We start from the raw sequence: 246,074 nt of genomic DNA on the forward strand, positions 1-246,074 counted from the left end.
AATTACCTACTTCTCAGGATAATAGCAAACTGCGCTTTGCACCACTTCATTAACATACAATACACCCACAGTTTGCAGGCTTATACCCACAGAAAGTGCAATCACTCCCACCCACGCGCGCTTTGTGCTAGCATGAAAATTGCACTTAAAACTAGCGCTCTCAGGAAAATTGGATAAGACGTAGCGCGCGGTCGCTTTGTGCACTCACAAAAATAGAGCCCTATATTTCTATATTAGGCCTACTCTATGTCGCTTTATTTGTATTTATAAATTGTGGTGAGGCGTACTGAAAAAATGTAAGTTGCAGGTTCAGACACTAAGTGGTCCTGACACTATAACAATTGTGCCCTTGATGTGAACAAGGCACCTAACCTCAGGTTGCTCTGTGAGGACTGTCCCTGTAATGGGTGTAATGTCAACTTTGGACATAAGCATTGGCTGAAAGACAACGTTCTATACGTGCATATTACAACACATAAACATGAACATGATATAACATATTTAATTACATAATAAATGGAAACTGAAAACAGTCAATGTATTACAAAAATAATACCAGTGTTAAATGCATTGAATACCATGAAACACATATGGGTTATATAGACACACATACAGTATGCATTCTAGTGCTAGTGATGCAAATTCTCTTTTTAAAAAAATATTCAGCAAAATGAAATAAAGTAAAACCACATGATAGAAGACACCTGCATAGATGAATACCTGGTGTGGCAGATCAAAAGACCATTTCATGTAAAAATTCTGTCTTAAAATTTAGACGCTGGGTCATTTGACCCACATATGTGTTCTACGGTTAACTGCACGGGGCTCAAAATTGAAGCGATTTGTGACGCTACGCCACTAATAGTTGGAAAATGTAGCTTGTTACTAGTACACTATTGTGAAAAAAAGTTTTAGTTGGTCTATAATGAATGTGGATAGCATAGCCCAGATAATTTGGTTTTGGAAGAATTTAATGAGAAATGTTCATATTGATACAGTGCATCCGTAAAGTATTCACAGCGCTTCACTTTTTCCACATTTTGTTATGTTACAGTCTTTTTCCAAAATGGATTAAATTAATTATTTTCCTCAAAATTCTACAAACAATACCCCATAATGACAACATGAAAGAAGTTTGTTTGAAATCTTTGCAAATTTATAAAAAATAAAAAAAATCACATGTACATAAGTATTCACAGCCTTTGCTCAATACTTTGTTGAAGCACCTTTGGCACCAATTACAGCCTCAAGTCTTTTTGAGTATGATGCTACAAGCTTGGCACACCTATTTTTGGGCAGTTTCTCCCGTTCTTCTTTGCAGGACCTCTCAAACTCCATCAGGTTGGATGGGGAGCATCGGTGCACAGCCATTTTCAGATCTCTCCAGAGATGTTCAACCGGGTTCAAGTCTGGGCTCTGGCTGGGCCACTCAAGGACATTCACAGAGTTGTCCCGTAGCCACTCCTTTGTTATCTTGGCTGTGTGCTTAGGGTCGTTGTCCTGTTGGAAGATGAACCTTCGCCCCAGTCTGAGGTCCAGAGCGCTCTGGAGCAGGTTTTCATCAAGGATGTCTCTGTACATTGCTGCATTCATCTTTCCTTCGATCCTGACTAGTCTCCCAGTTCCTGCCGCTGAAAAACATCCCCACAGCATGATGCTGCCACCACCATGCTTCACTGTAGGGATGGTATTGGCCAGGTGATGAGCGGTGCCTGGTTTCCTCCAGACATGACGCTTGCCATTCAGGCCAAAGAGTTCAATCTTTGTTTCTCAAGGTCTGGGAGTCCTTCAGGTGCCTTTTGGCAAACTCCAGGTGGGCTGTCATGTGCCTTTTACTGAGGAGTGGCTTCCGTCTGGCCACTCTACCATACAGGCCTGATTGGTGGAGTGCTGCAGAGATGGTTGTTCTTCTGGAAGGTTCTCCTCTCTCCACAGAGAAATGCTGGAGCTCTGTCAGAGTGACCATCGGGTTCTTGGTCACCTCCCTGACTAAGGCCCTTCTCCCCCGATCGCTCAGTTTGGCCGGGCGGCCAGCTCTAGGAAGAGTCCTGGTGGTTCCAAACTTCTTCCATTTACGGATGATGGAGGCCACTGTGCTCATTGGGACCTTCAATGCTGCAGAAAATTTTCTGTACCCTTCCCCAGATCTGTGCCTCGATACAATCCTGTCTCGGAGGTCTACAGACAATTCCTTGGACTTCATGGCTTGGTTTGTGCTCTGACATGCACTGTTAACTGTGGGACCTTATATAGACAGGTGTGTGCCTTTCCAAATCATGTCCAATCAACTGAATTTACCACAGGTGGACTCCAATCAAGTTATAGAAACATCTCAGGGATGATCAGTGGAAACAGAATGCACCTGAGCTCAATTTTGAGTGTCATGGCAAAGGCTGTGAATACTTATGTACATGTGATTTTTTTTCGTTTTTTTATTTGTAATAAATTTGCAAAGATTTCAAACAAACTTATTTCACGTTGTCATTATGGGGTATTGTTTGTAGAATTTTGAGGGAAATAATGAATTTAATCCATTTTGGAATAAGGCTGTAACATAACAAAATGTGGAAAAAGTGAAGCACTGTGAATACTTTCTGGATGCACTGTATCTCTGATTTTGATTGCAAACTTAGGTATCCTGGAAACTAAGCACAGTTTGGGATATTTCTGAGATCTCCCTAAAGGAATAGTTCACTCAAAAATGAAAATTCTCTCATCATTTACTCACCCTCATGCCATCCCAGATGTGTATGTCTATGTCTATTTTCTGAAGAACACAAATGAAGATTTTTAGAAGAATATCTCAGCTCTGTTGGTCCATACAATATAAGTGAATTTTGAAAGCTCCAAAATGGAGTAAGATAATCGGTTTTGGGTGAGAACAGACCAAATTGTAACTCTTGACATAAACAGTCTCCTTGACATTTATGATTTGAAGCTCGATAACACTTCCTAGCACCATCTAGCGCTCTGTGCATCTGTCAAGCACTAGGAAGTGTAATCGAGCTTGAAATCATGATCTTGCCTAGAGACTGCAATGGCAAAATGTACAGTGAAAAAGGAGTTATATTTTGGTCTGTTCTCACCCAAAACCGATTAACCAATATCGCATCTGAAGACATGAATTAAACCACTGGAGTCGTACAGATTATTTTTATGCTGCACTGATGTGCTTTTTGGAGCTTCAAAGTTTTGTTTACCATTCACTTGCATTGTACGGACCTACAGAGCTGTGATATTTTTTCTAAAAGTCATTGTTTGTGTTCTGCAGACGAAAGAAAGTCATTCACATCTGGGATGACATGAGGTTGAGTAAATTATGAGAGAATTTTCCTTTTTGAGTGAACTTTTCCTTTAAATCTAGAGACGACACGTTAGATTACTGGGGTCTTTTCTTTTTTTAAGTCTCAATTTGCTCTCCAAATGGTACTAGAAGAAACAATTAAGATAGGTGTACTTTTTCTTATCCCAGCTTAATATGTAGAGACAAATACAAGTAAGCCATTCACAGAGATTACACAATTTTCAAGAGATTCATAATTTTTTCTCTCCAATGGGTAGATTTTGTCAGATTTTATGTGCAAAATGATTATCAGTGCAGCATAAATGTCCTAATTCTGTCAGAGCCCTTTTGAAATAAAAGCCTTTAATAAAATCAGGACACATCTGTGTTAAAAAAGATTGAATGTATTTATTTATTTATTTTTAACATTTCTTTAGAGAAATCAGTTAAATGTTTTCCTTCATCTCCAAAATGAAGTATTCATTATCATCAGCAGAGAACATTTCACATATACTTCAAAATAAATACATCATTTTGTCTCTGCTGTAGTAGGACGTCACTTGCAGGGGAAAAAATACTACTTTATAACCTGCACTACAAACTGCTCTAAGTACAAAGACTTAAAAATGACAGCAGGCAGTATGGGCCACAAACACACACAGACAGCGCCACCACGAACCCTTTATTTAGGAACAAAGGGTTTTAAGTATTTCAGGGTTAGACTTTTCCAAAAGTCACGTTATTGAGGTGAAAGAACAGTGTGCAAACTGTTTCATTTGCTTTTACTCTCACATTGTCACATAACACTTAGGCTTTGTTCAGACAGGCACCAAAAATCTGATTTTGTGTCGAAACTGAATCAGATTTATGTGCCGTGTTAACAAAGTCCTGTACGTTCATACATACGCACGTTTGTGAATGGTATAATGAGGACCCCACCACTGCAAGTGCATATGTGTTGAAACACATGTTGGAAAACCACAGCAACTTCTACTGGCCGACCCATTTCTGCAATGATACTTCCTGTTTCACTGCCCCTCCCAAGACCCCCTCTCTCTCTCTCGGCTCATGAAAGTTCCTTTCCTCTGGAGGTTGGGGAGGTGGGGAAAGTGGAATTGTCAGGAGCTATTTACATCACTTCCTCTAAGCACTGGAGCAATATGGGATGTGTCTGCGAGTCTCTTCATATGGACACCTCATATTCCCTCGTGTCCTGTAAAACAGAACCACAAGAGACACCCTGGAAATTACATCTGGCAATGTGTGATCATAATGCAAAAATGTAAAAATACAGAGGGGTGCAAAAGTCTGAGTCTATATTGAACATCTGATTTAACCCTCCAATTGCATTCCGGTCATTTTTGACCCTATTGCATTCCGGTCATTTTTGACCCGGGAGAGGTAAATGATAATTTTTAAATACCAGATAGTTTTTAATATGGAAACCAAACTTTGTGACTTTGTTGAAACTATCAAAACACACATAATACAATTTTTTCAGATTTGTTTTGTTTCGCTGTAATGAATGGATTGAATGTAAAAAATTGCAATAATGATGAAGAAATTCAGAATGGATTATTTTGTGACAGTATTTTAGAGATTCTTACCCCTCCGGTCTCATAGAGAGGGTTGTCAAACTCTGTTTCCACAGTGATCTGGTTGTAGGGATGTGGGTACATCAGAGGCAGTCTCAGGTTTGAATGGTAACGACACCTAAAAACAGAGAAGAACTTTTGACAAGGGTTCAAACACAGCATCTGCGGTCTCATTTCACCAATGGACACAATCGTTTCCAAACTATGCATATCATCACACTCTTCATTAAGAAATCGGTCTTATTTACAAGATTAAAACACAGTAGCACTAAGGAGGGCACAAGGCAAATCTAGGGAGGCAATGCCTCGTTTAGCCCCCACCAGACTCCACCATGTTAGTTCACACAGGTAACAAAAATGCAAGATGCAAAATCAATTTCAAGATGGCTGAACTCATAAAAACTTAGTCAACTGTTGAAGTACAGTTTGACGTTATGACCTATAGATGGTGCAGTCTGTTGGCCGCGCTCTTTTTTAGTTATTAAATAGTTTAATTTACCTGCATGAGTGGTCTTGTTACCTTAGTTTTTGAAGTAGCGTATGATACCTGTGCATTCCAGTGTCTATATTGCTCACCTTGTGATATATATGTAGGTTCCTCCTAGTAAGAAAGACACTAACAGCACCAGTATAAATATAGCTAGAGCCATGCTCCCTCCATCAAAAGAGGAGTCCGCCGCGGCCTCAGCCACTAGACAAGATATAAAGATGATATATGGCAATAACCATATTCCATTTTAATCTGTTTATCCAGTAAAAAAATAAATAAAAAAAAAACATCAAACCTGTGATAATTTCTCGCTGATCGCAACATATATTATAGGGTAGTGACTTTACAATCTATGGTTATTTAAAATCAGACCAAAACAATAAAACTTACCCTCTAATGTGTGATGGCTCGAGCACTCGTGATTGGCTGAAAATATCAGAAAATAAATATTCTTCAATATCTAATATGATTAATATACTGTAAGAACAGTCATAAAAATTGCATTTGTTTACTATTTAGTACTGCCTTGAGGAATGTATATAAAAAAAGAAATGGGAAAGTAAACACACAGTATTCTTTTTTAACAGGATAATATGTGTAATTTCAATTATTACAGTATATATTATTGTTTTATGTAATATAATGCATGAAAATATCTGTTGTAATGCAGCTTCTTTAGCACAGTACAAATGCTGTGTTCGCATCATGTCGGAATTACTGTAATTGTGATACTGTAATGAGATTCTACTCGGAGCCGTTCACATCCTGGGACCGCGAATGTTATTCGTTTCTATGACAACACTCATAACACCCAAAACGGCTTTGCTGTTAATGACAGCAAAATATTTATAATCACATGTATTAATTTACCTCTATATGTTGTTGCAAAATGTTTAAGAACAAAGAAAGCATTCTGATTGGTCAATGGCGCCATCTAGTGGGCTGATATCTCTGAGTAACAACCGCACATCCACATATCCGCTCATCCATGTATTGCGAGTCATCTTTACTGCTTATCAGATCACTGTGGATCTCTACAAGTAAGCTAATACAATAATTTCAATTCAAATCAATGTTTCATGTCCATTTATTTATTTATTTTGCAAGTATTCTTGTAATAAGATGTATAATGAGGAGTCAAATGGTCATTATTTACAAAATAAGACAGACAGAACTCAGATTTCAGCTGTTCAGCGATTTATTTCTTCTCACGTAGTAACATAATTTCAATGTAAATCATTATTTAATATCCATTTATTTATTTATTTGGTTAGTAGCCAAGTAATAAGTGGGATAATGTACAGTCGGTTGTTATCTGCTTGGAATCTGGTATATACGGTAATTCTGAACATAACATGATACTGCAAGGGGTGTGTAAACTTATGAGCAGAACTATTAGTAACAGTGTTTGCAAGCTAATTTTCTCCAAATACCATACATCTACTCTTACCTCTGCAAAGTGGTAATGGACCACTCCAAAAAGAGGGATTTCCTAGAATGCACTTGATGGCCATTTCACCAATGAGCTCATAGCCTTGGTAGCACATGAAGGTTAGAGATTCTCCTGGCAGGTAAAGCCTTTTTGACAAGATCTGATAGCCACTGTCAGGAAGTCCAGGATTCTCACAGGATACAGACTCTTCCGCTAATATACAGAAAAACAAATAAAATTAAGAAGAATTGGGCTGGTATTTAAGTACTTAAAAATTGGTGTTTAGAGTATGTAATAGTACAAGTTTAACGAAATAACCATCCTTAATGTATTTCAGATGAAAACCTTATGGCAACTCACAGACACAATGTGGCAAGCGAGATGTCCAAACTGGGGTGCCGGGCTCACGGCCATAGCAAGTAAGTGTGGCGCCACCCTGCAGGATGAATCCGGGAATGCAGCTATATTGGATGGTGGTGCCAACCAGAAGTTTGGGATCAGAAAGAGTGCGTGTGGAGTGTTCCACATGGCCAGGGTCTGTGCAGTACATAACTAATAAATAAAAGGAAGAGAAAAAGACAAAACTGAGAAAGACAACAAGGTATGCTAGCAATGCCAAGATAATGGGTTCGATTCCAATGGAATGAATGGACTGATAAAATGTATAGCTTGAATGCACTGTAAGTCACTTGGGATAAAAGTGTCTAGCAAATGCATATATGCAAATGTAAAATAGATTTAAATGCATATATAACGCACTCTTCTCACAGAAGGGGGGCTGGGTGCTCCAGTTCAGGTCAGCCTGACAGGTCAGAGTTTCACTGCCCACAAGGTCATATCCCGGGTCACACTGATACGTGATGTGAGCTCCACGGACGGTTGCTGCATGAGAAGTGGTCTTCCAACCGTTCTGGATCTCAGGTAGGTCCAGACATGAGTCGTTGTGAGACACCTCTGAGAAAATGATGCAGAACAGATTTCAACATTTAAAAAAAAAATTTTTTTTTTAAATGGCCACTTTAATTTATAACACTAGTGGAGATAGTATGGGGAGACCCAGAGTGATGTTTTATAGTAATGTTTCAAAGAAGAAACAACTTTATCTCAGGTGTGACAAGATGTCCAGAAAATCTTCAGGGCATGCGGGCCAAGCCAGAACATTTAGTCAACAAAAAGCTTCTATCAACAGATATCGTGTAATAGTAAGCCTATAATATTTTTTTCACTGTATAAATAAAATCTGTGTTTATAGCTTTAATTTTTTTTTCATGAGAAATATTTCCACCTAGCAGGAAATTAAAAAAATAAATAAAATAAAATAAAAAATACAGGTAAATTGAGAAAAAAAAAAATTAACTAAAAAGTGCTTTCAGAATTGGACTACAACCGAGAGAGCAAATCAGACTGATACTAAACATTTTATTGTACAATAACAGAAAAGTTTTTTATAGATGTAACGATTTAAACTTTTGCTTTTTCAAATCAAATGTTTTCTTGACCAAATTAACGAATAGAACTTTTCTGTTTCTCTGAACTCACACTTGTCATTCGTCCATGATTTTAGTTCTTTAACCTTCCCATTCTGTCAAAGTAATGGACAATGATAATTTTTTTTCCTCAGCTTCTGAAAACAACTAAAAAACACTTGACTCCTGCACGAGACACTGTTAAAACAATGAGACGTGGGGCAATGTTCATCTATTGCAAGTTTACATGGGAAATAAAAAAAACAAAAAAAAAAACAGAGCGAACAGATGCAAAACATATTCAGTGTGAACAGCCCCTTAGACAACTGACAACCTGAATTCATTTTCAAGCTCTACACTCTTACGCTGCAACTGTATAGCAGGCCTATTCAACAGGTGGCCCGCGGGCCAAATCCGGCCCGTTCAAAATTTTCAGTGGCCCACAGGCCGCCTGTTGTATAGTCCTGCTGTATAGTACGAGTATAGAGCTTGTTGAAAATGTATTCACATATCATATATCAGATAAATTGGTCTTGGAAGAATTTGATGAGAATTGTTCAAGTTCATACTGAAATCTCTGACTTTTGATTGTAGACTTGCAAAGTGGCAAATGTGAGCACAGATAGAGACACTGTTGAGATCTCTTCTGTAACTCTAGAGCAGACACATGTGAAAATCCTGGGGTCCTTTTCTCATGACAACAAAATAAGAAGCAGGAGAAGCAAAAGTCTCCATTTACTCTCCATTTAGTCCCATTGCTGTCTAGGAGAAAATTTTTTAGATATTAAAGAGATGTCATTTGTTTTTCTTTCCTATTGGAAGGAGGTGGGATTAGGATTGGGAAATGATGGGAGCCTAAAATCAAACATACATCGCCTGCATGACCATGACAGTTCAATGTGTTCAAGCTAATGTGCTAATGCTAACTGCAAGGCCACAGCTCCAACTATTTCATTTTTTTCCCCTTGAGATTTCAGACCTTGTAGTTGGCCAAAAAAAAAAAAAAAAAAAAAAAAAACTAAAATGATCTGGGGAATTGACTTTTTTATGTAAAGGCATCAGTCTTCCAGTTTTTTATCAGATCAGTTATTCCTAACATGGCCTGCATGTTCACATACAAATTTAGCGCTGTGCTAATGGGGTTTCTTTAGATTCCACATTAAAGGTGCACTCAGTAACTTTTGTCTTTGTGTCATCTTGGACTTATACTGACACCTAAAGGCTTGGATGCAGCATCATTTAAAATCACTCGTTTTCAGTTTCAGATGCCATTGTAGATATATATTATTCACAATCAGCCATGATTACTTTAATCAATGAAAGTGTCAAATAACAGGATGGTTACTGAGATTAAGTGAGTAGTATTTGGCTGGTCGTGTGATTTGAACATGGCAGCCCCCATTTGCAGACCCTCTCCATGTAGAATAAAACAGCTTTCATAAGATTACTGATGTGACTGGAGTCTTCATTTTAATGTGAGTGGTAAAGATTTCCTATGTAAACTGCAAAATTACAATTCATGTCTTTAGGAGTTAAACCTTTTTAATGAGGAAAAAATTACAGAGTGCACCTTTAACAACTCATTTGAAAATAATATCTTAAACCAGTCTAAGTTGGTTTGCTGTTCTTCAAGATGGTCTTAGCTAGTTTAAGCTGGTCTCCTAGCTGTGGACAAGCTGGTGCTTAGCTGGTTTAGATGGTTGGAAAGCTACACTCCCGGACTGACCAGCTAAACCCAAAAACCAGCCAACTGACCAGCTTTACCAGGCTGGGAGACCAGATTAGATCAGCTAACCAGCTTAGGCTTTTTTTTAGAAGGATAGGTTTACAAACAGTTTGATAATAAGCAAATCAGCCTCCATTGTGAACTCAAAGGTTGTCACTGACCTGTATTCAGTAGGAGACTTAATCATTAACTGTTACTGTACATACATTTAAAAAGAGTATCTGTTCTTATTAGCTCAAACTATTACAGGTGATTGCATGTATAACATATGTGTGAGAATGTATCCTATGGGAGTGAGAGAGATACTGAAACTTAATGCGAGTGAAGAAGGGCAGCCAGGAGAAAAGGATTATGGGAGATTTTTATGAGCTGAAAATACTTTTAAAAAAAAAGAAAAAAGAAAAAAAGCATTGATTAAAATGCATGCTGACCGTTTGAGAAGATAATGGATTGGTTGAAGTATTTAAAAAGAAATGTGCTCTCTTTGTATCTATAATACTCAGTCTAGATACTGAAAGTTTCAGAATAAAGTATGTCTCTAAAAGTCAAGGGGAAAAGTAAAAGTGATATGTCTACAGTGACGGACTAGCCTTGCTTGACTTTTGATTATCAGCATATAAAGTCTGGTCTACATTATAGCTAAGTCTGGACAAGAACCACCCACTTTGGTAGGAAGAGGCCATCTGACTGCCATGTAAAGTGACCAACCACAGATTTTTTTTTGTACACGATGTTCAGGGGCAGGGAAATCTGGAATCATACATAACTGTGAGGACAAACTGGAATATACAGGTGTGCTCAAAGATACACTATATTGCCAAAAGTATTCGCTCATCTGTCTTTAGACGCATATGAACTTAAGTGACATCCCATTCTTAATCCATAGTGTTTAATATGACGTCGGCCCACCCTTTGCAGCTATAACAGCTTCAACTCTTCTGGGAAGGCTTTCCACAAGGTTTAGGAGTGTGTTTATGGGAATTTTTGACCATTCTTCCAGAAGCACATTTGTGAGGTCAGACACTGATGTTGGACGAGAAGGCCTGGCTCGCAGTCTTCGCTCTAATTCATCCCAAAGGTGCTCTATCGGGTTGAGGTCAGGACTCTGTGCAGGCCAGTCAAGTTGTTCCACACCAAACTCGCTCATCCATGTCTTTATGGACCTTGCTTTGTGCACTGGTGTGCAGTCATGTTGGAACAGGAAGGGGCCATCCCCAAACTGTTCCCACAAAGTTGGGAGCATGGAATTGTCCAAAATCTCTTGGTATGCTGAAGCATTCAGAGTTCCTTTCACTGGAACTAAGGGGCCAAGCCCAGCTCCTGAAAAACAACCCCACACCATAATCCCCCCTCCACCAAACTTCACAGTTGGCACAATGCAGTCAGACAAGTACCGTTCTCCTGGCAACCGCCAAACCCAGACTCGTCCATCAGATTGCCAGATGGAGAAGCGTGATTCGTCACTCCAGAGAACGCGTCTCCACTGCTCTAGAGTCCAGTGGCGGCGTGCTTTACACCACTGCATCTGAAGCTTTGCATTGCACTTGGTGATGTATGGCTTGGATGCAGCTGCTCGGCCATGGAAACCCATTCCATGAAGCTCTCTACGCACTGTTCTTGAGCTAATCTGAAGGCCACATGAACTTTGGAGGTCTGTAGGGATTGACTCTGCAGAAAGTTGGCGACCTCTGCGCACTATGCGCCTCAGCATCCGCTGACCCCGCTCTGTCATTTTACGTGGTCTACCACTTCGTGGCTGAGTTGCTGTCATTCCCAATCGCTTCCACTTTGTTATAATACCACTGACAGTTGACTGTGGAATATTTAGTAGCGAGGAAATTTCACGACTGGACTTGTTGCACAGGTGGCATCCTATCACAGTACCACGCTGGAATTCACTGAGCTCCTGAGAGCGGCCCATTCTTTCACAAATGTTTGTAGAAGCAGTCTGCATGCCTAGGTGCTTCATTCTATACACCTGTGGCCATTGAAGTGATTGGAACACCTGAATTCAATTATTTGGATGGGTGAGCGAATACTTTTGGCAATATAGTGTATCTCATTTAATTGTCTCAAACCAAAGCTCTTGAATATTTTTCAAATACTCTGTAACACAAACCTTAAAACTTTGGCAAATCCAGCAACTAGTTCCCAAAACATACTGTACGCAAGTACAGGAAGCAAACACTCAATTCTCTTTGTCGTTGTGTTCCGAAATGTGTCAGAACTAGGAATTGTCGCTATTATACAGTTTCTCTATTAAGCGCGTATATAAATGTCATGGCTAATTTAGCCCTAAGAATCTATGGTTAAAAACCATGAAATGTTTTATGTACATGTGGCAAAAATATTATATATATGCAGGTCCATATTAATGCACAGGCTTACCGGGGCTTAAGCAGCAGCGGGGGCCCTGAACTCACAGGGGGGCCCAGATGTGGCATCCTCCACTGTATTCTCCCCGTCTGCATTCTTGGGAAGGCACGCATGTTCAGTCCAGGTGTCGTGGGCTGAACATGAACTTTCACTACATGTGAAACTGGGGCTTAACACGAACTCCAAATTATCACAGAGGAATGAGTCACAGACTCATATCCACCGAAAAAGTGGCTTAAATCGTCTGTTTAGGAGCATTTGTATGACAGAGGGTTACTGAAGACGATGGATGACAGAAGTCGCATAAAGGTTCACATCCTACAAATGGGACAGGATGTTCCAACTTCTACTAATCGTCCAACAACCACATAGAGAATTTTATATTTTTTAGCTGTGGTTCTTGTCCAGATTTAGCAATAATGTAGACCAGACTTTATGCTGATAATCAAAAGTCACGCGAGACCAGTCCGTCACAGACTGTAGACATATTTCACTTCCCATTTCCACTTTATTTTCAAAGACAGGCTTTTTTTGTAAAGTTTAAGCATGCTGAAAGCGCACGGTGCATTTGCATCTAGTTGCTATAAGCATGGTAAACTTTGAGAGGTTGCGAATTAAATCATCCTAATTTTTTAAAGCACTGCTTGTGAACAAAATTACCGCATTCAACAATCAATTTTAACTAGGTGGGGCCTGGGTAGCTCAGCGTGTATTGATGCTGACTACCACCCCTAGAGTCGCGAGTTCGAATCCAGGGCATGCTGAGTGACTCCAGCCAGGTCTCCTAAGCAACCAAATTGGCCCGGTTGCTAGGGAGGGTAGAGTCACATGGGGTAATCTCCTCGTAGTCACTATAATGTGTGGTTCTTGCTCTCGGTGGGGCGCGTGGTGAGTTGTAAATGGATGCCGCAGAGAATAGCCTGCACTCAACAAGCCACATGATAAGATGCGCGGATTGACGGTCTCAGACGCGGAGGCAACTGAGATTCATCCTCCGCCACCCGGATTGAGGCGAGTCACTACACCACCATAGGACTTAGAGCGCATTGGGAATTGGGCATTCCAAATTGGGGAGAAAAGGGGATAAAAAAATAAAAAAATAAAGTCATTGCCTGACAATTGCTTGCTATAAGCAATGTTTCCGTTATTATGCATATTTGTGAGGTGTTGTGGACAGATTAAAGGACAGTATTTTTATGGGGCGTCTTACAGACAATGAATTGCTTTAATAAACTGTTGCAGAAGAAAAGAACTGCTGGATGCTATGAACTACATCTTGCACACCCACAATAATCTTACATTTATGTACTTTTGGAGGGACTTCAGGCACTCTGGTTACATTGAGGTGCATCATTCTGCAACCAGGGAATCAGATAAGTGGTGTTATGTATGTTGGAGCATCTCTTATTATATACCTCCTATTATTTGTTGTGTAATTATCAGTTTTCCTATTGTATGGCTGTGCTTATGGTATGTGATATGATATGGCTTTTTTGTCTCAATGCCTGTTGCATAATAAGAAAATTTGCAAAGAATTGTAAAACCGGTTCACCGACAAAAACCCCCCACTGTGGCATCCCTAGTCAGAACACAACTCATCACATCACATCATTTTCTGTGTGCCAATCTATGTCGCAAGCCTTTCAAACTACTCTTTTGACCGTGACCCCATACAGATGCATTCGAGGCATACACACTACAACTGCGAAACTCTTTTAGTATAGCCATGGCAGGCGCATGTGCAGACAATGCACACAAATGTGTATTGTCTGCGTGCAGGCCAGTTTTTCTAGACACGTGGACAACACTGTGTGCGAAATGTAGTGGCACGCTGAAAAATCAACTATACTTTGGTTTTAAGGTGGCACTATAGTGGGCATTAGCATAAACTGTCTTCTCCTTCTCTTTCAGGTCAACTCCTGTCATGGCAGAACAACAGTTTGAAGAGAATCTTTCAAGGTTATAGCTATCTACACGACTCATAATAAAAACTACGCAACATGGTTTACGATTTTTAGAAAGTTTTGCCATTTTTCTGTGCGATATGCATCGGCATACCGTCTGAGGCTGAGACTAGTGATGGACAACTGTTAAAAACAAGACAGAAACAAACAAAACAAATGTGTCTTTACCCATGTAGTTGATGATGAATCCTTCTCCTTTCCCGAAGACCAGACCAGCTGGATCAGAGTGGAACGTGATGGTGAGGTCAGGAGTTGAGGAGGACATCTTGAACGGGCTAGTGCCCCCCACAAACTGTCCCAGAATACGTGTTGTGACCTCATCACCATCCAGAATGGTTAGCATATCACTGTCGCTCAGATTCAATCTAATGAGAAAGAGAAGAGTGGGTGAGGTTTGGGGGGAAATGAGAAAATGCACGAGCCATCCATGCAGTTTTGGTGAGTCATAGCATTCAGCAGCTCTGTGGGTTTCATTCGATATGAGCAGCCGCTTGATACGCAGCCACGAGCAGACCTGACTGTTGTTGTTATCAGCACAGAATGTTCCAAAAGAACTTACAGCTGTATGTCCAGCAGGATGCGTTTGTCCTCGCCGACGTGAATTCTCCAGCTGCAGTCCTCGCCCTCCCCATACCATTCAGGCCAGTTCGGGGACAGAATGACGCCGCTAGGGCCAGACAGGTCACCGCCACAGAGAGCTGCAGAGAGAGGAGAGGGTATCTCACATTTGATCTAACATTTAACACAAGTCATATATCCATCCAGGGTGTGAATTTAATTGATGCTCACAATTGGAAAATGGCAGAAACTTTGTGAGCAAAGCAGTGTTTTCATCCCTTGTGTTTAAGATAACAAAATCGTCACTTCTGGGGAAATTGGCACAAAATAGAAATTAAAATAGAAGTTGAAGCCACTGTGGCTCTTTTATTAAATGTAATGAATTGCTTGGGGTTTAGAGCATGCCAACAAAATGCTCTGATGAACTTGATGCTTGCTAGCATTCAACGACAGATGCCATGTGTCTGGGAGCAAAAGTGTGTTGTAGCCAATAATTTTGATGACAGGCTTTGTGTCTGGACTTTCAGAATAAATAGAGCAACCTTTCAGATCCCATGCAATGATTTTGATGATTTTCTTTGAGCGAATTATATATTCACATGGCTTGTTTAGACAAAGTCACATGAATTTTATGATGCACGTCTACAGTATATTTCTGTCTTTTTCTCGAATAAAAAATTTATCCACCTCAAGCATTTTTATGCTCATTTTGGAGATTTTGTTTGCATCTTAGTGTTTCTATCCAGCATTTCTTATGCATTATCCTCGTGCGACCCCGCGTCCACATGTGTGGACGTTGCATTTTGTCTTCACTATAAGCAATGCATAATTTAAATTAATTTAAACTGACTGAATACTGTTTGCAAGACTCTACACTGCCATTTAAGGGTTAAACTTTTGGCGCACTGTGTCTCGTGACACAACAGCATGACGTAGATTTCCGTGAAGTGCTTCTACTGGCGCAGCGCCAAAAATAGTGTCTCTGGAAAGAAACCTCTTAACGTTTTTTTCCATTGAAACATGTTTGGTTGTAAAGAGTAGTGTCTCTAGTTTTGTTTGATATGCCGCTTTAAAAAAAAATCTTAATTTTTCACGTGTCAGCGTGCTGATTAACATGAAGTCCACATATGTGGAAAATGGGACCTTATTTCCTCACAAGTTGAAAAATCATGTTAAGTTATTTTGAATAACTTTCAACATTAACACATCTGTGGGCCAATGTTGCTTTCAGAGGCTTTATATGGAGTTAGGATGAGACCAGTGCAGACAGACAGCACACTGGAGGTTATGTCATTCACTAAATAGGGAGCAAGGGGACAACCTTTAGCTCTCTATGCAGCTAAGTGCATTCACTCCTAAAATCCAACCAAATTTTCAGTTTCAGGCTGCAGATGATGTTTGGACCACTAAACATGTTGGGCAAACATGGGACAATCATAATCAGTACATAGATTTTTTTACATGGTTGGCAGTGATTGGATGATTCTGGCCATTACTTTGAATAAGAATGATTTATTCAGCTTTTCAAATCAGCTGTAATGTAAAAATTCGCCTAAAATCCAAGAGGGGAAACCCAGCTACAGTTATAATATTGTCCATTTGTGTCCAAAACTTCACCTGAATCAATGCACTTCAATGGTCAATAGTGACTAGATAGGCCAAGAATTGAATATTATGAAATATATCAAAGGTTAAAAAACATTATGGGCCATTTTTTGCCCCTACGTTTCAAATATTTGGGGCATTTTTGTCTATTTCGGTAGCACTTTTGCCCTGGCTTATTTTTCATGTTGGTGTGTATACAGTGATGACACATGGGTGCCAATAGTTCACATCACAATTTGTATCCTGTTACACTCCTTATATCCTGAAAGCTAGTGTACATTTACTGCATTTGTGCTGCTTACAAAAAAGTGCTGCAATACTGTGGTACAGTGATGCTATCAGATGGTAATACCGTGGTACTTTGATATATAAACCATGGTACTGAGAAATTACCATATTCGTGTACTGATATTTACATGGTACACATAGGTACTTCAAAGAATACAATGGTACAGCCGAAGAACAACAACATTAAAGTACCATGATGACTTGACCCCTGATTTGTATTATATTACATTAGATCACTGGATTAAATTCCATAGTATTGTTTTTTCCATCTTTGTATCTAGAACCATTGTCAAAAGAGAAAAGTAGTGAAAATTCAAACAGTAAGAATTCTTCTCTGAACTGTGCAATGCACATCTGGTTGTGAAACTCCAGGCATCAGTTTGCTGTGTTAATTGCCGTATTAATTGCACGTGACAAGATAACAAGCATTTGTAACACTGTGTAGGTTGACCAATGTTATAGTCAGCTGTTATCTGTGGCAACCTGTTTCAGTCACAGAAAAGCTCATTTATGCAGCTAAAGATGTATTAGAACAAGGTTAAATATAGGGCAACAACTAAAATCAAGACTAATGTGATGATTAGGCCTGCTTGTGAGTATATTCTATCAGCCTTGAAGCAAAACGAATAATTCTTCAATATTAACGTACCATTAAAATACTATGCCATTACCATGCCATAATTAGATCTGCTAATCACAAGAAACATCTGCCAATCATCAGACAATTATTGTTAAAAAATGCTAAATGTTATTTTGTAGTGATGTGTAAAGTATCATGTAACATGTAGGCTAATATCACTGATCATCATCATACCTTTGCACAGGGGCTCTGTGTCATTCCAGTAGGGATCTCGAGTGTTGATGCACTCAATGACGGGCGGGCCCTGCTCCAGCGAGTGGCCCGGGTCACAGGTGAACTGCACGACTGTCCCCACGCCATAGGTTGGGTCTGTTGTGCTGAAATTCCCATTTTGGATGTACGGCTCGTAGCAGTGGCCCTTTTCAAATGCTAAATGCGAAACATTAGAGCAAGTTATGTAGTATTATTCAGAACCGGTTCCATTTGTTTTTTTTAAAATACAGCTACTGAAAGATTTTTGGTTCGTTAACGGATCTCGAACATGCTTTTTCACTGATGTAGATGGAACACCGGACTGAAATACTCTGACAGTGTTTGCTGTGCTAGCATTCAGCGGCACAACACCACTACTAAATCAGCAGCGTGAAACATCCATCACGACCAGGGTAGTCTGATTCCCGAACAAATGACTCTTATGATATAATTCTTCCTCAAAAGTAATAGAACTGTTCAGGAACCTGAATCATATTTGTTAAATTCATTATGATTCCCATCCCTACTTAAGCCACACTTAAAAATGAGTGAACGTTATTTCATTAGATAACAAAACATCAAACCAAGTGGCATTTATTTTAAAGAAAGATAGCAAAAGCATACTGTTCAAACAAAACATTTCACAAAAAGAAGAGTTAGGTTTTAAATGATAAAACAATTGATTTATTGTTTAAGATTTCTGGTTGTTGAACATCAGTGGATTAACAGTCATTGTACAAAAGTTCTGAGAAAAAAATAAATTTTGTTATCTAATGCAATTACTTATTGGAGCCACTGTACATTCAATTTGAAATGTCTACCTAACATGTTTTGTGTCAATAACAATGATGTCACCTACCCTCATAGCGGATGTTGAAGCCAGAGTTGTGGTTGTTTGGCCGTTCTGTTATAAACTGGACCCGAACTGCCGGGCCCTCGCTGATCACTCCCTCAAATGGGATTGGACCACCATGGCCTGAATCAAACAGAACCACCGAACCAGCATCGAGACCGCTCCATAAGACAAGCCTTAAGCATGGGAGGAGGGGGGGGGGGTGTTAAAAGCATGTTAAAAGCATGCAAAATACAGAAATATATACACACATATATACTGACCGGTCTGTCGGACCTAACACCATTCTTTCCAGATGCAAGTGCAGCCTCTGGCCATTAGGGGCCTCCAGGGACCAAAAGCAGCTGCGATCCAGAGTACTGTTAGAGCCCGAATGGGGTGAGGGGGACAACACCCGGCCTACCATGGCGTTTTTTATGACACCTCCACACAAAGCTTAAAAAGAACGTAAACAGTCGTAAATAGTCAGTGGGGTCTTTAATATACAGTTTACATATATAACTACAAATTATTACTAATAATAGATTTTTACTAGGGCTATCAATCGATTAACAATTTTAACCACATTAATGACATGATGTGCCAATTAATTATTTGAATTAATTGTAATTAATCATATATATTAATATTTACAAAAAATCCATTACAATATTACAATTCAGGTCATTCAAATACATTACATCATATGGTGGCGACCGACAAGTAAAGAATTTAGACTTTAAAAAAGTGGCTCAAAAGTCAAAATATTGTTTGTTTTATTTCCGTATTATTGAACATAACCCTATTATTGGACTACTTCTGTCTAAGCTAAAGTATTTTTAACTGTTGGTCTATGTACTCATGCATCAGAGGGATGCTTCTGGAGTGTCTCACTTCCCAGATAGCAACAGAGTTTGGGCCAAATCTGGCTTACATTTGGTACTTCTAGTTTGGTACTGGCAGTAGAATTGTAACGCCTTTGTGTGTGATAGCGTGTGTGTAATGTGTGTAATAATACTATCAATCTCCACTTCCACATTATTCTACTTTTGTTTCTGGCGATTCTCATTCTTCGCGCATGTCACTACCTACTGGGCAGGGACGAGAATTTAATAAAAAATTACTTAAAAATTGATCTGTTTCTCACCCACATATATCATATCACTTCTGAAGATATGGATTTAACCACTCGAGACATATGGATTACTTTTATGCTGCCATTATGTGCTTTTGGAGCTTCAAAGTTTTGGTCACCATTCACTTGCATTGAATGGACCAACAGAGCTGAGATATTCTTTTAAAATCTTCGTTTGTGTTCTGCAGAAGAAAGAAAGTCATACACATCTGGAATGGCATGAGGGTGAGTAAATGATAAGAGAATTTTCATCTTTGGGTGAAATATCCCTTTACTATAATGCAATGGGATTTTTTCACCTGTTTTATTGTCCATCAGGTGAATTTTGTATATCTGATTGCTGAGAAAAGTAAAAGTACACCTCTCCTCAACAAACCACATGATCTGAGGTTATCAATCAATGCCTATAGCACAAACATTACGAGATGAGTTATGCGCAAAAAATGTAATACTTGTTCGAATCTGTTTGTGTGTATCTGTCTCTCACCTCTGCAGCTGGGCTCATGCTGGCTCCACACAGGAAGTGATGCATTGACACAGGTGATTGTGGCATCTCCCTGCAGGTGGTATCCCATGTGGCACTGGAAATGGGCCGTACCTCCAGGATGCAGGTCTTTCACAGACACCTCGCCAAAATGAGGCCGTCTTGGTAGGGCGCAACTCAGCCGGAAAACTGGACAAAAAAAAGACAGTGTCTGATTCTTAACTTCCGGGAATATTTATGTGTAGATCAAATATTTAAATAGTTTAATATACAAATATATTGGTGGTAGTTTCTTGTTGATATTAGCACAAAAGGAACCAGCTTAATCAGTTATGAGTGAAATGAACATTAAATCCACTGAAGACACTGATTTAAACAAATTGTACACAAGAGAGAATAAGACAGACTCAAATGGGCCTTAGAAATGAGTCCTTGAGTCAATCTATGAGTGCATTAGTCAGTTAATGGAAATGGTGTAAGCTATCAGTTATATAACTGAGCAAATTAACCAAATGGGAAATTATTCATTTAAAAGTTCAGAGGCAAAGATTGTAAAACAACTCATTACAAGTTAAATATGAGCATCTGTAGTGCAGAGACTGCCAGATGAGGGATGGTTTTAACATTTACACAAGCACCCGTGGGACTTACAGCCATATTATTATATAAACATTAGACTTTTATGTAAAAGAGCAATTATCTTTTCTAATCCTCAGCAGCACTTTTTAGTTTTTCAGCAGGTATTTCAGTAGTGCATGATACACTGTTTAATACAAGACTGTAACAACCATAGACAATAAGGGGGACACTTCCCCTCCAATTTTCAAATTAGTGATTGATCAATATGGTTCGATCAATATTTGGTTACATCCTTGGTTTATTGCAGGGGGTTTCAAACTTTTAAGTGCCAAGCATCCCCAAATATGGTGATCCCTTCGCAATGGACTCCCTTCCTAAAAAATCTATCAGAAATACATTTTCATGTAGGGGTGTTTCTTCAGCTTTGGGCACTTTTTGCGCTGTGAACTTTTAGAAAGTAAAGTCTCATTAAAACATTTTTCACACTCAATATTTATTTTTTTTTTTTTTATTTGTCTGCTAACAATGTTCAACTGTGTATGTACATGCATCTCAGGAGATCATCAAAATTCCCACGGTGATAGAAATGACATTTTTTAATGTTTTTGAAATAAAATGACCGACATATTTGTCTTGCTACGCCTAATTTCATGTATTCTAGATATACATAATTTACTTTTTTAGTGTAATTTGGAAAAATTGCAGCTCTTTTCAAAATGACGGCCAATAAAAATATTCTGCTCACAAGTGATATTTACTTTACTTATTCACGTGTCTCATATTTTATCTCAAGAATGCTTTTCATTGACATTTTTGTCAACTTGGTTAACAAATACAGTAACTTTTGCTAAATTGTTTGCAAAAAACTGTGGGACATTCATCATTTTGTAAAAAATTAATAGAAATCACTTTCACACAATAAATATTAAAATAGTTTATGTTTTATGTTATCTCTTTAAGATGATAGTTTTGTCACAGTCTGGCCTGACTGTGCCTCCTCTGACAGTCAGTTTGTCTTGTCTGAGTGTTTTCCTGTGTCTCTCTCCCTTTTGTGTTTTGCAGGTGCCATGTGGAGAACACCAGCTCCGTTATCATGACAACTCCACGTTCTCCAGTTAACTCATCATTGGCAGCACCTGCTCCCTATCAACCCATTCCTTCTTAAGCTCCCCTTGCGTTGAGTTCTTTGTCGAATCATTTGTTAATGTTTGTCTCCAGTTGGTTGGTTCCTGTCAGCGCTCCCGACCACGGAGGCCGTTCCCCAGTTGCTGCCAGCGCTCCCGACCATGGCGGCCGCCGCGTAGCCTGTCCAGTTCTCTACAGCCGCCGCACAGTTTGTCCAGTCCCCTGTGCCCAGCACTTAGCCTGATCACTTCCCAGCAGTCGCTGCTCCATCTTTCCTGTCCCCAGTGGCCGTTGACAAGTCTGTCCAGTCACCAGTGGCCACTATCCAGTCTGCTAAGCTTCCTACGGCCACCAAAGACCAGCTTGCTCTGCCCCCTGTGGAAGCCACTGACCTCGTCCCTGCCCTGTGGCTGCCTGACCTGGGCCTCCTCCCTGGCCTCCGGACCTGGCCCCCTTCCTCAAGCCTTCTCCCAGGCAGCTGGACCCTGCCCCCTTTCTTAAGCCTTCTCCCTGGTTTCCCCTACCCTCCCTCCCTGGGCTGGTACTTCTGGGGCCTCCCACCCCATCTTAGTCTTTGTGTCTATCAGTATTGTTTGGTCTTGTCTTCTGTTTATGTTCCCCTTTTTTGGGGGGGGTGGGGGGTGTAGTGTCAGGATCCTGTCTCTTTGTCAGTCAGGTTTATTGGTGACAGGATCCTGACATCCATGTTCTGTGCTTGTGTTGAGCACATGGCTCAGTGTTTATCTCCTGGCCATGTGCTCTCTGCCTTTGTTTTTGTCTCCGTGGGTGCACATGGCTTCGGTTTCCTTGCCGTGTACTCTTCTGTCTGTTTTCTGTTTCAAGTTCAGAGCATGGTGTCTGGATCCTGACTTTCCTGTCTAGTTCTGTTTTGGTTCTGGTGTCGGGATCCGGACACTCATGCTCCATGTCTTGTCTGTCTTCCCACCCTCCCTCCCTTGGTTGGTTCCCTCCTGTTTCGAGGTGTCTGTTTTGGATGCCAGGAGGCGTCTGTCAGGGGAGGGGTGCTGTCACAGTCTTGCCTCCTGACAGTCAGTTTGTCTTGTCTGAGCGTTTTCCTGTGTCTGTTTTGTCTCTCACCCTCTTGTGTTTTGCAGGTGCCACGTGGAGAACGCCAGCTCTGTTATCCGGACAAGAGCTCATTCTCCAATTAACTCATCTGCGGCACCTGCTCCCTATCAACCTCCTTCCTCCTGAAGCTCCCCTTGTGTTGATTCCTTTGTCAAATCATTTGTTTAATGTCTGTCTCCAGTCGGTTGGTTCCTGTCTGCTTCATGTATTATCGGTCGGTTTTTGTTGTTGAGTTTTCAAGTTTATCATTCTGTTTTTTCCCCCACACGGGTGATTGGTTTATTTTTGTTTTTGTTAAATAAAGCCCACATAATTGCCTTCCTGCATTTGGGTCCTGCCTTGCTCTCATATTCATGACAGTTTTAAACATTATTTTTTAATGGATTTTCATAGTTTAATATTGAAAGTCTGGGTCTGGAAAAAGGTTAAAAAGGAAGATCTAAACAAAGGCATTTAAAAAACAAAGTATAAAAAATAGACGATAAAGTCCTGGTAAAAAAAGTTTCCAATTTAGTTTTAATGAGACCTTCATACAACAAAAAGAAAAGTTAAAATTTGCCAAAACAAATTATTACACTGTTATATGTAAAAAGTATTGTTTATGGCATATCTTTATCCACAAAATATTAGTTTCTTTCAACCCAATAGAAGAATATTAAAGAAACATTTTAAATTCAGCCAAAATGTATTTAAATAGCATGTTTCACAATAAATATTTTTCCAAAGCAGCTTGAGAATTATTTTGCTTTAGAACCAGTGACACTTTGCAAAGTCTTTTATTGTTCTCAGATTTTTTGAAGACCCCTTTCACCCCCTTATGACCCTCTGGGGGGTCACAGACCTCAGTTTGAAAACCCCTGATTTAATGCATAATGGCTTGTTTCGAAAAAGGACTCACTTTGGTAATGTAACTGGAACATGCCGACGCCCCCCTCTGGAGATGACTGGTAGAAAACAGAGATTGTATTGGTTGGACTTCGGATCACCTGACCTTCCACCAGAAGCGTCTGATTGGCCAGTACGAGCAAGGCGCCGCCTTCATCAACCCCTCTGATTGACAGCTGCTCACTCTCTGACAGATTTACATTTTTTACCTACAACGATACCAATACACTATAACGTACTTCAAAGAATAGCATGGTACGTGTAAAAAATAAAAAAGATTAAATAAAAAACTGCATGTGAATGGTAATAACATGGTGCTGTTTGGTACTTTCAGTTAGTGTAATGTATGTCAGAGATATACTTCTGTTTGATAATTCACTGCATTGAATTATGATTAAACTATAATATACAGTAATATACATGAGCACTAGATGGTACTGCGGTATCAAAGCAATGTGCCAGGTTAAAAAAAAAAATACGTTAATTTAACAGCAATTGTTGCATAATGCTGATTACCACAGAAGATAATTTTGACTCCTCAAAAATGCAGTTACATTAATGGAAGTAAATCAGAGGGGCCAGTCCATAAACATTACGTTTCAAAAGTATAGCTATAATACGTAAACATTACACACGTTAACATGATTTTAGTTTGCTAAAATTGCTTACAGGGTTTATAGCATTGCACTGTCACGGCAACGTTGTGAATAAAGTTGAAATATTGGATAAAACTTTACTCTAATAAGGTTAGTTAGCCATTTTATCTTTGTGGCTACTATATATTTTTGAAATAATGTGTATATTAACGTTCATGAACTGGCACAATCACTTCCATTATAAGTGCCTTACTGTAGCCACATTTTTTATTGTATTTTTTTAATGAATGAGGGACAAATCAAAATTATATTTTGTAATCAATATTATGCCACAAATTACTGAGCATAAATTGTATCGTAATTCGCTGAATTGAATTACGATGGTTAAATTACATGGTAATATTCTAAGATACATCAAAGAATACCATTGGACATTTCCAAAAAACATGGTATTACTATAGTATCATGCCAAAAGCAGTGGTAATACCATGTTGTTTTTTGGAACCTGATGCCATAGATCATTAATATACTTATTTTCCATAAATCACTGAAATGAATTGAATTATGATATAATTATAGATATAATATACATAGACACTGTATTTGAAAACTGGACATTCTCCTTTAAAACATGTCACAGCCAGCACAGATTATCCAATCCATATCTCATCACATATGGGAGGACAGTGTATGTATACATACTAAATTAATAGGAAGTGTTTTAATCCCTTGAGAGGGATATTTAACACACACTCACAGCAGGCCTTTGGCTGTGGATTAGAGTGGTAATTAGAGATTATATCGTGGGGTGAATTATCCACAGAGGGAGAGCAGACGTGGACATGGGATTACAGGAGGCTGCGTGTGGGCACTGCAACAGTATGGCTCCAGCAATCCCCTGTCTCTATCATTAACATCTGACTTTGTGATTTGGGCTCTCTGGGAAAACACTGCTGTTGGTCCAAAGTGCAGAACTCCAGTAATTAGATTGGTGAAATGACAGAACCTGCCACTAGAGGGCATGTTGGACTGAGCGCAGGGTTGTCAAGCACATTCACCTGTATCTGAGGGTGCCCGGGAAATGTGCTAGGCACAGGGGAAACGGAATTTCATTGCAGAAAAAAAGCTTGTTAGGCAGCAGATTGCATTTCCAGATAACTCCCTTGGAGCCACATGCTGTGTTTGGTGTTCTGCAACAGGTTATTTGTTAAATTACACAGTCTGTTAGCATATCAGTTTAACAGATTCATGCATTTACAGATGCTCATTCAGTAAAGAAAGTCTAGCGCAGTTGGTCATAATTTGAGGGCAGTAAAATATCCCTGACGGAAGCTATTTGTATTGTAAACTCATATTTCAAGATCCAATTAATTTGCTTGACGAGTGCAGTTTTATTTCTTGTGCTGATGTGCTTCCTATTGAAACAGAAAGTTTGGGTTGGATATATCGAAGAGCTTGTCCTTGATTTTAACATAATGATAATTTAAAAAAAAAAATGATAGCCAACATGCTTTAATTACATCACAACCATGAACCATGATCTGCTACTTGCTAATCGGTTTCAGGTGGTATTAGGGGGAGGGGCATTCTCATTCTAGAGAGCATTTGATTGGACAAAAATCAGTGTAGTGCAAGATGAGTCATCAGTATTTTTGGTCTGTTTTCCCAGAAGAGACAGATTGGAAATTTTAAATGCAGGGGTGTAAAGTAATTTAGTAAAAATACTTAAGTATTATTTTTGGGGATTTGTAATTTCCTCAAGTGCAATTTAAACGGAATACATGTACTTTTACTTAATTACATTTCCAAAGAAAAAATTGTACTTTTTACTCCTTACAATTTTATTTAAACATGAAAAGTACTAATTAAATATTTGCAGTTAATTTTCTTTTGTCTTATTGGTCTAAAGCTGCCTTTTCACTGCAAACAACAAATGAAAGACCAGAGGTCAGTCATTTCAAATGGAGTGTCGCACAGCAGCAGTGTGGAGTTCCGACCATCTGCAGAAGCGGAATTTCGGATCTGATTTGAGCTTTGGATACGTTGAAATATTTGTGCGACTAGACCGTATGTGACCGCCCAACTGAATGTGATGTATTCATTCAAAATTATGAGCATGCAGTGAGAAACACTGATGGTTTATTCTAAATGCCTGCTACTTCTACAGACTGGACAGTTATGAAGTCAAAAATGATAATTCACATCTGCTCAACAGCCAGGTTTGGTAGCAAACCTCAGAAAACAATTCACAAAACCAATAACATTATTAACTTTCTTCAAACCTTATTTTGATTTCTTTTTTTATCTTTCTCTATGTCTCAACGGGCTGGGTGCTCTGACATTGCAATTCGTGAGTGCCTTCTCACATACAACGAACATTGCGTGACTGTGGCAATGTTTTTGCAAAATAAAATTCTGTGGTTCATTACACATCTCAGGGCAGTTCCGAAGTGAAATGTCCACTATGTGGCCCTAAAAGCGAGTCAAATGTTCTCCCAAACAGATGAGGTTTTTAAGGTTAATGTTCTATCAAGATTTAAACCAACAAAACCTACCTCCCTACCCTAAACCTTAAACCTAAACCTAACCGATAGTGTCATAAAAAGCAAATGTGAGATGATAAACTAGATTTCTGAAGCAACCACATAATTTTGTGGTGCTTCTATGACACTTTCAACTCACGTGTCGACGTGCTCTTCAGGACTCATACAGTGGTGGCCAAAAATATTGGCACCCTTGGTAAATATGATCAAAGAAAATATAAAATATATCTTTATTGTTTATCCTTTTGATCTTTCATTCAAAATATTCACAAAAATATATCCTCTAATGGATATCAAACAATTGCAAACACAACACAAGTTTTACCAAAAAAAAAACAATATTTTTGTCAAATATATGAGTGGCACAATTATTGGCACCCCTAGAAATTCCTATGAGTAAAATATATCTGAAGTATATTCCCATTCATATTTTACATTTTTTTTTTTTTTTTTTTTTGTACACCTGGGTGACTAGGAACATGAAATTGTTCAGCCATGACTTCCTGTTCCAGAGGGGTATAAATATGAAGTAACACACAAGCCAAATTCCCTTAGTCATCTATCACAATGTGTAAGATCAAAGAATAAAGTTATGATGTGCGGCAAAAGGTTGTTGAGCTTCACAAAATGGAAAATGGCTATAAGAAAATAGCTAAAGCATTACAAATACCCATTTCCACCATCAGGGCAATAATTAAGAAGTTCAAATCAACTGGAGATGTTAAGAATCGACCTGGAAGAGGATGCGTGTCTGTACTGTCTCCAAGCACGGTAAGAAGGATGGTTCGAGTGGCCAAAAATTCTCCAAGGATCACAGTTGGAGAATTGCAAAAATTAGTTGTGTCTTGGGGTCAGAAAGTCTCCAAAACTACAATCAGACATCACCTACATCACAACAAGATGTTTGGAAGGGTTTCAAGAAAAAAGCCTCTGCTTTCATCCAACAACAAACTCAAGAATCTTGCCAGACATTATTGGAACTTCAAATGGGACCAGGTTCTATGGTCAGATAAAACAAAAATAGAGCTTTTTGGCAGCAAACACCAGAGATGGGTTTGGCGCACACAGAGAGGTAGCCATATGGAAAAGTACCTCATGGCCATGGTTAAATATGGTGGTGGATCTTTAACATTGTGGGGCTGTTTTTATCTTTTTTGGATACATGGCATCATGGACTCAGCCAGAAAGCTTAAAATGGGCCCTGGTTGGATCTTCCAGCGAGACAAATCACACATCAATATCAACACAAAAATGGTTCACTGACCACAAAATCAAGATTCTGCCATGGCCATCCCAGTCTCCTGACCTGAACCCCATAGAAAACCTGTGGGGTGAACTGAAGAGGAGGCTCCACCATGTGGACCTCGGAATTTGAAGGATCTGGAGAGATTCTGTATGGAGGAATGGTCTCAGATCCCTTGCCATGTGTTCTCCAATCTCATTATGCATTATAGGAGAAGACTCAGAGATGTAATGCAAACATAAAAATTTGTCATGTGCTATAGAAAAAGTGTTTAGATTTCATTAGATAGCATTGTGTGAGGAACAGAGCAGAAATTCATAGTGTTTATGAATTGATAGTCTGCCGTTTTACTCATTATTTGTGTGATCTGAATAAAAGTCATTGTTGTTTTAGCGCCTCTAGTGTTTATTTCACCGGGAAATTGTGTTAAGTACAACAGGCCACATAAAAATCATTTTGCAAAAATGTAGTTATTGTAACATGATTCTATGACCAGGTTAAGAATGCCACTGGGGGAGAAATATGACAGATGTCGGACTCGGAGACAGTAAAAAGGCGAATTAACAAACCAATCGAATTTAACAACATACTCTCTCACACAATATCCTTTCTTCATTTCATTCTATCTAGGAAAAAAGTTACTTTTTACTTTTTTTAATACTTAAGTACAATTAAATGTGATTACTTTTTTTACTTTCACTCAAGTATGTTTTTGGCTAGATACTTGGACTTTTAAATAAGTAAAATTTTCACTCAGTATCCATACTTTCACTTAAGTATAATTTCGGAGTACTTTTTACACCCCTGTTCAAATGTGTGTATCTGCTAAAAGTGATTTTTGTCAATGTTTAGGAGTACACGAGCATGTAGATGTCCTCAAAGCTAAAAGCTACACAACTTTCATTTTGATTTATGGGATTTTTTTAAAGAGGTAAATATCTAAAACCTGATGGTCTGAAAATAGAAAATAACCCTGTGAAACCGTACCTGAAGTTCCACGCCATAGCCAGTGTACACGGTCACAGTGTAAGTGCACTGCAGGAACGTTCCTTCAGGAAGGGGTGGATCATCTGAAGAATCGATGTAGCCTTCTGGGTCAGTGAAATTGACCCTGCAGTTTGTTACAGCTGGAAGAAAATGCCAGACAGTCAACGTTAAAAACCCAACAGTTTGTCTGAGAATTGCCCAATATGAATTTCCAATGCTGGTTTGTGGTGATTAGTGCTCACTTTGTGCTAGTCCAGGTGGTGGACAAGTATGGCCATTTTGTTCATAGCAAAATTAAGTTGGTAAACCTGGTCAATCCTACAAAAATGTATTATAAGCCCTGTACGTTGGTTTTGGGATAACTTAACCCCCATTGGATGCAATTCTTATGGGGCGTTTAGATAAGACACGTTCAAAACAGCAAGACAGAGCACAACTGAATAAAAGAGAATGCAGGAATCTTGAGATGCAATTTTTAAACTTTTAAATGCAACTTTTACACGAGAGCTTTACCGTGCAAATTGTCACAACACACTGTCAGCATGCTAATTAAAGCACAATCGTTAAAAATATCACAACTAAAAAATGTAGATAAACTAGTCAAACTCACTAATCCACTATTTGGTTGTTGGATGGGTAATTGACCATAGTGACCCATCGTGAAACTCTGCATTACCTGAGGTGAAAACTCCAGGTGTTGCCTCAGTGTTTACAGAGGTTGGAACAGCAGCAGTGACTAAAGGCTTAGAACCAGTGTCAGGATGTAGCATTGGGGCATCCATATCCCAGCTCGGTGTTGCAATGGCTTCCGGGGGTTCGGTGGGCAGATCATCGGCCAGAGGTATAGTAGGGCCACTGTGCACAGGGAGAATCTTCCTAAAGAGGGGCTGGTCAGGGGAGAGGGCCTCTGCTCCAACCCCCAGCTCTTTCCCCAACATGGGCACCAGATCAGGGGGTAAACCACTTGGAAGAGTCACTCCCTTCTGAGCCAGCAGTTGGTCCTTATGAGACAGGACCGACTCTAGGAAGTCCTGCCCCATGGAGGAAACTCCACTGGGGGGTTCTTTAGGGGCTGGTACCTGCATTACCGGAGCAAGGCTGGGTGTTGGGATTAAATCCATCTCATCTGTGGAAAGAAAGAGAGTTTGAGAAAAGCTATAGGGGGAGTGCATATGTTCCTCCATACAAAGTTACCCCGTAGGAAAGAAAATTCACAAATGAGATCTCCTAAGAATCTAATTTGTTTCTCATAGACAGCAGTAAGAAGGCGGACAAATTGAGACTTGCATTTCCTGCTTCTCAGATTTGTCTCCTGAAAAAAAGACCTAAGTAATCTTACATGTGTCTCTTCTAGAGTTTCAGAAGAGATCTCAACAATGTCACAAACTATACTCAGATTTACCAAGATCCCAAAGTCTCCAATCAAAATTCAGAGATCTCTATATGAACTCATTAAATTATCTGAGCTATACTATCCATATATATATTATAGCTCTGTGCCCTTCTCTCTGTGTCAACAGTTGCCACCTGTGCTTCTTTTAGGAGAATTTTGAGAGAAACACCTGAGACAAAGTTGAATTTAAAGCCGCCACAATGCTAGGATGTTGTAGGTGGTTGCCATTGCATTGCTATGTGGTTGCTATGTTCAGGGTGGTTTTAAATGTGATTCTATGCAGTTGCTAGGGTGTCCTGAGTGGTTCCTAGGTGGTTGCTAACAGACCCAATTCAAAAGAGCCTGCCCCAAAAGTTTGATGCCTGACATTGTTTCACTCCTAAATTTAATACTCAGGTTATGGGTTTGTTCAGTATGAATAATAATAAGTTGTTCAAAGAGACTCTTTCCTTGGAAAAAGAAAAGCATAACTAATAACGCCATTAAGTCTCCTGGGCTATGAAAAGCAACCTCTGAGCCATAAAATTTCCCTCTGGAAAAGCATGTTGCCAAAACACATAATTACATAAGTGCAATAATATGCTTGATTAGCAATAGGTTTATGGTAAAGTGCAGTTAAATGGGCTGGTGTTGCTATATTCAGTCAGGCCAGATGTCAGCTGTATCACTGATGCAGGGTATTGTAAACAGGTGGGATGTCCAGCTCAGGGGGAAACTAGTTTTCACAGCGTTATTCTTGGTCTGTCCGGCTGAGTGGGCCATTGCCAAGCTTGTGAGTTATTATAGCTTTCTCTCTCTCTCTCTCTCTCTCTCTCTCTCTCTCTCTCTCTCTCTCTCTCTCTCTCTCTCTCTCTTTCTCTCTCATTGAATCAGGTTTGCTACACCTCCTGCGCGTCAGCCACACCGTAAATGCATTCTCTCACCCACTGCAATGCCTCAACCTTTCATTTTCTGCCGATATGGTGTCAATGAGGCAGTTAGTTGCTTTTTTACATAAATGTGACATTCAATGTCATGCTTGTGCTTCATAAATTGGAATGTAAACTTCAAAATAAAATTAGCATTTTGTGCACTATATACATATAGGCCAATATACAATGGGGTCCAAAAGTTTGAGACCACATTGGATCTAGGATTTTTTTTTTCATTTAAACATGGAAATAAACAGTTTAGGATTTAGAAACATTTTAAACAAAGTAATAATGAAATAGGAAGAAAAAATTATTTAAGACTCTCCATTTGCGACACTTACCATGTTAACTTCCAGACTGATCTCACTGTGAATTTTGTGACAGGAGGCCAAACGTTCTGCTGCTAAAATCGGTCTGTGCTTACTGAAATTCAAACCACTGCCCCCAGTGGCTGAAACTGGAAGTGTTGTTGAGGTAAAAATGTCCATAGGGTGGCACCAAAAGTGAGTTGTAGTGGTAAATGATGTAATAAGAGCTATTCAGCCCTGACATAAATTTGTAGTCAAACCCGGAAGGATAATTCAGCATGGTTTACCTCAGGAATTTCCTATGGGTTTTTATAATGAGGTTTATTTTAATTTATGAGTTAAATAAAGTCTGTGGTAAAAATTCCTTGAAGATACTTGGAAGTTTTGATCTACAATATAAATTAACACAGTCATACCTCAAACATTAATTGTTAAAAATTTGTTGCTAACAAGTTACTGAATAAGGACTACAACTACCACAAGCTTGTGAGTGTACATGCCTGATGAAAAGGAAAACCACTGTAGTCCTCATCTAGCAACTTGTTAGCAACATACTTTTTTTTTTTGGCAGCTTTTTAAAACACAATTTATGTACCAATGACTGTGTTCTATTGTAGAACAAAATGTAAGTATCCTAAAGTAATGTTTACCTCAGACATGGTTTTACTCATATATCCAAAACCCATAGGAAAATCCAGAGGGAATCCATGGCTCGAAAATGCTAGTTCTCTTCGGGTTTTTGGACTACAACCTGAACAACTATCTACAGTCAACAGAAATGTATATTTTATTAACCTTACATCCTAATACAGACCAAAACCCCAACCCTAAACCTAACTATCAGTGGAGTAAAAAATTTCATTTTATAGTGAAAATGCAACCTCAGAATCATGTTCACCATTGGTTACAGGATCTGAACTTGTGTCTCAGAGTAAACACAATTACTTCCTGGTGTCTGTGGGACCTGAAACCATGTCTTGGAAATTGCTTGCACAATGTGCTATCAATAGCGCCACAGGAAAAGTTAAACACATTTGAATTTATGCAAAAATGTCAGGTTTTGCACAAACTTGTGGAGTCCATGCAAGCTTGAGTGTATGCTGTCATTAAAGCAATAAGAAACACTAAAATTAATGTTCATTTTTCAGTTGAAATTTTCACTAAAATTGTTGTGCTGATAATATAATTTGTAATGACACATTTTTTATATGTATATAGCAATGGTAGAACAGCATTATGATACATACCATATAATAAACAATTTTTCCACAACAAACTAATTTATATGCATAGCACTTCTGTTCCGTGGTGTATTTTCCACAGAGGTGGCCATTCTTCAAGGTGAAAAAGGGAACTGGCTGATCAATTAAATTACACTGGTGAAAAAACCTATAACCCTCAGAGAGTGACAGAGTGCTGTCTAGGGACGTTGTCTGAGCAATAAAACATGTAATGAATCTGAGTGCAAAAGGAAACCACCTGATGTCGAGAGCAGAGGGCTATTTTGTCCTCTGGAGAAAGTTATTTGATCCATGTATACTTGTACTTCCATTCAATATATGCAGTTTTGAATTTAGTTTCAGTTGCAACAAAAATACTTTAAACTTAAAGGTGAAGTATGTTATTTTTTCTATGTTAAAATAATTTCTCTAATTTCTCCAAATGCAGAGGCAACTGTTACTAAGCCATTTGTAGGTTGATTTACCCAAAAAGTTTGAACACTGGCACTATCAAAACATGTTTGTTTGAACATCCCGACCAGACCGACACAGCAACATTGGCTCAACCAATGGTGTGAGATTGGGGCAGGATTATCTATTTGAACGACCAATGGAAGATGGGGGGTGTTGAGAATTTTCTTTGAAAACGAGAGAAATAAAAATAGACCCACATTTCTGACATACTAGGAGAAAGTTGTGAAGTCATGTACAAGGTGACTAAAATGTCTGACCTATAAGAAATTGGATTTCAGATTTCTTTTATTACATTTCAGTTGTCAATACAACAGCAATAGTTTATCCATTAAGTGTTCAATTTGAGACCGTTCTCCATAATAATTGTTAGTGAAGCACCGTGTTATTTCTATCAGTCAATTGATCCAGGGACGAATAGTAGCCATTTTTCCTCATTGTTCTCTAGCTCTCTTTCACTGTGTTGAATTGCTGTTGCACGCTGGTCAACTTTCATTCATAGCAAGTGGGTCAGACAAAACCAACACCATCTGACTCGAACTCTAATGTTGTAGTTAGTTGGGACAAGAGTCATTATCTACACTTTGCAGACTAGAGAGATAGAGAATGTTTTGAATGAGACAATTTTTTTGACCTGACTATTTTGTAAATCAAATTTATTATTCCACCACCACCTGTAAGAGACTGCTAATGTCAAGCATACACATTTAGGCCAGAAACATACTTTATGCAAGTACGCATACAACGAATGCTTGGGTAATGCATTGAAAGCATGCTGTCCTATTGTATATATTTAACATGTTCTGGTGTTACTGTGGCGTTAATAAAAACCAGTACTCAAGGGGGTGATAGAGTTACCTTCTAATGATGTTTTATTTTTCAGGTAGCTCGCTATATACATGTAGACTTCAACTAACTTGCTTTGCAAGATTCTCTGCCAACTGCTCTTCCATGACAGTGGTTGATCTGAAAAAGAAAACTTACCATAGTGAAAAGTGAAAAGTTACCATATATGTGCCAAAACTCAATATTATTTAAATTTTTCAACTTCTACAACAGTCCCTTAGATGGTGCAGAAATTATGCTTTACCAAAGTCTTTCTAGCAATTCAGTCCACTGGTGGCCATCTTTAGAACTCTCCTGGGAGGCTATTTCCAGTCATGACATTGCAGCTCCTATCAACTTGAATGGGGCAACACCGAAATCTCAAAAACGGTTGGTCAAGATTACGATCAAAGAGCATATATTAAATCAGCAGTAAAATCTGACAAAACTAGTATAATAAATTGTGCTTCTTTACCTCAGATTACACTGAAAAACACAATTTACCGGTTTGTTTTGCTAATCCTCGTGTGCATTCTCGAGCTGATTGACAGGCGATGTCTGTATCCAAAAGGTGGTTGGCTCTTTAACCTGTAAGGCGGGACTTCCTTTCTACATCTGTTGACCGTTGGGAGGGAGCTCCTTGGCTGGGTGTTCTAATTTCTCCCATTTTAATAGAAGTGGCCTGTCTCATAAATATTCTCTGGCTTTACCGCTGAGACAGAATGAAACTGCTTTGACATCACCCACAACACGGAAAAGTTGTTGACAGCTTGAATGCGTCGGAGACTTTTCAAATCTGCCTTCCCCTTACAAATCCAGAGTTTGCCAACATTTCTTTTGTCAATGAAATTAAAAGTTGTTTATGTTGCACATTAAAGTCCACATTACCAGAAGTTAATTGATTGCTCTTTTGGTCATTAGCGCATTAGCACATTTTCCAGTACTCCAGTTCTGTGTGCTATAGAGGGCAACAGTGACCGGCCACTTTTTCAGCCGTCTGGGTTCCGGAAGTATTTTCCCCATTAATTTCTTCCATAGACTTTTAATAAAATCCTTCATAAAAGAGTTGTGAGCAATGAACCAAACCAACCAGCTCCGAGGTGAATCACAACATCACCAACTTTGTTTTGAGACAAAAAATATTTGAAAATCGGACATAAAGACAAAGGTACAAGGCTGTGTACTTACCGTCTTTCCTGAGGGCACAAACTATAATCCCATAAAGCACTGTGAATGATGTCATTGAATAAAAATCTATGGGAATATACTGTATAAAACTATTGATTTTAGGTTGTTGATTATAAGTATAGAAACAATATATTTTATGTTTATTGCAAAATATCCCGATATGTACAAATATATAAGTAGTTTAAGGATGAAGGGAGATGACATGATTACATCGTTCACAGTGCATCATGGGAGTGTGCGGTTTCGCGGTTTCGTTGCCCGTGGTTCTCTGTTTGGTGGATATTTCTCTGTAAGTACCATGGGTAATGTAGTTGTTTGCCATGAATTCCGCTCTCAAACATGATTTTTAAACAATGACGTTGAGATAACGTGGACGAATGGCTTCAACGGAAGCATATACCATCGATGAACAACCTCGTAGCTCACGGTAGGTGCATATCGCGGCACCATTTTGCGGCCCTCTTCAGCCAGTCGCGGCACGTTTGGCATTATGCGGCAGCCCGTTTCAGCATATCGCCACCCGTTCGGCCCCATTTCATGGCCGGCCCACCGGGAAACGTCCCGATTCTCCCTATGGCCAGTCCGCTCCTGTCTGTCTTTAAAGGTTTATAAGTTATCATTGAAAATCAATTCATTCATGGGATAAATTAAAGGGATTTTTACTTCCGGAACCAGACTGTTGCACTCTATTGTGTGTTGTGGACATTACCGTCAAGCTCCATGACATTACAGAAGCATAAAAGCACCATTAGAGTAGTCCATATGATTTGTGCATTATATTCAAAGTCTCTTGAAGCCATACAATAGTTTTGTGAATCGCAAAAGGCTGCATTTAATGGGAAAAATACACGGTACACTCTGTGTAGACACGCACACAAGACGCCATTGAGAAGCAAATAAAAAAAACTGTGAACTAGCCTACAGACAGAAACTCCAAGTTCTTCCTGCAGTGTTACGAGGGTTTTAGAGTGTAATTTAAATACACTGTTAACAACAATAACAACAATAATAATATTTTACAAATTAGAATAATATTTAAATTGACTGAGTAATGATATATACATCATATCATGCATATTGCAATATATCACAGTTTTGAATCACAATTCACCAAAAATACAGAATCGAAATTATACTGTATCATGACCTAGATATCGATGTAATATTGTATCACCAGTTACCTAATGATTCCCACCCCTAGTAAACATGCTCAATGTCCCTTGCGGCAACAACAAATTGTATGCATAGAGGAAAATGTGTAAAGTATGTTTCGGGCATAACAACCTACACTGAAGCTCTTTTTCACGGCCTGCGATCTCCGAATATGACTTACACAATTATAACCATAATGCACTTTCAATTTGATCGCAAAACATTGTTGATTGCAGAAAAACACAGTATTACTAGTATCAAGGTACTTGCACTAGTTGAAGTCATTGTGGGTTTGTTAGGTGTGTATTGTTTGCTTATAAGTGTGTATGCACAACATTGAAGTACCTGAGATAACTAGCTAGCTACGTCGTCAGTGATCATTTCTGACATCTTTATTTACAAACCATTCTGCAGAACTAGCCGGAGATTAGGATAAAGTTTGACAAAAAAGACAAAGCGATGTGAGAACAAACAATGCAACACAACTAGAAGGCTCATATGATAACCCTGATAAAAAATCTAGAGTTGCCGCAAACCTGCTCCAAATTCGACACTCATTAATTTGAACATGCAAATGAGCTGGGGGGCTGGGTAGCTCAGCAAGTATTGAAGCTGACTACCACCCCTGGAGTCGTGAGTTGTAATCCAGAGCATGCTGCGTGACTCCAGCCAGGTCTCCTAAGCAACCAAATCGGCCCGGTTGCTAGGGAGGGTAGAGTCACTTGGGGTAACCTCCTTGTGGTCACGATTAATGGTTCTCGCTCTCAATGGGGCGCTTGGTAAGTTGTGCGTGGATCGTGGAGAGTAGCATGAGCCTTCACATGCTGTGAGTCTCTGCGGTGTCATGCACAAAGAGCCACGTGAAAAGATGCGCGGATTGATGGTCTCAAAAGCGGAGGCAACTGAGACTTGTCCTCTGCCACCCGGATTGAGGTGAGTAACCGCGCTACCACGAGGACCTAGTAAGTAGTGGGATTTGGGCATTCCAAATTGGGGAGAAAATGGGATAAAACCATTTTGTTGGTGGGGGGTCATGGGTTTTGAGGTCACAAATATAATGGTCCTCTTTGGTCCTTTAATATAGTAAAGGTGCTGAATGCAATAAAAGGCCCAAAATTGTATAATTTTTGTTTTAAAAGATACATGTATTTTTTAAGGTCACACAGTACAAGAACAACACTGTGTCTGCATTGCTAGCAATTTGCCTGTTTCAGTCATGTTTTCTTTCTTTTTTGTGCTGCCTCAAAGAAACAATGAATATCATTTGAATTTATTTTCATCATTGATGTATCTGTAAAATGACACGACTGTGTCAGCTGGCTAGCAAAAAGAAAAATACACAAAATTATTTACTACCCTCAAATTGTCCCTCATTGTTTTTTTCCTCCCAGTAGAATCTTAACACAATATTTCCTTCAAGGACTCGAATGCGGCTTTTCCATACAAAAACAGTTCATACCACTGCTGTCAAGGTCCAAAGAGAAAAAAAAAAAAAAAATTATAAAAATACCATAAAAGTAGTCCATATAACACAAAGCTGTTGTATGGCCCCAGAAAGCTTGGAATATAGTGCACGAGTCATATGGACTACTGTTATGATGTCTTTATACTGAACCTTTAATAGTGCTTTATAGTATTTGTCCTTTTTGAAGCACGACAGCTCCTGCTCACTATAAACTGCTATTCTATGGAACAGAGCTGCTTAAAATATCTATTTTTATGTTCCAAGAAAAAGCCCAGAATATGGGTTTTGAACAACATATGGGTGAGTAAATGAGTGAGTAAAAGTACATTTTCATTTTTAGGTGAACCACTCCTTTAACTGGTGGCTCATCCTCAAAATAAAATAATCTCTTTTAAAAGAAGACTCTTAGGAGATGATGTACAAAATGTAGAATTAATTAAAGACAAATATAAATTATTTAGAAAACCTTAAATTGATTTTAAATTATTACCTAATACTTTTTGCGTTAAGAATATATGACACTGTCCTTGCCAAAACCTAAAAGCACAGTGGAAGTCATTTTCACAGGTCTTACCATGTTCTAGTTCTGATCTGGGTGATAACGCTCTACTATGTGTTTTATAGATCATTTTCTTAGACAATGTCAAGAGGATTTTCTAAAAAGATACTTCAAAAGCTTGCCAGATTACCACATTTATTTAATTCCTCTACAATATACACACATCCGCTCTTCGTCTTAAACCTGATATGCTGAAAACTACTCCGTTAATGTTTTCACATTCACAGTTATGAATGACATATGAATCACTTACTTTACATGACATATTTTCAATTTAAAACAGCGAATTTCGCCAAATGGTGAATATTTTGAACACTTGGAAATTAATGTCAGTCTATACAACATTTCAATCATAAAACAATGGTCAAATATTGCATGTTTAGTTAGATACTTACATCTCACATGACACAAACACTCTTAACGTGAACTGCTTGCTGATGCGTGGTGCTGGAATAATCCATGAGGTTCCCACTTAGCTTCTTAAATTTGAGTCCCGCCTTCATCAATTTGATTGGCTATCTCAAATGACAATGACGAGAGGTGCAGCAGAACAGCAACAAGGATATCAGTAATGGGGGGGTGGGGGGCAATCTGACCATATCTGATTATTGGGGGGGACTTGTCATATTGTGGTTACGGTGATTTGCGGTGAATAACAAGCTCATTTGCATGTGAAAATAATTAGCGGTGAATTTGCTGCAAGTTTGCAACAAGTTAGCTGCAACTCTAGATTTTTTGTAAGGGAATCAGCAACGCTACACTGTAAGCATGCCACATCGTAGACTTCAGTAACCCAAAATGTCTAGGACATTATTTACCTATTCTGAATGACAAATGAACTATTCCATCAGTTAGAAATTGCTCATGTCAAGCAGACACATTAACAGCCTGTCTACACTGAGAGCAACCGGCGCATCTTGCGGCGTAGACACAAAGTCAATCCGCTTGAGCTGGTCCCATGAATGGCAGCAACTCCATGAACTCATTCACAGCCATGAGATAATGAGAGCCCCAAACATGGGCCCGCAGGAGCCCAAACAGCACAGCAATTACTAAGGGCAGAGCGTCTTAGAGCCCCTATCCAATACAGCGGAATGGAAGCGCTGATTGAGAAATTAATCCTGTAGCTGTCATCAACTTAAACCTCCCTCTCTCTCTCTCTTCTTTATCTTGTTTCGTCAACTCGGTTTCTCTCCGTCCCCCCGCACGCTGCTTATTCTGTCGGATTATGACTCAGACAGCTTTTCCTGACAGTGACGACAGAAACAGAACAACTGCAACTCAATAAATGGCCAGCAAAGAGAAGAAACGCAGCAAGGGCAAAAACCGATGGCAGCTTGTTCATGCAAAAAAAATATTCATATGTCTAAAATTGGCCCAAATTTACGAATGTGGTTTCAAGCTGCTGGGTGAATGTGAAAAACAAAACAACACATAGTATTACCATGGCTTTTTGGACATGTTACCATGGTAATACAATGGCTTCTTGACACACTGATGGTAATACTATGGTATTCTTTTAGGTATCTTACTGTACAGTACCATTAAAATACCATGTTTATGAATATGATAGTCAAACTATAAAATATGGTATTTTGTAATGGGTGTATAAGATATGTAAATATTACTTGATTTCACTCACAATGAAATACCATGTTTTTTGGACATATATGTACCATTGATAATACCGTTTTATTTTTTTGTTTTTGGACAGAACCATGATGGTAATACCATGGTATTCTTCGAATTACCTTATCCATAAAATACCATGTATATGAATAAAATAGTCATACTATGAAATATGACGCTTTATAACGGGTAAATGTGATATGTGAATATTGCCCCATTTCACTCACAAAAAGGTAATATGGTATTACCATAGTGCTATGGACATGGTACCATGGTAATACCATGATATTCTTTGAAGTACCATTAAAATACCATTGGAACCAAAGTACGATTAAAATATCATGTTATTTATTTTAAAGTATATGGGACTCCACAAACAAAAAAATACCCTTACACTACCAAAAATACCATAGTATTACCATGGTACATGTCCAAAAAACATGGTACAACCATGGTATTTTTGTATTGGGAGGGTACTTTTTTGTAAAGATCTTTCACGCATAAAAAGTATAATGCACATATTACCCAGGCTTTTTACTGTAATACTGTATCCTTTGACTTTATAGTACCATTACAACACCATGGTAAATAAAAATACAAACATCCGATACCCTCAATGAATCATGGTAACACCGCAGTACTGTTTTGTAAGAGTTATTATTATTAAAAAGAAAATATGCAACAATTTGTGCTGCATATGAGCATCAATTTACATTGAAATAATTCATGTGTTTTATGAAATATGGCAGCATAAATAAACTCCCTTATTACTTGTGTACTCTGGTTGCAGATGAAGCTTGCTGTCTCAGTAACCCAGGCCTGACATCTGCATGACTCTTTAAATCAAGGAATATAATTCCTCTATACAGAATACTTTGACATTCAAACAGAGGTGAAAGGGTGGCTATCATGCTGCACAAAGGTCTTTTCACCGAATGCACTTGACAAGAGCAAGATCCCAAACAATCCGGATCAGAACAGAACCCAAAGATCCTGTCATCTGTGTACAAATGCTTGATGGTTACTACCCCGCTTCTCTTTGTGTGCCTGGATCAATTCCAAAGACTGCTCAGAATGAATTTGCCAAAACCAGAATAAAGGCATTGACAACCAAATTGTAACAACCTGGAGAGATTTCTATATATATCAACAAATGGAAGTACATTTAGCTCCACAAAACAGTTTGCATCATTATCGGGATGTTGCTAAAAGTCAGCAGCAAAAGAGCACAACCGTAGGGTTCCAGAAGAAAAAAAAAAAAACTATTTTCTGAATAGAGACATTGATATTGCTAAAATAAACCTTTCAAGGCAGACTTACAGTGAGCTCTGAGATTGTTAGCAAGGAATAAGGTATAATAGTAACACTTTACAATAAGGTTCCATTCGTTAACATTAGTTAATGCATTATGGTATCATGAACAAACAATGAATTATATCTTTTTTACAGCATCAATTAAACTTTGTAAATGTTAGTAAATAAAAACACAATTGTTCATCCTTAGTTCATAGTGCATGAACTAATGTTAACAAATACAACTTTTGATTTTAAAACTGTATTCGTATGTTGAAATTAGCATTAACTAAGATTAATAAATGCTGTAAAAGTATTGTTCAATGTTAGTTCATGTTAACTAATGTTGTTAACTAATGTTAACAAATGGAACCTTATTGTAAAGTGTTACCAAAATAATTCACTGAAAAAGGAAAATTTAGTCATCATTTGATATTATTTCTTCAGTGGAACACAAAAGGAGATGTGCCTCAGTCACCATTCACTTTCACATTATCTTTTTTCCATAAAATGAAAGTGAATGGTGATTGAAGTTAACATTCTGCCAAACAACATCTTTTTTGTGTTCCTTGGAAGAAAGTCATACTAGCCAACCTAGAGAGATTTGAGAACTATTTTTTCCTTACAAGATAGTTACATCTTTATCGGGACGTTGGTGAAAGCTGGCAGCAATCTCGATAGGGAATTAAAGTAAACTATGAATGATGTTATTTGACTAAACTTATAAACTATCAGCAAGGTAGTTGCATCTTTATCGGGATGCAGAAATCACATAAGAAATGGCATCAAAATAAACTACGAATGACTTTGTCTGACCGAACTGATAAACGATCATCAACAAAAAAAGCATTACAAAACCTATAGAGATGTGGAGAGACTGATGTTTTCCGACAAATCACAGTCTATTTACCTCTGCAAGACAGTTACGTCTTCATCAGGACGTTGCTAAAAGCTGGCAGCAATCGTACTAAGGGCATCAAAGTAAACTACTGTATGACCAAACTAATAAATATAATTCAAAAACAACACAACAACATAGAGAGATTTGGAGAGACCTTTATTTTCTGGTAAATCAAATTTAATTTACCTCCACAAGACACTTGCATCTTTTTCAGGACCTTGCTAAATGCCGACAGCAACCACACAAGAAAGGGCATCAAAATAAGCTAAAAATGACTGTGTTTGACCAAACTGATATAAACAAGCTCTCGCAAATTTGAACAGCTTTTCCCATGTACTTCCACATCTCCCCCATCTTCACGGTATCCCATTATCACCGTTTAGTGCTATGAATGCACGCTGACTCATTAAAGGTGTCAATGATCCCACCATTGAGAGCAAAAGTAACAGAGTGATGGTTAAAGGAGGGATTGTGTGAGAAGAGGAAGGTGGGTGGGTGGGTGGGGGGTTGTTCAGGAGAGAGAGAGAGAGAGAGAGAGAGAGACTGAGCAAGAGCTTGTGTTTCTGGGCAGAGCAGATAAAGGCCACAGCCATTGGCTGTATGGATGTAGGCAAGAATTCCACGCTTGTCAAGGTTTGAACACACTGCTGAATAGAGCAACATATAACTAACCTTGACTTTTCAATCTGCACATTTGTCTGCTTTTATGCCCTTCCTTTTGCACCGCCAGTGACATTCTCAACACGCTTTAAAGCTGACAAACAGACAATTACTCTAACCATAAATTCTTCTGGGTGCATTCCGTCCGTTCCTATTGTGTCGCTGTGGAAAAGCACCTTATGTGAATGCTACATTCGTTATTAGTGAGTGCAAGGTACAAAACATCGCACTTTTTAGGTGAAAATTTGCTAAATAGCTGGCCGTGACAATCATAAACCCCAGGGCGAAGTAAAACAAGCATTGAGCACAAACATAAATGTGGTAATTGACATGTTGTAGCAGATGGCATTCACAATCATCGACCTTTATACCTCGAACGGTTGTTCTTGGAGCCCTGCTGCGCATTCTGGGAGGGCTGCAGTAGTGGTTTGTCTGAAGGAGGGAAGCTTTGTGTTCACTGAATGTACATGAGTGCTTTAGGGGAACACATGCGATCACAAGAAAGGATCTTTATTGGTGGTTAACCGATATGTGGTTTTCAATAGCTGATATGCAATATATTACATTTTCGCTTAATAAAAGAAGCCAAAGTCCCTTTAATCAGTGAATCATTTATGTGAACTAGTTCATGTACATGAACTGTCCGAAAGAACCGATTCACTTAAATGATTTCGATTTCCCAGTGCTACTTATGAGAGAGAAGATGATTTATGTTTAAATGAGCATGTTTGATTACTCCTTTGGCTCCATTGCAGCGTTCGCAATACAATGTGACAAAAGTTACTCATTGGAAAATACAGATTGTTACTGGTAAAGCTACATTATAGTGAAAATAGCTGAGCTACAGTAACGCTACTGAAAAGTGTAGTTAAGTTAGTAGCATCGCTACTACTCGAAGCATGTGCCATTCTAGAGCGCTCAGAGTTAGCACTGTTTTTTAAAGTGAACAAGCAAAAAAGATTTTATCGGCCATCATACTGGTTGTAGGCCATAACATACAAATAACTAGATTAGCAACTAGATTAGGGTGTTGCTATGAGTGGTTGTTAGGGTTGCCAGATGGTTAGTAATGTTTTTTTTGGGTTTTTTTTGGTGGTGGTGGTATTTCCAAAGGTGTTGTTGCTATAGGTGACTGCCCAGAGTCAAAAGTACCCACTTTCAAGGTCCTAGATACAGTATGGTACCATTTCAATTTAATAAGATTTTTTCGCCATTCTTATCATCCGCCAAAATGAAAACTATACTAATCACTTAGAAAAGTAAAAATGGTTTTACGAAGTGTAATAATTAGTGTTAGAGGTTTGTTCATGAGCAATAACAATGGCGATGCGATATCGGCTATGAGTATATTGCTTTATCGGATATTAGTATCTTCAAAAATGTCAATACTGATGCATCCCTAAATATTATGTTTTTCCACCTTTGGATGATTTCATAATTACAATATATAATAGCAATTACGTTTAAACTACTGATTGCAGCCTCGGATTCCATATATTAATCTAAATTTTCATTTTCAAACATCTAGGGACCATTGCTCTGGCTCACAAATTTAAACGTCCGCCTCATTAGCTGTGACAATCAGCCCAGAGCTCAATGGCAGTTACAGTTTCTTTCATTAGCACAGGAAAATCTCATGAGGGGAGAAAGAGAGAGAGAGAGAGAGAGAGAGAGAGAGAGAGAGAGAGAGAGTGTGTGTATGAAATAGAGAGAGAGAGAGAGAGACCAGAAATAATGATTTTTCTCCAGTGGAAGCTAATGAGAGAAACACAGACAGTACAAACATTGGGTCGATGAAGTGGGAAGGTCGCTACATGCCCCCACTGGGTCAGCTGAGCCCTTTTCTGATGCAAAACTGGAGCATCCATTGATTGTGGGTGCATAAAGTACTGTCCAAAGCGTCACTGCAGAACTCACTGTTTTGGGGGGACAGAGCCAATTATATTATAGTTACATTTGGTAGAGCGAATCTAGAACTCCATTAAAGCTACAATGTAGTGTCAACCTACTGGAATCAACGTTAATGTGTCTACACAGAAATCACAATTGTAGAAAAAAGTGTATCATGGGCTCAAGTGTTGCCACGTGGACCAAATTCATGACGTGTGTTCCCTGCATTGATTGAAAATTCGGAGTGTCAGTGTGGCTTTGCCAGTCCAACAGCATTTCTATGATATAAAGAAAAGTTTTTAAAGCACATCTAGAAACTAAAATTTCTAAAAAAGTAAAAAAAGATTTAATCGGATTAAAAACTATGAAAAAATATCAAATTATTGATTTTAAGTTATTGATTAAAAGTATAGAATCAACACTGCATATTTAAGGGATCATGTGTCATTTTCCTTTATGATCACAGGTGACCCCGATTAACAACCTGAGAGCTCATGGTAGGTCTGTCTTTAAAGGTTTATAAGTTATCATTAATAATCAATTGTCCTATAGAAAAAAAAATTATGGGAGTTTTACTTCTGAAACCAGGCTATTGCACTTATACAAACACTCACGTTTAATGTCATTACTTGTGGGTGGGGCCTCGGCTCATGTTCCACTGCCAAGCATCACTGATACAATACTGAGCCAATGAACTACCATCCTACCGTCCATAACATTTGATGAGTGTCTGTAAACATGTTCAAATTGGTGGTGACTGTACTGCTCTAGTCAATCGCACATCAGAGCTGTCAATCTTGATCAAGTAGAGATGGCACGTTCACCAAGCATGTGAAGCTCTTCAGCCCAAATTAATGTAAGTCTGTAATAAGGCCTAGCATCAAAATTTGCAACGACAAGCATGATTTGTATTCTTGATGACTCATAGAACAAAAAGAGGTGGAGTTTCTCATCCAGGAAACAAGACAACCAAACGAGCTTCAGCATGACACATTTGCATTTGCGTGTCGGACTGCTAAAAGGAACAGTACACCCAAAAATGAAAATTATCTCATTATTCACTTACTCTGATGCCATCCCAGATGTGTATGACTGTCTTTCTTCAGCAGAACACAAATTAAGATTTTTAGAAGAAGAAAGAGCTCTGTCAGGTTAACGAGTAAATGGGTGTCAGCACTTTGACGATCCAAAAGTCACATTTATGCAGCATAAAAGTAATCCATGCGACTCCAGTCGATCAGTGAATGTCTTCTGAAGTGAATCAATAAGTTTATGGAAGAAACAAGTTGATAATTAAAACGTTTTCAACTTTAAATCGGTGCGTCCAGGGCTCTGATGCTGTTTGAAACTAACTCTTGTTCGTTCTTCTGTTGTAAATAAGCACCGCTTCCAAATTCTCGCCGACGAGCTCACGTCTACACATATGGGATGGCATCAGGGTAAGTGAATAATGAGAGAATTTTCATTTTGGGGTGAATTATTCCTTTAAACACCCACACTGGGACAGCGTTCTCCTCCACCAGAAACTGAGACTCTGATGTTAGGAAACCGAAAACAGAGTTTTCAAATGAGAGCGTATTAGTGTGGATGTGGCCGAAATTGCATTTTCTATTTTGTTTTCATTTTATGAGCCAGGGAAAAAGAAAACACCATTATATTAAAATAGTGCTGTCGATTTAAAGTGTTAATTCTGTGCAATTAATGATATTAAAAAAATGCATTAAATAACGCAATAAATCATGTCCCTGAACCATAATAAGGAATGTTCATACCATCGGAACAATTCAAACTTGAAGTACCACCTGTTTTCAGCAGGGAGCAGCAGGGCCGTAGCAAGTGGGGTGAAAGGTGGTAATGATTCTAGGGGCCCACAGGTCCAGGGGGGCCCCCACAACAAATTCTAAACACTATTTTTTAATTGGAAATGGGCCCAGAGCAATATAGAGTCAGGGGGCCCAGAATACCTTGCTAAACTCTTTGGCTTGAGGAGGTACTGATCCATTCTCTGGATCCCCTTGGATCCCCTCCAGGATGGCAACTGGCACAGCCAACACTGTGAAGCAGATGGCATCTTCTGCCCGCTCGTCATTCAAGCATCTCTGGGCATCTGCACAGGTGTGATCCATCTGCACAAGGCAGCTGTACTACCGTTCTCTCCTCCACCCTCGCTCTCTCTCTCTCTATTCATCCATCCTTCTCTCGGTCCTCTGCCTTTAATCTCAGCACATCTCCCTCAACATACTGACCTTTGCTTCTGTTTTATTAATGTTGTTTTGGGACTGTGTGTTCCTCAAAGGATGGGTGCAATGTGTAACATTTTCTATGATATGACGAGAGCGTGATTAACCACTTCTGCGCAGAACAAAAAGTGACAATATATCAAAGGCTCATATCCTCTCGATTATTCCTCTCCTGCCTTCATTAAACTTACAAAGTACACAAAGGGATCAAACAGATCAAGAAGTGAGATAGGTGAATGATCTTTCTCTGGGTAATTGCATGCAGAACCAATCAAACAATGTTTGTATTGAAATATTAGTGTTCTAGTTCTAGTCCCATGGAAACAAGGAAGTAATAGCATTCACATAAAAAATAGTAAGTGTGATTCGGAGGTTGCAGGTTTGCTCTAAAATTACATTTTTTACTCCACTGATAATGAGGTTAAGGGTTGGGGTTTGGGTCAGGCCACATAGTTAATAAAATATACATTCCTGTTGACTATTATATCATTTACAACTTAAAATAAAACTCGCTTTTGGTGTTACCCTGTGGACATTTCACTTCAACAACACTCCAGCTTCCGCCACTTGGGGCAGTTGCTTGGTAAGCAAAGACCAATTTCTGCAGCAGAACTTTTGATCTCCTATCGCCATTGCTGAATTCACAGTGTGATAAGTTTAATACTGCCACCTATTTTAAAAACTGGTTTATAAGTCAATATGCAGTTTTCCTTGCAAAGCTATTTTGAAACAGCTTGTATACATCTGAATGGAGCTGAATTGAATTCCATTCTTTGCTCACAAAAAACAATGTGTGTTCACAAAGATTCCGTTTATATTCCTATTGCCATGGTAACAAATCATAAAACCTCTTTCCACTTACAATTAGTGTGATTGTTCCTTTAAAACATGTATTTATTGATTTATTTATGCTTTCAAAAAAACCCAGAGGAAAAAACTGCTCTGTATACATCTACAAATCAAAGATGTTGTCTGTAACCAACACAGAGATCTTATTGTCTTGGTGACAGTAAGATGTTTCATAACCGTGACAAACTTTGATGGATTTCTGATGCATGAATAAAAGGAGGGGATGAATGAAAAGATGCAGCATTTTCTCTCTTTTCTTTTCTCATCCTCCCTCACCACCCTCTGCCAGAACTCTTCTCCGTGTCTTGACTCCTCCATCTTGTCCTCCATGCATGAACGGGAGGCAGTCTGGGGTGTGAGTGGTGTTTTAATGACCGTTGCCCAAAGAGAAGCACTAAAGTGTGCAGGCCTGCCAAAACCTTCCAACCGATTGCTCTTTCAGACACTGAAAAGACCTGGAACCGACTGCAACCGAGACTGCACAGACAGAAAAGACTAGGCCACCTGTTTTCAACAGATCCTTCTGGATGTCTTACGCCTTACATTCATTAAAAACTATCAAATAGACCTTATTCACAGTAGCGCCATATTTTACTTTTGAAGGGAATGAAAACGAGGCTGTGAGGTATAGACTTACCATCTCTTCAATGGCATGCATGGTAAAAAGCTATATAAAGCTCCTAGATCCCATTTGATTTTCCACAACTCATGTTGTCTGGAGTTTTTTGTCTACTGAATGTTCTTGGAAAGATATTTTTTCAATGTTTTGTCCATGGGACAATCCAAAAACTGCAAGACAGCACATTGAAGAGATGTTAGTCACAGCTTTGTTGTCATTTCTATCAAAAAGCAAAGATGGCGCTGCTGTGAATAAGGTCAAATAGTGTGGTTTTTGGGCATGTACCATGGTAATAACAGCTTATTTTAAAAATGTTTTTTACAAATACCATGGTATTACCAGGGTGTTTTGTAAATGGTCTCATGTTGTTTTGGACAAACCTGGTTGTACCGTTTTTTTATGGTAATAACATGTTATTCTGAACATGTACCATGTCAATACAATGTTCATTTGGACATTGTACATGGTAATACCCTTATATTTTGGACATGTGCCATGTTAATACCATGTTTTATACTTGTAGCATTAACCATGATTTTTTTGGACTAGTATCCTGGTATAAGCAATGCTTTTGGACAACGGTAGCAGTACATGATAGTGTTTTTGTTGTTGTTGTTGTTGTTTTGTTTTTTTTACATGTACCATGGTAATACTATGGTATTCTTTCTTATAAGTACTTTGAGGTACCATGTAAATTAGGGATGTCCTGATACCGATACCAGTATCCCGATAGTCCGATACCGTGCTCATGTACTTGTACATGTAAAAATGCTCTGATATCAAAAACCGATACCATCTGATGTACGAATATCATTATGTAAACATTCAGCTCACGAATTAAAATCACGTTATGACCTAGTGAGATTATTTAACCACAAAAGCTGTGATTTAATGAGATAAATATATAGTTTGCATGTAATTCAAATGTGAGCGCTTGTGTGGAGACAGTGTTGTGCTGCTCATACCTTTTAAAGCTCCTCCTTGGCTCATCCAGTGAAAACACCATCATGAGCATTGCAAGCTCTGTTTGTAGCAGATGATAGTAAACAGAGTGCAAATTCACGCTGTAGTACAAGGCACATACAGAGTACTTATGCGGTTTAATAATCACTTTGAGTCACATAGCGACCGACTTTTCCAGAATGGGAAGCTGCAGTCATAACGTCAGAGCTACTTGGTCAAAACAGAACAGAAACACTTCAAAATAAAAGCTCTTCAAAATAAAAGCTAAATTTATAGGAAAAAGTATGATAGAAATATGTCACTACTGTAAATTTATGTCATATTCACTGTAATACTACTACTACTACTAATAATAATAATAATAAATCAGTAGTAACTGTATTATACTTAATCCGTATCTAACATCTGTGATGCTCTGTTATGCAGCACTTTAACTGAAAATATAACCCCAATGTTGTATTTTGGATTGTGCTGTGAGGTTCTGTATATAAGCACTTCATTTGATAAAAAATAATACAATATTTTGTTGAAAAGTTTTGTTATATTTTCATTTGATTAACGTTTTAATTAATTGATTTATTTAAACACCATTTTGATGATACAATTGAAATGAACTCTTGATATGGAGGTCAGAAAAAACAAACAAAAAAAAAACAGGTATCAGACTCGGTATCGCCGAGTACCAAAAATGAAGTATCGGTAGTCATACTCGTTCTCAATAAAATGGTATCTGGACATCCCTAATGTAAGTACCATTATACATGAATACAGAAATTATTAAGAAACTAAAAAAGAACTAGTAGTACTAGTAGTTTTTTGGATATGTACCATAGTAATACCATTGAATTCTTTGAAGTTTCTTGAGGTACCATGTAAATACAACAATACATGAATATGGTAATTATTAAGAAACAAACAAATACCAAAAATACTGTTTGTTTGTATTTTCCCCCCGACATGATAACTTGGTAATACATGATATTCTTTAAAGTACCTTGAAGTAACGTGTAAACATTAAGGAACATGAATATGGTAATCAAAAATTACCATGGTAACCCCATAGTTTTTTTAACATTATACAATAGTATTACCTTTGTACTTTTGCACTTGGCTGCCTTGTGAGCACCATATATTGCAATAACTCATATAAGCAATAAGTAACATAGTACATAAGAAAGTACCAGAATATTACTATCTGATACCATTACTATACAGAATCACTGCCACAGTACATTCTTGTAAAGGTATTAAAGCTATTCTGACACATTTCAAGACATAATTTATAAAATCAGCAGGCGCAAGACCTTCATATAAAAAAAAATTCATCTAAATGTCTGAAATTACATTAATTCAGAGGCTCATTTTAAAACCTGTCTTCATGCCCTCAAAAAGTCATTTACATCATAACAGTAAAATGAAATTTCTGTACCGAATCGACTCTCTCCACCTGCTGAGTCTATCTGCATGAGCTCAGGATGGAACAAACCCGACAGCCAGGTTAAGGCAAACACTTGCTCTCAAATGTCACCGTGGAGACGGGGGAGCTGACGGCAATGCTTTGACTGCATTTCTCACTTCATCCCAACGCACTAAACACGCCCTGGCGCAGGTGAAAACAATCACTTCTGCGGAGCGCTCAAATCAGAGAAACAGGTTGGGACGTTTCAAAACATGCGACCTGTCAGCCACGGCTTTGAAGCAAAGGGAAGCTGAAATATTCAGCATGTAAAATGCTCCACGGAAATTGAGGTGTCATGAGCCTGACAGATGGTGGATGCTTTGCACCAACAATTCCATCTGGCTGCAATGACACCGTCATATTTAGAGGCTCAGATTCATCCTGAAATGTCTGCAAAGTTCACAACTGACGTTTCAAATCAATCAGGGCCGTTTCTAGGCATAGGCGAAATAGGAAGTCGCCTAGGGCATCACCTGCTGGGAGGGCGCCAAAGAGGAGGCCTCTGCCATACCCCCCCCCACCGGATCTCGCCTAGGGCGCCAGAATGGTCTGAAACGGTACTGAAATCAATGTTCATTCACGTGCAGGAAACGCATCATTACACGATCTGTACCAGTGTTATAAGTGACTACAAAAGGTGGTGTTATGTTATGTTACTTTCACACTTTAAATGTGATCAATTATCTTTCAATGGCTCGTTTGTAAGAAATAAATAAATATGTATATAAACTAAATTGTGTCATTTGTGCGACTACCTCTATCAGGTTAAACTGTTTATGCAATAAAAAAACACTGGTAGAGTTTTGGTGTCGCATGTAAACACTTTCACTGGCATTCTCACCAAGTGTCATGCGCATGACTAGTTACTTCTCGGCATTAAAAGCAGAAAAAAACACATTTCTAATCTCATGTATACGCAGTTTTCTTGCGTAGTCAGACCTTTAAAATAAGACGAGTTTTGGTAGTTAGAAGTAGTTATGTGCTCATTGTTTTCGAACAGGTTTCCCCATGTCTGCCATTGTTTGAACAAATGATCCTGCCCCAAACTCCCCCCATTGGTTGAGCCAATATTGGTCTGTCGAGCTGGTTGGGATGCTCAAACAAACAGAGCATTGTTTTAGGCTAATAGTGCCAGAGTTACAGCGTTTATACTTTTCAGGGAATCAAGTTGAAAAATGGCCTTTGAAAAGACAGAAAAATATTTACTGTATTAAATTACAAAGTAAAAAATAATAATTAATAATTCTTATGCAAAGTAGTGGCCAGCATCATCCAATCACTGCCAACCATGTTAAAATAAATGAAATTTATTCATGAAATTCTGAATCTATGTACTGATTATCATTGTCCCATGTCTGCCGAACATGTTGAGTGGTCCAAACGTCATCTGCAGCCCGAAACTGAACTTTTGGTCAGATTTTAGAAGTGAATCCACTTAGCTGCATAGAAAGCTATAGGATGCACCCTTGCTACCTATTTAGTGAATGACTTAACCTCCAGTGTGCTATCTGTCTGCACTGGTCTCAGAACAGTTTGAAATGCACCTAACTCCATATAAAGCCTCTGAAAGCAGCATTTTTCAGCTTTTGCATGAATATATTTATTCTCAATATGAAAATGCATAGTAAATATATAGGAATGCATTTACTAATGTTAATGAATAGAACCGTATTGTACAGTGATAAAAAAATAAATCAATAACAAAATTTATATTAAAATGAAGTGAACTGACCCACAGATGTGTTAATATTGTAAAAAATTCTAAATAACTAACATGTTTTTTCAACTTTTGAGGGAACACCGTCCTAATTTCAACACATGTGGACTTCATGTTTATCAGCACGCTGACGTGCGAAAAATGAAGTGATGAACCACGTTTAAAACGAAACCAGAGATTCTACTCTTTACAACCAAACAGGTTTCAATCAAAAAATTTAAAGAGGTTTCTTCTCACTTTTGTTGGCGCTGTGCCAGTAGCAGCGGGTCTGTTGGTCAATTCACTTCCTGTATATCAACGTCATGCTGTTGTGTCACTTGACGCGGTGCGCCAGAAGTTTAACTCTTAAATGACAGTGTAGAGTCTTGCGAACAGTATTCAGCCAGTTTTAATTCATTTAAATTATGTGTTGTGTATAGCGAAGCCAAAATACAATGTCTGCACATGCAGGGTTGCATGAGGTTAAAGGGATAGTTCACCAATTTTATATTAGATGGAGGTTTTAATGAGTAAAGCCTAACCTAAAACTGTAACCTAAACTTAAGCTATATTGTCCTAAAAGCAAATGAGAGGTCAACAAAACAGACATCCTTACCCTTAAAGGGATAGTTCACCCAAAAATTAAAATTCTCTCATGATTTACTCACCCTCATGCCATCCCATATGTGTATGACTTTCTTTCTTCTCCAGAACACAAACAATGATTTTTAGAAGAATATCTCAGTTCTGTAGGTCTATACAGTGCAAGTGAATGGGGGCCAGAACTCAGAAGGTCCAAATAGGAGATAAAGTCAGCATAAAGGTATTTCATAAGACTCCAGTGGTTTAATCTATGTCTTTTGAAGTGATGAGGGTGAGTAAATGATAAGAGAATTTAGATTTTTAGGTAAACTAACCCTTTAACCAACACCTAAACCTAACCATTAGTGTCCTAAAAGGAAATGCGACATGAATGGCACATTTTCTAAAGCAACCACGTATGGTTTGTTTCGCTTCTATGACACATAGGTCTCACAAGTCAACTCGTTTGCTTGGCTGGGCTTGAACCGCAATCTTCAGAGTCTAAAGTCCAACACTCTATCAGGTGAGCTACTGCGCAAAAAAATCACAATGGAATAAGTGTGTATATGTAGGTGGGTCTGTAACAGAAGCATTAAAATATATTGTTTTTCAAATGATGCGTTATAGTAAAAGTGTTTCGATATCACAACATAGAAATGTTTGAGTAATAGTGCGAAAAAAGTGTTTATAAAGTCATAATCAGCCGTTGTAGTCATGATTTGTGTCAAAATGAATAAAACGCACAGTTGTTGTGGTGCCTCCAATGTTAATTTCACCAGGAGACTGCGGCGAAATGTAGAAAGCGGCACGTACAAGGGTGTAGATTTGGCTTGTACATTGGGGGGGGTTGCAGCGTGAAGCATTTGCCCATGTTTCCATTGATCATGGAATAAATATGGGGGGGGGGCGGGGGGTTACTTGCTTGTTTTGATTGTTGGGGGGGGTTTGTCACCAAATTCCCCCCCCCCCATTCCCCCCAGATGTACGCCCCATGGCACGTAAAAGTCAGTTTGCAAAAATATAGTTATAGTAACGTCTATTCTATGAGAAAAAATACACTAATATTTGATTTGTATTAAGCTGAAATTTGGGACTGTTTTTACCCAAATTGATCGTATTGCTTAAGAAGACATGGATTAAACCACTCGAGTGGTATGGATTACTTGCTGCCTATATGTATTTTTTGGACCTTTTTGGACTTTTGGACCCCATTGACTTACATTGTATGGACAAACACCTCTAATTTATCCATCAACATATATTTTTTTGTGTTCCACAGAAGAAAGAAAGTCATACGAGTTTGAGAAGGCATGAGAGTGAGTAAATTATGAGAGAATTATAATTTTTAGGGTGAACTACTCCTTTTAAGTGGCCCGATCCTGCATCCATTTGATGTGAAGGATTCACCCACCCAGTAATATAAGTTAGGGCTGGTTCTTCCTCCATCCTAAACACTGGCTGATAATTTCATTAACACTCCGAGACAGCAGATGCTCCACTGTGAAACTCTAGTGTCAGGATGTTTACACAAAACCGTTTATCGCACTCTCATCTGGAAACGTTAAAGTGGACCTCATCTTCACATATCTTAAATATTTCATTTGAAAGGCTCTGAAAGTGTGCCTCTTTTAGTGATATTGCATAATCGTGATTGGGTGATATGATGTAGTTACAAGCAATGAGAAGTTTGCTGGTTTGATTCCAACCTGGAGCATAACACTTCACTACAGGTTGCTCTAGGGTAATTGAAGCTGAAACTAGACTTTTTCTGAATAAAATGCGAGTGGTGCTTTTCTGTAAAAAACTCATTTTTGGGTGAACTATCTCTTTAAATCTTGTCTTTTTCATGATGTATGTAGGACACCACTGAGCGAAATTCTCTGTGTCTCATTGTGACTAGAAAATATAATTCTGAGATCAGTTTAAAACCTGTGGGAGAATGAGGAGGTGCTAAGCTGTTGAGTTCCAGGCGTTGGAGTGAAGCTGCCAGTCTCTTTCCTGTCAACAAACCCTGTGGGTATTACGCACAAACTGCTAGTTTGGAGGAAACTACAACAGAAAGCACTTTCTGAGTCCCAGTGTACACGTACAGGCCATGTCAGCGCCACAGTAAAAGGCTACGGGATAGCAGATATTATGCAAGCTGCCCTGCTGTTAGACCTTATAAAATGGAAGTGATCTTGCATAAAACAGCATGAGCTCTCTATCTTGTAGACAACTTTAAAGGATTATTGCTATTTTTAAAAGGCCACTTATTTAATTAAAATAATACCATATTGCTAGCCAGAGATTACCTTCAACCCTTGTTTACCGAACATGCCTGAGCTCAATGGATCTATATAAACATTTGTTTTCATATTAGATTAGGGAGATTAGAAACAAACACCTAGTTATAGAACCAGATTAAAACCTGTCCTAATTCAACAAACCAATACCAGTGCCATCAAAAGTAGTTTTGAAGAATGTTCACATTGATCTCTTCCATAAAGTGAAAGTGGATGGTGACCAGGGGCTGTCAAGCCAGACTGAACTCACAGTGAAATAAGCATGTGACGAGGAGGACGGTGTGGCCGGGCCGTGAGAACACATGCCTGGCACTGAATTGTCCTAAGCAGCCGGGAGGGGGATAAGGACGAGCCAGAGACGCCAGCTAGAGAGACAGAGAGAGAGACTCACGTGTCTGTGTGTGCATCTAAGTTTCATTGTACTGTTTAAATTTGGGTTTGAAATTAAAGTTCTTTTAATGGTTACTCCGGTTCCCACTTCCTCCTTGGTAGGGACGGCAGAGTCTGCCACAGTGGTGCCGAAACCTGGGATAGGAAGAAGACGCACCATCAGAAAAGCCTTGCCGCTGGGGGAGGGTCGCGAAGGCGAGGAGGTATGATACATTGGTACTGGAGCGGTTCGCCTGAAGGCGGAGGAGCCCGCTGCTGTACGCCAGGAGATGGGGGGGGTTGCTGCCATCCGCCAGGAAGTGGAGGAGCTGCTGCCAGTCGCTAGAGGGCAGAAGAGCCGTTGCCGTCCGCCGGGGAGCAGGGGAGCTCGCTGCCGTCCTCCAGTAGTCGAGGTACAGTGCCATCACCTGGCATCATGGAGGACCACTGCCAAGCTGGCCGAGGACCGAATGGCAGCGTGGTTGGGGACCGGAGTTTCTTTTTTCTCTCTCTCCTCCAGGAAGGGAGGGGAGTATGTCAAGCCGGAGGTTTCCCCGGCCTGAATTGGGTGGTGGAGGAGTGTGACGAGGAAGAGGGCCCGGCGCTGAATCATCCTAATCAGCTGGGAGGGGGATAAGGATGAGCCTGAGACGGCAGTTAGAGAGAGAGAGAGAGAGAGAGAGAGAGAGAGAGAGAGAGAGAGAGAGAGAGAGAGAGAGAGAGAGAGAGAGATGCACGTGTCTATAGTTTTATGCCATAAAGCGATAGAAGGTCAAAGGTTTCGCTGCTTACCAAAATTGAAGCCACTGCCCCCTGGGTGGCGCTAAAAGCGAGTTGTATTTTTAGTTGTAAAAAATGCAACACAGTCAACAAGAATGAATATTTTATTAACTCCACCCCCTAACCCAAACCCCAACCCTAAACCTAATCATCAGTGGGGTAAACATTTTTTAATTTTAGAACGAAAAATGCAACCTCTGAATTGCGCTCACTGTTGTTTATGTGAACGCAATTACTTCCTGGTTTCCATGGGACCAGAACCTGTGTTTTGGAGGCTGCTGGTGCAATGCGTTATCAGTAGCGCCACAAGAAAAGGTAAACACATTTTAATTGATTTAAAAAATGTCTGAAGGTAGATGCCGCTTGTCAGTAACTCAGCAGAATGGGTTCGATTTCAGGGAACTGGAAAATTCGGTAGCAACAGGTCACTTTCCTGTGTAATCATGCTGGTCAAGCACCAAAAAGGACATAATAGCATCATAAAAAATAGTCCATATGACTCAAGCACTGTATTCTAAGTCTTCTGAAGCCATATGATAGCTTTGTGTGAGAAACAGGCTAAAGTTATTCGTTATTCACTAAAAGTCTTGCCTTGAAAATCACTTTCAATCTATGAAAATAAGATTGGAAATCCTGATATACATAACTTCTTTTGTGTTCCACAAAAGAAATAAAGTCATACTTTTAGATTTCGAAATATATGAGGGTGTGTAAATTGTTTTGGGGTGAACTATTCCTTTTATAAGGTACACAAAGGAACCCATTTGGTAGAATGACCCACATATTAATCATATGAATCAGGCCTAGGCTTTTACTCCACAAATACAAAGTACAGGACTCCCCCAGAGACAAACACACCAATTTGGGCTTCTAGAGTCCTCCGGGAGCACGTCTCAGACACTCATTTTATTTTGTATCAGACATTTCCTTGCAGGACATTCTTGCCCCTTCTCCTCTGATTTGGCTTTGTGTATCAGAAACTAGATGAGCTAGAGAGAGAGAAAGGGAGGTGATGTGATGAGAAGAGAAGGACAAATTCCAGATGAGTGAGTTTTAGAAGGTGCAGAACAGACAGTCTGTCACAGAGAGAGAGAGCTCTGGTCCTGTGAAACTAACAATGACAGCACCACCAGAATACACTGTCTGAATTTTGGGAAGGTATTTTGCATTTGATCAGAACTCTGTAGGCGATAATATTTATGTGGTTGTACACAGATCAATAAAATGCAGAGGTGTAGCAAGCTTCAAAATTTTCCTTCCACTTTTGGGGATATTTGTATTATTTTTCAGACCCATGCCTTAATTTTCCTTCAAGTCGCTACAAACCTGTATGACTGTATTTCCTCCACTGAACACAGGAGATGTTAGGCAGAATGACAGTCTCAGTCATCATTCACTTTCATAGCTTCTTTTTTCCATACAATGAAAGAGCAGTGAGACCAACATACTGCCTAATAGCTTTTTTATTATTTTTAAATCAGTTTCTTGTTATTAAGAGTTTGAGTCAGTGGTTAGGAATGGCTCCGATATCCCCCCACATTTTTCGGTTAGCATTTTTTTCAGTGTGTGGGGCAAGGAATTGCACCGGATTAAATGTTAAAATGAACACTATTTTGAAAGTATAGCCACAAGACTTAAATGTTATTTGTGTTAACATGACTAGTGAGATAGAATCAAGCTTTAACCTTGTCTGTGCAAAGTTATATCAAAAGATTTCACAATGTGCTGTTAAAGCAAACTCCAGCCACAGACATTACAGTAAATTAGTGTGCACTTACTCTGACAGCGATTACATCGCTGGAGGTTGCCAAGTATCTGTATTATTGGTTGCTTACAGGGCAAGGTAAAAATATTGATTTTCTGATTAATCGTAATCTTAATTTAAATGAATTCAAATTTCACTCACCAGACATTGAGTAGTATAGTAGCGAAAATGTTCAGCACCGAGATCCTTTCACTGCGTGCTGAGAAAAGTTGGTTTAACTCATTCTGGGTACTAATATGTGTCCAAAGACGAGATCAATGCATTTTCATTTGTCATTAAATAATATCTCTTTTAATATTGTTTTTGAGCTTTACAGTCAGTTGTTGATTAAAAACAACAAAAATAGAAAATGTAATTCTAATCACACATAGCACAGATGTGGTAAAAAATCTGTGCATCTCCACTCTCGTTAAGTAAAACATTCCTGTGAGACACTCACTGAACTGCCACTATTCTTAAAGAGATCAGCGCATGTTTTACGAATCATTGTAAATACTTGCTAATATAAATTATGCATGTAAAAATTTAAAACATGGAACAAAATATAAATATGCAATTGTGGCAGCGGGGGCGTGGTCAAGCATCCGTCCGGAGAGAGAGAAAGCGGTAAGGGCGCTAGCACCTGAGCTAGATTATGTTTAATAACTGTTTTTAATTCCAGTGAAGCATGGGGAGTGTGGCATATAAGCAGCCACGCCACCAGCAGAGGGGAGAGAGAGAGTCTGGCACAAGGAAGGCCGCGGTGTTCCTGAAGCTGTTGCGTTTAATCTGTTGTGTGTGTGAAGCTGATGTGTTTAAGTGACTATGTGCCTGTGAAGCTGATGTGTTTAAGTGACTACATGCCTGTGAAGCTGATGAGTTTGTGAAGTGGTAAACACTGAAGTGGCCGATTAAAGTCTTACCTGAGCCTGGAAAAACCCGCTTCCCTGTGTTGTCCTTCCCTTCTGCTGTGAAGTTTATTACATTGGTGCCGAAACCCCAGAACTGAAGTAGGAGGAAGTACACCCAATGGAGTCCTCCCAGTTGGCAGAGATCCTCAAATCCCTCGCTGGCCTACACCAGCCCCACCAACAATCCCTGCTTGAGCTCCAGCAAGATCAAGATCACCGGTTCTTCGAGATCCTTCGGGCTCAAGCAGAGGACCGTCATGCGATCCGGAGCCTTCTCAGCCAGGAGAGAGCCCCGGCCACGTCCCCGGACAACCACAGCCCCATGTCCCCACCCGTGCTCTCAAATATGGGGGCGGAAGACAACCCAGAAGCGTTCCTCGATCTCTTTGAGCGTACCGCTGAGATCTGGGGCTGGCCGCGTGATCAATGGGCAGCCAGGCTTCTCCCGTTGTTGTCCGGGGAAGCCCAGCTCACAGCACAACAACTGCCGGCGGCAAACTTCCTGGCTTATGAAGACCTGAAGAAGACCATCCAGCAGCGGGTTGGCCGCAGTCTGGAGCAGCATCGCCAGCTCTTCCGGTCGATGAAGTTGGAGATGACCGGCCACCCATTTGCCTTCACCCAACGGAGATGGCTGCTGGCGGGGGAACGCAACGTCGAGGGAGTGATTGATCAGGTGGTACTGGAGCAGCTCGTCCATCGGCTACCGCTAGGAACGGCGGAATGGGTCCAGTGCCACCACCCGGTGTCGCTGGGGGAGGCTGTTCGATTGGAGGAGGACCATATGGTGGCGTGCCCAAGGGCGGAAGAGCCCTCCCACTCTCTCTCCCCTTCCCCTATGTTTTCCCCGTTCTCTTCCCCCTCCCCTCTTCTCTCTCACTCTGCTCTCTCCCCAGAGCCTGTTCCTGCCCCGCGGAGGCGAGGAGTCCCGCCACCGAAGCCAGTTCCCTGTGTGCAGTGTTTTGCATCGCCCACAGCATCGACAGTGCCCCACCGCTCTCCCTCTCAGGTGGAAGTGTGGTGCAGGTGCGGGTGTGGCGCCTGGGCCGGTCTGCTGAGAGTTGCAGGGATCTGGGACACTTCCGGGATCAGTGCCCTGTGATGGAGCTGGGAACAGTGGTCCGGATCCCCGACACTCCACAGGCTGCCCCTGATCGGGCCAGAGTATACCGGATACCGGTAAGAGTCAACGGGGGTACTCACCAAGCATGGGTGGACACGGATTGTAATCAAACCACTATCCACCAACGCTTGGTTCAACACGAGGCTTTGGGCACAGCTAAAAAGGTGAAGGTGAAGTGTGTGCATGGGGATATTCACAACTACCCTGTGGTGACCCTTGTGATTAAATTCCAGGGAACAAAACATAGAGTGGAGGCCGCGGTTAGTTCCCACCTCACCCATCCGCTGATTTTGGGGACTAATTGGTCTGCATTTAGAAATGTATTAAAGGGAATATGCACGGATGGGTCCTGCACAAAAGGGATGAGATGTGAAATGTGCGATGCTCTGGCAGGGGAGGCGGAGCCGGGGCCATCTTCGTCAGCTCCACGTCAGGATGACGTGAGGGGGGAGAGGCTGCATCCCCTCCCATCCTCAGGGGATTTCCCGAAGGGGATTTCCCTTTGGAGCAGTCGTGAGACAAAACCCTCAAGCATGCCTTTGACCAAGTGAGAGTGATCGATGGTCAACAGCCAAATTGACAAGACTGCGGCGATTGCGACCTGCCCGAGGCCCAAGACCAAAAAGGGGGTGAGACAGTTCCTGGGGCTGGCTGGCTATTATAGGAATTTCATGCCTAATTATTTGGATGTCACCAGCCTGCTGACTGATCTCACTAAAAAGGGAGCTCCAGACCCGGTCCAGTGGACGGAGCAGTGTCAACAGGCATTCACGCAGGTTAAAGACGCACTTTGGGGGGGGGGCGCTTTTACATTCACCCGATTTCTCTCTCCCTTTTGTCTTGCAGACGGACGCTTTAGACAGAGGGCTGGGGGCTGTGCTCTCGCAGGTGGTGGAGGGGGTGTGGTGCCCGGTGCTGTACATTAGCCACAAGCTCTCGCTGAGGGAGACTAAGTACAGCACCATAGAAAAGGTGTGTCTCGCCATCAAGTGGGCGGTCCTCACTCTCCGATACTACCTGTTGGGGCGGGCCTTCACCCTCTGCTCGGATCACGCCCCACTCCAATGGCTCCACTGCATGAAAGATACCAACACGCGGATCATCCGTTGGTATCTGGCTCTTCAGCCGTTTAAGTTCAAGGTGGTCCACAGGCATGAGCGTAGATGGCTGTCGCGACATCCTTTCCAGAAATGGGGGAGTGGTAGACAGGTCGGATGTCTCCCCGGCCTGAGTCGGGCGGTAAGGGCGTTTGCACCTGAGCTAGATTATGTTTAACACCTGTTTCTAATTCCAGTGAGCATGGGGAGAGCGGCATATAAGCAGCCACGCCACCAGCAGTAGGGGAGAGGGCGCTTGCACCTGAGCTAGATTATGTTTAACACCTGTTTCTAATTCCAGTGAGCATGGGGAGAGCGGCATATAAGCAGCCACGCCACCAGCAGTGGGGAGAGAGAGAATCTGGCACAAGGAAGGCCACGGTGTTCCTGAAGCTGTTGCGTTTAATCTGTTGTGTGTGTGAAGCTGATGTGTTTAAGTGACTACGTGCCTGTGAAGCTGATGAGTTTGTGAAGTTGTAAACACTGAAGTGGCCGATTAAAAGTCTTACCTGAGCCTGGAAAAACCCGCTTTCCTGTGTTCTCCTTCCCTTCTGCTGTGAAGTTCGTTACAGCAATATAATATATGCAATTTCAAGACTTAATATTTTTTGATGGAATACATGGATTTGTACAAAAATTCTTTTTTAAATTAATATTTTCATTATGTACCAAGTTAGTAGACCCCCCAGTATAATTAACAGCATTAGCTGAGACAGAATTCCTTTCAATTGCAAGCAAAATGGACATTATAACTGAAATATTCCCAAATGAATCTCATGTCGCCTCAAATGTACTACTCTCCCTGAAAATAAAACAACTTTGGTTGCTTTGTCACAAATCGCTGTCAGTGTGAATACCTTATAATGTCTATAACCGGAAGTTCATCCACCTACAAAAGTGGTACCACATCTTACAGCACGATTTTGACAACTTTACACTTTTTAGTACAATAAATAACAGGCATGTAATTGGCTAAGCAAAAACTGTATCAAGCAAAGTGTGGGACAGCGAACAGTCCCCATCCCCACACACACACCCCATCATTAATCAACATAAGTTAACATGAACTAACAATTAAAACTACTTCTACAGCATTTATTAATTTTGGGCAATGTTAATTTCAACATATATATAAAACTTTTAAATCAAATTAAATGTTGTATATTTTAACATTAGTTAATGCACTAGGAATTAACATGAACTAACATGGAAACATTTATTTTTATTACCAAACTTTAACAAAGATTAATAAATACTGTAAAAAAAGAAAAAAAGAAAAAGAAATCGTTAATTGTTAGTTCACAATACCTAATGTTAACAAGTAGAATAGTTGATCAGCACAAAACCACCCAAACAGAGCGCAGAAGTTAGGAAATCTACAACAAACATCTGAGAAGGGATCATTTTGACAGGCTTCGCGATTTGGATTGTAACATGTTAAACATTGGATCATCTCATAATGATGCTGTCATCTCAGTGTTTTCCCACACACGGCTGCTAGATAGCACCATTAGGTTATGCAGTACTGTAACTGAAGCTGTCAATGCAGGCTGTTTTTAACGCGGATATGGCATGCAAGGCTACATCGCGATTTCAGTCTTAATTAATTCCATAATGATGCATTAACGGATATCAGAGGTCAACGTAAGCAGTTTTTATTTTATTTTATTTTTTTTATCCCCTTTTTTCCCCAATTTGGCATACCCAATTCCCACTGCTTACTAGGTCCTCGTGGTGCCGTGGTTACTCACCTCAATCCGGGTAGCGTAGAAAAAGTCTCAGTTGCCTCCGCTTATGAGATAGTCAATCCACGCATCTTATCACGTGGCTCACTGTGCATGACGCCGTGGAGACTCACAGCATGTGGAGGCTCATGCTATTCTCCATCCACGCACAACTTACCACGCGTCCCATTGAGAGCGAGAACCACTAATCGTGACCACGAGGAGGTTATCCCATGTGACTCTACCCTTCCTTGCAACCGGGCCAATTTGGTTGCTTAGGAGTCCTGGCTGGAGTCACTCAGCACACCCTGGATTCGAACTCGTAACTCCAGGGGTGGTAGTCAGTGTCAATACTCGCTGCGCTACTCAGGCCCCCAACTTAAGCAGTTTTTAAAGAGTTTTGGATGGGGTTTTCCTCTCAACATGTGCATACATGTAAGTGCTGATTGTTACAACTTTCATGCTGATTTTTACACATTAATGTGAAAATTACAATGAATACAAATTTTATATTACATGTTGTTATGAGTGCCAACCCCTCTTCATCGTGTGGCTAGTATTATTTCTGCATTGTGCATTTATAACAGTTTTTACACAGAGCAGTCTGCCAAAAAGTCCGTAACTCAAGTTCATTTCCCGATCTAAACTTGTATGTATAATATGATTATACATACAAGCGGTTCGATATACTGGCAATGAGTAGGCCTAGCCTACTTAAGATGAATGTCATGATTCCACTGCAAATATCATGTCAGTAATGCGGTAATTGCAGCTTAACAATAGCTATTTTTAACCTGTGGCAACTGTGACAATAATTCAAAGCCGTTTTATATCCGACCATTTTATTTCTCTTGATGAATTTAAATAAACTTGTCTTACTTGAATCAGGAGCCTCAGTCTCGCGCGCCCTGTGCGTGACGCAGAAGCAGCAGTGAAGTTTGAATGAGTGAAGTTGTTCCGAGGGAAGGCTGAATGACGCTTGTTTGTAAGAAAAATGCTGCCAGAGAATGCACCGGACAGGACATTGTCGATAACGTATTAACTCCTGATGAAATATCCCCCCACAATTCACGTGGGTCATATTTTTTAATTACGGATTAATCCGGAAGAATCACATCCCTGAAATAACACATCCCTTAACAAAAGAAATGTAACAAAAACAAGAGCACCAAATGTTTCCCTTTTAACCCTCTGGAATGTCTTGCCCCATAGACTTCCATTGTTCAGTAAGTGTTCTTTGTTTTTACAAACTCGAAATTATTTTCTGTGCGCCACAGATGCTCTCGGTGTAACTGAAATTAAACCCAGAACATTCCTTTAAGATGCACTGCATACTGTATACTGGCAGCATCATTTTGCATAACAATAAAAATGCATGCATAATAAAAATACACCCCTTAATTATATGAGGACAGAATATTAGATTATATTCTATGAAGGACCAACATCCACTCTCGCGTGTCCCGATTAAAGATGAGTTGCCCACGCGTGGTGGAACGGAGCTAAATTTACACAACGAGTGATTAACGAGCTGCTCGGGAAAAACACACGGGCGGATGAACCATCACAGTCATTTGACTTCTTGTACACGCATTTGAATGAATAATGAAACAGTATTGCATTTATTACATCAGGTCAGGTGGAAAGTGAGTAAGTGAGTAAGTGGTCCTTAATTTTGGGGTGGTGACTACACTTACTGATATAAAACTGTTCTTTTTTTTCTGATTCAAGCACATGGTTTGCAGCACTGATTTTATGATGATGCATGTAGTGAAACTCAATAATAACGTTGTAAAAGAAGCATGCTTATCAATTGATACGCAATAAACCAATGCAATTTTCTTTTTATTGCATGCACTTTTCATTTCAGTCCTTGTGACATACGGATGTGATTTACAATGCTATTTGATGCCTTTCCGAGATCTCTACATAATGTGTATGCATCTCATCGATACATCTGATTCATAATAAATCGCATTCAGCTGTGGAATCCCGCAGTGTTTCCCTTTGTCGATGCGCGTTATTGTGCACCATGTTTCTTTATTATTAGGCTACTGTCCCACTTTTGTCATTAAACAATTCTTGCAGCACATTCAACACCCAAACAGATTTAACATGCATGTTTATCACATTGCATCTGTTTGCAAACCTCACTTGGTGCATCATTGTGATTTAAACACTCAAATACGTATGTTACAATAAGTATCTCCTAGTATCAGACTTTTATTAATCAGTCACAGTGTAATTTTAATAAAAGTAGGGTAATCATGAGGTAATTAAAGTTTCCAGTGATGCATACGTATCAGTGCATTGCAAGACAAGGGCATCTTAAAAATCAGTGCAATGTGAAATGTGCATTACCTTGGGTTGCGATCTCTCCCCATAGAATCCCCATCCAAAGCATCAAACCAACGAGGAGGGCATCACTTTGAACTACCAGCATGCTAACACACAGTCCAAAGCGGAGGTCCAGCCCTGAATAATCACAGATATGGTATTAAAGTCCACGGCAGAGCTGTTTGAGTCACAGAGATGTTGAGTTCTCTGTTGGGTCTCTGTCTTGAGCTCTCTTCATCTCTCCTCTGCTGAACTCCGCAGTGTGTCTTCTTGTTCACTCACTCACTCACCCCTCCTCTCTCTCTATGCCTTAGTGAGTGTGTGTGTGTGTGTGTGTGTGTGTGTGTGTGTGTGTGTGTGTGTGTGTGTGTGTGTGTGTGTGTGTGTAAAAGTTGCTGATGCTGTGAGGAGGAAATGCTCTATCAGTTTTCCTTTTAAGAAAACGATGAACGCTGTTTTTACCGATAGATAGATAGATAGATAGATAGATAGATAGCAGGGGCGGGGCCAGAAGGGTGGTACGGGTTGCAGCTTCCACCCTAAAAATGAGCCTTGCTCATATGTTTTACACTAAACAATTCGGTGTGGAGTTTACTATGATAAAATTGCTGTTTTATAAGAGAAGTCAGGGACGATTTTACGACCAGAAGGTGTCAGTTTACGGCTCTCTCCATTCATTTGTATAGCATCAACAAACTGTGTTAAAATGCTAGTTGGCCGTTACAGCCGTTACGCTCTCTCCAATGATAGAACTGCAAAGGTCTTGCATTCTCTTTGCACTGGAAGCTTCTGTCACCATGACAGATTCCTTGTTTGTGTAAGCATACTTGGCAATAAAGCTCATTCTGATTCTGATCTCTTGTCAAGTCAGAGCTTTTATCCACAGCTTTCTTGATTGACCACTGGGCACCGCCATGATGATTCTAATTGCCAGTTTTTTGTTTCTGGTCTTGAGAGGCAATGAAAAAACTACCGAAATGAGCGATCCAGAAGGAGAACTACAATTATCTAAGTGTCATTTGGACAAAAAATTTATTTCAGGCTCAACTTGTGCAGTTGTTGGCTGCCATAACTCAAAGTAGTTAATGCAATCAACTCATCTAACCTTGGACCATCGCTTTATAACATCTACACACTCAGATGAGGCACTGTCAAAAAAAACCCCCAAAAAACAATAGTGTGATATATCGACACTATAGAGCCACATGTTTTTTTGACAATTTGATGGAGGTCTTTGAACATTGCACCGCATCTCGCTGTTTTCCCAGTGTCTCACACATGATCGCCATGGTTTTAGACATTATACTTTTCAAGTTAAAAGACTGTCAACTATTAAAAATGTGTCTCGAGACACATATTCTCTGTAATGTGTTTAGCTTTTCGTTGTGTAAAAATGAGTTTGGTCTGAATGGCCTCTAAATGCATTTTTGCAATTGTCTGCATTATTTTATTTTTTTAGGTAAAGCTCCTCTTGTGATATCTTTGCCACCTTTTGCATGTGTTAGAGTAAATGGACATCTTTGGCCATTGCGTTGCATGGTAATGGGGGGTTTTCAGCGTCTTGAGTGATGTGATGTTACTACGCTGTGTCAAGTGAAAAAATAGTTAAACTTTTAAAAACACGTTTTGAGATCCCTTTGCTCCATTCTTTTGTGCTCCGTCTTACTGTTTTAAACACAAGAATGCGACCAGTGCCAACACCCCCTTTCTCCACTCTTGTGCCGCCTTTTGATATATGTAAATCATATTAAAAGAACTTACAATTCAGTGTGCAAACAAATACAAGAAAGAAGACTCGTCGGATTTCAGTATGCAAATATTACAATGACATTGCTGACGGTTAGGGTTTGTTGTAGGCCCTTTGGCAAACATTCTAACAAGTCATTGGGAGACTTTTAATTTTAACATTAAATAAGTATAATATTCCAAATTGATAGCACACCTAAAGCTAAAATTATTATTAATAAAATAATATTAAATATAGTCCCATGGTTCGTTATTGTAACTAACTGAAGCAAACTGAGAAGAAGAAAAAAGAGGCATTTTGATATAGTTCTGCATATCATAAAGAATGTAAAAATTTAAACAAATGCATAAATACATAGCAAAAATATTATTACTAATGCACTGAACAAGAAACATTGTTCTGAATGGTGGAAAATATATCCCAAACCATGTGACAAAGGCAATCTATAAGGCTGGTCTATGCTCACATTACCAAATGTTTTCACCAAATCAATCTACTACAGCAAAGCCTATATGATATCATGCATGATTTCACCAGTCAAGGGAATTCATAGTCCAGTCACAGAGTTAGCATTTATCCCATGTCTCTCATCTCTGGCTAAAAAGGCTCCTAGCCTCCACTAAGAAATGAGATAGACCTCAAGTTTGAGATGGCATGACCAAAGCAGACTCTGTTTCAAACAGATATGCCCTACTGTTTTTTTTTTTAAATTATTTTTCTGAGAGAAGAGGTCATCTTGAGAGAACTGTATAAAGACCTCCAGCCCTCTTTGAGATAGGCTATGTGATGCCTTGATGTGAATTTTCAATCAAGTGGCACGAGAAGACTGTCATTCCAGAGCTTTGTTTTCAAATGCTTGTTAGCTGGATCAAACTGCTTTGTGGTAATCTCGGTTAATTACTTCTGAGTGAGTGTTCCAAACAAGAAAAAAAATCATGGAATTCACTTTAATTAGATTCATTGGAGGGCCCAAACTTGTAGAGAATAACAACAAAGGTAGGAGGATTTTGGAAATTACTATTTACAGATTATTCTGGATGCCTAAACCCTAACATGTACTAATAAACTGGCTGGTTAAAAGGCTTTGTAAGGTCACAGCTTGGTACTTCAGCCTTGGCAGTGCCATTGACCCTTATAGAGTAATGAGAGGTGACACATGGCAAATTTATGGCTCATTGCCCAGTTCTGAACCGGTTTTGCTATGTTTACAGTATAAAAGTCTATTACTCGATGTAAGGATGTTGTTGTGTTTATCTTCAAACACAAAATGGAGATAAATTGGATTTTTTCCATGTCTCCAGTAAGCTGCATTTTGGGCCAGAACTGTAATAATCTATCCAACAAGAAACCTTAGAATTATTGGCAATTTGGCTTGCCTTCCATCACGTTTTACACCATCTTAAAGTTACTGATACACAATTCACACACTATAGAGGGGTCTAATACCTCCTTTTTGTCGAGAAAATCTTAATTAGATCCTAGGAGGTCTAAGGATTATATGTGAATTCTCTTACAGCCTCAATTGTCCACACTGTCTCCATTATCTTAATGTCCATCAGACAGTTGCCCCAATTCCACGCTGAAATGCCACCAAACATACAAATCCACAATATACTTATAAAGTGCTGAAGCAGGTATTCTGCAGCTAATACAGAGTGTGAAGATCCTTGGGGTCAGGAAACTCATTTTTTTCTTCTTTGTTTTCAGCACCTTTGTTGCCTTTTCCCAGCAACAATAAAGGGGTAGTTTACCCAGAAATTAAAAGGTTTTCATAATTTACATTGTTCACTGTATGACAGTCTTTTTTCGTTTAGAACGACATGAGGGGGAGTAAATGAGGATAGAACGTTAATTTGTTGGTGAACTACTCCTTTAATCGTAAGGCTCTTTGTGTGTGAGTGTTTTACGGAGGAGAACAGGGCCCACGCACACACAGAGGAATCACTTGAGCCCTCCTACGCTGTCTCTAAACCATTCTATATGCAGTCAGGAGAGGAGATTGTGTGCGTAGAGCTCTCATGTGGTCACACTGTATTCATTTTATTACAGGGTATTCAGCTCTATTTTTTGCACATCAAGCTTGGCCTTCACTGGTGTGCACAGGTGTGCATACAAAAATAATTATAAAGTTATATTAAAAATACAGCTAATAATGCCTTCCAATGTCAATTTGTAATATTTGTATATAGAGGAGATCGGGCCAAGTTTTTACTGCAGTGAACATTTCTCAGACTATAGTTTTATTTTTGAAAATCAAATTCTGTATAGACACATACCTTAAAGCTTTGAATAAAAAAAAAAAAAAAAAAAAAAAAAATCTATTAAACATTTCACTATTATTGCCCAGTGTCACAACTGAACTTGCCATTAAAGGAATATTCTTGGTTTGATACAGGTTAAGATCAATCAACAGCAATTGTGGCATAAGGTAGATCACCACAAAAATAAATTTAGACTTGTCCTTCCTTTTCTTAAAAAAAATAAAATAAAAAAAGACTTCCATTATAAGTGCCTCAATGTAACCTCGATTTTGTCTTTTTTTTTTTTTAAAGGAGGAATGAGACCAAATACATGTTTGTGTTAATCAAAATTATGCCACAAATGCTGTCGATTGAGCTTAACTTGTATTGAACCCGGAATATTCCTTAAAACAGACTATTGTAGGCTTTTCAGCTAAATTTAAACAGGTAAAAATTAAGAAACACATAACACAACACATGCACAAAACAGCAACAACAACAAAAAAAAAATGTTTTTGGTTGACAAATATTGTAATTAATAAATTGTATAAGTTATTGCATTAATAATTTTGACTCAAAACTGTATAGTTACTGAGATATTGGGGGGGCCTTGGTAGCTCAGCAAGTATTGACCCTGATTACCACCCCTGGAGTCGTGAATTCGAATTCAGGGCGTGCTGAGTGACTCCAGCCAGGTCTCCTAAGCAACCACATTGGCCTGGTTGCTAGGAAGGGTAGAGTCACACGGGGTAACCTCCTCGTGGTCACTATAATGTGTGGTTCTCACTCATGGTGGGGCACGTGGTGAGTTGTGCGTGGATGCAGCGGAGAATAGAATGGGCCTCCACACGCACTACGTCTTCGCAGTAACTCGCTCAACAATCCAAGTGATAAGATGCACGGATTGACGGCAACTGAGATTCGTCCTACGCCACCCAGATTGAGGCGGGTCACTATGCCACCATAAGGATTTAGAGCGCATTGGGAATTGGGCATTCCAAATTTGGGAGAAAAGGGGAGAAAAAAAAACAGTTACTGAGATATAGGCCAGCCACTGTGACAATTATCCCCTTTCTCCCACATAGCTATCTATATCTAATATTAATTTAACCATCAGCCCCCAAGACACCTCATAATATCACAGTCTCTTTGTCCTCCATGCACTCATGCCATCTTTTACCCCTCCTTTACTTTCTTTTCATCCAGAAGCTTGTGGTCTTTGATGGCGGCGAGGGGCTGGCAGTGAAACTCAAGGGAGCGGCAGTCAAACTCCCAGCCTACTGGTTTTCAACCAGGGGGTCGGGACCCCACTAGGGGGCCTCAGCACAATTATTTAAATTAAGGTAGATTATTGTATTTTTTTATATATATAATTATTATAATTCAACTTACTGAAAATGCTAAAAATGTAATAACTCCCTTCAACAGCTTGCTTTTTATGAAAAATATACAGTTCTAGATATTTCTGGAATCACAAAATGTATGATTGTTTTAATCTCTTGAGGCTAGTAGTTTTTTTAATTACATTTTTTTGAAAAACAAGCTTTGCCATCATTGCAGTAGAAGTATTAGAGGAAAGATCTTATAATAGATATATCTTTTAATATAAATATTGAATAGCCTACATGGGGGGCCTTCGATTATTTTCTCCCACAATGGGGGGCCGTGGAGTCAAAAAGGTTGAGAACCACTGTCCCAGCCCATGTTCTTGCCACTCTGTAATCCACAGCCTGAGCAATCTGTAAATAATACATCACACAGATGTCTAGAATATGAGTGTGTGTGTGTGTGTGTGTGTGTGTGTGCAGCTATGAGTCTGAGGGAGTTCTTGTTTGAGATATAAACAACCATGGCAAATATAGGTAAAAGGAACTGAAATGCAAATTCTGGCTCATTTTAAATGAATAAAAGAAATTGTTAGAAAAAATAAACACATAGGGCCTTTTCTCATTGGAATAAACTGCTTTGAGGAATCTCTTTAACCTACTTTAAATGGATAATTCCTAAATGACAATTCTATCATCATTTACTTACCCTGATAAACCAATTACTTACTTTCCCTTACAAAAATTGAGAGTTCACTGCAAATTTGCCGCAAACTTGCCACAAATTCGCCATAGATCATTTTCATATGCAAATGAGCTTTGAGGCAAACTTGTTGCCAAAGGTTTGCCAGAGGTTCGCCACTACCGGTGAAGAGCTGCAAACTTCTGGCAAAGATTTGCGGCAAATCACAAGCTCATTTGCATGTGAAAATAACGAGCGGCAAATTTGTTGCAAGTTTAGATTTTTGCAAGGGTTATTCTGTGGAACACAAAATGAGATGTTCAGTAGGATGCCTCAGTCACCATTCACTTTCATTGTATGGAAAAAAATGCAATGAAAGGTGAATGGTGACTGAAGAGAGATGCTTACAAAAGTCTAAATTAGCCACAAATTCACCCGTAGTGGTGAACCTCCGGCAAACCTTTGGCAACAATGGACAAATTGTGGCAAATTTGTAGCAAGTTTGCAGTGAACACTCAATTTTTGTAAGGGGAGTAAATGATGACAGATTTTATATTGTTGGGTGAACTATCCCTTTAAGGCCATGTTTACACTAGCAAAAACCGAATTTAACTTTTATTTTGTCACTATGCTTTTCACATCTCATCTGTTCATTAAATGCATTCAAATCCCATATAATTTGATCTTCATTTCTACACTTAAGTAAATATTGAACTGCACTAATGTCAGTTATTGTTGTCTATGAACCTCTCTGCAATGTTCATGAAAAATCAGAAAAATAATGAAAAGTGTGTAAGAAAAATAAAACTTAAAAACAACCATTAGAGAACACTCATGAGTTCTTATTGGGTTGTCACACAAAAACCTCCCTGCAACCCTCTGGGAATGTTGGTGTATAGTTATAAAAAACGAAAATATAAGAGACCCTTCCTAGAAAGTTTTGGTTCACAAAAAAAAAAAAAAATGCAATAGGGAAGGGAACATTTGTCATTGTTCAAAGCAAGAAACAGGTTAAAATTGTCAAGAAAAAATTAAATGCATAATTATTAGTCTATTTAATTCTATTCGATGAAAACATGATTGAAACAGTCATTTTTTACTGAGTTCATGCAGGTCGCATCGCTAATTAACCTGCAGCGATCTTGCATTAATTGCTGTCACCTGATGCGTAATTTACGTCCTCTTAAAACGTTCATAGGAAGCAAACTCGCGTTTCTTTTTTCTTTTGCTGTTTTCTGAGCAGCCTTGAGAATATTTCTGGTGAGAAAAGTTGATGCATTTTTAAACTATTTCTGTCAAATGTGATTCATTAAGGTGACAATGGTGAACTTTTGTGCATTTCAGTTGTTTTTGTTTGGATCATCCAGTGTGCTTCAACAAAATGAGCAAAACTGAAAAACCTCTTTCCACTCTTTGGGGTAGGATATGCATTACTTTTCTAATTTCAAAGTAAGATCGGTGTTCAGATGATACAGTTGAAAATCATGCACAAGATTTGCCATTGAATCGGTCCATGGATTTTTGTTTTAGGTTGTGAACTCAATGAATCGAATAAAGAGGAATCGTTCAAGACGGATGATACAAACCATCAACACCAGCTGGCGCTTAGAACAGTAGGTTAAATATTGTGGCAAATGTGTTCGGGGATTTGTGCACTTTTTTTTTTTTTTTTTTTGGAAGGGGGGCCAGTGTTGGCCACCACATCTTGCATTTTAGACTAACATTTTCTCTTCCCCCAGAGAGCAGATATTTGGCAAATATTAACTACACCTATTAAGATGTTGTTAATTGGCTTTTATTAATGACATCATGCTTTGCTTGGGGTGCTGCTTGATTGTCCCTGTGAGAAAAAGCTCCTGATCATTCATGAAACATGGCTTATAGTGCCTTGTGACTCAATTGAACTGACCACATTTAGATATGAATGTTTTCCCACAGGCTTTTTTTTACATGCAATAATTATTCAGCGTAATAATCGGAGAAATGTTTGGAAGTTTAAAATCCATTCAAAATCCACTTGGCTGAAAAATTTGAGTGGGCACAGTTTGAAAGGGCATGACACCTCCATATGTATGGTTTGTGTGTGTGTGTGTGTGTGTGTGTGTGTGTTAAAACAATGACTTTCTCCGAAGATGTGTCTGGGTCACACTGCCAAAGATGAGTTCAATATTGTGGAGCTGGTCACTGGTGAGGGCAACAGCAAGGCGAAAGCTGTTCCCATAGCAACACTACATGCGAAATCCATGCCAACGGTAAGATTTCTTTTGTTCAATTTTTATTTAAAAGCGATAGACTAAATTGTTGAATTTAAATATTTCAAACACCCCATGAAATCAAATTAAGTTGTGGCTTTTAGCCAATGATATGGTAATTGGCTTTGAGGCCATCTGTATGTCTATTGGTTTATTTCTTTTTATGGATTTTGTTCATTTAGGCTTCGTAGAGATTGTCCAACAAAATGCCCTTTATAGACTGTCCTGCCAATTATTTCTCAATAGGAAACAAATCAATATAGGGAAGAACTGTTTCAATAAACTCTTAAATGCATAACTTCATGGTGTCTACAGTATGTTTATTAAATTGTCTTTTTACCTCCAGAAGATTCTGCATTCATGAGATCTTATTTCTTCAGGTCAATCTGTCTGGTTTGGATCTTCATCCACCTGTGACCTTTCGCCTTAAGCATGGCTCTGGGCCTGTGTATGTGGGAGCTGAACATGTGGCCTGTGAGTGGCAGTTCTTTAATTTTGACTACATTTTAATGTCTCTAACTTTGACATGAGTGTGTTCTGTTATGAAATCTTTCCCAGTGGAGGAGTATTCTGATGATGAAGAGCTGGATGAAGAAATGGATGAGGAAGTAGAAGAGGAGGAAGACATTGAAGAATCACCAGTAAAGAAAGTCATAAAAAATGGTGCTGGCAAAGTAAGGCCAAGTTTTACGAAGTCTTTAGTCACAATGTATCAAGTCTAATTTACACTGATTTTACTGTTCCCCGTCATATTTTTGAAGAGAAAGAAACCAGAAAAGGCAGAAGATGAGTAAGTTCTTGGCATGTTCCTCAGCCGGGGAACAAATGTTCTAAAACAATGATGCATCTAACATTTTTTCCTATCTTTCGTCCACTCAAACTAATTAATGGTTTCTTAAATTCAGGGAAGTCTCAGATGGTGAAAATCCACCTAAAAAGGTGCTTGTATATAATTTTATTACGTTTTTCTGATGCTTTGTGTAAATCAATAATGTTTCCCGTTTCCTTTTTAGGGTAAAGGAAGGGGACGGAAGGCAAAGGTGTGACCTTTGCAGATGTGTTGTCTTTTTTGTAGGTGTGGATTGGGAGAACTGTGTTCCCAGATGGGTGCTGTTGGACATTTTATTTGGGAGCTCAACTTTCTCCCCATGGTCCCAGTGTACTGTACTGTATATCAATAAAACTGTTTGGTGAATAAAGTAAACCAGTGTAATGTTCTCTGAATCTGTAATCTCTCCATGCAGGAAGTATGACTGGACATGTCTGCAGCTGTTAGTACAAAGTGTTTTATAGAGCAAGAAGTCATGATGTTTTGAGTTACAGCGAATGTATACATTTTTTACAATGGGAGCCCTTAAACCCTTACCATGGTGAAATTAATGCTCTGTCTTAAGTAGCTTTTTGCTCCAAGAATGGCAGCCACAATATGATAAAGATGCTGTTCAATATAATTGGAACTGACTATTCAATGTCAAGTGCAACTTGACTAACATAGAATGTGTGCATTACAGCATTTTACAACCAAAAATGACTTCCAATTAGAAATTAAGAGATGCACTGTTTTATTATGGGCTATATTTGGAATAGCTTTTTTTTTTTTTTTTTTTAAATGGACATTTCCCTTGCTACCTTAAATGTGCAACACAAGGTAATGACAAAGTGTAGCATACTGTTTAAAGTGTTTACCTTGGAATAATGCATAATGTTTCACAGATGTGGTGTATATGTATACACACTGCACAGTATTCTGGTGTTCCAATCTGAATTCTTTTAATTGGAGAACCATGGCAAGTCTCGAACTCCATTTTAGACACACTTAAACATCCTCTGCTTTATAAAGCAAAATTGCAGTTCTATTTAGAGCTTTATTTTTATTTTCCTTTTCCAAATGTTATGCTGCCCCTCTGCTTTGAAAGGTCGAAAGCAAATATCAATGATCATACTCAGTTTTTATTTACACCTGTTGGAGTTCAAAAAAATTAGCATTGACTGCTGGGAGCGCTTGTTGGTCAAGATTCATTTTCCTGACCTGATGCACCCCTGGGCATCGGCACCGCTCAAACAAAGGGCTTGTTTTCTGTGAGAATAGTAGGAATTAAATGAGCACACTCACTTTAACATCTTTATTCATGTGTACAAACAGTTTAAAATATATACTGTGTATTTGTGCTTCCATTTAATGTGCCTAAATGCATTCTGCACAGATGATTTTCCATACCTTCATCTATCCTATCATTAGAAAAAAGACCGTGATAAAAAATTTGAATATTTAATAAAATATAAATTGAAGATTTATTTTTTTTTTAACTGTATTGTTTAAAAAAGGACTAGTTCCTCCAAAATGAATATTCTGTTATTTACAATACTATTCATGCTATTCCAAAACCTGTATGGCTTATGAGGGCTTAGAATCATATCAGCAACTTTTAAGGTACTTTAATGGAGTTTTGGAGCTTGGTCACTATATGCATTCATTTTATGATAGAGTGTGGCATGAAAATTCTTAAACTACTTATTTGGTGTTCAACGCCATGAGGGTTCGGAATGGCAAACTACTTTATTACTCTTATTATTCCTGCAGTATATAGATATCACAGAAATAAAAATAGTATGGTAGTATGCCATTCTGAACTAAGTTGGTGAGTAAATGTTGACACATTTTCCATTTTTGGAGGAACTATCTCTTTGAATGTAAGGTAGGTAAGTTGAGTTTTAATCTTAACCTCATTGAGTCTGCTAATCTACATCTGCTTTTTTTAGGTACTTTTTCATCACAGAGTTGACATCCTCAGCTTCCAACCTTTGTCCTTGAGGCCCATGCCGCTGCTGAGATCCTCCAGAACTTGAGGAATCAGAGTCAGACTCCCTATGTGCTGATCTGGGTGGGGGCAACTCCCCAAAGTGTACACTGAGGGCTCGTCTCTGGCCCCCTCTGGAGCTACTAGATGCCAGGCTGCTGGTGGACTGTACTCATCAGATTGCTGGGAGAATGTCCGAGTTGGCATCCCCTGCATTATCTCCTGCCCTCCCCTTGTCTTGGTTGCCAAAGTGTCGCCGATTCTGGAACACAAGAGGCTCCACCCCAAGCTGAGACTCTCCTCCCTCAGCCACCAAACCACCAAGTAGGCGACGGTGATTTGGCTGATTGGAGCCAAGAGGGGGCAGGGCTTTCGTGCTGGGCTGCTCCTCCCCTTCCTCAGGGATGGCAAGGTTGGACAAGCGGTGACGGGAACTTGCGGTGGAGGTCAAGTCGCAAGAGCTGAAGCGACTCATCTTACCTGTGGTGGACGCGGTTGTGGAAGAAGTTGGCCCCACCTCGGAGAGGGAACGTAGACTGGAGGCACGAGGCAGGTGGGGATTGGGAGGTTTTAGTATGCCGGGTCGGGGCAGGTCCTCCAGACCTCCTTCTGCTTCTAACGACAGTGCTGAGGCTCTACGACGGAGCATAGAGGCCCATGTGGTCTGATAGATGGGTAGGGACACGGTGCTCCCCTCACCTGCCTCTGAGCCTCTTTCCCACCCACCAACGCTTTTTCCTCAAACCCTCGAGAAGTTCAGACAGGGCCATGGAAGACGACGTTCTGCCAAGATCTACAGAACTTTCTTTGACATCTTCGTCCAGGTCCTGAGAGCAAGACCTGAAATTGGGGATGAAATGTGGACCAAGACAATCAACAAATAGTTTTTGTCAAACATAATGTCTCCATTTTATGAGGGAGTTTCAGTAAATATGGAAAGAAGACCTCTCATGTGATCAAATATAGCTATTCAATTGAATTGTTCCAGCAAGTCAGATCAAAGTGCTTTTCCACTATCAGGCCAAACGGTTCTGAGCATGGTGAATAACGATTCCAGTGCATTTCCACTTGAGAATGGTTCATTACGGTAAGATTACAAACCGCCAGATGTCTCAGCACGGTTAGCTAACCATCTTCAGTACTGAGAACCATTCTAGTAGAATGCCTATAGTGATGTGGCAACACATGATTGGTCACTTGCCCAGTCAGTTGTTTCTAATCCTGAATTCACAGCAACACAGTTTAAAAAGAAACAATAACTGTGCTAACAAGTCCAGATCAGAATGAAATGACACAGTTCTGCAAAGAGAACCATTGGTGGAAAAGCGTCTACAGTGTTGCTTTCTTGCAAGGCCACCAAACGATGTGTCCAACAGCACACCACAACATTTGACCACATTTATACAAGCCCAGCCATCTTGAAACTGATGTTGATGGTTGTGACCAACAGGTGGCACGATCTGTTGGCCTTGCATGGAAGCAGTGAGATATTGTGGCACAGTGGCTCAGGTAAGTAATTAGAAGGTTTTTGGTTTGAGAACTATAAGGAGCAAGTCAATGTGCCCTTAAGCACTGCACTTAACCCCAGGTTATCCTCCTCATGATGGATTATCCTTACAACAAGTACAAAAAGTTGCTTTGGATAAAAGTGTCTGACAAAAAATGGCAACAAATGACTACCTACTTGATCTGATCTCGCAAGACATTTTAATTAAATAGGTACCCATTTCCTCACATGAGATGTCTTGTTACCTTATTGAAACACCCTTGTACTTATTGATGTTCAAGATCTTGTTGCCATGCTACCTGAAACTGCAGGTGCTCATGGTGTCAGTAACAGACTGGCGTCCAGAACTGCTTCCTGCGTAAGAAGTTGTTCTGCCTCCTCGGCCCCCTTGTGGCACACCCATCCAGTGACTGATGCCTTCACTAACATCATCTGTGCCCATACTGGAACCAACGCTGGACATGCTGTCACTGAAATTCAAACTCCACGTCACTATGTTGGCCATAGTTTGACCATCATATTAGGCCTCTCAGCAGTTGTGCATCCTACTCTCGTAGCACAAGTGATTAAATCAATATGCCTCTATGAATACTTATATGGCATACATAAATATGATCATGCACATGGCAGCAGAGGAGATCACTAGTTCTTTAATGCCACACATTGATTTCCTCATTGCTACCCAGCAGGCCATGTGTGCTCACTCAGTGAACTGCAAGTTCATTAGTTTCATAGAGTGCTGTCATGATTAGGGCTTGTGGGGGCAATAAGCACTGATCCACAGCCTATTTACAGACAAACAAAACAAAATCCACCTATTCTAACTTCCAAAAGCTCTCATTCTAACATACAAGAAGAAGCTAGAATGTTGTAATTACAGATAAACAAACGGACATGAATGATCCCCTATGCGACTCATTATGGAGATGTTTGCTAATACATTTAATTAGTCTTAAGATTTTCACCTGGTGGACAATAAAATGGGTGAAAAATCACATTGACTTACAATGAAAGTCGAACCTGAGCCATATCTAGGGATCAGAATCTCAGAGAGACTTGAGGGTAGGCTCTTTTGACTTGGGGCAGTAAGTAACCACCCAGAACACACTAACAACTGCAGAGCAATGCACTTAATTTCTACTTTGATGTGGAAATGCTATCCTTGCATAGGTCATCATGTAATATCTCCTACCCTGCTCATGTAATTGGTCTCGCCACATTCGTACAGAGTTAAGACCCTGAGCGTTGAGCAACTGCAACACAGTTAATTTTTTTCTCTTTGGTCTTGAAAGCGAGGAGACACGGGTGGTCTTGGCTAATGCACATGCATTATTCAGAAGACAAAGCATATCACAGCTGGTGTACTTTTAAAAGGACTCTCTTGTACAGAGGAAAGCTTCTTGCATTTAACAAAGCAAAGTGCAGTGGGAGTGTGGGTAAATTGCTGTTTGCGTCAAACGTGTAGGTGTCTGTTCACGTCCGTCCAGCAGAGCTTCTCGTCAATCTTTATTGAGATGTATTAAAGGAAACGGTGACCTTACACAAATCTACACAGGCTGAGCAAGCAACATCAACAGCCAAACATAGCACGGGTCTATCCATCAACATTTGCTTGTCAGTGTTTGATGGATAATTTTTAGGCCACTGAGGGAAAGACGGTTATATGTTAGACTCCTCCTAAACCATTAAGCCACTGTTTACAAAAGCATGTACCGTACATGTAAACGCAAAAATAAAACGAACTGCATAAAGAAAAGCATTTCTTCAGCCACACCCCAGCAGAAGGTAATGTAGGTTATGCAACTAGGGCTAGGCGATACATATCTTATATTCATAATACTGTATATTTGCAGTGATTTTGCTGGTGATATACTATACTGCAACATTGTGAATATTGCAATGATTTTAATGTGCATTTTATTTGGCCATTATGTTTTCTAAAGACTAAAGGTCTATAGACTAGTTTCACGACCCTTCCATATCTTGTTATTCACGAGTATGGGTGTGTTAAGACAAATATTTTAATAGCATCTCTGATTTCAACTTTAGTGTCAAAAACAGCATTAGAATTGGTGAATTCAATTCATTTCCATGAATCAGTTTGTATCAATGAACTGATTCAAAACTCTGCTTCAACAGTTTGTTTACATCACTCAAACATGTTTGCTGTTTATTACAGTTTAGTTATATTGGTGCAAATAAATGAACATAGCATTTTTTCCTTCCACTAAGTGAAAACTAGTGTGTGAAAACATTGACACTGATAACTACCAAAAATCAGCTTATTATAAAAACATTTGATAGCGCAAGAAAACTTTGTTTACATCGGCTTATTCTCTGCTTTGATGTTAAAACGTAAACAGTTAAACACTTGAGCACACTGGATATGTCAGTAAGAACACCAGCAAAGGTGTTTACAAGCAATGCAAAATTGGGGTTATGGGCAAAAATCTACGTGTACCCATCATTTTTTGCTTAAACTGTTTATGACATTATGATAAAGAGCAACCTTTAAAAGGCCTTTACATGACTTTTCACGTTGTTGGCTTTTTAAGCAAGATTGTACATTCAAACGCACTTTTTATTGCTTTTTCCTGCATACAGTTTATTAAATATTTTTAATTTACTTGGCAAGAATGGCTTGGTTGAAATAACGGTTCTCCATTTCAGAGCAAATACAAAAATATCAAGATAGATATTGGATATTGTCATTAAAGGCTGAAAAATATCAAGAAATAACTTTTTTGCTATACATCGCCCAGCCCTATATACAACCAGAGGCCTGGTATTGAAGCCCACATTCATCCGATTGCTCATTCTCAAGCACTGAACACAGAGACATGGGAGAAAACGACAGCAAGGTGGGGGGTGCTTACAGATCTATCTTTCTAGTGAAGGACTCCATGGCCGTCTGCACACTGTGAAGAGGGAGACATAGTCAGACAGACACAGGAGTGGAAAGCCAAAGTGGCTGGAAGTACGAGCAAAGCAAGTATATCGAATTTTAGTGAAGTCTAAGCATTCTCTGATAGCGAAGATCAAAGACTGTGAACTGTTACAGCGGCCTGCATTTTACTATGGGTGTCTAGGGAGGGAGGCATTATTGAAGCGTTTAGAGTAGCAAAGTGTAGCCTTGATTTGGCACCGCAAGAAAAATCTCTTCACTTTTCAGTGTAACTGAAAAAGAATGAAAGCAATTAAAATCAACCACACAAGTAAAACTTCAAACACAAGGGAAGAAAACAGCCTAATAATCTACTGTATTGGCTTATACCTAATGCAGTTGGGTTGTCTAAAAGTATGTACTTTGCTGGTGATGGGAGAAAACTTTTAAGCATGTATTAAGCCGGCACGGCATTTGTAATATTTTTTTTGTCCCAACCAGTCGTGACATTTTGTCGGTTGCTTGGTTTCTATTTCTGTGGCATTGCCCACAGTGAAAACTCACTATTCTTAAATCCCACTACACATTTCTATATAATAGAGTGCAATAGTCTGGTTCCGGAAGTAAAAATCTAATCTTTTTTTTTTTTTCTCCCAATTTGGAATGCCCAATTCCCAATGTGCTTTTAAGTCCTCGTTGTCGTGTAGTGATTCGCCTCAGTCCGGGTGGCAGAGGACGAATCCCAGTTGCCTCTGCGTCTGAGATCATCAACCCACGCTCTTATCACATGGCTTGTTGAGCGTGTTGCCATGGAGACATAGCGTGTGTGGAGGCTTCAGGCCATCCACCGCGGCATGCTCAACTCACCATGCGCCCCACCGAAAAATGAACCACATTATAGCGTCAGGTGGAGGTTACCCTATGTGACTCTACCCTCCCTAGCAACCGGGCCAATTTGGTTGCTTAGGAGACCTGGCTGGAGTCACTCAGCACGTCCTGGGATTCGAACTAGCGAACTCCAGGGGTGGTAGCCAGCGTATTTACCACTGAGCTACCCAGGCCCTCTCTGAGCTCTGAGGTTGTTAATCAATGGTATATGCTTCTGTTGAAGTCATCAGTCTGCGTTATTTCAACTTCAACTTCTCAACTTCAAGTTTAATAATGAAATTCCTAATGAAGAACTACACTACCCATAAATTCTGAAGAAAAAGATCCCCCAATCAGAGAATTGCTGCAAAAGAGCTCTGCTTCGACAGCCCACTTTCATGATGCACTGTGAATGATGCAATCGAGTTGCTCTCTGTACAGTCTCAAACTACTCATATATTTGTATTTATATATATATAAATATTTTGCAATAAGCTTAAAATGTATAGTTTCTATTCTTATAATCAACTATTTAAAATCAATTGTTTTATATATTTCCATAGTTTTTTATTTGATTACCTCACTCGCAGTGCTTCGTGGGATTGTAGTTCATTCCCCCATTAAAGACATTACATACACAGTCTTGTACCTTTGTCTTTTTGTCTGATTTTCGAAATTAGTCACGTTGCCCCTGGTTAGGACAGTGTAAACAAATAGCTAAATTAATTTAATATTAAAATTAATTATACAATATTGTAATTTTATTTTAATATATAGTATATTTACTTAACTTGATTTCATACTGTGGTGCATTCTTAGCCATTTAAAGAAAATTCTTCTTCTTCCATTGTGCAAGGGATTGCGGGCAATATAAGCCCAGCGAGCATGAAACTGTGTATACTTCGAAAATCTGGACATTTGGGATACTTTGTAATATAAATAGTATGCAAACTGGGATGCAGGCATTGTTCCCCCTTCCTATGCTCCCATGCCGCATGTTTTTAGCGATACCTTTCAGTGTCGCTGTCATCGCTTGACTCCACCTCCTCCAGGGCAGCTTGAAGATCAACGATACGCCGGATCGATGTCTCTAGATCAGCTTGCAGCGTCTGTCTAACTGCACTAAGCTCTTCCACTTGCATTTCCTGGACAGAGATTAGGCAAGATAATATCAGATAACCCGTCACAGTTACTCTAATGCTCGAGGGAGAAAACAAACCATGTCCCAGGACAAGAGAAATCATTATCCAAGTGTTTAATTTAAAAATGTGCCCAATTAATTACAGTACTTGTTGGGTTCCAAACCTGTATGATCCCCCCCACCCCCCCGTGGAACACTAAAGATGTAAGGCAAAATGCTCAGTCACCATTCACTTTCATTATGTGAAAAAAGATGCAATGAAAGTGAATGGTGACTGATATTCAGAACATTCATCTCACATAACATCACATTTTTTGTTCCACAGAAGTAAGTAAGATTTGGAAAAAGTGAGTAAATGATAATTGTCATTTTTAACAGCTTTTGTGAGACTCCAGACCAGGTTGAATGATGCTTGCATATCTACAGCCTGCTCGTGCATTTCCTTCTAAGTGGATGTCCACAAACTTTCCATACTATTGCCCAGGGGAATACACTGAGCTCTGCTGAAATATCTGTAAATATTCATCATTTAACACAAAAGATATATATATATATATACACATACACTACTGGTCAAAATTTTGAAACACTTGTCTGAAATGTTTCTCATGATCTTAAAAATCTTTTGATCTGAAGGCGTATGCTTAAATGTTTGAAATTAGTTTGTAGACAAAAATGTAATTGTGCCACCATATTAATTTATTTCATTATAAAACTAAAATGTAATAAAAATATAATATTTTTTTCTTTTTTTGATGACTTGGACCAAATAATAAAGAAAAGCAGCCAATAAGTGCCCAACATAGATGGGAACTCCTTCAATACTGTTTAAAAAGCATCCCAGGGTGATACCTCAAGAAGTTGGTTGAGAAAATGTCAAGAGTACATGTCTGCAAATTCTAGACAAAGGGTGACTGCTTTGAAGATGCTAAAATATAACACAGTTTTGATTTATTTTGGATTTTGTTTAGTCACGACATAATTCCCATTGTTCCATTTATGTTATTCCATAGTTTTGATGACTTTACTATTATTCTAAAATGTGAAAAAAATTATAATAAAGAATGAGAAAGTGTTTCAAAACTTTTGACCGGTAGTGTATATATAACTGTATATAATCTGTCGTATTGTGTATTTCTATATACACTGGCGGCCAAAAGTTTGGAATAATGTACAGATTTTGCTCTTATGGAAAGAAATTGGTACTTTTATTCACCAAAGTGGCATTCAACTGATCACAATGTATAGTCAGGACATTAATAACGTGAAAAATTACTATTACAATTTGAAATAAATGTTCACAACTTCTTAAATTACTTCAAAGAGTTCTCATCAAAAAATCCTCCATGTGCAGCAATGACAGCTTTGCAGATCCTTGACATTCTAGCTGTCAGTTTGTCCAGATACTCAGGTGACATTTCACCCCACACTTCCTGTAGCACTTGTCATAGATGTGGCTGTCTTGTCGGGCACTTCTCATGCACCTTACAGTCTAGCTGATCCCACAAAAGCTCAATGGGGTTAAGATCCATAACACTCTTTTCCAATTATCTGTTGTTCAATGTCTGTGTTTCTTTGCCCACTCGAACCTTTTCTTTTTGTTTTTCTGTTTCAAAAGTGGCTTTTTCTTTGCAATCTTCCCATAAGGCCTTCACCCCTGAGTCTTCTCTTTACTGTTGTACATGAAACTGGTGTTGAGCGGGTAGAATTCAATGAAGCTGTCAGCTGAGGACATGTGAGGCGTCTATTTCTCAAACTAGAGACTCTGATGTACTTATCCTCTTGTTTAGTTGTACATCTGGCCTTCCACATCTCTTTCTGTCCTTGTTAGAGCCAGTTGGCCTTTGTCTTTGAAGACTGTAGTGTACACCTTTGTATGAAATCTTCAGTTTTTTTGGCAATTTCAAGCATCGAATAGACTTCATTCCTCAAAACAATGATTAACTGATGAGTTTCTATAGAAAGCTGTTTCTTTTTTGCCATTTTTGACCTAATATTGACCTTAAGACATGCCAGTCTATTGCATACTGTGGCAACTCAAACACAATGTTAAGCTTTATTTAACGAAGCAAATAGTTTTCAGTTGTGTTTGATATTATGGCAAGTGATTTTCTAGTACCAAATGTTCCATTTATCATGATTACTCAAGGATAAGGTGTTGGAGCGATGGCTGCTGTCTAGATTTGATCAAAAATGACTTTTTTCAAATAGTGATGGTGCTGTTTTTTACATCAGTAATGTCCTGACTATACTTTGTGATCAGTTGGATGCCACTTTGGTGAATAAAAGTACCAATTTCCTTCTGAAACAGCAAAATCTGTACATTATTCCAAACTTTTGGCCGCTAGTGTATACTTAAATTTTCTACTAGCTTTTTATTTTTATTCTTATTATTATTATCTCTGTCTTATTGATGTATTGTTTGTGCACTGGAAGCTTCTGTCACCAAGAAAAATTCCTTGTATGTGTAAGCATACTTGGCAATAAAGCTCATTCTATTTCTGATATTATGAATATTAGCTACAGTGTTACCGATGTCTGGTGCATACACAAAGAGTGAAGTCTGGATACGTTTCTTCTCGATTCTAAGAAACACACACATACTGAGGCTCTCCAGGTTATTGGTTATGAAAGGGAGGGGGCAACAGTGAAGGTGTGGTTGTCATGGAGATAAGAGGAGCGGAATGGGATTTGTTGTATCAATAACCTTGAGGAGACAAAGGGAATTAATCATAGACAGACAGTGGCGGCACGTCCAGGAGAGTAGGTGACTGGGGACCTACAAAGACGGGAAAGAGAAAATGAATCGTGTAATCAGTCGCTCCACTGGCTCATCATCTAATTATTCAATAAAAATAAGCACTAGATCAATAATACACTGTTGGAGACAACAAGCTCAGAGGAAGTTAAAGAGAAAGGCTTGGTGTTTTTATATGTTTTCATCTCAAAGTGTTAATGGGTGAATCTTATGGAAACATGTCCAGGTCACATTTCACTCCAACAATGAAATAATAAAAACCACTATTATACTATGCATAAAGACAATGAAGCCGACAAATGACCCTTTTCACAGACGGTGATGATGCATATAACAAACTTTTTATATTTTCAATTTTGTCAATTATTTAATTTTAATTCATAACATTACTCTTTGTGTTAAATGACCTTGGCATTCATTTTAAAAGTTAGTCAACTGCTGAGGGAGTGACAGTAAACTAGGCAGTTTTCTCTCTTCTAACTTCTGTAATTCATCTCTCTATATTTGTTCCTCTTTTGGAAAGTCAAGGGAATGTAACAGTGGACTTTTTTCATTTGCTGTTGGAGCAATTAGGAACACAAAAATAATATTTGCTGTGGTCTCCCATTAACTGCTATAAAAGTTTAACCTGCTATAGTTAACTTCCACGTTCCAAATCCAGAAATGTGAAAATTCTCTTTACAGTAATGGCCTGGATGTTTTACTTTCGAGTTTTTGTGTAACTTTTCTCAAATCTTTATTCTCAATTGTGACTCATAGATTCTCATTACTGTAATACAATGATTTTAAAATTTAAAACAGCATAAATTAAAACTTTAAACTACTTTTAAACAGCATGTTCTATTTGGACTGTAATATTATGAGTTGCCGGTAGGCTGCGTAGAAATACAGTATAAAAATGTGTGAATGAGAAACTCTGTGTCTACGATTTGTTTGCATCTCACATTAGACGAGCTGTCCAAAAGAGAGCAGCATCACTGCATTAACAACTAGTAGTCTAATTCAAGTGTAAATACCTGAAATGTTAGGTGTGAATTCAGTTGTAGAATGCATTTGTCACTCTCCTATATAACCAAATTCAGTGTGTACTGAACTGGGTTCAAGGAATAGTTCACCAAAATTAATATTATGTCATTATTTACTCTCCCTCATGACGTTCCAAACCCATTTGACTTTCTTCTGAGGAACACAAAAGGAGGAAATTTAAAGGATGTCCCATTTAATGATTTCACTGCAATGGCATTTTATAATGACTCATTTTAAAGGAATAGCTCACTTAAAAATGAAAATTCTCATGATTTACTCACCCTCATGCTATCCCAGATGTGTATGACTTTCTTTCTTCTGCAGAACACAAACAAAGATTTTTAGAAGAATATCTCAGACCATAAAATGCAAGTGAATGGTGACCAAAACTTTGAAGCTCCAAAAAGCAAAAAAAAGGCAGCATAAAAGTAATCCAGACAAATCCAGTGGTTAATCAATGTCCTCTGAAGCGATCCAATTGGTTTTGGGTGAGAACAGACCAGAATAGAACTCCTTTTGAACTTTAGCAGTCTCCTTGACAATCATGATTTCAAGCTCGATTACACTCCCTGGCACCATCTAGCACTCTGTACATGGGTCAAGAACTAGGAAGTGTAATTAAGCTTGAAATCATGATCCTGCCTAAAGACTGCAATGGCTAGGTGTACAGTAAAAAAGGAGTTACATTTTGGTCTGTTCTCACAAAAAATCGATTAGATTAAGAAATTGTATGGATTACTTTTATAGTGCCTTTTTGTGCTTTTTGGAGCTTCACATTCTTCTAAAAATCTTTGTTTGTGTTTTTCAGAAGAAAGAAAGTCATACACATCTGGGATGACATGAGGGTGAGTAAATGAAAGAATGTTCATTTTGGGGTGAACTATCCCTTTAAAGCTTAAAAAAGATCCCAAAATTATCATACATTTCTCAATGTGAGTAGTTGTTTGTCATATTCCAATTCTGGAGGTATATGATATGTTTTGGTGAGAAAGAAACTGCAATGTAAGTTTTTTTACTGTAAAAATCCATAGCTGTCCTTTCAACGTTAATTAAAATGCTAATGCAAAAACAACTTTTTACTTTTGTATTTCACTAAAGATTTTCACAGTAAAATTACTTGGGAAATCTCCTTAAAACCTATTGTATGCCTTCAGAAGACTTGATGCACGAGCCACATAAATTACTTTTATGACACTTTTGGGTCCTTTTTTAAGCTTTAAAGTGTGTTTTACACATCACACACTTTCCCTTTGATTGCAAGTTTGAATTGCATAATGGTTTGTTTGACGTGTGTGTGTGTGTGTCAGTCACCAGCTCCACGCGTCGCCGGCTGCTCTCCTGCTCTCTGACACTCAGGTCTTCCATTTCCAGTTTCATATCCGCCAGCCTCTGCCAATAGTATCGGGAGTTCTCTCTCTCTCTGGCCTCAGCCTGGGCTGCCTGCTCCAGCTCCTCTCCCAGCCGGACTACACTGTCCCTCAGACGCAGAACCAAGACCTACACACAAACAGAAATTGTGTAGCTGTAACAATCCCTTCTGAAATGGTTTATCGAAGGAGGTCTACATGGTACTAGAGTCTGGACTGACCTCAAATCTCTTGACCTGTCCTCTCTGGAACTCAAGTTTGTTCTCTAAATCACAAATACGAGCTTCCTGCTTGCTCACGATGCTGCGGGACACCGTAGACGACTCCAGGAACTGCACGCGTATGACACTTGTCTGCAGCTGGGAAGACAAGAACCATACTGTGAACTCTGACACCTATGTTGCCTAGGTAGGAAGCTTACTTGGTGCAACTTGCTTTCTGAATGACCTCAGGTCAAAAATGCAAGTAAAAATAATAAATAGCAATGCTTTACATTGTGTCCAAAACAGATGTGCGATGTTGCGCTGGGTCGTTCCACCTGCTGTGAACTCTTGTTGGTCCAAGATCTTGCTCCACAATAGAACACAACAGTGCCCGTCCACTTTTTCAGCTGTCTTGTTTCCGGAAGTATTTTTTACATGAATTTTTTCCATAGGGATTTCATAAAATTCTTAATGAAAGAGTTCTAAGTCATTAACCAAAACAACCAGCTCTGAGGTGAACATACAACTTTGATTTGAAGCAACAGAAGTACGGTACTAATACTGTGTACTTAATAAGGGGTAATGTACAGTCAGCCAGTTGTGATCAGAATCTTGTGTCATCCTGAAGAGATTTATTTTGCAATAACAACTGGTTGACTGTACATTATCCCGCTTATAACACAGCTATGAAAATGATTTAATTAGCCTATTTGTAGCTATCGTAGGAAGTATGATCGCAATACCCAGCTGACCGGTCTGATATGTCTTAACCCCCGGATGTGCAGTTGTTACTTAGAAATATCAGAATGCTAGATGGCGCCATTGATCAATCTGACTCGAGTATTCCAAAGACCTATGTAATAAACATCTTTAATGAGGTAATGAACTACAATCAGAGACTATTTAGCAGAGATGGGTAAATTCTTTTAAAATGAATGGGAGAAATGGGAACACCCAATGGTCAACGGATGCAGAAAGTAAGTCCCGCCTTACAGGTAAAAGAGCCAGTCACCTTTTAGATACAGTCATCGCCTATCAATCAACTCGAGAATGCGCATGCACATTAGCTATACAACCCCGGAAAATTTAGTTTTTTAACTTAATCTGAGGTCAAGAAGCATAATTTATGTTGCTAGTGTTTTTTTACTGCTGATTTGAAATATGTTCTTTGATCGTAAACTTGACCAGCCGTTTTGGAGATTCCGGTCTTCCCCCATTCAAGTAGATAAGAGCTGCCCTCGTGTGCCACTTGTTTACACAGAAAAACAGCTGTCCGGGAGAGTTCCAAAGATGGCCGCCAAATGAACTGACTTGCTGAAAACACTTTGCTACAATCCCATGAAGCATTGTCAATAACGGAATTGAATTAAAAACAATGGAAAAACATAAAACTATTGATTTAAAGTGGTTGATTATAAGTATAGAATGTTGCAAAATATTCAGAAATATACAAATATATGGTTGTTTGAGAATCTAGGGAGACCAACTCAGTTGCATCACTGTGATTGTGCTGCGGTTCGCAGCATTTTCTCATTCAGTCTTATCATATTTGGCAAGCACACAGTGTTAAATCTGAAGTGTTAAATCTTCCAAATAGATTCCTCCTCAGACTCACACCATCGGTCAAGACAATGTTGCTGTGTTGAGCTGGACGGGCCGCTTGGGATAGTGCCAAAGAGCTACAGTGTTACACTTTTAAGTGAAATCAACAAACAAATAGCTTACTTATAGTTGGCTCTGCATATTAAGCTGGGATTTTTTCACACTGAAACAATTATACACATCAGTTTAAAAGCTTCACATATAGATGAATGAGTTTCTACAGGTTCTCACCTCCTCTTGTAGGGTCTGTCTCTGTTTCTTCAGCTCCTCCAGTTCAGCTTGAAGCTCCCTGATCAGAGATATATCACTGGAGGACTGCGATAAAAATCAGTGATTTCAGTTAGCTGTGGGAACTTTACGTGATCTCAAACACAGATATGGAATTTCCACAGACCTGAGCAATGAGGGCTTTGTGCTTTTGCATGAGCTCGTTGAGGTCCTCCTGGTCCTCCTCGAGTCTCTTCATCAAGTCTGTCCTCTCGTACCGCAACTGAGCCAGCTGCTCGTCCACCTGAGAAAACAGAGAGATTTTACTTTTTCTCTGCTTTCAGTTTGTCTTAACACCATTCATTTCCTGTCTCAGGTTCCTCACCAGGCTCTCCTGCTTGCAGATGTTCTCCAGCTCCACCTGAGCGTTATCCAGCTCTGCAGCAAGAGTCTTCTGCACACTTTCAGCCTCCAGCCGTTGAGCTTCACTGTCCTCCAACTACAACACATGAAGACATAAACATACCTTGATAAAGACATGAAATGTATTTATTCTCAGGAATACTCTGATTGGTCATTCACGGCCGTGTTAGGGGCCGTTTACATTAAATGCGTCCTTGCGCTATGAAAAGCTAGATGCAGTACCACAAATAAGGCAGAATGTAGGTGTCTTGAACAATAAAAAAAAAAAAAGAAAAATATTGCTGTATGCTGCACAATATTCAAACACTAGCACATGTTTAAATAAGAAAACCACTGAAAAACAGCATGGTAAAGTTGGTGTAACTGGTCAAGCATGTACTTTCAAATCAAAAACACTTGTAAACAGATGTTGCATTTACCTGAGGAATCCATCAATATCAATCAATTATCCATCGAAAAAAAGTAGCTATAGAGTGCAACAGTTCTTACCAACATTTTCAGTTGTCTTGGTTCGGGAAGTATTCTTCCTATTAATTTTTTCCATAGGGATTTTATAAAAATCCTTCATAAAAGAGTTATAAACCATAAACCAAACCAATCAGCTCCGAGGTGAATCACAACATTACGAACTTTGATTCAAAGCATAATTTTTTGAAATGGGACAAAAAGCATTTGAAAATGGGACAAAAAGTCAAAGGTACAAGACTATGTACTTAACGTCTATAATGAAGGAATGAACTACACTCTCATGAAGCATTGCGAATGATGTAATCAAATAAAAAATGGAAAATATAAATATGTTGATTTAAAGTTGTTGATTATAAGTATTGAAACAATATATTTTGATTTTATTGCAAAATATTCCAATATATGCAAATATACAAGTAGTTTGAGAGTGTTGGAAGACCGAATCGATTGCGTCATTCAGACAAGTGGCCGGGTGCTGAACAGCTCTTTTGGTGCGCTCTGTTCGTTGCAATTCTCTGATGGGTGGATTTTTCCCCTCAGGATCATGGGTAGTGTAGTTCTTAACCAGGAATTCCTCTATTAACCTCGTGCGACCCCGCGTCCACATGTGTGGCACAACAGCATGACATCGATTTCCATGAAGCACTCCTACGGGCACAGCGCCAACAAAAGTGCCTCTGGTAAGAAACCTCTACGTTTTTTCTTTTTTTTATTGAAACCTGTTTGTTTGTAAAGAGTAGCGTCTCTAGTTTCGTTTGATATGCCACTTTAAAAATCCATAAATATTTCATGCGTCAGCGTGCTGATAAAGATTAACTCCACATATGTGGAAAATGGGACCTTATTCTCTCAAAAGTTGAAAAAAAAAACATGTTAGTTATTTTGAATAATTTTCAACATTAACAAATCTGTGGGTCATTTCACTTCATTTTAATATAAATTTTGTTTCTATTTTATTTAGTTATCAATGTAAAATAAGGTTTTATTCATTAACATTAGTAAATGCATTCCTATATATTTAATGTGCATTTTCACAATGAGAATTAATGTATTCATCCAAAATCTGAAAAATGTTGCTTTCAGAGGCTTTATATGGAGTTAGGATAAAAATAAGGTGCATTTCTAACTGTTCTGAGAGCAATGCAAACAGACAGCACACTGGCAGTTAAGTCATTCACTAAATAGGGAACAAGGGAGCAAGGGTGCATCCTATATCTTTCTATGCAGCTAAGTGCATTCACTTCTAAAATTCAACTAAAAGTTCAGTTTCAGGCTGCAGATGATGTTTGGAACACTCAACATGTTTGGCAGACATGGGACAATGATAATCAGTACATAGATTCAGAATTTTGTAATGCTAATTTTTATTTTAACATGGTTGGCAGTGATTGGATAATGCAAGCCATTCATTTTAATCAGAATCATTTATTCAGCTTTATAGAAAATCAGCTGTAATATTTGTGACTTCTCAAAAACTTGAATAACCAACACTCCTGGACACATAAAAAATTTGATGAAAAAAATCTGACTTCTATAGCTTGGTATTACTAAAAATTTCACAATTAGTCCCGCTGTCCACATATGTGGACACACATTTTTAGGAAAACTATTTGCTGTAGAATTATAATTTTTTTATTATTATTATTATTTTGCTTGTTTATTAGGTGCTACTAGTTACAGATCAAAATGGGAAATGGAAAATGCACACAGCAGTCACACAGGGGTCTCAGGAAGTTAAATACATTTTTTAAAATTTAAGTTGAAATAACGTAGACTGAAGGCTTTGACAGAAACATATATTATCGGTTAACAAACTCAGAACTTACGGTAGGTCTGTCTTTAAAGGTTTAAAGTTAATGTCACAAATCAATTTGCCAATGTAGAAAATGAATGGGATTTTTACTTCAAGAACCAGACTGTCGCACTCTATTGTCATTATTTATCACTTCAATAAATATGTACTGTATGTATCTCAAATAATCACAAACATTTAAGTATTTTGTTTAAAAATTGTTAACATCTAAATGGCATTTGCAGTCAACTTCAGTTTGTAGTTTTTAGTGCCATTTGATAGTTGACATTTGGCTAACTGTGCTAAAGGAACCAAAAGACAAAATGTGTTGTGAGTCAAACCTACAAAGATTGCCTCTTGAAAATAATCAATAGAAATTCACATAAAAAACAGATCTCACCTAAAGTCTCTGCAAATATGTGATCAATTAGTGTATAAAAACTAGTTCAATAAGAACATTCTGTTCATGAAGTTAAAGTAAAAAAAAAAAAAAAAAAAAAAATGTGTCCAGAGGATATAGTGCTTTATTTTGTACCATAACTTTGAAAATAATGTGCAGCTATATTTCACTGCAGTTAAGGTTTCCTGGTGGGAATGTTCAAAACCAATAACACAGAACTGTATAAATCTATGCAGCAGTGTAGTGTTAATGATAGGATGGCAGTGCCACCTGGCAGCGCAGCCTCTCCAGCTGCTCCTTGCCACCGGGGTCATGACCCTGCCTGGGCCGATCAACGGTAGACAGCAGCAGCTGGGTGTCACTGAGCAGGGCGTGGGTGCGCTTCAGGTCTCGCCTCAGCCTCTTCTCCACATCAAAGTCTCTGTGGCCCACCTGACACCAGAAAGAGAGAGTTTTTAGTATTATTTTTTCAAATACAAATAACATCATAAGAAAATCTAATTATGAAATCAGAGACGTAGGTCCTAACATTTACGCAACCTTTACATATCGTTAAACAGAGTTATTGGAACATTCCCTGTTAGGTGAGATTTATAGGGCTTTGCACTTTGTAAATACCAGTGGAGCTTTATACTGAAGCTCTCCATTTCCCTTCTATTCCTCCTGAATTATTGCTGTCATCAGACATGCTCTCTGGTTCTCTCAAGTGACCTTAAATGCTGTAAAAAATATATTGTCCGTTGTTTGTTCATGATACCTCATGCATTAACTAATGTTAACGAATGGAACCTTGTTGTAAAGTGTTACCAGTTATTGTTAAAAATCTATTCCCCTATGGAAAAAAATTAATGGGATTTTTACTTCCGAGAACCAGACAGTTACACTCTATTGAATCGCTTGAGTTTTACTCAGAATAAATTCATATTATGCAATTAAAATGGGTTGTTAATTCACTGACTTTTAAGCATCCTTGTAAACATAGAAAAAAATCATAGTTATAGTTCTCACAATATTGTTCCAAATGTTCAGATAATGTGGATGGTACAGCTTAGACGAAGTAGCAATATTTCATTCATATTCAACAACACAACACTACTGGAACAATTTCAATCAACTTTCCTGTTAGGTTGGTGATACATATGCAGTTCAGAGAACATTTGCTGACATTTAAGAGGAGTTGAACTCAAAACTAATAAAAATTGACATTTTTACATTTCCACAAGCAAAATAGAATGTTTAGAAAACATTTGTAGAGTTTACATTTTTTAGTTGGGATGGAGAACACTGAGAGATAAGGGCAAGGAACGTGTTGATTCAGAGCTGGGCAGTCTGTGGTGCTTTCATATCAGAGTTGGGAAAAACACGTCATATGTTATATTATGCATTGTGCTTAGAACCATTCACCCACATACCACTTTTAATAATCAATATGCCTAATAAGCAATGGGAGCTGGAAACAGAGGTTAGTTAAATTGTGTGTGCATGTGTTTTTACTCTAGCCATATGGGGGAAAAATCTGTAAAGTATCTGTAAAGTATCTGTAAAGTATCTGTAAAGTATATGCCCAGACATTAGCTGCAGTACTAGTTAAAAGTTTGAATAAACCCACACATTACTTATTATTACTATCTTCTGCATTTTAGAATAATAACAAAGTCATCCGGAATATTGAATAGCACAAATGGAAGTGTGTGATGGAAATGTTTGTGTATGTGGGTGGGTTTTGGGGTTTACTTATTCCTCAGAAAATCTTCTTTTGGGATGTATATATATACATACACTGGCAGCCAAAAGTTTTGAATAATGTACAAATTTTGCTGTTTAGGAAGGAAATTGGTACTTTAATTCACCAAAGTGGCATTCAACTGATCACAAAGTATAGTCAGGACATTACTGATGTAAAAAACAGCACCATCACTATTTGAAAAAAGTAATTTTTGATCAAATCTAGACAGCAGTCATCACTCCAACACCTTATCCTCAAGTAATCATGCTAAATTGATCATTTGGTACTAGAAAATCACTTGCCATTATATCAAACACAGTTGAAAGATATTTAGTTCGTTAAATGAAGCTTAACATTGTCTTTGTGTTTGTTTTTGAGTTGCCACAGTATGCAATAGACTGGCATGTCTTAAGGTCAATATTAGGTCAAAAATGGCAAAAAAGAAACAGCTTTCTATAGAAACTCATCAGTCAATCATTGTTTTGAGGAATGAAGTCTATACAATGCTTGAAATTGCCAAAAAACTGAAGATTTCATCCGAAGGTGTACACTACAGTCTTCAAAGACAAAGGACAACTGGCTCTAACAAGGACAGAAAGAGATGTGGAAGGTCAGATGTTCAACTAAACAAGAGGATAAGTACATCAGAGTCTCTAGTTTGAGAAATAGACACCTCACATGTCCTCAGCTGACAGCTTCATTGAATTCTACCCGCTCAACACCAGTTTCATGTACAACAGTAAAGAGAAGACTCAGGGGTGCAGGCCTTATGGGAAGAATTGCAAAGAAAAAGCCACTTTTGAAACAGAAAAACAAAAAGAAAAGGTTAGAGTGGGCAAAGAAACACAGACATTGGACAACAGATAATTGGAAAAGAGTGTTATGGATCTTAACCCCATTGAGCTTTTGTGGGATCAGCTAGACTGTAAGATGTGTGAGAAGTGCCCGATAAGACAGCCACATCTATAACAAGTGCTACAGGAAGTGTGGGGTGAAATGTCACCTGAGTATCTGGACAAACTGACAGCTAGAATGTCAAGGATCTGCAAAGCTGTCATTGCTGCACATGAAGGATTTTTGATGAGAACTCTTTGAAGTAGTTTAAATTTTTCTCAAATTGTAATAGTAATTTTTCACATTATTAATGTCCTGACTATATTGTGATCAGTTGAATGCCACTTTGGTGAACAAAAGTACCAATTTCTTTCCATAAGAGCAAAATCTGTACATTATCCCAAACTTTTGGCCACCAGTGTGTGTGTGTATATATATATATATATATATATATATATAAACATGTGTTTGTGTGTTACCTGTTCACACAAAGTGGCAATCAGTCCCTCCAAGTCATGTTTCTCATGAACCACCATCTGTTTCTCCTCATATTCCTGTTCCAACTGCATCTCCAGCTGTCTGAGCTGCACGCACACACACGAACACACACACAAACACACACACACACAAAGGCAAAAACAAACAATTAAACAAACACAGGAAAGGGTGTTTGAGTCAGGGAGTCTGAAGTTGGACCATCAGTTTGTAATTGATTGTGTGTCTCTCACCCGTCTCTGTGAGGACTTGTGCACATCCTCCAGCTCCTCATCTTTGTCCTCCAGCTCTTTCTGATGGATTTGCTTCATCCTTTCCATCTCCATCTCAAAGCGCAGGTGCATCTGAGGAGAACAGATAAGACATCTGGTCAGCCCATCACCAGCTAGAGTGACCCCAAAAAACAGCCAGACAGTGCTGACAACTGACTCAAAACCTTTGTGAATGAATCTATTTATTATGCATAATGGAGATTTCATTGAAAAGGTCAAAACTCTCATTTAATGCAGAACTAACAAACAACAAATGAAAGATCCACACTGTTAACTTGGGTTAAGACATGGGTTATGTGGTGGATATACCTGCTCCTGGTGTTTGATTTTAGCGGTCATCTGGCTGATCTCCTCCGAGTGCTCCTTGTCTCTGCTCTCCAGCTCACGCAGATGTTTCTTCAGTTCAGGGACGGAGTCTGGGGTCAGGTGGAGCGGAACACTGAGGTCACAAATCTGAGCACACAACTCCTTCTTCTGCTGCTGCAGGTGAGACACCTCTGCTTGACTCTCCTAGGCAAGCAAACAAACACACACAAACAAATTTAAAAAATGCACACACAAATACACACATACAACAAGCAAATACACAAACAAATACATACAAACACAAACACACACAAACAAATAAATACACAAATACACACATAAACAAACAATCACAGACAAACAAGCAAACTCTCACACAAACACAAGCAAAGAAATATACACAAATATTCACCAAAACAAACAAGCGCACGCACAAACACACACACACAAACAAATAAATTCACAAAAACAAGCACAAATAAATAAATACACAACCAAATAAAACACACACACACACACATAAATAATTACACACAACTAAACAAACAAAAAGCAAAAACAAAAAAGCACAAATACAAACAAACCAAACAAATAAATACACACAAACAAACTAGCAAACACACTCATAAATACACAATCAAACAAACATGCACACATAAAAACATATGTAAAAACAAGCAAACACACACAAACAAATAAACACACAAACAGGCAAAAAGGAACACACACAAAAAAGCAAATACAAACAAACAAGCAAACACAAAATACACAAACATAAACACAAAAAACTAGTAAAAACAAGAAAAAACAAACAAATAAAAACATATAAACAAGCAAATACACAAACAAGCACACACACACACACACACACAAATAAATACACACAAACAAACTAGCAAATACACTCATAAATACACAATCAAACAAACATGCACACATAAAAACATATGTAAAAACAAGCAAACACACACAAACAAATAAACACACAAACAGGCAGAAACAAACACACACAAAAAAGCAAATACAAACAAACAAGCAAACACAAAATAAACACAAACACAAAAAACTAGTAAAAACAAGAAAACACACAAACAAATAAACACATATAAACAAACAAATATAAACACACACAAATAAACAAACACATAAATACACACAAAAGCACACAAACAGACAAACATGCATGCACACACAAAACCAAAAACAAAAGCATGTAAGCATGTATACAAATCCACATATAAACAATCACATACACATAAACAAATATAACCATAAACAATCACACACAAACTCAGACATAAAAAAATCAAACACACACACATAATCAAAATTACATACAGAAACCTGCACAGCAATCACACAAACACCCATCCACACATATCAACAATCATAAACACAAATACACATGTGCACACAAAGACACAAAACACAAATTACATTCAATTACAATAATAAAATATTTCAATGTATGTGTGTATATGCAGTGGATTTCCTCCTCCTCTGTTAATTTCTACTTGACCTGGTCTAATTGACCTCAATAGTTCTGAAAAAGGCCACATGTTCATTTAATTCATTGTAAACTTGTTAATGCAATCTGAAAGACTCATAGCAGAACTTCTCTCCAGTGTTCAGCTCAGATCTCTGGAGGCCTGTCATTCAGTTTACCGACAAAGGACACCCAGAGTACACTGGCACGATTGCAGATGGTGGACATTTGACCTTAGGCCGTACCTTCAGCATCTTGTGAAGGGTGAAGATCTTGGCGCCAAGGGTGGTATTCTCCTGGAACGCCCTCTCCTTCTGTTCCCGCTCATTATCAGCCTGTTCCAGTGCCTGGGTCAACTCGCTGTCAAACCTATAAACACACACACACACACACACACACACACACACAAACCCACACACACAAACTTGTTTTTATATCATTGTGGGGACTCTCCATAGATTTACATGCATTTTATGGATTTTATACAGATCTAATGATAATTTCTATCCCCTAACCCTACCCCTAAACCTAACCCTCACGGAAACCTTTTTGCATTTTTACATTTTCAAAAAAACATTGTTTAGTATGTTTAATAAGCCATTTCCCTCGTGTGAACTGCTGGCTGGGCCCCACAAGGTAGGTGATCTCAGGTTTTACTATCGTTTTACTATACAATATAGTATAAACAAGTACACACACACACACACACACACACACACACACACACACACAGGGAAGAGATAGAGGGGTGGGAATGCATATTCAAGCAGCCGGTGAGTGTGGCAATGAATATTAATTTTTTTATGCTAACATGACAGACCTCCTCTGTTTCCTGTACAGCTCGTGAGCACGGCCCTGTAGGTTGTCTGTAAGCACACGGGCATCCTGCAGATCAGAGGTCAACCGCCGGCAGTGGCGTTTTAGATCTGTCACGGAGCGTTTGGACTGTTCCAGCTGATATTGCAGTTCTTGGACCTGCCACACGGGGGAGACAGAAACAAATAGAATTAGGAAGGGGCCATGTGCCACCCAATGGACATCACATGATTATCCAATGCAATGCAAACAACAAACATTTAATCACTAAGGTTTTATATCTTTTATATCTGTGCTTTTAATACATTTTCAATATCTCATTTTTAGCAAATAAAATCAAAGCTCAATCATAAGTCAGTCCTAAAGTTTCAAAAATAAGGATTTTTAACGAAAGATCCTGTCATCCCTGCCTACATTTGTTCAACATGTCCTAGACTTGAACACTAATGTATAAGTGTAGCATGAGACTAATGTGATAGAATTACACAACAAACTTTTCTGAACAATGTTAAAGGTGTCAATGACGTGACACAAATTTATTTTTGTTTTTTGTCTGGATCTATTTATGATGTTATTTAAAAAATATTTTTTTTACATAAATAAATGTAATACATAAATAATAAATTAAAATACATTTAATACACCTCTACTATGATCTCTACTATGAGTTAAAAGTCATTTATTTATCATTGAAATGTATTTATTGATTTAAAAGTAAAAAATAAATAAATAAATAATCTATGTAGAGTAACTATCCAGACAGAGACAGTAAAAACAAAAGAAAAAAAAGCAGACAAAAAAAGTCTCACTAAAAGCTGAAATTCTTAAAATGTTGGAATACACTTTTTTTTTTTTTTTTTAAGATTTACGCATTTAAATCTCATAATAAAATAAAATCTAACTTAATTTAGTCATCTTTTATACAATTCAATCTGATAAAATTTTGTCATAGAATTAAAATGTGTAAAATTAAAAAAAAAATAATAATAATTTTATTGTATAAAGTTTACAATAATTTTTCTGTGTATAATATAAAGCAACACCTACCAAAATAAAAAATAAAATAAAGTCCATGTTTAATGGAAATCATATATTATTAGAACAATAGTTCTAATAAAAATAGTTTTTGTACCTCTTTGTACATTTTTAAAGCATAATTCTTAAGCAAAACATTATATTAGGAAAATATTAGGATCGGTATTGTATAAGTGCTTTATTAAACAAAAATGTGAGTGAACAAAAATATAAAAAAAACTCATATTAAACAAAAAATATGAGTATAAAATCCTCTAGAATGCCTTGCCTCATAGAATTCCACTGTAAGTTTTTTACTGTAAACATGATTTTTATTTGTTATCACAAATTGATAGATACAGGGTAAAAATCTATTAGAGACTACACACTATAGAGAACTAACCAGACTGTGCGGTTTTACCTTTGCATCCAGCTGTTGTCGGGCCTCTTTCTCACCCTCCAGTCTTTCCTCTGTCTGACGCAGACGCCTGCGCAAAAACTCCACCTCCGTCTGCGCACACTCTAACTGCAGCTGCTGCTCACTGTCTGTATGCAAATGCAGGTAAATACACACACAGAGTCATTATCTCTGTTCCGCCAGTATGTTTGATTGTGATGTTTACACTGAAGCTTCAAGTGTTACCTGTGGCCACTCCACCGAGAACTTCTTTATTCTTCACATTCTGTTTCTCTGCAACTAACTGTCTCTCAAGAGCCTCAAGAGAGACTTTATTCTGGTCCAGACGACTCTAAAACACAGCACAGGGTAAACACATGGGCGTTACACCCAGAATTCAACACAAGAGAAAGAAGTGAGGAGTTTGAAATAGAATACTAGTATTGCTTAGTACTGTATACTGCCTAATATTTTTTAAATAGTAAGTAAAACAGCATGTAGTATGCAACTCTAAACATTTTAAACTCTGGTATTCTACCCTGTTGTCAGAAGACCACACTGAGCGATGTCCAGTTATCATCTCGGAATTTGTTTGCATTTGGGAATATTTTGCATACTACTGTATACAATATTTTATTTTAAGTCATCATGAAAATGGAAAGTTAACCCATTTTTGTAATATGACATTTCATAATTTAAAATATACATTTCTAATACATAAAAAAAAAATACATTTGCATACTGTGCACAGTATGCAGACTACATACTCCAGAAGTAGTATGATGTGCTATTTCGAACATGGCCATTGTCACATATTCCCACAATACTGTATTGTTTGTGATCTTGTTTGACCCTTCAGAAAGAGAGAAAAGAAGACAGATGTGGAGAAAGAGAGACAGGACGATGGATGTATCATACCTGAAGTTCTTTGTTCTCTTTGGTGAGACGTAGTCTTTCCGTTCGCTCAACATCTAAAGCTTGACTCATGGCCTCTCCTCTGAACCGTTCATCACTTAATTCAGATACTACAGCCGTCACCTGCACACACACACAGAAACACTATCATATGTCAATGTCGCTGCATAACAGCTCTTCATTCATCATCGGCAATGCTATGACAAAGATTAGAGCTTTATGAGTTGATCACAAGCAGAGTTTGTGTTAATATGCTTTTACTGATGAGAATTCATAACTAGAATCCATCAATCAAAGTCAAGACAGACTGCTGGTGAATTTGATTCAGGAGTTTCTGGTCTGACAGTATCTTGTGAGATGTGGCTCAAGGGACACACACACCTTGGTCTCCAGGTTGTATGCAGTTTGTCGCAGCTCGTTTCTTTCTTTCTCTGACTTTTCCAAACGTCTTCTTAAAGCGGTGATCTCATCCTGTAGGAAAACATGTGATCCGATTATTACAGAGTGCTTGATATACAACACATTAAACTCTTGCAGTCTTTTAAATGAAATGTGCTTCTGAAATCCTTAAACAGATTCATTTACTTTGCACAAATAGATAGATAGATAGACAGAGAGACAGAGAGACAGACATACAGACAGATGGACGGATAGACAGAATGATACAAAGACAGACAGACAGAATGACAGATAGATAGATAGATAGATAGACAGACAGACAGACAGACAGACAGACAGATAGATAGATAGATAGATAGATAGACAGACAGACAGATAGTTAGACAGATAGAATGACAGATAGATAGATTGACAGACAGACAGACAGACAGACGGATGGACGGACAGATGGACGGATAGATAGAATGATACAAAGACATACAGAATGACAGACAGAATGACAGACAGATAGATAGATAGATAGATAGATAGATAGATAGAATGATATATAGAATGATACATAGACAGACAGACAGAACTACAGATAGATAGATAGACAGACAGACAGACAGATGGACGGACAGATAGAATGATACAAAGACAGACAGAATGACAGATAGATAGATAGACAGCACAACAGATAGATGGATAGATAGACAGACAGACAGACAGACAGGCAGACAGACAGAATGATAGATAGATAGAATGATATATAGAATGATACATAGACAGACAGACAGATAGACAGATAAACAGACCGACAGACAGATGGATGGATAGATAGAATGATACAAAAACAGACAGACAGACAGACAGAACGATAGATAGATAGATAGATAGATAGATAGAGACAGACAGACAGACAGATAGATGGATAGATAGAATGATATATAGAATGATACATAGACAGACAGATAGATAGTTAGATAGATAGACAGACAGGTAGACAGACAAACAGACAGAATGGTTGATAGATAGATAGATTGACAGACAGAACGACAGATAGATAGACAGACAGACAGACGGACGGATGGACAGATGGATGGATAGATAGAATGATACAAAGACAGACAGACAGAATGATAGATAGATAGATAGATAGATAGATAGACAGACAGATAGACAGACAGATGGACGGATAGACAGAATGATACAAAGACAGACAGAATGATTGATAGATAGATAGATAGATAGATAGATAGACCGACAGAATGATAGATAGATAGACAGATAGATAAAACAACAGACAGACAGATAGATGGATAGATAGATAGATAGATAGATAGATAGATAGATAGATAGATAGATAAAACAACAGACAGACAGACAGAATGACAGATAGATAGACAGATAGATAAAACGACAGACAGACAGATAGATGGATAGATAGACAGACAGACAGATAGACAGACAGATGGACGGATAGAATGATACAAAGACAGACAGAATGATAGATAGATAGATAGATAAAACGACAGACAGACAGACAGAATGATAGATAGATAGATAAAACGACAGACAGACAGACAGAATGATAGATAGATAGATAAAATGACAGACAGACAGACAGATGGATAGATAGATAGACAGATAGATAAAACAACAGACAGACAGATAGATGGATAGATAGATAGATAAAACGACAGACAGACAGACAGAATGATAGATAGATAGACAGATAGATAAAACGACAGACAGACAGATAGATGGATGGATAGACAGACAGACAGATAGACAGACAGATGGACGGATAGATAGAATGATACAAAGACAGACAGAATGATAGATAGATAGATAGATAAAACGACAGACAGACAGACAGAATGATAGATAGATAGATAGATAGATAAAACGACAGACAGACAGATAGATGGATAGATAGACAGACAGATGGACGGATAGAATGATACAAAGACAGACAGAATGATAGATAGATAGATAGATAGATAATACGACAGACAGACATGAGTAGTACACAATATGATACAACAAACATCACAGAAAAAAAATTATAAAATTAATTTAAAAAAATCAGTCAATAAAACAATTTAATATATGCACAAATTACACTCAATATGCACTAAGGTATGTGTTGCAGAAATTTATTTTACAGTTCTGCTGCTCAGATATATTTTAATTGCACTAAACTTTCTATTGTACATATGGCTAGAACACAACTTGATAATGTAGGGATGTAAATTGTGATTTACAATGTTACAAGTAATTGTGTTCAGGTCAGTACCTCTTTGGATCTGAGCCGCTGGTCATCCATGTTGACGTCCAGCAGGGGGCGCACTCTGCACAGCAGCTTCCACCAGCTCCAGCTGGAGACTACAGTGAGTACACGCAGATTCCTCTGAATACAACTCACTGCCATCTGCTGAACCTGATCCCAGATCAGCACATATTAAACACTGAACCAGAGCAATTCACAATTACCCTATCCATTACACTACAGAACAATTGATGGGGTTTATGTTTTATACTTTGGTTGCATAGCATTGCATATATGTTTGGAACTACGTGAGGGTGAGTAAACGATGACAGAGTTTAAATTTTAAGGTGAACTTTTCCTTTCATGCCAAACCTCGTCACATGTGTGATGCGTTGATAAATAAATGTGGGAGTTTAGTTTCAATAAATGAACAGGGTAGACTGGAAATGGAGCTTTGAGTAAAAATTACAGTACGTCTAATTTCTCACACATAATCAGACTAAAGGTTTTGTCACCACTGACACACACAGTGACTTCTGTGTCTCTGTTAGGAAGTCTAGAAAACTCAACTGTCCCAGACAAGGATGAAACCCAGACTCACCTTCATACGGCGGTATTTCTGGCGGCCCACATGACCCAGACAGGCGGCTTGAAGCTGAACGAGCCAACCACTCACCAACTGATTTCTAAGATGATCTAAATACCTCAGGACACCACGCTTCATAAACACCTGATACACACACAGACAAACACACAAAAGAGTGTGAAGGACCTAAAGACTTAAAGGGATAGTTCAAACCAAAAATGAAAATTCTGCCATCGTTAACTCACCCTCATGTTGTTCCAAAGCCGTATGACTTTCTACCATGGAACACAAAGGAGATGTTAGGCAGAATGTTCGTCTCAGTCCCCATTCACTTTCGTTGTATGGAAAAATGATACAATGAAAGTCAATGGTGACTGAGTCTAACATTCCGCCTAACATCTTCTTATGTGTTCCATGGAAGAAAGTCATATAGGTCTAAAACAACATGAGTGTGAGTAAATGATGACAGAATTATTATCCCATATGTGAAAATTGCTGTCTTTATAATTGTTGTTGTTATTGACAGCATGCCACAGATGCGGTCCATAGGCTTTAAACTGAAAATAACCCAGAATATTCCTTAAAGGATTTTTTCTTACCATGCTTGTTCCCAAAACAATGCTTTTCTTGTCCAGATCCAGATTGATCAATAATTCCTCCACAGCCTGATACAGAGACATTAACACAAACAGGCACAAACAGAGAGGTGAGTCTCTGTTTTGGAACATCATCTCTTCGATCAGTGAGGGCTGTTCAAGCAAAAACCGGCTAATCATCAATAGACGAGTTAAAAAACAGGGAAATAAAATAACGTCAACATTTCACATCATTCAAAATAAATGACATTTTAACAACGTAAATGAGATGTGGGTGTGCTGCAGCAGTGATATAGGATGTCCAGACCTTCCATTCGTCTGGAGTAATGAAGACAGAACCATAAAGCTTCATTACAGGAGCAGAGAGAGCCTGAAACCGACAGCGGAAATCACTGAGAGACATGTGCTCGGGGTAACCTGAGAGATAGACAGAGAGGAAGAGATGTCAACAAATATCCCCACAAACATATTCAAATAAATGTGGGACCTACCTCATAGTCTCCATGAGGGAAAATCACTTCATAAAAGGACTACACAATGTGTCAGAAACTTTTTTATTAAAGGGAAATTCTAGGAAAGTTGATTTTAAGGGCCATTTTTTACCGTATTGATACAATTTGTTTTTCTAATCATATAAAACACATTATTGACACCATATGCCACACTTTTATATTAAATACATCCATGTAATCAGTTTATTAAAATACATTTCCCATCTGAAGAATTCAAATAAATAAATAGGCCTGGAATATAATTAAGAAATCCATTAGATTTTCCAAATGAAAAAACAGAGTATTTTTATACTTATTTTATTGTATCAATATAAATCTTACTTTTATTTTAAATTCTTATTTTTTAAGATAATATAAAACTATCTGTACCACGTCTAAACTTATGTCATTGTTATATTATAAAAACGTATATAAATATTATAATATAATGAAAACTTTATATAAGTAAACAATAGGAAATTATTTTTTGTCCCCACAATTTTATTTTTGGTAGAATTTTTGCCCCGAGCCCTGTTCATTTCTGATCCTGACTATTATTATTCCTGCAGTATGCATGAGTGGTTTATAGTGTGTTGCTTTGTGGTTGCTAGGGTGTTCTGGGTAATTGCTTAATGGACCAATTTAAATGAGCCCCCCACCTCAGTCTCTATGATATTTTGGTCTCTAGATGTGGCTCAAATCCTTAGCAAAAACTATATATATATATATATGTGTGTGTGTATGTGTGTGTGTGTGTGCGTGAGTGTGTGTGTGTGTGTGTGTGTGTGTGGGCAGGTTTAAGTGGTTTACGAGGACTTTTTTTTAGGTTACAAACTGGTAATTACAAGGGTATTATGCTATAAATGTGGTTTATGAGGACATTTCTAGTGACCCCATAATTCAAATCACTTAAAAAAAACATACTAAACGATGTTTTATTAAAAATGTAAAAATGCATAAAGTTTTTTGTGAGGGTTAGGGTTAGGGAATAGAATCTATAGTTTGTACAGTATAAAAATTATTATGTCTATGGAGAGTCCTCATAATGATAGCTGCACCAACGTGTGTGTGTGTGTGTGTGAGAGAGAGAGAGACCTGTTCTGTACAAATGCAGTGCAGGCAGCAGATGTGTGCTGTGCAGCTGCACACGCAAAGCAGGGACATCAAAGCCACTGCCATCTGCCTTAGCATTCAAGCACTGCAGGAAGACTGGCCGTGCTCGCCGAATCAGATTAACCAGAGCATCCTGCATGACACACAGAGAGAGACAGAGAGGGTTTATGGACAATAGATGAAAAGTTCATAAATGGTTGTGTAGTCTTCAACTACATGCACTTTTAGCCATGTGGACTTTAAGAAAACAAACACCTTTAAAGGGATAGTTCACCCAAAAATATAAATTCTGTCATCATTTGATCACATTCATGTTGTTCTAAACCCATATGGCTAAGTAGAAATTTTGAAAAATGTTGACGAATGTTTTTTTTTAATACATTAGAAGTGAATTGTGGCTAAGGCTGCTGGTCCCTGACATTATAAGGGTTCGGAACGACATGAGGTTGCGTACATAAAGAGAATTTTCATTTTTGGGTCAACTATGCCATTTAAAATTACTGAAATAGTTTAGAAGTCTTTGTTTAGATTTTCATAGTTTTAAAAATGTAATAATATTTTTTTGTGATGGATTTTGATATATGAGACTGAAAGTCTAGGTCTGGGACAAGGATTAAAAACATCAAAATCTATTTGAAAAGTGGCAAAAACAAATGATGAAGGCATTGTAAAAAGTTTCTAAGTCAGTTTTACTGTGACCATTCAACAAAAAGAAAAAAAGTTGAAATCTCTTTTAATGAAAAAGGACACAGACGTAAACCTAAAAGTTGTGCCATTTGATTCCAGGGCAAATGCACATGAGAGTGGAAGAGTCGTGTGAATTCTCACCGCCTGCAGTTTGACGGAGATGCAGTGAGAATGTCTCCTGAGGGCTGCGATCCCGCCGCTCAGAGTCTTGCGCACTGTGCCACTCCTCTCCAACGAGCGCTGCGACCTGCCCTCCACACCACCCAAACCCCGACAGAGAGGAAGCACGGATGCCCGCGGACCAAACAGGGCCTTCACCACTGCACTGAGACAAGGAAAGAGAATGAGAGAATTAAGGTGTTTTCACACTAGAGCTTTTGATACAAACCCAAATCTGTTTGACATCACAGTTCGGTTTCAAAGCTGTTTTCTGAACTCCGGAAATCTGTTCAAGCTCATATGCAATTCCAGTATGGTTCACAGATTGTATGAAATAAACCCAGCCATTAACTGTTATTGATTACCATTAAATGGTTTGGTTCACCTAGAAATTAAAATTCTCGCCATCATGCCATCCCAGATGTGTATGACTTTCTTTCTTCAGCAGAATACAAAGATTTTTGGAAGAATATTTCAGCTCTGTAGGTCCATAGAATGGAAGTGAATTGGTGCCAAAAGTTTGGATTTCCAAAAAGCACACAAAGGCAGCATAAAAGTAATCCATCCAACTCCAGTGGTTAAATCCATATCTTCAGAAGCGATATGATAAGTGTGGGTGAGAAACAGATCAATATTTAAATCATTTTTACTATAAATCTCCACATTTACTTTCACATTTTGTTTTTGTTTTTGGCGATTCGCATTCTTCATGCACATCGCCACCGACTGGGCAGGGAGGAGAATTTATAGTAAAAAAGGAATTAAATATGAATCTGTTTTTCACCCACACTTATCATATCATTTCAGAAGACATGGATTAAACCACTGGAGTCATATGGATTACTTTTATGATGCCTTTTATGTCCTTTTTGGAGCTTCAAAGTTTTGGTCACCATTTACTTGCATTAACTGGACCAACAGAGCTGAAATATTCCTCCCACAATCTTTATTTGTGTTTAGCAGAAGACAGAAAGTCATACAAATGGAATGGCATGAGGGTAAGTAAATGATGACAGAATTTACATTTTTGGGTGAATTATCCCTTTAAAGTATTTCTCTACTGCTGTACATGTACTCAGAGTTGCCCTCATCGAGGTGTATTTCTATAAGCCCATGATCACGTGTAGTCTCTTACACTGAGGAGTTTTGCAGCAGGGAACTAGCATTGAGAGCAGATTGATTGTTCTGGACCAGACTGAACCAGCCGGAGAGATCATAGCGGACCGGATCAGAACCCATCAGGTGAGCGATCTCGCACTGCAGGGGCTGCTCACATTGACGCACTGAGAAGAGAGGAAACAGACCGATGTTAAACATCTCATGATCCCTCAAAAGACCATTTCTTGGTCAGAACCGTTCTGGAAAAAAAAAATGCTTAAACCAGCCTAAACTGGTTTGCGGATCTAAGCTGGTCTGCCAGCCAGGGTTGGTCTGGTCTGCAGGTTTTAGAGGGGTTTTGGGCATTTGCCAGCCTGGGACTCAAGCTGGCTGACCAGCTAAATACCAGCTAGACCATCATTGCTGATTAGGCTGTAGTACCTGTGCCGCTGAAGTATTGACACACTCTTTCCAAAACCAAGCTCTCTGTGGAACCTGGAGTGACCATCTCTTCATCCAGAACCCACAAGAGTCCACGAGAGTCGCCCTCTGGCCCTCGCACCTGAAAACACACACATACCGTGAAGCTACAGGCGTCACCGTCATCTGTCAGAAGTGTGTTGTGAATCAGTGAGTGATACCTGCAGTCCGGGCTGGTCAACAGCACACACCACCTCCGAAGGACTCGTCTCAGGTGCGTAAAAATCTACAGGCACTCCTTCCTATTGAGAGATTCAAAATAATTAAGAAAGAATCGATGTTAATTCCATGATATGCCGATTAATTTTTAAAATTAATCTCAATTAATCGCATATATAAATATTTATATTATCATATAGCGATCGTTTAATATGTTAATTATAAATAGTTATATTTAAATAATTATAAATATATATATAATTTTATAATTTATTCAGATAATTAAAATGCATTACATTACTGTGGCAGACAAGTGAAGTATTGATGAGGCAATCCAAAAAGTGGCTTTAGAATCCATTATATTGTTTATTATCATATGATTGAAAATAAGCCTATCATTGGCCTACAGTCCACAACAATACATTTTGCAATTTAATTTGTCAATTTGTTCGATGTAGATTTATTATATTAGGGCTTTTCTAAGGAAGTGTCATGTACACATTTCAGATGGATGCTTTTAAAACTTCTTGCTTTGGTTGCATCATAAACACAGCGTTTTTAGGCCGCTGTGTCAAGTTGGACTGTGTTGGAATGCAAGAACATCTTGTGCTGTCGCTAGTGTCAAGCAAGCTTAAAGGGATAGTTCACCCAAAAATGTTAATTCTCCCATCATTTACTCACCCTCATGCCATCCCATATGTGTATGACTTTCTTTCTTCTGCTGAACACAAACAAAGATTTTTAGAAGAACATCTCAGCTCTGTAGGTCCATACAATGAAAGTGAATGGTGATCAGACATTTGTAGCTCTAAAAATCACATAAAAGAAACGTAAAAGTAATCCATATGACTCCAGTGTTTCAAACTATATCTTCAGAAGGTGTGGGTGAGAAACAGATCAAAAGTCCTTTTTTTTTACCCTAAATCTCCACTTTCACATCTGAAAGTAACGTGTGGTGCCTGTTTAGTTCCACTTTCACATCTGAAAGTGAACGTGAAAGTGGAAATTTAGAGTAAAAAGTACTTAAATATTGTTCTGTTTCTAACCCACACTTATCATAATCACATGGATTAAACCATTGGGAGTCTTATGGAATACTTTTATGCTGCCTTTATGTGCTTTTTGGAGCTGCAAAGGTCTGATCACCATTTACTTTCATTGTAAGGACCAATAGAGTTGAGATTTTCTTCTAAAAATCTTTGTTTGTGTTCTGCAGAAGAAAGAAAGTCATACACATCTGGGATGTCATGAGTAATGAATAAATTATGAGATAATTTTCAGTTTGTTGGTGAACTATCCCTTTAAATTTGGTTTGTTCTCTGTACATCTGTGCATTGCCCTTACAGCTGGAGTTTTGCTTACTGCCCCCTGCTGAAAACAGGTGGTACTTCAAGCTTGAATTGGTGATAATGGTATGAACATTCATTATTATGGCCCAGGGACATTTCTTTATTGCATAATTTTTAAAGTAATTAATCACACTGAATAAACATGTTAAATTGACAGCCCAACTTAACAGTATATGTTAAGTTATTCAAGGTCACTCCTAGTCTTGTCCACGGACCTGTCAGGCCATCTTTTCCTGTCTAATTGGGTGGATCTCGGCAAGAATAAGCTAAATTGTGGACCAGACTAGATGCTGATAGTCAAAAGCCTGGCTACACAGGACACTCCTTATTCCACACACACACACACACACACACACACACACACACACACACACACACACACACACACAAACACACACCATCAGAAAGAGGATGGAATCAGTGTGGTACCTGTGTGTATCTCTCCAGTGTGTGTGAGAATGTGTGATTGTAGTAGTGCTCCAGCAGTCTCTCCTGTAAGTAGTTGTGGCAGAGTTCAGAGAAGCCAGCAGCCCGGTCCTCCCCACTGTGTCTGGGGTTCCTCAGGCCCGGCGTGTCCACCACAATAACAGAAGCCAGAATCAACTGCTGAGAGTGCAGCGCTCTAGAGAGAAGAGGAAAAAATGGAATACAAATGACTTGAACACAGTACCAGATGCACATGATATAAATTATTATATATCAACTGAACCACAAAACTACAATTTCGAGTAAAAATGATGCCTATTTGATACAGACCAAGAGCTACTGCTATAATGTAATATGCTTGTGTGTGTATTAACCTGTTAATGAGAGACACAATTGTGGTAAAGAGTTCCTCATAGAGCCCAGCAGCCATGCCCTCTACACACTGAACTGGACTCAGTTTAGGACCTGAAAAACACACATGCACACACATTTAAATTGCTAAATGAGGATGTGCCAGAGACTTCTTTAGCTTTTAATTAAAACTTGTGTGTGTGTGTGTGTGTGTGTGTGTGTGTCTGTATGTATGATGTTTATAATTATGACAGGCCCTTAAAAGCAAACTTTAAACACTTTTTATCATATCCTCATTTGTTATTATAAACTTTGAGGATGCATGATTCTGGAAGTGGTTCTGTAACCTGACCTTCCTCTGGTTCATCCATTGAGCGTCTCTCTTTGACTCCAGTTGCTTTCTGCAGTAACTGTCTCAGGTGGTGTTTGAAGACAGCCGTGTGGAGCTCTTCCCCCTCACAGCCCAGGATGGCACTGGCCGTCTGCGCACTGTCAAAACTCATAAACTGCTTACGGCCCACTGGAGCCACGGAACATAGGAGAAAAAGAGATGAAAAGACTGATTCATATTTTTGGTGAATTTTATGTGCACAGCACAAATTAGCAAAGCAAATAAAAGCTGAAAACACAACAGAAATAAATCAAAACACAACGAAATTAAGTCATAACAAAATGGAAAATCAACAACACATCAAAAAGTATGCCACAATACAACAGAAAAGCCACAACACAATTAAATTATACCACAACAAAATTAAATAGAGCCACAACACTCAAAAAACACCGCACAACAATATTAAGCCACAACACAATGAAATTAAACCACAACACAACAAAATTAAGCGACAACACAACAATATTAAGCCACAACACAACACAATTAAGCCACAGCACAAAAAAACAAACACATGGTTACTACAATATTACTACAGTAAAACCATGGTTAATTTTATCCGGATAAAATCCTTCTCTCAACTCCCCGACCTTCACTGTGACCAAATCACTGTAAGGAATCTCTTTTATGAATTACTATAAGTAGTATTATAGGAAATATTAAGAGTAGAGACATGGGAAATAGTATGTCAAGGGGTGAGATTCAAACCCGGATCTCCAGCATGACAACTCATTCACATACCATCATTACACCCAGAGCTACCACAGCTACACATTGGGGCGCAGTTTGTTGTAAAATCCACCAGACTGTTGGAGCACAAATAGACACTTAGTTATTCAATCTCTTAATCCACTAAATGTACCCGTTAACCAGTTTAATGTCTCTGCCCAATCACGAAAAATTCACATATGCCCGCCTTCATTTGATCAGCAGTTCACCACAAATAAATCTGTCCTGGCTGTCTTGAGTTTGGTCTGAGCAGTGGTGGGCGGAGTTAGTGTAAATAGCCTCTGCCAACAAGCTATTTGCACTTTGTGTACTGTAAATAGACACTCTGTTAAATTATACCACAACTCAACAAAATTAATCCACAAAACAACAAACAAGCCACAGCACAGCAATATTAAGCCACAACACAATGTAATTAAACCACAACACAGCAAAGTTAAGCCACAAAACAACAAACAAGCCATAGCACAACAATATAAAAAGCCACAACACAATGAAATTAAACCACAACACAACAAAGTTAAGCCACAACAAAATTAAATGAAGCCACAACACAAAAACACAGCACAACAATATTATGCCACAACACAATTAAGCCACAGCACAACAAAAAAGCCACAGCACAACAATATTAAGCCACAACACAATGAAATTAAACCACAACTCAACAAAATTAAGCCACAACACAACAAACAAACCACAGCACAACTTTATTAGCCTAAGTCACAACACAACAACATTAAGCCTTTACTTTTCTTAGAATTTTGTTGTGTTGCAGCTTAATTTTATTGTTTTGTGGCTTAATTTTGTTGTGTTTTCAACTTTTATTTGCTTTGCTAGTTTTGTTGTGTTGTGCACCCCTGGGCCACCATACCCATTTCTATTCAAGACACAACAAAATGAGAAATGGGGCGGATATCTGACGTTGCTGGATGTGTGATTACTATTATTATTATTATTTGTGTGTGTGTGTGTCTATAATCATGTGCGATCACTGGGATGTTATTGGGGCCAGGGTGGGGTTGGGGATTGGGAAGGGGAGGGGTGGTAGTGGGGATTAATTGTTGATTCTTTGTATATATGTTTTGTTTTTCTGTGTTCAATATGTGAATCAATAAAAAATAGTTAATCAGAAAAAAGACAACAAAATACTAGGGGGTGTTAAAATGATTCACTGATGCATCGCGATTCTTTCGCGATTCAAATGATTCTGAATAAATCCACAACAGTCATAATTGGGATTTAAAAACAAATATCAATAATTCTGTTTATTGAAAAAGCATCCACAGGACAAAATATCACAGATACAGATAAGCGCCATGCAGTCACAAATTTACATTTAAATCACAATTAAAATGTACCAATCATGACCCTACAAAATAATAGTCAAACACTTAAAAAGTATTAGCTAAATAGACCCTTGTCCTAATTTACCTTTGCATGCTCCTGCGACCCCGAGATGATATATTGCTGCTAAAACGTGCCAGATGGCTTTCTGCTCATCCACTGAAAACCCTAATGTTTTCATGGCAGCCAGCAGTTTCCCAAAACCCACAGAAGCTCTTTGCTTTTCATCCACCTAAGTGAAGAATACAAAAATAAAAAAACAGAATTCATTAAAAACAAAGAAAATAAAAGGTATGTCTACTTGTTACACATCAAACAAATTCCAAAAATGGCTGTAAGGCCCACGAAAAAAAAAGTTACAAATATGGGTGGAAAGTTTTTATTTTATTTTATTTTGTTTTATGCCATGAAATTATTTGGAGTAGAGGGAGAAAACCTAAGGAAAGAAAAGTTATGGTGTATTATAAAGTATGTTAATTAAATAATTAATTAATAAATTTAACTGAATTTTCACTTCATAAAATATTTTATTTTATTGTTTTTTTATTTTATTTTAGGCCATAAAATGATGTGGAGAAGAGGGGGAAAATGGGATCAGGAAATGTTGCACGTCAGAATCAAATTTTCATCGCACACATGAGCACCATAGCTCCACTGAAACGTCAGATTATGATATGCATGTCTTTAACTCACTCTTTTATTAAATAGCTCATACCTTGGTTGGGCAGGTAATACCAAATGAGTTGTGCTCCTTTAGCTGGCACAGCTGTAGTTCAGTCCTGTGATGAGAGAACAAGATAGTTGCGCTCAGATTTAAACAGGAAATGACATCAGACCTGATCCTGCCCCTTAAAACTCTCTGGAGCTTTTGTTTTAAAGCAAAGATCTAAAAAGTACAGGCATTCTGACAAGTGGAGTTTGTAGAAGAGTTTGTGCGTGCCTTACGATATGGTGAATGATCTGAGGTTTAACGATGGATAACTTTGTCTTATGCATCTAATAATGATGTGTGATCAGGAAAGACAGGAAGCCAGAGAGAGGCTCCACAATACAAGCAGCAACCGGCTGCTAAGTGTGACTGCTGCGGGGTCACATTCAGAGACTGAACTAACCTCATGTCCGTGCTGAGGCCTGCGAGCATCTGTGAGAACACCAGGAAGTTACTCTCTCCCTCCGGCCTCTGACAAACCCGCCATTTCTCCAGCAGCATGGTCTAAAACAGACAGAGAGAGAACACATTAACTGTGATTCAAAGAGTGTTACAAAACAGAAGATATAAACACAAGAGAAGCAGACAGGAGAAGAGAGAATCAGATGGATGGACAGATGGAGATAGAAAGATAGATAGATAGATAAGCAGACAGACAGACATAAGAATGACAGACAGATAGATAGAATGATAGACAGACATATAGAACAATAGACAAACAGACAGACAGAACAGAACAGAACAACACACAGACAGACAGACAGATAGATAATTAGAAAGATAGATACACAGTTAGACAGACAGACATACAGAACGATAGATAGAATGACAGACAAGCAGACAGACAGAAAGACAGACAGAGAGATAGAACGATAGACAGATAGATAGAACAGTAGAACGACAGATAGAATGATAGAATGATATATAGAACAACAGACTGACAGACAAACAGAATGATACATAGAACGACAGACAGACAGACAGATAGATAGAACAACAGATAGACAGATAGAATGACAGAAAAGCAGACAGACAGAAAGACAGACAGAGATATATACCAAGCCAAGGTCAGATAGACCCACAGATAACCTCAGGAGAAATACAGGCTGCTCTGGAAAAAGACGGTGTGGTTGTTTCAAGGAGCACAATACTTGTTGACCCCTCTCCAAACATAGCGCTTATGGTTGTGACCATAAACGTCTATTTTGGTCTCGTCACTCCAAATTACAGTGTGCCAGAAGCTGTGAGGCATGTCAAGATGTTGTCGGGCATATTGTAACCAGGATTTTTTGTGGCATTGGCTTTTTTCTGGCAACTCGACCATGCAGCTCATTTTTGTGCTCCTTGAAACAACCACACCATCTTTTTCCAGAGCAGCCTGTATTTCTCCTGAGGTTACCTGTGGGTTTTTCTTTGTATCCCGAACAATTCTTCTGGCAGTTCTGGCTGAAATCTTTCTTGGTCTACCTGACCTTGGCTTTGTATCAAGAGATCCCCAAATTTTCCACTTAATAAGTGATTGAACAGTACTAACTGGCATTTTCAAGGCTTTGGATATATTTTTATATCCTTTTCCATCTTTATAAAGTTCCATTACCTTGTTACGCAGGTCTTTTGACAGTTGTTTTCTGCTCCCCATGGCTCAGTATCTAGCCTGCTCAGTGCATCCATGTGAGAGCTAACAAACTCATTGTCTATTTATACACAGGCACTAATTGTAATTTAAAAAGCCACAGGTGTGGGAAATTAACCTTTAATTGCCATTTAAACCTGTGTGTGTCACCTTGTGTGTCTGTAACAAGGCCAAACATTCAAGGGTATGTAAACTTTTGATCATGGCCATTTGGGTGATTTCTGTTATCATTATGATTTAAAAAGGAGCCAAACAACTATGTGATAATAAATGGCTTCATATGATCACTATCCTTAAATAAAAGACATTTTTTTGCATGATCAGTCATATTTTCAAAATCAATGCCAAAATTTCACAATTTCTGCCAGGGTATGCTAACTTTTGAGCACAACGATAGATAGATAGATAGATAGATAGATAGATAGATACGTAGAACGACAGACAAACAGATAGATAGATAGATAGACAGAACGATACACAGAATGACAGACGGACGGACAGATGAGTGTTTAGTTCATTGGCTAGTTAATTTGGTATGTAGGTCGGAAGGTCGTTCGGTGGGTGGGTATGTGGATGGATGGATGGATGGATGGATGGATAATTGATAGTTACTGTAGATGGATATAGTAGATGGATAGATAGAATGATAGATTTAACGATAGATAAAAAGCTTTGGCGAGAGAGAGAGAAAGAGAGAGACCAATATACCTGCAGGTGTGCAGCCGCAGCGAGTCCAGCGTGGTTGAAGTCCAGAGACAGCACCATAGCGAATCGAGTGGAGGCCTCACTGTGAGCAGAACTCACGCACCCAAAAGAGCGCAGCACAGTAAACACTGCCTGCAGCCGCTCTACTGCAGTTACACAAACACACACACAAAGAAATCATTTTTCTCAATGTGTGACGCTACAATATTCAAAGTGACACAAACAAACGGGTAAACAGCCTTTAAATTGTTGCCACGGTGTTTTAGAAATTACTTAAGATCAGTACACAGCCATCCATATTCACACACACGCACTCTAATATTCGGTGGAGCAAAACCTATCACACTGCGAGAGGAAGACGCTATTGCAACTACTGGAAAAGGAGATTGTAAACAGCACCCAGAGACTCTATAATAACTGAGACAGGCGAACAGAATCCAGCCAGTGTGCAAATTACACAGTGACTTTCAGGGAGGTAAAGTTCTTCTAAAGAATTTCTATAGGATATTTTTTAGGATAGAAACTATTGACCCTTCACTGATCCCCTAGAAATGCTATGGAAAACAATACGTCAGCATAACCAAATTACCCAAAATACCATGTGTAAAATCAATAAGGACACCAGCATTTATTCTGGGCTAAATTGTTGTAATATCACTTAACGTTGATTGTAAAAGAGTTCAAAGTACCATATTACCACTCTAATGTCATCAGTTGTAATTCACAATCAAATGAGGTATCCAAAATTGTAATAAGCATTTGCAAATTACCTTGAATCTGATTTTAAGTCTCCACAGTTTTTATCATGTAAGCTCCACGATTCAACAATTTCTTTACAGGAAACCAACAGATTTTCAGACAAATTGGACTGAATGTTTAGTTCACAGACAGATCCGGGAAGATTTTCAATGAACAATGACTTAAATTTAGTACACAAAACAAATGTATGGCTTCAGAAGACTTGAAATAATCTTATAATATTCATTTTGTGTTCCAAGGAAAAAATAACAGCAAACGAGTTTAAAACAACATTCGGAGGAGTAAATCATGACAGTATCATCATTTTTGGGTGAACTATCCCTTTAAGCAATATTCTGGATTTTGTGCATCTCCCAGTGTAAGGTTTGTGTCCTGCTGTGCTTTGGGTTGGTTGGACAGGAGTTATAAACACAGTTGATCTAATCGGAGAAGTTAAGTTACACCCCGTTATCTTGCATTTGCACTCAGTGTGGACAAAAGTATCCAGAGTGCTTAATTCTGACATTTATTTAATTCTCAAGCATATGGCTGAACCCTAAATTATTAATACATAAGTCCACTTTCTGCTGGTCAGAGTGGATTGTGAGGGGTTACTACACTCGGTGACCTGTATGACAGTGGGGTGTTGAGATGAAAATTTGGTTCAACATTTTGGGATTCCCAGATCTCAGTTCTTTATGTATTTACAGCTGCACCACCTGCTCTGTATTGTTTTTGGGAGTAGCACACAACCCCCTCCCAAAGCAGCAGATACTCGGGGAGAGGTGATTACTGATTTTGGAAAAGGTCATGAGGCATCAGTGTATTATTCCCTGCTAATTCAGAGTCTGGGGGATGGAGCTTTAACTTCTATCAAGAGATTATGGGAGAAAGATTTAAATTTGGTATTGGAGGAGGGAGTGTCAGCTTGGATTCTAAAAAACATCAAGTCTGCATCAAGAGATGCAAGGGTGCGCCTTATGCAATTTATGATTTTACATAGATTCTATTGGACCCCCTCTAGATTGTATAGGCTTGGTCTTAAAGACACACCCACCTGCTGGCGATGCCAATCAGAAGATGGAGACACAACCCATGTCTTTTGGGTGTGTGTTAAGATTCAAGAATATTGGTTGAAGATTCAGAGTTTTATGTGTGACGTTTTGGGCACTCAAATATTACTTTGCCCCAGACTCTGTATTTTGGGTGATGGGGCGGTCATAAATTTGGGGGATAAACATATAAAAAATTGGGTTCTGACCAGTATCATGATTGGCAGACGGAGCGGCATAATTTCCGGAGTGGTGTGCGGATATGGGGAGGGTGGCAGCTTTCGAGGAGGTAGCAAGTAGAAGGCTGGGGTTTGGGGACTTGTTTGTTAGGAAATGGGGTAATTATTTATCATTTTTGGGGAGGGGATGGGGAGAGAGAAGTTTAGTTTATTATATTTTCTTTTTGTGTGTGTATTATTATATGTGACCACAGGGGTGTTCGTTGGGGGTCAGGGTGGGGTTGGTGACTGGGGAGGGATATTAGTGGGGGTTAAATGTTAAATGTTGATTCGATGTGTATGTGTTGTGTTTTTCTCTGTTGTGTATTTTTGAATCAATAAAAAATGTTAACTGGAAAATAAAAACAGTTGATCCACTCACAGGTCAGGCTTCCTCCGGCAGTGCCTGCTTGTTTGAGCAGCTCCTGTGAAAATGACTGACAGGAAGTGGTCTTGCCCGTGCCGCTGCGGCCCAAAGCCACCAGTGTCTGGTCCCTGGCCCGATGGCCCACCATAGACACATACACCCTTCTCACCAGTGCCTGCAGCGGGCCAGGAGCCTCCCAGGACTCCCAGCGTCTACTCCGAAGCCCCTGAGACAAAAATAAAACAGCCTTAGTTCATGAACTTAGTTCATGTTCTACTGATCTAACACTTACAATAAAGTACTGCGGCAGTACAACAATTCAGCGATGGTATCAGATATTAACACTATGGTACTTTCATATATGATTGATATACATATATTGATTATACATACAGTATATATTGTACAGTATATAATGATTAACATATTCATAGTCCATTTCAAAAGAATACCATAGTAATTCCATGGTACATGTCCGAAAAACATGGTATTACCATTGGGCACGTTGCATTTTCCAAACTTCCGTGGCATGACCAGTCACGTGAAATGCGAGAAACAATGACATTTGCTGTCGATGTCGTCAAACCTGGTGTGATGCGTCTAAAATTTTTATTTTTCATTTGAACACATTCATGAATGAGATTTCTGAGCTCCGGCGGAGGGGAAGATTACCAGTGAATAATGACTTACATTTCAATCTGTTCCTCTAGATCTGCCATGTTCTACAGTATGGTGTCAAGAGACTTGGACTATAACATATGAGTCGTATGGACTACTTTCATGGTGCTTCTTTGTCTTTTAGGAGCTTGACAGTGTTAATTGCAATCAGCTTTTCATTGTATGGAAAACAGAAGCTCAGACATTCTACATAATATTTCCTTTTGTGTTTCACAAAGGAATTCTTTACATTTTTTAATCTATGTATGTGACCTATTTAACTACTATAACAAAAGTTAAACTAAATGAGTAATTTTGCAGATCCCAACACACCATTGACTGCTATAGGCTGTAGTTTTGTAAATACAATGATGATACCTTGCCAGGTGGAGACAGAGGAGGCCACATCGCCAGCAGGTTGGGTCCAGCGTAGGTGAGAGGGTGATACCGTTTAGCTCGATTGGTCAAAGTGTGAAAGATGCTCGGTTCGTTCACGTTCACAAGATCGCTCAAGTCCTCACAGAGGTCCAGCTCAGGTGGATTCAGCTAAACACAAACATCAACAGAGGTCAACATTGGTTACACTCATCATATGGTGATGCATGTTAAAAGTATTTCAATCTCACCTTTTCAATCTCGTACTGGGTTACATCATGTATGGATCCGTCTGACTCCAGTCGAACCCTCACCCTGCCATCAGGAAGCTTTGAGGTACCCTCGTCCGGCTTCAGCTGAGTGGCTGTTACAAAGCAGAAACCAACCAATCAGAGAGGCAGATTAAATTAGAGGTCAGAGCTCGGAGTGAATCAAATAATTTGTGCACATGGCCATAGATCTTAATTCAACTTGAGGTCTGAGGACAAACAGGACATTTTCTGTACAATATTGACCTCTCACTAAACCTACTTTACAAAATGTTTACTTTCTGATTGCTTTCAGTTAAAAAAACTGCACAACTAGGGTTTATGGTGCATTAGAAAACACTGAGAATGCATTGAATTTTAAGGGGATGGTGCGTTGCAAGGATGTTGAGGGGGGGGAAAAAGTTGAAAGTTTTTTTGTTTTTTGATGGTATGTTAACAATGACCTTTGGGATGTTCCCGAAAACAATAATAAGGGCCATGTGTAAATATAGTATCCTCCAAGATTACCACACTATTAATAGCCTGTAACTCAATGCCACAGGAGAGCTGTTCTAGTGTTTAAATGTGGTCAAATTTAGAGGCTGATAACCAAAACAACAGCACAGCCACTTCAAATTCCTGTGCATATCATTTAGCTCAACAGAACTTCTTTTCAATGTCAGGTTGGACACTCAACCAAAGGATGACCTACCAAGTGAATAGCCGTCTTTATGAACATACCACACCTTGCCAGCTTCAAACCAAACATCCCTCTGTGGAGAGATAGAGACAAGGAATTAGAGTTGAGATGTGGATATTAGAAGTGCTTGTTTGTGCTACGTTTCCACGTCTCACCCACACTGGAGTTTTCCACTGGTTTTCCCCCACCAAAAACTGAGACTCTCAAAAACACTCTCTAGTAACACATATTTGGCAAATGATGTCGATGGGAAACGTAAAAATTATGATTTCAATAGAAAACAAAGAATTTATCCCAAACATTTTCATTTGAAAATGCATAGCCAAAATCGTCCTGCGTTTACATCTCTCATCCAAACTAGAAAATATTCCTCCACAGAAAATGGAGCATTTAAAAAAACGCTCTCCATTACCACATTCTTTGGAAAACGATAAAGTTAGGAAACTGAAAACAGCTTTCAGATGAAAACAAATTAGTGTGGATGTGGCCGGAGACTTTCAAAAACGGTCTGTAGTACCGCAAACTTTGGTAAACGATAACGTTAGTAAATGGAAAACTGAGTTTTCAACCGAAAAAGGTATTAGTGTGGATGTGTCTTATGAGCTTAGAGAAGACTTTGGTTAGAATTTCCCAGAATTCGATGAAAATAATCACTTTACTGAGGCCATGTCCATACAAATAAGTTTTCGATAGAAAGCGCATTGATTTCGCTACATTTACGCTACTCATTCACACTCCATTGAAAACTAAGCATTAACGCTCTCCATTAATGCATACTTTTGCAAACAACGGCACAAGGAAACAGAAAATGGAGCTTTCATCCGAAAAATTTATTAGTGTGGACATGGCCTAGGAGTGTGGAAAAGACAGTGGTTAAAATGTATCTAAAACTCGAAAAAGAATAACTTTTCTAAAGCCAAGGCCACACTACTATGTTTCGGTCAAATGCAGCTTGAATTTTCTCCGTTAACGGCTCTCATCCATACTGGAACAGCGTTTTACTTTATCAAAAATGTTAGACACATCCACACTAGCACATTTTCATTTGAAAACACATACATTTCAATACGTTCATGTTTTTCATCCACACTAGAACAACGTTTTCCTCCACCGAAAATGGAGCGTTTCAAAAACGCTCTCCGTTACCACATACTTTGGTAAACGATGTCGTTAGAAAACTGAAAACGGTTTTCAATTGAAAAATGTATGTGTGGACGTAGCCTAAGTGCATGTAGAAAACAGTAGTTAAAATGTGTCAAAACCTTGCTGAAAAGAATTACTTTTCTGAGGCCACGCCCATACTAATACAATTCAGTCAAAAGCGCATTGAATTTGCTTTGTTTACAGCTATCATCCACACTGTAACAGTGTTTTCTTTCACCAAAATTTTGAAAACACTTTCTAGTACAGCCTACTTTGGAAAATGATGACATTAGGTAACAAGAAATGACGTTGTCAACCGAAAATGTATAAATATGGTCATGCCTAAGAGTGAAGGGAAGACTCGGGTTAGAATTTATCAAAACCAGATGAAACAAATCACATTCTCAGTCCACGTCCACACACATGCATCACTTACACCTTTTATCCACACTAGAACAGCGTTTTCCTCCACTAAAATTTTAGACTAAAAAATGCTCTCTATTACTGCATTCTGTGGCACATGATGATGACAGGAAATGTTAAACTGAGTTTGCAACCAAAAACATATTAGTGTATAACTGAGCCCACATCCACTATATGTTTTCATTGGAAAACTTCGTTTACAGTTTCCTAACATAATAATTTTCCAAACATAGCCTTCGGAAACGATCTCTATTACTGCATACTTCAGAAAACGATGATGTTGGAAACATTTGCAACCCAAAGCCTATTAGTGTGGACATGGACTGAGTTATGTTCATGGTGTCGGTACTACGTAAACATTTATTTTTACAATAGTTTTCTACTGTAGTATATGCTACCTACCACTGGTACCTTGGGTTCCTCTCTTATGGGGGTTACTGTGAGTTGACCTTCTGGCTCTTGCCTCACCTCTTTCACTTCCTGTTTCAGTTTTTTAACTTCCTTTTGCACCTTGACATCTTCCTTCTTGTATTTTTCCACTGGTGGCCCTGGAGACTTGGCTTTGTCTGAGTGACTTTCTTTACTGGAAGCCTGTTCCTGGCCGTTGATTTCTGGAGTGGTGGGCTTAGAGTCTGTGTTCTGACATTTTGTGTCAGGTGACATTATCCTCCTAGGAGAAGATATTTTCTTCTCTGTCATTGTGGTGTGGTGGCCTCGTTCCCCGTTTACCAGTTGCTCTGCTCAAAGTGCCATATCTGCTTCCAATATCGGTGGAGTTTCATCGGGAAGTAAGAAATGCTGGACCAGGTTGTCGCTCAGTTTCCTGGGCTGTGAAAGGTGTTTAAAACACAAGAGGTCAGATGAGAGTCTTGTCCTTATGAATATAAGACATACATACAAGAAGTACAGAAGAGGTAGATGTACTATTGGAAAATCCAACAAAGACGCTGGGGACAAGAGTCTTGATGCACTGAACATTGGGTCTCTAACTAACCTGCAAAACAGATCCGATTTTTTTGGTTGTGCAGATGATATTTATCAAAAACTTTTCTGTACAATATGCCATGACTGATTTCCTTCTTGTATGTTTTGTTTTGTGTATCTTCGTTGTAGCTGTTAAAGAGTAAAGTGGCATTACGAAATCATCCTCATCCACCATTACTGAAGACTTGTGAGACAAAAGAAAAGATGCAATATTTTTCGGTAAGTGAACATTGTGAGCATCCAATGCTTACTGTTTTTTTCACTGTGCATTCTGGGAATTTCTATTGGAATGATTTTGACAATGGGAAAGCCCTAGAATTGGCTGAACCTCTGGTCAGTGTACTTGCTCCTGAACTAGGGTGTGAATTGAAACAAACCAATGGTTTCTAGCTGGTCCAAGGTGTTCATTTATAGTCATTAGCTGGTCTGGATGGATTATCATCTGGACTTCCAGCTGGTGGAGCTGAGGCTGACCTGGTAGACCATCTTGGACCAGCAACAAACCAGCTACCTTGTTTGAAAAAGTAGCTTGACCAAAATAAACTGGTTCAACCGGTTTTCTCCAGCAAGATCAAACCCACTGAGGTTGGGACTGAAGGAGATCTCACCGCCTTCTCCTCTTTAAGCTCTGGCTCTTTGTGACGTGTCTCTTTCTCGGTTTCTCTCACCAGCTGTTTGAGGAATCCTCCCGGTACGGCAGAGAGAGATGGCGGCTGTGCAGCGGCAGCTGGTGGCTTATTTTCCTCCTTGATCTGTTTAGATGGGAACAGAGAAGCTCCAGTCATGTACTCCATATAAACAAACACACTGTTCATCTGAAGGACTGACACAATAATGTGCGTTACAATGGGTCAGAATATTCCTTTACAAAAAAGGTGGTGCCATGGTACAGCGATGATTTCAGATGGTAATAGTGTGATATATACCATGATAATGTACACTCAGTGACCACTTTATTAGGTACACCTACTTATTCATGTGATTATCTAATCAGCCAATCGTGTGGCAGCAGTGCAATGCATAAAGTCATGCAGATACGGGTCAGGAGCTTCAGTTCATGTTCCCATTAACCATCAGAATGGGGAAAAATGTGATCTCAGTGATTTTGACCGTGGCATGATTGTTGGAGTAGGACGAGCTGGTTTGAGTATTTCTGTAACTGCTGATCTCCTGGGATTTTCATGCACAACAGTAGAGTTTACTCAGATGGTGCCAAAAACAAAAAACATCCAGTGAGCAGCATTTCTCCGAATGGAAACGCCTTGTTGATGAGAGAGGTCAACGGAGAATGGCCAGACTGGTTCAAGCTTACAGAAACAACACGTTGAAACTTGAGGCGGATGGGCTATAACAGCAGGTGATGTCGGGTTCTACTTCTGTCAGCAAAGATTAGAAAGCTGAGGCTGCAGTGGGCCTACCATCTACCTCAGCAGATATGGAGATTCATCAGACCAGGCTTTGTTTTTCCTGTGCCCTCTGAAGCCTCAACTTTCTGTTCTTGGCTGACAGAAGTGGAACCCGTCATGGTCTTCTACTGTTGTAACTCGTCCGCCTCAAGGTTCGACATGTTGTGCATTCTGAGATGCTATTCTCCTTACAACAATTGTTCAGAGTGGTTATCTGAGTTACCGTTCTCCGTTGACCTCTCTCATCAACAAGGCATTTCCAGTCACAGAACTGCCACTCACTGAATGTTTTTTGTTTTTGGCACCATTCTGAGTAAACTCTAGAGACTGTAGTGTGTGAAACTCACAGGAGATCAGCAGTTACAGAAATACACAAACCAGGGGTCCTGGGTAGCTCAGCAAGTAAAGAAACTGACTACCACACCTGGAGTCGCAAGTTCCAATCCAGAGCATGCTGACTGACTCCAGTCAGGCTTCCTACCTAAGCAACCAATTAGCCGGGTTGCTAGGGTGGGTAGAGTTGCGCTAGGTCTCCACGGCAACGTGCTCATCAAGCCACGTGATAAGATGTGTGGATTGACTGTCTCAGACGCGGAGGCAACTGAGATTCGTCCTCTGCCACCCGGATTGAGGCGAGTCACTACGCCACCACGAGGACTTAGAGCGCATTGGGAATTGGGCATTCCAAATTGGGGAGAAAAGAGGAGAAAATCCCCCCCCCAAAAACAAATTCTCAAACCAGCCCATCTGGCACCAAAAATCATGCCATGGTCCAAATCACTGAGATCACATTTTCTCCCCATTCTGATGGTTGATGTGAACATTAATTGAAGATCCTGACCTGTATCTGCATGATTTTATGCACTGCACTGCTGCCACACGATTGACTGATTAGTCACATGAATAAGTAGGTGTACAGTTGCATCTTATAAAGTGGTCGGTGAGTGTATGCTAATATTTATATACCATGGTATTTACATGGTTCTCCAAGGTATTCCAAAGAATATCATGGTTTACCATCCAGGTAGTGTCCAAAGCAAAAATAACAATGGTATTATCATGGTATCCTGTCCAAAAACATGGAAAATAAAAGAAAATCCTTCTGTCATGCAGCATGCTACAGTTCCATGCAAAACCCAATATTAAGAGCCCATTGTACAAAGGTGCCTGGAATTGTTCCTGGCAGGCCGCAGATGCCCTAACCCTGCCCCCATCCCTAACCATATGGAGCCTGTCAGGCTGAGTAGCTTGCCAGGAACAACTCGAGGCACCTTTCTCCACTGATAACATTGAGTCTGCTAATGCTAACAAGCTAAATACTACACATATTTAAAATTTACAGTAGTTTAGTATAGTTATCATAGATTAAATGTGATATAAGACTATAGCAACCACAGGTAAAACCATAATCATAACCATGGTTTGATCAGTGTAGCTACAGTTGCTAATAACAAACTATGTTTACTATGATGTTTAATATAACTACAGCTACAAGTGCCATTTTAAAATAACTAAATGACAATAATTACACACACACACACACATCTATCTATCTATACAGTTTAGCATGCAATAGCCATTTGATCAACTAGCTTGAATTTCCTAATGGAGCTAAGAGCTTTAGCATGTGCAGTATGCTTAAAGAATTTGATTTATAGATACATTCAATCCTTTATGAGAAGGCAAATTATCTGGGCTTGTTTAGGATAATAAGTACCTAATGACTGATGAGTCAAGTGAGGTAAAACCCTCAATTAACCAAATAACGTCACCAATCCTAAGAATACAAGCCTCTTAGCGTGCAACACAAAATAGCCCACCATATAGAGACCCATTTAACAGTTACATGAGTCACACTGTGTATTAAATCCTGCTTACAAATGTATGAAATTTTAATGAATTATTTGGTGTATGACACATTTAGTGAGGCAGACATCTTGTAAATAAATTAATGCTCATGCATACAGAAAACCATACAGGCCTATTGTCAAAGATTTTATGCAGTGAACCTGGCACATCCACTACAATCATCTGAATAAGTTTTTTTCCCAAGTTTTATTATTGAGGTATTTACTATTTCAGATAAATCTATCCCTGTTGCTTTTCATGTCAGTCAGATAGACCTGTCCTAAGTTTAGTACACATAGCAAACTGGACAAGGCTTAATGGTGCAAGTCAGTGTCACACTGGGATGTATCTCCAATAGCACAGTGATTATTAGTTGCACTTGTGGTGGTTAATAAACTGCAAGTCAAGCACCAGTCGTGTTAGTTGAGTTGAACTCTAGGCATGGCTGGACATGCAGCAGTCCTGCACCTCCCTTCTGTTCCCAGAGTTTTAAGCGCGAGGAGAGCGCCATGATGAGACGAGGGGTGAAGGGTCGGAGGGGGAGATCTCAGCCAAGTGTGATGTGAGGGAGTACACAAAGTGTAACAAAATTATGGAAACAGTGACACTGTGGACCTGCCGATGAGCGGGAGAGAAAGAGTGAATCAAACAGTTTTGGGGTGAATCTCATGAAGAGACATACACTGGTGGCTAATAGTTTGGAATAATGTACAGATTTTGCTGTTTTGGAAGGAAATTGGTACTTTATTCACCAAAGTGGCATTCAACTGATCACAAAGAATAGTCAGGACATTACTGATGTAAAAAACAGCACCATCACTATTTGAAAAAATCTAGACAGGCCCCATGTCCAGCATCTTGAGTAATCATGCTAAATTGCAAATTTGGCACTAGAAAATCACTTGCCATTATATCAAACATAGTTAAAAGCTTTTTGGTTCATTAAATGAAGCTTAACATTGTCTTTGTGTTTGTTTTTGAGTTGCCACAGTATGCAATAGACTGGCATATCTTAAGGTCAATATTAGGTCAGAAATGACAAAAAAGAAACAGCTTTCTCTAGAAACTCATCAGTCAATCATTGTTTTGAGGAATGAAGGCTATACAATGCTTGAAATTGCCAAAAAACTGAAGATTTCATACAAAGGTGTACACTACAGTCTTCAAAGACAAAGGACAACTGGCTCTAACAAGGACAGAAAGAGATGTGGAAGATGTACAACTAAACAAGAGGATAAGTACATCAGAGCCTCTAGTTTGAGAAATAGACGCCTCACATGTCCTCAGCTGACAGCTTCATTGAATTCTACCCGCTCAACACCAGTTTCATGTACAACAGTAAAGAGAAGACTCAGGGGTGAAGGCCTTATGGGAAGAATTGCAAAGAAAAGCCACTTTTGAAACAGAAAAACAAAAAGAAAAGGTTCGAGTGGGCAAAGAAACACAGACATTGAACAACAGATAATTGGAAAAGAGTGTTATGGATCTTAACCCCATTGAGCTTTTGTGGGATCAGCTAGACTGTAAGGTGCGTGAGAAGTGCCCGACAAGACAGTCACATCTATGGCAAGTGCTACAGGAAGTGTGGGGTGAAATGTCACCTGAGTATCTGGACAAACTGACAGCTAGAATGTCAAGGATCTGAAAAGCTGACATTGCTGCACATGGAGGATTTTTTTGATGAGAACTCTTTGAAGTAGTTTAAGAAGTTCTGAATATTTTTTCAAATTGTAATAGTAATTTTTCACGTTATTAATGTCCTGACTATACATTGTGATCAGTTGAATGCCACTTTGGTGAATAAAAGTACCCGTTTCTTTCCATAAAAGCAAAATCTGTACATTATTCCAAACTTTTGGCCGCCAGTGTATTATATTTCGCCTCAAAAATCAAAGGAAAAGATGAGAAGTTATACTTTTCAAAAAGAAAACTGTTTTCAGGATAATTAAGATTTAAGTTTGCTTTGTTGCAATTAAGCACATTTTCCCCCAAATTCTCATTACGGCAATGCAAAAGAAATAAATAATAAAAAATAAAAACCTTTCTCATTAATGAAATAAAGCAATGAAAATAATACTGACCCAATTATATTTGTATTCAAATCAGCAAAAATGAAGTAAAACAAATTAAAAACACTACCATGTATACTTACAATTGTTACACTTTTTTCCCCACAATACATACAACTCAAATTATTTTCTCATTAGAGAAAATTACATTTTTGCATTACAGTAGACTATTGACAAATATACATTATACTTTCTGAATCATCATAATAAACAAAATGTCACAATGTGAAGTCTTACAGTTCCTCTAAAACAGGCTCAGTTCTTTATGCAATATACGTCTTTATTTTTTTCTTTTAATTTTGAACTAAAATATGAGCCACACATTTCTTGACAGTTTTCATAAGATTTCATTCTATTTTTTAATTATTTTTTTTTTTTTAATTAAGCACTTATGTGCAGTCTATTTTACCTCAGAAATCAAGACCATTTTAAAAAAATGTTTAGCATAAAGAAAATAAAGCTTATTTTAAGGACCATAAGCACTGAGTTTGCATTGTGACATTATTTTCAAGACAAGCACAATTTCCCCTCAAACTGTCAGTTTGATGTGAAAAAAATGATCTCATTATTATAATACAGTAAAGAAAATCATACTGACCCAATGACATATATATATATATATATATAAATCAGCATAAATTAAGCAAAATAAAGTGCCACAAATGCTTCCATGATGTATACATATGTACAATTGTACTTATACAATACAGTAATAAAAATGTGATTATTTTTGCATTACTGTTGGTTACTGACAATTATACATTCTTTTGTTGAAGTGTCATAATAGAAAATTGTCAATGTAAAGAAATCATATTAGTCCATTACATAGGCTTTATTCTTTTTGTACAATTTGTATTTTTGGGGTGAAATATGAGATGGACATTTCTTAACAGTTTCCATAAGATTCACCCTGGTATCTTAATCAATATGGTGGTGCACATATTGACGAGATACTGGCAGAAAAGTGATGTTACACAAATTAGCCTGCAGATGAAAACATATTAGTATCTTTACTTGCTGTCTTGCCAGTGCCAGATGTTTTTATAATACATTTCAAATTGAACAAAAAGTGTTCCTGTCTCTTCTAGTATTTTACTAACAGTATAGCATTGTTTACCTACAATGAAATAAAAAAAGATATGAATGAAAGACCACTGTGTGTAACAGGTCATTGCTCAGAATCACTTTGGCAGCTGCAATGTCACGTTTGGATCAGTCTCTGGCACATCTGTGCTCTATATAATCCTCCATGTTTACAAGAAATATTGCACTCATCTGCAATAGTAATACAGGGAAACTGAATGTAATAAATACATATAACTGTTCAAACATCCTAGAATTGTGTTTATAATACATAAGACAAATCTCAGATATAGTAAGTCCAATTTCAACATTTATTTTCAAACCCAAGCTTATCCAGGTAGAATAATTTGCAAATTCAGCAAGAGATTATTCTTCCAAAGTCTACTTGATTAGTAACAAATACAGACCACCCTCTTCAACAACACAAACAAAAAAATAAGCTGGCTCTAATGAAGGGAAAGAAATCTCTAAAAAATAAAAAATGTTTAGAAAGAACATTGTAACAGGACTGCCAGCTGCTCGCATGTTTCTTGCAAATCAATTCGTAATAATGCAAAAGCACACATATGAAGTTTGAGAAGAAGGATCATGAATTGATACTACATGCACATTTTAAATACTGCCAAACCTGGACATCTTACCAAGACTGAAATGATGTCCAACAATGACATTACATGGCAAACAACAAAACAATTTAGTCACAGGCTGAAAACGATCCTGTTATACTGCTCTCAGATTTCAGCTCGAGTCAGCTCTGTGTTTAGTCGTAGAGTATCCTGATGATCCAACAGAAGGCCTTTAATTTAAAAGTAGGGCCCTCAACCAGAACAAAACCATAGTTCTGGGCCCAGACATAAAGGCCAATGTCATACCAGGTCCCTATTTCCATTTGAAGACCTGCCAGCAGACTATAGGACCTGGATGTCTGCGAGGGTCTAGGATCCAAAAATAAATGAGGGTATTGACAAACGAAAGACACATTTGGGTTTTAAGAAGATAAAACAGTAGGCATACCTTGTGATGGCTTCATCTATGGAGTGGGAAAATATATCCAATAACAGTTTTGTATGTGTCAAACTCCAGAAAAAACTAAGAAGCCAAATGCAAGGCACACAGTCTCACAGTCACTCACTAAGAGGGGTGAAGCTAGTCTGAAATAGAGTGGCATAGACAGCCATGCACGCACAGACACACAGACCACACACACACACAATCACAGCAGCTGAGATAACACAAGACTGTGCTATAAATATCCTGCAGCAAGGGGAGGTGGGACATACTACCCTGTTTGGGAAACACTTTGCCACAGGAAAACGTGCTGCAAATGGGGGAAAATACTGGACATCATTTCAACCCAGATCAACATTATAGAAGACCCAGTTTGACATGTCACCCAATAAATATGATTTCAAAGCATAGAATTGATGATTACTCTTGAAATTCGGTGTTGCAGTTGTGCTAATAGTCTTTGTCTCGTGTATTAATTTGCTTGTGCTTTTATTCAACTAATAGCTGTAATGTCTTAATCAGTATTCTTCACTTGTTTACCAATACAGTAATCTAAACATCCTTAAAACTGGATACATTTATCTGAGAAGCAAAAACGGCACTTTTCAGAGAATTTATCTCAAATTAAGTTTATTTTTCTTACACCATCGGCAAATTAGCCACTTTCTTTTTTTATTTGATTGTTTTAAGCATAAACCTCACTAAATTTGGCAAGATTTATGCTTAAACAAGAAAAATAAAAAAAAGATATTTTATCTGACAAGTACTACTATCTGAAGCACTTTTGCTTCAAATAAATAAAAAACTGTACTGGAAAACAATGCAAAATTACTAATAAAGGAACTGAAGGAATATTCCGGGTTCAGTACAATTTAAACTCAATTGACAGCATTTGTGGCACAACGTTGATTACCACAAAAATCTGGGTTACAGTGCGGCACTTACAATGGAAGCGAATGAGGCCAATCTGTAAACATTAAACTACTCACTGTTTCAAAAGTACAGCCACAAGACAAAAACAATACATGTACGTTAACATGATTTTAGTTTGATAAAAGTTATATCCAATTTTCTAACTTTGTTGCCATGGCCGCATAACATCATAAATTCTAAAACAACCATAAAAATGACTATTCAAACAACTTTACAGCAGTTTTAACAAAATAATGAATGTTAGTGCTTTTATAAAATTATAAGCTTCAAATTTCTGCCATTACCTTCCAAAAATTGGCCCCATTCACTTCCACTGTAACCTCCATTTTTGCTTTTTTTCTTTTACAGAAAAGGAGGGATGAGTCGAAAAATTTTTTGTGGTAATCAACATTATGCCACAAATGCTTAATCAACTGAGCTTAACTTGTATTAAACCCGGAATATTCCTGTATTTTACCTTTCTTATGCCATTGGCAAGTGTTTGTTCTTGTTTTAAGCATAAACTTTACTAAACGGTTAAATTTACCTTTAAATCAAACAAACAAAAAACTACTTGATTATTTGATTTAAGAATTAAATAGAAACAATTCAAGATACATTATCTGAAGAGTCTGGGAAATAAGAACATTTATTTTTCTTAAATTTGGTTTTTGCAGTGTGATATTCAAGGGAGTAAGTATCCAGGTTTTTGGATAAAACTGTGGACTTGGAAATGCAGAAGTGAATAAACCTACTGAACTATACCTCAATATAAACTTTGGCAAAACAGTCCTGGCAACAGCTAGAAAATGAATACAAGTCAACTGTCCCCAGGCCTGCTAATGGCTGCTTGTCCGATTTGACGGACAGACTCAGCTGTGAGTGACGGTGGGAGTTAGGCTGCAAACTGGGAGAACTGCAAGAGAAGGAGAGAGAGAGAGAGAGAGAGAGAGAGAGAGAGAGAAGAAAGAGTAAAGCCATGATATCACAGTCATAGATCACAGGGAGGAAACCACCTGAGGCAAGGAATATTTCCGTTTTGAAAAGGTGATGGAGAAATTATGACATTACAGACACAAAGATCTTGACCTCAGGTGATCATCCAAAATCATATTAGACTTTGGCTTTTAAGGTAAATTTTGCACCACTTGCATCACCAAACAGAATTGCAAAACTATTGATCATTTTCAACTAAGTTTCAAACACCCCCATCCTCCATTAATAAATAAAACAGTTCCGCCCAAACTCACGCCATTGGTTGATCCAATGTTGTTTATCAGGCACATTCAGGCTGCTAAAAACTAAGAGATTGCAATTCCATTAGGTGGCACTAGTGGTGCAGATATGGCACACCTATAATTAACTTACTCATTAATAATGAATGATGTTCTGTTATGTAAATTCACCATCAATATTCTTGTTTCTGAAAACAACCGAATACAATAGTTGCAGCACAATATCAACACAATAACCCAGTTTTTGTGGCACCAATTATCCTTGCTGAACTAATGACCAACAGGATATTCAAGAAATTTAGTCAATTTTATTTATAGGCGCAAAGTATTTGAAGACTTTAGCTACAATTAATCAACATGAAACAGCACTTGAAATCCATTTTAATTCTGAAATGTGATTTTTCTAAATATTATTATAATGTTTGATATTCAAAAAGAAAGTTGGGCAGAACCTGATTTTATCCAAAGAAATTGATCGGATTCTTAAAAAAGGTTGGAGGAGAAGGGTTTAAAAATAAGAGGGCTTGGCGACATCTGTCAAAATGTCGCTACAGAGGCAGAGCAAGATTTTACTTTTTAATGAAAGATTGCGAAGGCAAATTTTTATTTTGTTACTGTGGCTTAGTGTCCGAATACTTGGCCCACTAGCTTAAATCACAGAAGACTGCTCTAGATAGTATTTCTATCTGCTAAGTATATTCATATCTAGGCACAAGAAGAGAGAACAAATATTGCAATATGGTAAGGAAAACAAACCTCAAGTACACAAGTTAGTTTTAGCTTTCATTATAGCTGCAGGATACAAAATGATGTCCAAAAGAAGAATGTTTACTCAATAACACTAATGCACTGCTCTATCACACTGAGCTCGAGTGATTAGAATTTGCCTCAGTACCTTGAAATGGCTTTAACATGGCTAAAAGTTGCCTAATAAATGTTAAAGTTCCTTCGGTGAATCTTAAACTAAAAAGTTCAAATTGACTGCTGATGTCAATGAGAAATATCCCTACATATCCATATGCACAGAATAAATACCAAAATGAAGCAGCTTTATAAGAAAAAAGCATGAAGAACAGACAAGGCAACACGAAAAAGGGGCCTTTTATTTCTGAACTGATTTCATAAACACATGTTCTTAGCTGTTCTGAGAAAAAAAAGGATAATTTTAACAACCATTACCATTCATTGAAAAATATTATCAATAATTATTATAATCATAATCATCATCATCATCATAATCTTAATGGTAATAACCCCAGACAGTAGTATTTGCGTTTGTTTGTGGCACACGAAAGAGTTTCAGTTGACTGTAAACCCGGATCCTTGTCAGCTCTGTGCCCTCCGTAAACCCACGCACAGAGGGGCTAGCTCCCCGACCAGACAATAAATATGAAAGAGAGCAAGAGAATCCTGCATTAAACAAACAAAAATAATAATCTGTAACTCGTAGGTACAATAGCTAAACTTTTATGTGCAAGATCTGAGCTGATTCTTCACCACAAATAGTTGAACTCACATCGAACCCGATCCCTTCCCGAGTCAAATTTTTTTTCTACATTGTAATTTTTTTTAAATAGACCTAAGCTCATTTGTTTTCATTTCATATACACATATATACTTAGATTTTTGTTAGTTTGTCATCCATGTCGCCAACTATTTCGAAACATGCGTTCGCCAGACAAATTTACTGCTACGGTACAGACACAACAAGCAATTGAATGAAGCAAACACAGACAAAGTGACTGAAAAGCTACCATTAAAATAAAATATAAAACCCCTGAATAAAACATGGATATTTAGGACTGGCAGAGGTGCCACCCTCTTTGAGAAATGGGTTAGCAATTAGCAGTTTGTTTCTTTGTACGTGGTAATGGTCGCCGCCGGTCAGTAGCTTTGAGGCATATCGTCAATAAATTTCAGATCGTTTGCCCCAGAGCCCACTTGTTCCACGTCACCTGAATTTTGGTCACATTTTTGTACCCTTTCTCAAACCCGCAGTCACTCGCCTGCTAAAACGTACCAATTTTGCCTCGGAAATGGAGCTGGCAAGTGCAGCATTGGTTCAGGACATTCTTCTACAGTTGTTTGGCACATATTTTTTTTTCATCAGCTCATGAAGCGTGGTGGTAAAAGTGCAGTGATAATTTTCAAACAAGCTATTTGGTTTCAAAATAAAACCCTTGAAGGGCACTAAAACATCCTCAGGATGGCACCTCCCCGACACTTAAAGGCTACAAAAACTGATCGTCCCTCAAGACCCTGCAATGTTTGCAAAACCCAGGGTCGCATGCAAATCAAAAACCCCTCGAAATGCATGGACAGGAGTGACAGAAAATAAAATTACTGCATGAAAACAAAAAGAACCTGAACATACATGAAGTAATAACGTTATATTCTTTAAAATCACCTCATGCCTGTTAAGCTGTGCTTGTTTTTTCCATTCCAAAACAAAAAGACCAAAATATATGCACATAACATACTCCAAAAAAATATGTAATCTTTAGAAATCTGCATTTTGCGTCACATTCAAAACAATATAAAAATTTAAACTATATTCAAATCAAGCCTTACAACAAATGGTTTAAAGTTGTCTTTCTTTTGTAATCCAAGTAGCCCACCTTTCTCGAACACCTGTGTGTGCAAGTGTCCTACCTTCAAGCGGGGATGTCAACGCACAATATCACACCTGTCTCTGAATAACAGTCTGTCTGCCTGTGAATGGATAATGGCTATGCTGTGATGCACATCTCAGAAGGACTGGCATAATGAAACATATGAGACAGAAGACCTCCTCACACCTTATTTTGAGACAAGCCGATGGTCCTAAAAGGGGTGCAAACGCAGTTCTCTCAGCCTGAGGTATACACATGCCCGCTGATTGACAGATGTGAAGCCCACCCACCCCGCCCGCCCCCAAGCTGAGACTGAGACAAACACAGACAGGTAGACAGAATTTTCCATATATGCAAATATTGTCAAGAAGATTATACTGTAGATGCACAGAGAAAGGATCTTATATACAGTCGGATAAAAGACTTAATGATGTAGCCTTTGTTTTTCCCCAAGTGGTCCCTCAAACCATGACATCATGCATCATTAACTGTCCATTAGCATCCAATGGACTCCTACTCAAAGTTCGCTCAAGTCATTCAAGCAACTGGAGGAACAAGAAGGTCGGCAGTTCAGTTTTATTCTGTGCGTTCACGTTGCATTTTCCAACACTGTACTCGGGTCCATTCACAGGGAGATCGAGGAGATACAGAGGTCTACAGTATGGCCCAACGTCAAGCAGGCCTGGCGTGAAGAATTCTCAGGTGTCTCAAGTCAAAATGTTCATTTTCATTGGCACTTTTTGCACTTCTGTGAAAGGGAGTTCAGGGGTTCAAAAGGGGGTGTGTCTTCATAAACGTCCCACCGGCTCCATCCCATTATTAAGCAGCGTAATTACTCAACCCTCAAATGAAAAAACAACAAAACAAGACAAAGAGAAAACAAAATACATTCAAGGTGAAAGGAATTCTTCCTGGTGACAACATCTGGCCGTCCTCTTCAAAGCGACAGTTCCTAGTTTTTGAGTTGTGTGCACGCACAATACACGCAATTAATGCACATGAGCGGTCACGTAAAACTGTACAGGGGCTAAGCACCAAAAAAAACAAAAAACAGAAGCTCTCTAATTTTTACACTGTAATTCCACTCATCGCTCCACCCCAGTGCAGTTCCTTTAACCTAACGGCAAGTATTCAGGAATTTGAAGACTGGACTCTTTTTACATGTACAGGACAGGGGTTGGGTGCCACACCACAGTCCCAAAAAACAAGCCTGTTTCTGAGTCCACCTGGCAAAAACTGCAATATTGGAGAGTTCATGCTTGCCATGTGCCCACATTGATGACAGAAACTGGTGCAAAGCTTTTGCTTTGCAAATGGCACAGTCATTGAAGTGGCCTTGGTGTTCCCACTAAAAACAAATGAAGACAACGTGAGTGATATCTTTCAAGCCATCGTCTTTTAAGAGATTTCCATTTGATTAGATCTCTTACGCAGCATGGCTCTAGTTTCACTCAGCTCTGAACAAACCCCAGAGGCGAAAGGTATATATCTTTCACCTGCACCTGCAGTAGAGGTACTGATAGTGTCCAGCTCTAGCGTGCTGCCACTTGGGAAAGAGATTCCAAGTAGACAAAGATTCAGGTTCTTGCAACCTAGCTATGCCACTTTACGTGCATGTCGGCATGTTCAAGGACTCTGCCCAGGTTCTGCAGGGTGAGAACTTTGGACGAGACGAACAGGAGCATTACAGAGGGAAAGCGTGACATGGTGTAGTATCCCAGCCTGCACCACTGGTCTCTAGTCAAAGCAATGTCCAACACTCAGCATTGACATCACTGATTGTTATTTAATGTTATCTTGGAGTGTTGACCACCCCAGAGTGTCAAGTTGCAATAAACTGTATATATGTGTGTGCATGTGCATATGATTGACGAATATTGAAAAACAGCAAGGTACAAATCCAGCAGAACCTTTAATGTGTTGGCCCACTGTGTCTTCAGGTGCCTCTTGAGAAGCCTAATGGTGCTGGACAAGCGTTTGCTGGGAAAGAGTGTGTGAGCGCGTGTGCATCTGTGCATTGATGAAGATGATGGAGAGGAGTGGTGGAGAAGGGTGGTTGGGAGGTTGCGGCTCACAGGCCATTGCTGTTACGGTGCGTGAGTGGAGGTTTGGACAGTTCCACCACATTGGTTCGCCCCTTGCCGATGACTTTGGGAGCACGACGCAGCAGCTTCTGGGCCTCGGTGAAAGCTTCGGTAAGCTCCTTCTTCCACTGTACAAACTCTGGGTCACTCTGTGAAGGGACACATAAATTAGCTCCTTCCTGCATTTTTATTTTAAATAAATAAAGCAAGGACCCCAATGGATGACCCAATAAAACCATGAGCAACAATGCTGTTCCAAACCCTAGTGAGCTGCCTAACTAGTAAGCACATTTAAGACATCATCGATGCACTTCTGAAGGTAAAATTATCCTGCCTTATAAAGTCCTGTCCCAACTGACACATTTGATGTTGATGTACACATCTGTGAAGTTCAAGAAGTTCGTAGGGTGTATTATTTGTAATTTTATGATTCAAGGTGCTCGCTCATGTGCAACCCCTTTTCACCATCAAGGCATCGTTTTGGTGAACCCAAACTGGTTCTCCACAGACTTTGGGACTTACGTGACAGTTTATGAGGTGCTACATCACCAAAAAAGGTTGAGAGTGGCATTTGGGACAAGACCTAGGTTACCTAATTTTGGGAAAATTCTACAGTAAGGCAGCATTACATGCAGCCATCTCAAAGAAGGCATTACAAGAAAGTATTGCGCTCACCTAAGATGATATACAGTTGGCAGAAATGTCAGTTTTAAATAGATTTTATTCAGCAATGAAAATTGCACCATTTCACCCAATATTTCAGTGTGATATGTATTTTTAAGACTAATTACAGGTTCAGTGAATCAGGACAAACTCAGGACTTGAAATATTTTATGTTATTTCACACATTACCGTCATTGTTATTGTGTCTGCTTTAAAAAGACCCACTACCCCACAGCTGGTAGATTTGAAATGTTCACTAAGAAATCACACTCTGGTCACAAACATCTATTTATAATTTCTAAAGCACAACGGCTGTGATTAAAATGAGGCCAAATATGATCATACGATTGTCTTATACCACCATGGAAGATTTAATGGGATGAACAGGACCCCAACTCCTGTTGTGAAGGGATATGCAAATATATATATATATTTTTACTACTTTGTCTTTGCATTTATTTTAAACGCATTAAGTAACTTAAATCTAAATCGGCTGTCTGCATATTGCATAGGCCAGATTTCATGTTGTTATTTCTAAATGTACTGTTTATGGATTAATAGCTATTTTGGGCAGTCTGATGGAAGTTTTCATTTTTCTGACACAATTCTCAGGCTTTAGAAGTTTGTTAAATGCGTGAGGATGTGTATTTCCATAAACCTGTTACAAGTACGACTAAAACATACAGGCCTATTGAAACAAGTTAAAACTGGTTTTGTCAATAGATTTAAATATAACCTACATATATTTCTTCACTATAAACAATAGATATCCTTTTACAATAACATTTATTAACAAACATTGTTAGATTATCTAAAGCTTAACAGATTATTAAAACTGCAGCACTGCCCATAACCACAACTGAAAGCAGCAGCTCAAAATAACCCAGTAGTGCAATCGCCTGCAGTGTGACATCACTCAAGTTGAATTAAGTGATTGTTAGTTGAGGCTTGTGTGCTTTACGAGGGGTGCTATTTGTGTTGTGTGTGAGTGCCAGTTAACCTAAGCGTTACTGCTCGTGAAGAACGTCTCATTCAACAGTCACTTCTGAGATTCCATTTTGGTTAGGATGCTGCCTTAGAAGGTAGCTACCTTTGTAGATGGTAAACAGCAAAGCAACTCACTAGGGTTTGAAACAGAGCCCAAGGGAACAAAGACCATGTGATTCTACAAGAGCAAAAAGGGTGAAGGGAAAACTATGAAAGGACAGTAAAGGTCTTTGCACACCAAATGCGAATCTTCGCTGTGACTTCTCCCCACGATTAACATTTTTAATCGAAACAATGCATTACTAACGAGACATTCTCACCAGGAGCGAATGCTCCTGCCAAATTGCGCGTTGACAAAGCAAAGCTTTTTGTTGTTGTTTTTTCAGTGAGTGTTTTCAGCGGGCGATGAAATGGCTTGACCAATAAATATGAGCTTTGGACCACATGTCAGGAGCCGCTGCAATTACCAAAATAAGTGCAACAGGTGGCGCTAAAGCAAAGAGAGCTGTTTTGACCACCGACATTAAATGCTGAAGGAACTCAAGGAAGAAATCTTGCACTAGCAGTGAGGACGTGCGGTTCATTTGCATCAAATGCCTTAAATTGATTTTTTTCCCTTGTATGGGTTCTCTTAACATGTAAATGATATTGCTGCATCCTTGTATCACCGTAAAAAAAAAATCTCTGACCTTATGTGGATTATCTTCATAATGTACTCCATATTGTTGCAATTTTTGCCTTTACATTTAATCAATTGAGTTCTCTTATATCTCTAATATAACATATATCACAGCATATTTGCCTTTGTATCACCTTTTTTAATAAACAACTTTAATGATCTTAAGTGTATTTCTTCGCCAAACATTAATCATATTAATACCATTGCTGTGACTTGCAGTGCACTGTATATATGTCTCTGTATCACAATGCCTTTGTATACCAAAAATGTAGTGATGTCGCCACAAAACCGTTATTTCTATGCAATTGTTAATAGTTGTTAACAGCTGTGTGGTCATTGGCAAGTATTGAAGTATCTAATAACGGGTCAGACTGAAGATGGGTTTTGTTGGAAGAGATCTGTTTTATTTGCTTGCATTTTATAGACTCTTGGAGCGCTTAAATGTTATGTTAATCAGTAACATGCAGGTTTTTGAGCAATTGTATAACACAAGTAGAAATACATGCAATAAGATACATTCAGTATTGTTCAAATTGACAACATCTGTTACAACAGCCATTATAGTGTGTGCATTACACAGTGATTTTAAACAAATGCACTTAACAAGAGTTGACAGAGACTGCATGGCACTGGCATGTAATCAGCATTGTTTCAAATGATAACATATTTTAACCATTAATATTTTATTTTTTTGATTTTTCTCCCCAATTTGGAATGCCCATTTCCCAATGCGCTCTATGTCCTCGTGGTGGCGTATTGACTCGCTTCAATCCGGGTTGCGGAGGACGAATCTCAGTTGCCTCCGCGTCTGAGACTGTCAATCTGTGCATCTTATCACGTGGCTTGTGCGCGTTACCGCGGAGACATAGCGCGTGTGGAGGCTTCACACTATTCTCTACGGCATCCACACACAACTCACCACGTGCCCCACCGAGAGCGAGAGATACTTTATAGCAACCACGAGGAGGTTACCCCATGTGACTCTACCCTCCCTAGCAACCGGGCCAATTTGGTTCCTTAGGAGACCAGGCTGGAGTCACTCAGCACACCCTGGATTGTCAAGTGGTGGTTCTTCTCATCTGTCATAGGTGGAGAGCAGACCAGCTCAAAGGTGCTTTGCACCACCAACGGTACCAAGGTAGAATTGCTTGTTGATTAGCGGCACCTATGGTAAAGGTGTGAATGTGCTAACGCTGATCATTTGTGTAGATTTCTATGTTCAAGGGGCATTCGTCGGCGATTCGCCTCTCATAATCACGACGCCTTTGGTGTGCAAAAGCCTTAAGAACAGCATGAAAGTGCCCTACCTCGCACTGCAGGACAAACTGCTTCCCTCCTTTGATCCTCAGCAGGATGCACTTTTTGTCCTTGATCTGAGTCTCCTCCACAGTCACAATCTGCTCCATGGTCAGCAGGTTTTGCTGGGGGGGGGACACACACACTAATTAGTAAACTCCACTGAGAATATCCACACTGACTATCCTACTGTGTTTTTTTGCAGAGGAACAAGCCATGCTACCCACTATCTCTCGACAGCTGGGTTTTACCCTATCCTTGAGGTTTATGCATCTATCAGAATCATGTGCACTGAGGTAGAACTTCTAGAGGTTGTCTGGGGCTGTAAGGGAGCATAGGGGAGGATGACAATGTGTTCTTGTACTAAGTAGTGATAAAACAGGGTGATCTCACAGCATCTTGTGTAACCGACTGATCTTGGATACCTGATTCCTTTCAGGTTGAAGCAGACAGAAAGTCTCACAACTTCTGCACAACTTTTTTCCTTTGGCTTCAATGGACTTAGATTTTGAACATGAGCCTCTTTCCAATAGCACTATTTTAGTGCACAAAACTAAATATGTACCAATAAAAAAATAAAAATATATATATATATATATATGGCCGATATTGATAATTATTTTTATGTTACGGCTGATTTCCAATATTCTCTGTATGAAGCAATATATTATCAATACTATCAATTATAGTTCTGAAACCTGAAAGAGAAAGGCTATTCTGTTTAAAGTATAAAAATAAGCCTTAAAATCTGACTTGCTCTCTGTCTGTGTCCATGGCACTCTCATCTGAAACGCATTCCATGGTAAGTGTATTTCCCCTTCATATCGAAAAAAGAGAGCAGTAACACTCCAAGATGACGGTGAAATCTTCTTTATCTTAGTTACAGATCAGGGCAGAATCTCTCTAGCCCCATGGAACCTGCAGTGACCTACTTCTGCATTACAGAGTACTGCGCGCAGATGCTTCCTTCACATGAGAAAGACTTGGGGTTTGGCGGAGATGTGGAAAAAGAAGAGGATATGAAAGAGCAGAGGTGGGCGTCTAAATAGTTTATGGCTTCACTTAAACATCTGGGCTGCAGGTGAACCTGCGTCACTATGGGAATCGTGGAACTGAATCAACCACTAAGCGGGGCGCATGCTAATCTCTGAAGTATTGCGATACTTCCTCTCCTTTCCAGGTTTTAAAGTTCTGGGCTATGACCAGGCATATAAAGGAGAGGAGGTATCATGTATATCACACTGGACTCACCTTGAATTTATGTTTTTTAAAAGGTTTAATCCAATGGTCCTATGGCGTGGGGACACACAGGCAATATTCATTCTCAAATGTATACTTTTACCCCTTTAAACAAACAATATATAGAACACAAAAACACATACCCTAGACTCCCCTTCACCTCTCCACTCAACGCGATTGGGGAATAGGTAGAAATATCGCCGCTGCCACTGCGTCAGGAAAGGGTTTCCTAGCTTGAGCATGTAGCCGTGCATGATACAGTCCTTCCCCAGCGCGTAGTCTGCAAAAATAGAGGTTCAAAATGATGTGGTGATCAATTTAACAAAAGGGCAAACAGAGAGAAAAAAGGAACAAAAAAAAGCTATTTCGAAAGAAATGTCAAAATGCAGAATCTAAAAGACTCAAATATTTGGCATATGACCTAATTCAAGTAAGGCTTGTTTCACACAGCTAACATGAGTGACAAGCACCGACAGCGTTTGTAATGAGAAACCAAACTGCAGATCTTTACAGAAAACAACAATTTCTGCATTACTATGTTGAGTATTTCCTTTGATAAAGCCATTGATTCAAAAAAGTGGGCCATTAGGAACTATGTAAACTTGATAGATTGCACCATTATTTTATGCTGCTTCATAAAAACTTAAATTGCAAGACTATTTGTTGATAAATAGGTCTTAAGTTCATTTTCACCATTTTTTCTGCTGAATTCAGCGTGCTTCATTCCGCAAATAACAGGCTCAGAACTGAAACTAGCAGCTACGCTTCTGTAATGCAACTCTCAACTGAGGTCAAATCCACCCAAATTCCAGCACTTGTCACAATGCCAATATTTGTATCTTGGGGTAACTAAGCTAAACATTGCTTAACACGGATTCTTTGAGATCTATTTTTGACCATCACACGGGCAGTCATGTGATGGGTGCTGTCTGTCTTTCCCTTGAGGGAAGCATGCAGCACCAGTACTGCATGACAAGTACATAAGAGTTCAACCCTCTCATCGGGTTCCACGGTGGAACTAACACTGGAAGCGTGAAAGTCGATTAGCTGATGTCAGCCCAGGTCTTTATTCACATAGGAGAAACTACCATAGCAGAGGCCATTTTCTTCTCTCATCAGCAGTGTGTGAAATTACCGCTTGTCAATTCTGTAGACAGCTTATGATTTAATGCACACTGGAGTGTCCAGTGGTGCTGGACCAGTTTAAAATCTCCTAAGTGGGTAAACGACCAAGTACTGTAGACAGATTGTCACCTTAGCCAGCCGTTCATTAGCTTCATGAAAACGCAACAAAAAAATAAAGATATTTGTTTTGAAGTCCAAAGGTTTTGCTGAAAACCCTCTACAGTTCTGTGTAAAAAGTGAGTCTGCTGTAGTGTGTGAACAGACTAAATATGAGCAAACAGGATGTTTACAAACATCCAAGCATTGTGCAATTATGCCGGACAGCCACTCTGTGTGTGTCACTGAGGCAACTCTTGATAGTTCACAAACTTAATGTATATGTAAAAACTATTAAATAACACAATCTGGAAAAAAAAATTCTGCAAAGGATATCTAGTGGGTCAATTTCATGAAAAACGTGTCCGAATCATACTGTATTTTGCCACAAAATCAAAAGAAATAAAAAATCTTCATTTTGAATAAAGAAAATGAAGCTTATGGTTTTGTACAGTTAAGATTTTATTTTGCATTGTAACATTTTCACAACAATTAGCCCACAATTCTCATTGCTATAATGTTTCCAGACGAAAGCGTTGCAATAAATTAAAGCAAGAAAAAACAAACACTACCATGGTGTATGTATGAATACTTGCTGCTAATTGTTGTCACAATGCAAAAAATGTTAACGGCACAAAAAAAAAAAAAGAAAAAAAAAAAGGGCTTTATTTTCCTCATGCAAAAAATAATGTCTCTTTTTGTCTGATGAAATATGACCAAACGTGTTCCTTGCAGACTTCATGAGATTCACCCTAGTACGCACATAGGGCTGAGGGCTAAATTATATCGATACTTTTCAGCCTATTGACGATATTTCATATATATCAACATAATTATTGATTTGCTCTGAAATGGATTAAGTGATTTTTTTAAATCAGAGGAATTATCATTTCATCCAAACAGCAATCAATATTTTAAAGGCATTGAATACAAATCTATTTAAAAATAATAAAGGCATGTTTCCCCACAGTTTTTCACTAAATTAACACAAGGGAGAATGAGATCTAATCATTTTTATTGACATGCACTTATTTATATTTAAATATGTATTTAAATATGATACATAGAAGCATAATTAAAATCATTACCTTCATATATTTTTAATAATTAGTTTTTTGAATGATCAAGATTCACAAAATTATTAACCAGTCAAGTTTATTATTATAGTAAAATACTGAATTATCCTTATTATTTTGAAGATTACATTTGCAATATATAAAAGTATATAGTCCTATTCACATTACCTTCACTGTGGTCTTTTATTTTGACACTTCATCTTCACCTGAAGCTTTTATTTTGACACTGAAATTCCAGTTTGTAGTATACAATCTGGTTAAACGCTGTCATCTCCTCTTTTACTGTTATACTCTGCCGCCTTAGAAGATTTGTATAATAACTTGTAGTAATAACTAATGTTTGGAATTGTGCGAATACTTGAACAAGCAGTACTTTTCTTTCACAATGCATGTGAACTGCTCTAAAAGCACTAAAAACAAGAGCTCATAAGCCCCGCGTGTACACAGAACAGTGCGTCACCCATTTATTCTAAAGCGCACACAGACATGTTCATCTGTTTTCATTCGCAACCTTTTGCAGTTTTATAATCACATATGACCATACTGCCATTTGTTATTTTAAGTGTGCAGCCCTGAAGGATAGTGAAATTTGTCTACTGATGCACTCTTTATGAAACCTAATGGCCAAATAAAAAGCACATTAAAATCATCGATTATTTCGTGAATATTTGATGTAATGCCCAGCCCTAGTAGACACACACGGAATCGACACACTTAATTCACAATTTCTATGCCAACCGTGTGAGAAAATCTGCAGAATTCTGTGGAATCTGATTTAGATGTGGTAAAATGTGTTACATAGAGCTGAGAGTACACTCATAATAGTAGATGAAAACATTGTCAAATTAGCTTAAATATTTAATAAAAATGCGAGAGGTAGGGAAATCATAGAATTTTTTTAAAGACGGCTTTTTCAATTAGGTGGAAATTTGAGGGACTTTCTGTAGAATTCTGCGAACTACTTACTAAGAGTCCACAGAGTCAACATTTGTACTTTTATGTGCGTGTATGTGTGTGTTGTTGTATTGAGAGTAAAGGAGGCAGTCTCACACCTTCCTCGTGGCCCTGCTGCTTGTTTTTGGCCCTCTTGCGAGCCTCGTTCTTATCCGTGTCACTGTTGACAGCATCGTACACCGTCTCGGCCACCTCCTGCTGCCAGCGCTCAGAGATCACCAGCGGAAAGTTCTTATAGAGCTCCTGATCACTGTCCAGTAGCTGATTGACAGAGAAGATACACTTCTTCATTACACTGCTTAACCAGGTTTTAACCAATGTTTGTGAGGATCATTGCAAGAAATCTTTGTAAGTTATTCAAGCGATCATGCAACTTAGTAGTAAGTCAAAAAGATATATTTTGAGGACAAAGTTCTACAATATTATTCCAGATTTGTCTGTCCATAAATATCACAAATAAAAGCTGACCAACTGTGGTTGGTCATATTAGTCAAATGGTCACTTACTGTCAAAATCGGTGGTTATGTGCCAGAATAAGCTGCAATGTGGACCAGAATTTGAGCTAATAGTCAAAATTCTGGCAACAAAGGACTGAAACTAAAAACACTCTGGAAAAGGATTTTTTTCTTTTTCAGATTGAACACAAGAATAAGGAAAACACAAGATCAAGAGCTTTTATATTTCAGATACATTCTTGGGTCCACTTAAAATCTACTAAGCAGTCCATTTTGATGGTCACTGAGCATAAAGAACTGCACCAAGTTTGGTTGTGTGTCTAGTTATACCTTAATTCCCTTGGTGTCCTCCTCGTCAAAGGAGCCAATGTCAAAGGCGTCCGCGGCGTTGACCTCTCCTCTGGGGGGAATGAGGGGTGGAGGGTACTGTGACCAAACAGAGACGGAGGGAAGATGCCGAGAATTAATATTACTCGAACCCACTGCAGGAGTATGACAACGCATGTGACAGGAGAAATGATCAAAGAAGGGACGTGAAAAACTACATATTTTCAAAATAGACTAGTCAGTGGTTGTCTGAGCGACTGGTCTGTGTTAATGGGATAGTTCACCCCAAAATGAAAATTGTCATCATTTACTCACCCTCATGTTGCTCCACACCTGTATGCATTTCTTTGTGAAATACAAAAGGTATTTTGAAAAATGTCTGTTTTTTTGCTTTGTTTTTTTTATCCATACAATTAGTCAATGTCTTCCAATGTTGTTTTGGACCCCACTGACTTTCACTGTAGGAACAAAAACAGTCGAAACATTCTTCAAAATATCTTCTTTTGTGTTTCACAGAAGAAAGAATTGCATACAGGTTTGAATGCAACATGATGGAGAGTATATGACAGAATTTTAATTTTGGGTGAACTATCCCTTTAAGAAAGCCCTGTATAATTACGCAGATTTAGTGTCATATCTACGAGACACTGATAAGACATGCTTCTTGGAGATATAAGGATGATAAGAACACATCTTTAATAGGGTAACTGACAGATATTCAACACATAAACGAAGGGAAAATAACCATAACCTTTTATTACCATAACCTTTTATTACACTAAACTGTCATTGTTTATTGCTCCACAAAAAATGGAGTTCTACAGATTATGCATAATTGACCACTTGTATCACCTGGAATCCATCTTAATACTAGGAGTAAATGGGGTCAAAAGCAGTCCTTTGATAGCTGTAGTGGAGGTGCTATCAAGGAGATGGATTCAGAGACAGAACTGCTCAGAGAGGGTTTTAGCTTGCCAAGAGTATCTATCAGCAGCCAAAAACCCTCTCTGCGAGGCTGCGTCTATAAATACATTTCTTTTAAAGCACTGCCGCTAAAAAAGGAACATTAACGCTACAAACAACTAAAACAAAAGTGTACATAAACTCACAAGTCAACTTCACTAATATAGAATAGTCAGCTGCTGGACAAGTAGTCGACCACCCTGGCCCATCCCTAGACCAACATTTTTAAAAATTGCTGTTCTACAAAAAACCCTATTCTAACTCACTGTAGATTATGAGGAACTCAAAAGGGCTTCTAATTTGAACGAACACAGATGGTACAAGGCCTTACCTTCTGGAGATAGACCTGCTGCCAATCGATTCCGTTGAAGAACAAATGCTCCTTCACCTCTGATGCCCTATAGTGTGTGTGAGAGAAAGAGAGATCACATTAACATGACCACTACCACTTTTGACCAGCAGGTGTCAGCAATTCAGAACAACTGCAGAGAATCCCCATCATGCTCTTCTATATCCTCTATATCTAAAGACTTTCACACAGCTGCTCCATCCAGATATCAAACACCAGTTTGTACAGTTGTGTTGTTCACTACAAGCAAACAGGCATTCAATAAAACTTCTATCCATGTTTTAAATGTCCAAAACAGTGGTCAAACTATATTATATTTTTTAATGGCAGATGCTGACTGCAGACATAATGCTGATATAAATAATGCAATTTAATAAAAGAAAACAAAATGTACACAAAATGGGCGCCATTCACTGGCAAGGCTGTCGGCGGATTTTGGAAATGACACTTGGTGGAATGGCCATTTTGTTCTGGTCTGTCAATCACTAACCTAAAATTGAAGATGGAAGGCTCAATTATGCACAGTTGACTTACCCTCGTCCCAGACAGCCCAATCTTTTGGCGACATCTCTCTGTAAGAGTCCTTCCAAGAGGGACTTGAGTTCAGGTGAGAAAGAGTCAGGTAACTCAACATTCTGAAAACAGAGTAACACAAAACATCACATGAGTTTGATGGATATCAACATTACTGTATGTTGTGTTGGCAGGTGTTTAACTTTCATGAGATGATTCCAGCAAGAGTGTTTGCTTTTGTTTCATTAGCGTTTCTCATCAGTTGCACTGAACATTCATTAGCAGTAATGTAAATATGCTGGAACAGCAAACTTTCTAGTCGCTTACTAGGTCAACAGAGCATTAACAGTATCATGGGCACAGAGTGCTTAACAGCATTTAAATATCCTCACAATCACATAAATTAATATGAGGACACACCACGTAACAGACAATTCCAGCAGCACATTCAAATCAGGGTCAACATTCACTAAAGCCGCAAATGCAAATGTCTGACAAACGAAGGCAGTAAAAACAAATGAACAAGCAGCGTTCAGCTCAGGCAGTCAATGCATGCAGGTACCCTCACAGTAACATTGAACATGACTTTTACATTTTCCAAAGAAAAGATAAATGGATGGTTGCTGGTGTATGGCTTTGCGATTGCCAGGGATTTCTGGTAGGTTGCTAGGGTGTTGCTAGGGTGTTCTGTGCGGTTGTTTACTGGCCCAAGTAAAAAATCCCACCCCCAAGTCTCTAAGATACTGAGGCCGGATTCAAGAAACATTAAGAATAAAATTCTTCTTTACTACTATTTTCTCCTTATATTCTAACTTAAGAAAAAAGTTAAGAATATTAAGTATTCCTGAAAAATTGATGGATTATTAAAAAACAATGCACACCCCAGGTGGTAATGCGGCCACAACGTGCAGCGGCGCATTATTTTTCAATAATTCAATGGGCCGGAGTAAATTATTCCGCTCATACCATGGTTACCACACCTTAAGACATATTTCAGAGTTTTACCTCAAGACATTTTCTGGTGTTTATCTCTAAAATGATTGAGTGGAACTACTATCTTTCACCACGGATTGCTAAGCTAATGACTCGACACTATTTAGAACGAAGAACACATAGTAACACAAATACTGGGTGAAATCGGTGCATTTTAAATAGATGGAACTATTTAGTTCCATATATGGAACTCTGTACTGAAAGAACCTAGTTTTAATTTACATTTCATAAAAAATTCACAACACTCAACACAATTCTGGGTATGTCCTATTGGTGAAGGATACATGCATGCATGGTACAGCCAAAACCTTTGTTGCTAGTTAGAAACATCACTTTAGAACTAATTTCGGAGGCTTGCGCTGCTCTGCGTGTGTAACAGCAGTAATATCGCTTCAAATTGCCAAGATTTAAGTTTCAGTGTACTTTCTCAGTGGCGCCATTCTTGTATAGAGCTTTTCCTTTGCTAAACAACGGTTTACAACCCCACCGAGTTGCAGGGGTGCGCTGACATGAATGCTCTGTTTGCTGCTCGCGTGTGTGTATGTGTCCATGTGTGAGTGCGAAAGAGAGAGAGAGTGCGAGGGTGCTTTCCACAGTTATTTTGGATAATATAGAAAATGTTGTATTGATCAAGTCGCAGGGGTGCGTTTACATCAAGGCTCTGTTTGTTGGTTGCAACTCAAGTCTCTGTGTGTGTTTGTGTGTGTGAATGTGGGTGCGGGTGAAAGCGAAAGAGAGAGAGCAACAAGGGCGCTTCTCAACAGAAATTGAAATACATTTAGGATAATTTAGACATTGTCATTCTTATCCAAGGTACTTAGACAATGTCTTTGTTTTAATTGGTTATTTTGCTGTGGTAGCCTGTACTGCTCTTTGAAATAACTTAAGTAATTTGGCAAAGTGATATGGAACCGTTAGGCGGTCAAGACCTGGAACTACTTCGTAGCCGTGCGTTTACTCGAAAATAATTTCACACCTTAGAACGTCTGTCAGTCAATCAGAATTAACCATTTAAAAGACCCGTGGTATAAATAGATATAATTTACCCTAAAAACGTAAAAAAAATCGTAAAATTTTCTGGCCCCTGGTTCCTAGGTATGGCTTGGGTCCCTCTAATTAATATCATTATTTTTTCTTACCGTTTTACCATCTGGCAGGCATAAATTTTAAGTCTGACTGCTTAGAAATTTAATATGACATTTCCTCAACAAGAAGCACGATTTGAAGTATCATTTATGTCCAGTAAAGTTTCATTTGAACAAAACGCATAGCTCTAAGTATGAGGAATGTATACATATTGATGCTTGCCATAGCAAGCACCCCTAAACATTTTGGTCAATGCCTCTGCCAAAGTTTGAGTTTTCCAGTCCAATCTTAAAAAAATCTGAGCAGAGTATAAACCATTCATTTTACAAGATACCTTACAAATCCTTGACTAATGAACTCTACAGATAATTTCCCTGGGAGGTCGGCATCCAAAAACAAACGTTAATAACTACCTTATTGCAATAGGGTGGCTCAAAGTCCACAGTATTGTCTTTTATTCTGACAAAAAGATTTTTTTTTACTGTTGTATATCGCAAAAAAAAAAAAAAAAAAATCCATGACCAAACCTCTGAACATTGTGTCAGCAGCACTGTCAGTCTTAGCTGCAAATCTCTGTGTTCAAGTTTCCAAACTAAACAAGACTTCAAGTCTTGTTTAAAGACTTCAGAGTTTGCTGAAAGGCACCTGCTTATCTTCTCCATAGACACAGAACAGCTCTGGATATCTCTTTCTGCTGAGTACTGGTTAGTTTAGTACTTTCCAAGTCTTAAGATCTGCTCTAAACCTTAGTGAGCTGTCTACTGTTACAAAGGCAGTTACCTTCTAAGGCAGCATCCTAAACAAACCATACAAGTGACTGATTTGAAATGCTTTTTATGGGTAGCAACTCCCATAACAGTCACAATTGATTCCTAAGCTATGTCTCAAATGACGCGCTATACACTGCACTTACCCTATGTGCTATTTAGTAGCATCGTCTCAAATGGAACACTTAGCTTTTTTTACTACATGGAAGCATTTGCCCTATTTTCAGCTGAAGGTGAGGCATGTTGCCGCTAGTTTTAGCATGTAGCCAACCTCAGTCCAACACTTGTATTTCAAATAAATAAAAAAACATTCACACAGCATGGGGTTATAGCAATGCAATTGTTTTGTCCGGCCAGCATTGTGGCCAGGTAACCTCGCCCCTTCCCCCCATGTAGGAAAAGCTGCGGCCGCTGAGTCCATTAAGTGTCAAAGATTCCACACTCCATTATTTCGATTGAAGAATACATCATCCGGGTACTCGTAGTACTCTTCCTTGCATTTTTGGTGTGAACACGATACACTACTTGCACTACAAAATGACGTAGAATAGTGCAGAAGTATGCGATTTGGGAAGCAGCTTTATAGCTTAAATGTTAGCATGTTGCTAAGCTAATGACTCGACACTATTTAGAACGAAGAACACATAGTAACACAAATACTGGGTGAAATCGGTGCATTTTAAATAGATGGAACTATTTAGTTCCATATATGGAACTCTGTACTGAAAAAACCTAGTTTTAATTTACATTTCATAAAAAATTCACAACACAACACAATTCTGGGTATGTCCTATTGGTGAAGGATACATGCATGCAGCTTCAGAATTTGGCCAATACGAAGTATCTTATAAGGTAACATAATTCTGCTGCCTATCGATTGGAACGATCTGCGCTGTAGGAGCATGCTTATATTGGCTACAAATATTGCCTAGTTAGGCAGCACACTAGGTTTTGAAACAGATCTAGACTTAATAATGAGGGAAACCAAAAAAAAAAGTCCCAAATCAGCAAAAGTGTGACTTCCTTTCTATTAAAGAGCGACAGTCACAAGCATTGCAGTTCAGAGAGGACTAAATTACAGCGACAGTGGATAGAGGACAGTAAATGCAAAGCGTAGATGCAAATCCCTTGTTAAAACAGTGGATGTGAAGGCTCATGTGCTCCCAATGAAATGTTACTTTCTTCACTTCCATGGAAAGTTATAGCTTGTTTATCGCTCTCCTGTTTCACAGCGATATCTTTCATTAATTCAGTTAATTAAGTTCAGTGAAAGCCAACTCAAGTTAACTTCAGCTTTGTTCACATTTATAGGTAACACTTCCCTTGAAGCCTGTATTGATATTACGCATACGCTATGCATTTTGAATTGATTTAAAATGGCTTAAAATACACATTGCAATGCATTATCTTTTTATAAATAACTAACCACAGTATCCATTCATGGTTACATCTTTGGAGTATACCGTAATTACAACACATTAACACACAGAATTGGGTGTTGATCTTGGGTTTTAATTCATTAAAGCCCTTTGTGGTGTAACCATGAATTGTGTGGATTTTTTGTACTTATACACACAGGAAAATTTTTCATGAAAATGTTTTGCCTGATTCACAACAGGTTCATCCGCACACGAATTTGCTCTTATCCTCATTCTTATGTTAATGAATCCAGACTATTCTAAATGGAGCGCATGCCCGAAGTTAGTAACTTGCATAAATCACACCCAAACCATCACCATGATTTAATTGATCTCGTGTTTATTTCATGTTTTAAAGACACCAGGAGTATGTCATTTTTAATGTGTGGTTTCAGCTGTTCCTAAATTTTAGTAAAAAAAAAAAAAAAAAATCATGAATCACGATTTGTCCGTGAAAATGTTTTTATGCAGATTTCACACACAAATACGTGCAAAATGATGGTTAGTAAATGAGGCCCAGTGAGGTTAAAATTACTTATAAAACACGTAGCATTACATGTTTTCATAAGGCGTAATAAATGAATAATAATGCATTAAAAATCTTTAATTACGCATTATATACGGTGGCCCTAAAAGTATTTGGAAACTTAAGCCACACTTACACAATGTCATTGCATTAGTCACCATTCACATTCACTGTGTGAAAAAAAAAAAAAGAAGCAATTAAAGCAAATGATGACCAAGACTGTCATTTACCTGAAGCCATACGCGTTTGGAACATCATGAGTAAACAATGCCATAATTTTCACATTTGGTTGATCTATTCCTTCAAGCGCAAATACCCTGTGAGGCCACTGTATATACAGTAAAGTGCTAACCATTTCTATACAAGCATACTCATGAACATGAAGACAACAAAAAGGAACAAAAGAAAAATGAACGAGCACATGGTGGCCTACCATGGTAAGTGTCATGCGGTCGATCTCATGTTTATCTTTGGTCTTGTGCTGTCTGAATGGACTGTGCCTAAAAGAAGAGAAGAAACAGAGTTCATGTTACTGTACACAGAGTACTCAACCTCACAAGAGCAGACAGAGGATGTACACACGTTGAGATAGCGTTGGCAGGTGGGTGGGAGGGGGGTTTCCATGAGAACTCAAAGTGTTCAGTTGTTGAGCGTGAGAAATACGCATCTCCTTGTCTTACTCTTCGTGTTGGTGGAAGGTAGCAATGAAGATGGTTCAGCACTGCCGGTGGATGTTCAGAATTGCGAACTAATGTTTTGCTTACTGCGCAGTATATAATGTGAGCTGCATAGTTTTATTTTTTAAAGTATGTGAAACAGTACCAAGTATGCAAGACTAAGCATTTTAAACTGACATATGCAACGTTGTTGTCACATGACCTGTGTCATGTCACCATATTTAACATTTAAATCAGGAATTCATGTCCAGTTATCAGCTCAGAAATAAATGATTATTTAGCATTTTTAAAGACATTTTTTAGTCTAAAAAAACCAAAAAAAATTTTTTAAATAAAAACACGATTACAGTGAGACACTTACAATGGAAATGAAAGGGGTCAAGTGCACAAACGTTAAAATACACAGTTTTTCAATGCCAGAAGATGTACACATTATACATATCAATATGATTTTAGTATGATAAATTTGCTTTACTTATCTGTTTATAGTTATATCCAATATTACAATATTACATTAAACTCAATCTGGTAAACTCCTTAAAACCAGTAAATCTCTGATTTTATCACACTAAAATCATGTTAACACTATGTTTATGTTTTGTGGCTATTCTTTTGAAACTGTGAATTTTAATATTTATGGACTGGCCCCATTCACATCCACTGTAAATGCCTTACTGTAACTGCATGTTTTGCTTTCTAAAACTAATTCATTGTTTGTTGTGGCAATCAACATTATGTCAGAAATGCTGTTTATTGAACCTGGAACATTCCTTTAATATCAGGTTAATATCACTTACAGCCCATTTGTCACACTGAAAATGCGTTCAAGTTTAGCGCATTGCATTGTGTAATACAGTATTCCACACAGTATGCTGTGGCTGTAAATTGCACATTCGATAAATACAGAAAATGTGCATAAAATGTGCCTTTCTTTTCTACTTTGAAGTATGGCACACACACCTCAATGGAAACACATCCCCCCCAGCAACTGTTTCACCGGTCCCCACCCCCACTCTCTGACTTTCTTCTCTGTGATGTCTGTTCCCTGACCTCTCGCTTCCAAACCTCTGACATTTCAACTTTACACTCCACATCAAACAGGTGAGAATAACAGACAGAGAGACAGATGAAGAATTCATGAATGGGCCCGCTGCAAAGGGCGGTCTCACCCTCGCAAGAGTTTGAACAGCATGCAACCCAGAGAGAACCAGTCAGCACTGCTGTCGTACGCTGTTCCTTTCTGCAGAACCTCAGGTGCCATGTAGCCATGGGTACCTCTGCAAACACAGCAATTAATTCACATTAAATTCAAAGCTTACACACCCCCGGAGGGGTGGGGGCAGAGGGGACCAGAGAGTGTAAACACACAACAATGCTTATTTTCATACATAACACAGAGTCAAAACAACTGTTACATGAAACATTATAAAATCCACTTAAGTTTGCCAAGGTTTCTTCTTGCATCAAAAACAGTCAAAATCTAGTTTTTGATGACATTCCCACCCTCTCTCTGAGACTTGGAGTTAAACAAGCTATTTTTGCTACTATACCAGAAAACAAAAAGATCTTGTGTTTGAATGACCACACCTTCCCCAAACAAGAGAAACCTTTATTTTACACTAATAAAAGATGACTTAAGTTTTGAATTTCCATGAAGAGGAACTTACACGCTGGCGTGTGGCTTTTTTTTTGAGAAATCGCAGGCCAGACCCAGGTCAGAGATACGAACGTGTCCATGTTCATCTAAGAGGATATTCGCAGGCTAAGGGGGAACAGAAGAAAAGTGTAAGGGACATCAGCCAAATAACTTTTTAAGAGTCTGATATAGAACAGACAGTCTTTTTGTGACCAACATCATCACTGTGATTAAACAAGAATACATAGAGTCCTAAAAAAAGCACTACATAGGTTTACAGCAAAGCAACTTGTCTGGGCACAACGAAAACGATTATGCAGTACAATACAGCAGAAATATGGAAAATCAAAATATATTTGTGCTAAATCAATGGGTGTTTCTTCAACTTCAGATTGTTCTTAATGTACCAAGGGTTATTAAAATGAACAGATTTCAACTTGTTTTTTTTTTTTTTTTTATATATGATGGATTAAAATCAGTAAAATTAGATTTGATCATGTCTTCATTTATTTTGGTACTTTTCAAATGTCTTTAAGAATAGATTTGACAGTTTTAGCCTTGTCCCAGACCATAACTTTGAATATTAAACTATGAAAATCCAAAACAAAAACAACAATTATTCCATGTTTAAATCTATGATAATCTAAACAAAGGGTGAAATGAACAAACCATTTCAATATTTATTGTGTGAAAAAGATTATGACTGTCCCAAAGTGGTGGCATTAGTTCCACCACACCCAAAAATATTGCCCCTAAAAGACAAAAGGGTCAATTGAATCACATGCTTGAGATAAAATATGAGACAAGACACTATATGTTTGAAGAAAACAAGGCCATTTCAAGGTACTGTAAATATCACTTGTGAGCAGAATATTTTTACTGGGCGTCATTTCCAGTCAAGCTGTAATTTTGCCAAATTACAAAAAAGTGCGAAAATATTCTTTAATTGTATGACTTTAGAATATATAAAATGTAAGCTATGAAATTAGCCTTAGCAAGAAAAGGAGTTGTCCATTACAAAAAACAAACAAACAAAAATTAAAATTTTCATCATTTCCACCACAGATTTCTATTAAACACAATACATAATTTGAGATGTGGTGTAAATGACACCGTGGTGAACATTTTCATGATTTTTAGGAGAAACTGAAAAAATTACATAAATCTTTTGTGATGCTAAAAACTTCTTTTTTTTGTTGGACTGTTGGACATTGTTAGCGGACACACTGTAAAAATGTCCATAATTTTAAACGACTAAAAATACTACAGAGAAAAGCGTTAATTGGTTAACGGGTAGTTACCTTGAAATATACGGTAAAAAGTTATAACATATTTAAAAAGAAAATACATGTAATTTTACTGTAAAATACTGTAAAAATTACATTTTTAGATGTAAAATTATGATTTTCCTGTATAATTAAATGGTAAAAATTTATGTTTAACAAGAGAGTACATGTACTTTTTACGGTAAATTACTGTTAAAATTACAGTAAAAAACAAATAATCTGGCTTTCCCAGAATTCCCTGCGTTACCCATTACATTTAATTATATGTTATGGGAATAGTTATGTTTCTTCTTATTTTTAATATCAGTTATGTACTTTGGGGTGTTCTGTGTTATATTTAATGTAGTTTAGTTAATGTTTACTGCATTATTTTAATTTCACATGTGTTTCCCTGATGGTGTTTAGTGTTTGTGTGAGTGACACTGAGCACTGTCTCTACATGTTTATTGGTCATTGCTCCAGGAAGGGTCTCTATTGATGAACTTCATGTCATCTTGTGGCCTTCTGTAATTACTACAGTGATTAACAATTCATTATAAAGTGAAAAGAAGATTTTTACAGTTTCAGAAGGTTAATATATCAAGTTTATCATTTAATAATATAAATGGTAACGCACCGTAAAATATACAGGCATCAAATTACATCCCGTAAAGCCTGAAACATGGTTACTGTATTTTTCTCTACGCTCTGGCAACCACAGCTGCCGGTAATTTACCAGAAATTTTACAGATGTATTTTTTATTTTTTTTACAGTGTAAAATAACTAGTTAGACTGAAAAATGTTTTATTGTGGCTTTACTTTCTAGAAGTAAACAGTGCTAAAAGTGCCTGAAGTGGAAGGAAAACCCATAGGCTATACAGTTTAGGGTTGCTCCGATACCAAAATTTTGGCTTCGGTACGATACTATCCCTAGTACCTCGGATTCTATACTAAATTGATACTATAATCAACAAATAAAAAGCCTCAGTTTTCTTATGAAATTACAGAAAATGACTTGATTAAAAGAACTGCATAGAGTCTTACAGATTCTGTGTTTTCCATTTAAAATTTTCTGGATTCCATGTTAAATGTTTTAATTAAATCTTATGATTAATACATGCAGCTTAAATCAAATGAAAATATAATAATTAAACCAAAAATTAAAATTTTATTTTGGTAAAATAAAATGCTGCACAACAGAGCTGTACAGTATTGATGAAAACATTAATGAAAAGAAATCTGATTACCCTCAGGCACAAGGCTGCTGTGACTGAATCACAACATGCTGTTATTCAGTACACTTTTGTGATATTGCTTACAGATGATTAATGAATAATCATAATACAACCATTTAATATTATACTGCTGTTATAACTATTATATAATATTGCTAATTTTTGAATATTACATTTTTATACACTAGTTATATTTTTCTGTCTTCAATTTTCATGCATAAATAGAGCTTTCATATTAGCAGGACTTTTATTGACAGACGTTTGAGTGATCTCAGACGCGGAGGCAACTGAGATTCGTCTTCCGCCACCCGGATTGAGTCACTATGCCACCATGAGGACTTAGAGTGCTTTGGGAATTGGGAATTCCAAATTGGGGAGAAAAGCTTCCCATTAATGCTGTAATACTCCTATTGTGACCCACGATCTAAAATCTCCGAGCTGCACAGGAGGAGATTTGAGTGTTCACAACCTTTTATACACTAAACACACTGCATGAAAATCAAGCACCAGTAATGTGTGTTGCGATCACGTGTGCTTGTGTCTGTGTGTGAAGTAGATAGAGCAGAGTGGCACCTCTCGTTCACTCTGTAACACGCAGCGAAAGGGACTGTATATTATTTATTTAAATGACACCCTTCTGCTGTTTAATGATCACACTTGGCCATAGAGATTTTTTTTTCTTTTATTGTCAAATTGTCAATGATTTCATCTCAAAATTTTCACATCTCATAAGATTTTGCTAATGGCAACATACTGTAAAATGGTACCAAAATTAGCAACAAAATGATATCGTACTGTTTTAATTTTTTTGGTATCATGATATTTCTTTAGTACCGGTATACCGCACAACCCTAATATAGTTAAAGGAATTGTTCACCCAAAAATAAAAATTCTCTCATCATTTACTCTCCCTTAAGCCTGGTTTATACTTTGGAAGAAGCCAAACTGTTTTATCTTGGGCGAACAAATGCACCCTCGGCGTATGAAGCTGGCATTTATACTTAAACACTGCATCGTTTTAAGATTAGTTCGTTTAGGGTGATGTCACATGTTTAATGTACTGTTCCAGCCACAAGTAGAGCCTAAAATGCATGTTTTTCTCTCCGTGGACTGCACTGTCGCTTCTTTGCTTTATTAAACTTGTCACGGCCCCTTGCACTTTTGAAAACTCCAATCTCTCGCTACTAATTTGTCGTGGCCACACTGTCTTTGTAGAGTTTGTGTTGCAAATCAAGTAAAAAAGTATACTTCCGCACAATCTCTGAGAGAAGGGCTTCAGAGTTATCCATTTTAACAACAGTAACCAAGTCAACAACTCCTCAGCTGGCACACACGATATAAATAAAAAAAACGTCAAGTCCAAATCACACCCACAAATAGTTTTAACCAATCATCAACGCTCTCTGACCAGTCAAGTTCTCCTAGGTCAAGAAATTCAGTGATGTGCATGAACAGGAGAAATATCACCAAAAGAACACATTGGCAGGACATAAACGTCACTTCATTTCATCATCATCTGTAGGCGAACTAAGCGAAGCCTGTTCGCAGAGTAAGTATAAATTAGCCTTTATGCCATTCCATATGTGTCTGACTTTCTTTCTTCTGCTGAACTCAAACGAAGATTTTTAGAAGAATTTCTCAGCTCTTTTGATCCATACAATGCACGTGAATGGGTGCCAACAGTTTTAAGCTAAAAAAAAATAAAAAATCAAATAAATCAGCATAAAAGTAATCCATAAGACTCCAGTGGTTAAATAAATGTCATTAGAAGCGATATGATAGGTGTGGGAGAGACACGGATTACTTTCATATTCTTCTTCCTGTGTTTTTGGTGATTCACACTCTTCATGCCTACCGCCCCTACTGGGCAGGAAGAAGAATTTCTAGCAAAAAATAACTTAAAGATTGATCTGTTTCTCACCCACACCTATCATATTGCTTCAGAAGATATGGATTTAACTACTGAAGTCATATGGATTACTTTTATAATGCCTTTACGTGCTTTTTGGAGTGTCAAAATGTTGGCAACCATTCGTTTGCATTGTATGGACCTACAGAGCTGAAATATTCTTCTAAAAATCATGATTTGTGTCCTGCAGAAGAAAGAAAGACATACACATCTGGGATGGCATGAGGGTGAGTAAATTATGAGAGAATTTTCGTTTTTGGGTGAACTATCCCTTTAAGAGAAGGTAAATTTTGGACCAGTGAGGTTTCACTGTGGGCGGGCTACCCAGAGAAAAGACACAGAAACTGATTAAATTAACCCAAAAAAATTGAGATAATTCCCTAGAGAAAGGCATCATTTCTTCATTAAAAAAAAATACAATAAATAAAAACATCACCAACATCTCCCAAACCACTGCCTCGTCATTATTTTCTTCTGTGTTTTCCCCTTGAGTGCAAATCAGTGCAATAATGGGTGCGAGATTGTCTTTCATGTTGTTTGTTGGCTTATCACAAATAAACTCTCCCATTGCTATTTGCGTGGGTTTGTGAAAGAATTTCGGGATCGTAGTTTCATTCGGGTACAAACTGTCATGTGTTTGATACAGATGGTCTGCAAACAGTCGTGTTTGTGCACTTGACTTTAGTGCAAGCACTTAACTCGTTTCTTTGTTTCTACGTCTGTCTTTGGCACGCGCCACTGCTCTACCGTGATTTAAACTGAACTCAGAATCGATTCTGACTCTTTTGTGAATCGATTTAGAATCGTTTGAGTATGAATCGCGATGCATCGCTGAAACGATTTTTTCCAACAGCTCTAATAGAAAATATAAATCTCGTGTTGCTTGTCGCATATAGCTAAGACTCTTAAGTTCAAATATAGTACAAAATAAAATTCTAAGCTTTTAAGATTGAGATGTATCACTTAAATTGAGTCATTGCTAAATCTTCCCATGCATTCCAGTTCTGAAAGAATGTAACAGAGGTAAAAGCAATCAAACATGATATATTTTTTGATAGGTTTTTCTTCTAAACAAACAGCAGTGATACGGTAAAAAACAACAGGACTGTTTGCTCACAAAATGCACCCCACCTACATGTGCAATCTCTCATTTCAGTAGCTTGCCGGGGAATTACTGCACATTCTCAGCTTTTTGGCAAAGCAAAGCCCAAACATTTCACTTAAAATTGCATAATTCATCATGATTGCATAACTACTTCACAAGGAAGCCTGTTGCTTCCTTGCTGAGGGCTAACAAATTACACGATATCAGTGGTCATCAAAATGGCAAGCGAAACCCTGAATTTGGGACTGTAGGTTAACCTCGACTCGGTCCAAAATCTGACATATTTTTCCGTTTTAAGACAATAAACATTACTGCCAAGAGAGACAGCTCAGCCAAACTTCAGAGAAAAACCTCAGAAGACTACGCAGGACAGACAGAAGCTTCCATTACAAAATACACAAACTTAAACAGAACATTTAATTTTTCCTTTTCAATGGCAACAGTGGATCAAGTGTCCCCCGCTGATCTGCAAGCAAAGATCAACAGGTTTTCCAGTGACAAAAGACAGTACAAACTATTGTTTCGAGTTAGAGGAAGAACACAGCAGACTGAACGAACGGGAAGGCGGTGACCTTACCTTGAGGTCTCTGTATACTACGAATCGATTGTGCATGTGTTCGAGGCCGAGGATGATCTCAGCTGCATAAAAACGCATATCCTTCTCGCTGAAGACCCCATGCTGAGACAGGTGATAGTGGAGGTCTCCACCTAGAAATATAAATAGGATTATAATAAAATATTTACATTGTGTTATAAATATACACTACCGGTCAAGAGTTTTGAAACACTCATTCTTTATTATAATTTCTTTTCCTTCACATTTTAGAATAATAGTAAAGTCATCAAAACTATGTAATAACATAAATGGAACTATGGGAATTATGTTGTGACTAAACAAAATCCAAAATAAATCAAAACTGTGTTATATTTTAGCATCTTCAAAGCAGTCACCCTTTGCCTAGATTTTGCAGACATGTACTCTTGACATTTTCTCAACCAACTTCTTGAGGTATCACCCTGGGATGCTTTTTAAACAGTATTGAAGGAGTTCCCATCTATGTTGGGCACTTACTGGCTGCTTTTATTTATTATTTGGTTAAGTCATTAAGTCATCAATTTCAAAAACTTTTTATAATGAAATAAATATGTTGGCACAATTATATTTTTGTCTACAAAACTAATTTCAAACATTTAAGCATACGCCTTCAGATCAAAAGATTTTTAAGATCATGAGAAACATTTCAGTCAAGTGTTTCAAAACTTTTGACCGGTAGTGTATATATGGCTCATCAGTAGAATATAATCATGCTATCCATCCATCCATCCATGACAGTTAAAGATCTTCAGATTTTCTTTAATGAACTCATTTGATAGGGAAACATCACACAGCCACATCTTTTGAGAATTCTGGGAAAACATTCATCATTCTGACAAGCAGCAACGGTTATTACCGGAATCATTAGTGTTTAATTTCTTTTAAATTAAGTCCACTGTTTCTTAAAAACTGTGATGTTTTACTTTCACAAATCCAGAAGGACATTCAGAGAAGTGGCCTGTAGTGCTTTGTAGATACAGGAAGTGTGAACGTGTGCAAAGAGGAAGCTCCGCCAAGTGTTTAGGCTGATGTTACGTTATAGAGGAAGGCCAAAGATGAGAGGCCTGAATGGGCCTTTATAGTCTACCGTTAGGTGGTGGTGGAGAATGTCATGGTGAGATTTGAGAATGGTCATGGTTCAGTCCTATTGTTGTCGCCAAGTCTGAACTTTCAGCATGAAACACAAGCTTAAGATTTTAAAACCGAACGTATCTCGATGAATTCCTTCACACCAAAATATTGTACTTCAACTGTTCTATTGTATTTCAACACATACGTTTTGATTAGCTGTAATTGTGGCTTCGCAGCAGCATTTCACTTTCAACAATGACAGAAAAATATGGTTAGGACAATAGAAACAGAGCAACACATGAATCAAGGGCAGCCCTTACCGTTCATCAAGTCAAGGATGAAACACAGTTTATCAGGGGTGTGGAAGGCATATGTCATACACACTATGAAAGGACAGTCCTGCAGAAAGAAAGAGACAGCAAAAGAGAGAGGGTAAAATGACAGACGGGGATGATTTTGCTTATTTTAGGTTTCTGCAGATTTCAGGTGGGTGCAGATTCTACAGTATGCAGGCCTATAATCAAGTACAGTGAAACTTGAGTGCAGTTTGAGCTGCTTCATATGCTACTCACCCCGGTGCTGACCAATGACAGCATTATTCTCTCGTTGAGCGCCAACGTTTCACCCTGCTTCATTTTGATTCGTTTTTTATCCAAACACTTCATTGCGTACCTGAGAAACAAGGCGCATGTGAGCTTTTTATCCAAAACTAAAATTTTCAGTCAAAAAGCTTTTTGGTTTCTACTGACAGGACCTACATTTTCCCCGTGTCAGCCTTCCTACATCCGTACACCTCTCCAAAACCTCCCCTGCCGATGATCCGATGCACGCTGAAGTCGTTCATCGTCAACTACATGTGAAATGAGAAGAAACATTAAAAAAATTAAAAGCTAAATTTTGCAAGTTTAATTCATAGTGATTAGTGATCAACCTATTAGTGGCTGATGCCGATATAATGCAAATATTTCCATAATACAATTTAATGACAGCAAATAGGATGCATACTAAATTGCTAAAATTACAGAATGTACAAAATTTTTACTCAAAATTAAATACAAATTTGCTAAGTGTATTACCCATTGATAATATCCGATAATCAACACTCTTTACCAAATACAGCAAAAGTAATAGCAAAAAAAAATCAGACTGGACAAAACATCAGCCTATTACTAAAAGGGACAATTATCAATATAGAGATATTAACTGTTTAACTGACACAGTTCACCTTTTTGTCATTTTACCTGTCTGGTTGTAATAACCAGAATTCAAATGTTTTTAAAGGTACACAAACAACCTGTGGGTAAAATCAAAAGTGGAATGGACCACAATGTACGTTAGAGAAGAGACTCACATGGATATTCAGTTCTACATTCTTCCACTGGCAGAAACGAGTGAACTTGTCACTACAGGGAAAGATGAAAGGTTTCAAAACATTAGAATCATTGTCAAATAACAGGCCGACACAAGAAGGGGCAGAAGTGCATTTGAACAGCGTGCAATCGTTTAGCTGAGCTTTGGAGCTGTCCATCTCACCTTTCAATAAACTTCTGAAAGATCATTCCTCGAAGACTGTCGCAAATTTCAACTATGTATGGCTGCATGGAGGAAAACAAACAAATGCATCAGGATCTGTTGTGAGTTTTGAGACTGGATCCTTTGCATTAAATCCACAAAACCCAACACGCACCTGGAAAAACAGGTTAAATATTATTTCGTGTTGCAGGACTCACCTGAAAGAGATTGGGAGGAACTTGTTTCTTTGCAAGATGAGTCTGGACATGGTCTACTGCCTTCTTAGAGAAGAGCTAGGAGAAAGGAAGGTAGATTAAGTGACGATCGCCGATAAGATAGGTCAAAATAGTAAAACGACAAGAACAGTTTCCCCTAAATAAACAAAGCATCCACGTTAACCTCCTAAGCTTTCCTGGTTATCAAAACATAGTACTGTGACATAATCTCAGGCCTTGAGTGTCCTATAGGCAATTGTGTTAGTTCATCCAGGCTTCCTGTTTCTGAAAAGCTAAGAGAGGAGACTAGAGACTGACAGAGGCTAATGGGACACTTGTTTTATCCACAGAAAACTCAGTTTGAATGGGATCTCTGAAGCCTCAATTGGAAAAAAAACAAACATTTATCCCTTTCCCTCAAGCCAGCCTGGTTGTAGAACCATGTTTCCATTAACTGTATATGCCATATGCACGTGAAATGACTTCTGGCATTCTACACATACAGGGTACAAAATGTGACTTGAAAAAGTGTTTTGGTAAATTAAATGGAATGGTAAATGAAAGGAGATCATTAAATTCAGGTCAAATAAATTATTCAAAATAAAACTAGTCAGTCAAGCTAAATATTATATTAGTTATTGTTCTATTCATTTTATGTGAGGTCTGCAATTCTTACAACCATGTTATCACAATTTGGGACTCTTAGGTGTCACTATGAGTAATGGGACACCAAAAGTGCATATTCATGGAAAGTGCCTATTTGAACGAAATTTATTTTGACATATGTTGTCTTACGTGTGAACATGACAGAAGTTCCTTCATTATGTAGACATCGTAAATCTGTCGACTGCGAGTTAGCCTCTCCTCCTCCGAGTCCAACTTCTCGTACTCTTTAATCTGAAGGAACCAAACAAGATTACGGTCATATGTGACACAATCCCACACTTTATAATCGGTCTCGCAGTGTTCTTTCGTCAATGGAAGAGGAACAAAACTTCTCTCTTAATTGAGCCATCTCATTGCAGGACATAACAAACATGAGGAAGGTACAAAGAAGGTCAGGCCAAATACACAAGACTTTAAGTTAAACATTTAGCTAAAGAGAAAACATGTTGCATGCATAACTGCCACAAGGAGATGGAAGCTCTGTGCCAAAACCTAGTGAACAGCCAAAAAAAATCTTCAACTTCCTTCTAAGATACCTCATTTTAGCAACATTGCACATGTCTTTCGTGGAGAAGTCAATCCCAGAGTGCATTGCTGCAAACTCAGTGAAAAAGTTCTAAAATGGTGAGTAAAGTAAGAGAAATGTTGACATAAATTCAATATAGAAATATACTGATAAAAACATCGTTCAGTCTAACTGAAATGTAAAATTTTTTACATATATTTATGTGTTATATTATCGTTTTGTAGGCTTAGCAACACGTTAACTTCCTGTGCGCTTCAAGTGAGGAGTGCTATTTCTATGATACGCAAAGTGTTCCACATCTCTCAGGTGTTGTGATGATTAGGTTGCTGCCTTAGAAGGTTGCTCACTAAGCTTTTGAATAGAGCTAGAGTCTTCAGTTAGCAGTTTTGTGTTAGCACTGATCTGAAAACAGAGACATTTTGTAAAGTGAAAGCTTGTAAAGAGAAATCCATTTTACCTCCTCGTAAAACTTCAGCTGCGGAACGGCCTCGTCGATCTCATTCATGCAGAAATCCTTGAACAAAAGGAAACCTGGACAACACAAGGAAGGAAGGAGAACAGTTAGATAAGGTGTAAAAGAGAATGATGCATGGTGAGATTAGACTTTTTTTCAGTGTGTACACAGCACACACAATAATTAGATGTATAATAAATTATACAGAGGGTATTACTGTTGTGCAAGTTCCCAAATGGCATTCATGCCAAGGTAAACAAAAGTATAACTAAGGCAAATTATAAAGAGGCATCTCAAAACAACAGCTGAGCTGTCATCATGAATAAATATAATATGCTTTCCTTTGAAAAGGGAAGTTGTTCCAACAAAGCGCTATTTTCATAACCAAATCAACAGGTATCAAGAGGTGAAGAAAACATTTAATCGTATTTTCACCGCTATCATGGTTTCTGCCTCTCACGGTTAAGCATAACCATCTATGATATTTGTGAGCTAGCAAGAAGAAATTACTGCCAGGTAAAGTTGCAAACTGTTTATTTGCATCATGGCTGTGTCTATGGATGACAGACCAAATCGCAAGCTCTTTCAAAGTCTATTTTCAACTCAACTGACTCCTCACACTCTCTTCAGAAGTGTACCACCGACCAATTCAATTTCGAGCACACTAAAATACAGAGCCGTAGAAGTTTCCGAGTATCGTATGTCTTGCATGTGTTCCACTCTGATCTGTAGTGTACATTACGGCTGGGCGATGTGACGATGTAATTGGATATCGACGATGTCTTACAAAGATCCCGATGCCAACTGCGAACGGATGATGATCGACAAAATCGGGAAATGGCAAAATCATGGATCTGAGAAGTCGCCAAATATATTAAACGGTGACCAGGGTGTGAAACTAGCACCCGCCACCTGCAAAATACAACAAGGCTGAATCCAGTTCACAAGCTCCTCGTCCAAATGTATTTCATGCACGGGTAATTTTGCTCATCTACCCGCAACAGGCGAACGACCTGAAAGACGTCTCGGAGTGACACATGACAAGAAATGTTGTTAGTCACAAAGACACGTGCTTGAAGAAACACACTATCATATTTTTAAGAACAGACAACAGAAAAGCCGTCAATGCTTGTGTCTGATTCGCTGTTTGTAAAGAGTTTTCACTCTTGTTTTCTCCGTTTCATTCATCTGAAAACTGTTTGCAAGAATAATGTCGTCTGTGAGAATGCTGCAAATTATCTCTGATCATCACGGGACGGGAGGTGCTGTGAGTTTAGTTCACTTTATTTCCACATGGGAAACATGCACTGTGAACGCGACTCTGCAGGTTCAGTAATATATATCTTTGTATAAAATAAAAAAGACGAAAGTGATTAAATCATAAAGTAATGCAAGACACGTTCACCTTGAACCGAAAACTGAGTTTTTTCTTTTCTTTATGCAGCATTAACTGTATTACCAAAACGGAATACAAACACAAATTCGATAAGCATTATTTTGCAAACACAAGGGAATTTATTAGTCTTATTTATTAAGATTATTATTGTCTTTACATTTATAATTTCTTTAGTTCTTAATCTGTAGGCTATTGGTAATTTGCCATCTGTTGTTGACGGATGCTTGCTTGATGGCAAATGGAGTCGTTGGAGACGGTAAATATTTGGATTTGGTGAGATGGTTAAATTTAGAAATGTCTTTTATGTTTTTGTGTTTCAATAAATGAATTAAATTTTTAAACCAAAATCAATAAAGCAAAAAAATTCACTGAACCTCAGCAGGGGGGTTGACGATGTAATCGGATATCAAGATATTTTTTAAGGCAATTATCGCTCAAATATTTTTTACATTGCCCAGCCCTAGTGTACATGAGGCTTAACATCATAATGTGGTGTCTCGGAGTGGTTCTGTGCTAGATACGCATGAATTCCATCACATGCTCTGATTATGTAACATGGACAGATTAACGCTGTCCGCGTTACATTTAAAAGTGCTCCAGATTTACTTTAATTGCACATTTGTGTAATTCAAAATATGTTTGGCCATTACAAGTTTCTAAACAAATCTAAGTAACCCTATGATGGCACCGGAGATTTGTGGAATGAGGAGATGATTCTCTTTTTTTTTTTTTAAATGACAGAAAAATCTTGATTTTCTGCCTCATCGTGCAGCTTTATTGGGCAATGGATTTTATTTCATGGAAATCACATCATAAACATGTTTTCAATCTTCCAGTGAGCATTACTGGGTTGATATCTCAATGGGGGTAAATCTCATGAAGCCTGCCAAGAATATGTCCGTGGGTCATATTTTACCCCAAAATCAAAAGACATATATACATATAAATAATAATTGTCTAAAGAAAATAAAGCCTTTTCACAAGCTCTTGATTCAATTCTAATATAATTTGTTATATTTATTTCAGATATAACATTCATTTTACTTCTGTATAAAAAATTATTTCTGTCAGCTAATGCAGTAAATTATACAGGGAACATTTTAACATGGTATTTTACTAAAATATTAATTTTAAAATTACAACAGGGTACCAACTATGTAGTTCAATTTCTATGCATGTAACAGATGTTATAATCAACACAACCAAAACTGAAGTAAGCTTTAAAGTAAAAGATAGATCTTGTTTTTTTTATTGATTTCAGGATTGTCGCAATAACCAGCCTTAATAGGACCATTATGTTTTTTGCATTATGACATGATTTTGACAATTCTCATTACATATGTAATGCATAATACATTCATTACTGTAAAGCAAAACAAAAAAATTAATATAATTCTTTTTTTTTAAAGTAACATTTAAAATTCCTTTTGTGGTGAAATATGACCTAATATTTTTAAAAATTGTTTACATTTTTTTTTTTAGAGATTCACCCAAACAGTGTTGATCTGGGTGCTGTCCTCATTCGTGACTAGTGGATACCGGTACCAGCGCTGGCGGTGAACATTCTCAATGGATGAGGGTTATAATAATAACAACAACAAGCAAACCTGTAGTCTGTGGATTAGTTACGGTTGAGAGGATTACCCTTAATCATAGGACAGACACCACTCTCCCCAATTCAACAAATCCCTTATCAGACCATCGCCTTGACCTTTCACTTTGCTAGTTCCTGCCAGCTGCAGCATTCCTCTCAAGAGGCTCTTCCAGCATGGCCCAAAACTTGCTTGCTCTTTGAGGGGAAGAGCTAGAGTAGTTATGAGTGTTAAATCACCCGAACGCTCACGTGCTGACAATATGGCGCAAAGGGAAAGATCAGCACAGATGGCAAATATGAGACAGTTTCTATAGCAACAATAATGGACCCCGCTCTGAAGGAGGAGAAGGGCTGTAACTAAAGACTGCTGCCTGTCTGGTTGATGAAACGCCTGGAAAAACACCAGGCGAAAGTCAGAGCATGGAACGGAATTCAAGGGTGTCAAGAAGAGATACTGTTCACACAAATGATATAAACAAAGAAGATTAAAGATGCACAGTGTCTTCCAGGTGAGGTATGCTGTTCTAATGGTGATGGTACATGCTTGTGTGACAGTTCCAGCACTCAGAGAATGTTCTGACAGTGTGCCTGCTTCCGATACCTGTAGAATTAGTGGAAGCTGATTACTGCTGTTAAAATAGGAGAGTAATGCAGGCGCTAATTGGATCGCAGTGGAATTATCTTTCGGGAGATTAAAAACAAAAACAAAAAAGTAGAACAAGTAGGCCTACATTTGAATTGTGTTTTTCCCAATTTTGAACTATTTCTTTATTCATTTTAAATGGAAAACAAGACAAAAACGCTTCATAACAATAGGATTTTTTTTGCAATGAATTTTTTAATGAATTCAACTTAAATTTCGAAGTCACCCCAGGTCCCAATTCTGGTTTGTTCAAATCCCCAACCATATGTATAGGCCTCTAAGCAACATTTTTTCTTCTTTCAGTATCTTCTCTGCCATCCTCTTCCTCCACTTTTTTTATCTGTCAAACACTCATCTTCTCTCTTCCTCCCTTTCCTGCTGTCTGCAGTTTACTGTCTGGAGCTCTCAAATACACCATAAAGAGAGGCAGAAACCCAGTATCATATTGACATTGTTCATTTAAATGACCATGGAGATGGCAAAACGCAAGCAATCAGTATGCTTGTGGAACTCCAAATATGAAGACAAAGTAGAACATTGATGTCTACATTATATTGCTGTTGCCAACGTTTTGTAAAAGTAATAAGTCACTTGAGCACTCAAGGTGGTGAATTACAGGGATTTTACTGTAGTTAAGGGGTGTTGTTAGCCACAACACAAAGTGAAAGCTTATTGCTTTGATGTACAATAATCATTTTAATTGATAAACAAGTTAGCACCATAGGCGCAACACTTGTGGCTGATGAATATGGTCTAATTCAAGGTGTCACCATCCTCACATTCACGAGAATCTTTCCAGGACTTCCAGGAGATGAGAGGGAGAGATAGTACAGCAGAGAGAAATAAAAATCACACTGACGAGGAAGCCAAACCTCGGCACAGCTTATGTCACCGAGTTAATGCATTACCCTTAATCACACTTTGAATTAACAAAGCAATCTCATTCCCTTGATTGCAGGATTCTCACTCAAGCCCAAGTATAGGTGGGGTTACTTGCTGACGGACCACTCAACGTGTGCTTCCTCTTAGAATAGTGGAGATCGGGGAGGACTGTCATTGAATCACAAACCATCAGCGCCATACTCCAGTAGAAATCCAATGAGAGCCCTCAATACAGATGTAGGCCTGCGAGGAATGTGCTGTGCTGATTGCTGCAGAAATTGACCTGAAGTCAACATGAAATCTAAATTGACCCAATTTTCTTAACACATGTTGCTGCATTATTGAGTTAAATTAATCAGTGCACATAATTTTTTAATTAAAAAAAACAAACATGCATGTCCTCATACTTTTTCATTAAAATGTAATAACTTGATATGCCTCAAACAACTTTTTTGGTTACTGGGCTATTGGGCGGGACAAATAATAAAATTAACTAAAAGCCAAATAGTTATAAAGGCATTATTTTAGGCTACTGTTGTAGTAATGCAGCCATTGTGAACTAGACCTTCTGCCTCCACATCCATATCTCAGTCCCCAGCAGATAAAGAATCAATTATGTCAAGATTTTTGGGAGAAAAAAATTTATCCTCCTCCCCACAATCCACTGCAAACTCATATTCAAGTCTAAAATGGTCACTTACAGAGTCCTATGATTTCGGTAATGCAGAAAACGCGTTTTGAATCACAGATTTGAATCATAAAAATGGAATTAAGAGTAAAAAGCGGGATTTCATTAAATTTGAGATAATTAATAAAATTCAAATTGTGTGTGTGAATTATTAAACCACAAAAATTATGCAATTTAATTACATATAGTCTGCTGCATGCAGTTTTCTGGTTTTACTCAGTTTTCAGCCTAAATAAAAACTTGATTCAACTGGATATGTGAAACTGAGGACATAACGACAGAAATATATTATATATAGAAATATATTCTGTATAGAAATGTTTAATCTTCACTGTAGTAGTGATAATACTAATAACATTAATTTAACATTTAATTGTTTACTATACAATATATATTTGTATCCTACAGAATTCAGCTCTTGCAGGGGGCATATGCCATTTCATGTTGATTTCAAATGTGTTAAAATGTTAAATGGAGCCGAAAGCACTTATTGGTAGCTGAAAGTATTATCAAATTAGCTAAAATATCTAATTGACAAACAAGCAAGTGCTGGGGTGTCAGTAGAACGACAGGCATCTGAATTCGGCAGAATTTTCCAGTCGAGGGTTCCATGCAGGACAAGTTATAAGGCCAAATGCAGGAGACTACGTCACTTCATGTCTTCCCTTACTGCTTCTTTGACAAAACCGATTCTGTCACTTTAACCAGCCACCCGTAAGAACACAATCAATACCGAGATGTGGGCCTAAAGGAGAGGAGGGGAGAAGTGCTCATATGCGCATGCAAGCGTGCAGGCCAACACAAACCACACTGCCCACACACAGCCCGAAAAACACAAGGAACTACACTATGGTTCACTGTCGGCCAACGCAAAGGGAAACAACCACCATTTCATGGGAGGCCACGTGAGGTGGCTTAGTATGCCACGTTAATGTGTCTATTTTACAATACCTTTCCAACAATGCGAGTGTCTTAGTGATGTTTACAAGGCGGGTGAAGATGGAACAACCAATTAAACACACACGAGTGCAAACAGAAACCCACCCATGCGCGCACACACACTGCAGACCTAGCAAACAAGTGTCCGTTTATTTTAGATCTAAATTGTCATCACTCCATTTCACACCCACCTTCCTATTCTCCTTTTCACATTGCCACACACACACACCAGCACACTTCCCTATGCATAGTTTCAATATCAATAACACAGTGTGGCTGGGGAACAGGAGCAAAAACAAACTAGGCTGATCGCTCTCAAATGGTGAGTTTTTCACACCTCGTGCTGACCGAATGGAGAGTGGGCGTCCCAATCCAGAAAAACTGAGTCTTGAGACACACAGCCAGAGCATCTGTTCAGGTCTGAGTCCAGGGACAGATCCTTCCAGTCTTAAGCATCATGACTCTCAATGATGAATCAGTCTAATAGGCGTTGCACATGTTGCGTTGTGCTGCAGCCAAGTTTTTTCGCCAAATCAAAGCCTGGAACAGGCAGTGGGGCTGATTTCTTCCACTCCGATGAAGTGGTGAAAAGTATGCAGAACGAGCGGCACCTGCTAATGATGAAAATGTATTATGACATTACAATACCCTGTATGGCATTAAAAATTAAAAGCCACAATGGTGGCCAATCAGCAAGATCTAGAGTTGGGAACAGAGACCCAGTTCTTATTCAGAACCATTTAAAATACTGGAACTGATGATTTTAATAACTTTCATTTACATTAATGGTTAGTGGTACTAAAACACTGACAATGTTTACTGCACTATTTAGTGGCAGCGCTGCCTCTACTGAATCTATAATGCAAACCATACAGCATGACCAGTATAGTCCGATTCCCAAAAGAATGACTCTTATGAGCTGATTCTTTTAAATCTACAGCACGACCTGTGTAGTGTGGTTCCCGAACAAATGATTCTTTGACCTTTATGAGTCTGTTCTATTGAATCTACAGTGTGACACACATCTCTTCCAGTGTAACGTGGCTCCTGGACTTTTATGAGCCAGATCTTATTAGTCTCTTAAAAACACTTCATTCTGAGAAGTCACTGAATTTATCTCACTGACCTGGAAATTATGACTTCCATTATGTCCAACTATAAGTTATCCAAGAACTGTTACCGTGTTATGTAATGTTGTATTTAAGGCTACCGAGACTTAAATCAGGCACAGCAGTTTCTGACTGGTTGTTCATATGACAATGTGTACTTCAAGATAGGCCTACACATTACAAATTTTATGGATTTTTTTTTATGAATTTTTTTTTGATATTAACAAATGTTATTTAATATGTAGTTAGAGTAGGACCAGTTATTAGATCGCAATTATGCCTCTAAAATTATTTCAAAATTCATTTAAAAGTCTGTGTGAACACGCCTTTTGCAACCATTTTATTTATATTTTTCTCTGATTTGTTATATCTGCTCAATTAATCTGAAATTAAATTGCATCTTTTCCTATGTCAACATCAAAAGAAAGAATCGTTAAGGAATCAGAATAGTTAAATTCCTTTTGATTCCCATCCCTACTGAAAAACTTTCCTCCCTATAACCCAAGGGTCATGGTTGAAATGGTTAGCTCCAACAATTAGTCCCTGCTGGTAGATGCTGTAACTACATCATTATGCTTGCAAACAGCATGTATCTCTATTGACGGTAGCGGTCGACTGATATATATCGCCAAGGCAGATAAATTGGCCGATATTCTGAGTTTTTTAATTATCGTCATTGGCCAATAAATATTCCTGTTCGGCCAATTGGTTTCTTAAGGCCATGAGTGCGCAGAGAATCGCCTGCTTGCATGTGAAGGAGCGTTTCAGACATGTAAACGACCAATCATAGTTCATTTTGTTGTTACGTGCCATCACGTTACTACAATAACAGACCGGTGTGCAATTCAGTCTCATTTAAATTGTCCACATATCAGAGCCACGACACAAAGTGCTCGCACATTTCCTTCATCTCACACCTCAACAGTTCCCTGTATCTCTTCACTGTCTTGTCTAATGATAAAAATGCAAATAAATGATAAAACTTATTTATTGTCTGCAAATATGCAGATATCTCGATTAAACAGATGTAATTCACGAACCTCACAAAATCCAGCGTTTTCTTTCCATTGAGCGCTCATCTAATATCTTCCTCTGAAGCGTGTATTCCATCAGCCAGAATCAAAAGATCAAAAGTTCCTCTAATAATTCACAAATCATGATGATCAGTCTGTGATAATCCAAGTAGGCGATCCACGACGTTTAAACTCTCAGTAGATTGCTGCTGCTCTTGCTGGATCCACACGAGTGCGTGAGTGCAACTTCAAAGTTAAAGCATTTCACGTGCACTATGAGTAAATGCCATATTCACTGTGTAACGTATGTACAGTTGGTTGATTGGGAGAAAATGCGATTGGTAATGCGCAAATGCCATCCATTGTTGCTGGACTACTGTGTCCAGTGTTGCTGAATATACTGTCAATATTAACAATTTCTTCATGCAGAAATAACTTACTCAAATTTAATGACTAAACATAATACAGAAGAAACTACTAACATTTAAAATACAATCTTTTTTTTAAAAGATAATTAAATTTAATAAAACTTTATTAATTAACTTAATATAAGTTTTGTGTGAAATGTAGTAAATATATAGCTAAATACGATTTATAAATGTTTTAGCAATTTTATATTTATGGTATTTACTATATTAAATTGTGTGATATTTCGGCATTGTATTGGCCTATCAGCCACCCTGCTCTCTGGATATCGGCATCGGCCATTAAAAAACCCATATCAGTCGATCACTAATTGACAGTCATTCAAAAGAAGCCGTGAATAGGGGTTTAAATATTTGCAATGACAACGATTCGATTAAGATTCTTAACCTAACGATAGATGCATCATGAAATCTGAAATTTAGTCACGATTCGATTGAATTATTTTGGAGCAATTCGTAATTATTTAAAAGAATATGCAGTATGAATGTAAAAAGTTTAAATGGCACACACATGCACCAAACTTCACAGTAGAGATGTACTTAAGACCAAGGAAGTTTGGCTTATATGTGTGGCTGCATATATTTTAAACAGAAAAATAACACTTATGTTAGGCTACATGAATTATAGATCTGATATGAATAATGTCTGACTCAACATAATGACTTTAAGTACCCCCAGATCATCACCGATCCTCCACCTGGTTGTCTAATGGTTAGACGGAGACCTGGAGAGGCCTTCAAGCCACAGTGTCTTGCACCCACTGTGAAATTTGGTGGAGGATCGGTGATGATCTGGGGGTGCTTCAGCAAGGCTGGAATCGGGCAGATTCGTCTTTGTGAAGGATGCATGAATCAAGCCACGTACAAAGTTATCCTGGAAGAAAACTTGCTTCCTTTTGCTCTGGCAATGTTCCCCAACTCTGAGGATTGGTATTTCCAGCAGGACAATCCTCCATGGCACACAGCCAGGTCAATCAAGGTGTGGATGGAGGACCACCGGATCAAGACTCTGTCATGGTCAGCCCAATCTCCAGACCTGAACCCCATTGAAAACCTCTGGAATGTGATCAAGAGGAAGATGGATGGCCACAAGCCATCAAACAAAGCCGAGCTGCTTGAATTTCTAAGCCAGGAGTGGCATAAAGTCACCCGATAGACAGTTTTTTATTTTTTTTTATGATAAAATGTATTTAAACTTTAAAACCCAGAATTCAGGAAAAATAAAACAGAAAACCCAGAATTTGGGAAAATGTTTTATGGAATTTTGAAAAAAATAAAACTGATTTCATAGGGCCCTAGTATTCCAGGGTGTTAAACTAGCACTCACCACCCGCCAAATGCGACAAAGCTGAATTCAGTTTGCAAGCTCCTTGTCCAAATGAATTTCATGCTTGGGTAATTTTGCTCACCTACCCGCAATAGGTGGGCAACCTGCAAGACGTCTCGGAGTGACACATTACAAGAAATGCTGTTAGTCACAAAGACGCGCTTAAACACATTTTATTATATTTTTAAGAACAGACCATAGAAAAGCTGTCAATGCTCATGCCTGATTCGCTGTTTGTCCAGTAGTATGCAGCGCGGGCATGTCTTGTGGAATACACACATGTAGAAGTGCAGCATGAGCCTGTCTCATGGAACAGGTGCATGTAAAGAATTTTCACTCTTTTTTTTCTCTGTTTCATTTAACTGAAAACTGTTCGCAAGAATAATGTCATCTATGAGAATGCTGCAAATTATTTTCGATCATCTCAGGAGGTGCTGCGAGTTTAGTTCACGGTTAACATGCATTGAACATGCGTGAACACATCTGACAGCATTATTTTGGGAATACAAGGGAATCTATTAAGCTTATTATTATGATTATTATTATCTTTACATTTATAATTGCCTTTAGTTCTTAATCTGTAGGCTATTAGTAATTGTCCACCTGTTGTCGTTGAAGGATACTTGCGTGGTTGGCAAATGGGGCTGTTGGAGACGGTAAATGTTTGGATTTGGGGAGGTGGTTAAATAAGATTTTTTTGATCACTTTGTTATTTTAATAGCTTTTTTCGTTTAGTTTAAAGTGCAGTTTGAATTTAGAAATGTCTTTTGTTTGTGTTTTTCATGTTTCAATAATTGAATTTTTAAAGCAAAATCATTAAAGCAAAAATAATCACCGACCCTAGGCAGGGTGATTGAAATAATAATCGTAAATTGCAATTGTTTTCCAAAACGATTATCGATTAAAAAAAAACAACACAAAAAAAAACAAAAAAACATTTATATCGCCCAGCCCTAACCTAAGGTTAATTTTCCCCGGTACAAGACATAGATGTGGAATTCTGTTTCATTTCTTCATATATTTATTTCAACTAACTGCTTAGAGGGAAACTCTAGTGGTTTAGCAGCTTGAAGCAGAAAAACAGTTTGGTTCTTTCTTCACACTGTCATCTCAAAATGTCAAGCGGCCTTTTGCGTTCACCGCTGTACGCAAAAGGAAGGTCGTAGGCTTCATTTTAAAAGCAGTGCAAGACACGCAGACATCTACGATTGCACACTGGCAAAGGTGTGACCGCTAAATAGTTATTCAAACTCTGCAAGAGGCCCAAACCTAAAGCATCTGTTTGATTCAGTAAAACTGATGGTAAGAAAATAAGCAAACAGTCAGATCACACGACTAGAATAAACACAGCAATTAAAGGGCATGGGCACATTTACAGATATGGCCAGAGTCTGCCTGGGAAAATAACTGTACGACAAACCACAGCACGAAAAAACCCTCATGGGCATTGGCCAGAACTGGACTGAGGAAGAGAGACAGCCGCAGAGAGACAAAAGAGAAAACAGCCCAAAATGATTAGTGAACACCACAACACAGTGACTGGCCGAGAGACAATGATTATGTGAGAGAATGCCTGCAGTCACAGCATACACCAAACAGTCACAACATTAAAACCACCTGCCTAATATTGTGTAGGTCCACTTCGTGCCACCAAAACAGCACCAACCCGCATCTCAGAATAGTATTCTGAGATGATATTCTTCTCAACACAATTGTACAGAGCGGTTATCTGAGTTACCATAGACTTTGTCAGTTCGAACCAGTCTGGCCATTCTCTGTTGACCTCATCAACAAGGCATTTCCGTCCACAGAACTGCCGCTCACTGGATGTTTTTTTGTTTTTGGCACCATTCGGAGTAAATTCTAGAGACTGTTGTGTGAAAATCCCAGGATATCAGCGGTTACAGAAATACTCAAACCAGCCCATCTGGCACCAACAATCATCCATGCGATTATCTAATCAGCCAATCATGTAGCAGTAGTGCAGTGCATAAAATCATGCAGATACGGGTCAGGGGCTTCAATTAATGTTCACATCAACCATCAGAATGGGGAAAAAATGTGATCAGTGATTTGGACTGTAGCATAATTGTTGGTGCCAGATGGGCTGGTTTGAGTATTTCTGTAACTGCTGATCTCCTGGGATTTTCACGCATGACAGTCTCTAGACTTTACTCCGAATGGTGCCAAAAACTAAAAATATCCAGTGAGCGGCAGTTTCGTGGATGGAAATGCCTTGTTGATGAGGTCAACAGAGAATGGACAGACTGGTTCGAACTGACAAAGTCTATGGTAACTCAGATAACCGCTTTGTACAATTGTGGTGTGAAGAATATAATATCAGAATACTATTCTGAGATGCGGGTTGGCGCAGTTTTGGTGGCACGAGGGGGACCTACACAATATTAGGCAGGTGGTTTTAATGTTGTGGCTGATCGGTGTATAATAAACCTGTACTAGTTACCAATGTCCAAATGGAGTCATTTAGACACAAATCAACTCAGACACTAGGGATGTGCATTTTGGTTATTCTAACTGCTCATATACTCAACAGATAAAGACAGAGTACTCTGGGTGGCACAGTGGGGAATGGAACACGTCTGTAGATTTTAAAAAAATGTCAGTTGGCCTGTCACAATTAATACTTAATCTCCTTATCGCAATTATTTGATTTTATCTGGATTATTTGAGATAACAGATTATTGTACACTTCAAACTCCAATCACATTTTACTGTTCAAACAAGGAAATTTAAAGCAAATATAGAAATGCTGTAAACGTCACATTTTGAAAAAACACATAGAGATCCCTTTATTCAGAATTGCATTTCAAGACGGTTAAGTTAAAAAATGCATCTCATGTCCCCTTGTGTACAGTTCCATTCCATTATCTGCGCTCCATCTAGCCATTATTGAATGCAAGAAGGCCTCCTGTTTGCACACCTCAAATCCTCTTCAAATACAGTGTACAGTCTGCAAGTCACCGTACTGTATCTACATAATGCATAACTGTATCTACTGCATCTAATACATATAGACACATAACTGTATCTACAGATGCCAAGCAACTGAACCACAAGGAACTGCCTAAAATAACAACAAAGCATTTAGGCCAAATAATTCTGTGATAAGTTAAAACAACAAAAATCATGGCATGCGATTAGGTCTATTGTGTTTTCATGATTGATCATCACTTCCAAGTACTGGTGCCCATCCCTAATTAAAACTGTTATGTTGCTCCAAATCACTACGACTTTCTTCTGTGAAACACAAAGGGAAATGTTAGGCATAATGTTGGCCTTAGTAACCACTCACTTTTACTGAATGGAAAAAGGTGCAATGATAGTGAATGGTAACTGAAGCTTACATCTCCTTTTGTGTTCCACGGAAGAAAGAAATTCAAACAGATTTGGAACAACCTGTTTGGAACAGAGAATGTAAATTAGGGCTGGACGATACAATGATATATATTGTGGCAAGATATATAGTGACAATCGATAGAGATTTTGCTATATGTAAATATCCATGAGCGCAGCGTGGGCTTATCTATCAGCGGGTTGGGCTTCACGTAAGACTGAGAGACTCGAGTTCGCCGCTTCATATGCAACATAAGCAACTCCAGTTGAGCAGGATCACTTTTGCTACTCAATCAGTTTTGATCCAGGAAAAACATCTCCACTGAACGGGACAATTCCCAAACAAGTCAAGAAAATTTAGCGGAGCTTGTCATTAAAATAGGTGCAACATCTGTGGTGATGGTTCACAAAAGCCAAATTACAGTTACTCTCTAAACCCAAAAGTTGTCATTAATAAAAACATTTAAGTGGTCCTACTTGTACAGTAATAAAAATTAAATGTAAAATGGTAAATTTTAGAATCATAACTCATTCTTTAAACTTTGGCTTGCAATTCTACAAACTCAAAATTATCAAGTACAAAATTTAGGCTGTGTGGAATACCCAAAATCCCTTGCGCTGGAATAAATTATGTTTGGTCAAGACAAGGGAACTTCTGTAAAATATAATAATTGTTATAAAAAATAATATATATATATATATATATATATATATATATATATATATATATATATATATATATATATATATATATATATATATGTGCTTACTCAAAATTACTCATGCCATGATAAAAGATTTTGGTCATATCACCCACCCCTAGTGTAAATAATTAGAATTAAAAATTTTAAGTAGACTACTTTAATATACCTGGCTCTTGTCAATATGATGTCAAATATTAGATGAAAGAAAGTAACAGAGAAAGAGAAAGATAGACAGAGAGAAAATGAGATAGACAGAGAGAGAGAGAAAGAGAGGGAGGAAGTAGAGTGGACATAATGACAATGACTGGCCAATTAATTCTCCAAATCCCAGAACAATTAACAGTAGCTGGTGGATCAAAGAACTGTCAATGCAATGCAATGCTAGCACATATGCATGCACATGCATGTACCAATTCACACACAAATACATCTGGACACACATGATCCGACTCGCTAACAAGGTCACACCTCGATATGTTGTACTCTTGTATCAAAGGTATTTAGACCTTTTTTATTTGATTTACCTATATGACCTTGAGAATGGACTTTTTTGAAATTTCTTTTATATTTTTTATAGTTTAACCAGTTAATTTGTGTTATGCACTCTTGTTGTTTGATAGTCTCACCCCTTCATGTCTGTTTTTTTCTGCATTGTGGCTGTTTTTTAGATTTTATATAATAAATAATGAAAAAAAAAAAAAAAAATCTGTGATTTTTAGTGTTTCCCATTCATTCCCTATGGTGGTCATTTTTGACCGGGAACAGTTTTTTTTTCTACCACAGACTGATCGAATCAACTCCAATGACTTTGTGTGTGTTCAGATATCAAATGGACAAAATGTCACCAAGTCTCGTACCCATCAGATAAAGGAAACCAGTTTTATTGAAGAAAAAAATTGATTTCGGTCAAATATGACCGAATAGTGCATGAGGGTTAAATTTATTTTCCCGGTCGCCCAAGCAAACAAGGGGAAATCTTTTGCATCCTATGGCAACCACAGTTGCTAGGCAACACAAACTCTAAAACTCCATTCCAGAACTCTGACAGATGGAACAAGAGAGAAAAGAGAAATGTGAAGGAGAGGGAGGAGGGGTGGACAGACAGAACACAAAAGACACCAGGAGGAGGGGAGATAGACGAATAACGTCGCAAGAGACTGGAACGTTAGGGAGATCCATAGGAGCAGCAGCTAAGCAATGAGATGCTGTAGAACAAATGACAGCCAACCAGCTGAAAGAGATTGCCGAGATAGAGACGGTTTTACAATGCGTGCGCGTCTTTTGACAGGTCTCGCTTGTCAGTGCGGGAGGGAGGTGGAGTCTCCTTGCTTATTGATGTTCTAGCAGACGGGTGGGCCAGGAAATAAAGAGACTGCTCATCTGGTTGTGTATCATAAACAAGCTTACTGACTCACAGCAGAACAATCAGGGCTATTGGTGGCTTTATCTCCTGGTCTGGTCTAACAAGGCAATTTTATTTGGCACTGCAAAGCAATCATGCTAATAATACATCTGCTGAACTACTATTAAACATTCATGACTTCCATGCAAAATGATGTGTGAAACAGATCTGAATGGTTTAACCCTTAAATGCATGCGCGTTTTGCATTAATACATACCTCAGGTCTTTAGCTGCCCAGCACTTATATCTATTACAAATAGATCTACAAAATGCTTAGATGGTGTAACATTTCTGAGCAATTTTAGGACATACATTTCAGTGTTTTATTTTTCATTCATCACAGAGATGAAGCAAAAAATTATAGAACAGGATTCATGACTTCCACGCTGAAATTTTCTAAGACTCAACTGGCTGTCAAACGTATATTAATTAGAGGTTGTGGGAAAAAAATAAAAATATTATAGTATTGCGATATTTTTCCTTACGATACTGTATCAATATTCACGTGCCAAAAATTTTCAAACTTTTCAAAATCCGCCTTCCTATATCAAATCCAGAGTTTGGCAACATTTTAGTCAAAGATCTGGAAAAACACTTTGTTTAATTGCACATTAAAGTTCACATTACCAGAAGTGAAGTGATCGCTCTTTTGGTCACTAGCACTACGGTATTGTGTGCTATTGTGTGTCATGTTTGTTACAGTCAAGCTCCATGACATTAAAGAAGCATAAAAGCACCACTAAAGTAGTCCATATGACTCTTGCATTATAGTCAAAGTCTCTTAAAGCCATACAATAGATTTGTGAATTGCAAAAGGATGCATTTAAGGGAAAAATACTGTCTGCATGTGCAGTGCGTTTCAGGGAGTAAGTGATGCTCTGTTGTTGAAACACACACACACAGCATACTATTGAAAAGCATATTAAAACTACTGTGAACTAGCCTACAGACAGAAACCCTAAGTTATTCCTGCAGTGTTATGCAAAAATAAAAGCCAGAGGGTTTTAGAGTGTAATATAACTATATTATTATTAACAATAATAACAACAATATTAATATATTAACAATAATATTTTACAAATTAGAATAATATTTAAATTGACTGAGTAATGATCCATCCCATATAAAGTGAACACAAAAAAGATCCACTATAGGATCCTTTCCACATTCCAGGTCAACAAACAATGTGAAAAATTTGACTTGACAATGTGACTTATTTGAGGGCCAGTATAGTTTATTCACAAATATATGGTTTATGTTCAAATAATGCATTTGGTGATTTGGAAACTGTTGTCTGAAGTCCTATGAATAAGAAGGAAAAAAAAGTAAAATATGATCGGAATTATCGTATCGTGACCTAGTCCTAGATAGCGATATAATATCGTATCACCAGTTACCTTGTGACTCCCACCCCTAATAGTCGAGTCATTTTTATCTGTAAAGCACATTTCACAACACACATCATTTCAAAGCAGCTTTACAGGAAATAATGCATTAATAGAAAATGAAACTGTAATAAAGTCTTTGAGTCATCATTGTGTAGTTTGATTAAATATGATTGTAAATGGTGTATAAAAATAATTAAATAAATAATAAATTGTATTTAGAACCCCAGTGAGCATACTGAAGGAACACAAAAATCCATAAGATGTTGGTTAATGGAGAAAAATAACCTTGGGAGAAACCAGGCTCACTGTGGGGGCCAGTTCCCCTCTGGCTAACAGAATGAATATAATGCCAATATTAGTTATTTGTGTGCAGCGCAAGTCATGGTTTAAAATTAGTAAACTAGGTAAGTGTTAAGGGCCAGTGTTAAAAAAAAAATTTAAAAAAATTTGTATGAGCTGTAAGATTAATGACTAATGTCTTTTAAATTCATCCTGGATTAACTGCAGAAGTTCATATAGATGCATTGTCTTTTGTTAGTTGGCTGATGAAGGCTTTTGTTGCAAATTAATCGATAGTCTATGTATTCCACTTCAAGAATCAGAATGAGCTTTACTGCCAAGTATGCTTACACATACAAGGAATTTGTCTTGGTGAAGAATGTAGTCCATCTACACTTGTAAGCTACACTTAATAGATAAGCAACACATAAGTTATACATACTGTATGTATTTTCTCAGGCACTTGAGACTAAATAGACATACAACTTACAGAATTTCAGAAGTATACCCAAATGTCAATAGCCATATCATACGGTCCATGTGTTTTACTTGCTATAGTTTACTTCCCTGTTGCGCCTTCATCAAACAGCAATATCAAATTTAAAGTCAATCACTGAAACAACAGCGCCACCTTGAGTAACAAATAACATGTATAATATATCTGTGTACACGCATATGGGACACTGAAAATTGACCACCATTGTGCAGAAAAATCGGTTTGAGACAGTAATTTGTATATGGCACTCATTTGTCTTGGAATAAAGAAATAGATATCCTGTGGTAGTAAACTTAGTAAAATAGATTTCTGATCATTTATCATCATTTTAATTTATAGGAGTGGAAATATATACTATGACACTATTGCATATCTTGGGTCACTAAAGAACCTCTACACTTTTGGTAAATAAACTATTATTAAAAAAATTATCGTAATTTTGTTCTCTTTTTTGTTAGGCGATTCATAAGAGAAAGTTTGAAGAATACTAAAGAAGTGGGGGAAACTCCAAAAAGTGGATGAGGTAAAGGAGGTGGAATGAGGTCCTGGGTGACTGAAGACACGATGTATGCATTAAAGGGTTAAAAGAACTGTTCACCCAAAAATTTAAATTCTGTCATCACTAACTCTTCACTCTCAACCTCAAAACTATGTGATTCCTAACCTATATCCATAGAAACAAGGAACATTTTGAAAAATGTTCACACTGCTTTTTCCCATACAAGGAAAGCATTTAAAAAAGGTAATAAAAGCACCATAAAAGTAGTTCATTTTGATCATGTGCAATATTTTAAGACTTCTGAAGCTATACAGTCTTATGTAAGGAAAAGATGTAAATGTAAGTAATTTTAAATTTTAAATGCAAGTTAATACAATGAAAATCTCGTTCACACGTGCATATTCAAACTAGCTGCTTCAAAGACACTTGACACCAAACACCATTGGTTTTACTGTCTCTCATTATTAATGCAATGTTTCGCGTTAGAATATGCAAAAAGGCAAAAAATATTTGAGGCCAAGTTTGAAATTTTAACAACTGGTCTGTTCCTCACACAAAGCTATTGTATGACTTCAGAAGACGTGGAATATTGTACAAGAGTTGAATTTAGGGATGTACTAATATGAACATTTTTTGCCATTTAAAAAAAAAAAAAAAAACACTTTAGACACGATACTGTTATTTAGCCGCTTACCTTATTTTGTCATCAGGTCACCATTCTGCGAAAGATTTAGGATATGCTTTAAAAAAAAAAAATTTCCAAAGAGGTTAAAAAGCTATTTTATTGTTCCAACCATAAATATTTTCTGGTTAAACATGGATTGGACAGGTTGAACACGACAGGCCAATATTTTAAAAGAGCCAAAATAAAAGATTAAAAAAGATTAAAAAAAGATAACCCAGGAGGGAGGATTGCGGGTACTGTGCACAATTTTAATTATTCCTGCAAGTTCCCACATTCACAATGCGGGAAATTCCCGCAAACCTTTATTCACTTAACAGTGAGGCTGTGAATAAGTAAACCAATAGATACAGATGAACAAATCAAATCAATAAACTTGCTTTTGTACCAAACTGGAATTCCAGAAGCTGGGCGAGTAAAACAGCTCTATCGTGTCCCTCTCTCTCACATGCAGCGCGTTGAGCGCTTGAGTAGTGTGAAGCACTTTGTCACATAGTTACTGAACTTAAGATGTTACAGATGTATAAACCTTTCTAAACCTGTTAATTCCACATGCAAATAGCATTTTAAGGCGTTAAAGGGCCCCGGAATACAAAATATGGAGGCAAAAAATGCCTCGCAAAGAGTTTCTGTTGTATTATTAATGACATCTGAATTAGTTCCAAATGCATACATCGCGATCGTCATTTGAATTTTGCCGAACAGGATTTGTTTTACGCCATCTTTTGTGCAGATGTTGCCGAGTCAGTGGCGGCTGCTCGTGTCATACACGTGCGCAGACAGGCACTCCGCTTCTCAAGCTCCGGATCAGTTCGGTGTCATGCTCCTGCGCTAAATTCCATGACCGTTCACTCCTATCATTCAAAAGTGCGAGAGGGGCGGATGTTATATATTTAGTGAGTTTATCATGTCTGAGAAAACACAAAATATAAATGTAACTAAATGCTACAATGTAGTTAATAATAACGAAAATAATATCTGGATGAATTTGAGACTTGATGTTAAATAGAACTATTAATGATACAATACTAATTTTACATTAACCACTTTTAGTGTATGAATCATATCTCTGACTAATGTTCATTGTAAAATATTTATTTTTGCATTATTTTATTCAGTTGGCATTAAGGAGTTGCTAAGTTTTTTTATAACCTCCTCATTCCAAATCTGGAGAAATGCTACCATCTCCTCTGTGTCTGTGCATTAGCTTAGTAGGCTATGTTAATTTAATAGCTAAAATATCTTTGTTTACACAGTGTACACTGTAGCGATCATGCAATTTTGTTATTATTGAAACATGCCATTATTCAAACTGAATTAATTGTTGAATTGAATGTATCTGACATAGAAGGACGACAGAGTAATTTTTATAAGGTTAGAAAAAAAAAATCTATATTCCATCAATTCCAGGGGATAAATATTGCCCCCCTCTCCAAAGTGCTTAAATATGAGCCGTGTAAGGGAGGGAAATCTGCCCTCACCCCCTTTTTTCAGAAATGAATTTGAGTCCCTGTAACATGTTGATTGACGTGGGTAAAATGTTATTTTGCACTTCTAGACTAAAACATTTTGCACTGCTAAACAACAGAACTCATATTTTACATACAATATTATGACAGAAAATTTAAAATGTATATTATGCATATTCAACATGCTTCACTTTTTCAGATTACATTTATTTTGGTAAGTATTTCTATTACACGGAAAGAACATTACAAATTATATACAATGCATGGACTCCTTTCAAGTATGGACCACTTTTAAGGTGATTTTGTCCTTTTTGGACCTTGACAGTATGAACCAAAAGCATAGCGTGAATATTTTTCAAAAACATTTCTTGTGTTTCACATAAAGAAAGCAATACTGGTTTAGAATGACATGGGGGCATGAATAAACATGAGTAAATGATGAATTTTAATTTTTGGGTGAACTATTTCTTTAACATTGTGACCAGAGATTTAGAATAGTAGCAGCACAACAGAACCGTATGCATTTATTTGTGGAAGTGGTTCAATAACTCATGGCAAAATACTGCTTATATATATATATATATATATATATATATATATATACACACATACACACACACACAGATAAGCCACAACATTAAAACCACCTGCCTAATATTGTGTAGGTCCCCCTTGTGCCACCAAAACAGCTCCAACCCGCATCTCAGAATAGCATTCTGACATGATATTCTTCTCCCCACAATTGTACAGAGTGGTTATCTGAGTTACCGTAGACTGTCAGTTCAAACCAGTCTGGCCATTCTCTGTTGACCTCTCTCATCAACAAGGCATTTCCATCCACAGAACTGCCGCTCACTGGATGTTTTTTGTTTTTGGCACCATTCGAAGTAAATTCTAGAGACTGTCATGCGTGAAAATCCCAGGAGATCAGCAGTTACAAAAATACTCAAACCAGCCCATCTGGCACCAACAATTACAACACCTTAACAACCACATAGCAATGGCCTGGTAACCACCTAGCAAGCATTAGTAATGCAACATATTTTCAGTAATTTATAGTCTAAGGCTTCTCTTCTGTAATTTTACAGGATTTAATACCTAAACAAACCTTTTTCCATTAAGTAAATATTTATATATGCTTTTCAAATTGATCATATTATAACATGTATAGACAACATTATTTAGATTATTCCAGATGTTCCAGTAAATCAAGTTCTGTTGCTAATGATGTAGTTGTAAAGCAAACACTCAATTTTACCATGCAAATGTCTTCATGGCCATGACTGCCAAAATTAAACGTATCACTGGAACAGGACTGCACTTTCCCCTCTCATTCTTGGCCGACAGACATGCCTGAGCTTTTCATTCTCATGTTGTTCTCTCCTGCTAAACAAGATTCATTTCTATTCATTTCTCATGCAATTTTAATGGTTAAAGCTACTTGTTGCTCCCCATTAGGTCTCATATGACTAGGTGGATCACAGCGAGTGTAGGGTCTTCACAGTTGGAAGAGACTTGATGAAAACATCAGTGTTTTTGCAGCATATTTAGGTGGCCTACTAAAAAGTGACATATCTTTAAGGGATTATTCACCCAAAAATGACAATTCTGTCATCATTTACACACCCTCATGTTGTTCCAAACCCGTATGACTTACTTTCTTCCGTAGAATACAAAATGAGATGTTAGGAAGAATGTTAGTCTTAGTCACCACTTACTCAAATCTTTTTTTTTTTCCATTCAATGAAAGTGAATGGTGACTATATTATACTTAACATCTCATTTGTGTTACACAAAAGAAAGTCAAAGGGGTTTATACACGATACACCACAGCAATAGTAAGACTAATATGTTAGTATGCTATTCTGAAATATGCCTATGTTTTCATCTAGGATGTTTCTGCCTTATCCACTGTATTCAAAAACAAAAACCTGCAGTTCTGTCTTCTGATTGCAAAAAAATGCCACCCAAAAGCCCTGGAAACCCAGCAGGAATGGATAATGTGGTATCATCTAACATTAATTTGGTAATCCATTAAACTTGAAATGCCACAGCAAGGAGGGTTCAAACACAAAGACAGAAGGGAGGCATTTGATTATGCAACCAGCCCTTGAGTCATTATCTCCATCCACTGCTTTGATGCAAAACCGAGACATTTGTCTTTCAAATTCAGTATGGTGAACTAGCGGCACCGCAGACAACTTTGGTTTCCTGCTTCGCAAGTCTCATTAAAGAGGACCTGGGATGTTTGCAATACATTTCAGATATTTGCATTAGTGTATATTTTGCTTTCACTTAATTAATGTATTTTTTTGTTGTCATTTTGCCCCACTGGCAAATGACATGTGCATTTGTGTTTATTGCGGCTTTTAAACAGGCTTGCTTCCCTGTTAGAATCACGAACAGGTTTCCCATATTCACCAGGTCGGGAAAAGGACTCACTGTGGGTTTCCGATACTTCAGCAACACTTTACAATAATGTTCATTAATATGGCATTAACAACCCTTATATAATGCTTAACCGATTGATTTGCATTTACAATTATACATAAGAATGTATGACAATTAATGAAATGCCATGACAATTCTAACAATCTGAATGTTCATTAACTATCTGTTATTTACAGAGAATCTGTAAACATTATATAAAATGTTTAACTAGGTGTCATGAACTAACAACATGAATTAAAGCATTATTATTCTTGGTTATTACACGGCGCTCTGGAATACTCGAATACTCTAGCGGTCTTATATCTCTGAGTAACAACCCACATTCACATATCAGACCATTCATCTGGGTATTGCGAGTCATCTTTCCTGCTTCTCGGACCACTGTGAGATCTCTACAAGCTAATACAATTATTTCAACTCAAACTAATGTTTCACATCCATTTTTTTATTTAGTTAGTAGCCGTGTAATAAGCGAATAATGTACAGTCAGTCAGTTGTTATAGCAAAATAAACCCCTCTGCTTTACGTTGGGGTCCTGATCAGCCTGTCACAGTTTATTCTGCGATAACAACCCGCTGACTGCATATTATATTTAGTGTTCATTTATAAATATACTATTGTTCAATGTTAGCTAAAGTTAGTTTATAATGTTATCCTCTTTACACATATGATCAAACTGGTGCGATTACACAAAGCTGGGCTCAGAAGTGTACAATCAAACCGCTGCAATCTGCATTCATGCTTCCATTTACCAGCAGAGAGGGACTGATGAACGGTTGCCAATGAATCAGCTGCTCAAATAGTCTTTTCAACATCACAAAATCTTTATTTTTTACATTACAAACATTCAAATAACCACAAAATAAAAGTATAAAGCCGTTACCATCGGAGCTGACAGTTTTGATGCAGCGCTGCGGCAGTGTTTTCTGATGTCAGACAAAAAATAAACAAACAAGTTAGTCCACTTGAGCCTTCTCCCATTCCATCTGAAACTCATTCTCACCACTTCCGGGGCTGGGAAAGTGGAAGGGCTAGTTTTTTAGAAACTTCTATGGTTCTCTGCTATGACAAATTCAGAATCCATTGCAGCACTGCAATGTAAACAATCTGGTGGCACACAAACACGGCAATAGTGTTCACGATCTATCATAATCAATCATTATAACCATCTAAAAATCACATTATATGTTTGATAATATATAATCTGTCCTCCGGTGCATCTGCTGTGAAGTGTATGGTGATTTTATTTTAAATTAAAACTATGGATATGCGTGGGTAATCGAGTAATAGAGTACTTGTTCTGCACCAGCTACTCGAGTATTAAAAACACTACTCTAATGTCGCAAATCAATTTTCCTTTACGCATTTGCCTGCCATGAGAAGCGCTGAAATACACTGTTTTCCCTCCGAATCTCTCACCAAATCTCGCAGTTACAATTGAGTCACTTTTCATTCACACAGTTATTTATTGGAACCCATTCAACTTAAATATTGTTATCATTTGTAAACAAATAATAATGATGATAATAATAATACATTATTATTATTATTATTATTATTATTATTGACTTTTAGAATTTTAATTACAACAGTAATATATTTCAATCGAGAACCTTTAACTTTAAAACCCTCTGGCTTTTATTTTGACATTCTGAACTCTCCAGGAAGTCCTGTATGTGTCCGTTTGTAGGCAAGTTTACAGTAGTTTAATTCGCTGCTTATTCAAATTCTGGTAAAATGCTCCTCCGGTGCCATTCTAAATGCATATTATAAGTGAACCGAACTATCGAGCATCTACATCGGAGAAGTTGTTCGTGAGTAGTACTCAAATACTGCGCACTGTGTAAAGGCTAAAAATAGCTGCGAGTGCAAGTGACTCACGCATGCTTATGTGTGTGTGTCAACAGAGCAGTGCCATTCACTAACGTGCTGGAGTTGCACGTGCATACTATATAATTACTTATTAAACACAGCCTTTTGAAATTCACAGAGCTATTGCATGTCTCCAAGTGGCTTTGAATAAAATGCACTAGTCATAAGTAATGTCAGTTCAAATAATGGTGTTTTTATGGTTCTTTTATATAATTTTTTAGAGCTTAACAGTAACGAGCATGACTAACACAGAGTATCAGATTTGGATTGGGCTCGCCGGACCGATAACCGTTCCGTCTAAAATGTCAGTATCAGATCGGTGCATCCCTAAAAAAGACAGCAGCAAACTTAACTGGAGTCTGGTTCACTTCCATCTCCCAACCATGAAACTTGGCTTTTTTTTATTTCATTGGCCACATAGCGTTAAAATGAGAGCTGACAAGATTCTCAAACAACATAACATATAACAAGGCGCTATCAATGCATGGTGTATAATGCATGAAGGATGAAATGTGAAATGAAGCATGAAATACATGAAATGTGAGAGAAGAAAGTGAGCAAGAGATAGAGAGAGAAATTACTGTGCCAAATCTCACTTGGGATCTTTTAGACACAGAAGTAAGTAAAAATTAAAGTTAATCAAAATCTGGGGCTGCCTGCCATGTTCCCATGGTGCCTTCACAGCTCATCCTTCACACATCACAGCAAACGTCTTTTTTTCCCCAGAAGTTCAGAGTGGAAAAAACCTTGCTTTAGCACATGTACCAGAGGTTATTTGGGCATACGCATTCATCACAACACAAGCGCATTTGTACAACACGTCGTTTGAAAGTGTTAACTGTTCAGGTGACTAATAGAGAAAAGCAGAAGTAGCTGCCAGTGATTACAAACAAAGTCGTCTTTGACTCCAACAGATAAATGTTAAGATCCAACAAGATCCTGATTTAACTTCATGCCGATTAAAAATATCCTTTGTAAGTGCCTGTGGTGCTTTCAAGATGCATTTTCAAAGAATTATTCTCACAATGTCTAATGACAACAAGAATGTCTAAATGTAACCTCTTGTTCACTGACAATACAAATCTTGTTCAAACAGTCATGTAGGATTCAAGAAAACTCACCAATCTTCTGGTTGAATATTTTGTCAAAGGTCAGTTCATCCCTTTCCTCCAGGTACTTCTGCATAACGCTCCGAATACTGTGAATACATGAGAAAAACAAAGAATGGATTTTGATGTAATCTTAATTCTTAGTCCCTACATCTCGTATAAGAAAGGGAGAACTGGGTTTGAGTGCTCGTGGGACTCTTAGAGGTTTTGCGTAAAGTCAGCCTCCCATGCTGCCCTTCCACCCCGATCCAACCTTGGTTTTGGTCTCTCCACAACCACCTGCTCAATTCTCCGCCAGTCGCTCCCCAAAGGAGGGCACTGCCGATCTGCCCTGGGAGAGGGTGTTAATGAGCAGCAAGTTTGGGAGACTGAATCAATTAGCACCCCCTCCAAGGGCTCATTATCGCCCAACCATGGCCCCGCCGGGTCAGGGTGCAGGTCAGGGGAGATAAAGCTGTCCCTGAACACACTCCTGCAGTCCTGGATCAGACACCGGCACCCCTGTAGTGAGTGACTTGACATTTTGTCAAAAACAGCCAGTGCTGATTTCTGGATTACTTACTATAAATAAAGTTGGATGTTATATTGAATTTTCACTATACATTTGCATTCATTTTCTGGCAAAATAAAATGTTGTGCATATCCATATGTGAAAGCGCTAAAAGAATGCCTCAGGTTCAATAACATTTATGCTAAATCAACAGCATTTATGACATATTGTTTACCACAAAACATTATTTTGTCATCCCTCGTTTATAATAATAATAATTATAATTAAAAAAAAGCAGTTACATTATGGCACTGACAATAGAAGTGAATGGGGCCAGTCCAGAAACACTAAAATACACACCATTTCAAAAGTATAGCTACAAGATGTAACAGATTTTATCACACTAAAATCATGTTAACAAGTAATATCAGGATTACAGAGATTCATTGTCATGGCAACAAAGTTGTAATCAGGGTTGTGTAAAATTTTGAATTTCAGAATGAACTCCCTTTCAATTCATGTGTTGGAATCTGAATTGAATTGGCCACGCCACACAGGAAGTTGAACTGAAATTTGAATGATAGGAAGTGGAATTTACTGAACTGCAATTCAAAGAAACTACACAATTTCATTAGTTCAAGACACATTTTGTATAATAATACAAATAATTATGCAATATGCCTATTTATCAACTTAGAAATATATTTTTCTCTCTAAAAAAATACAAATAGCCATCAAAAGATTTAGTTGTTGAATTAAGTAAATTAACTGACCTTAAAATGTCAACGTACCATGACTTTTACATATTAGCTGTACATATTATTTTTACAAATTTAACAATGACATATTTAAATTCAGTAACTTTAAGAATATGTATTAAACTCTGTCGACTATGTCCTGTGACAATTGCTTCCTTTATTTACACGGTTTTAAACTGTTCAAAATTCTGAATATCTCATGTACATTTTTAAACATATTTCATGAAGAGCAATGTGTTTGCTGTCTTAAACCAATAATAAAGGGCATTTTGATCATTTTGTGTACTCAAGTACTCGTCGAGTACTCGGGCGAGTGGGGTGCATAGACATGTACATATATAGTATGTACATATATGTTATATGTCTTTGGCTGCTGCATTGCGTGTCGTTGTTCCAGTGCCTATTCATTATTATAGGCTGTTATAATGTAGTCTGTTACAATAAGTACAAAAGAGGGCATAATCAAAATATAATGCATGATATTTTGTCATTATGTAAAGACTCACTGGCCAATTCATTGAAACAATGTTCAGAATGTGCATCTGCTCTTCCTTCAGGTTACCGTAATAAGCTTAGTAGGTGCGCACCACTGTTTCTGAACCATGTGCAATATTTACATCTTATGGCTATACTTTTGAAAAGGTGTGTATTTTAGCAGCTATGGGCTGGCCCCATCACTTCCACTGAAAGCGCCTTACAGTAAACCCTTTTTTTGAGGGTCAAGTTTAAATGACTTTTTGTGGAATTATGTTAACTGAGCTTAACTTGTATTGAACCTGGAACATTCTTTTTAGACAGAGACATTTTAAAGAGTCTCTGAGTTATATACAAGTAGTACAAATGGTGTTAGACTTGGTATATTCAACTTATGTCAAGACCATTTCAATGAATCGATTCATAACTCTGATTCAATTATTTGTTTATGTAATAATCAAAAATTATAACTGACATCCCAGTCAGTAAAAAAGTTTTATAAGAAATATATGTAGGAACACATTGTTTATTACCAAATATTGTTATATTGTTTCAAATCAGTGCTTCTCAAACTTTTTAGGCCAAGTACCACTTTCGATCAAATCAGAACATTCAAATACCACCTAGTCAGGGGACTGGGTAGCTCAGAGAGCACTGACGCTGACTACCACCCCTGGAGTCGTGAGTTCGAATCCAGGTTGTGCTGAGTGACTCCAGCCAGGTCTCCTAAGCAACCAAATTGGCCCGGTTGCTAGGGAGGGTAGAGTTAAAAAAAAAAAAAATAAAAAAAAAAAAGGTACCACCTAGTCACCACCAATGTTCATTGAAATATTTGTTCAGCATTCGGCAGATATACATTTTTAACATAGTCTTAAGGATTGTGAGCAACATACACAATGCCATATTTGATTAATATTAATATTCCTATAGTTTACACAATCAGCAAGAATCATACAATATTAACATTTAGAAGTTTTGCAATCCAGTTCAAACAAACTATATATATATATATATATAGATAGATAGATAGATAGATAGATAGATAGATAAAGAAATTTGGAGCTTAGGCATTGGTTTTTTTGAAATTTTAATGTATATGGCTGCAAGGGTGTTTAGTTGAAATGATATCAGAGCAAATAGCCTACATAAATATTGAGAAGGAGATACACTGATCATCTTCAAAAGTAAAAAAAATTTGGTACAGATTTTTCTTACCCGGCCCCAATTATCAACCGCATACTTGAGTAACTAAACCTCAAGCACTTTTAAGAAATAAACACATTTTTCATTTATTCATGACAACATGTTTTACCCAGGCAGTCCATTCATATTTTATCACCTGGCCTACATTATTATGACACATTAACTGGCCTTCAGCATCTCAAAAGTGGTATCTAGTGCAAAACCGCTGACTAATGGATGCAATTTAAAAGGCAGGCTTGCACAGTTGCAGGAGATATTGCATTTGACCACAACATCCTCGACCCCTTGGTGCCTCACTCTCTCTCTCTTTCTACCGAATCACCCAGACACATTCATCTCTTTGTCTGTATGTCTGAAATCTCATCAGTTCAGTTCTACGGTCCATCCCCCTTTTACGTCTACGTGACTGAAACGATCTCCACTCTCTTCGACTCGTCTCGCTGTCAAACAATTCCGCCGGCTCCCCCATCTCCATAAACACTTACAGTCATGCTGTCAAAATCTCACCCCTCTGCCAGCGGGCTCAGGACTGGCCCGAGGAGAATGTAGCAGAGCCGCGCTATCTATTGCCGTCAAGGGACAAAGTACCTTCTATTAAATAACATCCTTCCCTTCTATATTGCCGCTATTGTTCTATCATTTTAAAGGCATGGTTCACACAAAAATGTTGCTCCAAACCTGGATGACATTTTTGTCAATTCACTTCTGATAGTTCTCAAGGCATTGCATTCTTAGTGGGGAGCAAAAACCGTAATACTTTAAAGAGCAGCTATTATGGTTTTTCAAATATTACCTTTCATGTAGTGTGTTATATAGCTGTTTGTGAATGTAAAAAAGTCAAAGTGTACGACAAATGGAGTTATTGACTCCCAAAAGAAAGAACTGATTCTGAACACCTGAAACGAGTCATTAGTAATTCCAGACTTACTTCCTGTACTAATCTATGTAATTTGGTAACAAAAAACCCCGCCTCTGGTCTTCATTGGCTGCTCGTGAACAGCTTTGACTCGCCCTCAAACGCTACACTAAACGGTAGACCAATCACAACAGACTGTGACATCTGACCAATCAGAGCAGAGTAGGCTTTCTGAAAGAACGGATCATTGAATGAGTCTTTTTGACACTGGGAAAAAAAGGTAATGCTGCAGCAAATTGAAGTGTTTTTTGACCTTAAATCTATTGTATGTGACCTTTAAAACAAAATTAGGCACGTTTAAAAACCATAATAGGTGCTCTTTAACAGCTAAAATGTAACAAAAATCTCACCTATTTCATTGATTCTTCACTCAGCCAAAATGAAGTCAGAAAAAGCTAAGCAACAACATACTGTTCGTGAACATTCAGACACTGGCCACACCACGGTAGGGGGCGTTTAGAGGTACTTTTAAAAAATAAGGACAAAAAGACTACAGGTACAGTATTTTCCAGAAATAGTCGCACCTGACTATAAGTCGCACCGGGTCAATACCAGGCGTTGTTGACACAAAAAAAAAAACAGATAAGTCGCACAGACAGAGAATGCCTTGCGCCAGGCACTAGGACCCAGGAACAGCCGCCTGACTTCCCTTCAGCCACGCTCCATGAAGATTACAGTACCTCAGAATCTACACATCATATCACTGTATTTCAGCTTGTTTTGAAAGGAGAATTTGTTGTTTCATGAAAGAAATGCAACAGTAAGCCACATCTGTTTATAACATCTGTAACTCAAACAAATAAACAGCTTTAAGTCTGTGAGTAAAACCGTATGCTTGTTGTATTCTATTCCTTCATTAATGTTAGCGACTGTCTATCTGTGGATATTTCTGATATTTGCAACCCTGTTTGCAATTTATTAATTATCCGGTTCACTGACTGAATGTTTTTTTTACCACGAGTGTGATGAAACATTATTTTATGGGCATGTGAGGAGTTGCGTTTGACAGCAGTCTAGAGTTTGTTCTAACAATAATGTTATGATGGACAAAATATTTAAACTGGATGCATAAAGTACTTTGTAAAGGCAAAATACTCTGAATAGGCACCTTTAAAACGGTACCTCCGTCTCTATGATTGATGTTTTGGTGCGCGTTTGCTTGACCGGCCGACATCAGTTATGTATAAATTAGTCGCTTGTAGTCGCTTCAGACTACAAGTTGCATGACATTTCAGATGATTAAAAACATTTGACTTATATTCCGGAAAATACGGTACATGCAAAACATCAAATAATATGACATTACAATGTGTTATCAATGACTCATTCTATTTTTGATTGCACTCTGTAATTTGCAATTGATGATGACAAGGATACTACTGCATAGATGGGTGTATAAAAGAGAGTTAATTAGGCAGAATACAGACAAAAGAATGATAGGCATCTCTCACTTTGGGCAGATGTGTGAATGGCTTTCAGCTGCAGATGGCACAAGAGTGAATTGGCACTTAAAAGCATTTGAGTAGATTTGATTCCTTTCGAGTCCAAAAAAACCCAAAACATTTAATTAAATCACATGACATGTTTTTTGAAAATATCTCTGCGCGAACGATCCAACAATTGTAAGTTAGTTTGCCCCAGCCCGCTAATAACTCTGCACGCCTGTGTGTTCATGTGACTGATCTTAAATGACTGAACAGAAATTAGTTGTCGGCCTCACAACCGATGACATGGACCAATGGCAGTAAAAGGTGTTTAGCAGCCAGTAAGAAGTTTTCCTGAAAGTTCAGCCTGGCAAGCTGTTACAAACCACAGAAGCAAACTCAAAAACACCTTAGTTTTGGAAAGATTTTGTTCTTAATGACGGTACACCCGTTTGTTCTTCGATTTAGTAGAAAGTCTGCAGGAGCCTTAAATCTCACAGGGGAAGCTATATTTTTATTCAGATTTAATTATTTTTTTAATTAGACAGCAAAAACCTTTTCTTCAGTCACTTACAATAATACAAGCAGTTGTGTCATGTACTTAATTTATTTTGTTGTTGTTCATGGCAAACACCTTTAACAAATATTTAAACAGATAGCTAAAATGATAATTCACCCAAATCTTTTCAAATCTACTGATGAATGCAAGGCAAATAAGTTTACAAAAATAAGGTGAGCAAAATGATCCAAAACAAATTATAAATTACAATTGGCAAAATGTATATTTTCGTAAAATTTGAAAAATTAAAAATAAAAATAAATAAAACTTGTATCAATATCCAGCTCTAGTACAAAAGCTATTTTATTGTTCTTACAATAAATATTTCAACTGAACATGGATTGGATCTCTTATACACATCGGATTTTGTAGCGATGCACCGATCGTACCAAGATTCAGGGCCGATTTATTTTTATTTTTTTACTGTAGCAAGCACTAAATCACACACTGCTACACAACAGCCAATCACACACCTGAATGAGCACTTGCTCAGCCCTCGAAGCGTGACACTGTGGCCGTTGCAGGGTGAATTATTGGCAATTCTAAGCATTCGCGAATTTACACTTTCAGACATGCAGTAATTCAAATGAACATGCCACTTTATTTTATAAATATGTATGAAAAAGTTGGATGAGTATTAAGGTGCCCATTTTCAAAAGTCATTATGGCAGTAATTCTGACTCGCTGCACAGTTTAAGACGGAATAATATTCGAATTTTAAAGTCAGGTGATTTTTAAATTGACGTTGTTTCCTTGGTCCACAAGAAGGCACAATAAATACATAAACCATTCATCACCGTTATATTATTGCATAGAATATTTCATAAAAAAAAAAAAAAAAAAAAAGAGCATTCCATTTTCAACTAATGTGCATAAAATAAAAGGTTTTAGTTGGTTCCTATTCTCAAATGTTAAGACAAAAGTAAACGCTTCAATAGGCAGTCCACATGGTGTTACACTGGCACTGATGCCACAGTATACTTCCCCAGACTCGAGCTTCATAATAACAGCAAAATACCACATTGTTTTTTATTCATTACAGTTGTATGTAGAGTAGCAATATTCCCAGATAGTAGTGGTATTCGTCTGAACTCGTTGGTGAAGCGGCTCAGACTATGAGCCCAGGCCAGGGGCTGTTCAATCAGATGGAACACAACAGAATAGAACAAACCATGAGAATCTCGAGACACACATTTCCAAGTTGAACATCTTTCCTGACAAAGCGTTTAAAAAACTCATTGCTTAATCTGAGAAACGCTTATGAGAGAGCAAGACGCAACGGCCATGTACCTTCACCAAATGTAAGGGGCTGTTCACATCGAACGCTTTTGCAACCATCTATTTGCTTTTCTATGTAAGCTGCGCTAGAGGAACGTCTTAGTTTTGCTTTGTTTTTGTTTATTCAGTGTCTCATGTTTTTTAGATGCTGTTTCTAATTAAAAAGATCTTTAAAAAGCATCTTGAGACACCTGATTTCTGTTAAACTGTATTTGTTGCGCTGTGTCTAGACTTTTTTAGCACAAGAATGCGATCGATCTGAAGTCATCGTTAGTGCTTGGCACACATCCAAAATTCGAATGCACAATTTTAGCATTCGAATGTGCATTTTTTTCTTAAATTCGACGAATATTACAAATTTAATTTGACAGCCCTACTGTTAAGTAAACCGGTGGGATTCTCAATCAAGTAGTAACTGATTATATGCTACGGCAACAATCCAAATATAACCATCTGCTACACCAATGTTAATAATGATTTCACTGTAGTACTTAGCAACGTAAGTCACATTAAAAAGTTCACACAAAATAATTAATTACGTTACTTGTCATCTTGAGCGTAGATGTCCTCTGTCAATCTTGTTGAACAATGTTAGAACATTGGATTGCATTACTCTTATGTTTAAATGCGTAAAAGTTGTACCCAAACACTGTGACACTCCAGGTTTGTTTGTGGGCAGGTGAGATAGTCACATAAAACAACCACATAGCTACATAACCTGTTATGTCACCATTCAGTTCTCAAGTCAGCGGAAAAGCGTGGCCAGTTTGCGATAGGCTCCAGACTGCCCCGGCTGTATATCAGCCGAGAACAGGCTTGGCATGAATCCATTGCCATATCGGTGGAAAAAGGCTGTCAGTGTCATCAAACATGCATGCTGTGCTCTCCAGGAGCTCTCAATCTCTCATCAGTCACTCATCCCAGTGCTATTTTGTGAGAACCCCGATTTAAGTCAGTGATTGACCTATACGTTTGTCACAACACCACTAACAACAGCAATAACAGTTAAACCTTCAATAAAGGCACCGCATCTTCACGCAGTTGCCTAATAATTAGTGATTTGTGTGATTTTGTGTTCTGCCAAACACAGTAAATAAATCATAGATACCATAGATGGTGCAGTTTTGGAGCTTGTAGTGGATAGATCTCTCTGATTTCCGAACGCATTTCTGCTGTGTGTGATGTTTTCATGGGGTCTGTTCCAAAACCTAGTGAGCTGCCTCCAGAGGCAGCACTTTAAGACATCAAAGGTATGCTGCCAATGCCAAAAGCTGTACCAAAAGGTAGGTATCAAAATTATTCTGCCTTCTAAGAACTCATTTTGGCCAAATTCTAAGGTAGCATCGTATGTATGAAGTTTAATCCGTTAAAGAAATCCACTGCAAATAATCATATTGTTATCAAGTGTTTTTTTCTTGGTTTCCATTTAAAATTGCCTAAAAATCCTTAAAACAAGATACATTTACTTGAGAAGCAACATAAGATATTTAGACTTGCTTTAAGAGAATGTATCTTAAATATAAGTGTATTTTGTATATGTGTATTTTTTCACTTGGTTATACTTCTGCGAATGAGGTAAAGACAAAATATACTTATATTCAAGATCTATTCTCTAAAAGCAAGTCTAAATATCTGATATGATGCTTCTCAGGTGAATGCATCTTTTTTTTTTTTTTAAAGGATTTTTAGACATTTTAAAATATTTGTATTTTTTTTTATTATATTCAACATTCTCAGATCAAAAAATTTTCTTCTGCAGTATAGCTGCTGAAGAAAATGTACATTGTTTTAAAGGAGTTTTAGATATTTATATTGGAAAACAAGCCAAAACAAAAACAAAATCAAAAACGTATCTTTTTGCAGTGTATAATGGGGCGAAGACTACCCTCTCTCACCTTTCTGTTCACTTAAATCCATCTTTAACTCACAAAAAATCTCTCTCTTACTAATAAAGCTGCGTATTGCCAATTTTCTTCACGATCAGAAATGCACAGTGACACATACAGCATATTATGATTCAATAAGTCGCGAGCCATCATGTTATAGTCTAGCTGCATTAAGCGTGCATGCTCGAGGGATGAGCGTCCCGTGACAGAGTGTACATCAGCCGGGTGCAGTTTCAGTCTCTTCCCCCTTAGATCGGGGCACTTCGTGCAACTCATAGAAAAGGCGCTGACCGCACAGAGAAATGCCAGTTTCGGAGTTTGTAATTATTTACATGATTTGCTTATGTATTATTTGAACTTTAATAAAGCTATAACGCATTAAATATAACTGCATTTAAGATGTAATGCCAGGGTGTTTCCTTTAAAGAGCTCCGGCTCCGCTTATTCCACAACGAGAGTGCTTTTGTATTTACTTATTTTGTATTTTTGCATTGTAATTCCCCATTACTTTGCGATCTACATCACCTGAAGCTGTTTGGAAAGTTTTGAGTGCATCTGGAGTGCAAAATTAAAAAGTGATTATCATTTTCACCATTATCGTGCAGCCCTACTTAGTCCATTCAATACTGAAAAGTATCAATAAATAACAGTTTCATATGATACAAAACCAACTATTTTACCCAAAATGTGTGTGCTCTGCATATTTATTCTTATTAGAGGATTGCGTTATTTGTCCTGTGTTACCTGTATTGAAATTAGTTACAATCAAGTCTCCCATGTGCTGCGCGAGGAGCGCTATTTGAAAGATGCGAGGAGTTGACGCCTATGCAGAGCATTCCAAATCGCTCTCTCATGAAGAATTTTCATTTTTTGTGTGACCTACTCCTTTAAGTTGGATCATTATTGCATTCACAGTGAGATATCAATAAGAAATGTTTTAATAATGCTTACTGAACAACAGAAAACAAGTGCTAGAATGTCAAACAAGGAGAGTTTGACATTAAACGGCTCAACTGTTCCAGGGACATGTTAGTCCGAAGGTGCAGCTTGGGCATGGCACTTATGGAGCCTGTAATAATGCTAATAATGGGGACACTGATGTCAACAGCTAATGCTTTCATTCGATCTGTGGTAATGCCGCCCTGCTGTGGACTACAGTAATCCTTCAGAGCAAACAGAACCACTAAAGCAGACTAATCACAATGAGAAGCGGATGTATGGCTTTTAAACTTTGCCGAATGGAAAAGCCAACTCCTCTTAGCATTTCAGATTCGTAACCAACATCATCAGCGGAAGCTAAATAGCCCAACGACACATGCATCACTTCGGCCCAGAGAGAGATGTTTATATTAGCCGTGGCATAGGAAGGAAGATGATTATCCATAAATTAATCTCGCCTCTAGTTTACTCTGCCTGTGTTCTGATGCTGGCCATCTCTGTCATACACAACAAATGGCCTATCCCGAACACTTCACACTCCTTAAAATACATACAAATCATTCGCTGAATGCATCAGCATGTTTATGTAGTCTTATAAAAAAATATATTTTTTTAAAAAAAGGCGAAGTATAATGTTTAATTAAGTAATTACAGCCACCAAGGATACACCAAGCTCTCGAAATTGCGGCTCATCCAAAAATCTAATCAAATCAAGCGCTTAAAATGTTGATGTACAGGATCAGCACCAAAGATATTCTTGGTTCAATCCATTTTAGACCTGTTATGTAATTCAAAAGAATTTCTTTGACGCTAAAGGTGGCATGATTTCAAATTGTGTCTGCATGCAACAGAACATTCAAAACCATTAAGCCAAGCCATGATTGCTGACAGGTTAATGTATGTAACTGTAAGTGTAATAAACAAACAAAGCAATCTATAATAAACAAACAAAACCCTTGCAATCTATACCATAATGTGCCAGGGAAGAGTACTCTGTACCACTGACTGGCCTACTTTAAACTTGTTTTGCCACTAAGAAACATTTGCTCAAAGTATTAAAGAACTATACTGAGAGATCACAAATCACTTTTAAGTGTTGCGTTATTTTAGAAACTTGAAAGGAATATTCTACGCTCAATTCAAGTTAAGCTCAATTGAAAGCATTTGTGGGGCATAATGTTAATTAACACAAATTATTTCAACTCGTCCCTCCTTTTCCTTAAAAAAAAAAGACAAAGAAAAAATTTTTACAAATCTGGGTTACAGTGAGGCACTTAAAAATTGGCCCCATTCACTTCCACTGTAAGAGGGTTTAAAGGCAGAAATGTCAAGCTTATAATTTTATAAAGCACTTACCACATTAATTCTGTTAAAACTTTTTAGCTGTAAAGTTGCTTAAATTGTTGTTTTTATGGTCGGTTTAGGGTTTACCGGGCTGTCTTCATTAGGGATGTGCTGAACGACTAATTTCACAGACGTTTAAATGGACATTTTTAAGTAAAAAATAATTAACAGGTAGACTAAACCAAATCTACGAGAGAGAAAAAAAATGCGCTGAAAAGTCACGCGTATTTCACGATGTGCAGTCGTGCATTAGCCATTAATCTAATATGACAACTGTTCGGTAAGGAACGTTAACCAATAACAGTTATGATATTAAAAAAAAAAACAAAAAAAATTAGCCATAGGATAGAAAAAAAAATAGGCCTATGATGTAGCCTACAATAAACCTAATCTATTCTAAACATGAGGTGCACACAGAATAAAAGATAGTTTAACCAGTTAAGCAGTCGACACCTCATAGAAAATAAACAAAGTCATTTAAATAAAGTAATTTTCTAGGCTACTTACTCAAAAGCATAAATTTTTTGATGAGCAAAATTAACACGTTGACATGGTCCGGTGAAAGACGGGACTTGACTCACCTGAGGCTGCTATCCTATGCTTGAAAAAGCCTGCAAAGCGGAAAAATAACGTACAAGCATGCACAGATGTAAAGAAGACTCAAATGTGAAAACAACCATTGGGACTTTCAAACGTTTGGAAATCCGATTCCCGCACCACCACTGAAGTGATTTCATAGCTACTTGGCTGAGTTTGCTTGTCTAGCGAGAGGACATTTTCCTGCACGCACCATGAGTGAAAGAGGGAATAAGCATGCACAGCCTGAGGTGAAATGTAACTTTGTATCTGCTCCAGATATCATTTTTTTTTTAATCCCCTTTTCTCCCAATTTAGAATGCCCAATTCCCACTACTTACTAGGTGGCGGAGAACAAGTCTCAGTTACCTCCACTTCGGACACAGTCAATCCGCGCATCTTATCACGTGGCTCGCTGTGCATGACACCGCGGAGACTCACAGCACGGGAGGCTCATGCTACTCTCTGCGATCCACGCACAACTTACCACGCGCCCCACTGAGAGTGAGAACCACTAATCGCGACCACAAGGAGGTTACCCCATGTGACTCTACCTTCCCTAGCAACTGGGCCAATTTGGTTGCTTAAGAGACCTGGCTAGAGTCACTCAGCACGCCCTGGATTCGAACTCGCGCCTCCAGGGGTGGTAGTCAGCGTCAATACTCGCTGAGCTACCCAGGCCGCCCCTCAGATATCCTCTTTTTAAAATAATATTTATATTATTAATTCTATTTAAAATATGTAACATTAATATGACAGTAATTTAAGCACAGCCTCTGTAAAAATAAAGCCAAATGAAAATATGTACAAATTATGATCAGTGTAATGGGGGAAATTTTAACCGACTAGTAATTCCAGTGTCGACTAGCAGCATAAGAACTGTTTAGTCCACTAGTCTCGCACATCCCTAGTCATCATCATGGCAACTAAGTTGTAAAATTGGATACAACTTCACACATAAATGACTTTATCACACTATAATCATGTTAATATGCATATTGGTTACATCTTGTGGGGCTAAACTTTTGAAACTGAGTTTCAAAGTATTTTAGTATATTTTAGTGTGCTTAACTTGTATTGAACCAAGAATATTCCTTTAATAATGTTCCAACTACTGCAATTCATAGAAACTTCCCAAAGTTCAAGCTATATTGAGACATATGCATGTGTGTAAACTGTACAATAGAACATTCTTTGTGTTGAACTACAGGCTATACATTGTAAACTGACAGTTGTATCACCATAGTGATCCCATGGGATGTGCATACTACGAAATGAGAAATACTATTTCCGTTTGCTGTCCAACAGGCCCCAGTTTGTTACCAAAAGCAGGACTTAAATTAATTTACAATGCGCAGGGCAGTAAATGGACAAATAACTACACAAACAGGAACAGAATAGTCAATTTAATCACCTTTACAGATTTTGGACTGCACCAATAAAAAAAATCCAATACACACAAGGGGCTCTTTACATGATATCTGAGTACAGGTACCATCAATCACAGTTATTAAAAGTCACCATATTGAATTATCTGTGTGCGTGATAGCTGGAACACAAGCTAGACTATAAGATTTTGTCTGCTTTATCCTTCCCAATGCCTAACCATTAAAAATAAGCACACAACAGAGAGCATTTGTATGCCCTGTTGAGTATGCAGGACAAAAAAGTGAAGTCAATTTCGACCTGTTTGCTGTGAATATCACCCTTAACACGGTGCAAATCTACAGGTGATAAGAGCCATTGATTCACATTGGGAAACTTTTCCCAGAAAGCCTCAGTAAGTGCTGAACAACCTTATAAAACCTTAAAACACTGCACAAAATTAGTGAAATTGGCTTTTCAAGAGAAAAACCCCAATAATTAGCATTTAAAACGTCAACCCTTACAAAAACAGTACTGTGGATATATACACTGGCAGCCAGAAGTTTGGAATATTGTACAGATATTGGTACTTTTATCCACCAAAGTGGCATTCAACTGATCACAATGTATAGTCAGGACATTAATAACATGAAAAATTACTATTACAATTAAAAAAATGTTCAGAACTTCTTGAACTACTTCAAAGAGTTCTCATCAAAAAATCCTCCATGTGCAGCAATTACAGCTTTGCAGATCCTTGGCATTCTAGCTGTCAGTTTGTCCAGATACTCAGGTGACATTTCACCCCACACTTCCTGTAGCACTTGTTATAGATGTGGCTGTCTTGTCGGGCACTTCTCATGCACCTTACAGTCTAACTGATCCCACAAAAGCTCAATGGGGTTAAGATCCATAACACTCTTTTCCAATTATCTGTTGTCCAATGTCTGTGTTTCTTTGCCCACTCTAACCTTTTCTTTTTGTTTTTCTGTTTCAAAAGTGTCTTTTTCTTTGCAATTCTTCCCATAAGGCCTGCACCCCTGAGTCTTCTCTTTACTGTTGTACATGAAACTGGTGTTGAGCAGGTAGAATTCAATGAAGCTGTCAGCTGAGGACATGTGAGGCGTCTATTTCTCAAACTAGAGACTCTGATGTACTTATCCTCTTGTTTAGTTGTACATCTGGTCTTCCACATCTCTTTCTGTCCTTGTTAGAGCCAGTTGTCCTTTGTCTTTGAAGACTGTAGTGTACACCTTTGTATGTAATCTTCAGTTTTTTGGCAATTTCAAGCATTGTATAGCCTTCATTCCTCAAAATAATGATTGACTGATGAGTTTCTAGTGAAAGCGGTTTCTTTTTTTTTTTTTACCTAATATTGACCTTAAGACATGCCAGTCTATTGCATACTGTGGCAACTCAAAAAACAAACACAAAGATCATGTTAAGCTTCATTTAACGAACCAAATAGCTTTCAACTGTGTTTAATATAATGGCAAGTGATTTTCTAGTACCAAATTAGCAATTTAGCATGATTACTCAAGATGCTGGAAATGGGGCCTGTCTAGATTTGATCAAAAATTACTTTTCAAATAGTGATGGTGCTATACTTTGTGATCAGCTGAATGCCATATTAATGAATTAAAGTATCAATTTCCTTCTGAATCAGCAAAATCTGTACATTATTCCAAACTTTTGGCCGCCAGTTTAATAGGTATAATGATGGTATCAGATCAGGTACACACATTCACATACCATGGTACTTAAAAAAAAAAAAAAAAATGCCATGGTAATGGTCCAAACACGGTTGATATTTTGTGTAATTATTATAATTAGAATAGAATAAAACGGTTTACTTTGTTTTTGAAAACATTTCTAAAACAGTACTAGCTAATATTATGGTACATGTCCAAACATCATGGTAGTATTACAGATCATACCCCAAAACCAATACCTTATCAAAAAGACAAACAAAAATATAATAAAATAAAAAGTAGTTTATTATAAGTTAAAGCAAGCAGTAAACAAACCATTCTGTGTTGACATAAGATCAGGCCATTGATGTGGATGGTGACTGAGACTTTCTGGCGAACAAACTGTTAACAAGACATTTATACTGTAGAACAAAGAGAACATTCAGGCGAAATGTGGCCAAAATTAACAAAGCATGTCTAAATTCAACGACTGACTGACTCGTTTCGCTTACCTGGGTTCGGGAAGGATGATTTTCTTGCTCGCCCGGGCCGCTGGAGTCGATTTACTCTTCTCCATCGCCATCAGGTAGCTGACATCGGCGAGAACCGCTTCGAGGTCCGCCATCTTCGAGCCTTCTGGGTCGAACCGAGTCGCTAACGGTACCAGAACCAGCCGTGAAAGGATGCGCACGCGGGGAGCGGCGGCGCTAATGCAGGCGGACTCAGCACGAGACGAGCGCGGGAGCTGTGACGGAGGTGATGATGATGCGCGAGCGAGGCGCGAACATCGGGGTTTTTATTTTATTATTTCCTTTATTGTCGCGAGTCCCTCAGAAATCAGCCATCGTGGCTAATACAGTCGAAAATTTTATAAAGTAAAAAAAAAAAAAAAAATAATAATAATAATAAATAAAAACTCGAAATGGGTCGTTATCGATGAAGCAACGTCGCCCTCAGGTCCACTCTAGCAGCAGAAATGGCTTCTTGTTTCAGAGAGGAAGAATATATGTACATGGAATCCCTTTCAGGTCGGGAAATATCCAAAACAACAATTCTAGATGCTGATAACGATAAAGCAATGTTTGCCTGCAGATGCCCACCACCAACCCACTTTTGGGTGAGTGTAACGTGAGAAACCCACCTGCTAGTGTAATGACCATCAAAAAAAAAAAAAAAAAAAAAAAAAAAAGTTAATTTGAGGCACCGTGCATGCAAATGCGGTGGCACGTTAACTACAAATGCATGCAAACTGGCCTTATATGTTGCAAATGAGATCAAGCCCACAACGTCAAGAAAAAGCTCCTCTAATCAAAATCAATTGAACCCAAAACAACGCAATCCCATTAAAATCAATACGCACATTGGTATAGCAAACAACGCCTATAAGGGGGAATATTTATATATATATATGTGATATCTTTAAGATATTATACAATAAAAAGCAAGCCAGCTCGCTGCAAAAAAAATAAAAAAAATAATAAAAATTACAAAGAGGTGAAAATGGACGACTTGTGTGCGCCAATATTTTGCAGCGCTTCCCTGTTTAATCACATTTGCCAGCTGACAGCAGCACACAAACGAACCACAAATAATAAGGGTAATATGTATCTTCTTCTTCTTACAACGCGGAAAGATGGTGGAAATCTGAAGCCCAATGGTTTAAGTACGACACCGGTTAAACTATTTCCTGAATATCCAAAAAAAAAAAAAAATAAATAAATAAAAAAAAACAGAAACCAGTCGAGTAGGTTTAATATCCGTCAAGATCTAAACAGCATTTGTATAGGATGTGCATGTAAATTTATATATCCTGGTCATATCACAAACGCATCTCAATTTATGTAGCTTGATCGTTCTGTCTGTCCCTCCTCTTGCTTTTGCTTTGCTATAAAGCTCTGATCCGATGTGTTGCATTGATCTCACAAGCCAATTAAAGGGCCAAAATTAACGCCTAATAATTAATTAAACTGGCAGATGTTTTTGTTTGAACTCAAATCTGCATTTAAGCCCATTGTAGCGTTAAAATTAGCTTGTGCAATGCAGACAGTTTGCCTGCTTGTTAATTTTTTTTTTAAATGAGATATGTGCTATAAGCAAGAATGGTTGAAACATCGCTCTACTGTAACCTACAGATGAGAGGGGGGCGCTAGAAAAGGAAATAAGCAAATGTGAACGAAAGCAATCCGAGTTTCCTTTTTCTAAAAAGAAAAAAAAAAAATCGTGATGGTGCCACAAAACGTGGTCCGATGAAACAGCAAGGCTGAAACATACACACAAACAGTTACTGTGATGTCAGTCCACAAGAAGTAAACAGAAAGAGTTTGCCCTGAAATATCTGTGCTAGACCAAGCGGAACTTCATATGTACGGCTGTGCGTCTCAAACGCAAGCTTGTATGAACGAAACTGTGAGTTTCATAAGAACAACAACACGACGTGGCTTTTAACCCCAATATGCTTCTTCACGACCCGTTCTGGCGTTTGCAACGTACGTTCCTCCAGGAGACGGTTTTGATTTTGATTGATCGACGTTATTGCCGAAAGAAACGACTCTTTTCTTTTCCATCCGTGTTTGAGTCGAAGATCCAAGTGTTCGTCTCTTCCGACATCGTTCAACAAAAACACAATATCCGTCAACATAAAAACCCTCCCGTCCGATTCAGTTCAGATCCTCCGGGAAAGAGTGTCTCTTGATATTTTCCCGTGATTAATCCAGATGGGAATATATGACTATTTTACAGGTTTTTTTAGTGCTTGGTGTGAGCTTAGCCCCACGGCGCGTCGTGAAATGAAATTCAGGCTCTTCTCAGAGCTACACTTCCTCCCAGTGGAGGGTTCGACGCAAAACCCGGCACTGGAGTACAAAAACCCGGCACTGGAGTGGCAAAACCCGGCACTGGAGTGGCAAAACCCGGCACTGGAGTAGCAAAACCCGGCACTGGAGTGGCAAAACTCGGCACTGGGAAAACACAACCAGCCGGAGCCGGACTCCGTTGGAGCTGGACGTGAAATGAACACTCAAGCAAAGATGACTCTGGACTGTGAAAAAGCCTTCAATGCCTGTCCAAGTTTTATTTTAGAGACTTTTGTTTAAAACATAGGTTTAATTGTATATTTCCTCTCCTAAAACCCTTATATATGTAGATAATACTTTTCTAAATAATTTTTTTCTTCATTTTGTTTGTCTCTTGCTTTTCAATATATTTTTCTTTAACTACAGGCATCACAAATGAAAAACATAGAACATGAAATTTCGAATCCTACTACAGTGAATGATTGTCACATGCATATTAATTAGATCGTGCTGACGTTACTTAGCGCCCAGTCAGGTTACCTTATTAATATGCATGAGCCACGCCTTACCCATAGAACTTTATTTAATTCGCTGTCTGACAAACGCCCACTTACCTTGCAACGAATCAGTTAGGCATGAACGTCACATTACGTAATTAATATTCATGAGTCATGCCTATGTCATAGTAGGATTCTATGAAGTGGTTCTTGCTGGCTGCGAAATGTTATCCAAATAAAAATCGTCGTGTAAGCGGATCCCACTTCTTTTATCAACACCGTATCAACAAAAAAGTGTTTTCTTGTTTTGGCATGTCTTTTTTAATTCCTGCAACACGTACAATTTAAGTTGACCATTTAATCTTATTTTTATGTGCAGATTAAGTAATGTTTTGGCGAGTATTTGTATATTTAATGCTATAAAGAGTGTAATAAAAACATTTAGTTCCTCATTAGACTTCATTATAATACTGCAGACATGTCTTGGCTCTCATAGTTTGGCTGGTTAGTTTATTGCACCCTCTGGCGGAAAATGGATGGAAGTACATTGTTTCATTAAAAAAAGATACCAAATGACCAAAGCTCTGGCACAGAGCAGAGGCGCAAAAACCCTGTAGGTAATGTATGCAACGCATAGGGGCGCCATATAAAGGAGGGCACTGGCGGCACACTAAGGGGGCACAATGAGGGATCCCCCCCAATCCCACCCCCACCAGGTAGGAGAGAGGGGGCGCCAATGTAAATGTTGCGTACACCTTAGAAAATGTGTAGTTGCGCCCCTGGCACAGAGTATACCTGTATAGGTGTGTATTAGTTGGGTACTGATAAAAGGTTCCTTCTAACAGCAGTTTTAAACCATTTGTAATAAAATCACTCCATGTTGTGTTTTTTCCCCATGTCATTTTTCATTATCCATATAAAGATGCTTAATGGCCTGTTTGAAAAAAAAAGTCCAGTTTGGTTACAACACAAGCTTTCATCGCTGTAACTTTGAGGTTTCATTAAATGTACCCTTTTGGACACAGATCTATAACAGGAGGTCAGTGAAGTTTAAGAAAGACAGTTTATTTAGCATCGGGCAGAAAGGGGCATGAGAGATTTGGCAGGGAGAGGGACAGCAAGAAATCGGTTACTGCTGGATACGGCGGATGGACTGGATCTGAGGGGTCTGGGAATGGGAGCCAAACTCTTTGAACTGTTTGTACTCCCCACAGTGGCGATCACACTCCATGATGTACTGGTATCCACGATAACCGGGGAACTGGTAGCACACAAACCTGTTGCACGCAGATTTAAAAAAAAGACAGTGGTGAACAAACCAATAATTGATCAGATGCTTAAAGGTGCACTCAGTAATTTTTTCCCCATTAAAAAGTTTCACTCCTAAAGAAATGAACTGTAATTTTGAAACATATGTAAGTGTGATGAGGAGGAGGGCGTGGCCAGGCCATGATGGAGCACGGCCGGCACTGAATCAGCTGATCAGCGGGAGAGCGAGATAAAGGGCAGCCGGAGATGCTGGTTCAAGAGAGAGAGAGAGACGCACGCGGCCTTGCTGCATGTTTGTTTTAAGTTGAGTTTGACATTAAAACTTTATGTTTACTGTTCAACCAGTTCCTGCCTCCTCCTTGCCCATCCTTACACTGTTACAGTGGTGCCGAAGCCTAGGGGTGAGTAGGGATGCGCTGTTGCAGAGTCCTTGCCGCTGCCATCCGCCAGGGGAGGGAGGGATCGCTGCCGGCTGCCGAGAGCCGGAGGAACCGTGGCCATCTGCCAAGAAGGGGAGGAGTGGTTCCATCCACCAGGGGCCGGAGGACTTGCTGCTGTCCTCCAGGGGAGGAGCGAGCTGGCATCTGCCAGAGGGCGGAGGAGCGGTTGAGGACAGGGCGACGGCGTGTCCAGGAGCCAGTGAGCAAGTTCTTCTCTCCCTCTCCTCTCCCTCTCACTCTGTGTCTCTCTGTGTCTCTCCCACGCCTCCCCTCATCTCTCCCCCAGGTTCCCAGGAGGCAGGGTGGGCCACCAGCTGACAGAACAGCCGGAAGGGGAGCGTCTCCCCTCCAGAGATGGGGGGGGAGTTAGTCAGACCGGTGGCACCCTGGTCTGAATTGGGCGGGGGAGGAGTTTGATGAGGAGGAGGGCATGGCCAGGCCGTGATGGAGCACGGCCGGCGCTGAATCAGCTGATCAGTGGGAGAGCAAGATAAAAGGAGGCCGGAGACACCAGTTCCAGAGAGACGCATGCGGCCATGCTGCATGTTCGTTTATGTTGGTTTTAAGTTGAGTTTGACATTAAAACTTTATGTTTACTGTTCAGCCGGTTCCCGCCTACTCCTTGCCCATACTTATACTGTTACAGTAAGAAATCATGACCACTCGCATGAGATGAGGACTTTAGTCATATCAGTAACCTTATAAAAGCTGTTTTATTCTATATGGGCAGGGGTGCCCTCATGGGGGCTGCCATTTTAGAATCACATCTGAATACTACTCGCTTAATCTCAGTAACCGTCTTGTTATTGGAAATTTTCACTCTTGGATTAAATTAATCATGGCTGATTGGTAATAATGAATTTCTACCATGGCATCTGTAACTGAAAACTACAAGCAATAAGTTACTGAATGCACCTTTAAAAAAAGAAAACAGATTTTAACTATAAGAAAAAGTGGCAGTGTCTGCATATTTAAGGTAAAGACCATTTTAGGACTTTTTAATGTAAATGAAAGATCAAGTCATTACAAAGCACTTTTTTCTTTCTTTCTGATTTTCTCCCCAATTTGGTATGCCCAATTCCCTATCCACTCTAGGTCCTCATGGTGGCGTAGTGACTCGCCTCAATCTGGGTTGCAGAGGACGAATCTCAGCTGCTTCCACGTCTGAGACCGGCAACCCACGCATCTTATCACGTGACTTGTTGAGCGTGTTACCGCGGAGATATAGTGTGTGGAGGCTTCATGCCATTCTCTGTGGCATCCACGCACAACTCACCATGCGCTCCACCGAGAGCGAACCACATTGTAGCGACCCCTATATGGGTTACCCCATGTGACTCTACCCTCCCTAGCAACCGGGCCAATTTGGTTGCTTAGGAGACCTGGCTGGAGTCACTCAGCACGCCCTGGATTCGAACACGCGACTCCAGGGGTGGTAGTCAGCGTCTTCACTCGCTGAGCTACCCAGGCCCCACAAAGCACTTTTCTTTTTTTTTTTTTTTTTTTTTTTTAACATTTTACCTGTATGAATGGTATTGATAAGATGTATTTTTTTTTTTTTTTTTTTTTTTTTTTTTTTTTTTATATTTTATTGTTTAATTTTCTGAGATGGCTTAAAAATCCAACTTTACGGAAAAAACATTATGTGGACAAATCAAAAATTGCTGAAAAGAACAACAAACTAAAATAACTACGGCAAAATACTGTCCAGTTAAAATAATCTAGTTCAAATAATTAAGGCATGTTTTTCTCTTACAGGCTTTCACTGAACACCTCAAATACCATAGTTACTACATTAATTGTTTACTGCTCTACCATCAGGGCTCGGTAAAAACGATCTCAATATGGATTCTTAAAATCACAAGATTGATAATTTCATTTCATTTTAAAGAGAAATTGATCCACATAGTTTGGGCCCTGTTGATAATTTTTTTATTTTATTAATATTTTTAGATTGTACCATGTTAGAAGGTTCCCTGTGTAATTTTATTAGCTGAGAGAGAATATCATTAATGTGTAAGCAAAATTGTTATTATAACTGAATTACACTTAAATTAATCAGAATCTTATCAAATCATATCTAATCGGAATTGAACACTTTACTACAAATACTTTTTAAAGACTTGCAGAAACCATGAGTGGTACAGATTTTTTTTTTTTTTAAATGGAAGCGAAAAAGAGAGGTCCACTCAGATACTCACGCTCCGGACTGAACACGCAGAGAACCCACTTCGTTGTTGCACCATCCCATGGCCTGCAGAGAGGGGTAGTCGTCACTGAGCTCTCCCTTACGGCCCAAGAAGTTCTCCTTCTCATAGATTGTCATTCTGCACTCCCTGTGGTTCTGTATGGAGTTAATTCAAAAGTACTGTTAGTCAATGAAATGGAGCATCTCACCACAAAAAACAAAAAACAAAAAAAACAATAATAGTCCTATTTACTGTTTGAATTTACTGTTTTTCACTTGCTGGTTTAAATATGAATTTAATAATAATAATAATGATAATGAATTAATAATAATAACTTAATAATAACCCTACTGTACATTAACAATCAATAATGACTGTTGTGGATATTGTACTGATGATATTGTACTAATGTAACCGATACATTGCAAATGAGGCTTCTGTTGAAAATAGGTTTATCAAGTAAATGAAGTCAGAAAAGTCAGGTTGGCTCTTTTTTTGAAGTGGTCTGAAACACAGTTCTAAAGTTGAGGACTGAAAAAATAGATGCTTTGTAAACTTACAGCGCAGGAAATAGGTCTAAAAGAGGTCATCCTCTCGATGTGGTAAGCATTGCTTCCCCCAAAGGCATCGCATTGAGGGTACTCTCCACGCTCCAGCACAAACTGCTGACCCTGGTAAGAGGCGTGCTCATAGCCAACCCACCTGTTGAAAAGCAAATGTTAAAGACAAGAGTATGGACAGCACTTGTGTAATTTATGCTACAGACATGAATGATATTTCAAATCGCATGGCTTGTAAGGAAGAGTTGTGCTTTTAGTTTTCTCAGCCATATGAATTTTTAACCTGGGTGACAAATTCCCATAGACTTACATTGAGGAAGGGACCCGAGCCATATCGGCCAGAATATCATAGAGACATGGGGGTGGGCTCTTTTAACTTGGGCAAGTAAGCAACTGCCCTAAAATAACCTGGCAGCCATCTGGTAACCACTCAGAACCCCCTAACAACCCCTTAGCAACATGGTAAAACACTCAGTACACTTTAGAATTCACATAGCAACACCTTGGTAACTGCTCACAACACCATAGCATCATGTCACAAAGCACCACTCGAATATTCTTCAGATAATGTAAAAATCTAGTTCTAGACTCATCGTTTTGAGGTTTAAAGCAGCAGATTTTCAGATTTTCTTGTTGTCTACATTATATAGCCATTAATATTTACTCATATTGAACACAAATCTCAAAATTGGGGGTGGACACATTCTCCTCGATGACTACGGTGGTAAAAAAATTACCCAATGAGACATTGTGCACAGATTGAAGGCGAAAATACTCACGCGCCACTCTCCACTCTCAATGAGCGAACGGTCTCAAAACCGAACTCCATAACATTGTAGCACTCAGAGGTGAACTCGTGGTGGCGACCCTGGAAGCATTCCTCGTCATACACGATGATCTGGAAGACAGAGGTTGGGCACCTTTAAATATTTCAAGGGCACAATTAAAGATCTGCATTTTGGGAAGATGATTAAATGGGATATGAACTAACTTGAAGTACCAGAGGAAGTTTATTGAGGGATTCATACTTTGAAGTATTGCACAGAGACAGTTGTAGCAGACAAAGTAGGAATTTTAGTATCAAAGTATGACAAAATCCAAAGGATATCCCAGTTCACAGTATTTCTGAAAGTACTTGCAAATATTTTTTGGACTTATGTAAGTTTTTTTGACAATAAAACTTGTTTTGAGTGACAGCTCTATGTCAAGCATACCTTCCAATGGCCAGAGAACTTGGTGCAATGGTGAGTCATCTCGTCTGTGTTGAAAACAATTGTCAAGTTGGTACAAGCAGTTCAAAGTTGCACAGATTAAATGTATAATTAGTCTATTAGACAAATTGCATCCAATTTCTTGCTATAACTACAAAATATAGTGATGACAAACAAATGTCCATTGCATACCAGTGAACCAACATCCCATACAACTCACAAACAAGTTCACCAACACTAACATGTGCACAATAAAACATGTAGAATGCATAAAATATCACAAACAAACATCATACCCTGATGATGCTACCACCAAATATGGACATATCCAAAGCAAAACATGCAAAAAGACTAAAAGGTTGAACACAACATCCCAAATGTTGGAAAAGCATGCAGGTGACCAACTAAATTAGATTTTGTTTAAAGCAAAATTTGGCATGCATGCTATTTTGATAACATATATTTTGGTAACATATGGCCATCAAAGTCATTCTCAAGTCAACAGACCAAACAGGATTGTCTCTCTAAAAGCATTTAAATGCAAAAATAAGGCCTGACACCAGATGTTGATATCTATAACTCCACCCTTGCCTAGGAGCTGGACTGGTGGCAGTATAAATGTGTTTGAAGGAGGTGGGCACAGAGAACAGGGCCGGCAGTGGCTGTTTACAATGGGTGGGGAGCCGAAGCAAGAACAGACAAGAACTCACCTCGCTTCGATGCCCTTGGGACGTCCTGATGTGAGAGTGAGAGCTGGCATGTGCATCTACCCTTTTAAAGCCTCCCCTGGCAAAGGGCCCAATAAAATCCCCGGCTCAGCAGCGAGGGAGGGGCCTGCCATTGTCCAGCTGACAAAGGAGGGGTTAAATCTATACAGCTGTAGAACTGCAAACACCACAGTATTCCCAGGGCCAATCTCTGCATCCAGGCCTATATTTGTGTATGGACCTGGACATACAAGTCATACACACACAGTATATGTTTAGGGTTGGCGCTGATCTGAGACAGTGACATGTGTAGCATGGGAAGGTGGAGCTGAAATGCGGTAGTTTTGGCTCGATCCATTTTGATGCTGTTGTTTTGGCTCAGTAAATGCGAGTACTCATGAGTGGGTGTGAAAAGAATGATTAACAGTAGTGGTTACCACCTGTTTTATTATATTCAGTAATGTACCTGGAGGTTCAAATACATAATTGGATGTTATTTGGACGTCATGGCCTAAAAGAGACTTTGTTTTGCTGTATGAAATATTTATACGTTTCACAATGTGTTGTATGCAATAGCTTATTTTGGGAATAACATGTGTTGTGCAGTTAAACATGACAAATATTTGACATTTAGCATGAATGCACTGCAGTCTGCAATCTTTAGCCAATCTCCATCCAGCTCTCGTTTGACAAAACAATAATAATAATAAAAGACTGAAGAGCATAAATGACTCTTTATCAACTTTCATTCCACTGTATGCAACTCTAGCCCTCTAGTCCAATGGCTCAGTGGGTAGCACTGTCATTTCACAGCAAGAAGGTCCCTGGTTTGAGTCCCAGCTCACCCAGGGCCTATCTGTGTGGAGTTTGCATGTTCTCCCTGTGTTCATGTGGGTTTGCTCCAGTTTTCCCCACAGTCCAAAAAACATGCAAGTTAAGTGAATTGGAAACTCTAAATTGCCCATAGGTGTGAGTGAGGTTGTGTGTGTTGCCCTGTGATGGACTAGCCACCTGTTCAGGGTGTTTCCCTGCCTTCGGCCTAAAACAGCTGGGATAGCCTCCAGATTTTATTATTCTTAAATAAAGATTGAAGTTGTCCAATCAACAAGTGTTTCTGGTTTCACCTTCTCTACCACTGTTTTGCTATTTCCATGGACCTTGTTAGGGACGTTATGATAGGTAACTATTTAACATATTTAACATTAGCAAACAAATAGATAACCTTTAAATATTTTTAGGAAAACAAATAATTTGAGCCATTTACAAGAATTAAATGTGATATTAAACATTTGTGGAAAAGTTGATTATTTCTTACATAGACAATATACAGCAGATAAGCATTCTTGCTTATTTGTTGTTTTTATAAATAAAAATACAGAAAACTTATACAGTGTATTTATAAAAATTGCAGGCAATTCAATCTCATAACTGTGACAAAACTAAAGATAAAAAAAATTTAGGATCTTAGGCTGTTCCTCATTAATTATTTTGCTTTTAAACATTATGTATTATCATACATCACACATACATACTTTATATTATACCTTTTATATTATATTTAATATACTGTATATTATGAACTTTTATTTAGATACATTATATTTTATATTTTCACATAATCCTTAACTTTGTTGCTATCCTTTTATTCTTTTATGTTAGTACATTATACAAAAGCACAATTAAGGTGAGATACAGGTATAGCATTTCACTGCCACAACATGTATGTGTATGTGACAAATAAAATACTTTTACTTGTCTTTTATTTGTCATGTTGTTATGTGACAAATAATATTGCTAACTGCTTGCTAAGTAATATATATCTGTTCATTCTCTTGTTCCTTTGCTAGATTTAAACAAACCCATAAAAATGCTTATATAGTTAGCATCAGTGTAATCCAACAGACCATATTTCTTATGAAACTCAGGCAAAGTCAGAGAACATGTTAAAGAGCACAGTAGAAAAGATTAGCTTTACCTGACCTCTGACCTGTGAATACCTCTCGTTCATATGTAGCCTATAGCACAGAACGTCGGCTCGGAGGGGAAAGTGCCATTGTCAGGGCTTTCCATTGACAGTAAAATGCTTACAGGCACAGCAGGGAGAGCGTTCTGGACTATGCAATGGCCCTGAGGCTTTGGCACAGGCAAACTCTGATGACGGGGTGCTTCTATTGTACACCAAGCCCCTCTATACTCGCCTTGCCAGGGTATAAAAGGTAGAGCAGTGGTCAGAGGGGCCAGCACGAGCCAGCCAACCCAGCAAGGCACAGCTATACTCAAGCAGGTAAGAGCCCAGCAAACACAAATGCATCCAAAAGGGATACAGCAAAAGTGTTCCCAACTTATTCTACAGCTGGGATTCCCTTTCGTACCTGCCTTGTTCTTCAAGGCAATCACAACTTATGGATGCAGTAGGGAATCACCCTGGATTCACTTATTTTTCATGCTATTTTTGTATTTGGAGATTGATAGCAACCATTAGAAATATAATCCCAAAGTCCTACCATCCCTCACCCTAACTCCATTCAAATATGTCCGGTCTTCAAACAGATTTCCCCACTCCCACCACACTGGCCTTGGACAGATATTTTGAGTATATCCAAAAATGTCAAGCCTCATGACCTTTCCCACCCTTTGCTCTCTCTCCCACAGAAGTTCTTGAACTCATACATCATGTCTCAGACTGCCAAGTCCGCCTCCAACCAAGGCACCGATGCCAAGGACAAGGGAGCTCCTGCCCCTGCTGCCACTAGCAAGGCCTCCAAGACCGGAGATCCTGGAATGACGGGCAACTACAGAGTAAGTAGCTATGTCTTGACATATGTTTTGATTGGCATGGAACCTTAAGTAGATGATTAAATACTCTACTTCTGTAGAGAAACAGCCTAACTTACTACTTCTATATAATAATGCAACATCCAGTCAAATCAGAATGACCTATTCCTATTCCTAGAGAGCCACTTTCAAAGTTTAGTTCCAAACCTGCTCCGACACATCATGCTGTAATTTTAAGCAAACCCAAAGACCTTGATTATTTGGTTCAGTTGCGTTTGATTACAGTTAGAGTTAAACTCTACAGGAAAGTGGCTCTCCAAGAGCATGAATGAGTAACCACGAGCTAAATTGCTAAATAACCTGGTTGTGTTCTAAATGATAGTCTTACCTGAGCCCAATTCCAAGTGTCTTCATCTTCCTGAACTCTTGCAGATCTTCCTGTTCGACCAGGAGAACTTCCAGGGCAGGATGATGGAGGTCCAAAACGAGTGTATGAACGTTTGTGAACGCGGAATGGACAGAGTCCGCAGTATCATTGTTGAGTGCGGCCCGTAAGTCACTGTCAAATGGATTCTATCTAATGTGGATGGGAAAAACATAGAGGCTATTTCTAAATGTTGGACATTCCCTGATGGAACATGGATGCCAATGGCAACATCTTCTTTTTCTGACTTGTCAGTACCATCATTTTCCTCCATACTCATGCTGTTATCCCTCCGTTCCTCTCTTTTTTTCCTCGTCCACGTGTTGCCATCCACTGTCAACATCTGTCTGGTACACATCTCTCCCTGCTGTCCATGTCTTCAGCTTTGTTGCCTTCGAGCAGACTAACTTCCGTGGTGAGATGTTCATTCTGGAGAAGGGCGAGTATCCTCGCTGGGACACCTGGTCAAACAGCTACCGCAGTGATTGTCTCATGTCCCTCAGACCCATTCGCATGGTATGACCATTTGGGGGCAACTCAACTTCTGCATTACACATGTTAAATTTAAATGCATGACCTCAGCAAGCTGTGTCATTGAAATTTGTTTTGATGCTTCCAGGATCCCATGGAGCACAAGATCTGCCTGTATGAGCTGTCCGACTTCAAGGGCAACAAGATGGAGATCCAGGAGGATGATGTGCCAACCCTGTGGGCACATGGCTTCTGTGACAGAGTGGGCAGCGTGAGGGTTCCTGGTGGAGCGTAAGTACAACGTCAAACATTAAACACAGGGCCACTTCTAGTGGGCAATAATATGTCTGATTGATGTACACTGCTGGTCACCAGCATTTGTTTTGGATGCTAGTCCAGACTTCTAAACTAGCTTAACCAGCAAGACGTCCTGACACCATCATGAATTCCCATGCTGATTGCAGTGGGCTTATGCTAGTGTGGTGCTTGTTTACTTTGTGACCTAGCTAAGCCATGCTCTCCATCAAAAGAAAAGGCTAGTCAGTCAGCATGGCTTTGATGGTGGACAGCATGGCTAAGCTAGTCCACCAGTTAGACTAGCACTAAACCAGCAATAATCTGCCTGAACCAGCATGGAAATTCATATTGGTGTAAGCTAGTCATTTCAGCAGGCCAGTGTCTATTAGCATGATTATTAACACAAAGTACTACAGAGAGAGGTGCAAAAGTACAGACCAGTTTGTGTTAAATAATGAGTATGTAACAGGTAGTCTAATAACAATACTATGCTATCTTTTACAAATTCTAACCTATTCTTTCTTTTTTTCGAAGTTGGGTGGGATACCAGTACCCTGGCTACAGAGGCTACCAGTATCTGTTTGAGTGTGGCGACTACAGACACTACAACGAGTTTTGCGCCTTCCAGCCTCAGATTCAGTCCATGCGCCGTGTGAGGGACATGCAGTTCCACCAGCGTGGCTGCTTCAATCTGACCGCCGCTAAACAGTAAACTAACCTCGCTGCGGTCTTGTAGCATAGCGATTAGCCTTCTCATGGCGCTTCCCTCGCTGCGGTCTTGTAGCATAGCGATTAGCCTTCTCATGGCGCTTTTTATCCCACTTTCCTTCCCCCCTTTCTCTGACTTCTCTCCTCAGAATAGATTCATTTAAATTGTTCCGGACATCTAACTGACTTTTTATGATGCCAATAATAAACATGTTTTGGAAAAACAAATGCTGACTACTCTTTTTATTCTTTTTTTCCATTTTTTAAATATTTTATTAATTTCCTCATCCCCATTTTATTATGCAGAAGTTTGGCTAAAAAAATAATGTATGCTTTAAATTATTAAAATTCATTCTTTGTTTCATTCCTCTTACTCAAAAAAACTACTTGTACCTTTTAGTAAACTTTAATAAGTAACATTAAAGAAATATACATCGATCAGCCACAACATTAAAACCACCTGCCTAATATTGTGTAGGTCCCCCTCGTGCCACCAAAACAGCTCCAACCCGCATCTGAGAATAGTATTCTGAGATGCTATTCTTCAGAGCCCTTCTGACAACTACAATCATTCCATGCTCCAAATCACTGAGATCACATTTTTCCCCATTCTGATGGTTGATGTGAACATTAACTGAAGCTCCTGACCCATATCTGCATGATTTTATGCACTGCAATGCTGCCACACGATTGGCTGATTCGATAATCGCATGGATGATTGTTGGTGCCAGATGGGCTGGTTTGAGTATTTCTGTAACTGCTGATCTCCTGGGATTTTCACACAACAGTCTCTAGAATTTAATCAGAATGGTGCAAAAACAAAAAACATCCAGTGAGCGGCAGTTCTGTGGGTGGAAATGCCTTGTTGATGACAGAGGTCAACAGAGAATGGCCAGACAGGTTCGAACTGACAAAATCTATGGTAACTCAGATAACCGCTCTGTACAATTGTGGTGAGAAGAATATCATCTCAGAATGCTATTCTCAGATGGGGGTTGGTGCTGTTTTGGTGGCACGAGGGGGACCTACACAATATTAGGCAGGTGGTTTTAATGTTGTGGCGGATCGGTGTATTTTATGACACAAATGTGTATATTGACTAAAGGAAACAGTTTATACTTTAAATTTGCACATTTATAGATATAATAGTCACAATAACTGTTAATAATACCAATTTATTTAATATTTCGTCCAGGAAAGATTTTTTTCACAATGTAGAAATATATAATCTATATGACTATTTATAATATACATATTATATTTAAAATAATTTTTGTATACATTTCTAATTTCTTCTAATCCAACTGTATATTTCTCCTTTTAGCAATTTTATATTTATTTATGTTTTACCTTTACTCTTTTTTATTACTCTTACCCAAAACAAAACAAAAGACCATCATCATGACGTAATGATCACATGGCACGAGCACACGCTCTCCACTTCCTGTTTGCTGTTGCGCAAGAGGAAATATTAGAGCCAAGATGGCGGCGCTTTTCAAAGCACGGAGAGGTCAGTGTCTTCAGTGAATATTACTGCATGTTTACACCAGTGTCACTCACAACTCATCATTAGCAAGTGTATAGTACTATATTACAGGACGCATTAACAGCTACTTTACTAGAGACAATGCAATGACAGCACAAAAATTAAAGACACATATAAGACTGTCTAAATCATTTCTTCTCCATTGCAATAAACATTTAAACTGAATATAATGCCTCTAAGATAAGCTGTTTCATGTAGTTTAATTCAAATAATAAAAGTCTAAATAAAATGTGTTCTCTTTAACATTGCATTTGAAATGCATCCTCTAAAATTATTTCACATAAAGGCATAATATTGCATGTGAATTGTTAGTTTCTTACTTGTTTGTGTTATGTTGGAGGGTTTATTGTCATATATTGTTTTGTTCTTTACCTGACAGCTGTCTGTTTTATTCCAAACATAAGTATCACTCCAGTTGGCTCCCATCTTCATTAGAGACACGCTTTGTGCACTTTTATTGTACTATGTAACTAATTATGCATGTACACACACTCAGTTTCTAAATATAAAGCAGATTTGCTTTATTAAAGTTGTTTTCCCCGCCGGTATGATAAGGGGCAGTCTTACTATGACCTTTAACCTACTTTTACTCTGCAGGCTCTGCCCCTGTGTATAGTGATATTCTGATATTGTGTGGTTCATAAACATATTTTATTAACAAAAAAGTACCCAAACATACCATGTGGATATGGTACATTGATATTATTTAAAGCATCTTAGAGTATCATGTAAATACCATGGTATTACAGTCTGATGCCAACACTGCATTCGTGTATTGTGTTGCCTATTTTTTGAGGTCCTTGCTGATATTGTCCTCCTTTCACCCCTATACACTGGCAGCCAAAAGTTTGGAATAATGTACAGATTTTGCTGTTTCGGAAGGAAATTGGTACTTTAATTCACCAAAGTTGCATTCAACTGATCACAAAGTATAGTCAGGACATTACTGATGTAAAAAAACAGCACCATCACTATTTGAAAAATGTCATTTTTTATCAAATCTAGACAAGCCCCATTTCCAGCAGCCATCACTCTAACACCTTATCCTTGAGTAATCATGCTAAATTGCTAATTTGGTACTAGAAAATCACTTGCCATTATATCAAACACAGTTGAAAGCTATTTAGTTCGTTAAATGAAGCTTAACATTGTGTTTGTGTTTGTTTTTGAGTTGCCACAGTATGCAATAGACTGGCATGTCTTAAGGTCAATATTAGGTCAAAAATGGCAAAAAAGAAACAGCTTTCTCTAGAAACTCGTCAGTCAATCATTGTTTTGAGGAATGAAGTCTAAACAATGCTTACAATTGCCAAAAAAAGTGATGATTTCATACAAAGCTGTACACTACAGTCTTCAAAGACAAAGGACAACTGGCTCTAACAAGGACAGAAAGAGATGTGGAAGACCAGATGTTCAACTAAACAAGAGGATAAGTACATCAGAGTCTCTAGTTTGAGAAATAGACGCCTCGCATGTCCTCAGCTGACAGCTTCATTGAATTCTACCCACTCAACACCAGTTTCATGTACATCAGTAAAGAGAAGACTCAGGGGTGCAGGCCTTATGGGAATAATTGCAAAGAAAAAGCCACTTTTGAAACAGAAAAACAAAAAGAAAAGGTTAGAGTGGGCAAAGAAACACAGACATTGGACAACAGATAATTGGAAAAGAGTGTTCTGGATCTTAACCCCATTGAGCTTTTGTGGGATCAGCTAGACTGTAAGGTGTGTGAGAAGTGCCCGACAAGACAGTCACATCTATGACAAGTGTTACAGGAAGTGTGGGGTGAAATGTCACCTGAGTATCTGGACAAACTGACAGCTAGAATGCCAAGGATCTGCAAAGCTGTAATTGCTGCACGTGGAGGATTTTTTGATGAGAACTCTTTGAAGTAGTTTAAGAATTTCTGAATATATATACAGTATATATTTTTTTTTTTCAAATTGTAATAGTAATTTTTCAGTTTATCAGTTGAATGCCACTTTGGTGAATAAAAGTACCCGTTTCTTTCCATAAGAGCAAAATCTGTACATTATTCCAAACTTTTGGCCGCCAGTGTATTTGTGTCTTTATTCATCAGCTCTGGTCATGGTAGCGGGTCATGGCACTCGTTTTTTGACCCAGCTTGCGGAGTTGCCAGAATTGCATCAAATGATGAGACAGACATGTAGAGACTATGCTCAAAAGGAACTTGCGCCAATCGCTGCCCAGCTGGATAAAGATCACAAATTCCCAGCCAAGCAGGTAAAAGACACATCAGTTGTAGAATTCTAAATAATTAAATTGGGCATGTAAGGTTTATCGTAGTAGTCGTGAGTTTTAAAGGTTTAATTTGTTCAGGTACAAGAGCTCGGCGCGATGGGGGTCATGGCTGTAGAGGTACCAGAGAATCTGGGTGGAGCTGGGATGGATTATCTTGCATACAGTCTCGCCGTGGAAGAGCTTAGCAGAGGATGTGCCTCCACTGGAGTCATCGTCAGTGTGAATAATGTGAGTTGCTTTTTATTCTGTTCATGAAAAACTTCATTAATAAATCCTGAACCTATCATTAAAGTTGCAGTTAAACAACAAACCGAGCAGTCACAAATTGGAAAGATGCTAGAGTCACAAATTGGAAAAGATGCATTTCTCTTACAGGCCTTGTCTGGTTCATAATTCACTTCAAAAGCAATATTTTGCACAAAAGTATGAAGCCTATTTTAAGGAACAGTAAGATACTATTTTCATGACAATTAACCACATTTTCTCATTTACAATTATTACTGTAATTGTAAAAAATGTCTTGCTCACAGTAATGAAAATTATCCAGTCCAGACACATTGAAGTCAGGATAAGTGGCAGTACAGCAAATTCTACTATGATGTAGAAATGATCAGAAATTATTTTCAGAAATAGTTTTGCGTTCCCTCACAAAAAAGTGTTGCGTTCCCTTGCAATAGTTTGCATCCTCTCACAATCATTTTGGGTTCCCTCGCAATACTTTTATCCATCCCGTATGAAAATTAATAGAGGTAGACCGGTATTTCCGTTTTTTCCGATCATTGCTTTTTGGAACTATTGGTGATCTGCAAAAATGTGGTCATGTAAACACACAAGTAGCGTTCTTACAGGTTTTTGAAAAGTGTGCATGTGCGTGAACAGACCGGATAACTGACGTCGTAGGATGGAACCATACATCATATCAACATGTCCACACAGCGGAAAGAATTCAACTTTCTGGGAGTACAGTGGAAAAAGAATAAAGAAAATAAACTATAAACTATCCATATTAAATGCACTCACTATTTAACAATAAAACAATAAATAAAAAAAATCCTCATCTGTCTTCTGCGCTAGCATCTATTCTACTCCAGCTACTTTGAGAACTCGGCATTGCGATACAGAAGATATTGTTGACTTCTGTATGACAAATTGCTTATGTTCCTCATTTGTAAGTCGCTTGGGATAAAAGCGTCTGCTAAATGACAATGCAAATGTATGAATAATAATCAACCTTATTTCTTGTTAAACCTCATTTGATGAAGTACACACATTATATATATATATATCACACACACACACACACACACACACACACACACACACACACACACACACAGTTGAAGTCAGAAGTTTACATACACCTTAGCCAAATACATTTTAAACTTAGTTTTTCAAAATTCCTGACATTTAGTCATGGAAAATATCTCCTGTCTTAGGTCAGTTAGGATCACTATTTTAAGAATGTGAAATGTCAGAATAATAGTAGAGAGAATGATTTATTTCAGCTTTTATTTCTTTCATCACATTACCAGCGGGTCAGAAGTTTACATACACTTTGTTAGTATTTGGTAGCATTGCCTTTAAATTGTTTAATTGGGTCAAACTTTTTGGGTAGCCTTCCACAAGCTTCTTACAATAAGTTGCTGGAATTTTGGCCCATTCCTCCAGACAGAACTGGTGTAACCTTTTCAGGTTTGTAGACCTCCTTGCTCGCACATGCTTTTTCAGTTCTGCCCACAAATTTTCTATCGGATTGAGGTCAGGGCTTTGTGATGGCCACTCCAATACCTTGACTTTGTTGCCCTTAAGCCATTTTGCCACAACTCTGGAGGTATGCTTGGGGTCATTGTCCATTTGGAAGACCCATTTGTGACCAAGCTTTAACTTCCTGGCTGATGTCTTGAGATGTTGCTTCAATATATCCACATAATTTTCATTATGGCCAAACAGTTAAATTTGTTTCATCAGACCAGAGGACATTTCTCCATAAAGTAAGATCTTTGTCCCCATGTGCACTTGTAAACTGTAGTCTGGCTTTTTTTATGGCAGTTTTAGAGTAGTGGTTTCTTCCTTGCGGAGTAGCCTTTCAGGTTATGTCGATATAGGTGGATATAGATACTTGCCTACCGGTTTCCTCCAGCGTCTTCACAAGGTCCTTTGCTGTTGTTCTGGGATTGATTCACGCGTTTTCCACCAAACTACGTTCATCTCTAGGAGACAGAATGTGTCTCCTTCCTACGCTGTATGATGGCTGTGTGGTCCCATGGTGTTTATACTTGCGTAACTATTGTTTGTATAGATGAACGTGGTAACTTCAGGCATTTGGAAATTGCTCCCAAAGATGAACTAGACTTGTGGAGGTCCACAGATTTTTTTTCTGAGGTCTTGGCTGATTTCTTTTGATTTTCCCATGATGTCAAGCAAAGAGGCACTGAGTTTGAAGGTAGGTGTTAAAATACTTCCACAGGTACACCTCCAATTGACTCCAGTTAGCCAATTAGCCTATCAGAAGCTAATTGGCTAATTGCCTAAAAGCTTGACATCATTTTCTGGAATTTTCCAAGCTGCTTAAAGGCACGGTTAACTTAGTGTATGTAAACTTCTGACCCACTGGAATTGTGATATAGTCAATTAAAAGTGAAACAGTCTGTCTGTAAACAATTGTTGGAAAAATTACTTGTGTCATGCACAAAGTAGATGTCCTAAACAACTTGCCAAAACTATAGTTTGCCAATATGAAATCTGTGGAATAGTTAACAAATGAGTTTTAATGACTTCAGCCTAAGTGTATGTAAACTTCTGACTTCAACTGTGTGTTTATGTGTGTGTGTATATATATATATATATATATATATATATATATATATATATACATACAAACATACATACTGAACTCTTCATCTGGTGAATATATAGGCTATAAAAAGCTTAATTTGGTTAATACTTACTAATAGTGCATTGTAATGGGGCCAGGTCTTTGTCATTTCAAAATAAGAGTCCCAGGTGTGTTTTGGCTTGTTTACAGTTAAAAGTCTCGTGTTATGCATCAAAATAAAATTTGGTTATTATTGGGGTTTTGGTTGAACAATAAACTGCATCTGGGATTTTATTTCTCTTTTTACTCGTGTTACCTCTGTGTCTGTGCCCATCATAGTAAGGAATGAATAAGATTTGTTTAAGATTTTTTCCTTGTGATATTGTATCGATATTTGCAGGCCAAATTTCGATATTATTATTTTAATTGTTTCACATTATTGTGATGGGAATTTTTTTTTTCTTTGCCAAATTGATCTAGGAAATCAACAACAGTCCCTTAGAAGGTGCAGTTATCATGCTTTACACATAATCACCCACCGTTACTAAAATGTATTACAATTTTACAGTAGTAACATTAACTGAGGTATTTTGACAAAAATGTTAGTATCATATTGCTAACTTTTTATGTGAAATCTATTTTACTTTTGTGTACTGAATCTGTTTTGTAATAAATAATACTATAATTTTTACAAAGACTAGCTACATTGACTTAACTGCAGAAATAAGGACCCATAATGGTCTTACTGTATATGCTTATGGCTTTGTAATGTACATAGATATTAGGAAATAAACTGGCCTTGTTTTGTAAACTGGCACTTTTATATTAATTTAATAATGCATTTGGTGATTTGATTTGGTTCTCTGAAGTCCAATGAAGATGAATGAGAAACATTGGGTGAAATATCACAATATATCATAGTTATGAATCGCAATACACCAAAAATAAAGAACCGCAATAATATCGTATTGTGACATAAATATCGATATAATATCGTATCGCCAGTTACCATGTGATTTCCACCCATATTTTCCACCACCTAAGTTATCGGTATCAGCAAAATCCACTTGCAGTTGACCTCTAAAAATTACTTATGATTTTACTACAGTAACCATAGTTGAACTTTGGCATTTGTAGTAAAACCAAAGTAACCACAACATTTACCATGGTTTTGCTACAATAACCATATTTTAACCATGATATTTGTATTAAAACTATCCAATACAAGAAAACAAAAACTATGGTTTATTCTCTAAAACAAAAAAACAAAAAACATGAGCAGCTTTCCCACATACAGTCCCGGTACCTTTCCCTTATTAATTTTCTAGATGAGAACTCTTAAGAGGAACAGCACACCTGGCAAAACTTTTCCCTCTTGCATTCGCATGCACAAAAGTAACCCCCATTGTGACGCCATCTAGTGTCGACCATTCTTCTTCTGACGTTGTTTGCACGCATGATTCAGTTGCAATAACAAAATCAACAACACTGACGGAGGACGCCAGGATCGGAGCTACTCTTTTGTTAGGGCTGTTTAAAAACAAACTGTGGCTGCATCCGAAAACGTGAGCAGCTGCCTTGCTGCTTAATCAGTTAATGGCTTGAACCATAGTGCTAATGAAAATGAACCATGGTTTTACTATAGTAAACCTGCTGTTTTTTTTATTTATTTTTTTTTTTTTTGGTAGTAAGAACCATGATTTTAAAAACCATGGTGCATGTACCACAAATTAACCATAATGTTTATGTAGTAAACTAACCATGTTTTTTGGCAGAATGATTAGGATTTTATTACTATATTTTTGGTTTTCCTGTATTATTACTATGGTTTTACCACAAATATCATGGTTAAAATATGGTTGCTGTTGTAAAACCATGACCAATTTTGTGGTTAACTATAGTTACTGTAGTAAAACCGTAGTTAATTTTCATAATGTATGGATAAAGTTATTGCGAGAAAACAAAATAATTATAAGGGAACACAAAATGTATTGCAAGGGAATGCAAAACTATTTAAGGAAATAAGGGGCTTTGTATCAAATAGAATAGTGAAAAAAATGACAAACATATTCAAACAGGTTTCCCAAACTCTCCCCATGTCTTCCATTGGCTGGACAAACATATAGTCCCACTCCAAACTCATGCCATTGGGGGTATAACTGTCATGAAAATACGACCCCCAAATTTGTGGACAGTTTTTAAGAAATTCACCCCCTTATTCAAAATGTGTCCTTTTGAAAAATACACAAAATATGTCCTCTGTTATTCTTCTATAGGCTTTGCAGCACATGCATCAGCCTAACATATAGGTTTACACATTTAACACAGATGGCAATCTGTTTTTAAATTTGACTACATTTCTGTGTTTTAGTCACTGTATCTAGGTCCGATTATGAAGTTTGGCACAGAGGAACAGAAAAAGCAATGGATTACACCCTTCACCACGGGGGAAAAAGTGGGATGTTTTGCTCTGAGTGAGCCAGGTAAAAACAATGGCATTTACATGAGCTGTGTTTGCTTTATGAAACACTATAAACACCTACCACACTTTCCTTCTAATGACTCAGTTGTAGAGTCTTTTATTGGAATGATTTAGTTTATATATCTATAGATCCAAAGAGTTGCCATGTTTGCAATACCATCAGTGACACATGCACAGTTGAGTGCCTCTATAAAGTGTTGTGCTAAACTTGTTTATTTTGCTTTAAAGGAAACGGCAGCGATGCAGGTGCCGCATCAACATTGGCGCGTCAGGAGGGAGACGAGTGGGTTCTGAACGGAACCAAGGCCTGGATCACCAACTGCTGGGATGCTTCAGCCACGGTTGTTTTTGCTACAACAGACAAGAGCCTAAAGCACAAGGTGCGATGTGCATTTTCAATTTTGAATGACCTGATTTGAAAAACATTGATGATAATGTATAATTGTAATAGAATTGAGGAAAAATGCAAAGAGCTGCTTTTATTTGATTTGAATGTGCCTATTTAAACAGTGAATGAGAGCTTTCAAATTAGAAATATTTAAATGTTTATTCTGATTTTGTTTGTGAATTAATCTGAAAATCAGGGAATTAGTGCTTTCCTGGTGCCGATGCCTCATCCGGGGTTGTCTTTAGGGAAGAAAGAGGACAAACTGGGAATTCGGGCTTCATCCACTGCCAATATCATTCTGGAAGACTGTCGTATCCCACTCGGCAACATGCTGGGAGAAAGGGGAATGGGCTTCAAGATCGCAATGGTATGATTTTAGCACATTGAAGTAATTTTTTCTCAAAAATGTAAAAATCGTTCATATAAACTCAATCTATATCCATCTTTACTGTCTGCATTTGATCTACTGTAATTGTTTAATTCGTGATGGCTTTGAACCACTGTTAATCTTGTCAACAAAATTACTGACAAACGTTTGTTGATAAAGGGTTTTTTGATTTAGTCAATGATAATGAACACGAGACAAAAAAAGATGTATCATGACTAATCATATGGTTTTAAGTAAAACATACTGTTGAGAAAAATAAAAATACAGCAAAGATATTAACAATACACTAACACTGTTTTATATATGTATTTTAATACAAGCTAGTAAGAATTGATTGAAATAATCCAGTCATAGTATGTTGGGGGATTTCCCCACTGAGCATTTGCAATAAACTTTACTAACGGTTTAATTACCTCACACAAACGCATCCAATATGTGACATTAATCAGCTATATCCACAACATAAATGTAATATTACAACTTACATCAGCACAGACAATGAAGTAAATAATTCTAGTCAGAATGCGTAACTTGTATAGTGAATACGCCGATTACTTAAAGGGATAGTTCACTCAAAAATGAAAATTCTCTCATCATTTCCTTACTCTCATGCCATCCCAAATGTCACTCCCCACTTACACCTTTACTTCTACATTCTTTTGTTTTTGGCGATTTGCATTCTTCACGCATATCGCCACCTACTGGGCAGGGAGGCGAATTTATGGTAAAAACAGACTTAAATATTGATCTTTTTCTCACCCACACCTATCATATTGCTTCAGAAGACATGGATTTAACCACTGGAGTCTTATGGATTACTTTTATGCCTCCTTTATGTCCTTTTTGGACCTTCTGAGTTCTGGTCACCATTCACTTGCATTGAATGGACCTACAGAGCTGAGATATTCTTCTAAAAATCTTCATTTGTGTTCTGCAGAAGTAAGAAAGTCATACACATCTGGGTTGGCATAAGGGTGAGTAAATGATGAGAGAATTATTATTTTTGGGTGAACAATGCCTTTAAAAATGTTCAACACGTCACGCAATATCCTAAACTGTCAGAACATGAGGAATTCACAACAAAGTAACTTCTAAAAAGTAGCTAATACTTCAGTATATTTATTATTTGCTCTTATTTCAGGAGCTCAGATTTTCAGAACAGTTTTCTGATGTTGTTTTATAAAACATATTAAACTTTAATTTGTTTGATACATGTTCAAATAATTGTAAGTGGTTTATGTGGTTATGTGGTGGTTTTTGTCACTTTGCACATTATCGTCAACTAAACTGAGTTAAATGCCATATAATTGTAGTCATTCAAAAATAACAAGGTAAAACTGACTAAAATTGCACTTTTCGATTTTGGTTTGAACATGACATGATGAAATATTTGCTAAATTTAAATGACCTTTTCATCAAAAGACAAAACTTATGACTAAAATTAAAAATTGAACACTTTTAACAGCAAACTCTGGACAGTGGGCGGATCGGTATAGCAGCACAGGCTCTTGGGATTGCACAGGCGGCGCTGGACTGTGCTGCTGATTACGCTCATAAGAGAACAGCTTTCGGTGCTCCGATTGGGAAACTGCAGGCAATACAGGTTACATACAGGCCATAAAAAATCTCTAACACTTCCTTGATGTTTACATTCAGAAAAGAATGTTTGTTTCATGTTTAAATGTAACATCTGGGATGATACAGCCGCAGCGGTTTGCTTATGTATAAATGTCTCTTTCAGTTCAAATTAGCAGACATGGCTGTAGCTATAGAGAGCGCTCGGCTTCTCACCTGGAAAGCTGCAATTCTGCGGGATGCAAAGAAACCTTTTATGAAGGTTAGTGCATCTTCTCAAGAAGAAATATTGTACTGTTCAAGTTAAATGCACTGATGGTTTGGTGCTGGATCATGTATTATATATCTAGGGAACAGGATATCTTAAACACTTAGAGGTGGGCTCTTTTGACATGGGCCAGTTAGGAAGCTACCACATGGCAACCCACTCCAAAAACCTTAGCAACGGCATAGCAATGTCCTGGGAACCAGAATACCCTAGAATCGTGGCACGGGCAAGCATCATTGACATTTTCTTCTGAAAATGTGCAAATCCAGTTAATACTGTATATTTTTCTTTATTCTCCAGGAAGCTGCAATGGCAAAACTTGCTGCATCTGAGGCTGCTACTTTTGTCTCTCATCAGGTAAACACTCTAAAGTTTTTAATGATATGTAGTTTTACTTTTAAAGGAGGAAATGTTCAAAGATCAAAGGTCCACTAACCTGACATTGCATTAAACATGAAGGCCATCCAGGTGCTGGGCGGAATGGGTTATGTAACAGACATGCCTGCTGAGAGACACTACCGTGATGCCCGCATCACAGAAATCTATGAAGGCACCAGCGAGATCCAGAGATTAGTCATTGCAAACAACATTCTCAAAGAATATCAACAGTAGGAGCTGACGTTCATGTAAACACTGCTCTTACGTCTTTGTGCCTGGAATCTCTGTTCTGATCATCTACAGACTACCGGACTATGAAGATATAGCCTTGGAAATTTGTTGATCCTTTTCAATAGGAGACTGGCTGATTGCAATTTGTTATTTATACCACTCGAGTGCAGTAGAGTGCCTGAAACGTTGCCTTGGATTGCATTAGGGTGCCACTGAAATAAATAACTCAGGATTTTGAGGAAAACTAACAAACTTAAATCTTGCTGATTTCACTGGGTATGTAAATGCATATCTGATTGTACATAATGTGTATTTGTTGTGCATTTTAAAATAAATGATAATTTAACATTTTAATAAAAACAGTGTTTTGTTTTTGGTTATTAAAGGAGTATTCCGGGTTGGATTCAAGTTAAGCTCAATCAACAGCATTTGTGGCATAATATTGATTACCATAAAAATTAATTTTGACTTGAACTTCCTTTTCTTTCAAAAAAAGCAAAAATCGAGGTTACATTGAGGCACTTACAATGGAAGTGAATGGGGCCAATCCAGAAACATTAAAATACTCACTGTTTCAAAAGTATAGCCACAAGACATAAACAATATTGTAGTAAACATGATTTCAGTGTGATAAAATAATTTACTAACCTTGTCTGTGTAAAGTTCAAGACAATTTTACTACTTTGTTGCCATGTAAAAAATGTATATTTTCACGATGTACAAAGAAGGACCCCTGTTTAATAAACAGCATTATCTAAGAGAGAATTCCTTTCATATGTAAGCAAAAAAGACCAAATGAATTGAGCTTGTGAATCGGAATCGAACTGAATCGGGAATGCCTTATTTACTATTACTCTAAAATGTGGGAAATAGCAATAATAAATACTGAGTAAGTGACTTTACTTGTAGTGCAGGCCTATATATGTTTGCCAATAAAAATACAATTCTATATAGCATCAGATTAGGGGTCTTTGGGTTGTAATTATATCAGGGGAACCCTAAGTAGAACCCTTTTTAGGTTCCACGAAGAATACAAGCCTACCGGAAAAGATAACCTTAAACCTTAGCACAAACAACCACTCCAGCATAAAAGGGTTCTTTAGGTAGGTATTGGATATAAACTAAGCAAATAATTTTGTCAAATAATATATTTTCTAATTGCACCACAGTAAAGAGTGCACATTTGATTTGTATAATCAACAGTTGCAGTGAAGTTGTTAGTCTGTGCATCTGTTATTCTGGTCTCTTCTTCCTGAGCCTGTGAGGAAGTGAGTGTTTGACCACATTTGGCTTCACTCCCTCCTGCTGCCGGACTCTAATCTAACGGCCACATCAGTGGCGAAAGAGGCGCCATCATTTTTAAGCATGTGTGTTTGTGTGAAACTGCAGCAGTTTTTATCATATCAGTGTGTGAGAACTCTTCCTCCAGGACCCTTAAGTAGGTCAAAGTAACAGAATTCCTCTGACCAGAAATGATTATGATGATAATGGCAATATACTTTAAAGGGAAAATTCACCCAAAAATGAAAATTCTCACATCATTTACTCACCCTCATGCCATCCCAAATGTGTATGACTTTCTTTCTTCAGCAGAACACAAACGAAGATTTTTAGAAGAATATCTCAGCTCTGTAGGTCCATACAAATTTTGTAGCTACAAAAATCACATAAAGGAAACATAAAAATAACCCATATGACTCCAGTGGTTAAATCCATATCTTCAGAAGTGATATTATAGGTGTGGGTGAGAAACAGATAAAAATGTAAGTCCTTTTTACTCTAAATCTCCACTTTCACTTTTACATCTGAAATTCACATGTGGAGCCTGTTTAGCGTTAAAAAGGATTGAACTTTTTTCTGTTTATCACCTACAACTATCATATTGCTTCTGAAGCTATGGATTTAAACACTGGAGGCATATGGATTACTTTCATGTTCCTTTACGTGATTTTTTGGAGCTACAGATGTCTGATCACCATCACTTGCATTGTATGGACCTACAGAGCTGAGATATTTTTTTCTAAAAATCTTCATTTGTGTTCTGCTGAAGAAAGAAAGTCATACACATCTGGGATAGCATGAGGGTAAATGATAAGAGAGTTTTCATTTTTGTGTGAACTATCCCTTTAAGGCTCTGGCTTTTGTCATCATCTCTTGAACAATGACAAATATTGAAACCAGAGGTGCCAAGTTTTGCTTAAAATGAATGCACAAAACAACAAGTTGTTGGATGATGTGTTTGTAATTGTTTTGAACAATCTCTTTTCCCGAAATATCAGACCATGCAATAAGAGTGTAATTGTTAGTACTTCAGGGAGCCACATCTTTACATTTTAGGGCTGCTTGCTTTGTTTAATTTTTTTTTATGTACAGTACTAAACATATCCTGGAATGTTGCTTTATTTTAAAATGGGAAATCAGATACAAATGCACTCATAAAAACAAAATTGCGCTGCTTGTACAATTCTTTTATTATAAAAGTGTAAAATTCAGACACAAGGATATGAAGCTTGCTTTATTCACTGGATTCTATATGACAAATTCATTAAAAAGCTGTAAAGAAAAATCTTATTTAAATGTACACAGATAAAATAATGTACACACAGGAGGTTTAGGTTATCAAATCATGTACAAGTTTTCTCATGTAAAAGTTGCAGTCTGGAATCTATACGTAGAACAATAGGCATTATTCAGCATCTTATTGAAGCACACTGACCGTGTCTAATTAGTGCACTCTCATTAAGCGGGACAAAAACATGAAACATTGACACTCCCTGAAGCCCCATTTAAGCCACAGTGATTAAAAATCACATGAAACACATGGGCTCTGATCCTAATACTATCATATATAAATGTGTACCTCTATTGCATTATCAACAAGACATAGCCTACAGCAAAATGAGCAAATTTAAGTAGCACAAAATGCTCTATTAAAACTATTATCAAGTATGTACATTAACCGAATGCTTGCATGTAGTATGTTACAGCTTAGTACAGTCTTGATGTTAGTGATCTGTTGTGTGTAAATGGGAAGTTGTCATGCTATACATCATCTCAAACTGTTTGTAAACAGCATTTTCTAGTTCTTGTACTTTTAGTATACATGACATTGTTTTATGACTTCATATGAAATAATTTATTTGTCACACCGCAGGACTCTTTAAGTGATTAAAAAGGTGATTAAAAATGTGACAGAATCTAAAACATACATTGTGCATTAAGCACACTTTTGAAACTAAAACCTTGATGTTGAATCTTCAAGTTCATGTACATATTATGGACATGTTGTTGGTCAGCTGCCCACAACCAAAACAGTTTTACAGCCTTCAAAGTCCACCAGTTGTCCATTCTGTTGGTGATCACACGTAGTTTCGTTTATCATAGTCTCCATTTATTGTTGCGCTCTTTGTGTGCACATATTTGAGGGGATACGAGGATTTTTCATCATGCGGACGGGAGAAACACAGAATCGCTCCTCCGACCAGAAGCATGGCGGATGCTGCCCATCCAATGTAGAGAGCAGCCCCAATTTCTCTCTTCTTTGCAGGAGGAACTTGAGGGTCGTAGAAGTCCGAGATAATGTTGTTGGCCATCCAACACAAGGGCACCAACACAAACAAGCCGGATATTATGTATATGACCCCTCCGGCATTCACCACTTTGGCTTTGATGGACTCTTTGCTGATGCAGTTGGTGCATTGCGCGCCGGCGATGGTCACGATCAAACCCTGGACGCCCAGCACCGCTGAAATGACCGTCAGAGCCCGAGCGGTCTGCAGGTCTGTGGTCAGTGCCAGGACAGAGTCGTGGAACTTGCACTGCATCTGACCCGTGCTTTGGACCACGCAGGACATCCACAGGCCGTCCCAGATGTTCTGCGCCACCACAATGTTGCCCTCGATGAAGGCAGACACTTTCCACATGGGCAACCCGCACGCCACCATCACCAAAAGGGTCCCGGTGACACTCAAGCCAAGACCGATAAACTCCAGGCATGCAGAAATCATCTTTGCGACACTTTTTAAAAATGTTATTTTTCTTAATGCAAAAGTTTTAAAAAAGTATTTTAAAGTCTAGCAACTAGCTCAGGTAATTTAAAACCACATGCAGGTGTTTTGAGCAGAAAAATCTCATTGCTTGGCAGCCACAGTTTGTGTTGCAGGTTGAGTAGTGGGAATGTTCTGCTGGAGTAAGCAGGGAGGATGCTGTTATAGTACACTTGTTGAACAAAAGAGTCAGATCCAGCCAATCAGAGCCCAGCGCGTCTCCCAACAGCCAACAGAAGCGAGAGGCTCTGGACAAAAACTGCATAACGGGAAACTGCATCACTCGGAATCGTTATGAGCTAATGGATCGGGTGGTAGAAGGAACATACTGGAAGCGTGATGTCTTTGCCTTGCTGGTATTCTTTGGGAAGAAAAGTTTCACTAAGTTTGTACCACAGTTATCATATGTGCATGTGTTTATCTCAAGACGATTTTCCCTAAAACGCTCTTGTCATTTTAGAACTAGTTTCATAGTGGTTTTAGACCAACGCGTTCTTGCGGGAAAAAAAGACGCAGCTCAACAGAATGCAGGTGTCTAAAAAACGCAGCGCTCCTCCACGAGACGCTTTTAGTCATTTAATCACGCGCAGGATATGAATTATGAACAATTCAGTTTTCACTAGTTAAAAAGCTCATTTTTAAAATCAGGAATGGAATTACTACAAGTGAACGTGAAAAATTGTACATTTGCACCAAAAAAAAAAAAAAAAAAAAAAAAAAATATATATATATATATATATATATATATATATATAAAATGACTTCACTAATCGTGGAAATACACATTCTTGATATGAAAAATGGAATTTCAACTAGTAAAAAAATAAATAAATTTGTTTTCTGTAAATGCATTTTCACTAGTAGAATGTCACAGTGAAATGTCATTCCCTCCAATTCAAAAAGCAATTACAGATATCTATTAATTTCTTACTATTGAAATTTCACAATTCAGCACTTCTTACTAGTAAAAATGATAATTTGTGATATACATAATTGCACAGTTACAAGTACAAATATCCATTCCTAATATCATTAATTGAATTACAACTAGTGGAAATGCTCCTTTTGATATCAAATAAATACGTTTCAACATGTTAGATTTGTTATTTCAGATATCTGAAAAATGGTTTTTACACACACACACACACACACACACACACACACACACACACACACACACACACAAAATTAGCCTATTTTTAAGATTTACACATTTCAATTTCATAACAAAATTCAATCAAATGGAACTGCCTAATCTTTAACAAAATTCAATTAATAAATATGTTATAAAGTTGTATTAATTTAACTTTGTTAAAGATTCCACACTTCAATTTGATGGAATTTTGCTATGAAATTGAAATGCGTAAATCTTAAAAAATAGGCTAAACATAAATAAAATGCAGATATCAATAAACTGGAGAATAATTAATTATATCTTTAATTAAGCTTTCTTAGTTACAATAACATTACAGATATCTGAAATTAGCCACTATATTGAAATCCAAATTATAGATATCCAAAAATTAGCATTTTCTCTATTTGTTTTCATCCACTCCATCTGAACTTTTTTTTACGTAATGTTTTCTGTTGTATAATTCTGACACCCAGCAATTTGTTCATCCCCTGTACATATTTGTGCTTAAAAATGCTGTGATCAAATGACATCTTAATATATTTATATGACATGTCCAAAACATGCAGCATTTCAAATTGTGTATTTACTTTATGTTGTGCTTTATTTCATTAATCAATGTGTGCATGAAGACCCTTTAATGTCTTTTTAACTCGCGTGATCCGGTTTCATATATACGTGCAATACTGTGTGTCATGTGTAAAGTCATAATGTATGCTTAGAATTGTTTGTTCCTCTCCTAAAGCATGCAGAGAAGTGGCGCTGGAAAAACAGGAAGAGGGGGGAACTGTCTCATATTTGTGATTGTGAACATGCAGCTGCTGGGAGAATGAAAATGACTGATACCACCTTGGATACCAAAGACTCATAGCCAAACAGTAGCAGCTGGTTTGTTCTGAATCATCAGTACTGGTATACCCTGTTTTACTGAGTGACTCCAGAATGAAGGACATTTTTTATTATCATTATATTTTAATTCAGTTTTGATCCTTTTTTTTATGAAGTGGCAGTTACATTTAGTTGGGTAGATGACATGAAATACCTTTGGGAAGCTGACATGTCTGTGATATTATACTCAATCTAAAACTATTTCAAGCAGCATTTTGCTGTTGCTAAAATAACAGATAAGTAATTAACTTTAATCTCTAGAGGGGTGTGTTAACGTTTCTGTTTCTCATCCTAACATTTCTGTGATTCATCCTCCCTACGTATATCCTCCAGCCAGAGTCCGAGCCAGGATAATTTACCCGAGGGGGCATTTGAAATTTTGAAGGGGGCACAGATTTGCCACTTTAATATAAGATTTAACATTGCTGAAAATCAACCCCCCCAAAAAACGTTGTTTAATAAATGTCTAATCAAATGATCCTCTGGAGAGCACACTCCAAAAACTTGCCTGTATTTCAGATTTACACATTTCAATTTCATAACAAATTTCCATGACATTTAATTGAGTAATCTTAAACTTAAATTAATAAAACCTCAATATATTTAAATTGTATTAATTAAATTTTTTTATAAAACAATTCGATTTGATGGAATTTGTTTGTTTGAATGAATGAAATTCTATCCATTTATCAACCTAAATAATGTTTAAGACAACTTCACTTATGTTCATTAACAAAACACAGCAAAATGTAGTAAACCACTGTACTCATAATTACAACAAATAAATGCACCAAGTGCTGGTGTTAAAACATGTCTTGAGGACCGCATCTCTCCACTTATGCTTGCACATTTTAGTTACATCATTTACATCATTCATTCATCCTTATCCTAGGTAAACTCCTTTTCTTAAATCCATTTCCTTCTTTTAGCCATTGAGCTTCTGAACTTCTGAGAAAACATTTTTCTAATTAAGATGAGAGCAGTCAACTACCTAGACAGCGTAACTCCCGTCCCTGCCTTCCACCTGAAATGTTCAATTACTCTCTACAGATAGTTTAAGGATTAATTTGCTTTATTTGTTTAATATATTTTACAATTTAGGTGAATATTTAGGCTTGCAAAAAAGTAAAAAAAAAATATATATTTTTTATTTATCCCCCTTTCTCCCAATTTTGGAATGCCCAATTCCCACTACTTACTATGTCCTTGTGGTGGTGCGGTTACCTCAATCCGGGTAGTCTCAGTTGCCTCCGCTTCTGATACTGTCAATCTATGCATCTTATCATGTGGCTTGCTGTGCATGACACCGCAGAGACTCACAGCATGTGAAGGCTCATGCTACTCTCCGTGATCCACGCACAACTTACCACACGCCCCATTGAGAGCGAGAACCACTTAATCATGACCACGAGGAGGTTACCCCATGTGACTCTACCCTCCATAGCAACTGGGCCAATTTGGTTGCTTAGGAGACTGGCTGGAGTCAATCACAATGCCCTAGATTCGAACCTGCAACTCCAGGGGTGGTAGTCAGCATCAGTACTCGCTGAGATACCCAGGCCCCACAAAAAGTAAAACACATTTAAAAGATAATAACTAAATTATAAAAATTGGTTCAAATACAACATTTTGACAGAGGGGGCACAGTGGTCTGTCACATTATGAACAAAGATAAAATAACCATGATCAACATCATACTTCGTCTGATGTTAACATGCTCAGAGTCTTACATTCCTTTTTATATTGTTTTAAAATTTTTTATCCCCTTTTCTCCCAATTTGGAATGCCCAATTCCCACTACTCAGTCCTCTTGGTGGCACGGTTACTCACCTCAATCCGGGTGATGGAGGACAAGTCTCAGTTGCCTCCGCTTCTGAAACAGTCAATCCGCACATCTTATCATGTGGCTCGTTGTGCATGACACCACGGAGACTCTGCATGTGGAGGCTCATGCTACTCTCTGCGATCCTCGCACAACTTACCATGCACCCCACTGAGAGCGAGAACCACTAATCGCGACCACGAGGAGGTTACCCCATGTGACTCTACTCTCCCTAGCAACCGGGCCAATTTGGTTGCTTACATGACCTGGCTGGAGTCACTCAGCACACCCTGGATTCGAACTCACGACTCCAGGGGTGGTAGTCAGCATCAATACTCGCTGAGCTAGCATTATCTTCAAAATAATATAAACAGCTTAAAGACTGCAGGTATAATTAGTGTGCATTATAAGGCAAACATCACAACTATTATTTAGGGTTAGGGGTTTGAAAGAGCCTAGCATCCCTAGCAATAGTAATAGTGTTGCTTTCCTTAGCAGGCACCACTAAAACTGCTTAAAAGTTATATAATTAATGATCAATTTATTCAAGAAACCTCTCTGAATATTCAAGCTATATCATCAGTGATTAATATATTCAATACACTTCACTGAATATTCAAGTTCTCTAATCTGTGTATGTCTTGTCATTAACCTTCAATGTCTGATTTTAAGGGTTGTTTATGTGGGCTTTAAATTTGCTTTGTAAATTACCTGTTTTAGTAGAGTTTCTAGTTTCTGATGCACTCTGGTCGAACTGTACGATTCCATTATGTTATCGTGCAAACCACTTTTCCTTCCTCATGGTAATTTCCTTATCTGATGCTTCCCTATCAAATTAGGTCATGAGGGTAGCTGTTATTTTGCCACAGTATATAAGAAGACTTCAATGATATCATGAGTATAAAAAGTTATAATTAGAAATCAGTAGTAATTTGGTGTGGTCTGTCTTGATCACCATGCAACGTTTATTTTACAGTAAACACAGCTTGGTAAATAAGAAAGACTTGAATCAGTCGCTGTCAACGAGCAATTAGTGACATTCTGTTAATGTCTTTTTTTCTCCAAACAATGCAAAACATCAGTTTGCGCACATAAGGATGTTGTTGTCACAAACTGCAAAACAACAAGGAATTTGTACTGCCTACATGCTGATACAACATTCAAATACAAATAGATTTTTACATTTTAGGAAGAAACTGTGTGTCCCGCTTGCCCATGTTTACCTCCAGTCCAGATACTAGTGTGTTCTGGCTGTTTTCCAGGGCATTTATGCAGTTCCTAGGGTGTTCTGGGTGGTTCAAAATGTAGTTGATATTTACATACTTTTAAAAGTGTAAAACATCAGCTTAAATGTAGACACTCAAACAGAACATGGTCTTATTTCCTGAGAACAATCAGCCCCTCATCCGCATGGAAGTGTAATTAGAAAGAACACAAAAACACCTTGTTAATCAAATTATGATCTCAGCTCATGCAGATGTCCAAGAAGGCGATATGTTTTATCATTTCATCCAAACAGTGAACTTAAAGGATTAGTTCACCCAAAAATGAAAATTCCATTATCAATTACTCACCCTCAAGTCGTTCCAAACCAGTATGACTTACTGCGTTATGTGGAACACACTGTCTTCTAAAGCACTATAATTGCTTTGTGTGAGGAACAGACCAAATGTTAAATCATTATTCACTGAAAATCTTGACATCTGCCCTAGCTCTCTCTGAGAAGTAGTGATTCGTGAATGTATTGACATTCAATCTTTTTAATGAATTAAATGAAAACCAATCTGAACAATTCTTTCATGACTTGGACTAATCTGGTTCTCAAATTCAACTATTTGACTCGATGATCCTGTCGCAGAGGTTAATTGCTCACTAGAGGCAAAGATTCTCAGTTAATAACTACTTAAATTTCAGTCAGTTTCTCACACTCTGACATCTCTCAGAATTTCCTTTTTGGGCGAACTATTCCTTTAACACCAGAAGTGCAAAAAACAAAACAAAAACAAAAAAAACACTGATGCTTGTGTTTTCCCCAGATGTTTCCTGCAGTCTGGCTAGTGGGCAGAGGCCACACCAGGTGTCTGGGATTGAGACACGTACAGGTCTCATCTGTAACATTAACCACGACATGAATGCAGAAACAAAGAATCAAGACCTCCGTGCATAACTTTGGCTTGTGGACGATGAAGTGGCTGAGGTGACCCATGTGGTGTCACGTGGCCTGGGAAAGAATGGAGATGTATAGTGCGGAAATCCTGTCCTGTCTTATTATTTCCGTCAAGACTATTGTTCTAGTGTGATGGTGAATCCAACTATTCAACTAGTTTTCATTTTATAAACCTTTCACTAACTTTCTAAACTGTTCTTAGTGTTCCTTGAATATTTGAGTTTTTTGAAAAAGTATAATTAGCAGTGTAAACCTAAGCTTGTTGAGGAGAAGCATATTACATTTACATTTATGCATTTGGCAGACGCTTTTATCCAAAGTGACTTACAGTGCCCTTATTACAGGGACAATCCCCCTGGAACATCCTGGAGTTAAGTGCCTTGCTCAAGGACACAATGATGGTGGCTGTGGGGATCGAACCAACAACCTTCTGCTTACCAGTTCTGTGCTTTAGATAACAGATAGCAAGATAACAGGCTGTTAATATGCTAAAATTGGTCTTTGAGAAAATATGCTGGCTAGATTTGATAAAGTTTGCGATGTTCAATCCAAGTTGAGCTCAATCAACAGCATTTGTGGCATAATATTGATAACCACAAATTTATTTCAACTCGTCCCTCTTTTTCTTGAAAAAAAAAAAAAAACCAAGAATCTGGTTGACAGTGAGGCACTTACAATGGAAGTGAATGGGGGTCAATTTTTGAACATTAAAAGAATTTTTTTTTTCAAAAGTATCGCCACAAGACAAATAATATGCATGTAAAAATGATTTTAGTGTGATAAATGACAATGTAATGCCAACAAACCCTAAAATTACTGTAAAAACGATGATTCAAACAACTTTACAGCTCAAATAATACATGAGTTTTAACATTAATGGAGTTTTACTTTAAGTTTGAAGAATTAATGTAAGTGCTTTTTAATTATAAGCTTCACATTTCTGTTTAAACCCTCTAAAAATTGGCCCCATTCACTTCCATTGTAAGTGCCTCACTGTAACCCAGATTTTAATTTTTTTTTTAAGAAAAAGAGGGACGAGTCAAAATTAATTTTTGTGGTAATCAATATTATGCCACAAATGCTGTCAATTGAGCTCAACTTGGATTGAACCCGGAACATTCCTTTATTAAAAGAGTTTAGCAAAAAACGCAAATAACCTGGCTCAAGACTTAAAGGGATAGTTCACCCAAAAATGAAAATTCTCTCCTCATTTACTCACCCTCATGCCATCCCAGATATGTATGACTTTCTGTCTTCTGCAGAACACAAACAAAGATTGTCAGAAGAATATTTCAGCACTGTAGGCCCATACAATACAAGTGAATGGTGACCAAAACTTTGAAGCTCCAAAAGCACATAAGGGCAGCATAAAAGTAATCCATAAGACTAAAGTGATTTAACTCTAAAAGGACTTAAATATTGATCTGTTTTTTTACCGACACCTATCATATCACTTTTAAAGATATAGATTTAACCACTGGAGTCATATGGATTACTTTTATGCTGCTTATTTGTGCTTTTTGGAGCTTAACAATTTTGGTTTTGTGAGGACCTACAGAACTGAAATACACCGATCAGCCACAACATTAAAACCACCTGCCTAATATTGTGTAGGTCCCCCTCGTGCCACCAAAACAGCACCAACCCGCATCTCAGAATAGCATTCTGAGATTATATTCTTCTCACCACAATTGTACAGAGTGGTTATCCGAGTTACTGTAGACTTTGTCAGTTCGAACCAGTCTGGCCATTCTCTGCTGACCTCTCTCATCAACAAGGCGTTTCCATCTGCAGAACTGCTGCTCATTGG

The 246,074-nt window shown here is 38.2% G+C and overlaps 8 protein-coding genes across 13 annotated transcripts; 3 read left to right on the forward strand and 5 right to left on the reverse strand.

Annotated features, from left to right (window-relative positions):
* Positions 1-3,671: 3,671 nt before the first annotated feature.
* Positions 3,672-66,019, reverse strand: LOC127432568 (seizure 6-like protein). Of its 3 annotated transcripts, none has more exons than XM_051683807.1 (17): positions 65,781-66,019; positions 29,790-30,239; positions 29,114-29,253; positions 23,758-23,953; positions 20,070-20,255; positions 18,732-18,903; positions 18,475-18,644; positions 17,598-17,792; positions 14,892-15,030; positions 14,501-14,697; positions 7,569-7,754; positions 7,161-7,352; positions 6,819-7,013; positions 5,759-5,794; positions 5,455-5,569; positions 4,891-4,996; positions 3,672-4,496 (listed from the first exon to the last, which is right to left on the reverse strand). In XM_051683807.1, exons 1-17 carry the CDS (start codon positions 65,860-65,862, stop codon positions 4,467-4,469), a joined length of 2,787 nt encoding a protein of 928 aa, XP_051539767.1. In that variant the 5' UTR covers positions 65,863-66,019; the 3' UTR covers positions 3,672-4,466. The 3 variants fall into 3 exon arrangements, with proteins under 3 accessions (XP_051539767.1, XP_051539766.1, XP_051539769.1); XM_051683806.1 differs by having other exon boundaries at positions 7,560-7,754; XM_051683809.1 differs by lacking the exon at positions 65,781-66,019 and adding an exon at positions 34,275-34,347 and having other exon boundaries at positions 7,560-7,754.
* Positions 66,020-73,131: 7,112 nt separating this feature from the next.
* npm2b (nucleophosmin/nucleoplasmin, 2b) lies at positions 73,132-75,048 on the forward strand. Its single transcript, XM_051683170.1, has 8 exons — positions 73,132-73,168; positions 73,281-73,363; positions 73,883-74,002; positions 74,383-74,476; positions 74,561-74,676; positions 74,764-74,792; positions 74,908-74,941; positions 75,016-75,048. Exons 1-8 carry the CDS (start codon positions 73,132-73,134, stop codon positions 75,046-75,048), a joined length of 546 nt encoding a protein of 181 aa, XP_051539130.1.
* Positions 75,049-76,111: 1,063 nt separating this feature from the next.
* Positions 76,112-131,791, reverse strand: LOC127432557 (unconventional myosin-XVIIIb-like). 2 transcript variants are annotated; one of them, XM_051683783.1, is made up of 42 exons: positions 131,697-131,791; positions 124,945-125,028; positions 123,695-124,120; positions 121,739-121,799; positions 121,030-121,142; positions 120,782-120,949; positions 119,762-119,972; positions 117,375-117,517; positions 115,437-115,537; positions 115,040-115,103; positions 114,412-114,556; positions 112,207-112,374; positions 111,878-111,968; positions 111,507-111,699; positions 109,731-109,811; positions 109,531-109,651; positions 109,127-109,274; positions 107,974-108,157; positions 107,128-107,278; positions 105,849-105,958; positions 105,545-105,610; positions 104,961-105,089; positions 104,387-104,530; positions 102,088-102,177; positions 101,710-101,829; positions 101,038-101,143; positions 100,816-100,940; positions 99,385-99,539; positions 98,810-98,933; positions 97,082-97,282; positions 96,734-96,844; positions 96,485-96,589; positions 93,716-93,877; positions 90,748-90,861; positions 90,550-90,666; positions 90,387-90,470; positions 88,572-88,709; positions 88,295-88,480; positions 83,070-83,203; positions 81,184-81,225; positions 78,607-78,777; positions 76,112-77,640 (listed from the first exon to the last, which is right to left on the reverse strand). In XM_051683783.1, the coding sequence occupies exons 3-42, from the start codon at positions 123,989-123,991 to the stop codon at positions 77,496-77,498; spliced, it is 5,319 nt and encodes a 1,772-aa protein (XP_051539743.1). In that variant the 5' UTR covers positions 123,992-124,120; positions 124,945-125,028; positions 131,697-131,791; the 3' UTR covers positions 76,112-77,495. The 2 variants fall into 2 exon arrangements, with proteins under 2 accessions (XP_051539743.1, XP_051539744.1); XM_051683784.1 differs by lacking the exon at positions 81,184-81,225.
* On the forward strand, positions 95,804-234,937 carry LOC127432595 (short-chain specific acyl-CoA dehydrogenase, mitochondrial-like). 2 transcript variants are annotated; one of them, XM_051683883.1, is made up of 10 exons: positions 95,804-95,996; positions 225,042-225,666; positions 225,763-225,912; positions 230,871-230,982; positions 231,210-231,361; positions 231,566-231,736; positions 233,223-233,360; positions 233,499-233,594; positions 233,901-233,957; positions 234,060-234,937. In XM_051683883.1, exons 2-10 carry the CDS (start codon positions 225,511-225,513, stop codon positions 234,210-234,212), a joined length of 1,185 nt encoding a protein of 394 aa, XP_051539843.1. In that variant the 5' UTR covers positions 95,804-95,996; positions 225,042-225,510; the 3' UTR covers positions 234,213-234,937. The 2 variants fall into 2 exon arrangements, with proteins under 2 accessions (XP_051539843.1, XP_051539842.1); XM_051683882.1 differs by lacking the exon at positions 95,804-95,996 and adding an exon at positions 223,340-223,386 and having other exon boundaries at positions 225,503-225,666.
* LOC127432575 (beta-adrenergic receptor kinase 2) lies at positions 129,963-210,342 on the reverse strand. 2 transcript variants are annotated; one of them, XM_051683833.1, is made up of 21 exons: positions 208,049-210,342; positions 192,646-192,722; positions 166,916-166,989; positions 166,062-166,163; positions 165,270-165,344; positions 165,073-165,134; positions 164,891-164,942; positions 164,298-164,389; positions 164,112-164,211; positions 163,860-163,938; positions 162,451-162,581; positions 156,390-156,484; positions 155,892-155,999; positions 154,479-154,545; positions 149,277-149,377; positions 148,725-148,791; positions 147,434-147,529; positions 146,747-146,909; positions 143,541-143,677; positions 142,170-142,283; positions 129,963-133,518 (listed from the first exon to the last, which is right to left on the reverse strand). In XM_051683833.1, exons 1-21 carry the CDS (start codon positions 208,159-208,161, stop codon positions 133,498-133,500), a joined length of 1,926 nt encoding a protein of 641 aa, XP_051539793.1. In that variant the 5' UTR covers positions 208,162-210,342; the 3' UTR covers positions 129,963-133,497. The 2 variants fall into 2 exon arrangements, with proteins under 2 accessions (XP_051539793.1, XP_051539792.1); XM_051683832.1 differs by lacking the exon at positions 129,963-133,518 and adding an exon at positions 134,921-138,682 and having other exon boundaries at positions 208,049-210,337.
* Positions 211,870-217,275, reverse strand: LOC127432626 (beta-crystallin A4-like). Its single transcript, XM_051683938.1, has 6 exons — positions 217,205-217,275; positions 216,498-216,541; positions 216,063-216,181; positions 215,284-215,425; positions 214,736-214,878; positions 211,870-212,102 (listed from the first exon to the last, which is right to left on the reverse strand). Exons 2-6 carry the CDS (start codon positions 216,534-216,536, stop codon positions 211,955-211,957), a joined length of 591 nt encoding a protein of 196 aa, XP_051539898.1. The 5' UTR covers positions 216,537-216,541; positions 217,205-217,275; the 3' UTR covers positions 211,870-211,954.
* Positions 219,435-222,104, forward strand: LOC127432618 (beta-crystallin B1-like). The gene is made up of 6 exons (XM_051683930.1): positions 219,435-219,485; positions 219,854-220,000; positions 220,409-220,527; positions 220,784-220,916; positions 221,020-221,162; positions 221,703-222,104. Exons 2-6 carry the CDS (start codon positions 219,875-219,877, stop codon positions 221,878-221,880), a joined length of 699 nt encoding a protein of 232 aa, XP_051539890.1. The 5' UTR covers positions 219,435-219,485; positions 219,854-219,874; the 3' UTR covers positions 221,881-222,104.
* Positions 234,938-236,586: 1,649 nt separating the features above from the next.
* Positions 236,587-238,385, reverse strand: LOC127432620 (claudin-5-like). Its single transcript, XM_051683932.1, has one exon. The coding sequence runs from the start codon at positions 238,214-238,216 to the stop codon at positions 237,569-237,571; it is 648 nt and encodes a 215-aa protein (XP_051539892.1). The 5' UTR covers positions 238,217-238,385; the 3' UTR covers positions 236,587-237,568.
* Between the last annotated feature and the right edge of the window lie 7,689 nt (positions 238,386-246,074).

The sequence above is a fragment of the Myxocyprinus asiaticus genome, chromosome 42 (assembly GCF_019703515.2).
Source record: "Myxocyprinus asiaticus isolate MX2 ecotype Aquarium Trade chromosome 42, UBuf_Myxa_2, whole genome shotgun sequence".
NCBI classification, from domain to species: domain Eukaryota; kingdom Metazoa; phylum Chordata; class Actinopteri; order Cypriniformes; family Catostomidae; genus Myxocyprinus; species Myxocyprinus asiaticus.

Bases quoted from the DNA above. Each gene is read 5' to 3' on its own strand.
- LOC127432568 (XM_051683806.1), bottom strand. From the start codon at position 65,862: ATGCTGGTAGTTCAAAGTGATGCCCTCCTCGTTGGTTTGATGCTTTGG. The intron at 30,240-65,780 runs GTAATGCACATT...TTCTTTCCACAG, and splicing joins GGGAGAGATCGCAACCCAAG to ATGAGATGGATTTAATCCCA. The intron at 14,698-14,891 runs GTAAGTTCTTTT...CTTTCTCATTAG, and splicing joins ATCCTGCTGGACATACAGCT to ATTGAATCTGAGCGACAGTG.
- npm2b (XM_051683170.1), top strand. From the start codon at position 73,132: ATGAGCAAAACTGAAAAACCTCTTTCCACTCTTTGGG. The intron at 74,677-74,763 runs GTAAGGCCAAGT...ATATTTTTGAAG, and splicing joins TAAAAAATGGTGCTGGCAAA to AGAAAGAAACCAGAAAAGGC. The intron at 74,793-74,907 runs GTAAGTTCTTGG...TCTTAAATTCAG, and splicing joins CCAGAAAAGGCAGAAGATGA to GGAAGTCTCAGATGGTGAAA.
- LOC127432557 (XM_051683783.1), bottom strand. From the start codon at position 123,991: ATGACAGAGAAGAAAATATCTTCTCCTAGGAGGATAATGTCACCTGAC. The intron at 90,667-90,747 runs GTGAGGAACCTG...CTGTTTTCTCAG, and splicing joins TCTGCAAGCAGGAGAGCCTG to GTGGACGAGCAGCTGGCTCA. The intron at 90,471-90,549 runs GTCTGTGGAAAT...TTTTTATCGCAG, and splicing joins ACAAAGCCCTCATTGCTCAG to TCCTCCAGTGATATATCTCT.
- LOC127432575 (XM_051683832.1), bottom strand. From the start codon at position 208,161: ATGGCGGACCTCGAAGCGGTTCTCGCCGATGTCAGCTACCTGATGGCG. The intron at 164,943-165,072 runs GTGAGATGGACA...CTTTCCCTGTAG, and splicing joins TTTCAGAAGTTTATTGAAAG to TGACAAGTTCACTCGTTTCT. The intron at 142,284-143,540 runs GTATGTGTTTTT...TCCCCCCCCCAG, and splicing joins GAGGTGAAGGGGAGTCTAGG to CAAAACCTGCTGACCATGGA.
- LOC127432626 (XM_051683938.1), bottom strand. From the start codon at position 216,536: ATGACTCACCATTGCACCAAGTTCTCTGGCCATTGGAAG. The intron at 216,182-216,497 runs GTATGCTTGACA...TCTGTCTTCCAG, and splicing joins AGTTCTCTGGCCATTGGAAG to ATCATCGTGTATGACGAGGA. The intron at 215,426-216,062 runs GTGAGTATTTTC...GCTTTTCAACAG, and splicing joins TTGAGAGTGGAGAGTGGCGC to GTGGGTTGGCTATGAGCACG.
- LOC127432618 (XM_051683930.1), top strand. From the start codon at position 219,875: ATGTCTCAGACTGCCAAGTCCGCCTCCAACCAAGGCACCGATGCCAAG. The intron at 220,917-221,019 runs GTATGACCATTT...TGATGCTTCCAG, and splicing joins CCCTCAGACCCATTCGCATG to GATCCCATGGAGCACAAGAT. The intron at 221,163-221,702 runs GTAAGTACAACG...TTTTTTTCGAAG, and splicing joins GTGAGGGTTCCTGGTGGAGC to TTGGGTGGGATACCAGTACC.
- LOC127432595 (XM_051683882.1), top strand. From the start codon at position 223,359: ATGGCGGCGCTTTTCAAAGCACGGAGAG. The intron at 225,913-230,870 runs GTGAGTTGCTTT...TCTGTGTTTTAG, and splicing joins TCATCGTCAGTGTGAATAAT to TCACTGTATCTAGGTCCGAT. The intron at 231,362-231,565 runs GTGCGATGTGCA...TCTGAAAATCAG, and splicing joins ACAAGAGCCTAAAGCACAAG to GGAATTAGTGCTTTCCTGGT.
- LOC127432620 (XM_051683932.1), bottom strand. From the start codon at position 238,216: ATGATTTCTGCATGCCTGGAGTTTATCGGTCTTGGCTTGAGTGTCACC.